The sequence below is a fragment of the Caretta caretta genome, chromosome 10 (assembly GCF_965140235.1).
Source record: "Caretta caretta isolate rCarCar2 chromosome 10, rCarCar1.hap1, whole genome shotgun sequence".
Taxonomy (NCBI): Eukaryota; Metazoa; Chordata; order Testudines; family Cheloniidae; genus Caretta; species Caretta caretta.
The window spans coordinates 35,853,058-36,115,179 of record NC_134215.1 but is presented as its reverse complement, the minus strand read 5'-3'; the positions used below and the strand labels follow the sequence as shown (position 1 = coordinate 36,115,179).

General features: G+C 48.2%; 6 protein-coding genes and 2 non-coding genes across 22 annotated transcripts; 2 read left to right on the top strand and 6 right to left on the bottom strand.

Annotated features, from left to right (window-relative positions):
- Positions 1–15,128: 15,128 nt before the first annotated feature.
- Positions 15,129–15,199, bottom strand: TRNAG-CCC (transfer RNA glycine (anticodon CCC)). Its single transcript has one exon. It is a non-coding gene; the product is annotated as a tRNA-Gly (tRNA).
- A 1,711-nt stretch (positions 15,200–16,910) lies between these two features.
- Positions 16,911–28,857, bottom strand: MCRIP2 (MAPK regulated corepressor interacting protein 2). Of its 3 annotated transcripts, none has more exons than XM_075132886.1 (5): positions 28,554–28,857; positions 28,127–28,205; positions 20,148–20,278; positions 18,724–18,825; positions 16,911–17,370 (listed from the first exon to the last, which is right to left on the bottom strand). In XM_075132886.1, exons 1-5 carry the CDS (start codon positions 28,606–28,608, stop codon positions 17,339–17,341), a joined length of 399 nt encoding a protein of 132 aa, XP_074988987.1. In that variant the 5' UTR covers positions 28,609–28,857; the 3' UTR covers positions 16,911–17,338. The 3 variants fall into 3 exon arrangements, with proteins under 3 accessions (XP_074988987.1, XP_048723386.1, XP_048723387.1); XM_048867429.2 differs by having other exon boundaries at positions 16,911–17,354; positions 28,554–28,852; XM_048867430.2 differs by having other exon boundaries at positions 16,911–17,354; positions 20,148–20,275; positions 28,554–28,850.
- Positions 28,858–47,426: 18,569 nt separating this feature from the next.
- TRNAG-CCC (transfer RNA glycine (anticodon CCC)) lies at positions 47,427–47,497 on the top strand. Its single transcript has one exon. It is a non-coding gene; the product is annotated as a tRNA-Gly (tRNA).
- A 564-nt stretch (positions 47,498–48,061) lies between these two features.
- METTL26 (methyltransferase like 26) lies at positions 48,062–62,340 on the top strand. 2 transcript variants are annotated; one of them, XM_048866784.2, is made up of 6 exons: positions 48,064–48,358; positions 57,034–57,196; positions 58,112–58,171; positions 58,904–58,971; positions 60,210–60,288; positions 61,124–62,340. In XM_048866784.2, the coding sequence occupies exons 1-6, from the start codon at positions 48,162–48,164 to the stop codon at positions 61,169–61,171; spliced, it is 615 nt and encodes a 204-aa protein (XP_048722741.1). In that variant the 5' UTR covers positions 48,064–48,161; the 3' UTR covers positions 61,172–62,340. The 2 variants fall into 2 exon arrangements, with proteins under 2 accessions (XP_048722743.1, XP_048722741.1); XM_048866786.2 differs by lacking the exon at positions 60,210–60,288 and having other exon boundaries at positions 48,062–48,358.
- A 2,561-nt stretch (positions 62,341–64,901) lies between these two features.
- On the bottom strand, positions 64,902–71,927 carry WFIKKN1 (WAP, follistatin/kazal, immunoglobulin, kunitz and netrin domain containing 1). Its single transcript, XM_048866783.2, has 2 exons — positions 71,174–71,927; positions 64,902–66,727 (listed from the first exon to the last, which is right to left on the bottom strand). Exons 1-2 carry the CDS (start codon positions 71,420–71,422, stop codon positions 65,234–65,236), a joined length of 1,743 nt encoding a protein of 580 aa, XP_048722740.2. The 5' UTR covers positions 71,423–71,927; the 3' UTR covers positions 64,902–65,233.
- An 18,187-nt stretch (positions 71,928–90,114) lies between these two features.
- Positions 90,115–158,184, bottom strand: RAB40C (RAB40C, member RAS oncogene family). 3 transcript variants are annotated; one of them, XM_048866789.2, is made up of 9 exons: positions 158,090–158,184; positions 155,949–156,321; positions 127,118–127,627; positions 126,337–126,453; positions 122,108–122,168; positions 118,515–118,575; positions 96,875–96,952; positions 95,415–95,637; positions 90,115–93,461 (listed from the first exon to the last, which is right to left on the bottom strand). In XM_048866789.2, the coding sequence occupies exons 2-9, from the start codon at positions 156,100–156,102 to the stop codon at positions 93,181–93,183; spliced, it is 1,485 nt and encodes a 494-aa protein (XP_048722746.1). In that variant the 5' UTR covers positions 156,103–156,321; positions 158,090–158,184; the 3' UTR covers positions 90,115–93,180. The 3 variants fall into 3 exon arrangements, with proteins under 3 accessions (XP_048722746.1, XP_048722747.1, XP_048722748.1); XM_048866790.2 differs by lacking the exon at positions 127,118–127,627; XM_048866791.2 differs by lacking the exons at positions 126,337–126,453; positions 127,118–127,627.
- An 11,562-nt stretch (positions 158,185–169,746) lies between these two features.
- On the bottom strand, positions 169,747–242,172 carry PIGQ (phosphatidylinositol glycan anchor biosynthesis class Q). 10 transcript variants are annotated; one of them, XM_075132881.1, is made up of 13 exons: positions 238,895–238,983; positions 233,523–234,223; positions 224,662–224,793; positions 222,445–222,565; positions 215,578–215,704; positions 214,214–214,367; positions 211,593–211,704; positions 207,316–207,396; positions 206,159–206,273; positions 202,041–202,102; positions 187,032–187,304; positions 172,705–172,866; positions 169,751–171,457 (listed from the first exon to the last, which is right to left on the bottom strand). In XM_075132881.1, the coding sequence occupies exons 2-12, from the start codon at positions 234,194–234,196 to the stop codon at positions 172,753–172,755; spliced, it is 1,965 nt and encodes a 654-aa protein (XP_074988982.1). In that variant the 5' UTR covers positions 234,197–234,223; positions 238,895–238,983; the 3' UTR covers positions 169,751–171,457; positions 172,705–172,752. The 10 variants fall into 10 exon arrangements, with proteins under 10 accessions (XP_074988983.1, XP_074988981.1, XP_074988984.1 ...); XM_075132882.1 differs by lacking the exon at positions 238,895–238,983 and adding an exon at positions 242,102–242,172 and having other exon boundaries at positions 169,747–172,866; XM_075132880.1 differs by having other exon boundaries at positions 169,747–172,866.
- Positions 242,173–245,582: 3,410 nt separating this feature from the next.
- NHLRC4 (NHL repeat containing 4) lies at positions 245,583–250,052 on the bottom strand. The gene is made up of 2 exons (XM_048866735.1): positions 249,930–250,052; positions 245,583–247,098 (listed from the first exon to the last, which is right to left on the bottom strand). The coding sequence occupies exons 1-2, from the start codon at positions 249,996–249,998 to the stop codon at positions 245,971–245,973; spliced, it is 1,197 nt and encodes a 398-aa protein (XP_048722692.1). The 5' UTR covers positions 249,999–250,052; the 3' UTR covers positions 245,583–245,970.
- Positions 250,053–262,122: the final 12,070 nt, after the last annotated feature.

Here is a 262,122-nt window from a genome sequence, read left to right as displayed (position 1 = left end):
AGGAAAATGATGGGGGCTGGGGCACATGACTTACAAGGAGAGGCTGAGGGAACTGGGCTTGTTTAGTTTGCAGAAGAGAAGAGTGAGGGGGGATTTGATAGCAGCCTTCAACTACCTGAAGAGGGGTTCCAAAGAGGATGGAGCTTGGCTGTTCTCAGGGGTGGCAGATGACAGAACAAGGAGCAATGGTCTCAAGTTGCAGTGGGGGAGGTCTAGGTTGGATATTGGGAAACACTATTTCACTAAGAGGGTGGTGAAGCACCGGAATGGGTTACCTAGGGAGGTGGTGGAATCTCCATCCTTAGAGATTTTTAAGGCTGAGCTTGACAAAGCCCTGGCTGGGATGCTTTAGTTGGTGTTGGTCCTGCTTTGAGCAGGGGGTTGGACTAGATGACCTCCTGAGGTCTCTTCCAACCCTAATTTATGATTCTAGGGACATTTTCTCTGACCTGTCAGCGCCTGTTGGCTAAGAAATTGTCAGGATCCTGGTGACCCCATGCATTTGTTGCAAATACAGGATTCATTGGCTTCATGTGGGGCTGACTTGCCATAAAATCAGATTCTAAAGCCTACGTTATTGAAAAGTCTCCATAGTGTAAGCTAGAGCACCAGCTGGATTTGGGAGTGGAATCCTGCCCTGATTGCAGTCAATGGCAAAACTTCAGTGGGGTGCGATTTCAACCAAAGAGAACATACGTGCAAGGCCTGGCTTCAGCAGGTTGGGGTCTGTGTACCCCAGCACTCTCCTTTCCATTTCAGTTTGCTCTTGGTTTGTGCTTTGCATCAAACCTACCTTCCTTGCTCTTGGAAGTGTCTCTGATGTGCTTTGAGTTTTAACCCCCTCCCCATCTGCAGCAAGAAAGCTCCACACAGCAATTCTGCCCTTCATAGTTCAAGGAACTGGATCTCCCTTTTTCAATCCTTTTGAATCATGTTTGCCCAGTGCAATAAATACCCCCGCCCCTCCCTTTTTTTGCAAAACACAGACCTGGAGCCTGAGCACTTGCTTCGTGCCCACAGCGTGACCTGCAGGCCGTAGCTGTTACCTGTGTGTAGGAGCGTGTGTGTTAGGTCTGTTTCTGGAAGGCAATTTTCCCAAGCTTGTCAGCTCGGCTCCCTCCAGCCCAGGAGTGGAACCGGAACTGAACCTGAACCCTAATTTTGTCCTGCCTGCTGAACTGGAACCGACCTGGAAAAAAAGTTAGGTTACCAGTTAAAATAAAGGTTCGGCATGTTTTTAAGCTCAATGTTTGAATAAATGGCTGTGATCTTGTTTTCGTTACAAAACCAAACCACCCCCAGGCATGTGAGTGCTGAGGATCCGTTCTCAGCAGAACGTTGCCTTCGAGTCAGTGCTTGGAATGGTCACCCCCTGGTGCTGTCACAATTTCTCCTGCTTATTTAAGAACGCCCCCTGATTCTGCAGAGGCTTATGGCTGGGCTTAATTTGAGGCAGGGTGTGCAGCCTCCCAGAGGTCAGTGGATCTGCTCACAGTGCATAGGGTTAAGCAGAGCTCCAGAGGTCTCTGGAGCATTGAGCCCAACTATAATAACGAGATCCAATGCCAGGAGCTAAGCCTACTGCAGCTTGAGTTAGCCCCAGAGCTGGAACTGGTGCCTCTCTCTGCTGTATGTCTTGCCACCACCCGCTGTTTCTCAGCACTCAGATGCCCAGTTTCCATGTATCTGTTTCCTGCCTGTGGCATTCTCTGCGTTTGTTGATTTTGATCTGGTTTTGTATTGGTTTGCTTGAAACCAATCTACTGTAAAGAGGAGGCGAGCGATAGTGGTGGGAGGGAGGCGTTGACGTGAGACCATGTCATGTGCTAAGGCTTGTTGCTCTTGGATGGCCGTTTGCGTGCCAGTCGGCTGCAGCGGTGAAGCTTGTCCCATCTTAGAAATCAACTGGATTTTCCTACCAGTGCCACCTCCCATTACTTGCCTGTAAAGAGCAACTCCCAGGGTGAACAGCTGCGTGTTGTTGGTTGTCCCCCCGCCAGCCAGAAAGTGTGGAAGCGGGGAGTTTTAGTGACTCAGGCCCGGTCTACACTACACAGGTAGGTTGATGTAAGGCAGCTTATATCAACCTAATTATGTAAGTGCCCTACTACACTGACATAACTCCACCTCCACAAGAGACCTAGGGCGACTAGACACTGCCTTACTTACAGGGGCTGTTGGCTGTCATTCTTGTCAATTTCACGGGTCCCTGCTGGAGCTGTGAAATTGACAAGAAAGGCTAGTAAGTTCCCTGTTGTCAACCTTTCACCCCGCTCACAACTCAGGCTGTCACCCTGGGGTGGGTGGGAGGCTCCAGCTAGAGCCTTGCTCCCCTCAGACTCCCCCGCTGGGAGCCTGGCTGCCACCCAGGCTCCAGGTGCAGAGCTCCCTGCCAGGAGCCAAGTAGCTGCCAGGCAGTGGGGAGCTGCACACAGAGCGGAGAGCCCAGGAGCTGGCAGCCCCCCATGCTGCCCTTTTTAAGTGGGTGGAAGAATTCCTAGTGAGGATACGCACCAGCCCCAGAAGGAGAGCAGTGTGGAGGTGAAAACCCACAGTAATTGCTGCAGTGACTGTAACTTACGTCTGTGATGTAGAGGTGTCCTCAGTGTCGGTGTGTTCTGATGGGGGCAGTGTGAGCACTCAGTGACCTCAGGTGCAATCCTCCTCCCCAGCCCAAGGTGCCCTGGAGAGGATTTGGGCCACGGGGTCTGCATTGGATAATTAGCGGGAAGGGGGTTGACTGACACTGGATTTGTATCAAGGAATCGTTTCATTGACTGAATCAAAGTGCAGATTTGGGTGTGAGAAAATAGGGAAGCAAAATGCTCCCCACTTGCCTCCTGTTGGCTCATTATGTGTGTTAGAGCCGTAGCCAGAGCCCCTGTCTGCACTCAGTCTTCTGGTGCTGTCACTGCACAGGGGGACCCAGTCCCTTCCCCCGGAGCTAACAGGCTCAATGGACCAGCCCCACACAGTGGGAGGGGAATTGGAGGTGTAACGAGGTGACTCAACAGGGCCAGGACCTTACAGCAGGTCATAGGCAGAGCAGGGTCTAGAGTCCAGCTCTTGAGGCTGTAACTGACTGGTGTGAGGTCTCTTCCAAAGGCAAACGTCTGCTAAGCTGAACCACGGGGTTCCCCTCTGCTAGGTGGCTTTGCCTCCACAAACCACTTTGGCTCATGGCTGCAGGGGACCCTCCGAGGCATCGGCCTCTTATTCCACAGCCTGATTCCTCCCCATCACAGAGCCCCCTGTGTGCCAGCCCACAGCATTTGGCTTGCACTGGGGGCAGTTAGAGCTTCCCCATGGTGTCCCTTACAGAGGGCTCTGCCATATGGAGCCTCACTCATGCTGCTCAGAGCACTCGCCAACTCGCTGGTGGCCCTGGGAGAGCCCAGCAAGGGGGCTTGTGGCTGCATAGAGCAGGCTGGTAGGGAGCCAGCACCCCTCAGTCAGCCCGTAGGGCACTGGCATTTTCCAGTCACTCAGCTAGCGCCACACTTGGGGGCTGGCCTGGCCCATCTAGTACTTTGCATTGCCAGGGCCTGCCAGCCAAGGGCTGCTGAGCGCATTACCCAGCGGGGGAGCCTGGGCCATAGCAAAGGGAACAGAACTCAGGGGTCCTGCCTACCAGCCCCCCCGCACTAATCACTAGGCAGCACTGTCCCTGGGCACAGAGGGTGTGTACATGAGTGTGTGATGGCTGCAGCCTCCCCAGGGGTACGTTCTGCCATTGGGCTACGCACCCTTGGGTTGTGCAGTCACCAGCCTATTCTCAGGCCTACAGCAAGGCTGTTCCCAGGCCCAGGCTGGGAATGGAGCATTGGATGGCCAAATGCACAAGGTGATGGAGAAGAGACAGTTGGTTAATGAGGTGTCTGCACGCAGGGCTGTATACACTCGGCCCTGTGGAACTTGGCCCTAGCTGGTGGGGTGCTGCTGATCTCTGCCTGGGGCCCTGGATGGCACAGTGGGGCCGGTGCTGCTCTCTGCACGGGGAGCTGGCAGGCGTGGTGGGATTGGCAGTGCTCTCTGGCTGAGTCACTGATGGGCTGCTGCTGCAGCAGCTGGCTCAGAGCAGCAGTGGGATCCCTGTGTGTCCCACCCGTTCACTTAAAGGGAAGCTGTTCTGTAAAGCCTCCACTCAAATGCGATTGTAAGATCTGTAACATGTATCATTACATTCTGCAGCCTTGTTGCAAACTTTGTAACTTCAGTTACGAGCCTTTTAAGTTTTGTAACCTTTGCAAGCTCTGCAACCTTTTCAAGTTACCACTTATATGAACTGCCAAGCTTTGTAATATCCCATCCCGCAGTCAGAGAGAGTGTGAACTAGGCAGTGTGTGTGTGTGGAAGATAAGAGGGTGTGAACGAGGGAGTGTATGGGGGACTGGGAAGAGAGGAACTGCAAGGAGAAAAGAGCCAGGAGCCAGGTGTGTCTGATATAATCTGCCTTGAGAAGGCAATCACAGAGTGCTCTAAAGAAAAGATGCATGAAAGGAACAGGGACTGGGAAGGCTTCTGCAGAAGAAAAACTCAGTGTACATGACAGGAGCACCCAGTTCCAAAATAAAAGCAAGCAGCCATGCACACAAACTGCTGCTCCTTGAGCTGCTCACCAGCCCTTGTCCGTGACCGCAGGCGGACACACCAGATCTACCACGCTTCGGCTTCTTGGCTTCCCATGCTGTCTCCGGTAGCTCTCCGCCTGTGTAAATGTGTGGGTTCATGGGGGTATGAATGCGGTGAATCTGAATGTGGTGTATAAATAAGCTCCTTCCCTTTTCTGTCTGACCCAACAGTGGCACTGTAATAAAAAAAAAAATACAAGTGTGACCCTAGGTCTTTTTTTTTTTTAAAGGGAACAAAGGTAACATTAGTGGTGGAGAATGTGGGCAGCCACCGATAGGGTACACTAGTGGAAAGGGGCAACACGGAGTAGAGAGTGCGTGCGGCGCCTGCTCCCCCTTTCTGATTTTGGACTTGATGCTGCTGTTTAGAAAGGAAAAGAGCCCCCCCAGATCCACAAAGGAGGGGAAGGTGGCAAAATTCTCCCCCCCACTTTGGCACACTCCAAGGGTGTTGACCCGTGGGTCCCAGGGGCAGTTTCATCAGGGGACACCATGGTAGATGAGGAAGATACATACCAGAAATATTGTGAGCTTTATCATCCGGATTCAAAGACGAGGGATCGGGCAGCGGCATGGTTGCTGTGGCAAATTCGTTGTGCTTGGCAAACTGCTAAAGCTGATTATAATTCTGAGACTATGCAAGTGAAGCAGGAGTTGGAGCAGGTAAAGGCAGAAAGGGATATGTGGACGGCACAAGCGGCAGGGGCAAGTTGTCGGCAGCTAGCAATCTCCACCGTAAAGGATATGGAAAGAGCTCAACAGGCCAAAGAAGAGAGGGAACAATCTAAGGCCTGGTCTACACTATGAGTTTGTTGGATTTAGCAGCGTTAAATCAAATTAACCCTGCACCCGTCACACAACAAAGCCATTTTTTTCAACATAAAGGGCTCTTAAAACAGATTTCCGTACTCCTTCCCAATGAGGGGATTAGCACTGAAATCGACATTGCTGTTTCGAATTAGGGTTAGTGTGGACGCAATTAGAAGGTATTGGCCTCCGGGAGCTATCCCACAGTGCACCATTGTGACCGCTCTGGACAGCACTCTGAACTCAGATGCACTGGCCAGGTGTACAGGAAAAGCCCTGGGAACTTTTGAATCTCATTTCCCGTTTGGCCAGGTGAGCTCATCAGCACAGGTGACCATGCAGTCCCAGAATCGAAAAAGAGCTCCAGCATGGACCAAATGGGAGGTATTGGATCTGATCGCTGTATGGGGAGAGGAATCTGTGCTATCAGAACTACGTTCCAAAAGACAAAATGCCAAAACATTTCAAAAAAATCTCAGAGGCCATGAGGGACAGAGGTTACAGCAGGGATGCAATACAGTGCTGCATGAAACTTAAGGAGCTCAGACAAGCATCCCAGAAAACCAAAGAATCAAACAAACACTCCGGGACAGAGCCCCAGACATGCTGCTTCTACGCTGACCTGCATGCAATTCTAGGGGGGGCCACCACCACTACCCCACCCCTGTCCGTGGACTCCGATGATGGGGTACTCTCCACCATGCCTGAGGATTTTACAGACAGGGAAGATGAGGAGGAGGACAAGCTTGAGGAGAGCACACAGCACACCATTCTCCCTGACAGCCAGGATCTTTTTATCACCATGACTGAAATACCCTCCCAACCCAACGAAGCCGGAGAAGGAACCTCTGGTGAGTGGACCTTTTTAAATATAATACATGTTATAAAAGCAAGCGTTTTTTAATGATTAAGTAGCCCTGAGGACTTGAGATGCATTTGTGGCCAGTACAGCTACTGGAAAAGTCTGTTAACCTGTCTGGGGATGGAGCAGAAATCCTCCAGGGACATCTCCATGAAGCACTCCTGGAGGTACTCTAAAAGCCTTTGCAGAAGGTTTCTGGGGAGAACAGCCTTATTCCATCCTCCATGGTAGGACACTTTACCACTCCATGCTAGTAGCAAGTAATCTGATATCACTGGATGACAAAGCCTGGCAGTGTATGGTCCTGGTGTTTGCTGGCATTCAAGCAACATCCGTTCTTTATCTCTCTGTGTTATCCTGAGGAGAGTGATATCGTTCATGGTAACCTGGTTGAAATAGGGGAATTTAATTAAGAAGTAAAGCAATCATCCCAGAGAATTGGATGGGGGGGGGGGGTAATTTGGTTTCTGCTACTGCACATTAACAGGAAAACCCCAGCACTAAATGGCCAACTCAACATGCTTTGCTTGGTATGGGAGAGGAGGGCGCTGCTGATTATGAAGGTTGCAGAAGCCTACAGACTATGGCTTACCATGGCCACCTGCAAGCCAAATTCTGTTGTCCGGCACTGAGTGTGTGATCTAACCCCAAAGCCACAGGCACTCAATATAAGATGCAAAATGCGACCTTGTACCAAAATCACACGTGCTATGTAATGTGAATAGCATTGTTCACTGTGAAGGAGTATAGTCATTGTTCTGTAAAATGTATCTTCACTCCCTTTTTTTCCTCCAGCAGCCACAAATGTTTCAAGCCTCCCTCCTCCGTCCCAAAGGCTACCTCAGATAAGGCGGCGAAAAAAAACACACACGCGATGAAATGTTCTCTGAGCTTATGCAGTCGTCCGGCACTGACAGAGCTCAGCAGAATGCGTGGAGGAACACAGTAGCAGAGTACAGGAAAGCAGCAGATGAACGTGAGGAGAGGTGGCGGCAGGAAGATCAGAGGAGGCATGAGGCAACTCTGGGGCTAATGCAGGATCAAACAGACATGCTCCGGCATCTGGTGGAGGTTCATGAATGATAGCAGGATCACAGACTGCCACTGCAGCCCCTGTTTAACCATCCTTCCTCCTCCCCAAGTTCCATAGCTGCCTCACCCAGATGCCCAAAATGTGGGGGGGGGGGGGGCAGGCCTCCGGGCACCCAACTGCTCCACCCCAGGGTACAGCCCAAGCAAAGAAGGCTGTCATTCAAGAAGCTTTGAAGTGGCCTTTTCCTACCCTCCTCCCACACTCCACCCGGGCTACCTTGTGAGTTATCTCCTTATTTTTATAATCAGTTAATAAAGAATACATGTTTTTTAAATGATAGTGGCTTTATTTCCTTTGCAAGCAAGCTGTGTTCGAAGGGGGGAGGGCGGGTGGCTTACAGGAAATTTAGAGTCAACCAAGGGGGTGGGTTTTCACCAAGGAGAAACAAACAGAACTGTCACACCATAGCCTGGACAGTCATGAAACTGGTTTTCAAAGCTTCTTTGATGCGCAGCGCTTCCTGCTGTGCTCTTCTAACTGCCCTGGTGTCTGGCTGCACGTATTCAGCGGCCAGGCAATTTGCCTCAACCTCCCACCCCGCCATAAACGTCTCCCCTTTACTCTCACAGAGATTGTGGAGCACACAGCAAGCAGCAATAACAATGGGAATATTGGTTTCGCTGAGGTCTGAGTGAGTCAGTAAACGGCGCCAGCGACCCTTTAAACATCCAAATGCACATTCTACCACCATTCTGCACTTGCTCAGCCTATAGTTGAATAGCTCCTTACTACTGTCCAGGGTGCTTGTGTATGGCTTCGTGAGCCAGGGCATTAAGGGGTAGGCTGGGTCCCCAAGGATAACTATAGGCATTTCAACATCCCCAATGGTTATTTTCTGGTCTGGGAAGTAAATCCCTTCCTGCAGCTGTTTAAACAGACCAGAGTTTCTGAAGACACGAGCGTCATGTACCTTTCCCGGCCATCCCATGTTGGTGAAATGTCCCTTGTGATCCACAGGTGCATGCAGCACCATTGAAAAGTACCCCTTGCAGTTTATGTACTGGCTGCCTGGTGGTCTGGTCCCAAGATAGGGATATGCGTTCCATCTATAGCCCCACCACAGTTAGGGAATCCTATTGCAGCAAAGCCATCTAGTATGATCTGCACGTTTCCCAGAGTCACTACCTTTGATAGCAGCAGCTCAATGATTGCGTTGGTTACTTGCATCACAGCAACCCCCACAGTAGATTTGCCCACTCCAAATTGATTCCCAGGGCTATTGCCACTCGCTTGTGAACTGTGAGGGCTGCTCTCATCTTGGTATTCTTGCACTTCAAGGCAGGGGAAAGCAAGTCACAAAGTTCCATGAAAGTGCCATTACGCATGCAAGTTTCGCAGCCACTGGGAATTGTCCCAGACCTGCAACACTATGCGGTCCCACCACACTGTACTTGTTTCCCAGGCCCAGAATCAGCATTCCATGGCATAAGCCTGCCCCAGTAACACCATGATCTCCAAATTGCTGGAGACCACGGTTTTAGAGAAATCTGTGTTCATGTCCTCATGACCACGCTGCCATCACCTCCTTGCATAGTTTTTCAGGTGCTGGTTCTGCATAAACTGCACAATAATGCACGAGGTGTTTACAATGGTCATAACTGCTGCGGTGAGCTGAACAGGCTCCATGCTTGCCGTGCTATGGCGTCTGCTCAGGCAATCCAGGGAAAACCGCGTGAAATGATTATCTGCCATTGTTTTCACGGAGGGAGGGAAGGTTGATTGACAACATTTACCCATAACCACCCACAACAAATTTTTGGCCCCATCAGGCATTGGGAGCTCAGCCCAGAATTCCAGTGGGCAGTGGGGACTGCGGGAACTGTGGGATAGCTACCCACAGTGCACCGCTCGGAATGTCAACGTTTGCCATGGTACTGTGGTTGCACACCACCGAATTAGTGTGGACACATGCACTCAACTTTCTACAATCTGTTCCCAAAAATTGACTTCTGTAAAATCAGAATACTTTCATAGTGTAGATATGGCCTAAGGAGTTGGAGGTCCAGGTGGAGTGTTTGCGGGGACTGGTGTTAGAGCAGGGGACTCATCTAGGCGGGAGAGCAGCAGGACCACTGGGATCGGGGACAAAGACGCCACTCCGATATGACGCAGGAGACTGGGATGGGGGCATATAGTATGACCCTGACCCTGGCCAGATGGGCCAGGAGCTCGGCCAGCCCTGGTGGCAGCTATGCAATGGTTAACTTTCCAGCATGGCCCCCTGGCTCAGGGAGGGAGCTCTGAACCAGTAACAGGGGTAACCATGCAGGAAATAGCCTTAACCCCTGCAGAAATAACTTCTCTGGCTCAGAAGTTAGGGCCAGCCAAGTCAAGCACATTCTCAGAATGGGAGTATCAGTTTCTGATGGCTATAGAGGTTCAGGGGTTAAACCCAGAGGAGGTTAGGAAGCTGTTGAGGGCGGCATCCACTGTACCAGGAAGTGATATAGGAATTGCACCGTGAACGCAGGCAGCCGGATGGTGGCAGTCCCCGTTCGCACTGGTTCATAATTTGGCTCACGGAGAGGCACTGCAGGAGGTTAGCTGCCAATATGCAGCGGGCTCCTCTGCTCCAGAGGAGGCCTCTGACGTTTTTGTGGAAAGAATGATATTAGTGGGATTGTTAACTGGGCGGTATCCGGCCTGTGCCCAGGGGGAGAGCAATTCCCAGGACCCTGTCTGAGATTGTGGTCCCAATGGCCAAATTAAGGCTTATTGCAATAATGTTGCCCAAAGATGTTCAGATGGCTGTGGGAGTGTGGAGGTAGGGAGAGCCCCTAGACATATCACACCTTAAGGAAGCGGTATGCCAGGCCACTAGAGTGGTTAGTCAGCCTGGAACTGGGGCTCCTGCTCCTGTCACTGCGGCTGCAGCCCCAGCACCTCGATACAGGTACCCCCGATCACACACCAATCGGCTCCACATACAGTTGTGGATGGCCTTGAAGGACCAGGGGGAACCAATGGGATGGGAAGTCCACGGATTCCCGAGCACTCTGCTGTATTTAGCTGGGGTTGAAGCTCCCGGAGCCAGGGGACCATATCTGGACCAGAAAAGCAACCTCAGATTAGGGGGGCCCTGACTTCCTGAGTCCACTGGGAGAGGGAAGCACCCAGGAATGGGCTGGGTGGGACCTCTCCAGGTGGATTCGGGAGGAAGGTTGTGGGTGCACCTTCAGGTGGGGGGGGCCGCATGAGCACCCTGAGACATCTGAACTAGACTTTGTGGCACTGGTGGACACTGGCGCGGCTGTCCCACTGCTTCCCTGCCTCAGGCCGGGAGTGCAAACCCAGGGAACCATTCAGATCCAGGGATTTGATGGTACCTTGGCGCAGGGACAAGTGTTGCGATGATTGGTCACCCGGGTGGGGAATCTTACCTGAAGATGGTCCTGGATTTATAGCCCCACAACTACAGAACCAATTGTGGGCATAGATTGCTTGTGGGAGGGAGAAATAGTGGTTGATAGTGCTAACAAAGGTTTATGGAGGATCCCAAAGAAAGACTGGACCCCTGAAGTAAGGCAGGGAGATACTGGATTGCTGATGAGTAGTATGCTGGGGATGGCGGTAGTGACTGGGGATAGCAGAGAGGAGTGGAGGAAGAACTTTCCCCAATCATGGGTGGCCCACAAGCTGGCCTGCGGTAAATGGACTGTGAAACCAGTGAAAATAGAAGGACCAGCTGTCCCCCCACAGAAATAATCTCCTATCCCCACTGCGGCACACCAGGCTGTAGCGGAGATAGTCAGGAGCTGGAAAGACAGGGAGTAGTGAAAAGAACGACTTCCCCCTTTAACTCCCCAATATGGCCTGTGAGGAAAGCTGATGGTGTCTCATGGAGACTGATAGTTGACAATCAGAGAGTCAATGTGATGACCCCCCCCCCCCCCCCCCAGTGGGCGCCAATAGTTGCAGACGTGACCCAGGTGTTACAAGACATACCAAGGGAAGCTAAAAGATTTTTTGTACTGGACTTGTCTAACTGTTTCTTTGCTATCCCACTAGAGGAAGGATTGCAGGATTGATTCGCGTTCCACATGGATGGGGTACAGTATTGCATTACCCCTGTACCCCAGGGATTTCATAGTGCCCCTGCTATTGCGCGTAAGGTAGTGACCCAAATGTTAGAGCATCTCCCTCCAGGGGATAAAGGGTGCGTGGTCTCATATGTGGACGATATCCTGATAATGGGAATAGACGACGTGGATGCCCGAGGGAGGACTGAACAAGTACTGGAGTTGATTCAACAGTATGGCATGAAGGCGTCCCTGGAAAAGGCACAATTAACACAACCGCAGGTGGAGTACCTGGGGCTTACCCTGTCAGAAACAGGAACAACGATTGTCAGCATTGCAGAATCTACCAGCCCCCCAAGATTTGAGAGGCCTGTAGGCCATATTAGGGGCTTTTAATTTTGTAAGAGCCCACATATGGGACTATGCGTGTATCACCAAACCCCTTTATAACCTGTTGAGGAAGGAGGCACAGTTGCAATGGGGCCTGGAACAGGAAGCAGCTTTCAGAGAGTTGAAGCAGTCTTTGTTGCGAGCAACGACACTGTGACCCGTACGGGTTGGAGAGTCCATATATATGAGGGTCGCCAACAGTCCTGAGGCATTGGCCGTGGTGGCATTACAAGCGGGCCCATTGCAGAAAACAGTCCCGCTAGCCTATTCTATTCATGCCTTTTAACACCAGTGGAGCAAAAGTTTGGCCCATGTGAAAGGGAATGTCTGACAGTAATATGGGTGCTGGAAGTAGGGGCGGTGATGGTCGGAGATAATCAAGTTATTATTCGGAGCACCCACACCCCCTCAAAATATATATTGTCAGGAAAACGCACCCAAGCAGGCGTAAGTAATCCAAGGATGGCTCAGTGGACCCTGGCCTTGGTAAATCGAGGGGTCCAATACCAAAATACCCCAGGTGCTGGGCAACTACCCAGGGTCTTGCTTCAGACAAAAGAGGCAAAACATGAGTGCCCTGTACCAGAGACTCATTCAGTGCCAGTGGGTTGGGTAACCTCAATAGAGCAAGCACGGAGCCTAACAGCACTGGCCAACATTTATTTTTCAGATGGGGCAGCTTGGGTAAAAGAGGGGAAAAACCACATACAGAGTGCAGTAATAAATGTGGAAGATAAGTCAGTAGTGCGAGTTTGGCCCCAAGGGTTGGCACAGCTGGCTGCATTAAAGGCATTGGTGGAATGTTTAATGCTTTGGGAGCCGTGTCTGGGACCCTTGGTGGTCTTTTCAGATTCTCAGTATATGTTAGGAGAGTGGACTAAATGGATGCCACAATGGGCCAGTAGTGACTGGAGAAGTGCTGACGGGAAGGAGTTGGTCCATTATAAGGACTGAGAGGGTGTACATCAGTGGGTCACTGCTAATCCTAACCAATTGTTAGTAGGGCATATTAAAGGTCATCAAAGTGCAGACTTGTCAGTGGAAGCCCTTTTTAACAATAAAGTGGATGGTTTAGCAAGGACCCTGTGGTGGCCCTGGTCACCACATGTGGGGCCCTGTGTCAGCAGTTGAAGCAAGATGGACACCCAGAGGACCACCTGCTAGTAGTACTGGCATGGTGGGATCAACAGGAAATTATATGTTGGTCCCATGCACTGGCCCACGAAGGCATGGAAGGGACTCTGCAATGAGCTGGAGACATACCCCGCTGGCCAGGACAGCAACAGGATGTGACCAATTGGGTACAGAATTGTCTTACATGTGCTGCTTTTAACCCATGCTGACCAGGGGAATCCAAGGATAAGCTGCCTTTAGGTCATCAGCGAGAGCTGGGCGGTCTGTGGGCTTGCCTCCAGGTAGATTTTATTGAAGGATTACCACCCAGGGAAGGAAGATGTACCTCGCTTTTGGTGATAGTAGATGCGTTTTCGGGGTGGGTAGAAGCGTTTCCCATGAAAACCCATAGCGCTGAGAAAACAGCTAAGGTTCTGTTCAAGGAGCTCATTTGTAGATACGGATCTCCCAAGGTGATTGATTCAGACGGGGGACCCCGTTTGTGTCAGCAGTCTGGAAGGCATTACTGGATGCTTTGGGAATACAGCGGAAGCTGCATATTCCTAGGCACCCTCATAGCTCTGGGCAGGTGGAGCATATGAATTGTACCATCAAAGCAGCTCTGTCTAAAGTCTTGTTGGGGGGAGGGGGGCCTGGACTAAACATTTGCCTTTAGTGTTAGCTGTAATCAGGAATAGATCCCGGTACAGTAGCTCAGTGATGCCTTTCCAATTAATGTTTAGATGACCAATGCACCTTATGCTATCACAATCGATCCCCTCCCTCTCTGACCCCACCACTCTGGAACTGATCCAATGGTATAAACTTCTATGAGAGGAACTTCCTCAAGCTGTTCAACTCATGCAGCAAACAATGGGATGGGGTCAGGAAAAAATGGACAAGGGGTGACAGAAACCGCCCGCCTGGCAGGTGGGTGATCAGGTAATGTACATGGAACACTAAGCCCCTCCAAGCAAGGTGGGAGGGGCCATTTACTATATATAATAAGGGAAGTGATACAGTGTACCAAATTGACCAAGGCCCCTGTCAAGGTTCCTTCCCCATTCTGAACATTAGGGTACAGATGTGGGGACCTGCATGAAAGACCTCCTAAGCTTATTCTTACCAGCTGAGGTTAGAAACTTCCCCAAGGTACAAACTTTGCCTTGTCCTTGAACCCTATGCTGCCACCACCAAGCGTCTTACACAAAGACCAGGGAAAGAGCCCACTTGGAGACGTCTTCCCCCAAAATATCCTCCCAAGCCCTACACCCCCTTTCCTGGGGAAGGCTTGATAAGAATCCTCACCAATTTGTACAGGTGACCACAGACCCAAACCCTTGGATCTTAAAGAACAATGAAAAATCAATCAGGTTCTTAAAAGAAGAATTTTAATTAAAAAAAAAGGTAAAAGAATCACCTTCTTCAAAAGAGCTGGTACCAGCTGAAGAACAACTGAAACGTACCATGGTGCATCATTGCGACCAAACAAACAAACAAACATACAACTTCTATGTTGTCTCATGTTCTATGTTTTCTGTTTCATGTTTGTCTTGTCGCACTTGTCTCATTGCTAGCATTATGGTGTACGATGTTTGGGAAGAGGGAAGATACTGTATTAGGCAAGGAATAGCAACAAACCAGACTCAGAGCTCTCTTTAACTCTTAGACCCCTCCCGCTCCCTACCCCTCTGTCTCCTGCCAAATTGTCAATCACATACCTATCCCTGTGGTGGCCACCTCCGTCCAAAAGCCTGTGTATAACTATCCCCTTTACTGATTGTTTACCTTCCCACCAAATGTTTTGATTTTCATCTAAATGTTGTACATGAGAGGGGCTGTTTGATGCTCATTGTTACATCCTCTGGTCAATATTTTGATATGTTTGTCTGTTACTGTGGACATGCTACATGTAATGAAAAGCTGGAATTGTTCTGGGAGTTGAAGCACTAGCATGGATGAGTGGAGACATGTCATTCCCCTTTGGATGGTCACCACAATTTGGGTGACCAAAGGGTGGAAAATGTTACAGAATCACAGAGTTGGAAGGGACCTCAGGAGGTCATCTAGTCCAACCCCCTGCTCGAAGCAGGACCAATCCCCAGTTTTTGCCCCAGATCCCAAATGGCCCCCTCAAGGATTGAACTCACAACCCTGGGTTTAGCAGGCCAATACTCAAACCACTGAGCTATCCCTCCCCCCCAAAATTTCTCTGCGCCGCCCGGGAATCGAACCCGGGTCGCAAGAATGGGAATCTTGCATGATACCACTACACCAGCAGCGCAACTTACATGTTATGTAAAGCCTCTGCTCAAATGCGATTGTAAGATCTGTAACATGTATCATTACATTCTGCAACCTTGTTGCAGACTTTGTAACTTCATTTACTGTTAGCATAGCCTTTTAAGTTTTGTAACCTTTGAAGCTCTGCAACCTTTTCAAGTTACCACTTATATGAACTGCCAAGCTTTGTAATATCCCATCCCACAGTCAGAGAGAGTGTGAACTAGGGAGTGTGTGTGTGGAAGATAAGGGGGTGTGAACGAGGGAGTGTATGGGGGACTGGGCGGAGAGGAACTGCAAGGAGAAAAGAGCCCGGAGCCAGGAGCCAGGAGCCAGGTATGTCTGATATAATCTGCCCTGAGAAGGCAATCACAGAGTGCTCTAAAGATGCATGAAAGGAACAGGGAGGGACTGGGAATGCTTCTCCATGACAGACACAGAAGAAAAACTCAGTGTACATGACAGGAGCACCCAGTTCCAAAATAAAAGCAAGCAGCCATGCACACAAGCTGCTGCTCCTTGAGCTGCTCACCAGCCCTTGTCCATGACCGCAGGCGGACACACCAGATCTACCACGCTTCGGCTTCTTGGCTTCCCATGCTGTCTCCGGTAGCTCTCCGCCTGTGTAAATGTGTGGGTTCATGGGGGTATGAATGCGGTGAATCTGAATGTGGTGTATAAATAAGCTCCTTCCCTTTTCTGTCTGACCCAACAGCGGCACTGTAATAAAACTAATACAAGTGAGACCCTAGGTTGGTTTTTTAGGGGAACAGAGGTAACAGAAGTGGTGCCTCTGCCCACGCAGTGCCGTCCTCCCTAGTCTCTGGCCTGTAGTTGGGGATCTCGCTCGGCTCCTCCTGGGCTCAGCTTCCCCAGCTGCTGCAGGCCTTGGCTTGTCTCTTTGCCGCTCAGATCCTGCCCCTCATCACACAGGTGCCAGGCCTGGCTGGTGGAGTGATTGGGGGGGTGGCTGGCAAGAGGAGTGGAGCCTAAGGCAATGGAGAAGAGTAGTCTAAACCCTCAGTTAGTGGGTGGGGGTGGTGTGAATGTGCAGGTTCAGGGTAAGGAGGGGCAATGCCTCTGTGGTGGATGGGGTGGGGGAGGTGAGAGGCATGTCATGAGAGTGCTTAGCATAGGGAAGAACGAGCCTCTGTGAGGATGGGGTCTGGGAGAGCCCAAAGTGGCATGTTGGCCTGGCTGAACCAAGTTATTTTTGTGCTTTGAATCTGCTTCCCTTCCCCCCCACCCCCCGCCCCAGGGTTCCCCATTCAAGCTGCTCCAGGGCCAGCCAGGAGCCCAAAGCCTGGAGCACAGTGAAGGGGCTGCACCAGCTCAGCAGGGAATGTGCAATGGGGCAGCCATTTCCCTGTACGGTGTGTGCCAAACGCTACCCCAGTCAGACATGGACACCTTCCACTCCTCAGCCAGGGGCACCAGCTGCAGGTAAACTCCTTGCTGCCCATGACCAGCCCAGCTGCAAAGGCAACCAAATATTCTGACCCAGCAGCCCATCCCCATCACTCAGACACTGGTTCCTTTGCATCCCCCCCCCCCCCAGTGGAGGAACCAGAAGAGTCACATGTGGCTCTGTCTGGTGCCACCAGCCTTGCAGAGGTGGAGTGGCAGCGGGTGGCTGTACCGGGCCTTGCTGGCTGTTGCCCCTCCTTGGTCAGCACCAAGCCTGCAAATAAAGCCCCACAAGCAGAGCAAGCTTCCATCCACTGGCAGTTTCAGCTCTTTATTGTACCAAGGTCCTGGCTACAGATAACCATTGTCTTCCCATAGGGCAGAGCTCAAGGGGCAGAAAGAGGAGAGAGATGATGGGGGTAGGGGGTCACAGTCCTCTCGCTCCCTCCACACCCACGCTGCAGTTGTGTCGCCAGGCCCTAGAGTCTGCAGGAGTTTCAAGTGTCTGAACACTGGCACTTAAGGAATCCCAGCCAGGGCAGTGGGCTGCTCTCCTCCCCTGTCCAGGCAGAGGGCTGTGGGTGGCATGGCAGAGCCGTGGTCCATTTCCGTTGGTGTCACTTGGGCTGGGATTATTTTAACAAGTGTATTTCTTACACTGTATTTTTGGTTGTTTTTTTACGAGCCGTTTTCAATTTTGGCTAGAAACTGCTGTGCCCACCATTCCTCCAGGTCAATCGGCACGAAATCTGAAAGAGAAAGAGACTGGAACAGAATGCATGGAGATAGAAACACAGCTTAACGGCGCTCACCTTGGCATATGGCAATTCCCCCATCTACCACTGGGGGGTGACATTGGACTGCAGGTGAAAGGCTCTCTATCCTCTTTTCTCCTGGCTTCTCACCACTGCCCCTGTTTAAGCTCAGGAGGGAATAATTCCCCTGCCCTGGAGCACCTCCCCTTCTTTCAACCACAGCAGATCTGCTCTTCCTGCTGGCTGCTGCAGCTGCCTGCACCATGGCTCCCCCAGTTCTTTCTTTGGGCTGCTGGGAGTATGAAGGACGCTACAGCAACCCCCCTTCTTCGTGCGTTTGATCAAGGTCTCCTTGTTCCTGCCACGAAAGTGGCAGCTTCGCTCCCTGGAGCTATGTGACTGGGCTGCCAGGTGTGGAAAACTTGGTGCCGTCAGTTTTGGAGGAGATGAGGGGGCTCCTCGTGGGAGTCTGACCCCGCCTGCTGCTCCCAGGAGAGCCCTGGGCTTCCTGGCAAAAGGCTTCCCCAGTGAGTGAGCGGGGCCAAGTCAATGGTGCTCATGAGTGATCTGGCCAAGAGCAGAGTTACACAGTGCTGGTGACTCAGAAGGGGGCACTCTTCCCCTGAGCCAGATCTGGCCCAATCTGCTGGCATGGTGCTGGTGGGGGCTCCCCTCTCCGAGGTGCCACTGATCCAGCCTGGTCACTGGAATTGGGGATATTTTACAGAAGAACCAGAGAAGGGAGCTCCTAGTGACTTGGGCTGATTCAAGGACCCAGGGCACTTTTCTCCAGAGCAGGAGACGAGCCCCAGGCTCCTGGGTAACAAAGTGCTGCCCTCCTGTGGACGTCTGCACTGCAGCTGGGAGCGAGCTGCCCAGCCAGACCCACTCAGGGTCACCGCGTGGCTGTTCTGGCTGGGGCTGGCAGTCAGACTCTCTCACCAAGGGGGACTGGCTGGGCTTCAGAGCCTGAGCTCCAGCCCACATCGCAACCTCCACTCTGCTACTGTCTGCGTATTAGCTGGAGTCCTGCTGGCACCGGCCTGTCACCCCAGGCTGGGAGCACGCAACTGGAGCCCGCGAGCGGACAGTCAGCACCAGAAGGGGAGAGGGGGCAACAGGCATTTGAGGTGGGAGCAGAGAGCAGGAAGGGGTGCTGAGGAGGGGAGCAGGGATAATGGTGGACCCCCTCCCCCCAAGAAGCCCAAATGCAGTTGGTGGGTCACCCTAATAAAGAGCTGAGGATGCACTGGTCTCTAGGAAGCCAGCCTGGTCCATCAGCCAGCACCTAGCGCCTCCTCTCCTGCATGCATCTCCTGCTGAGGTATGTGCCGCCCCCTGCAGGTGGCCCCTGGACACTTACTTGTCAACACGGGGTTGGGAGTTTTCTCTGCATATTGCACCGGGCCACGCCCGCTCTCCCCTGGCCAGCTGCCGTCCAGCTGCTGTTCTACCTGTTGCCAGGCTGGAAGGGAGAGCGAAGCTGTGAGCCACCATCACACAAAGGAGCCTGCGCTCTGACTGGTCCAGCACAGGCACGGCCAGCTCTGCTGGAAGTTGGATCCCCCTTGTGCTTCTCCGCCCCCCTTTCCCCAGCCCCCTATGGCCTCCCCATCCCCCACCTCTGCCCAGATCTACAAGATTCTGCTCCAGCACCTGGCCTGGGGCAGGCATGTTGCTGCTGAGTGACGGGGGGGGGGGGGGGGGGGGGCTCTCATGGGTGTGTCCCCCATGGGTGTGCCCCAGGGATAAGCTTTCCCTGCCTGCCCTGGCAAGTGCTGCTGCCTGCAGAGACCCCAGACGCGGACCCAGGAGAGGAGACATCACTGGACTGCTCTGGCCACCGCACTGTGGAGATGCTCCCTGGAGCTGGTGACAGCCTTACCAAGGGAATCGCATGCCCATGTGGCAGGGCAGGCAGACCTCCTCCCCCACCGCTAACAGCCCCCACCCCACACACACATTCCCTGAGTCTGAGGCCAGAAGGAACCACTGGGATCATTGGGGTTGAACGCCTGTGTAATGCAGGCCAGAGAACAGCCCCCAGTCACTCCCTAGAGCAGATCTGTCAGAAACACACCCAGGCTGGGCTGAACGACTGTCAGTGCTGGAGAACCCCCCATACCCCTTGGTAACTTCTTCCAATGGGTTTCAGAGTGGCAGCCATGTTAGTCTGTATCAGCAAAAAGAACGAGGAGGACTTGTGGCTCCTTAGAGACTAACAACTTTATGTGAGTATAAGCTTTCGTGGGCTAAAACCCACTTCATTGGATGAACCGATGAAATGGGTTTTAGTCCACGAAAGCTTATGCTCAAATAAATTTGTTAGTCTCTAAGGTGTCACAAGTAGTCCTCGTTCTTTCTTCCAATGGTTAATTCCCTTACTCTTACCAATCTACATCTGATTTCCAGTCTGAATTGGTCTGGCTTCAGCTTCCAGCCAATGGATCCTGTTTGGATCTTTGCTAGACTGAAGAGCCCATTATCAAGTATTTATTCCCCAAGTAGGCTGTGATCAAGTTACCCCTCAACCTTTGCTTTGTTAAACTAACTAGACTCAAGAAGCTCCATCTGTCACTATCAGGCAGGTTTTCTAATCCTTTAATCATTCCCATGGCTTTTCTCTGACCCCTCTCCAATTTATCAACATCCCTCTTCGGCTGCAGGCACCAGAACTGGACACAGCATTCCAGCAGTAGTCTCGCCAGTGCCAGGCACAAAGATAAGACCATCTCTGGTCCTACTTGAGATTCCCCTGTTTACAGCTAGCCAGACCCCGCCTCTTACTTTCATAGACAAAACGGACGTTCTCCTCGTGGGCCAGCGTGTAGCTCTCCTCTGTGGCTGCCGTGGGCTGTGTCGTCACCGGGGGCTTCTTGCCATTCACTCTGTTGAACACGAGTTTGGGAGTTGGGCTACTGAGGCAAAGAGACAAAATCAGAGGCTGAAAAGACAGAGCTCTCTGCGACCAGAGCCAGTCAGCTGTAGGATAGGGGGCATGGTGTAATGAGAGGAAGTGGATCTTGTGGCCAGAGATTGGGACTGGGAGTCTGGACTCCTGGGTTCTATTCGGCATGACCTGAGACAAGTCACTTTGCTTCTTTGTCCCTAAATTTCCCCTCCCCCCTTCCTTTAGCTGTCTACTCTATGTTGATTAGCTCTCTGGTGCAGCACCTGTCCCTTTATCGGTCCAGCACCCAGTACAATGGAGCCTTGAGCTCAGGTGGCAGCTCTAGGCATTAATGAAATATAAACACAGTGAGGTGATGAGACCGTTATTAACGTTTGCAGTCTGCTTTCTTTAACTAACAGCCTGTTATTATAAATGATCAAATTCAATGCATGGGACTTCGATCATTTACTGTCGGGGCCACTCTTTCTGACAACACACTTTCCAGATCCTCAGCGTGTGGACCAATGCTATGGCAGAGTCACTGCACTATGAGTTTTCGCTGGGAAGGAAAATGTTGCAATCGTCGTAGGAGCGGCAGAATTGGCAAAATAAATCGAGCCAGAGGCATTTCAGCCGGTGCCTCATCTTTCCTTGGCCAGGAAGTGAAATCCTATGATTGCCAGCTTCTGGCTTCACTGTGCAGCGGCTCACCCCCAACCCCCACTTGGTCTAATAGATCTAGACATTAACATGGTCACTTCCTTGTCCAAGCACCAGCATCGGGTGTGGGCACGGTGTGTGTCACTACCCATTCAAGCCAGTGGAGGGAGCCCAAGGGCAAAATATGTCAAGTCTGTGGGTGCCACTAAAACAGACTGCTCCTAACTGGTTGGGTTAGAAAAGCCCCAGTCAGCCCAGAGAGCCAGCCTGCTGGTCCCCAGTGACGTAGCTGCAGAGATGGTCACAGGCCAAACATGCTCTGGGAGAATATAGGCTTCGTACTCTGAGGCCAGGTCTGCACTAAAAAGTTAGACCCAGTCGCATCGCTCAGGGGCGTGAACAATCCTCACCCTGGACCCAGCCTCGCCCCCAGTACAGACAGCACTAGGTTGATGGAAAAATTCTTCTGTCGACCTAGCTGCCACCTCTTGGGAAGGTGACGGGGGAACCCCTGCCATCAGTGTAGGTAGCGGCCACACTGAAGCACTCCACATGTTATCTCCAAAGGAGTTGAATATTTTACTATAGGCGGAGCTGGGAGCACCACCCAGAGTAAAGGTTGCCTGATGCTTCCCATTATAAGCTCCTGTTTTTAGTTGCTTAGAACTTTGCCAAACTTCAAGCTGTTTAGGCAGAAATTTCCCATACTGAGTGTCTGCCTTAGGCTGATTTTTGGGGGAAGATTTTAGCCAAAATGGCTCAGATGTTTCTAGTAATGAGGCTTGGGAAAAAATATGTTTAAAAAAAACTCGTGACCTTTTCTTTGAAAAGATTTAGCAGGGCCCCCATCTGCTTCGGAGCCATGATCCCCTGACAGGCCCAAGCAGGTAGAGGAAACTGTCTGATCTGAAGTAGAAGTGACAAGAGCCAGACCGGAGGGGCGGTGGTGTGGGCCGGGGGGAGGGAAGGAAAGGGGAGTAGATTGGGACAAAGGGTCTGGGCTGGTGGAGAGAATCTGAGGCTAGAGATGAGGGGAGGATGGAAGGGAAAGGGAAACTAGTGGGCTGGGGGGAGACTGGGATTGCATACCAATGGGGTGGGGTAGGGGGAAGGAGCGGAGGAAGCGGGGACACAGATCTTATAAGGGGCTGGAGTGCAGGGGGAGAACTGGGACTGGCAGGGCAGAGACTGGGACAAGGAAGCAGGGTTGCGGGGAGAACGCTGAGATTGGATAAGAAGCCCAGGGAGGAAGACTGGGACTGGGATCCAATGGGGATGGGGGACTAGAAGCTAGGGTGGGGGTGAGACACAGATCGGATGAGGAACCGAGAAGTGGGAAAGTGAGACTGGCTGAACAAGGAGACCGGAACTGGGGAGCCTAGGACATGCTGGGCAAGGAGACTGGGAAGAGAAGCCTGAGGAGTGGGACTTAGACAAGGAAGCAGGTTGGGGGAAATGGGCAGAAGGGTCTGTGTCCTCTAAAGCACAGTCCCCTCCAAAGCCTGGAATGGAACCCATGATTCCTGAGTCTCTCAATTCCTATGCTGTAAGCCAATATCTGTTAAACCCACTGGCAGAGTGTCCCATACCTCTTTAGAGTTGGACCCACGTAGAGGATAATAACCTACTACTGCTATCAGTTACCTCATTAGCTCAGTGGCAGAGGTCTGTGCAGTATATCTAAAGTGTCCAACCCTGCTGATAAACAATGTAGGACTAAATATGATACCACTTGATGGAATTTCTGGGGGTGGTTTAGTTTGATTTTTTTAAAAACCTAGGAAATTACACACAAACATGCCATCTTACACAAGAATATACAGGTTGCTAAGTCATGCATTCAGAAGATAAGACATACCAGAACTAAGGTTGCCCATGCAACCTTAATTTGGCCCCTTCTGCATATGCACTATGGTACAGTCTTGAGTTACATGATCACATGCTGTTTTTTCCCCATAGGGTCTAGAAGGTGGAGGGCTCAACGAAGGAAAGAGACTGGGGTAATGTGTTTGAAACTGGAGTAGCTGCATCAATGTAGACCACACTTTACACAAATGCACTAAGTGTGCAAGAAGGGTCTAAACCAGCAGACCTACTAGAATTGACTGGGAATTTGATGGAAAATGCAGTTTCCACCAAAAAAAGACCCCTGATTTTGCAAAAATCTTCAATTTTCCGTCAGGAAAATAGAAATGAAATATTGAGTTTCAGGACGGGTCAACCCAGATTGAAACATTTCAGTTTGTTGAATAGAATCAAAGTTTTTCAGGTCAGTATAGTATTAATCTCTTGTCTGCTTGAGCTGCCATAGTATCTCATGGGAACTGTAGTTTGGGTGCCTTATGCCACCATTCTTCTCTATTGAATGGAACCTCTGACTGTACTACATCTCCCATGATGCTCTGTGGTGGGCCCTGTAACTGAACCATTGTGGGAGGGCCTTGTGAGTCACCTGACCACAATGCATCATGGGAGATGTAATCTAGCTGGGGATCCTAGCCTCATAGAAGATAGTAGATCACAAGGCATTCAAATAGACCAAACCATTTGAATTTGGGAATGTGAAAACAGAAACATTTAAATGGAACATTTTGAAGTGAAACTTTTCAGAATTTGCTGTTCTGGGGAAAATCTCCATATTTCAATTTTTCTTCCTGATTTGGGACAAAAACAAATTTTGAAATATCAGAATTTTGGATGGGGCAGAAATTCCAATTTCACCAGCTCTCATAGTTCCCCAAGTCTAGAAATTCCATCATACTCAAGGCCTCAGCTAGTGACCTGAAGGCCGGGACCTGCCCTGCCACCATTTGAGACCATCAGTCCTGAAAAGTGCTTGAGACCCTGTCTGACCAAGTCTCACAAAATACTGCTAGTCTATTTTTGACTCCATTGTCTGCCCCTGGGAGCCATTCCCCTGCCTTGATGAATCTGCAGTGCAATAACACAACCTAAGAGATGTCATATGATCCAGTGAGGAAGGCGCTCAGAATGCCAAAGGAAAATTATATTCTGTATAACATTCAACACAGTGTGAATGTTACAGCCAGGATGGTAAATAAGTGACTTGCAATTTTAAAGACGGTAAATGTTTAACGACCATATTGTTTAATGTGTGAAAGACAACTGACAAAGGGGGAAAAATGGAGCTTGTGTGTCTTTTCTTGTTTGGTTCTTGAGGATGGAGAAAAATGGCCAGAAAGATGTTTTGGGATTTTTAGGGATCCCCCAACCTCCAATCTGCATGATTTTCACATTAGACACCAAAGTGTTGTCTGCCCTGGGAAATTCTATGGATGACTAGAGATCTACTAAGATTCTGACACTGAAAATAGAAAAGAAATGAAAACTGATTAATAGAGAGGGAAAGACTATATAAACCTCTGTTTCTTGTTTTAACTCCTATTCAGTATCTCTAGCCCTTTCAGTTAAGAGCAGAGAAAGTTCTAAACCATAGCACTGTGTCATCCAAGAAGTCCTCCAGCAAAAACAGGAAGACTGACATTCCTGATGTTTCTGAACAACAAATAAATATCAAACCCTTCCAGACCTCCACTGTATACCACAAAGAAGGGGCACAGACATAGGTCATCTTGACGGGAGATTCTTGTGGCTATAAGTTAAACTGAAGTCTGGTCAAAATGAGAAACAGCCTTTCATGGTTAATGAAGGCTGTGGTTTGTTTAATAGGATCTAAGGAAAATAATATATTAACTGGTGAAATCAGTGGGTTTGACATCAGCAGTAACTTGCCCAATCATCATACGGCTCTTTTGCATACTGCATTTCCATTGGTTGCAATGCTTTTAAAGTAACTACATTATATAGTCTTCTGAGGCATCATAGCAGTGCAATGTCTAAAGTGTTCCAAAGATGGATTTTTTCTATGAAATATATTATAATGTTTCCTCTAGAGTATAATCCCCTAAACATAATTATATCTAATACCCATTTGGTGGAAGAACAGAAACAAGCAGACCAGTCACTCCCAACCTGTGGTCTGCAGAGCACTTACTGGTGGCTTGTGGAGAGTTGGTTGGTCCCATGGTGCTATCTTCTCCCTGTCTCCAGCTGCTACGCTGCACTAAGAGAAAAACCACTTTCCCTCATGTTAACTTTTTATGCAGGCAATTACCATGGTGGTGTTATGTGATCCTGAATGGGAGGGCAGAGGGAACTGGGTGAATGGTAGGGGAAGTACTCACGAGACAATCTCTCTAATAAGGTATGGCCCAATCTATGAAAAGTTTTGAGAGCTTCCCAAAGTAGACAATGCTATCTGCCAGGGAATAATCAGGGCCCCACTATATACATCCCATCATGAAAATGAAGATTCTCCCCACACCAGAGAATTAAGCGGAGGAACTGATGATATCATCAATAGATTAATCTACTCCTTACTGTTTGGAGGTGTGTATCCCTCCCCGCCCACCTCAGCCTGATCTGAATGGATCTGCAGTTTCCTTGGCCTTTAACTGAAACTTCTCCCCCCGCTCTTAGTTCTGTTTCATCTGCAGCTACAGAATAAAAATCAGATCTGATGGCTATGTCGTCACCAGAAATCTGTGTTTAATCGTTCCAACAAGGGGCTATTTCTGAAGAACTTTTACAGTACATGCTACGGTTGGTTAAGAGTGAATATAGTTCTGCTGTTTGTAAATGGAAATACTGTCTGATTTCATTTGTTCATTGTTTGACAAATAGCATGTGATCATGTAATTAAAAACCAGTACAGTAATGGTCACTCCCGATAGGGCAGAGTTAAGGCTGTGTGTACAATAGCAACGTTGAAATATCCTGACTTTCAAATGCTTAGCTGTGCATCCCTAAGGTTTCCTTATTGCATTTTTACTGTGTCGAATTTTGAGTGATCTGATAAGGGAGTCCATGCTGGAGAGATATTGGGAAGAAAAGGGCCAGGTGGACAGGTCTGACGAGTGAGAAGGAGGCCACACAGCAAACAGGTGCTGGAAAGATCTTCTAGGTGCAATAAGCTTAGAGTAAAATAAGTTTACTTTCATCCCAATTCTATGCACCATTCACAGCTGATAATTTTCCAGATGGAAGGGTTCACTGCATTCATGTACCCCAGACTGTACATGTGGGTGATCCAGCAGGGGGCACCAAAGCATCCATGGGGCTCAACGTGGGGGCCAACGTCCAGCCAGGTGGATCAGACAGCACAATTGAGGACGAAGCATAGAGCTAAGGTGGAATACCACTCTGCCCTTGGTTATTTTTCCCTGGAGTGGACAACAGAGAGGCTTGGACATGGGCAGTGACTGTGACTTGAGCCAGTGGATTGCAGTGGCTAACTGCCTCTGGCCCCTGCACCACCTCCAGCCTGGATTTCTGGCTATGTCATCATTGTGCCACATGCTGCTCTGACCTTTCCGTCCCCTCATGTGGGCTGGGAAACTAGGTAATATTTCTTATTGCAGGCAGGACGCTGGGTGGGCCATCCCAATGCACCTTCATTGCCCTTGCCTAGGCCACTGAATGCCTGAGGGCTGGACCCATTCTTATCTTCAGACCCACAAAGAGAGTTTAATTCCTTATCTTCAGGCTACACTATTTGGAAAGAGCTGGTTGGGGTGGGGGTCAGAGACTGGGGAGGGTCTCTGCTTCTCCACCATGGGAGGATCCTCTATGAGCCAGGCTGTAAAGGGCTTGAACCCCATCTGCTTGAATCTGTAGTTCCCATGGCCTTTAAGTGAAAACTCTCCTCACTGAGTTGTTTCAAGCAGAAGGGAGCTGGGGGTATGGATGAAGGAACAGAAAGGCTGCATGGGGGGGGGGGGGGGAACACCTATTAGTTGCTCCTGATCCTGTAATGGCTCATCTGAACCAGGCCATGAACTTCCAAAATGACCTTTGTATTTGGCAGTCCCCCACACCTGCCATGCTCAAGCACAGAAGTTTCTGAAGAGGCTCCCCTGCCTGGTACTGAGCCCCTGGGTGACGTCCTGGCCCCAATTAAGTCAATGGGAGTTATGCCCAGTGCTTAAAGTGGGGGTGGCGTTTGCAAGGTCACAGACGGAAGTTTTAAAAAAATTCTCCAGGGTCCCTGAGGTGTGCACTTTAAGGGTTGTCTTGCCAGAACCACTGCTCCCAAAGTATGACAGACACCACACACACATTCTCCCCCCGCCCCCGCATATCCTATTAGGTCCCAAATCTTGTGGCCCCACTATCCCTACATGGGTGTTGGAGCCCCGGGGGGCTGGCAATTCCAATGGGCTAGTATGGCTCTTTCCCTTGGATGGGGGGCAGCAGGAGGAAGATAGGCACTTAATTTAGCAGAGGCCCTGGGAGCAACTAGTTCAGCTTCAGGGCATCCCCATGCCTGTACTTTGGTACACCCGGCTCCTGCCCCTCCCCCGGTGGGGAGCGTGTGTGCCTGTTCACTGGGGCAAAGGCTAACTCTGGGCAGCAGCAAGAGGGGGAACTGCCAGTGCTTCTGATCTGGCTGGCACCCCTTGGGCTACCAGCTCCACACCTCCACCCCCCACGCTGTCCCCCTGCCTCGCCCCCCAGCTCTCTGCCCTCGCCCCCCACGCTCCGTGCCCCCTGCCCCGCCCCCAGCTTGCTGCCTCTCCCCCCACGCTCCCTGCCTCGCCCCCCAGCTCTCTGCCCTCGCCCCCCACGCTCCGTGCCCCCTGCCCCGCCCCCAGCTTGCTGCCTCTCCCCCCACGCTCCCTGCCTCGCCCCCCAGCTCTCTGCCCTCGCCCCCCACGCTCCGTGCCCCCTGCCCCGCCCCCAGCTTGCTGCCTCTCCCCCCACGCTCCCTGCCCCGCCCCCCAGCTCTCTGCACTCGCCCCCCACGCTCCGTGCCCCCTGCCCCGCCCCCAGTTCTCTGCACCACTCGCCCCCAGTCCCCAACTCCAGCCCCCCCGGGCAGCGGGCCCTGCCCTAGGCTGGATCCCTCTCCCCGGCCCTTCGCAGGCCTTTGCCGGCCTGGGGAAACAGCGATCGGGGCCGGTTCCCGAGTCCGCTGCTCGCCTCCACCCCCTGATCCTTCCCCGCCAGCCCCTCCTCCTGCTCCGGAGCCATGTGGCAAGGACAAGCCGGGTAACCTCTGCACAAGGTCACCCCTCCCCCGGGCTGCCGCGCCCCGCACCTGGGCACCCCCCGCGGGAGGCTGGAGCCGGGCTGCCGGCGAGCTGGGACCCGGGAGCGGCACGTGCCAGATGCAGCCCGGCCCGGAGCTCACCTTGACAGAGGCCAGGCGCTGTGCGGCGGCTGCCGGCCTTTCAGATCCGCCGCCTTGCTCTCCACCTGCTGCGTGGGACCTGCGGCGAGACAGCGGGGTCAGGGCGGGCACAAGCCCCGCGAGCCCCCAGCCGCGCCTGGGCACGACCCACAGTCCCCCGGCGGCACATCTCCCCGCCCCGGCCCCCTGCCCTCCCAGGGCAGGCAGGCGACGGGGCACGGGCGACTCTCTGCCACAGGCAACGTGGTGCTTGAGGAGGGCACGCAGCCGAGCGGGGCGGGGGGAGAGCTCAGAGGAGCAGCACCGGGGGAGGGGGAAGCAGAGTCCTCCTGGCCCCGCAGGGCAAGAACAGGGGCGCCGCCCCCCCCACACCTCCCAGCCTGCTTCCACCAAAGAGCAGCAGCTGCCCATTTGGCTGCCCCCTTACCTGTCCTTCTCTGGGTGGCTAGCTTGCTAGGTCCCCTGGTAATCGTGTACATCATGTGCCCCGCAGCTCCAGCGGATCGTGTGGCAGGGCTGGAGGGAGCGCGGCACCCAGCTTTGCTGTTGCGCTGGGGAAATGCTTGCCCGGCTCCCGGAGCGGGCCGCTAGCAGAAGACGGGTCTTGCCAGAGCTTCCAAAGCCAGAGCTGCCTGTTGCAAAACTCTTCCAAGATGCCTTTGACTTTAACTTCGCTGCGCAGAGCTGGGGGTAGACAGCGATTCCCCTTTAACAGGCAGAGGGAGGCCGTGAGAGACAGCAGCATGTATGCAACACGCCCCCCAAGCCTCTTAAAGGGGCAGGCGGCGCCTCTGCTTCATTGTCCAACTACAAAACACCTAAGGCGCCCTGGATTCTGCTCACTGAACAAGGGGAATACACAGTGGAGGAAGAAATCGGGCCGGGGCTCCTCCCTGTTCTCTCTGCGTTTGCTGGGTGAATCAAATCTTTGGTGTTGTTTAACGGTATTTTGTTTTCTGTTTTGTAGCTAAGCCTCTTTGGCGGCTGCTGAACAGTTGTTGCCAGCCAAGCAGTGCCTGATATTAATATACAGCCATTAAAAATAGTCCAGGCAAATAATCTTAAAAGCCACCACCAAAGGCAGGACGTTGGGGATTTCCCAGCCCCATGTCTGAAAGGTAGCCGCAGCACAGACAAATCTGTGCGTCTTGATCTTTATTTACTGCACTCTGCCCTCCAGCATGGCTCAGGGAGCATGGACATAAACTAATAAAAACACCTGGAGGTACATATAAACCTATCCCTTTTCAGAGATGGAAACAGAGCCATTGTGTTGCAAAATGCACACTGTGATGAGGTTGTTTCTGCAGATTGTCATCTGACACAGCACGATTGTGATGATGTGTTGCAAGCTGCAAAGGCTATTTTGGGGCTAGGATGAGCCTTGTGCCTACCCCTACCCCAAAACCAGCAGCCGCTTTTGAAATGGGATGTGCATGAGCTGCCCGCGAGGCCTGGCCAGTCCAACTCCCACTGACATCAGTGGGGGATTGATTGAACCCTGGGTGTGGAGGACACAGGGTTTCCACAACAACAATCCAGATGACCCCCAGAGCAAGGATTAAAATCAGGACAGATGCCAACCCAAGTCTTTCCCTGGTTCTGCCCAGGGTATTGCACCACTCCTGGGATTGCATCCAGTGTAACAGAGAGCCAAATTTAGCCCACCAAAGTCACCCAGCCTTCTGAAAACCCCAGGTGCCTTATCTCTCCATGGGGTAATGGGAAGACACAAGTGCAGCAGCAGTAACTTACTTTGGAGGGTGTGAATCAGACCCATTGTGATGACCTAAAGCCTCTCTAATTTCCTTGCAGTTCTATGGGCATCCTAACCCTTGTATCTAATAGAGCAGTAAGTTCGGTCCCATGCTAACAACATGTTAGCAAAGTAGCCACTGAGCTTTCAAAGGGTTAAACTGCAGCCAAAAGCTGGTTCCTAGTGGCTTACTAAGTCTCTCCTGGAATGGAGAAAGGGCAGAGCTGGGTGAGACTTAGGTGCTCAGCGGTGAAGGTTACATATAGGACACCTCACCCCAGTGTCTATAGGGGTACTATGGAATGGGAAAATTTCTCTATTGTATTAGCCAGATTGTTTGTGAGACTGTCAGAATATAAATAGGGGAAATGCCATTTTCATCAGTCATGAACTGGGGGGGCAATGTGGCCTAGTCAGGAATCTGGACACAGGACACCTGGTTCCTAATCCTACACTACAACTGTGGGCAAGTAATTTCAGCCCACGGTGCCTCAGTTTCTCCATTGCATCAGGAGTGTAAGAATTCCCAGCTCCCAGGGGCATTTGGAAGCTTAATTTGGTCATGTTTGCTGAGTGCTTGGAGATCAGAAGGGCAAAGTATCATTATTAGTAATGATAATGGGTGGCTTGCTTTCCCAAAGCAACATTAACAAAAAAAATCCAGTCCTCAGTGGTTTTATTTACATATTTGTTCATTCCTTTTATGCAGTTTTTCTGCATTGACCTAACATTTCAGCTCTCAGTAATAAATACTTTGACTCTCAGTTGGTGTAAATCGGTATAGGCCCATTGAAGTCAATGGAGTTAAGCTGAATTACACAAGTAGATGATCTGACCCTTTATATTTGTACAGAGCTTTTCATCCATAGACCTCAAATACTTCATAAAGGAGGTACAGATGGGAAAACTCAGGCAACAGAAAAGCAGTGATTCTTTCCCAGGTGAAACAAGGGAGAAGATGGGACTAGAATGTAGGGCTCCCCTGACTCCTTTGCCCTGGCCACTGGGCACCACTGCCTCGATGCAGTCATTTCACTTCAGGTGTGAGAAGCAGCAAATAAGCCTAAACTCTCAGGGCTTGGCTACACTTGCGAGTTACAGCACAATAAAGGAGCTCCGGGCGCACTAGCTCACTACCTGTCCACACTGGCAAGGCACGGAGAGCGCTGAATCCACGGCTACGGTGCTGCTGGTATTCCACCTCGGCGAGTGGAATAACGTTTGCTGCGCCCCCGCTGGAGCGCTGTGGTGCCAGTGTGAACGAGGTGTTGCTTTACTGCGCTCTGATCAGCATCCGGAAATGTCCCATAACCCCCTGAAGTCAAGTGGCCACTCTTGTCATTGTTTTTGAATCGCTGCAGGAATGTGGAAATGCCCTTTGAAAGCTCCGTTTCTGACAGCCGGCTGCTTATCTGCTCCAAGACAAAGCAACCTTTAGTGTGGAATGCTGTGTGGGGGAGAGAGAGAGGCCGGGGGGGTGAAGAGGGGGGTTTGCTGCTGTCTGAACTTACAAGACACCATGCTGACATGCTCTCAGCCCCCCAAAAACCCACTCTCTCCCCCCACATACACACAACACACTCCCTGTCACACTCCACCCCCCACCATTTGAAAAGCACGCTGCAGCCACTTGCATGCTGGGATAGCTGCCCATAATGCACCGCTCCCAATGCCGCTGCAAGTGCCACAAATGTGGCCACACTAGTGCGCTTGAAGCTGTCTTTGTGGACAGACTGCAGCGCTTTCCCTACTGCGCTCTACGAAGGCTGGTTTAACTCAAAGCGCTCTACATCTGCAAGTGTAGCCATGCCCTCAGATTTTAAACCAACTCCCAACATCTATGTATTGTAAAATCCCTACAGCTATTTTGCTGAGAACGGCTTCAGATTTCCTGATTAAATTAGCAGATCTGAGGGCAGAATGTGATCAAAGTAAGGAGAAAAACTGAATACAGATGCTTTGTCTTCAAAATTGAAATAAACAGAAGAGCTTCTTACGTGCTGATTGAAGAACTAAGAAGTGGCTGTAATAAGCAATTTCGGGCCCAAAATTGCAAACCTTTCTCTCATGAGCTTCAACAGGGCCACTGTACTGGCATGAGCACAGGCTGCAGGACTGGGCCCTAACTGGCTTTTAACAGCTGAGGGCTGTCATGGAGGTCTCTGTAAATACAGGGGAGATTGATGCAGTCAAATGCTTTAGCCCCCACCCTTCAGGTGCACTCGAGTGACTAGCATCCAAGGAGCAGGGCTAGTAAGTTGGCTGTGAGAGACTGCATACACTGGTGATCTTCAGGCAAATTAGTTGGTTGACTGGAGAAAATAAAAGAAGTAAGGCTCCATTCACCCATAAGGCAGAGAAAATACTGTGGAGTCCCTGGCATATTCTCTTCTGTGGGACAGATAATGGAAGAAGACCAGGAGTGTGTGTGTTTCACTCCTTTAACCTCTGGGTCCCATTAGACCTGAATGGATCTTGGGGGATCTGCAGGAGATGCTGTGCCCCCTGGATCCCGTGGGATCCCTATCACACCTGTCTCCAGAGCCCTAAGGTGAGGTCCCATAGCACAGAAGGGGGGACAGTCCAAGTTAAGACAGCTCCTTCAGTCTGGCAGCCGCTGCTCACCCAATGGAGTCTCCTGTGGAGCCAGTGTTCAGGGGGGATGTGGGGCTGTAGGGTGCCTCCATGCAGGGTTGTGGAAGGGAACACAAGACTCTGAACAAAAATATATTTTGGGAGGGAGATGAGCTTCACTCCCCAGGGATACATCTACTGCAAACCCTCCCTGCTGCCCACGCCCTGGAGAAAGCCACTATTTTAACTTCCCCTAACACTCAGAGACACCCACTGGAAAAACCAGGGGATCGACTGGCTCCAAATGCCTGAAAGGTTCCCATGTGGAGAGGGCCATGTCTCATTTGCGTACAAAGACAATAGTCTCTCTGTTTGTGTAACACTTGAAAAGGGCCACGTTCAGATCAGGTTATAGCCAAGCCATTATGTGGTCTTGGGTCAATCTGAGGCATAATCCATAGGCCTCTTATACAGTATCCACATGGAAGTGACACAGGCTTTGTCCCACCAGGAAGGCTGTCTCTATTCACTCTATACCATGGCACAGGAATACATGGATGAAAACAGATTAGGTTCCTCTGCGCACAAACCAGTGAGATTAGAAAATGATTCATTTGAAACATAAAAGGAAATCGTTTTGCATACAATGCATAATTAACCTATGGAACTCACTGCCACAATGCAGTTTTGAGGCCAAGGGTTTAGTGGGTTCACACCAGAACACCCACCATCACATTAGATAAGATACAACATTGACAAGCAACGGTAGCTCTCATGCTTCAGATACTGTGGCCATGTCTGCACTAGAGGCATTGTAGCAGCATAGCTATGGCACCGTAGCTATGCTAGCGTAATCCTCTAGTACAGATGCAGCCCGCGGTGATGGAAGGGATTTTCCCATCACTGTAGGACTCCCACCTCTCCCAGCTCTGGTCGCTAGTTCAGCGGAAGCTTTCTTCCGTCAACCTAGCTGCATTGGCTCTGTGTATTAGGTCAGCCGGGCTAGGTGGCTCGAGGGGTGTGTGTGGATTTTTACACCCCTGAGTGATGTAGCTATGGCAACCTAAATTTTAAGTGTAGACCAGGCCCAAGACAACCTCTAACTGGTGGGGCTGAGAAAGAAAATTCTCCTATGGGAGTTTCTTTCATAAATGTCCACTGTGGGGTTTCTTTCACCTTCCTCTGAAGTAGCTGGTGTGGGCCACTCTCAGAGACTGAACAGGATGGACCACTAGCAATTCCCTCTGTCAAATGTTAACCACCAAAATGCTGGCTCTGGAACATGATGTCCTAAGACGCTCTGTATGCATTAAGGAAATGTCATTTCCTGGGTCTGCCCCTCTCTGCTGTTGACAACAGGTCCCCGGTCCAGGATCTTCGTCACACATTGCAAAGGTCAGTGTGGTGCATTTGGCCTGAGGCAGGTTGGGAGCCATGGAAAAGTGCATGGTAAACACCAGATTCCTTCCAGCTCCAATCTGGGTTAAATAATCAAAAGAAGGACTTTACCGTTCTGTGTTTACGCAGCAGAATCCTGCTGCTGGCTCGTTTCCTGCTGCCCCCAGGAAGACTAAAAATCCCCAGTGAAATTCTGTCTGGGCTGGAGTAACAACCTGCAGAATCAGCAATGACTTTCAAAGCCCCAAATTACTGAGAGGGGGCAGAAATTAGTAGCCATAATATTCTGCACTTCCCTTTCATTTGAGAATCTTGAAGGTGGGCTCAATATTATCATCCTTATTTTAGATATGGGGAAACTGAGGTACAGTGAGTTGCCCAAGGTCACACAATGAATCAGTGGCAGAGCTGGGAACCAGGTCTCCTAAACTTCCACGCTCTTGTTCTAACCACTAGATAATGTCTCCCCCGTCCCACTGCTGGAAAAGGTTATCCAGGGGAACACAAGGCCCCCACATGCCATCCAGCATTTCTTGTGCTCCAGATCAGATCCGGTTTAAAGGCAGTTTCCAGTTCAGACTTGACAAGAAGATGCTTTAGTCATTGGACTTTTCATCAGGTGTGGCCTGCCTTTGCCTCACAGGACATCCAGGGTGACCTTGGGCATTTCTGCTTCTCTAGCCAGGGAGGGCTGGGACTCTGGGAGCACGGCTGCACTGAACCTCTCTCCAGGGGAAGGTTCATTTCCCTGTGCCCTGGGATGGCTGTGAGTGACTGGCATGTGCAGCACGGCAGCCACCACCCTTTCTGGCTGCAATTAAGGCTGGCAGCGCAGCCCAGAGCTGCCCTGTAGGGCAGGGTGCATGGGTACACAGAGAAGCAGAGACCGATTGGAATAAAGGGAGGGGGCTGCCAAAGATCAGGATTCGGACCAGCTCTCACCTCAAGTCGCTGACCCAGATCCTCAAAGGTGTTAAGTGCCTAACTCCCATTGCCTAAGCCACTGCTAATGGGAATGGGAGGTTGTAATATAGAAGGAGGTGCCCTATATGCCCCTGTCGGTCTGGGTAGGACAAAGGGGAAGCCAAGCCCTTTCTCAGCTAGCCAAAGCCCAGCGTCTCTGGCAACACACGAGTATGTGCATATTCCTGCCTTTATTTCACATGGGATCTTGTGTTCTGAAGCGCAGAATGAGGAGCTGCCGGGGTTTCCCCTTGCCCTGACGGAGCATGCAGCTGGGGCGACATGCAACCTCTGGAGTCCTCCAGCCCCGTCGCTCCTGCCCCTCGGGCTCATGTGCTCAGTGCAGCTCATGGCCAGGAAGGTCAAGAGCTGGGTGAAAGACACTTGGATTCACTCGACAGGCTCAGGGGTGGAGGGATGAGCTCGGGAGCGGTGTTTGACGCCAGCAAGGGCAGTGAGGCGCTGTAAGACAGCGTGTACTGCTGGGGAGGATCAAGGTCTCTGTATTGAACACGTTCAATGTCCTTCTAACTGAGATTCTCTTACTAATGCTCCCCAGACCGGGTAGGCAGGACGCTCTAGTCCATAAGACATTGACCTGGGAGAGCTGGGTTCAGCTCCCTGCTGTGCCGTACCCAGTACTGGGTTTACAATGGTGTCATGGCACCGGGCCCAGGCTCCAAAGGGGCCCCGTCCTGGCCTGCTCTCAGGGCAGGGAACACCCCCACAACCCCAGCCCCAAGCCCCATACCCTGACTCCTGCACCCCCCCCATATCCCCACCCCCACCCTGAGCACCAAACGGGAGCTCCTGCACCCCTCCCCACATTCCCACCTGCACCCCTCGCACCAAACAGGAGCTGCCCCAGGTAAGCGCTCCACACCCCAATCTCCTGCCCCTGCCCTGAGCCCCCTCCTGCATCCTACCTCCTGGCCAGACCCTGCACCCCAACCCCCAGCCCGCTCCTGCACCCTAACTCCCTCCCAGACCCTGCACCCCCAGCTCTGACTCCTGCACCCCCCCCTCACAAGCCCCCAGCCCCCTGCCCTCCCTGACACCTGCACCCCCCCACCTGCAGCCCCTGCCCCACATTCCCACCTGCACCCCTCACACCAAATGGGAGCTGCCCAGGTAAGCACTCCACATGCCAACTTCCTGCCCCAATCCTGAGCCCCCTCCGTCACCCGAAGTCCTGGCCAGGCCCCACACCCCAATGTTTTTTTACATATTTCTTATCCAAAGCGCTTTACAATCTTTAGCTAATAGTAGACACAATATTGGGAAAGATCACTAAGTGGTCCGCCGAGACCCCCAGCGATTTTCAGGTGGTCTATGGAAAAATAAATTAGAACCGCCCCCAAGCTCCATTCTACCTGGGGCTGGGGCTGACCCCCCAAGCCCTGCTGCCTGACACCTCGTGTCACCACCACCCCTGCACATTCCTCCATGCCCCGCTAGGGGTGCGCACCTGACTTTTTTGGTAAACTGGGCATTTGTTCATTTGCTCTTGCCAACTGATCAGCTGGCAAGAGCAAACGGGATAAATGGCCGTTTTTGTCAAAAAGTCAGGATGGCTGGGACAGAGCTTAAAAAGGGAACTGTCCTGGCCAAACGTGGACGTATGGTCACCCTATCTCCAGGCAAGTGGGTCCTGAGGGAGTCCAGCCAGGGCCAGGGCAGACCCTGACCTGGCTAATCGTGCCACTCCCGAGAGGCCGGAGTGATTCCCCGCCCTAGCACTGGACCGGCCCCGGCTGCACTGCCAGCTCAGCCTGGCAGACACCATCCCGTTCCAGCAGGCCCGGTGAGTGTGGCCAGGGAGCAGGGTGTGAGGCAGTGGGTCTCTGGAGGTGTGTGTGGGGCTGCTGGCCAGTACGGGGTCTCTTTGGGTTCGGTGGGGGAGGTCTGTGTATTGGGATGCTGGGCAGTGGGGGGTCTGAGTGGGGTGGTGGTGGGCTGTGGGGAAGTGCATTGGGCAGTAGTGGTGTGGCTGTGTATGGGGGTGTGCTGGGCAGGGGTGGTGGTGTGCAGGCCACTGTGCATTTGTGGTGGAGGTCTGTGTGGGGGGCTGCTGGGCATAGGAAGTCGGGGCTGTGTGGCACGGCATGGGCCCATCCCCAAGGGGAAGGGGCATACTGGCAGCACAGAGCTGGGCAGGCCAGTGTGTGTCTGGCAACTGCCAGTTTGTATACAGTGCCCTTGCACTGGGCTGGGTGGAGTGGGGCCAGCCCCACCATGCTATGCCCCATTGCCCCTGGCTGGCCCTGTACTTTGAGGACTGACCTCCCCACGCCATACTCCTTTGCCCCCATGGGGGCCCACAAATATGTTTGGCACCAGGCCCACAAAAGGTTAATCCGGCCCTGGACATGCCCATAGACAAGCTGGATGACTTGGGGCAAGTCTCCTTGGCCCAGAGCCTCAAAGGTATCTAGGCATTAAAATCAATGGGAATCAAATGCCGAAATAATTCTAAGGATCTGAGTGTTGGTCTATCTGTGCCTCACTGCCCTATCACCCTCACAGGTGTTGCCCGGCTAAAATCCACTAATGAGTGTGAGGTGCCCAGACCCTACAGCAAACAGGCCAGGTAAGTACATAGCTACGGACAAACTGGAGCATCTGGGTAGGGGCTGGAGGCAGGGTGGGGTTGGACAAAACTCCCTACAAAGCTTGCTCCATCAGGCCGTCGCGGCAGGGAGAAGGTGCAAGCGGGCTGACTCCATCTGTTTTTTGGGGAGGGAGGTGGTGAGTTTTCATCCATCTTGTTAGGAATTGTTGGTTTAATTTGATGCCCGGACACCCGGGGGGTGCCTCCCCAACACACCACAAAAGTGGGGAAGAAACAGCCCCATGCTGATGGCTAAAATAGACAGTACCCATTGCTCTGTGTGTGTTTAGATGGTACATTGCCAACTGTTGCAAAGTACAGAAGGTAGCCGCTTACCACATCACACCCAGCACTCAATCCCCATTGGGGCAGTGGACGGCGGGGGGGAGGGCAGCTTTGTCCAGAGTAGCCTTTGGAGGTCCCAGGCTAGTCCATAATGCAAAGGGATCAATAAAGAAGAATGAGAAGTTGGCACCTGGGCATATGAAATACCATCACATTAGGAACATGGCTCAGTGAGAGCTCAGTGTGTTCTCTTGAGCCAGACGCCAAGAAGAAGGCCAGAAACAGGCCGGAGACTGCTGGGGATTACAAACCTTCCCCACCAGAAATGCACCAAGGAGACGTCAGACCAAATCGATGATATAACAGAGCTGGCAAAGTGAGAGTGGAACAGCAAAGAGTTAGTCTGTGGCCCTGATCCTGTGTATTCTACATCTCTGCTCCTCCAGGCCACGCCCCGCTCTGCGCTGTAATGGAAGCTGAACACATTTGGCATCTCCCAGGAGGCACTCTGCTCCCCCAGAGGCAGGCCCTAACACGACATAGAGTTAAAAACATCTCTGCTGATTTTCCTCACTAAGGGCACTGTGACATACTATACCTTGGGGGAGCATCTTGTAACCCCCATATTCCTCATTTATATATAATTGTGATATTGCATATAAAGCAGGCCATGTGAGGTATCAGGGGAAGGTTATGATCTGCTGAAAGTCATTTTTCTATCTAAATATGTATATCATTAATGCGTATGAAGTTATGAGAATTGGGTTGTATGGTTGTCATTAAAATATTCTGTGGGTTTGGGAGCCACCCAGATACTAGCTCTCCAGAGACAATGAAAAGGGAGGTAATCTGAACAGCAGACATCACCAGTCATTGTCCAGCAAGGGAGCTACAATTCAATGACTTACCTGCATAACGCCACTCCAGGGGAATTGCTCAACCTTGCTGGGGACTCAGCAATGCCCACCAGACATGCCTGGACTTGTATTCTCCAAGCACATGGACTGAGGGTATAAAACAGAACACAGGAGGCCCATGCTTCACCTTTCTCCTTCCCCAATCTATGCTGCAAGCAACAAAGACACTCAGAAGAAGACTGAAGACTCCAACAGAGGAGACAGGCCCAGGTTTAAGGGAAAAACCTGTATATTAAGGATTGCAATATCCAGTGGGGTGAGAAAAACTGCTTAATAGATGTTGCCCAGTCTAATAGGGTTGAGAGTTGAAACTGCATGCCTATTTTTTATTTTCTTTTGGTAACTACCCTGACTTTTTGCCTGTGACTTATAATCTCTTAAAATCTATCTTTTGTAGTCAATACATTTTTTTTACTGTGTTGCTTTACCAGTGAGTTTGTACAGAGCATGTGGTAAATCTGCTCAGATTTGCAAAAGTTGGTGTATATCCACTTTCCATTGATGAAGTGATGAACCAATTAATACATTTGCACTGCTCATCTTGAGCAGTGCAAGATGGTATATTCCTGAGGTACAGTTCTGGGAGCTTGGGGAATCTGGCTGCTGCCTTTCCCAGTGTGATTCATGAGTGGCTCTGGGAGCATTCACACAATCTAGCTGGGTGAGGGGCTCCACATGCTGTTGTGCTAAGTGATAACAGGGCCTGGAGGGGTTTGCTGCTTGTCACTAGCAAAGCATTGTGAGAGACAGCCCAAGACAGTACAGTGGTCCCACAGTCCCAGGTTGCACCCCGGGAACCCCATCACAGGCACAATACTGCACCCAGCCAGTGGGAGCCCTGGCTGTGGGAAGTCAGTGCAAGCAGATTTGGGGCCCATATAGAGTTAGGGATTGTAGGTTCCCTTGCCACAGCTGCTGATAGCAACACCACCAAGGTATAATGTTCCTACCCGCCCTGCTCAGCTCTAGGGGTCAGTCAAGGCATCACCTGTTGCCAGGGCTTGACAGATAGGGGAAGGTGGAACTGAGGGGTAAAGCGGCAGACTGAAATCCAGAACTCCTGGGTTCTCTTCCTGCCACTGACTCCCAAACTGATCTTTAGCAAGTCACTTAATTCATCTGTGCCTCAGTTTCCCAATAAAAGCATGCTTGTTTGGTAAGCTGTTCTGAGCTCCTTGCGGGGAGGAGCTGTGCAAGGCCCTCCATCTTAACCATTAAACAGTTACTTTTAACAGCTGGACTGCTAGTTTGCTCAGGCCATAGCCCACCACGCTGTCTCCTGCTTTCCTTGTGTCTCCCCCATTTGTCTGTGTCCACCTGGGGGCTCAGCTTTCTGTGTGTCCTGGGTGTGCACAGCACGTAGCACAATGGGGTCCCAGACCAATGCAAATCATAAACAATAATAACGTATGCCTGCTCTCATCCTTTTAGAGCCTTCCTGTTTGTCCCTTACTCACTGGGGACCTTAAGCCTTTTTTGCTAAATGCATTAAAAAAGGGAATCCACAGCACAGAATCTATTTAAAAAAAATTATTATGATTATTTGCACGAAATGTTCCAAGGTTCATGCTCCACCGGCCTGGCCTATTTGCACTAGCAGCTGTCATTGCCACAGTGAGATTCCCCTGCCTCTGGGCCAGAGGTGACAAGTGTTTGCTGAGGAAGGCTCCTCAAGGGAGTCAGGAAGGTTCTGTCTATTTGCTTAGGAGCTGTAGCTTTCCATACTGCACCCATTGCAGCTAAAGGCCTGGCTGGTGTCTCGTGTCTGCCCTGGGGCTGTGGCAAAAAGTTAAACCAGTTCAAATGAGGTTTCACTTAACTGTGCAGTGCCTGTTCATCACTATGTAATTCCACTGGCTTCAGTGGAGCGATACCAGGGATACTGGCTCTGTGTCTGTAGGAAAGGCCCAGTCCTGCACCCATTGAGCCAGATGATTCATCATTGGCCTGCCCATGTGCAGTGATGTACATCGGTGGGTGTGAAATGCTCCTTCCCCACAGGATTACATTTTGGTTGCGGTGGCTCCCACAAAGTGCCAAGTGCTTTCCAGACAGGAACAGGTGACCATTGCCTCAGCTTAACGACAGATAGGGAGATGGAGGTCAGGAAAACAGAACAACAAAGAGGTAATTTTTTTATACATATCAGTGAGATTCCTGGTAGGCAGCAAGCACTGCAGAAGGGAGTCTGGCTTAAACGTTGCCAGCGTGGGGGCTTGGCAGGTGAGCCCAGGAAGGCGAGGCCAGGCAAGGAGATGATGGTTGTTTGAGAAACTGACATGATCAGGAATAGAGATAATAGGCAATAATAACGTGCAATAGTTCTATAATATCCTGGGACCAACACAGCTACAGCTACACTGCATACAAGATCAGCACTGTGGATGGAGTGAGGGACAACCAGAGAGGATAACGGGAGGGGCAGAGCTATGGATAGCCTGGAAGGAGGTGACAAATAGTTTACATTTGAGGGGACAACAGGTGGAGCCACTCAAGGAGGGGAGTGACCTGATCACTTCCATGGGCTGGGAGCAAGAAGGCGCCGGGGCAATTCCCCAAGAGACTGGGGTGGCTGCAGAAATGTTGGCAGAGCAGGATGTGGCCTGGGAGGAGCAGAGATGAGTGGACAAGGTAGAGCGAGCCTGAAAGGAGCAGAGAAGGACAACACAAGTGCACAACACAAGTGTCTTTTCCAAATTCCTGGTACAATTGACAGTACTGGTACGATCCACAGTGAGGGGTTTGGCCGCATGTGAGATGACATGGCCAGAGGCATGTGCATGCTCGCACCACGGCTGTTAATATGGGGAGAGTTACACGCTGCCGACACAGTGTAATGGCAATGAGAGGATCAGAACCCCCTAACTGTGTAACACAGCTGCACCCCCTCCTTGGAACCAGACCCATCCAATGTCACACCATCTCCTGCTGGCTCAGACAGGTGCAAATTGCCTGGCCTGATGTGCAGCTGGTGGGAACCCTCATGTTTGAAAGCAATGGCGTAAGTAGAAAGAGTGGCTGGAGGAGGGTCTGATCCAATGACCCCCTTCCTCTAAGGTGTTAGGCTGCATCTGCCCACAGAGACCCCACATGCAGACATCAGCAAAACGTTAGCAGAGAAATGTTGACTCTGCAGATTTAGAGTTATCATATTTCAAATTCCCAAATAGAGGACACTGCCGGGGGGAGGAGGAGCTGAAGAGGGTGTGTGGGGGGGTACAGTTTCTATGGCAATACCATACCATGCCACCTTTACTTCTGCCCTGCTACAGAGTGGCAGACCTGCCTTCAGAGCTGGGCACCCAGCCACCAGCCGCCACTTTCTGGCCATCCAGCTCTGAAGGCAAAGAAAAAGGACGAGCAAGGAAAAATCATGGACATTTGTTTGTATTTTAAAAATCCGCCCGGATGGAGATTGGAGGACCCAAAACCAGGCCATGTCGGGGAAAACCCGGACGTAGGATAACCCTACTCAAACCGCCCCATCATGGACTGAGAGAGCAGCAGGCTGCGGCGCTGAGCTTCCAATGTGCTGTGGGGGGCAGTGCTCGACCCCCGGCTCTGCCCCAGACCCCGCCTCTACTTCCCCCCTCCCCCCAAGACCCCACCCCATCTCTTCCCGCCCCCACCGACCCCACTCCCACGCTGCCCCGTTCCACCCCCTACCGCGAGTGTGCCAAGTCCTCGCTCCTTCCTTCTCCCCCAAGCCTCCTGCATGCCGTGGAACAGCTGATCGGGGAGGGAGGGGGAGGCAGTGATCTGCGGGGCCCCCTGGTGGGAGGCATTGGGGGGTGGGGGACAGCTGATGGGGGGCTGGCGGGTTTTTCCCCATGGGTGCTTCAGCCCCAGAGCACCCATGGAGTCAGCACCTACGCTAGTAGTGGTGGGAGCATCAGGAAGCCAGGCAGCTCTTTGGCTCCAAGCTCCGCTGAGCCATTCGCCTCGGCCCTGACAGGGCCAGTGTTAGGGAGTAGCAAGCCGGGCAGTTGTCCCGGGCCCCATGGCACAGTGGGGCCCCACAAAACTAAGGTGCTTGGGCTTCAGTCCTGGATGGGGGGCTCAGGCTTCGGCTTTCTGCCCTGGGCCCCAGTGAGTCTAATGCTGGCCCTGGGCCCTGAGCTTGGGCTGGTTTGATTTACTTGTGCCTCAGTCACTGAGCACAAACCACCAGCTGCTGTATCTGAGCCAAGCCAGGCACCTCATGCTGCATGTGGGCTAAACTCCCCAGCTAGGGTTGCCAGCCCTGATCATCCTGGAGTCCCCAGGAATTAAAGATTAATCTTTAATTAAAGGTTATGCCATGTGATGAAACCTCCAGGAATACGTCCAACCAAAAGTGGCAACCCAATCCCCATGTAGAAAGGAGATGGCAGTGGGGCACAGATGTTTGCAATGGACAGGAGCATAGCAGCACCGTTAGCTTGGTGGCATCTTAACACTCTGTGCCATGAAAGAACAAGACCCGTCTGGCTTTATGCCTTTCAGGAGCTGTGACAATCTCAGCTCCTAAGGGAGGGTGATGGTCACCCAAGCCACTTGTGGACTCAGGCTTTGCATCAAAGGAGGAGGAGGATGGAAGAAAACTTGCCACTCAGCTGTAGGATCCAGACCAAAAGTAAGCATCAGTTCTATGGAGAGTGGAGGGTCTAGACAGGAGGAGGCACCTGAAAAATACACTTGGCAGAGTGGTGGGACAGTGGTTGTTGGCGAAGGGCCAACAATTTTGTCCAGCATTAAAAAAATTCTCTGCGCCTCAAGAAGCATGAAATGCTGACTTGCCACTCCCTGAAGCAAAACTCTCCCCTGCTTCAAGGGGCCAGATTCACCGTTCCTCTGCCCTTTGTGCTGTGATTGACACCAGGGCAAAGTCCTCTCCTTGGCAGTGGGAGTTAGGATTTCAGCTGTCTCATCTAGAGCTGTGAAAGTTGGCGGGGGGAGAAAAAACTTTGGGAAAAAATGTTTTTCCCCTTGAGGCCATATATGGAAAAACTGGAAATTTGGGGGGAAATTGAAAAGAAACTCTTATGTGAAATATTTTCTCTTAGAATTACCAATGAAAGAAGAAGGCAAAACTTGTGCTATGCTAGCATTTCCGAGAATACATTAGCAACTGTGACAGGTAGCAGTTGTGTTAGTCCGTATCCGCAAAAAGAAAAGGAGGACTTGTGGCACCTTAGAGACGAACAGTCTCTAAGGTGCCACAAGTCCTCCTTTTCTATTAGCAACTGTGTAAGTTATATTATACTGGTCATAGGATGGCTCATTTTATCTACAGTTATGACACTTACCGTCTATGTGACGATAATGCACTGTTAAAGAGTCTAGTGATGTTGTAAGGTGCCATTCTCTGAGAGTGAGGCTTCAACAGAATGGTCCCTGCCACTCGGGAACAGCCTGGATCTTTAAATACCTGGTGCTGCTTTTAGAGCAGGAACAATTCTTAAACAGTGCAACCATTTGTGCTAGGAATCAAACCGCAGCCCAGCTCTCCCTAGGACCAACACACCCTGGTTCAACAATATTCTCATCAAAGCTGTTGTCAGGATCGATGGCCCTGCAAGCCATTATATTTCACTCCAAGGTCAGGACAGATAAACATCCGGCTCATGGGAGACATGCAGCATGCTGCAGAGGTTTGAAAGGTCAGGGTGGCCACACGGCGGGTGTGTTAGAAGACAGAATCCAACATTTTCCACTTGGCCACACACCTAGACCCTCCAGGGGGGAATCTGTACTGAATGTCAGATGCTATAGAGTGGTGTTTCTCAAACTTTTGTGACTGGTGACTCCTTTCACATAGCAAGCCTCTAAGTGCAACCTCACCTTGTAAATTAAAAACACTTTTTAATATATTTAACACCATTATAAATGCTGGGAGCAAAGCGGGGTTTGGGGTGGAGGCTGACAGCTCACAACCCCCCTCCACTCCAAACCCCACTTTGCTTCCAGCATTTATAATGGGGTTAAATATATTAAAAAGTGTTTTTAATTTATAAGGCGGGGTTGCACTTAGAGGCTTGCTATGAGAAAGGGGTCCCGACCCCCAGTTTGAGAACCCCTGCTGTAGAGGTCTGCTCCTTGACAGCCTTTCTATTTACTCCAATGGGTTTTACATTGGGCTCTCCCTGCTTAGGTTAGCTAGAACCTATTGCAGGGCCATCATGCAAGCTAAACTCCAGCCAGCACACCTTTCACACGCTGCTCCCAGGACATGGTCTGCAGTGACACCAGATGCCTTCTGAGCAGCTGCCCATTATGTGGATCACTTTACTATTCCAGTGTATTATGCTGGGCTGTTAAAAAGCACATGTCATGTTTTCCAGCTACCTCTGTAGATCCAGAGACACCCTCCCCAAAGCTGTAGCCCTGCCAGTGCCACTCTTGCAAGGGTCAATTCCTCATGCATGCCAGCAGAGAGCATTCTGGGTAAAAAAAACCCCACTTCTTCCAGAATGCACTCTGCTCTGCCCGAGTGCCTGCCACAGCACTACAAAAGCAAAGGAAAAGCTGAGCTAAGGAGAGGTTTGCATCCTCTCTCATCCCCTCTGTCTAATCCACCCATTTGTCTGCACATTATCGATGGCATGGAATTGTTGTTCCTTTGGGCCACAATTGTTAGCCAGTATTGAGGGCCTTGCAGGGTTGTTTCCATTACAGTTAGTGTGAGAAATTGATGACACAAGGCAGGTATAATCTTGATGGACTCTTGTTTATTTATAAAGAATGTCCACAACATCCTGTTTCCCTGAACGCAGTAGAAACAAAACGCAGCAGGCAGTTTCTTTGTCCAGAAATCTCAAGGTCTGCCCCTCCAGTGAGCCCTGTGCCCAAGAAGCCCTCTGCTTCTTCTCAGAGTCACACTCACAACTGCTTCTCCTGGCTTTTGGCATCCAACGCACACAGCCTGCAACCCCTCTTAATCTACCTGGGTTAGCTCTGGCCAGCCATGAGGCTTAGTGCCAAGGGTGGCTGCCACCAAAGTCTGCAGCTATCTTTACTATATAACAGGACTTGATTTGTTCCTTCTGCCAAACTTGAAAGAGGGGGTGGCAGAGTCTGTGATTATCTCTGGACCCAAGACTCACTCACTGGCAGGCAGCCATTAGCACCTTTCGGCATAACAGTATCAAAGTGAGCTGGCCAGATGCCTCAGATATATTGTCAAAAGCCTAAAACTTCAAATGATCACGTAAGGACTTGGTGCCATTGACAAGCACAGGGCATGTGAAAAAGAGGGTCGATGGGAAAGGAGCAAAGGGGATGATGGTCCCTCACCCACCAATGTCAAATGTTCTCATCCTATGTTCTCAGTAAAAAGAAATAAGTATTGGCTTACATTTTCTCATGCACATCAGAATGTTAATTACACAGAGGTACTCGAGATGGCCCATCACATCACTCAGCTTAATGTCAGTATTCCTCCTTTAAAGAACAGCATATATAGCAGTTAGACCAGCACGAAAGAGAAGAGGATAGTTTGTTTCTGACCCATGTGTTACTATCTAAAGTAAGCATTGAGTGCAGATTGCCACCTTGCTGAAGCAAATACTGTGAAATTATTACTTTAATATAATTAATTTGTAATAAATATGCAGAAAAGAAAGAAATAGGGTTCAGAAAAGAGCTACCAGAATGAATCAAGGTCTGAAAAACCTCAGCTAAAGAATAAATCAATTTAGTTTCTTGAAGAGATGGTTAAGAAGTGGCTTGATCATGGCTGACAAGTACCTATGTGGGGTAGACATTTCTCATAGCTGGGGAGGCGGGGGGGAAGCATAACAAGGCCCAGCGCTTAGAACCTGAAGCTGGACAAATTCTGGCTAGAAGTAAAATGCAAGTTGTTAACAGTACGGATAATTAACCATTGGAACAACTTAGCTGGGAGTGCTGGATTTCAGTCATTAAATCAATCTCACTTGCAATCCTTAAAAGTTTAAATCAAGACTGGATGGCTTTATAAAAGATACGTTCTAGCTGAAACAGCAATGATGGGCTTCATGCAGAAATTACTGAAGTGGGCAAGATTTGCTGACTGTGCTGTGCAAGAAGTCAGCCTAGATTATCACAATGGTCCCTGCTGGCCTTTGAATCTTGAAATATGAATTTAATCATATTGCATATTGTGGCGGTGAGCTGTTTATACTTAGCCACTTAGCTCACAGTGCATTTCCCAATCTATCAAACCCTTCAGTTACAGACGACAAACAGTTCCACCTTAAATTGTTCATTCTAAGTGACATTGCATTTTTTCCCCCTGAACATTAAAAGTTTGGTGAAACTTTTGGTAAATGCTCTGCTAGTCATCTAGCATTCCTTCTCCTGCAGCACTGGATGGTTACTGCCCTCCTCCACTCCAGAGATGGCTGCATTTTATGGGCAGACTTTCTGTATAGCATGGTCTATAAAGCACTTTGGGATCCTGCAGGATGAACGGCGCTGTAGAAATGTAAGATATATTATCAATCATGTTATTCTTCTATTAATCACTAATTATTATTGTTCCCTATTCATTATTTATCCATTAGGAAAGACTAAAAGGCAAAATGTGGCTAGTGGCAGAACTGCACAAGGGCAGGCGAGCAGCGGCTGCAAAGCGGGTAAGTACCTGTGCCAGCCACCTCAGCGCTGGGGTGTAACAGGGAGCCCTCTTGCGTCTGTATTCTCCTACAATAGCAAGGCCGTGGCCATCCCGCGGCTAATCCTCGCTAGCCCTGCAGAACAATACTGTGGTGAGCCTATAGATGGAGCTGCATGGCATAGTATGATAGGATCGGCCAGGAACCCCTATCGCAAGTCGCGCCGCTGGTGTAGTGGTATCATGCAAGATTCCCATTCTTGCGACCCGGGTTCGATTCCCGGGCGGCGCAGAAAACTTTTTTTTCTTCTCGGATGCCCCTCCGTGCCCGCCCTCACCCTCACCCTCAGTGTCTCCAGACTGCCTGGAATCCCTCTCATCGGCTGCACCATCAGAGCCCCTCTTTAACCTAGCCCCCCTCTGAGCCCCCCCTTTTATTTGTCTGTCCCCCTGGTGCCTCCCCGTGTTACTCGTGTTGGCAGCCACCAGCAGCACGGGGGTGCGGGAGTCTGCGGGTGGCATTGCCCCCTCTCCCCTCCTTGTGGGGCATGATCCCCTTTTTCCTTTGTGGGGCTGTCATTTCAAGCAAGGGCTGGAGAGCTCCCCCTGCAGACCCGGAGCGGGCCAGGATTATGTCCCTCCCTTTGGGGGCATTTGCACGAACCCCCTCGCCCCCTTTATGACCCCCCATCATCTTCCCATGAGAAATTGGCTGCGGTCACTTTAAGGTGGGGGGCGGGACAGGGAACCTGGACTGGTGCATTCTGGGATTTGTTGTCTCTTTCCTCTGACCTTGCCGCGACCTTTCCTGGGATGCCGCACTCTCCGGGACTACAACTCCCAGCATGCCCCGGCCGTCTCCCGCTCTGGGCTCCGCCGCCGCGGCGTGGAGCCGAGGCGCTTTCCCGGCGCTGGGGCTGCGGCGGTGGCGGCTCCCGGGGCCCGCTCCCCGCAGCATGATCGTGGCAGCGGCGGCGGAGCGGAACAAGGAGCCCATCCTGCGGGTGCTGCGGGACTACGTGAGCCCCGGCGCGGCCGAGGTGCGGCTGCTGGAGGTGGCCTCGGGCTCGGGGCAGCACGCGGTGCACTGCGCCCGGGCGCTGCCCAACCTGCTCTGGCAGCCCTCCGACGTGGACCCCAAGTGCCTCGAGAGGTGGGGGCGCGCTGCCGGCGGGGCCCGCCGCCTCCGAGCCCGGGGGCGTGTTAGAGGGGGACCCCGGGTGTGGGTGTCACGGGGCCCGGCCCGGGTGTCCGGCGAGTCCAGGGCGGCTCGTGGTGGCGAGGGACGCTTCGCGCCCGGATTGGTTCAGTACCGCCGGGCGGCTGTTCATTGACCGGTCTCTGTTCGGCTGCCCCCTGCCCGGCCTCGCCTGCAGCGAGAGTTACTACGATTGTTTTTGAGTTAACGCATCTCCCATGGTCTAACCGAGCCCTGCCATCCAGGGCGGGTCTGTGGAGTTGGTGGCGGGGTTGCTCATGTGACAACTCTGTGATTCCACTCCTGTGGATTTCTGGTCTGATCCAGGCTTAATTGCATCCGGAAACCAGACCCATAAAGATCCCGGCTCTGGGTGAGTCCCTTTGCTTGGCAGTAGAGGTGGTTATTGGAGCTCGGCTTCTTGTCTGATTTTAAGTTTTTTGTTGTTGTTTTACCTTTTGCATTTTTGACTAACTTATCCCCTTCACGGGGATATGCTTACTAAGGAAACAAATCTAAACCAACCCCAGAAACCAGTCAGGAAGATTTCTGGGCGTTGCTCTGACTCTATTCCAAATCAAAACAATATAATATATTTCAGGATGCTTGCAGTCAAAATCCCCATCCCATTCACAGTCTTCACAGATCAATCTCAATAATGTAACTAATTACATTGAGAGGTTTAGCCTAGTAGTCAGAACACAGATCTGGGAGCCAGGAGCGCCTAGATCCACATTGGCAGGCAAGTCCCTTGGGCTAAGATTTTCAAAAGCTGCCACTGATTTTTGCCTGCCTGGACTGAGAAACTCTGAGCCTGTTTTTTCAGGTGTCACATAGGGCACCCAAAACCTGTGGCCACTTAACCAAAAAAAGTTGATATTGATCCTGTTGTCCCCATTTTCCCCCCTGTAAAATGGAGGTCTATTTACTGATGTCCCCCTGGTGTTCTGAAGTGTCATGAGATGAAGCATGCAAAGTGCACCAAATATGAAAAAAGCCAAATCTTCTCATTTTAGTGGAAGATGGACCCTGATTTCCCCATGAGTGTTACCTTCATAACAATACTAGACTAACAAAGTGCGCTTGCAAACAATAACTTGTTACACTGCATTAAGCAGAAAATTGCAGCATTCTCACCCCACCCCACCTCCAGGGCTCACTGCATTGCCGCTATGGCTAGGGTGAACAGCAGGCTCCACTAGGGTGGCTTTGACCTTGTCACTCCTGAGCGTTGCACCCTCCACTTTTTAATGCGTGCTCTCCTTGCTCAGTGGAGTGGGGAGTGTGATGAGAATGTGCTGCCAAGCTGCATGAAGATCTAGTTGGCAACCACCTAGTACTACTGCGTCATTTGAGGAGTGTGGTCTAATAGGTAGAGCACTGGACTGGGACTTAAGAGAGCTGGGGTCTGTTCCTGACTCTGCCACTGATCTCATGGGTGATCTTGGGCAAATCACTTCACCCATCTGTGGCTCAGTTTCCCTATCTGTAAAATGGGAATAATGAGTTAAGGCCCAATCAGTGCAAAGTAGAGCAGAAGAGTTACTTCTTGTGTCTTGCTTACAAAGCTCCTGCTAATACATTCCAGAATGTTTGCTTTTTGTGCAACAGTGTTACACTGACTCATGTTTATGTAAGTGGGGGAATGGTCCCGCTATTGTGGGGAACTTTCCTGGCTTCTGCACTACGTGGGTGAAATGGGCTAGCGGAAGGACCTGCGTCCTTGCTCCCACTTCCTTTACCCAGTGGCCTCCCTGCCCTTGAGGACTCCCCTTCCACTCTCCTGTCTGGCAGAGTCCTTGAAACCCCAACAAGGCTGGGCCCAGGATTCCTGGGGGGCTCGACCCCCCCCAACCTTGCTGTGGTCACCTAGGACAGGGACTACGGTGTCCCAACTCCGGGGTACTCTCTCTGCACTGGACACTTCCCTGACTCACTGATCATTACATGCAATTTAAAGCAAATACAATTTATTTAATCAGCAATTAATTTAAAAAGAATAAGGGAAAATGGGAAAGGTTAAAGGAAACACATCACCCCACTCTGTGGCAGGGAACATCACAAACAGTGTCTCGGGAACATCAGGGCAGTTCAGTCTGTTCCTTGTAGGTCCCAGGCCTTCTTCTCAGGCCCTGGCTGTGCCGCAGGGATGCTGCGGGTTGGACACTTGCTCTGGTGGCGTCCACACACCTCTGGGCTTTGGGTGGTGGGACCCTTCTTCCTAACGTCAGCCCCCCGTCGGGTTAAGATCCCCTTCCCAGTCTGGCCTGCAAGGACCCTTGGCTGTGGGTGTCTTTCTGTGCTGGGCCCTTTGCCCAGGGTCCCCCCTTGGCTGGCCCCAGTTGCTCACCGCACCCGACTCTAGACTGCTCTGGCTCCACTCCGCCTCAGTACTGATGCTGCTGCTCTGCATCCAGCCCCTTGGGTTGCTTCTCTGGCCCCTCTGGCTCTGTGGCTGCAGCTCTGCTCCCAGCACGGGATCTGCTCTCTCCTTAGCTCGACCCCACTCTGTCTGTCTGACACAGGGCGATTCCAGCTCACATGAAGGACGGGACCTTTTTGACCCCCTGACTCGGTCATTTTCCTGTCTGCCCTGTCAGTCAGGCTGGAGCATTGGCCTCTCCCTGCTGCCCTTGGGGACTGTCAGTCTCAGGGTCCTGGTTTCCTATCGACCCCTTCCCCTTTCTTTTGGTATTGGGACCTAGCCAACCAAAAAGCCTCGCTGAGTTTTAGTAAGGGGCCAACAGTCCCCTTACATTTACCTTGTGATCCACTATGACACACCCAGATCCCTTTCCAATTTACATTCGGGAAAAGAATGTTTGAAAATGCACTTTAGGAAATTGTTTCTCTTCACCCTTCTGCCAGACCTCCTCTGAAACCCTTAACACACCGGCCTGGTTCACCTTCCCTCTCACCAGCACTGGTTGTCGGTTTAAAAGGGCACATCTTGAAGCCTATGCATGGAACTTGGCCATTTTAAATGTCTTGGTACTGATTTAAACTCTCTCCTCACTTCCAGCCAGCCTGCTCTTGATTGAAATTCCGGGTCTGTCAGAATTGGAGTTACCAGGCTGCGAAGTTTCCCCGTTGCCATGGCTGCGATGGGAGATTTGCATGCTCCTTTTCGGTCTGTGCCCTCTTGTCTAGACAGTCTCAGCCTGGTGACTGGCTTTGGCAGTTGTAGTGTCTGTGCCGGAACAGCTGCTTGGGGAATGGAGGGACCCTGCTGTGTGTTTGGGAAAAATCCTGCCTCCCTGTTACTGGTATCAGACCTGAGTGCGTTCAGGATTGGCTTCTGCGCTGCTTTTGTGGTGCAGTGCCTCGTTGCTGTGAATCAGTGGCTGGAAGGCCCGTGTCTGGGCTGTCGGAGAGTGTGGGGCTAGGGTCTCCTGTGTGTTCGTAACCTGCGGTGCGGGGGCTCTGTGTCTTCCCAAGCCTGGCAGCAAGAGGCAAAGACACAGAAGACCTGATTCACCATCACCCTGCACCTGTTACAGGGTTGTTATGTTCAAAGGGAAGATGCGCCCCCCCCCCCCCCAGGACCTTGGATTGCCCCCTCCAATTTTCACAGGTCTCTGTCTTCTGCTTTCTGCCCCTGGGCCCAGCTTTTCAGGATATCACGGAATCACATCTGTATGCCAGCCCAACCTCACCCCACCTCTAGTTTTTCTGAAGAGCTGCCCCTGGCCTCAAATCTCCATTTGCACTAATGCAAAGTGGGTGTAAATTATCTGGTGTAAATGACGACACTGGGGATAGGCCAGGGCGGCTGCCAATCAGACCATTAGTTTGTAAAACAGGCAAAGTCCTCCAGACCTCATTGACTGAGCAGGGCGGTTGGGAGGGACAGAGTGGAAAATAGGAATTACATTTTTTAATCCCCCACCCCGCTCCGATGTGTTCCTGTCTGTCAGCACAAAGCACTGGGCTTTCCTGTACCCTCCTAGAATGGTCTATAGCAAAGACACTCTTGGGGTTAAAGGACTGGCTTGGGAAGATGGGCTTTGCCACAGGCTCCCTTTGGGCCCTGGCCAGTGTCCCGTAATCTCTCTGTGTCCCTTCTGTAAGATAGGACAAGAATCGTTCTTCCATCAGTCATCTCTATTTAGACTGTAAGCTCTTTGGTGCTATGGTGTGTGTACAGCACCTGGCACAATGGGCCCTCAACCTTGATCAGGGCCTCAAAGTGCTGTCATACTACAAATAAGATTGACTGTGACGCTCAACCCCTTGTGTGGCTGTTCTGTCTCTCCTGATGCAGAGGGCTGGGATGTGTTCCCATTTAAAAGGTGATCTAGCAAGTGATGGTCTAAAATTGACTTGCTCTTAGTGTCTATTCAGTGAGCTAAATAGCTGGATATGGCTATGCATTTCTTTGCAGTTTTGGTACACGTCTCCTCTAAAGAGGACCCCTCTCCTGCTGTCAGAGGTCAACTGATGCTCTCATCTTGAGAGCCTCTAGGTTTGCCCCATAAGAAGTTGAGATCAGAGTGTCTTCAGCAGTAGCCCCTTGATTCTGGAAATGACTCGATTTAATCATGGATTTCTCCATAGAAGTGCATTCTTGTGGGTTGTTATAACCTTAATACATATTCTTCACAACTCAGAGATAGATGTAGGTTTAATTTTTACACACTATACATTTTTAAAGTGATTTATTTTGAACACTTTTCAGATTAGTTTTACAGCTATATCGGAAAATGAATGATTATTTGGTTATTTCATTTACCAAAGGTAATTGAAGCAGATATTTATGAAGTCATTGAGAGGTGAATAATATTTGGAAGATTTTCTTGCCATGCTGTATTAGGAGGAGAACATCACCAGACAGACATTTAAATTGTTTTATTTAACTAAACCAACAATGTTATGTATTCAACAGCAAATCTATAGTATTTTAGCAAAATAAGCATATGAATTTTTTAATTCAGTTAAACATTCAATGTTTTTAAAATCATGTTTGTTTTTGTTAAAATTTATTTTAACTAAAATAGTTAAATGAATTTAAAAAAACCCAACAAATTAAATAGACAGTGTCAGCCTGGTCACCATGAGAAACTTGGCTTCTGCAGCTAACTCAGTCGTCTTCACCTTCATTTTTCTGTTTGTTTGTAATCTGGAAAAGAAAAACAAGTTTCCCTGCTTTGTCAGGTTCCAGATGATTTCTCAGTTTGGAATGAATTAGTCAAAAGGAAGAAAATATTCTTTCTATACTGGCAGAAGAAGCTACTGTTAAAAGTGAGATCTCTTCAACAGTCTCTGAATCCAAGTGCTTAAGTGACTTCCACCAGTTCACTGGTGTGACTTTCTTTAAAACATCAGCAAACATATATTTCTTGAATGGTTCACCCTTAGCTCTGAAGTTTATTACGGTTGGCATTATGGCAGGATGGTTGCTGGATGTCCATGTCGTAGCCAACTCCTCTTCTTCAGCACTTAAGGTTTGACCCTCGTACCGAGTATTGAGAATATTTGTAAGAAAATGAGCTGGAGTTAGTGCTTGTCCCGTTCAGTTTTTTTAATGCTTGTCATTTAATTCTGTCATTGCATATTTCTCTTTTGAAGATCTCACTCAGTTCCTTCCAAATTTCAACAGCGTCAGCAGTAAAACAGCTATTTCCCTGCGTTTTGTTCAAGGCTACAGAAATAGGCTTCAGGATACTCAGCATGTGTTCAATATTTCTCTTAAGCCCCATGTTAAGAACGTTGGCTGTGACTGTGCCATCTATTTTTTCACGATTTTGTTCACAAACTGTCATCAGATTAGGCCAGTTCTTGATCTAGTGCTCAAAACAGTCCACTGCTGAGTTCCATCGCACGTCCTGTGAGAGAGTTAGCTTGGTTCCTCCCACTTTATTCAGAGCAGCTGCTGCAAAATGGTTGTTACGGAAGTATTTTGCAATTTCAACATTAGCCTTTATTTCTGGAACACTGAAGTCTTTGGCTAGGAGGTGCATCAAATGAGCACTGCATTCCTTAAAGAAATATGAAATAAAAAAGTTTTCCAACCTGAAGATCCTGCATGTTCAGACATGTTCCTTTCTTCATCATCATCAACGCAGCTTCCTCCTGAGAAGGGACACTTTTCATGATGTTGTTTCATTCAGGCAACCAGGCCCTGCATTTCTTTGTTGCACTGTTTGCATTTTGCATGCATGCCTGTCTTACCCACAGGTGGAGGAACTTCATTAAAATATTCCCAAACTGGGTCTGTTTTACGGCCTGCTGCCATTATAGGTTTTCCCTTCCAGTGAGAACGGTATGGTAGATCTCAAATCAATGAAGGCTACACTCAGAAAGACCTCAAGGCTTCTGGAATATGCTGCTCAAACAGTTTCACTTTTGTTTCTGCTGCCTGTCCCTCCCTTCTCACATTTATCTCCAGACTTCTTCTCCTTGTCCAGATCTATTCTGCCTCCAACAATCTTCTATTCATTGAACTTTTTGAAACTTTGCACTTTTAGAGAGGTAAGGATTGAATCTGTGTGTACACAAATGTGCAGAGGGACAATAGGGTTGAGGTATATTATTTCTCACCTCTATATATTTATTGATTTAAAAACCTTTTTGCTGTTAACAAGCATGTTATCTCTGGAGACACAAATCCACAGTTCAAGAACTGCAAAACTAAGCATCTCTGATGGTATCTTATAGACTGAGCACGGAGTCCCATTGGGTAGACAGAAAGATTAACCTAAATCTATACAGAAGCCCCTGAAACCCCATAAGATTGGGTCCCTAATCCATAAACTGTTGGAACTCCTTTACAAAACTTTTCTTAAACATTACATGAATATATTGTCTCATACTATAGAATTAGAATTTATAATCCCTATTCCATGATGAGATCTCTTTGAGCTATAATGTATCTTAATTAAAACTATCTTTAGATCAGATTTTTTGATAAAATGCTTTTTGAGGAAAAACTATTTTTAATTTTTTTTTTTAAATCATTGGTTTTTATCCACCCTGGTTCTCCCCTTAAGCTGTATTCACATCTTATCAGTGGTGAGACCTTTCCTTATGTTATCAGATGCATCTGCTATAAATCAGCAACCTGTTTCCAGAAGGAGGTTTTCACTGCTCCTGCTAGTCGTGCCAGGCCAGCCTGGCTCTGGGAAAGAGATCTGATGTCTGTTCTGCTGTGTGCATCGGAATTGATAACAGGATCCCAAGGATGCACACACCAGCAAGAACTCAGCTTGACTCTCAGAGGCCAGGCTGAGAGTGCAGGGCTGTCGGGTAGAAAAAACGTTATTTCACTCATAGGCCTATGTGGGCCATTGAGCCACAAATGCAGGGACCCCGGATGCTCTTTTCAGAGATGCATTTCAGCACTGGTAGCATATCTAGCATTTTGAAATTGCTTTGCAAAATTAAGGTTTCAGAGGAACAGCCGTGTTAGTCTGTATTCGCAAAAAGAAAAGGAGTACTTGGTTAGTCTCTAAGGTGCCACAAGTACTCCTTTTCTTTTTGCAAAATTAAGTATTCCTCACAACACCCTGGAGAAGTTGCTAATTACATCATCTGATGCCCCCTTCTACATACAAACAGGTTTTCTGTTACTGTAGTGATTGAAGGCCCCAATCAAGATCAGGGCTCAGTTGTGTTAGGCGCAGGACACTTGCACAGTAAGAGTCCCTGCCCCAAAACAAGACCGAGGAGTTCAACCCCACCTTTAGAGTGCCTTGGGTGCGGGGTGGTTTTCAGAGGCGCTGAGCTGCTGCAGTTTAATCATTCACTTCAGCAGGAGATTGCAGTGCCCAGAGTCTCTGGAAATCTGCCCCTTCGATTATCCCATATTGGAAACCCAAAATGTGAGGAACTCTGTCAGAGGCCCCTTTTTAAAACAGAGGAAGTGATCTGCCTGCAGCTGCTGCGGGAGGGGCTGGGGTGCAGTTTCCACGGCAGTCCACCCTGGATTTAATAGGCTACACTTTCCGAGCAGGATTATGAAAGAGTGACCTGAATGGGAGGCTGGAAGGAGAGATCTCCGCTTTAACCTGGGGGCCTGGAGGAGGCTCTGACTATGGTGAAGGGGGAAAGAGCTGCTGGTCTTCAGCTTAATAACAGTGCCTATGAGAGGGGACAGCTGGGGAAGTCGGGCCTGTTTTCCCACTCAACAGTGGGAGGGGAAGTCCATGCTGGGGAAAGGAGTCCTGGAGTGTGAAGATCTCTAGTTATCCGACCAGCTCCAGCCCCTGCCCAAGAGCTCCTTGCTGAGCTTGCAGGGTTGCTTCCCCGGTGACACCGAGGTTAGGGCTGGGATTTGTATTTGTAGAAGCACTCGGGTTTGGCCCAGCTTTGCTCCACTGACTCCAATGCTGGCCCTGGCCCAACCCCCCCCCCCCCATCCCAGCTGGGGCTACTCTTCTCAGCCACCTGGTCAGTGACTTAAATGGTGAGCTCCATGGGGCTGTCTCCCAGCATTTAGCACTGTGGGGCCTGGAGCTCAGTCACTGCTGTAATAGCGCTGACGGCAGAATGCCCCGTGCTGGATGAGAGAAGGCAGGCACTCCCCTGGAGCAGGAGTCGCATGTGCCAGTTCTGTGGCTGGGAACAAGTACCTGTGCAGTGCTCGGGTCTGGCGTGCCCATCAAGAGGTGCTCTCCTTTCTCCCCCCACAGCATCTCTGCATTCATCGCAGCGCTGAGAGTCAGGAACGTGAGGCCACCGATTTTCCTGGACTCATCGCAGAGCTGGGAGACGTGGGGTGGCGTGAGGCCCAACACCCTGGATCTCATCGTCAACATCAATATGATGCACATCTCTGAGATGAGGTGCACTGAGGTGAGGGCCCTTTGTCTGGGGCTATGGGAATTCTCTGGACCCCACTGGGCTGGGCAGACGGTCTCTGCACACAGAGTACAGTCACGCGCTAGCTGCCTGGCATCTCAGCTGGCCTTCCCTGGTTAGCCTTGGGTAACCAATATTCGGAAGAGCTGTGGTGCCATCTAGTGGATTATAGATGTTTATTCCTTGATTGTACCCCTGATACTGTCCCTTCTAAAGCACCTTCCTGTCCTAGATCCCAAAGCACTTCACAGACATTGATGAACTCAGTCTCACTACCCCCTGGGGCAGCACAGTGCTTTTATCCCCATTGGACAGATGGGGAAACTGAATTATGTGGCATCTGAAGTAACCTGCCTATAGTCCTCACTCCCAGTCCTGTGCGTTTAACTCCAAACCCATCCTAGAGGGACAAATTTTACTCTTTCCCATTGGTTAATCCTCAGGTGTGCAGGGTCCTATGTCAGAATGAGAGCAAATGAGCTTGACCTGATTCTAGATATCTCCCTCTCCGCCCCCATGTGGCTCCACGGCCTCAGATCGCTTACAAACCTCTGTATATGCTCACCAATGGGCTGTGATGGGGCACACAATATGTACCAGCGAACAAGCTGAGAATCCTTCTCTCAGATGCTGGGATGGGACAGGTGGAGCGATTTTTATTTTAGCATCCACTTCATAAGGGTGAGAGGGTCCCTTGTGCCATGCTGGAGCTGGCTCATGCCCAGAGTCACGTGCTGAGACGCTTAGGGGCAGGGTGGGGAGGAACATGACCAGCCATGGAAATGAGGAAAGAGGTAGTCACTGGCTGCCCCCGGTGGGCACTGCAAGGGGCCCGGCCATCGCACACTTAGCATGCGTCCAATTTCTTGTGCGTGGGGGCTCCATCCTTTATTGAGTTTGTTTCCCCAGGGCTTGTTCAAAGGAGCAGGGAAGCTGCTGAAACCCAAAGCTGTTCTGATCACCTATGGGGTAAGCAATGGTCCCTTGGTGGGCACAGCCCAGCTGGACTGGGACACAGTGTGCCTGCAGTCCAGGCAGGTGAAAGAGCCCCAAGGGCGGGTGGAGTGAGCACAGCAGGTGCTGTGTGTCTGGGTCGGGGGCTAGGCTGTTTGTTAGCTGGCCCAGGCAGTGAGGGGTTAAGCTAGACCCACTAGGGGCTGGATTAGCACGCTGGGAGCTCAGCACTTCTGAAAATCTGGCCCTGAGTGTGCTGAGCCCTGGGCAGCCTCCCTTTCCAGCACAGGTGGCCCTGCTCACAGTTTCTGCTCTCTGGTTTGTACGTTTGATGGCTCCTGCAAGGTTTTACACACACGTCCTAGGCGGAACACAAGCTTCCTCCCAGCTTAGGACATGAACACTCCGTCTCCATCCCCCCCATCTCAGGAGTTTGTACCTTTGTGTGAGCACAATCCCCATCGTCCTCCCCTGCCTTACGTACACATCTGGGGCGCAGTCTGGCGGGCAGTGCCTCACTCGTACCATATTGGTCTGGGTGGTTCATGGGTCCAGGTCTGTCTGCTGACCTTGGCATGTTTCCACCTCTGCTCTCTGATTTCTCCCCCGCAGTGTTTAGGAATGGGGTGAGGTGGGGGCTGGGCCCAATCCCAACCCACTGGGAAATCACGCCTGGTCTGTGGCATCAAGCTAGTGCATGCCTTGAGTTGGCTCTGTAATGAATCCCTTTACGTCCTGTCCCCTCAGCCCTACGCCGTCAACGGACAGATCAGCCCGCAGAGCAATGTGGACTTCGACTGCTCCCTGAGGCAGAGGTAGGAGAGCCTGGCTCGGGTGTAGGGAGGGAGAGGGGCTGGGCCAAGGGGATCTAATGGCCCAGATGCCCTGTGGCCACAGGGGAGGCGCTCTTTGATACCAACAAGGACCCAGACCCAGCAGGCGTCTGCAGAGATTTAGGTCCCAGTTGCTTGGGAAGTGGGGCAGGGTGGGAGGAGGGCACAAATCGGCAGAGTGTACATTTCCTTCCCTCTCCCTCCCACCCCCCGTCTGTGGGACCACAGCTTCCCTTTGCATGGAAAAGGGGTGGGTAGGAGGAGCTAGGCAACACGCCCTCTCTTGTGGCCTGGAGCAGTTACCACCCAGGGTGGGGGGAGCTGAGAGAGGGACAAGCAGGAGACCCCAAGGTGCACCCAGCCAGGCACATACAGAGTCCCACAGGCCAGCTCAGGCCCCAGGGCATTGGTAGAGACAGGGTCCATGGGGGCTGAGGAACTATGGGGACTGGTAATGGGCTCAGCAGCTCTTTACCCCCCCACGGTTGGCAGTTTGAATCCCGCCCAAGCTCAAACATGCAGTCGCTGGCATAGCAGGTGCAGCTTCAGCCAGAGGATGGCGCGGTGGATCTCCACCGAGGGCCCTGGCTGCGTCTCATCTCTATGGTGGGTAGTATTGCTCAGCAGAGAGGCCATGGCAAGACGGGCCATGCAAACCGAACTCCCATAGAGGGTAGCGCACCCGGGTAGGGTTGGGGTTTGCTGGGGGCAGCTTGCCCTGTGTCCATGCTGGACCTGATGCTCAGTCTTGGGGACTGTCAGTCCAGGTCCTTCCACCAGCTTAGACCCAGCCATTCCCCTGCCCCACCCCCATTCCCCATGCACCCCCACATTTCACAGGGCACGGCCTTGCAGGTGCCCTGTCATAGTCAGCATACGGCACCTTGGCTCTGATTTTCTCCTCATGCCTTTGAGTTTGCTCCAGCCACTCACTGACCGAGGAGCTGAAAGCATTACCCACAATACCCCTCTCCCTGTGATCATCCAGCCACCACACCACAGCTGGTGCATTCTGGGGTGACTCCAGTCCTGGGCAAGAACCCCAGACAGGATCTCTTGAGGGTGACGGGATCCCTGGGGCTGCCGCTGTCCTAGCCCCCTTTGTGGGAGAGGGGCTTCTTCTGAACCCCAGAGTCCGAGAGCCCTCAGCACCGTGGGGGCCTGTGGCCATGTGGCGGGAATGATATATTTGCCAGATGTTTGGTCTCTCTCCTTGGCAGAAACCCGGCCTGGGGCCTTCGGGACACAGCTCTGCTGCAGCAGCTGGCCGAGGCCAACGGGCTGTGTCTGGAGAGGATGGTGGGTGCCTAGAGCTGCACTGTGCTGGATTCCCATATACCGAGAGGGCACATGCCTGTCTTGGATCCTGAGTGAGAGCCCAACGGGGGCCTGGGATCCCACATACAGGGGGATACTGCTAGGAGGATGGGACTGTCCACCCTTCAAAGCACGCCTTGGGGTTCCCCTGCCAGAGCTGGGCAGACCGGACCCTGCCCTTTGGCTTGGCCGAAGGTGGCACTTTTAAGGCTGCAGCACTGGGAACAGGCCTGGCTCGTGGGAGGGAATGAGAACTCAGGACCAGGCAGCACTGCACTAGGAGAATCGCCGGCACTGCTGTCTGCAGAGAGTTCCTTCCTCCGGCCAGCCGTGTTCTCTGGCCCTCATTTCCTAGCCGTGTGGGGGAAGCACCATTCCTTCTCTGCAGCGGAAACAGGAGTCCGTCCCCTCTTGGGCCCTGGGGTGGAAGGGAATAATCTGAACCAGGGCCACCCTCAGTGCTCCCCCCTCCCCGATAGCAGAATCTGGTTGGTGATGGTGGATAGGGGGCTGGCCTCTTTCCAGTGCTTTTGTGGGCATGGCAGAGGTCTGGTGTGATTTGGTCATAGTCCACATCATTACCTGCAGCGCCTCCTGCTGGAGAGGCTGGGGCTGGCGTAGCTGAGAGCTCCTGCTGCGTTCCCTGCAGCTCCTCCTGCTGGAGAGGCTGGGGCTGGAGTCTTCCCATTTCCCCCTCCCAAGCATCGGTGGCCTTTGGTGCTCTAGGGCTTGTACACAGCTAGCTGGAGCCAGGCTGCCTGGCAAACAGGCCTCTTGGTGCTGCCGCAGAGCTCTAACCCTGGCTTTGTGCCTCTAGGTGGACATGCCCGCGAACAACAAGTGTCTCATTTTCCGCAAGCAGTGACCTGTGGAGCCCGCCCCAGTGGCCAGCCGCCTGCTGAACCACACCCCGCTGCTTTTCAGTGTCCATAGCGCTCTTATGGGTCTTTTCGTGGAGACGCACCACTGGGATTGATACTGACCGACTTTACATGGATGCTGCTGCTAATGTGCGGTGGAGGGACTGTATTGTATGTAGCTCACGTTCCCTCCCCCCAAAGCCCCCAGGGATGAGGCCACAAAACCAGGATCTCTCTTGCAAGCTCACCTGCACTGCTTGCTTCTACCTACCTGAGCTGATCAGGTCTTGACATCCTACAGCCGCCTATTGTCGTTCCCCAAGGGGTGAGGGAACCAGATGAGGAATAGGCCACCTGAGTGGATATGCAGCTTGGGTCACCTCTCCCACTGGGATGTAGCCTCTGCAGTCGATCTGGGTGTAGCTGTCTCTCTTGGTGACTGTTCCACAGTCCCCATGGGCCTTGGCATCATTTTACTTACACTCCTGCAGCTGTTTGTTTTTCTCTGCTCAAGCCCTATGTTCCCTGAGCTTGAAAACGGGCAGTGCCCTTTGGCTACCTACTAAGTGGCTTGGTTTCAGGAGCTGAGCACCCACTGCTCCTATTGACTTGTTCAGGTGCAAGAGCCTCTGACCCTACGCCAGCTTATTTAAGGGCCTCGCCTCAAGTACACTGGTCCTGATATACTGCCCCTAGGAGCTGTCAGGCCTAGTCACGTGTGCAAGGGGAGCATGAAACAACCCACAGGCCAGCTCCTTGGCCAGTCTCAATACCTCCCCCACCCCGCCAGCGCTTCATGAATAATCCCAGGCTAGCCTGCCAAGGGGGTAATGTGAACGGGAACTAAAATATAGGGGTGGGATTTTCCCAGTGCCTGTGTGATTTAGGGCTATAGGTCCCATCACTGTTTGAAGGGAATTTGGCTCCTAAATCACATGCGCACCGTGGAGAATCTCACCCTAACTACTTTAAAAAAAAAAAAAAAGTCCCCCCCTTGTGGTTCTAGGCTATGTGAGGCAGGGGCTCCCTCTAGTGGCTCGAATGTGGCACTGCCTTGATTTTGGTTTGGGGGAGGGGTGGCGAGAGGAGGACCAGCTCCTCCATGGAGGCTGCTGCACGGGATCATGTGGCGTTTGGTACAATAAAGAAGTTGCTTTTGCTGGTGTCTGCATGAGGTTGGCCTAACCTGGGGCTTTGTTTTTGCGGGGGGTGTCCCCTAGCTACAGGCCGCCCCCTGCCATGGCATGGCAAGTGTTCAGGGCGTGTAGCCACCCCTCCACCTGGGGGGGGGCGGGCAAAGCATTTCACTCAATCAGCCTGGCCCCCAGCCAACCTGAGGCTTACTCAAGGCCCCTGGGGTGGGAGAGAGGGGACACTGTGGCCGCTCAGAGATCATGCAGGGAGTCTCCACCATTGGCTGGCGCTGCCTGGAGGTAAGAGGGGGGGGGATGTGGATTTTCTGGACATGCAGCAATGTTGGGGGACATCTTGGGGGTAGAGGGAGCTGGCTGCAGGCAGGGCTTCACCCCAGCTCCAGCCTGGCATAACCCCCTGTGCCCTAGTGTAGATTTCCTGTTCTTCTGTGCAGCAGGCAGTGCGCTGTGGGAGATTATTAGCAGCTGGTGCTGTGCTGTGATCAAAGGCAGCAGGGCTGTGAGCACTGAGGGGAGCTCCAGCCACCCTCCTGGGCACTGCCTCCAGGGGACCCCAGTATGGAAGGGGGAACAAGGCCATTGCTGAGGGAGAGCAGCTAATGGAGAAGGTTCTGTCCACAGGCCATGGGTGTGAACATGCCTGGGTTGGTGCAGGGCAGCTGGCTTCTTGGGCGGGGGGTTCTTGGGCAAGTCTGAAAGCTGCCTTATAGCCCAGCTTGGGAGCACAGGCCAAGCTGTGCTAGGGCAGCTTTATTCTTCCAGCAGCCTTGTGCTGAACTGCTGGCTACTATGGGGCTCAGCAGCCTGCTGCCTCGAGTCTGGGTCAAGCCTGGCCTAGAGCAGTAGCAATTGAAATGAGGCTCCCTCATGCTTTGAGGGTTCCTGGCTAGTGTGGCTCCATCCCAGGGCCAGTGGCCACATAGCCCCAAATAGTCCCAGCAGCAGGGACTGAAGGAGGCTTCCTCCTAACTGCCAGAGGGTTCAGTTGTGTTGCTGAAGGGGAAATTTTGCCCTCTGCTGTACCTAAAGTTAAAGAGAGCCTGCCACATGTGGGGGTTAATGGAGGCAGTGTGGCCTAGTACATACAGCACTGGTCTGGGACTCAGGGACAATTGGGCAACTCACTTCACTGCCCTGTGCCTCAGTTTCCCCACCTGTAAAAGGGGGGTAATGATACAGACCTTGGGAAGGTGCTGAGATTGATGCCTGGAATGTTCTACAGGGGTGCGAGGTTGTGTTATTGCACCTGGACCTGGCCCACCTTGCAGCAGAAGCCTCCTGTTCTCGCCATGTGGCTCTGCGCCAAAGGGCCTTTGCCACCGTCTCATTCTGGCAGTTCTCCACAGCCAGGCCAGCTGATGTTCACCCCATGGCCTCACTGTCTCTATACCAAAGGGGGTGGACCTGGAGCTCTGCCCAGAGCAATGCTTCCCCCAGCCTGATCTGTATAAAGACACCTCTCCTTGCAGAGGCAGGAAAAGGGGGAGGGTGATCTGCCTCTCCCAGCAATGGGGCCAGGCCCCAGTAAATTACACTTCAGAGTAGTACCATGGGACTGGAGTAGTTGGCCTCATGGAGCTCATGCCATAGCATCCATAGGCTGGACTGGTCTGGCCGCTGCCTAAAAAATCTCAGCACCCTTGGCCGGGAGGGGGCTAAAGCCTCTCTGTTCCCCTGCCCTGTGACCCCCTTTTCCCCAGTTCCCTGGAGAGCTCTGCGAGTGGCTGGGGACTAACACTCACAGTTTGGTGGGGGTGGTGCTGATTTTTTGATCCCTTTTTCTCTGGCACTCGGGAACTTTGAGCCTTTCTCCCAGGGCCTGGTTTCTGGGAGAGCGGGACCGGGACTTTCCAGCCTTCTCTTGCTGCAGCAAGCAAGTGCTCCCTGCCCAAGCCAGGACCCAGGCAATGTGCTTGCTGTGTCTTCACGCTGCCCAGCGCCATGCACACAAGGGGTGTTGCATGCACAACCCCAGACCCAGGCTAGATAGGCTTGAGTGCCCCCTACTGGCACCTTTACATGGGTGCTCTAGATGCAACTGTCTGTCCTGTAGTGAGCACTCCCAGCCCAGGGGGCCGGCAGATCCCAGCTTTCAGGCACCTGACCAGGCCAGGTGTGCTCCAGGGGCAGGGCCCATCCCCACACAGAGCAAGTTTAGGTTACTTTGGCCCCTCAGGCAGGGCTGCAAGGGGAGGGGCAGGCAGCGGGAGTGCCTCAGCAAAGGGCTTTCTGCACTTGTAGCCCTGGGACTTTCTTTAGCACCAGGGGGCTCCCCTGCCAGCCCTCTCAGGCCAGGGAGGAGACCCCCTGCTTAGGAGCAAGCCAGAGCCTGCATGGCCTCCCTCTGGTCTCTCTGCAGTGTGCCGCTGCCCAGCAAGAGGGCAGAGAGCAGGGCAAGACCCACCCCTGCCCCCTGACAGTTCATCCAGAGTAGCTCCCACCCTGGCCCCACAGAAGCCCAGGGGGGATTTGATGATTTAGCCTAGTCCAAGTGCAGCGCCCATCCCGGCCTCTTGACAACTGTGCCTCGTGATTGTTCTGAACACGGGAGAGTCAGCAGCCACCTCCCCGCTGGGTCATGCTTTTATTGGTATAGTCTGGCCTCAGAAGGGTACATGGGGCGAGATGTGTGGACAGATAAATTACAGTTAGACAGACAGACATAGGTAGGTCCGGGTAGAATCAGGCTTGTTGCCACCACAGCCTAGGAATTAAACCAACTGATTACACTCAGAAAAACCGGGCTGTGGAGGTGGCCATGGGGTTCTGGGTGGGACCCAAGGGGGGAGGGTTTGGGGAGCAGGCAGCTCCCCCAGGGCTTGCCCCTGGGTGGCTCATAGCCATGACTGGCTTGAGAGAGGATGGAAGGGACTATCTATTTAGCCTGACTCTCCCCTTCCTTGGGCTGTGCCTCTAGTCCTGGAACCTGTTGAGAAGCTCACAGGTTTTCTTTTCAATGAGCTCATAGATCTTCTTCACCCGCTTGTCGTTGGCAGCTCGGACGTAGCTGTTGGGGTCCAGCATGGCCATGCCATCATGCACCTCCCCCATGATAATGAGGGGCCCATCCTCCGTGGTCATGTTGGGGCAGGGGCAACTCCAGTCCATGTCGCTCAAGGTGACCTCCAGGTACTTAATATTGAAGAACTTGAGGCCCATCTTCTCGTCCTTGAGGATGTCCTCGAGGGCGAAGCGGGCAATGCCTGAGTCCTGGTCCTCAATGATCTCCATGAGCCGGCCCACAATGGCAAAATCGCTGCGGCACAGGCTCAGCACCATCTTGCTCTTGAGCCGGCAGGCCTTGCACTGCAGAGTCTTGGGGAAGGGGCAGGCGTCCTCACAGGTCTCCTTGCTCTCAAAGTTGTTGTCATTGCCCTCGCAGCCACCGTAGACGAAGGAGTGGCACTGCTTCATCAGGTGATTGTAGGCCCAGCGGGCCTCCCAGTTCTTGCAAGGCCCCTGCACCATGGGCAGGGTGCACATGTTGATGGCCCTGCTGACGCAGGCCGAGCGGCACGCCTCGTACGTCTCAAAGTGGTTCTGGTTGGCACCGCAACCGCCGTAGCGGAAGGTGACGCACGAGCCCTTCTTGGGATCAAAATGCCAGCGCACCTGCTGAGCCTCGCATTCCCTCTTGTCAGGCTCCTTCAGACACTCGGTGGCTGGGACCTGCTGGGTGCTGGGTGCCCTGGGCTCCCCCCCGGAGGGCTCTCTCTTGATGATGGAGAGGGGGAAGTCGGCCCGGAGGAGGCCAGCGGAGTTCCTGGCTGTGCAGGTGTAGATGCCGGCGTCCTCTGGCTGGGCGTTGTAGATGACCAGCTGGCCGATATTCGTGACCACCATGTTGCCATACATCTGGTCAGGCCGCATGATGAAGTTCTCCTGGTGGTCGCTCTGCTTCTCCCAGGTGATGTCCGGCCGGGGCCGCCCACTCACGTCACAATGGAAGCTGACAGTGCCACCCACGTAGACCGATTGGTGGAAGGGGTTGTTGTAGAGGGCTGGGGGGATGGGCACCTCAGCAGCAGCCCCGGGCGTGGGGTGAGCCGTGGTCTCCAGTGGCACAGGGCTGGTGTTTGGCCAGGTGAAGATGTACTTGCACGGCACCACGCTGAGGCTGATGCCCCGGATACAGGCCTCCGCGTCCATGTAGCACTTGTTGTAGTACGTGAGCCCGTCTGAGGCGCATGTGAAGTTGGGCTCCTTCTCACACCTGTCCTTGCACTTGCAGATGGGCTGCCCGTCCCAGATGTCGCAGTCTGAGCCCTGCTGGGTGCACACAAAGCTCTCACACGAGGCCTCCTGCCCCAGCTCCAGAGACGAGACGCTGCCGTCAGCATAGCGGGCAGCCACGCAGCTCCGCAGGCCACAGACATTGGTGCAGCACTTCTCAAAGCCTTCACAGTCCTGAGGAGAGCAATCACCAGCAGGCTTAAAACCAGCATCCTCACTGCCATTAATACCCAACCTTTATACCCTTACATTAGCTGCCTCTCAACCACTTCCACCCACAACTGGAATGCAGCCACCTCTGGGGCGGCATGTTGGCAGCTATTTAACAGCACACAGCAATACTATGCTACAAAGATTCTGCATCCATTGGAAACTGCAGGGAGATTTAGGAATGGAATTTCAGCAGGAAACACCTCTGCTTCTTAAGGAAAGCCCCAGAGGAACATGTAGGCCCTCAGTCTTGCATTTCACTGGACCACTGGAAGATCAAGGCACTGAAGGAGCACTCAAGGAAGACAGGGCCATTGCAGAGAAACTAAATGAATTTTTTGCATTGGCCTTCACTGCAGAAGATATGGGGGAGATCCACAGGCAAGCCATTCTTTTCAGGTGACAAATCTGAGGAACTGTCCCAGATTGAGATATTAGTAGAGGAGATTTTGAAACGAATGGGTAAATTAAGCACTAGTAAGTCGGCAGGACCAAATGGATTTCACCCAAGAGTTCTAAAAACTCAAATATGAAATTGCAGAACTAGTAACTGTGGTATGTAACCTATCCCTTAAATCAGCCTCTGTACCAGGTGACTAGAGGATAGCTAATGCAATACTTATTTTTGAAAACGGCTTCAGAGGTGATCCTGGCAATTACGGGCTGATAAGCCTAACTTCAGCACCAAGCAAATTGGGTGAAGCTATAGTAAAGAACAGAATTCTCAGACACAGAGATGAACACAACATTCTGGGGAAGAGTCAACATGGCTTTTGTAAAGGGAAATCGTGCCTCACCAATCTATTAGAATTCTTTGAGGGAGTCAACAAGCATGTGGACAAGGGTGATCCAGTCAACAGAGTACATGGACTTTCAGAAAGCCTTTGACAAGCTCCCTCACCAAAGGCTCATAAGCAAATTAATCAATCGTGGGATAAGAGGGATCAGTCTAATGGATCAGTATCTGGTTAACTGATAGGAAACAAAGAGTAGGCAGAAATGATCAGTTTTCACAATGGAGAGAGTAAGTAGTGGGGTCCTCCCCGGATCTGTACTGGGACCAGTGTTGTTCAACATATTCATATATAATCTGGAAAAGGGGCTTAACAGTGAGATGGCAAAGTTTGCAGATGATACAAAATCACTCAAGTTAAATCCAAAGCCGACTGCAAAGAGTTACAAAGAGATCTCATAAAACTGGGTGGCTGGCTGACAAAATGGCAGATGAAATTCAATGTTGGTAAGTGCAGAGTAATGCATTTTGGAAAAAACTGATCCCAACTATACATACAAAATGATGGGGTCTAAATTAGCTGTTACTACTCAAGAAAGGTCTTGGAGTCATTGTGGACAGTTCTCTGAAAACATCCACTCAGTGTGCAGCAGCCATCAAAATAGATAGACGGTGAGGAATCATTAGGAAAGTGATAGATAATGAGATAGAAAATATAATGCTGCTATATAAATCCATAATATACCCACATCTTGAATACTGCGTGCAGTTCTGGTTGCCCCGTCTCAAAAAAGATCTATTTGAATTGGACAAGGTGCACAGAAGGGCAACAAAAATGACTAATGGTATGAAGCAGCTTCCGTACGAGGAGAGATTAAAAAGACTGGGACTGTTCAGCTTAGAAAAGAGACAACGAAGAGGGGGGATGTGAGAGAGGGCTATAAAATCATGACTGGTGTAGAGAACGCAAACAGGGAAGTGTTATTTACCCCTTCACGTAAGGCAAGACCTAGGGGGTCCCGCGATGAAATGAATAGGCAGCAGGTTTAAAACAAACCTAAGGAAATACTTCACACAATGCAAGTCAACCTGTGGAACTCATTGCTGGCAGATGTTGCAAAGACCAAAACTATAACTGGGCTCAAAAAAGAGCTAGATAAGTTCCTGGAGGACCGGTCCATCAATGGCTATTCGCCAAGATGGTCAGGGATGCAACCCCATGCTCTGAGTGTCCCTTGCCTCTGTCTGCCAGAAACTGGGAGTGGAGGACGGGATGGATCTTTCAATAATTGCTCTGTTCTGATCATTCCCTCTGAAGCATCTGGCACTGGCCACTGTCGGAAGGTACAAATCTGGGCTAGATTCACCATTTGTCTAACCCAGTCTGGCAGTTATTATTAACTGTAATAACTGTCTCCTTTGTGCTCTCCTAGCACCTTCCCTCCATGCAGCTCAGCGCACACTAGAAACATTCATGACCTCAGCCTCGTGGTTCCATGGGACCATTCTCCCTATTTTACAGATGGGGGGAAATGTAGGCACAGGTGGCAGAGTGCTTTGCCCAGGGGGCACGGTGAGCCAATGGCTGAGCTGGGACTGGAGTCCTGGCTCTCAGTCCTCCAGGCGTCATCATATTCATGAGGCGTGTTCCACAGTGGTTTTCAGCCCTATGGCTTCAGACACACACTCCCTGTCCCAAGGCGCTAACAGCCTTTAGTCACAGGCTCCGCCTGTCTGACACCCAGCCAAGCTTCGCGGAGCACCCCAGAAGTCAGGATTCTATCCCTGCCCACTGTGAGGCGCTATAACTAGGGCCAGTGGGAGAGAGCAATGGGAACACGCCTGTAACATCTGTTGAACCTCACAGGCCTGGGGCAGCTAGGTTTGCAGGTATGCCCCACCCCCAGCTCCCATTGGCCAGGTCCCAACCAATGGGAGTGTGGAGTTTGTGCTAGAGGCAGTGAGCAGAGCCCTGTGGGCCCCCCACCTAGGAGCCAGACCCGCTGGCTGCTTTCAGAACCACTGACCGGACTTCTAATGGCCCAGTCGGCAGTGCTGACCAGAGCCGCCAGGGTCCCTTTTCGACTGGACACCTGACAACCCTACGGGCAGCCCTGGGGAGGGACAGATTGGGGAGTGAGGGCCTAAAAAAATACAGCCCGGGCCTAGCTGCAGCCCCCTGAAACGCCTGCTCTTTATGCCTGCGGGAGGGTGGACTGGGCACCTGGCAGCATTTGGAAGTTACTGTTTTGCAGGGAGCCGCTGGGCAGAGCCTAGTGAGGCTGTTTCCACCCTGCTCTGCAAACCAGCATGAACCAGTGCCGCCTCCCAGCACCAGTCACCCCATGGGGCACTGGGGCACATGGCTGGTTGCTGGCAGCACTGTCCCCCTGGAGCTGGCAGTGAGTACAACACTTGTCACACAGGGTCCATGGGCAGAATGCCAGCTTGCTCCCCCTTCCCTCTGATGCAGGTGAAACAGGGCCCCCTTATGTGCACCAGGATCTGGGGGCCCTGCCCCTTCTGGGGGGTCTGAGCCCCTCTCCCTGCTGCCCCATGTGGGAGCCAGGATCTGGGGGGAGCCTGCCCTGCTGGGGGGGTCTGAACCAGACAGACAAAGGGTGGGCAAAAAAGCAGAGGCACAAAAAGAGGATGTGACTCACCCACGGTCACCCCATAGGTCAGTGGCGGAGCTGGGAATAGAAGCCAGCTCTCGTAGTTCAGCGCCCTAACCACTAGGTTACACTGCCTCTCCGCTGCAAGCCTCATTGATCCCACAGCATACAGCACTCCAGGGACTGCAACCGGCACCCACATGACACAAAACGAACACCAGCCCAAATACAGTTTAGAGCCTCCCAGGCCAGAGGAGACCACTGGATCATCTAGATTGACTTGGGGATTTTTTCCATGGGCTCTAGCACTGTGAGTGAGAGTCATGCAACCAGGCCATCTATGGGCCCTGCCTTATGTCTAAAGCATGAGGACAAGCCCTGCTGGCTGGCTGGTCCAGGCTGCTTTGCCTACACAATCACATCCACACCTTTTGGCCCTTGAGAATTTTGCCCCCAAACCCCACCTGATCTGCAGGTGGCTCCTGGCTATTTATTTTCACTGGCCCAGACCTGCTGGGGCTCCCTGGTTTGACGGATTCATTGTCAGGCCCTTGTTAAAGCATTTCTTCCCCCCCCCCCCCGGAGGAGGAGGCGTTGGCTGCGCCTTTCAAGGAGAGGAGTCCTGGCCTGCCTTGCTCAGCCTGCCCAGTCTCCCAAAACAGTCAGTGGGATGAAACTGACGAGCAGCCACAGTGCCTCCCCCACCCCTGAGAACTGCAACAAGCAAATAAAAACCTGCCTGGCATCTGCCTGGACTGGCTGAAATCTCACGCCCCAGGAGCCTGGGGAAGGGTAAGGCTGCAGAACAGGCCCTTGGCTCCTCGGTGTCCGGCAGGATGTCACCGCAAGCCAGTAGGTGTGCACAAACTTGCCCCCCAGCCCAGGTGTTAATGCAGGGGGTGGGGGGTGGAGGTGGGGTGCAGTGAATAATCCCTCAGGACTTGTAACCCTGGGTGCTTGTGCAGCATCTTACACCAGAGGATCAGTGAGCCCGTTGGCCAGGCCTGGACCCCTGAGTGCCAGGGTCACGGTTTGAGCCTGGAGAGGGGAGGCAGCTCTCACCTGGTCAGTGTGGCACTCCCGTTCGCAGGTGCTCTGGGCATCCACCCACAGGTTGGGGTTCAGTTGGTTGGGGCACACCCCCAGATGACTCATTCGGATTGGCTGCAGGCTGGCGCTCTCGGCCAGGACAGGCAGTAGAGACAGGAGCAGAGTGGCCAGCATGGGGTCGGGCTGACCTGCCTCCCGGAGCTGGAGCTCCCCTTTTTTCCTCTTTAATTCCCTTCCTCCAATGAAGCAACAGGAAGGCATCGATTCACGCCAGGCTCCCTCTCCCAGCCAGGAGGGCTCTTCACCTGGCACAGCTCCTGACACAAAAAGAATCACATCCAAAAAGCAATCGGGCACGTGCAGAACCCGGAACTCTGGCTCTGCTGTGCCCAGGGCAAGCTCCGCATGGGCTCTCCAGAGATGACGCCCGACGCACGGTCCTTTTCAGGGGCTGCTCGCTGGCTGCCGAGCCCCCCGAGGCCCTTTAAAGGTCATCTCCCAGCAAAGGATTTCTGAGCGCTCCCAGGGCGCGTGCCTCCGGGGGAGGGGGACCGTTAGAAGAGGAGATTCATGCAAAGAAAGGGGAGAATGGATCCGTCCAGGAGGTTCCCAGATCCCCCCTGACTTCATCCAGCTGGTTTCCCAAGGCGTTAGTTAAACCCCAGCCTCAATGGGTGTTTGGTTCGCAGCCAGGGCTTGAAGCCTGGCTTTAGCCCTTTTGAGTGTGTGGAGCAGTGGAGTATCCCACCGAGTGGTCTGGGGTGTGCCTGTGTGTGTCTGTGGTGTGGGGAGGAGAGGGGAGGGGAGGGGAGGGGAGGGAGGCAGGCATGTAACCTGAGTCCACTCCTCTCTCACGGATGCGTCTGGGTGTTTGGAATGGAAAAGCCGCTGACCTCAGACTCTAACCCTGTCTGAGCTGATCGACTGGGCAAACAGTGGGAGAACATCAAAGGGCCTGTGGAGCCTCCAAAGAGAAAGAGGGAAAGGGGGGGAACCTCCGCTAGGGAGTGAATTCTTACGGGATGAGAAAATCGCCCCAGCACGTTGCCCATTTGGAGTGTGATTGACCATTCCAGGCCCAGTAGCAAGAGACAAGCACAGACCTTTCGCCAGGTGCCTGGCCAGTTTGCTGAGCTGTTCCCCCTGCTTCCTTTTCATTGGAAAGCTGTTTCCAGGGGCCCAGGGCTGGAGTGGTGCTCTCTGGGCTCTGTTTCGAAGGGCTGCCAGATACCATGGTGATGGGCACCATATGAGAACCCGAACTCAGGAAGTGGGCTCCAGCAACTAACACTCTGTGTTTTGGTGGGGCCCAACTTGTGTCAGTGAGGTTGGCCCTACAGACATTCGAGTGACTGCCGCTGCCAGGGCAATCCACGGGCGATGACTTTGCTGAGCGACGACCCAGCTGAGTTGCTCTGAAGGGCAGGGGGAGTTGCTCAGGGACAGGCTCTGTGCTTAGCCATGGCTGTGGTAGCAAGACAGTGCACAATGCCTGCTCGCCAAGGGGCTGCAGTGCATTGTTATGCTGCTAATCCCGAGGCCATTCACAGCCAGCTCAGGGGCTGCACTGGAGGCTCGGGAGCTTCAGCCTTTGGACACATCAGGACTGACCCAGTCCTGCGACAGAGGCAGGCCCGTTTGCTACCTTGGCCCCTGTTGTGTGACTGGAGCCAGGAAATAGACAGTCACCCACACATCACATGTACCATCCACCACCCCATGCAGCACACTAGGAAATGACGACCATACCTAGGGGGAAATCCTAGACTGATGTCTATTGGAGTTTGGCATTGACTTGCTGGGGGCCCAGCTTACATGGTTTTCCACCCACAGATCTGCCAGCCCATCGCAGAGGGGCCAGCACTGTTATCCCCACTGGGAAACAGGAGCCTCAGGGAGGTCAAGCGATGCTAGGGGCAGCTGACCAAGGCCTCCTATAGTACACAGCGAGGCAGAATTTCAAGCTTTCCTAGCCAAAGGGGAAGCTGCGATACCTGGAGCTTTGTTCATCTGGTCCCAGTTGTCCTAAGCTGGCAAACCAAGGAGCTGGAGTGTGAGGGCTGCACCCAGATCTGGAGAGGAGGGACTGTGTATCTCTAATGGAGAAACCCAGTCAAAATGGCATGTGCTGTGTCCAATACGCCCATCTTCCTCCCAGCACACACACATCTGCTACTAGGGGCTGCATCCTTGAGACACGGGAACAACATGTGACTGCCTCTGGTCAAGCCTTTGCTGGATCTAATGGTCGTAAGGAGCAGCCGATGACCAGGCTTCCAGAGGCATGATGAAGACTAGCTCACTGCCTGAGAGATGGCTTGGCTCAAAGGATCAGCACCTTGGAATCTCTTTACTGAGACCAGCGTGATCAGCACCTGGATGGATGCCAACAATGCCAATGGAGAAGGAGAAGGTGGTGACATGGTAGTGGACTGAGCATGGGTTTGGGAGCCAGGGATTCCTGATTTATTTTCCCCAGCTCTACTCTGGACTCCCCAGATGATCCTGAGCAGTCACTGCCCATCTCTGGGCCTCAGTTTCCCCATCCATAAAACAAAGCTAACGATCCTGATCTCCCCCCAGGAGAGCTATGAAGACTCGTTCATGTTTGCACAGCCCCTCCTGGTTATAAAGGGCTAAGTGCCATTGTTATTACTCTAGACGAACAGCCCGGCCCTGACGACAGCTGCAGCCCATGCAGGAGGGATGGATTTGGAAAGCATGCCTGGGGGTTTAAGGCAGAAGCCTTTACAATACTGTAATAAATTCACAGCCCCTGGGATGCCTCACAGTTGTTGCTATAGGGCACACTCTGGTCAATCACAGCACTACACAACAGCAGCAGGGCTAGGACTCAGCTCCTCCATCCCCAAAAGTGCAGGCACCTACCACTTGAGCTAAAGGACAATAGTCAGCATAGGGCTCATGACATACAGTGGAGCTATGCTGACCCCATCCAGTAGAGGGCAGTGGTAACACATACTTACTAACCAGTTTACTACTGTACAACAGAGTGTAAGGGCGTTAGATCCAGCATTTAGCTGTGACCCTGTCCATCATTGGTACTAATACAGCCCTTCTGACCATAGTATCTGAGCACAATCTGTGGTGTATTTATCCTCACCCACGCTGGGAGGTGTGGCAGGGCTCTTGTATCCATTGTACAGCTGGGACAGAGAGATGTCAAGGCCTCCTCTACGTTGGGAAATTGACCAGCAGCTATTGTAGAATTAAAGTCACTTGTATTCTGGAATTGAGCCAAGTGGCCATAAAGGGATTAAATGGGTTCCCAGAGTACTGTGGGCTGGAGCCGTGCTCCCCTCCCCTCCTCCCTTACTGCCCGTTTTGTGATGCAGCAGAATGAAGCAGTGAGTTCCCCGCCTGCAGTCCTGGGAGGAGAGAGTTTGTTTTTGTTGCATTGAGGGGTCCCTTTACAATAGTCATTATTGCAGAAGAGCTTATTCGGGTCGATTTCCCCTTGCACATAAGGCCCAAGGCCACCCTAGTCTCCCAAATCTTAGGCTAGTGCACTCCTCTGTCCTTCCTCTTGGGGAGGCCTGCCACCTGATTGCAGCTGAAGTTTCCAAATACCAGTGACCTCCTCTGCCCAGAAATACACAAGCAATCATTTCCCCACAGCTCAGAAATGTCCTGCTCCCACAGAGATCAAGTGATAAGCAAACCAACAGCAAGGACAGTGCTTTAAAGCCAACTTCTCCAGGTCACGCTGGTTGTGTGTCACTGCCAGAATGAGTGACTTGTTAGCTGACTCAGGCCCCTTCCTGGTAAACATCCTGTATGGGTCCCAGGATGAAACCAGCAGGAGGAAACCATTTCACCCATCCCTTTGGCTCCAGAAGAAGTGATTTCACAACTGCAGGTTCTGAGAATTAAGGATGAAATTAACAACACAGAGAATAAGGCATTTGGAATTGACAGAAATTAGCTCCTTGCTAATAACTTGTAACTGCAAGTTTCCCTAGAGTGTACACTGAGTGAAATCCAAGGAAGATGCCACTATTATCTAAGAGCTGCGCTGAAGTTTCGCCGCACACGTCCGGCTCCTGCAATTGGATCAGCACAAATGGACCCCTGGGGCCAATGCAAAGCAGAATTGAAAGCAATGGGTCTCTGCAAAGGTGCAGGGATCTGCCCATATGGATCCAACTGCAGGATCAGGGCCCTAGTGACTCCAGTTCTGCTGCAAATTCATCCCGTTAAGCAACTTGTTTTTTTTGGGGTGGGTCCCATAAACCAGGATTCACTGGCCCCCCATCTAGGAATCCCTTCACCCAGCACTGAAATGCAGCAATTTCTGAGGTGAGATGTGGCAACACTAGGTGAGATACACTATTTTAAAGGGGGCCTTAAAATAACATAGTAATAAAAATGACTATTTCTAGAGACCCACCCAGATCTATGCAAACGGGACCATCATGGCATCATGCATTGCAATTACACCCTGTCAAACACCGTTACAGATCACTTGGTGCTGTTGCAGCCAAGCACTTTGGAAAGGATAGTTCAGTAGGGCGTGGATTTGAGCTCCCTTGAATAGAGAGGATTCCCTGCATCTATCTGAGGGACTAATACGGACCCCGTTATGGTAATAACCTCACAAACCCCTTTTAAGATACCCTGCCCTATTATCCCCCTTGTACAGATGTGGGAACAGAGGCACAGAGATTCAGGCCCTGCCTCCACAAAGAGATTGACTGGAAGAGCCACTGCAGAGTGAGCTATTCTGCCAGCTTTGCCATTCAATTTCCCCAGGTAGAAAGACCCGCCCAGGGTCACACAGGAAGCCTGTGACAGAGCAGGGAGTTAAAAGCAGGTCTCTCAAGGTCAGGGTGCTAAGCACAGGACCAGAGGCTAGGCCTCACCGCCTGCCTGTGGGACAGATCAATGTCTCTTTAGAGATGGGGGAACTGTGGCATACAGAGGCAAAGGGGTTTGGTCAAGGTCATGCCCCCAGCAGAGGCGGGGATAGAATCTGAGCTTGCTGACCCCCGTCCTATGCATTACCCACCAGAATGCCCTCTCTCAAGTGAAACAAACTGTGACCAAGCTGCCTCGCCACATTCAGCTTCCACTCACTGGACAGGCTGTGCCCATCGTTCCCACAGTGATTGATCAGAAGCCACTCAGGGGAGCCCCCGAACTCTCCACCCTCCCCTGGGGAGAATCCGAATTAATCTGAGTTTAGATAGTAACTTCCATGCTGCCTGTGACAAAAGCACTTTCCGCCTTTGAGAGACTGTAATTAAATAATTAACCAGAAATGATACATGGCGTATGGGAATTGCCAGGCTGGATCGGACATGGCCAGTACCACCTGCTTCAGAGAAAGGTGTGAGAACCCTGCAGTACTAGTCTCATCTAGCTCTTACATAGCACTTTGCATCCATAGAGCTCCAGGTGCTTTACAGACTAGGTCAGTATCATCATCCCCATTTTACACATGGGGAAACTGAGGTGAAGTGACTAACCCAAGGTCACCCAACAGGCCAGAGTCAGAGCTACGAAAAGACACCCACCCACCTCCGTTTTATCTTAATCCCAAATAGCTGGAGATTGGTTTTATGGCTCTTCCCACATTGTTTTGGTGGCATTACCTATTCTGTCCCTGGATCTTCTGGTTATCCTTATGACTCTTTGAATCTTGCTAAGAGAGAACGTAATTAACCATGCTTGTCTGGAATGTCACCTGTCTTCTTGTAGCACCTGGAGTCCCATCCAAGACTGGGCTCCATCATGCTTAGCAAGCTACAAATAGAATAGAAACTGGACCCTTCCCTGAGGAGTTTACATGGTCCCTATACTGCAGACAGTGGGAGCTTGGAACATCATGCCAATGGCAGGGAGAACATTCAAATCCTCTTGCCTCACTGGAGCTAAAGGAGAATCTATGTTGGCTGCTAGCAGTATAAGGTCTATGACACATTGTTGAGCAGTTCTGATTCCATCCAGTAGAAGGCAGTGGTAACACCGAGAGACTACCCTGCTCACTGCAATATTTACAGAATGGCAGACCACAGGGTACGTACGATAAATGGGTTATGAGTAGGGGAAAGCAATTGAGAGTTCTAGACAGGCATGTTAACGCCCTGTGTGAGCAGAGTGCAGGCCAAGAGCCAAATGTGCCCCGGCATACTGACCCCAAACTAGTGACCCGCAGCATGGGTGGAGAGAACAGATGTGCGCTCTGGGGCAGCCGCTGCCGGAGTGTGTGACACACACACAGTGACCTTGACTCTGTTTTGATATTTGACGTGCATCTCACTCTCCCCAAACAGCCGGCTTTGCCAGAGAAATTGCTCGCAGGGCCTCGGGTAACCTGCCCTGGCCACATGTGTCTGTATTATACTACGTGTGGCCATTACCAGCACAACCTAGAGGTGGCAAAGGAGGGACGGGAGAGGAGCTCCCTGCAAGTACAGAGCTGGGGTTGGCTCACTAACTCTGGAGGTTGAAGTCCTGCACCCACAGAACAGGTATGGAGGCAGTGGAGTGGGGGGAGCCAACGCACCTCAACCTTGACCTGAATCAGCCCCTTCTAGGGGGACCTCGGAGCATCTCCATAACCTCGCCAGTCTTTGGCTTTTCTGCAGGCAATGCCAACATGACAAGGCTGCTGCATGGAATTGGAATGGCTCAGCTGTGTCATAGGCCTCATACTGCTAAAAGTGGAGAGAGAGTCTCTTTTAATGGAAATGGCAGGTATCCTACGGGGACTGACAGCTCATTTTAGCTAGGCTACCAAGCAGCCAGCGGATGGAAACAAGGCTTGGCTAGGCTCAGCCTGGTCCAGTATAGGAGCAAAACTCCATGTCCCCTCACTGATCCCTGGACTATCAAGCCCCACCTTCAATTTCCATGTTATTTCTGCCCATGAGCTTGGACTGCCCTAGAGTCTGTGGGAGATGCCTAGGGGAGACAGGGCAGTGAGCCTCTGACATAGGTTAAACGGATTGAGGCAACACTTGTTAAGGACCCACTGCCTTTTCTATGCTGGCCTTAACACACGTTGGCTAGACTAGGATTTACCAGGTGCTAGCTAAGGACAGGGCAGGGAAGGGTGGGTCCTACTCCCCCCAGGGAACTTACAGGTGTTTTCATGGCCCATGCACACTAAAGCGGTTGTGATGGTTTCAGCAACAGCTCCACAACGGCTGTCTTTGACGCCTGGAGCTAGGCCTGAGTGGCCCTTGCTCAGCAGGGAGGTAAATAGGAAACCTGGTGCTCTGGCAAGTGGTTGCCTTAATATAGTTCATGCAACTTGTTCTATGATAAGAAAGGAAGGTTTATGGGCCGTGACAGCACCGCACTGCATATGGAGTAGTGGCTCTTTCCGGTGACCAGAGATCATCACAAGCTTTCCCCTCCAGAAGGAATTCTGTTCCGACAGGCCACTACGGTCAGTGCTGCCAGGCACAGTACCAAGCCGGGCCTTCGCACCTTTGGTTAGGTTACTGCACCACACTAGTCATGGGGCTGCTGCACCTTGAAGGTGCTTGGAAACCCAAGCCAGTGCAGGATGCAGCTGCCTGCTTACTGGCAAAGCTCTTAAGACCAGAAGAGACCCCACTCGTCATTCTAGTCTGAGCTCCTGCCTGGCACAGGCTATAGGATTTCAAAGCTTCCCAAGCGCACGGCCGTCAGCTTCCCAGCCATTTTTGCTGTAGTTCTTGTTTCTCTTGCATTTCCTCTGCTGGCTCAGTTGGGCCGTAATAAGAGAGTCACTAACTATTCTGTGCTAGCAGTAGATTAAAGGGTGTGTTCACCTCCGGGGCACACTACTCAGAGAGAACCAGTCCAATCCAAGACAATCGTGGACAGTGGAAAAGGCATGGGCACTTCCTGCAACACTGACAAATGCAGGCTAAGGGCTGAGCTGAGACTCACAGACTCATTTCACTTGTGGCAGTTCAGATTCATGCTCAGATTCATAGCCCAAGAAAGGTAGTTCAGGGAGTTATCTCCCCTCCAAACTGCCTGTCCTTCAGGGCCATTGACAGGACAGCAGTATGGTGGACACCGGGGCCCCTTTTGGTGCAGGGGTGATGGGGCTTCCTGTGTTTACACACGAGTAGCAGTGATACTGGGAGGAAGAATATACTAAGGCGAGCTACTGACACTAGTTGACACAGTTCTACAACCGTGCTTGCATAGCATCCTTATGTCATTGGCTCACTCTCTTACTTGGGGAGTGAGAGACACTCAAAACGTAGGGCTCCTGCATTAAGCAGCCCAGCTCTTAACGCTGCACGATGCATACGGGTAGCGTATCCACAGCTGGGAAATACCTACCTTTGGATCAGTGCTAGGGTAGTCTGGCTGGGTCACAGGCCCGCTACAGGTACAGGCCATAGTAGACCCATTGACCCCTTATGGGGGACTCCCATCCCTGGACTGATTCCCCACTGCCCTTGCTCACGCAGTGGGTAAATGGGCTGGATTTTTGCCTAACTGGGCAGCACCCCACCTGTCCACTCTGTCCTCTTTCCAGCATCACGTCACCCCTGTCTGAGCTGAACCTTTGCCCCGGCTCTTATCCCTGTCCTCAGCCAGACGCCGGTGAAAGCAGAGCACTTCGCTGTCCTGGAGACCGAGAGCTGGGTGCCAAGCCAATAGCCTCAGTCCTTCCCCTCCACTCCACCACAGCCTGGCCCACAAGAGGAGGGGGTGACAGGGCCAAGCCTTGCGCACTCCATGAGAGCACCAGGGCAGGTGAGCAATTGCCTGAGTCTGGGGCCTCTTAAATTAAACGTCTGCTCCTGCCAGGGGCTGCTGGCAGGTGAACACCGCCTCCTGGCAGACGGAACCGTAGGCAGCCGGTGGGGCTCCCAGGATCAGCCCAGCCTCCTGCTGCGCTCAGCTCCTGGGAACAGCCAACCAAGCCAGGGCGGGTTCTAGCACGTGCACAGGCTGTGAAAGACGGCCCAGACCTCCCAGCTCACCTCCCCCTGCCCAGCGACACCTTAAAGGACTGCTTCTTGGAGCAGCTAGTCCTGGAATCCACAAGAGAAGAGGCAATTCTTGATTTAGTCCTAAGTGCAGCACAGGATCAAGTCCAAGAGGTGAATAGAGCTGGACCCCTTGGTAATAGTGACCATAATATTATTACATTTAACATCCCTGTGGCAGGGAAAACTCCACAGCAGCCCAACACTGTAGCATTTCATTTAAGTAAGGGGGACTACACAAAAATGAGGTGGTTAGTGAAACAAAAATTAAAAGGTACACAATCAAAAGTAAAATCCCTGCAAACTGCATGGAAACTTTTTAAAGACACCGTAATAGAGGCTCACCTTAAATGTATACCCCAAATTCAAAAACACAGTAAGAGAACCAAAAAAGAGCCATTGTGGATAAACAACAAAGTAAAAGAAGCAGTGAAAGGCAAAAGGGCATCCTTTAAAAAGTGGAAGTTAAATCCTAGTGAGTAACATAGAAAGGAGCATAAACTCTGGCAAATGAAGTGTAAAAATATAATTAGGAAGGAAGGCCAAAAAAGAATTTGAAGAACAGCTAGCCAAAGACTCAAAAAGTAATAGCAAAAATTTTAAGTACATCAGAAGCAGGAAGCCTGCTAAACAACCAGTGGGGCCACTGGATGGATGATCGAGGTGCTAAAGGAGCACTCAAGGGGGATAAGGCCATTATGGAGAAACTAAATGAATTCTTTGCATCGGTCTTCATGGTTGAGGATGTGAAGGAGATTCACAAACCTGAGCCATTCTTTTAAGGTGACAAATCTGAGGAACTGTCCCAGAGTGAGGTGTCATGAGAGGAGGATTTGGAACAAATTGATAAACTAAATAGTAATAAGTCATCACGTACAGATGGTATTCACCCAAGAGTTCTGAAGGAACTCAAATGTGAAATTGCAGGACTACTAACTGTAGTCTGTAACCTATCATTTAAATCAGCTTCTGTACCACATGACTGGAGGATAGCTAATGTGACGCCAGTTTTTAAAAAGAGCTCCAGAGGTGACCCCGGCAATTACAGGCCTGACTTCAGTACCTGGCAAAATGGTTCAAACTATAGTAAAGAACAAAATTGTCAAACACATAGATGAACATAAATTGTTGGAGGGGAAGAGTCAACATGTGTTTTGTAAAGGGAAATCATGCCTTGCCAATCTGCCAGAATTCTTTGAGGGGGTCAACAAGCATGTGAACAAGGGGGAATCCAATGGATATTGTGTATTTAGATTTTCAGAAAGCCTTTGACAAGGTCCCTCACCAAAGGCTCTTAAGCAAAGTAAACTGTCATGGGATAAGAGGGAAGGTTCTCTCATGGACTGGTAACTGGTTAAAAGATAAGAAACAAAAGGTAGGAATAAATGGTCAGTTTTCAGAATGGAGAGAGGTGAATAGTGGTGTCCCCCTTGGGTCAGTACTGGGCCCAGTCCTATTTAACATATTCATAAATGATCTGGAAAAAGGGGTAAACAGTGAGGTGGCAAAATTTGCAGATGATACAAAACTACTCTAGTTAAGTCTTAAACAGACTGCAAAGAGCTACAAAAGGATCTCTCAAAACTGGGTGACTGGGCAACAAAATGGCAGATGAAATTCAATGTTGATAAATGCAAAGTAATGCACATTGGACAACATAATCTCAACTATACATATAAAATGATGGGGTCTAAATTAGCTGTTACAACTCAAGAAAAAGATCTTGAAGTCATTGTGGATAGTTCTCTGAAAACATCCACTCAATGTGCAGCAGCAGTCAAAAAAGCAAACAGAATGCTGGGAATCATTAAGAAAGAGATAGATAATAAGACAGAAAATATCCTATTGCCTCTATATAAATCCATGGTATACCCACATCTTGAATACTGTGTGCGGATGTGGTCGCCCCATCTCAAAAAAGATATATTGGAATTAGAAAAGGTTCAGAAAAGGGCAACAAAAATGATTTGGGGTATGGAACAGCTGCCATATGAGGAGAGATTAATAAGACTGGGACTTTTCAGCTTGGAAAAGAGCAGTCTAAGGGGGAATATGATAGAAGTCTATAAAATCATGACTGGTGTGGAGAAGGTAAATAAGGAAGTTTTATTTACTCCTTCTCATAACACAAGAACTATGGGCCACCAAATGAAATTAATAGGCAGCAGGTTTAAAACAAACAAAAGGAAGTATTTTTTCACATAACGCAGTCAACCTGTGGAACTCCTTGCTAGAGGAGGTTGTGAAGGCCAAGACTATAACAGGGTTTAAAAAAGAACTAGATAAATTTATGGAGGATAGGTCCATCAATGGCTATTAGCCAGGATGGGCAGGGATGGCGTCCCTAGCCTCTGTTTGCCAGAAGCTGGGAATGGGCAACAGGGGAAGGATCACTTGATGATTATCTGTTCTGTTCATTCCCTCTGGGGCATCTGGCATTAGCCACTGTCGGTAGACAGGATACTGGGCTAGATAGACCTTTGATCTGACTCAGTATGGCTGTTCTTATGAGGGCCAACGGGCTGAGAGGAGCTGGTGACCTGCGCTCCCACAGGCCGGTGTTCAGGCCCCCAGCAGTAGGCTATGTACTGTGCTGCCTCTCAGGCCCCATGCACAGACTGCAGGCTCAGCTTCTCCTGGTGCGCCTCAGATTGCAGCGAGAGAGCCTCAACCCAAGGTGACATTGGCTGCTATGGAAGCAGAGACGCCCAGCCGCAGACACTCTGCTGTCAGTCTGAGCAGCCAGAGCCTGTGTTCCCAGATTTTCAGCCCTGCGGAGCTGATCCATGGGCCAGAACTCACAGGTCTGCTAAAACTGTATTTACCAGCCACAAGCACGGCCGTGACACAGGATTTCACCACTGTGGCTGGCCAGCCTCAAGGCGAGCTGCTCCTCATCAAAATGCCACAGGGCCCCGGGAGAAGGATGTTTAGGAACAAACAGCAACAGCTGAGGGCAAATGCACCATTTTAGTGATGGTCATCATAGGCCCATGAATGGAGACACAAGATGTCCCATTTCAATCAGCAGAGCACCGTGTAGGACCATAGAACTTGCTAGTCCAGTATCCAGATGCCCACGGTTACCAGAACATTATTCCAGAGGAAGGTACAGGAAAGCCTGCAGTGGACAAGTTATCCAAGAATCTCTATATAGCCTCACAAGTGGATTCCTCCTGACCCCCCAATTAAGAGGTCATCTTGTGCCCTGAAGCATGAAGGTTTATATAGGACAGGCCAGAAACCATGGTACCCAAAGCTGTGTTAACACAGGAAATAACAGTTTGGGAAGAGCCAGACAGTGCTTAGAAACCAGGTCCCTGCTGGTCTCCAATATTTGATTGAACGTGGCCTAACTCCACTGGCCAGCCAATCTGGGTTTAATCTGGAATAATTCTTAGTACCTACACTGGGATTCCAGAGCATTTGACAGAAGGCTGGTAAGTCTCGTTGCTCCTGTTCCCAGATGGTGAAGCAGAGACACAGAGATAGGACATGACATGCTTCAGGTCACAGCGAGTCAGCGGCAGAGCTGGGAACTAGAACCCAGGAATCCTGACGCTCAGTCCCCTGCTCTGGCCACAGGACAATGCTGCTTCCCGAGTTTAAGCAGAGAGGCCCGAGTCCATTTATACTTGGTTTGTGTAACAAGGTTCCCATCCCAGGACAGACAGGGCAAGGCCCAGATAACCTTTCCAGTCCGGCGGACCAGAGACTTTGTTAGCCAGGTTGTGGGCACCTCGGAAAAGGGGCTGCATGGCTCACCGGTCCCCATCCAATCAAGTCTCTGTACTTTTCCCCTCCAAAGCTGCTGCCTCGTCCTCCAGAGAGCTAGGGGGACGAGCTTACAGCAGTTCGATTCAGCCCACCCCCATCCCCAGCAGCAGGGCCAACAAAACAAATGGGGGGGGGATGGGTCTTTCCGAGAGTTCTGGATGCAGAGGCCAGTGAGTTATTTGTTTCCAGTTCCTCCTGCCTCACCCAGTCTCCATCACCCGTTCCTGAGCTTTCCTCTTGCCCCAGGCTCACTGGGCAGGAGAGCCAGGATCATCCGGTCCCCAGCCCTGACGGCTCTGATGTGGTAAAGACATTGATCAGTTGAATACGCTGGATCACCTAGTGCCCTCTGCATGCAGCTGGGGGTGCTACACAATGACAAGTTACACACTGGAGGGACTCTTTTGCCCACCGCTGAAATGCAGCCGCTTCTAGAATATGGCAGCTGCTCAACAACCATGCAGCAGTTGAGGCCAGGCTAGTGGGAGGAGAACATTACCGGGGGAGGTTGATCCTGAATGCTCACAGAGAGGGGGCTGCATGGGGTGAACACGAGTATCACACAGCGGAAAATGCTCAGGTTTGGGGGGTAGGAAATACCTTGGGGACTTTGGGAAATATCCATGTCTGTTTTGGGTGGCATGTGCATGGCAGGGCACCTCACAGGACCTCTGTAGGGGAAGGCTTGCAAGGGGCAAGTCTTTCTCTAGGGGCAGTGACCCAATGAGCCAGAGGAGAGAGCAGATGGACTGGCTCCCAGCCTGTCATATCGAACATGTCCCAGAGCTGAGCCTGGCAACCTCCTCCCCATATGTCCTTTGCCTTAGGATCTATCCCCTTCCCTTAGATCTGCAATAGTGACCCAAGGGGGGGCGCCCAGGGCTCTGTCACACACTGGGGTCTCCCTCCTCTGTCTGATCAAGTAGCCAGGAGATGCAGGGAAATGTCAGCTGCACGGGGCTGAGCTGGTTTTACTTCAATAATCAGCAGCAGCCTCTTGCCATGAGCTACACCTGCCCGAGTCCCGCCAAGCTCCTGGCTTCCCCCTCTCTCCTCTCCTGTCCCACAGCATCTCAGCTACACCCTATCCTTGATGTGCTGATGTGCCCAGGGGTGCAACATGGGCAGTGCAGCAAGTGACCAGGGTCTCCCTCCGCAGGCAGCCCATGACACACCCAGATCACTGATAGAGCAGCTGCAGCCAAAGAGAAAGAAAGACCTCACCCTGTGTTTATAGAGGCCTGAAGGGGAACCCCAGCAGGAACCAGCAGAAACGCTGTGGCATAGGAATGCTGCCAGCAGCCATGTAACCCAGCTCATTTAACCTGGGAAAGCGTCACAGGTTGTGCTAGGCAGGGCTGGGTAGCTGAGATCTCTGCCTGTAGTCCAATAGGCTTGCTCACTTTACTGATACCTTAAGCCCTGTCCCACACTTCAGGTCTGTTGCATCCACCCACTGCATCTTCTTTACCTGATTTGTATCTCAGCAGCGTCTGACCCTGGTTGCTGTCCCACTGTGCTGGGCCCTGCACCAAACACACAGGAGGAGACAGTTCCTGTCCCAGAGGGCTCACAATCTCTATAGACAAGAGGCACAGAGGGGAAAGTGACTTGCCCAAGGTCACAGGTCAGTAGCAGAACAGGGACTAGAACCCAGATCTCCCGGCTCCCAGTCAGATACTGGAATGCTAGCCCACAGGCTACCTCCGGCCTAGGCTGGACCACTTCTGGGCTGTGAGTGCCATGTCCAGGTGCCACTGCTGGACTAACAACAATCCAGTGTGTGAGGGAGATGTGGCCTTGGCACCTCCATCCACACATCCATAGTAAGGGCAGCCAACAAATCCCCCCGTCAGAGCGTGGGGCCGACAGCCCAGGTCTGCAAGCCACTTCTCTCGGGGGGCTGCAGAAGCGTGATAACGATACTTCCCGGGGGAGGGGGGGGGAGCTAAAACCAATTAGCATCTGCAGCGCGCTTTGCGAACAGAAGCGCTAAGTGCAAAGAGCTCATCCTCAGTGAGGCCACTGCTCTTGCAGAGAGCCACCAAGCACAAGAGGGAGCAGGTGGTGGGGAAGCGGGCACCACACTGGGGGCTGCAGCACACAATCCTAGCTAGAGAGCAGTATAGCCACCTGGAGTACTTCTGAACGGGGAAAAAAGGCATCACCACCTGAGATCAGCTCCCCCATCTCTTGCTCGCTAGTAACAGCAAGGAAAGGAAGCTGGGAGTTTGCTGCAGAGACTGTTTCAGGCACGTCAGCACAGCCGTGGCTCTCAGCAGCGCAACTGGCTACATAGTGCAGCCCCAGCGCCCTGGCCAGGAGAGCCTCCCAAGGCAGCCCTGTTTCACATGCACTCCTGAGATGTCTCACACTCAGGTCACAAAGATCAAAAGCAAACGGAGGATAAAGGGCTGACAAGAACCTTTGTTTCCACATGCATCAGGCAAGCCCAGGAGAGGCCCCCAGACCCAGGAGCGATTTCCTCTCGTTTGATCTGAAAGCTCCAGTGACTTCTGGCATGACCTTTTGGCCCAGGAGACGGGAGCAGAGATGCCGGACCTCAGAGACAGAGCAACAAACTAACCCCCAGCCACTGGGAAGAGCAGCAGAGGCTAACACTCCAGGCCAGGGGAACACTTCCTCTGGGCTTGCAGCAGCTCCGACCAAGCCTGCAGCTCAGGGGCTCACATGCAGATTCAGCAAAGCAGATGCTTATGTCGTCAATGGGACTTTAAGGCCTTGATTCAGCAGCACAGTCAAGCACATACTAAACAGCAGAACGTGTGGCTCTACAGAGCCTAGCATGTTGATTTTGGTGGCATGCTGTGCACACCTGTGGCTATGTCACTAGCTCACTCACTCTTGCTGTTGGCAATGTTAAACCACTTACTCGCAGTGGCTGACAAACCAGCCCCCAGTGGGAAGCAGCATGGCTTCAGTGCCGGTCGCTTCCAGCCAGAGGTCAACACCCAAACACTCCCTTGCAAATCCTTAATACAGTGAAATGGGTTTAAAAGCCACACGGGTGAGAGCAGGGCTCTTACACCTTCACTATAGGTTACACCTGGTATTGGCCACACGCATGAGAGCCACAAATCAAAGCACTTAACCAAGGCAAGGACCAATAGAGAAGATGCTTGGAGTTAGGTCTGGGAGCTGTCCTTGAAAACCAAGGTCCGGTCTGCTCTGCATGGGCAATAAAATCCCCTGGCACTGCATGTAAGACCAGGAATTTGCTGATGTCCTTGGCCAAATCCCCTTCCCACTGTTATGCAGGGTGTTGTGCACTTGCTACTTCCCCACCCCAGAGGTGGCTGCATTTCTTTAGTGCTGCATATATAGAGCCCTGTGGGATGACTGATGTATCGCACAGCTCTTGACACAGGCACATCAGTATCATTGTCCCCATTTGAAAGATGGGCAGACTAAAGCTGGGGAAAGCGAGGCACAGGGAGAGGCTGTGTGTCTTTGGCAAGTCCCTTCAGTCGGTGGCAGAACGGGGAAGTGAGCCAAGGTCTCATTCCCAGCCTCTAAAGAAGGGTAATCTCTTAACTAACGTATCTTGGCTTTGTACTGGAGTCACTAGCAAGATAATTTGATTCCCATGTCAGGCTTATTGAACCTTCCATGCTCCAGTGCTTTGGAATGCAGGTAGAAGCTAGCATCTAGCTACTCCAGTGCTGGGCACGATAGGAAACCCTCAGCTACAGAGACAGGATTCCTAAGGGACCTGCCAAGCAAAAAATTGAGAGTTCTTTTTGCATTTTATAGTGTAGAGAGGAGGCCTGAAAAGTTCAACACTTACAAAATCCACGCTCCTAAAATACACGGGAGAAAAAAAAATCACCATCTGTTTTCCTCCACGGAGGGAGGAGAAAACATGCACTCCCACTCTCTAGTTCTCTGAGGAGACCTCCAGAAACTCCCCTCCCGCCAAAAACACCAAACCAAAAGTCAAGTCTGGGCTTTTCTGACATTTCTTCTGCAAAATAATCCTTAAAACAGGGCCACCCACCCTACCCAATAGAACTTCAATAATAAATTTTCAAGCCTTTGTACATCATAAAGAGCAAAGGCTGTTTTGTTTTTTAAAACATACACTTTTCCAAGTCACCAGTACAGAGCCTTCTCTTCATCACTGCACCATGAATTCTAAGACTCCCAGGAGCATCAGAGCCTCTGGTTCTCTGTAACATGTCTGTGCACCTCTGGCCTGTGTAACCAAAAACTGTTCTTGCTGTACCTGCTTAGAAATCACAGCTGACTTTGTGCCCTTATGACCTCATTTTCATAAGACAATTGGCTTACTCAGTAGGATCTTTTGCAGGGAGGGGGTGCTCAGAAAGTCACCTGACTTTCACAGGTCATGGAAGCTATTCTGCAGTTCTACCCCAGAGCTGGCTGCATCTCAGCAGTGATGAAAGCAGTAGTGCCAACCCACAGCATTCAAAACCCAGAGGAGCCGGGCGCCCCCAGATTATGAGAGTTAAAGAAAACAACACAAAAACACAACTTCTTTTTTAGCCCAAGTAATATATTTTGGATTTTTTAAAAATTTTCTGGTTCTGAGCCTTTCAGCTGTACTCAGGTGTCATTGGCAAGCTTCTCTCTGCAACCACAAGGATAAGTTTGTTTAAATGAAAACCATTTCTTACCTAGTGACATGACTCCAGAAGCTGGGGCTTTCAGAAAACCACCAGCTATCACAAGAGTTGGGAAACTAGTAAAGTGATCCCAATGCAACGTGCTCCTTCTGCCTACTTCTCCGCGGCGAGTGAGGCTCAAGGAGCTGTTTGTGAGAGTCATTCGAACTCGGGCAGAAAGAAGCTAGCGGGGCACAGTGTTAATCAATTTGTCCTGGGCGGTTTTCTTGCCTTGTTCTTTCCGAACAAGGACATCTGCATGAAAACAGAACCTGCTGCTGGAGAGTCACTGACTCCTGCTGATCCTTCCACACCTGAAATCACACAAGCCCTTTGTTTAGGCTCCTGGGGTGAGACAGCACAGGGCACTCCGAGAACCCGCCTGAAAAACATGAGGCACATTTGCTCACTCCTCCCTGACCAGGCTTTTACCCCATGATGGGGTTTTCCACGCTCAAGCCGATCTGATTTCCCTCCCCAAGCAAGCTCTAAACTGCTAAAACAAGCCTGACCAGCCAGGTTCAGAATGGAGATATAATCCTACAGAAGTTGGGGAGAAGGAGAAGAGGCAGGTCTAAGGGAGGGCCAGTATCCCCCGCTCCCTTAGGGGATGAATGAGAAGAGGATTAGGCCAAGAGAAGCTGTCCCTCTCCCAAAAAGTGACTGCTTCTCTGGGATCTAGGATCCTCATCCCCAGTGATGACCATACAGGCCATTCTTCTAGCTGGGGGCCTTGGCATGCTCGGTGACCCCATCTCTCTGATTGCCCCTGTTCACTCTGGAGTGTAGTCACTGCAATATTTGCCATCGTTACACAAAAACAGAAAGTGAGGCAAACTATGAAGTCACAAGACAGTGCCTCCCCTTTGTCTATAGCTTGCTTTCAAAATTCACTTTGAAGCCATCTTTATACCAATTTCATTCGCAGCTTACTCCAATTTGGATAGTATAGGTCAAACCCTGCTCTCCATTACAGCTGTCAGAGGAGTTACCCCAGATGTAACAAAGCAGAAGTAGGTCCCTACCTGGGACTGAAGCTCTGGTGGCTAGCAACTGATGTAGCTGCACAGGGTGAGTTTTACCCCACTTGTAACACGAGTCAGAGCTTATATGGGCTTGACGTGGAGTTTACACACCTGCGTTGCGAACGGTTGTGATTTTCTCACAAGTCTCAGGAGAGTCAATGTTTTTCTTTAAGCACTAGCTCCTGAAGTCACGTGATTATGGGAGAATTTCTGCTTCCATTAAAACCAACAAGTTTTGGAGACTAGACATTTGAAAAATGACCCTAAAGGTTCAAAACACCAAAAGACAAATAATAGAACCAAATGTAAGTTGAAATGTCATAATTTGTAAGCCAAATCTTGTGATTTTTTGAATGGCTGGGAAGGGCAATCCTGGGAACACTGGTATAAAGGCCCCCCCTTTGGCAAGTTCCCAATCAATCACTATGAGCCCTGCCACATCCCACCCCCACTCTTGAGCAACCCCAGAAAAACCCGCTTAAAGACCTGTTAAAACCGCAGCCCCACTTGAAACTGACATGATTACCAGGCGGGATGTGGACAGTTTAAAACAAAAGACTTTAATTTATATAAAACAAAACATGTATATCAATTGAACAACATTGACTGTACAAAGGAATAAAAGAGAGAATCCAAAATAACATTGGAATGGTCTGAGTGTCAGACAGCAGCTAAAGACTAGTGTTGATATCAGATGCCAGAACGGCTTTCTTTTCAAATGAAGAAAACAAGATGAGTTCAGTTTTGATCAGCAGACATTCCAGATCAAGGAATCTTTCCTTTGGACAGGATTTGCTGAGATTGTACAGGGGAAAATGTACAGTGGAGAAGAGATGGGAGAGGGTTTATCTGTAGGGCATAAACCATCCACAGGTAGTTGGAAGAGTTTCTAGACATGCAGAATGGAATCTTCCATCTCCTCCCCATCCCAGCTGCATTACCAGATATTAGATACGGAAGAGGCAACATAGGTGAGTTACAGGCTGCTGAGGCGCTCCAACAACTAACTGTTTAACGGAAACCAAATTCAAAGAGGGTTTTACACTGACGGATAGGGGTGTGTTCTGCCTGCCGTCACCTGTTAGCCATATATCCCTAGGCTGCCTGGCTGCTTCTGTTCCCTGTTAAGTGACATGGAGCAGTGGGTGTAATACTGCTGACAGGTTCTAGAAATTCCCTGGCTTCCCCATGACGGCACTGAACTTGACTACAGCTTTAGTTTTTAGTCTGAATCACAGCCACAAAAGACACCCCCAGCCCTCGGTTTATTTTCTCCTTCTCCCTCATTTGAGCTTCGTTGGTGGCCTGGTTTATTGCCTAGCAGCTGGGCTATCTGTGAAATCTGTCCTCCGGGGTTTGAGAGAGTGCAGAGACTCCTTCGTCTCCAGGCCCTGTCAGGGAAGGAAGGGAAAAGCACAGCAGGGAGTGTTGCTGTGGGAAGGGGCTGTGCCATTTCCCTGCCACCCGTCTTTTAGTTGCTGCTTGAACAGAGTGGGTGGTCAGCTGTGCAGGAAACGCAACAGCTTCATCCTGCCCATGTAACAAGCTGCTTTAGGGTGACATACTAAGCCTGGCCTTGGGGAACTGCTACTAATGGGAGACAGGCTGTAACAGTAGAGCACCAGCATCCTACAGCAGACACGTGCCCGGTTTAGTTTCCTAATGAAGAGAGAGGTATAATGGAGGCAGAACAGAGCAACCAAAAGCAGTTCATACATTGAAAAACTACACATCCTGATGGCCTACAAGAACCTACTACCATATCTTTGTCTCGCTCACCTATGACTGAACCTCACACCGAACTGTAATCAGCCTCTCTAGCTTAACAAGGACTGGGCACTACTTCTGCTGGAAGCCCTAGTGGAAAGTTAGAAGTCCTATTGCTATGGGACTAAGTAAGTGAAGCTGCTGCTATTGTCCTAGATGGGATTTCTCTAACATCACATGCCTATCCCAAGCAAATTGCTAGCTAGAGAGATTGCTTGCTCTAGAAGCTGTGAAAACCTAGGTGACAATAAAAACAAGCCAATGCATTTGCCTTCACATTTTCCTGCCACTGAACAGCAATCATAGCTGTCTGAGGGTACAGCAAGATAGCTTTGCTTGGTCATCCAATGCAGGCGAACTACAGACTAGCAAGGCTGCATTTTAACACCACTTAGAATGGTTACTAGTGTTCCAGTCTTGATCAGTTCTAATATGCCACACTCCAGTGTGAAGTGTGTTCTCCCTTCTCCTGCCCCCATCTAGAAGAGGAGCCATGGGCAATGCTTGAAGATTAGATGTTCCTTGGAAAGGTGAAGTGTGTATTTACAGGTGCAGGAAGGACTCTGGATTCAGGGCCTGCTCAAAGTCCTCATGCCTATGAGGGGGTTGACCTCATTGCCCAGAAGAGTAGGAGGGATAAATAGCAGTATTGGGAAAGATGGGGGAAGGAACAGTGACCCCAGAAGGGTAGCTTGTGATCAAGCTTTCTGTTTCTCTCCACGCAGGCCCAGCAGAAGTGTTTTACTTCTATGCCTGCAGCTCCTCAAGGCCAGCAATGATCAACAACCCTCACGTGAGAAGATGCTGCCTGTCATGGGAAAATAAACCTGGTACCAGCTGACTTTTGGTCTCTAATATTTGGTCTGACCAAATTTGTGTCTTCAGGCTCCTGCAGGCCATGGCAGCCTCACAGCTGCAACTCTATTTGGGTTTTGATTTAAGTGAGAGTACAATCAGCCTCCTCCTAGGCCCTCACCCTTGTTTCCAGGAATGTTCAGAAAAGGAAGGATCCGGCATGTAGCATACAAATCGCTCTCTCCTTTCACATAGATTGTATTTGAAACAAACAAACCCAGAGCAATCCTGTGAGGCTATTTGTACAATCCCCCAAAGTGTTTGTAGATATTCACCTCAAAAACCCCCTCTCCCTTTCTCCCCTTTAGCTGGTGCACTGCGAACAGAGGTCCCATGCTTCTATTTACATGGCTGTATAAACTTTCCCTGACTGCTTCTTTAAAAAAAAAAAAAGTTAGAAAAGTGAGAGCTCTCTATATAATTTTGATATAAATAAGTGAAAACAGCAAGCAGGACTGCTTCCTTCAGATTCCCAATCGGCCAACTCTTGCCTCTTTTTGGCAATGGCAGGTTAAAGTCCAGGTAGAATTTGCCTTCATCTATTCCCTGTTTATTCTTAGAAGTCCACTGTTCGCTATCGCACCAGCAATCCATCTGTGAGTTCAAGAGTTACAGTTGCAGCACAGACTCTCCCTTGACCACCCCCTAAGCCTCTTGATCTTCCGCTAAATCCCTTCCTCTGCCAAGACTGGACGAGCTTGTCCCTCCCCCATGCCAGCAGCTGCCGAGTTTTCCACCCAGGCTGAGGAAAATCCCAAAGCATTCCTGAACGTTCACTTGGCACCGTCCCCTTTACCAGCGATGTGGGATCCAGTCGATATGATGGTCTGAACGTTAAGCTGAACTCGTTTCCCAAAGCTATGCTCGTCATCAAAAAAGTGACCCAGGAACGTTCAAAAGGATCCTATTGAAAAGGGTTACGTGTGCAAACATCTGTACATTGGTGGGTGGGTGTGTTTGGAGCTCACAGTGTTACAGTCTTGCTAAGAGATCTTGCAGTTGTTGCGTGAGCAGTTCTGTGGGGGGCTCTGCGGCGGGCGGATCGATTTGGATCTCTTCAAGCTGTTACCTTTGCTGCTGCTCCCGCCCCCACTGCTAGCCAAGGAGTATGACCGGCCATGCATCATCACCGCGTTCATTCCATTGGCCATGGAGAAGGATTTCAAGTGGCTCTTGATGGTGACAGGCAGTGGCAGCTTGTCGATGAGGTGGACTGGTGTGCAGGAGACTATTGCACGGCAGCAGAGGTCCTGTAAGCTGAACACTGTCAGAACAGAAAGAATCAAGTACAGTCAGAGAGGCAAGTGACACCCAGGTTGTACCTCCAAGGGGAGAGCTTGCCCTGATGCACATCTCGCCTGCACTGTACATCACCAATTTCTTAGGGAGGGAGAAACTAGGGGTGGCAATACGGTGCCTCAGAAACTGCAGATCTGATGGTGAAAACAAGGAACTAGGAGACAGGACTCCCAAGTTCTCTGAGCTCTGCCTCCAGTCCTCGGTTTAACCATCAGCACAATAATTAATCCTTCCCCCATATATAGTGCTGGGAGGCCTCATTTACTCAGTATTTGCAAAGTGTTTGGCAGTTCAGTTGCACAGCCCCCTTCTCCCCACTCCAAGATACAAAGAGCAGACGTGGTCTGGAGGACGGCAACAGCCTTGCTGGAGCGAGGCAGAGCACATTCCTATTTGGGACCTGTACAAGTCTAGTGGCAGGATCTTCTGAACTCTGACCCCATCATCCAGCAGACCTGCCAGCCCTATACAGCTAGAGCAAGACTCAGCCTCTCCCTGAGAGGACCCTTACTGCCATGAATTCAGTGTAAAAACATGTGACACAGCTTTGTGAATGCCCCAGCTCATGCGGGATTTCCTTACAGCTGGCCACACGGGGGCACACTCCTATCTTCAGTCTACTCAAGGACTGAGCCTGCAAAGCCACGAAGCAGTGCTATGAATAGGACACAAGAAGCTGGCAAGGATTGTAGACCCTGCCCATGGAAGGCGTTTAGGACAGATTTGCAGCGCACAGAAGACTTCAGCTTTAAATCCTCACTGTTTTGCAGGGCAACAGAGCGACCAGAATGGCTTGAACTTTAAATCAAGCCAGCTGTGTATGCTGGCTCTCAAAGCAGGGAAAGCTTTCACTGCAGAGCAAGGTATCCCCCTGCAGAAACCGCAGCAGCATTGCCTTCTGCCTCAAGCAAGATTTGGGTTTGAATCCCCTCTAGTATCTCACTGACCCTCCATATGCATCAAACAGCAGTGTGCCAACAGGCCCAGCTGCAGGGAACTTGACCATTGCCTTGGAAGAGAGGGACACTCTCATCCCTTCTGGCTGAAGCAGCAGTGCTTCAGTGATGGCTAGTCGGTGCCCAGGACAGAGTGGGGAGGGTCTCAGATAATGGGACCTGGCCCACACTTGGATACCCAGGTTCATTCACCACCCCCCCATCTGCAGAAGGAAACGTGCCACCATTAAAGGGGAAGACAGCCTATTTCTTCCTCCCCAGGGCACTGTGTACCAACAATCCCTGCCACCTCCACTGCAGCCCCACTGCACTGCAGCTACGTGGGGAAGAGGGCGGAATGAGCCTTACCTGGAGTAGAGCCAGCAGCCAAGTGCTGCTTCTCCCCCAGTCTATCAAAGGTCTGAGCTCATGCACCACAGGCCAACTGAGGTGCTGCTTCTTTTAAGCTCACCACACAGAGTATGTATATGGAGCAAAAGGCCTGTAGCGCTGGAAATTCAGGGGTGGATTACTCAAGCCTTCTCTGGCTTGAACTGGCACTATTAGGCTACCGCATCAGACAAAGTGCGTTCAGCTAGTGAATCACCGCAGCTCGGAGCAGTCACACAGGTGTGCTCAAATACAGCAGCAGCATGGCCTAGTGGTTAGAGCTGGGGGGACTGAGTCCAGTCTCGTGGGTTCTAGTCCCAGCTTTGATAGCAACCGATTCTGTGACTGTGGACATACTACTTACCTTGTGTGCCTCAGTTTCCCTGCGTGAAGGAGGGCTACAGCGTTTACCAAGCTCACAGAGGTGTGTGGGGACTGAGGCACTTTGTGTTTGTGAAGCGCTTGGAGGTCCAGATGGTTATTAAATACTGCCTCCTCCGAGCAGGAAGGCAAACACCCACCCCTTCCACGTGGGCAGTTTCTTCTGCCCTCAGAGCACCTCATCAGCACAGCGAGAGCAGGTCTCCACTCACCTCTGTTAGGTCTCCAGATCTTCTCCATGCCATGCCTCATTAGCACAATGCGCGACAGCTCCGTAAAGGACTCGGTCACGTTGAAGTTGCACAGCGGGCTGACCTCAAAGAACGTCATGCAGTTCTTCTCAGCGTAGGAACGGGCCTGCTCCGTGGGCACCTGCCGCTTGAAAGCTAAGTGAAGCCTGTTTCCAACCAAAATCCGGGGGACACCTGGAGCATGCTTTAAAAGAACATAGTCCATCTTTAGAACAGAGCATCAAAAACTCACTGACACCAGTGAACACGGACCATACCTAGTGGGTTGCTCAGCTTACAGTATTGAAGCAACTGTAAGGAAGGGAAATTGCCTCTGCTAGGACTGGCTACTGTGATATAAACGCTGGTGTCTAAGCAGGGACTCCTCATACAGATTACTCCATTTCAGACGCTTCCACTCATGATTTTACAGGGCGTTGCCCGGAATGCCTTGGTTAACAGGCTCACAACTCAGCTGTATGGATATCCTGCTCCCCGTTGCCTGCACAGTTTTAGCCTGGTAGAAATGGATAGCAAGATAGAGGCTTTTCTTTTCTTCTCCAACTGGGGAATTGCAAGTACTTCCTCTGCACAGGGTAGTCCTTCTTTCCCCCCAAAGGTCTCCTGGACACAGCAGAGATTTCGACTCCTCTGCATCAGACCTTGGTTTTGTGGCTCATTACAACACAGTTTGTAACACACCCTACTGCCTGCTAACCCTCAATTGCCCACTTCATTTTAAGTGGCCTCCTACAGCATACATGAACCCCTTATGCTGAACGTCTGCCCCAACCTGTAGTTAGCCCAGGCCTGGTCTATCCTAGGAAATTAGGTCACTAGAACTACAGTGCTCAGGGGTGCGAAAAATCCACACCCCTGAGCAATACAGTTAAACCGACCTAACCCCCAGTGTAGACAGCATTAGGTCGATGGGAGAATTCTCACGTCGACCTAGCTACCGCTTCTTGGAATCCAAGGCTGGATTACCTACGCCAACGCCAGAACCCCTCCCATCCGTGTAGGTACCATCTTTACTGAAGCACTGCAGCGTTTTCAGCGTAGACAAGCCCACAGATACTCTGGTTGCCTTTCCTGGAACCGAAGAAGAGCTTTGTGAAGCTTGAAAGCTTGTCCCTTCCACCAACAGAAGTTGGTCCAACAAAACCAATAAAGTTGGTCCAACCTCACCTACCTTGTCTCTTTTGATTATATTTTTAATCTCTGCTTTCCAGCAAGTGCCATCTGTGGGGCTCAGTAAAATCAGAGGTGTCAGCATCAACAGGCTATTCAGCATCCAAGGAGACCTGCCACTTTTACGGCACAATGATATTTCTGTGCTGGCACCAGAAGCTGCAGTGTTTATATTACTGTAGTCACACCAGGTCCTATTGTGATAGACGCTGCACGAACACATCCTAAACCAGCTGTAGTGTCACACTTACCTCGTCTATTTCTTTTATCCAGCGGTCTATCCCATCGAAGGACCAGCGGTTAGTGATGTCATACACCAAGAGAATTCCCTGTACGGAAATGAATGTGAACCTGGTGAATTTCATGCTATGCAAACTGAAAGGGAGATGCAGCTGGAAAGACCCCTCTCCCCTGAATTTTTCAACTGAAAGAAACTGACACTCAGCACGAGACGCTAAAGACTGTTTACCTTGGTCCTCTGAGTTTAAAGTATGGGGATACTGTAAATTGCCCTGGGGAAGACAGCCAATTCTATTCTGACTTCCGACATGAGCAAGGATGAACACAGTGGGACTGACACACCAGTCCAGGAGGCACGTTTACAAGACTAGTAGTTTGCGGTGGGGGTAGGGGGAGGAGTTGCCAAGTAGCATGTTTAAATGGAATATCTGAAGCAGAAACCAAGTCATTTTTGCACAGAACAACGTCACTTGAAGATATGTTGGTGACAAAGTTAAACCAGTACAGCACATCTAGTGCACTACCTGCACTTATTTTGCCAAAAATGGTTTCACTCTTTGTCCAGCCTTTCTTTTGGTGGAGAAAACTTTACATTTGAGCGAATTCACCAATTAGAAAAGCAAGGGACTAGAATAAACAAGACATGGTACCATGGAAGCTCCCAAACAACTGTCACTTGTGCATGGTGTGCAGGACAGATCACTATTCTGAATGCATCCACGTGGGACAAATCAGGCATCGGACATTCCCTAGGTCACTCTTTCGAGTTTTATGAATGGGCTCCCTGTCTTGATCTTTTGGTTGCTGATGGCACTTAGCTACAATGATAACGAGGGTACTATAAATGCCCATGACAGACAGGCCTGGCTTTGTAAGACTTTAATGTACTAGAGAGCATTAAATAAGTCATGCTACGTAAGTTAATACAAGTTCAGAGAATGCTCTTTATACTGTGCTAGTGTCTTAGCTTTGGCCCTGGGGCTGGTGCGTACACTATCTTCTCTAGAAATGTTTTACAGCTCAGTTTCATTTTTGATAGTTCACAATAAAACTTCCTCAGTCCTGCAGTCAGAGCAGAGCAGCCTTCATTTAATGGACCTTTGGTGTCCAACAGAAAGACAATTTTTAAGCTCATGCCTTCTTCCTGAGGCTGTGACAAAAGAAAGCAAATAAGGTGGTAGATATAAATGTGACTGTGTGTGATGGGAGAGGAGGTGACTTTGTTGACAATCCCTTTGGATATTTACACTGAGTAACCTCTAGCTATTTCTGAAGATTCAAAGGACCAGGCCACACATCTGGGCCGAAGGGAGTACACTTTGCAGGACATCCTGTTTAGGTTTAGGTTGCGATAAGCCGTCTTGGTGTTGGGAGACAGCAATTGTGAAAAGAAGCCAGCCTTGGAAGATACATCATCAAAAGGTAAAAGCATTAGAGTCAAAACAGAGAATATAAAGCTTACGAGGAAGACTAAAGATGGCCCAGAGGGAAGAATCTTAGGTTAACCGCAGGTACCGTAGCATTTAAAAGCATCCCAGTCACCAGCTGATGAGAACATACATCCCAAAGAAATCTATCCCCTCTTTCAAAAATAAAAATAAAAGCATGAACTATTTAATCAGAGGAAAGGGCAGAATTACTGTTTTCATGTACTGCAACAGCCTGCTGCTTGCAATGGATTGGCAAGACAGCTACACAATGCTGCTTTTAGCTCCAGGTAGTCCACTAAAGTTACAACTATCACTGTCAAAAAGCTGCCAGTTGCTAACAGTTACTACCTAGTAGGTAAAATATCACATTTCCCTCCCTGTACTTTCATCTGGAAGCAATAATGGTTGCTATGTTGGGAAAATCTTGCCTTTTTAATGGCAGCTACTACAGGAGGAGTCCATAGCAATACAGTGGAACATATCAGAGAAAAACTCAGATTAGCATTTCTTACTGAATTAGTCCAGTTCCAGGCTTTCCTGTACTCCCAGCACCAGGTGATGTGTGTCTAACCCTACAAGCACACATTTTACCACCTCTGGTTTCAAAGCATTTACCAGAAAGTGAGCAGACATGTAAATGATGCAGAGATTCTTCTTAAAGGGCAGCTAAGGCCTGACTAGCGCTTGCGTCTACTTTATTTGTTCTCTCTCTCCCCCCTTTCACACCAAGGGTATTTGAATGAAAAACAGGAAGTTCAAGATAATCTACTCCTACAGCTCCACTGCTACTGTTATTGTAACTGGGTTGCATAGGAAGAGTCACAGTGGAAGATACTGATTGGAACTAGAGTAGGAACAGATGAACCAACATTATTATGACACAGAGGCTCAGCTGGAAATAACTACATCATAAGGAAAAAAACCCAGCACTGATACAAATGGTCAGAGGCCAATGTAACTGCAAAACAAACAGGTCCAGGCTACAAAATCCAGGTCTTGCAGCAGGCATAGTGTATATAGCCAGGCTTCTAAGCAAATGCAGCCTGATGTCCCCAAAGGACAGTCAGCTCTGGGGTTAGAGTTAAAGGGTGTGCCCCAAATCAAAACAACTCGACCCTTAGTGAGAAAAGAGAGTCTTGCCTCACCCTCCACCCAGCATCTGTAAGCAGTGCAGTGAAGTTTTGAAGACTGCACTGACATTTCAGTGTAGGGGCATTGCCTACTATATATAACTGTGAAAATAATTATCAATCAGGTGCCTTAGGCAAAACTACACTGATTGCCAGCAGATCGAGGGACATGATCGTTCCCCTCTATTTGACATTGGTGAGGCCTCATCTGGAGTACTGTGTCCAGTTTTGGGCCCCACACTACAAGAAGGATGTGAAAAAATTGGAAAGCGTCCAGCGGAGGGCAACAAAAATGATTAGGGGACTGGAACACATGACTTATGAGGAGAGGCTGAAGGAACTGGGATTGTTTAGTCTGCAGAAGAGAAGAATGAGGGGGGATTTGATAGCGGCTTTCAACTACCTGAAAGGGGGTTCCAAAGAGGATGGCTCTAGACTATTCTCAGTGGTAGCAGATGACAGAACAAGGAGTAATGGTCTCAAGTTGCAGTGGGGGGAGGTTTAGGTTAGATATTAGGAAAAAACATTTTCACTAGGCGGGTGGTGAAACACTGGAATGCATTACCTAGGGAGGTGGTGGAATCTCCTTCCTTAGAGGTTTTTAAGGTTGACAAAGCCCTGGCTGGGATGATTTAGTTGGGGATTGGTCCTGCAGGGGGTTGGACTAGATGACCTCCTGAGGTCCCTTTCAGCCCTGAGATTCGGTGATTCTACGTACCAACTGGTAGAAGTCAACTAATCTACAGGATATTCCAACATACCGGGGGGTTACTGGTGCTACTGCACAAAATCACTGCTTCATTCAGTTAGAAGCACAGGATTTATTGTACCAGATCATACCGCTACTCCACCTAGTCTTCCAGTATTTTTGTTCTGTGTCCAATACTTTAAACAAAATCCCACAATGCACCAGGTCAACTGTACAAAGCTATATAGGGAGGGGGGTGGGACTTTCCTTCCTGTTCTCCCAGGGCAAGAGCAGAGTGTGTGGTTTGGATTACACTGGAGTGATGCCTGCTGGGACATTTTAGCTATGTCAGTATTTGTAACATGTACCACTGTTATTGTCTAGTTTAGTCAAAATTTGCCAGCCGTTTTATTAAGCAGTTACAATATTTACCTCCCTTCTGTAGTAATGGATAGCACAAGGCAAACATATGCTGGGTGCAGCAGAACATGTGTTTTCACAATGGATTTCCCTTTAAATAGGTGTCTCCTTGATTATGGAGAGAGTTTTGGAGGTGGGGTTGGGGAAGGGCCAGGGCCTGGCCAGTTTTTACTATATTCTTCAAAGCAACTCTAAATTCCTCTTTCTATACAGTCCAATAGCCCTGATCCATAGTATCTTTTGTCCTCTACAAAGTCTGCCCACTCCTCATCATTAGTCTCCACTATTGGGGAATTCCTGTTGCCTGCAGAACATCTATCCAAGGCCCAGTGTGCCAAAGGTTAAGGTCATGAGAAAGTTGTTAAAAATCACCACCCTCTGCATTATTTACATCACCTAAATGGGAAAAAGTTAACATTTTAAAAATCGAAAGTTTTGCCTAAGGCACCTGATTGATAATTATTTTCACAGTTATATATAGTAGGCAATGAGATCAAGAAAGTGTATGTATGTAGGGCGAGAGGGAGGAGGGGGTAGAAAAGAAAATGTTCAACAATTTTGCAAAGTTCCTACCAAGTAAGGATTAAAAAAAAAAAAAAAATTTAAAAAATCACTCCAGTTCTGTGGCCTTCTATGGAGTCATCCACTAAAACAGAGAAGACAAAAATTAAGGTGCTCCCAAAGTAAACATGCAGGGTTTGGGGTTGTTTATTTAGGGATGGGAGGGAAATGGGGGGGAAGAATTTTTCATGATTTCTTCATAAATCAAAGCAGCCAAAAGAGAAAACAACAACTTTTCCTTTATGAAACAGAAAGTGGGATTTCTTTTTAAAAAAAAGATTAAACTGCAAACCAATTAGATAGAAGACATTATGCAGCGGTCTTGTTTACTTGTGGACAAAATTGCCTTAGCCAGTAGAAACAATCATGAGGCCTAATTTGTCAAGAGAGTGTTTCTGCTGGACACATGCTGTAGGATAGCATATTTGAGCACTTTAAGGAGATCTTGGACCACAGCTCCCAAAGAGGAATATCAATGCAATACATCACCAGGAAGATGGTGCCCAACTATCTGTAGTTGAGTGAAAGATCAAAGCTATACTTGCTTTGACTTCAAGAAAGTAAGTAAGTATTCCTCCACTGTCAACATAGTTACTTTATAATTCCATGCACACGTGGACTGAGTTTAGGTTGCCAAGTGAAACACACACAGAGAATCATAGAATATCAGGGTTGGAAGGGACCTCAGGAGGTCATCTAGTCCAATCCCCTGCTCAAAGCAGGACCGATCCCTGACTAAATCATCCCAGCCAGGGCTTTGTCAAGCCTGACCTTAAAAACTTCTAGTGAAGGAGATTCCACCACCTCCCTAGGTAAAGCATTCCAGTGTTTCACCACCCTCCTACTGAAAAAGTTTTTCCTAATATCCAACCTAAATCTCCCACACTGCAACTTGAGACCATTACTCCTCGTTCTGTCATCTGCTACCACTGAAAACAGTCTAGAGCCATCCTCTTTGGAACCCCCTTTCAGGTAGTTGAAAGCAGCTATCAAATCCCCCCTCATTCTTCTCTTCTGAAGACTAAACATCCCCAGTTCCCTCAGCCTCTCCTCATAAGTCATGTGTTCCAGTCCCCTAATCATTTTTGTTGTCCTCCGCTGGACGTTTTCCAATTTTTCCACATTCTTCTTGTAGTGTGGGGCCCCAAACTGGACACAGTACTCCTGATGAGGCCTCACCAATGTTGAATAGAGAGGAATGATCACGTCCCTCGATCTGCTGGCAATGCCCCTACTTATACACCCCAAAATGACATTGGCCTTCTTGGCAACAAGGGCACACTGTTGACTCATATCCAACTGCTCGTCCACTGTAACCCCTAGGTCCTTTTCTGCAGAACTGCTGCCGAGCCATTCGGTCCCTAGTCTGTAGCAGTGCATTCGATTCTTCCGTCCTAAGTGCAGGACTCTGCACTTGTCCTTGTTGAACCTCATCAGATTTCTTTTGGCCCAATCCTCCAATTTGTCTAGGTCCCTCTGTATCCTATCCCTACCCTCCAGCGTATCTACCACTCCTCCCAGTTTACTGTCATCTGCAAAACTTGCTGAGGGTGCAATCCACACCATCCTCCAGATCATTTATGAAGATATTGAACAAAACCGGCCCCAGGACCGACCCCCGTGGCACTCCACTTGATACCGGCTGCCAACTAGACATGGAGCCATTGATCACTACCCGTTGAGCCCGACACTCTAGCCAGCTTTCTATCCACCTTATAGACCATTCATCCAGCCCATATTTCTTTAACTTGCTGGCAAGAATACTGTGGGAGACAGTGTCAAAAGCTTTGCTAAAGTCAAGGAACAACACGTCCACTGCTTTCCCTTCATCCACAGAGCCAGTTATCTCATCATAGAAGATAATTAGAATAGTCAGGCATGACTTGCCCTTGGTGAATCCATGCTGACTGTCCCTGATCACTTTCCTCTCCTCTAAGTGCTTCAGAATTGATTCCTTGAGGACCTGCTCCACGATTTTTCCAGGGACTGAGGTGAGGCTGACAGGCCTGTAGTTCCCAGAATCCTCCTCCTTCCCTTTTTTAAAGATGGGCACTACATTAGCCTTTTTCCAGTCATCTGGGACCTCCCCCGATCGCCATGAGTTTTGAAAGATAATGGCCAATGGCTCTGCAATCACATCCGCCAACTCCTTTAGCACTCTCGGATGCAACGCATCCGGCCCCATGGACTTGTGCTCGTCTAGCTTTTCTAAATAGTCCCGAACCACTTCTTTCTCCAGAGGGCTGGTCACCTCCTCCCCATGCTGTGCTGCCCAGTGCAGTAGTCTGGGAGCTGACCTTGTTCGTGAAGACAGAGTCAAAAAAAGCATTGAGTACATTAGCTTTTCCCACATCCTCTGTCACGAGGTTGCCTCCCTCATTCAGTAAGGGGCCCACACTTTCCTTGACTTTCTTCTTTTTGTTAACATACCTGAAGAAACCCTTCTTGTTACTCTTAACATCTCTTGCTAGCTGCAACTCCAGGTGTGATTTGGCCTTCTTGATTTCACTCCTGCAAGTCCGAGCAATATTTTTATACTCATCCCTGGTCATTTGCCCAATCTTCCACTTCTTGTAAGCTTCTTTTTTGTATTTAAGAGCAGCAAGGATTTCACTGTTAAGCCAAGCTGGTCGCCATATTTACTATTCTTTCTACACATCGGGATAGTTTGTCCCTGTAACCTCAATAAGGATTCTTTAAAATACAGCCAGCTCTCCTGGACTCCTTTCCCCCTCATGTTATTCTCCCAGGGGATCTTGCCCATCAGTTCCCTGAGGGAGTCAAAGTCTGCTTTTCTAAAGTCCAGGGTCTGTATTCTGCTGCTCTCCTTTCTTGAGAAATCAAGAAATACCAAAGTTAAGGTTGTCTGCGACCCTTAACTCTGCCACCACTCCCCCAACATGTGCATTAGGATAGAATAAGCACATACTCTTTTTTTCCTGCACAGGATGGATGGTACTGTCTGCATGAGGCACCCGTTTCCTTTTGAAAAATCCTGTCTTTTGTCCTGCCCGACGCCTGACACCCTATAGACCATGCAATGAGTTTGGCAGGCGTGCTTTGGAAATGAGCTTTGTTTATTACACAACCCTGCTTCACTCACTGTTAATTTGGAACAAAAAGTAGTGACAGAGCCATATTATTATGCACACACATGCAAACGGAGCCTGGGATAGAGCCACACAGGCAATCCTAACTTAGACATTGCTTCACTGATTGCCTCCCTTTTCCAATTTACAACCGCACTAAATAATGTTCTGTATGGCATTTCTTAGGTTACTGTAAAGAACAGAAGAATGCCATAATGTGCAACTATTTGTACAGTCTGTCACTCTAGGTACTTATACAGTTCTCATCATCATACACCTCACAGGGAGGAGAGAGAGAGAGAAAAAAAAAGGTATGTAACCTCATAGTGCTCCTGAGAGGTAAAAGATTGTTATTAACCCCATTTTGCAGATGAGCAAATTGAGGCACAGGGAGATTAAGTGACTTGTCCAAGATCACACAGGAAGTGGTAGGAACTGAATCCTGATCTCCTCACTCCCAAGGCAATACATTAGCCACTGGATCATCTTTCCTACCTGTCCTGCACAATCCATTCACTCACCTTCATCTCAGATGAAAGGAGGCTGATGCATTCCTAAGCCTGCCTCATTCCACATTTTCTGATGCATTTTGAAAATGAAGTTCTGCTCGGCTTTTTGGCATGTGTACGTATCACCAATACAGCACAGAGAAAGAGTGAATGTGTGCTTGTCTCCGCCCCTCTCTATTAAGTGGAAGTGTCCATGTCATGTATATGTGCACACACATGCAATGAAAAAGGAATGGTCATTTGTTATTGTATAAGAAAGCAGTGTGCTTACACATTTATTTTTAAAGCATTTTAACTGTGCTAAAGTTAAAGCTGATTTTCACTCGACCACCAAAAGGCATTTCTGCATAACCAAGAGGAAGCATCAGGAAAGTCCTGTAATGGCAGGGGAAATCAGAGTCCCAGGAAGAGCTGCTGCTACTGCATTAGCTAGAGAGGACTAGATTGGGCCTACTGAAGAGTAAGGATCTATGAAGTCTTGACAGGGTGTTTGTTCTGACTACCAATGCAATGCACGTTATTTCTGCTATGGCGTTTTGAATATTTAATGAGTGAGCAAATTGTGGCTTGGAAAACAAGCTTTTGAGACTGAGAGAGAGAAGCATACAAGAGAACAAAGAAAAACAAGGCACTAGGAAATTACGTGATTGCAAAAGGACTCCGCTTAACCCAGGTGCATGCTATTTAATAGTATGATTGTCTGGAGTTTGATATTCATTAGCAACCCTGTCCCTAGAAGGCTGCTGGGAAGGAAGGCTTGGAAGAGCACCTATCCTTCTCTCTGGTTCAGAGGAAGCCGCATGTAAGCTGGGTAGAAAAATCCTCTGAACTGGAGGACTGAAGGCATTTACTGCAACCAGAGCAGTTACATTTTGTCCTTTGCCCCCTCCTCTCACCTTGGCTTGAGTTGAATGATTGACACAACCCATGTATCTGCTGTGATCTAACCAGCTGTAAGGCAGAGCCCAGCCAGCATCTGAGAAACAGCAAAAGGTGCCAAAAATTCCAGTATCCCACCAAATACTGTTAAACCATCAACTGGGTAAACAGGCAACCCATCAGAAATGTTGTTACTAGGCAGAGCTCAGCAATATTTTTATTGTGTTATGGCTGCAGCTTGGAGACTCCGATCCAGGCTGCCCATGGAATAATCTTAGAATGCATATTAAAAATGAACTGCAGACAGCTGTCTGGAACAATTTATGTAGCACATTCTTTGAACCTCTGTGTATTACAGCCATGTGAAGGGTGGCTGGTCGAGTCTCCACAGCGTCTGCGGAAACAAGTTTAGTTATTGGCATGCGCAAGGGTGCTGAAAAGAATAGCTCCTCCTCAGACTAGAAACTATCCAATACTTGAAAAAGCCACATGATTGCTGCAATGTTATTTACTCCCATAACAAGCTTAGGAGCACTAGTTGTGAGCATCAGATTAGAACGATTTACAATAGAGAAGGGTAAAAGGCTAGAAGCCAAAATGGCATATAGGTTTCTGTACCATCTTAAACACGGTTAAATATGCTATGTGTACTGTATGTGACACTGCAAAGGTTTAACAACATTAACAACTATTTTGTTACATCCCCCTGAATGTTGGGCATTATTTTTAATACATACCCATGCAAATAAAACAACTTCAAAATCAAGATTTGCATTTCTAAAGGACTGGTGATTTCCTAACAGGATGCAATTTCTGCTCATTAGTGTAAGCGGAATCTGATCTTCACAGGTATCAGAGGGTCTCAAGTGAGAGTGTCGCCCAAGCTGTGCCATGAACAAGAAGGCAGTTTAGAGTGCCAATCCCCTGGTTGCAGAAGGGAGGGGAAGACTGGCGCTCTACTGATTGTTATTAGACCACAGCTAATCAGAATTCTGAAAATTCAGCTAATGAAGCTGATTTGTTCTTTGTGCTTAGTGCCCAGTTATGTGCCACAAGTTACTGCTGTCAAAATGCTTCCCAGGTCACTCTGATCTGGCAGACTAGATTGTATTTGCACCACTGTCAGAGATGTGAAAGTGTATAATGATAGCAGGCCCTTGCTCAAGTTGTTTGCTTTTAAGCCCTGAGAAATGCTATTACACACACTAGGCTGCAGACAAATTTAAAAGTCAAACAGTAATCTGCTGGCCCCTATGGAATCCGCTACAATTACAACTGCAATGTGCACACTGCCACATATCCTACAATTATTCAAATATGGTGAAACCGTGGCGGTGCTTGCTAACTGCACCATGGCAGGCTTAACATGGATCAGTTCAGAGGCAGTCAGATGCTTCAAGGTATGCTACAACTGGCTATTTCTCTTCTGGGCAAAGTCTATTTTCTTTAGTATGTGGTCTAACAGATGGAGTACAGGACTAGGTAGCCTGATCCCTAGATTCTGTTCTTGACTTTGCGACATTTTGCTGGTCACCTTGATCCAGTCACAGTTCCGCTGCCTCAATTTACCCATCTATAAGATGGAACTAAATGTCCACCTTGTTGGGGGTAGAAACAAGGTGTTTGATGCTTGACTGATGTTTATATAGAAAAATGCTTTGAGATCCTTGAATAAGAGGTGCTACTAAAGACCAAGCCAAAAATTCCAGAACCGATACCTTGGTTAAGAACAAAAAGTCAGATTAACCTGGCAGAGTGAGAGATCCTAATTCACACACTTAACCCTTTAATGTCAGGAGCATCTTAGCGTGAGGTACAAATGCCAACTAGCAAGAGCCCTAATAGTGACAGTTATAGGTCTACTGAGGGTTTTTGCTAGCTCAGAGCCAGGAAAACTATGGCCTGCGGGACCATCCTGCCCGGCCCCCGAGCTCTTGGCCTGGCAGGCTCACCCCCGGCTCCTCTCCCGCTGTTCCCCCTCCCACAAAGCCACGCCGCTGCGCGGGCAGTGGGGCTGCAAGATCCTGCTGCTCTGAGTGGTATAGTAAGGAGGTGGTGCGCGGCAGTGGGGGGGGGGAGCAGTCAGGGGACAGGGGGCAGAGGTTCTGGGGAAATCAGGGGTCAGGGAATGGGGGGGTTGGATAGGGCGTGGGAGTCCTGGGGGGGTTGTCAGGGGACGGGGGTGTGGATAGGTGGTGGGATCCCGGGGGGGCAGTTTGGGGCTGGGGGTCCCAGGAGGGGGCAGTCAGGGGACGGGAAGTGGGAGGGGACGAATAGGGGATGGGGGTCAGGCTGTTTGGGGGGCACATCCTTCCCTACCCAGCCCTCCATACAGTTTCGCACCCTGTCATAAATATAAAGGGAAGGGTAAACACCTTTAAATCCCTCCTGGCCAGAGGAAAAACCCTTTCACCTGTAAAGTGTTAAGAAGCTAAGACAACCTTGCTGGCACCTGACCAAAATGACCAATGAGGAGACAAGATAATTTAAAAGCTGGAGGGGGGGAAACAAAGGGTTCTCTCTGTCTGTGTTGTCTTTTGCCAGGACCAGAGAAGGAATGCAGGTCAGAACTCCTGTAAAGAGTTAATAAGCAATCTAGTTAGATATGCGTTAGATTCTGTTTTGTTTAAATGGCTGATAAAATAAGTTGTGCTGGATGGAATGTATATTCCTGTTTTTGTGTCTTTTTGTAACTTAAGGTTTTGCCTAGAGGGAGTCTCTATATTTTGAAGCGGATTACCCTGTGAGGTATTTACTATCCTGATTTTACAGAGGTGATTCTTTTACTTTTTCTTTAATTAAAATTCTTCTTTTAAGAACCTGACTGCTTTTTCATTGTTCTTAAGATCCAAGGGTTTGGGTCTGTGTTCACCTATGCAAATTGGTGAGGATTTTTATCAAGCCTTCCCCAGGAAAGGGGATGTAGGGCTTGGGGGGGTGGTGGTGGTGGGGAACGTTTCCAAGTAGGCTCTTTCCCAGTTATATTTGTTAGATGCTTGGGGGTGGCAGCAATAAGGTCCAGGGACAAAAGGAAAAATAGTTTGTACCCTGGGGAAGTTTTAACCTAAGTTGGTAAAAATAAAGCTTAGGGGATTTTTCATGCAGGTCCCCACATCTGTACCCTAGAGTTCAGAGTGGGGAAGGGACCTTGACACACCCTGATGTGGCCCTCGGGCCAAAAAGTTTGCCCAGCCCGTGCTAGCTGCTCACACTTCTGATTAGAATACAACCTTGTAGGATATTGAACATCTATGTACAGTCCAAACTCACTAGTCCCAAGGTGTTAAATCAGTATGGTGGGTCTAAGTAGCTGAGGGCCTGTCATACTTATGGCTAAACTGGCACTGCTGTGATTGATGCAGCAGTGTTGATTTAGTGGGTCTGGTGAAGACCCACTAAGTCAGCGGAAGAGCATCTCCCGTTGACACAGCATGGTGTAGACACTGCTGTAAGTTGATCTAAGTAACATCGACTTCAGTTACATAACGTACATAGCTCACACAGCTTAGTGTAGATCAGCCCTTAGTTACATGAGTGGCAGATGAAGTTGTAAAAAGACATGAGAAAAAAAAGGTAAAATAGGAACTGGAACAGCTAGCTGTCAAGCATGAAGAGCAAAAGCCCTCACCACCCTCCGATTTCAAATCAGAAAGAGCATGCAAGGGTAGGGTGGGGAAAAAGCAAGCCAGCCCCAGAAGGTAGAGATCAGTTTGCTTTTCCAGACATCTTAGCCTGTCAGTTAGGAGCACTCCTCTGACATGACAGCAACTGAGTTAGCCATCACCACCACTTCTTTCCTATTTATTTTCTCTGCCTGAATTCCTGAAGCCTGAGCTGCACTGACAGTATCTGCCGGGAAGCTGCTCACACAGGTTTCAGTGATGCTTCCCCATTCTTCCTAGCCTCTGAACTCACTACATGAATTTAAATTCTTGAGGCAGGGAACACTGAGGTACTACAGAATAGCTTCCATGAAGACCTTTCTGCAGTAGAAGCAGAAATTGAAGCTGGAGAGAGGTCAGAAAGATTAGAGCGCTATACCCTCAAGTGGACAATTATTCCAGGTGGTGAGCTACCTGGCACAGTTACGACATGAATGGCAGCCCCTACTACACAGATGCACAGCCCCAGGCTGTGATTTACATGTTTTGGATCTTCCCCATCCCAAATATGGGAAGGGGCAATAGGGGGCTGTTCAAGTTAGGACACTATCAATCACACATTCTATCTGAACAGTTTGTAACTATTATTTCATAGAATCATAGAATATAAGGGTTGGAAGGGACCCCAGAAGGTCATCTAGTCCAACCCCCTGCTCAAAGCAGGACCAATTCCCAGTTAAATCATCCCAGCCAGGGCTTTGTCAAGCCTGACCTTAAAAACCTCTAAGGAAGGAGATTCTACCACCTCCCTAGGTAACGCATTCCAGTGCTTCACCACCCTCATAGTGAAAAAGTTTTTCCTAATATCCAATCTAAACCTCCCCCACTGTAACTTGAGACCATTACTCCTCGTTCTGTCATCTGATACCATTGAGAACAGTCTAGAGCCATCCTCTTTGGAACCCCCTTTCAGGTAGTTGAAAACAGCTATCAAATCCCCCCTCATTCTTCTCTTCTGCAGGCTAAACAATCCCAGCTCCCTCAGCCTCTCCTCATAACTCATATGTTCCAGACCCCTAATCATTTTTGTTGCCCTTCGCTGGACTCTCTCCAATTTATCCACATCCTTCTTCAAGTGTGGGGCCCAAAACTGGACACAGTACTCCAGATGAGGCCTCACCAATGTCGAATAGAGGGGAACGATCACGTCCCTGGATCTGCTCGCTATGCCCCTACTTATACATCCCAAAATGCCATTGGCCTTCTTGGCAACAAGGGCACACTGTTGACTCATATCCAGCTTCTCGTCCACTGTCACCCCTAGGTCCTTTTCCGCAGAACTGCTGCCTAGCCATTCGGTCCCTAGTCTGTAGCTGTGCATTGGGTTCTTCCGTCCTAAGTGCAGGACCCTGCACTTATCCTTACTGAACCTCATCAGATTTCTTTTGGCCCAATCCTCCAATTTGTCTAGGTCCTTCTGTATCCTATCCCTCCCCTCCAGCGTATCTACCACTCCTCCCAGTTTAGTATCATCCGCAAATTTGCTGAGAGTGCAATCCACACCATCCTCCAGATCATTTATGAAGATATTGAACAAAACCGGCCCCAGGACCGACCCTTGGGGCACTCCACTTGATACCGGCTGCCAACTAGACATGGAGCCATTGATCACTACCCGTTGAGCCCGACAATCTAGCCAGCTTTCTACCCACCTTATAGTGCATTCATCCAGCCCATACTTCCTTAACTTGCTGACAAGAATACTGTGGGAGACCGTGTCAAAAGCTTTGCTAAAGTCAAGAAACAATACATCCACTGCTTTCCCTTCATCCACAGAACCAGTAATCATCATAGAAGGCGATTAGATTAGTCAGGCATGACCTTCCCTTGGTGAATCCATGCTGGCTGTTCCTGATCACTTTCCTCTCATGCAAGTGCTTCAGGATTGATTCTTTGAGGACCTGCTCCATGATTTTTCCAGGGACTGAAGTGAGGCTGACTGGCCTGTAGTTCCCAGGATCCTCCTTCTTCCCTTTTTTAAAGATTGGCACTACATTAGCCTTTTTCCAGTCATCCGGGACTTCCCCGGTTCGCCACGAGTTTTCAAAGATAATGGCCAATGGCTCTGCAATCACAGCCGCCAGTTCCTTCAGCACTCTCGGATGCAACTCGTCCGGCCCCATGGACTTGTGCACGTCCAGCTTTTCTAAAAAGTCCCTAACCACCTCTATCTCCACAGAGGGCTGGCCATCTCTTCCCCATTTTGTGATGCCCAGCGTAGCAGTCTGGGAGCTGACCTTGTTAGTGAAAACAGAGGCAAAAAAAGCATTGAGTACATTAGCTTTTTCCACATCCTCTGTCACTAGTTTGCCTCCCTCATTCAGTAAGGGGCCCACACATTCCTTGGCTTTCTTCTTGTTGCCAACATACCTGAAGAAACCCTTTTTGTTACTCTTGACATCTCTGGCTAGCTGCAGCTCCAGGTGCGATTTGGCCCTCCTGATAACATTCCTACATGCCCTAGCAATATTTTTATACTCTTCCCTGGTCATATGTCCAACCTTCCACTTCTTGTAAGCTTCTTTTTTATGTTTAAGATCCGCTAAGATTTCACCATTAAGCCAAGCTGGTCGCCTGCCATATTTACTATTCTTTCGACTCATCGGGATGGTTTGTCCCTGTAACCTCAACAGGGATTCCTTGAAATACAGCCAGCTCTCCTGGACTCCTTTCCCCTTCAAGTTAGTCCCCCAGGGGATCCTGGCCATCCGTTCCCTGAGGGAGTCGAAGTCTGCTTTCCTGAAGTCCAGGGTCCGTATCGTGCTGCTTACCTTTCTTCCCTGTGTCAGGATCCTGAACTCAACCAACTCATGGTCACTGCCCCCCAGATTCCCATCCACTTTTGCTTCCCCCACTAATTCTACCCGGTTTGTGAGCAGCAGGTCAAGAAAAGCGCCCCCCCTAGTTGGCTCCTCGAGCACTTGCGCCAGGAAATTGTCCCCTACGCTTTCCAAAAACTTCCTGGATTGTCTATGCACCGCTGTATTGCTCTCCCAGCAGATATCAGGAAAATTAAAGTCACCCATGAGAATCAGGGCATGCGATCCAGTAGCTTCCGTGAGCTGCCGGAAGAAAGCCTCATCTACCTCATCCCCCTGGTCCGGTGGTCTATAGCAGACTCCCACCACTACATCACTCTTGTTGCACACACTTCTAAACTTAATCCAGAGACACTCAGGTTTTTCTGCAGTTTCGTACTGGAGCTCTGAGCAGTCATACTGCTCCCTTACATACAGTGCTACTCCCCCACCTTTTCTGCCCTGCCTGTCCTTCCTGAACAGTTTATAACCATCCATGACAGTACTCCAGTCATGTGAGTTATCCCACCAAGTCTCTGTTATTCCAATAACCAAGTCTCTGTTATTTGTACCATCCAAGGTCACTGTTACCAGAAAAGATTAGAGACAAAAGTATTTCCAGTTAGGTTATTGAGAGTGTGTTTAGCAGAGCTTTGGGTAAAGTTTACAAGAGTACCTAAATCTCCCTGACTTTCACAGTGCTCAAATCACTTTGAAAATGGGACTTATATGCTCTTGAAAATGTTGCCATTTGTGACTACTCTGCTTTTCTGTTTCGTTGTAGTCAGTTTCCCCTGTCTGTATGCACCTTTCATCCAACAATGAAGAGGAAAAATGACATTCTACCACTACAAAAACTGGCAGGGGCCTCAGGGATAGGTATAGGGCTACTTAAAAAGAGGCTGTTAAAGTATGGGATGGGGGGTGGGGAGAGCCCACAGCAACCCTATGAGGATTTCACAGATGAGAAAATGGAGGCACAGATAGGTTGGAGTGCCTTGTAGATCTCTCACATTCAGGAGCAGAATTAGGACCAGAATGCAAATGTCCTGAGAGTCACCTGTTCCAGCCACTAGGCAACATTGCCTGCAACAGGCTACTGCTAATTCTGATGAAGACCCAGTTAGGGAGAAATGCACGATTCTTAACTAAAGAACACTAACAGACAAAGGCAGCATGTCAGACCACAGCCTAAAGAATTTAGCCTAATGGTCTACTGGCCTACATCACTGTTACTGCATTTTAAAGTACTTTTGGCTACACTCTTAAACCTGCAACTTGGTACCGCTTTCCTTCAAGCCTAGACAAATCTTTTACCTTTTTAAAGCAGTAGGTAACAAAGTGAGTTAAATCACCTATTCCTTGTCAAAGGAGATGGTGTGGCTTTGTCACTTGCCCTACTGTACTCCAATCATTTGTCCATGGCTCAAAGCACCACTTAGTCAGGTGGGCTTGTTTGCTTAGGCTGAAAAGGGGACTATTCATTGCCCAATATCTGAAATTGGTTAATTTTGGACAATGAGGTTTGTCCAATCCTGATACTTCCAATGACTGACTTTTTCCAGAAGAACAATGCATGTGCCAAATTGAGGTGACCCATAAAAGTATGTAACGTTGTTTACCAAGTCCAGTAACCAAGACACACTGATAGTGCGCAATCTGCAGATACTGCAAAGTGTTCAAGACACATGCCTCCTTGTTAATGCGGACTAATCTCCTCTCACAGTCCAGAGCTTGGGCTGAATGAGAAGATGTACAGTATGGGAAAGGGAATCGTCAAGGCAGATTCTCTTCCCATTCTGAGATTGCTTCCCAGTCCATGGTAATTAGGGCCAAATTTCTTAAGGAAACTTCCACAGAAGTTTTGCTCTCCCCACTCCATTCATTCTCCGCACCAGAGTCAGGTGCAACCTCCCTGAAGAGGAGATGCTTCTCAGACCAAGCAGCTGCTTGGCTTTTATAGCTAGGAGCCTGAAACTCAGCTCTTGGTGAATGGTAGCTTTCAAACAGAGAAAAGGGCAAAGATGACAGTCTAGTGTCAAGTCTGTAGGAGCCTTTTCAAGAGCCAGAAGGTGGTGCTAAGAAATTAATGCACCAAAGCCCATCCTTGCAGAAAATTCTACCTTCTGGTGCAACCAGTCCCTTCCCTTTGCTTGGCTACTTAAAGAGCAGTTTAAACTAGGATGGCCCTTTTCCTAAAACATGTGGCCAGCTTCATGAGAAAGAGCGAGCATGATTTATTTAGAGGGACCTCATTCTGCAATGTTTTAGTCTCGATACAAAGACACCCTGAGATCTGCACAAATATTTCAGCGAAAGCTCAGGCTACACAGTTCATTCTACCATGAAGGACAGTAGGCACCAAACTCAAGACAGCCGTTAAAATTTAGAATTAGTGATCAGCCTATGTTAATCTATTCCTCTACAGAGTAGGATTTCAAGAACATCATGCTGTGTGTCGCTTTGAATCCTAGAACGGCTGTTGAATCAGTGTGAACTGATGGAAACAGCTACAACCACAGTTAACAGCTATTTTTGTTTAGAATATGACCAGGTGCAATCACAGGGATTTGCCGTCTGAAACTGCCTAATTTCTAAATTCTCAGCTTTTTTTTTTTTTTTTTTTTAAAAACACATGACTTTACAAATTACAGCATGGGCTTCCAGCTACTAGTATTGAATGAAGGGTTATTACAAACCACACAGTGGAAGGATCCCTGGGCTTCCTGTCCTTAGCCTCCAAAAAGTGCCCAAGTTTCACATACAAACGCTTGTCTCATGAGAACAATGCTATAAGGTTGCAGTGGAAATTGCATTCACATGCTGCAGAGAGGTTTTCATTTCGTATCCTTTTGCTTTTTAATAGGTCAGCTCACTCACTATTTACACTCAACCTTTAGGATCACTTAACAAGCAAAAGAGGTGCACCTGTGGAAAGGGAAGTTACAAGCTACGCAGAATCCAGAAGTTTTGAGGAAGACAGAAGTTGTACCTTGCTACATAAGCCCCCTGCTGACTGGCAGCTCTATGTACATCCCTGCACACAGTCCTTTGTCTATACTAAAATGACCCCTGCCACCCAGATCAGCTGTAAGGTCTGGGCTAAAAAAATCTTTAAAAAAAAAATCAAATCACATCCCTCACAGACTGCTCCCTGGTGGCAAAGTATGCAGGGAAGGTAAGTGAGGCATACTTTCCATATAGATAAACACTTTCAAGCTTTTGTTGGTCACTGTGGGGTGCTGGTGCAGGCATTGTTGGATGTGTGCAAACACCAGCAGTTCCAGACTCTGCCATTCAAAGGAAACGCCCAACACTCTTGTATAGGGGAGGGAGGGAAGCTACTGCCTAAGAAAATGCTCCATTTGAGACTGAAAGTCAGCTCTCCCAATTCAGTTTCAATAAGAGGCTGCCCCTCTGTGGCACCTTATCACACCACAAGTCACTCCAACAGACAGCAGTGCTGAGGACAGGTCTAGTTACAGGAATTAAGTGGTTATCCAATGCAGCCATCTTGCATTATTTATTTTGATTTCTAGTGGTATAACTAGAGTGATCATATTTCCCAAAGGGAAAAACAGGACACCACACGGGCCTGAGCTGCTCACCTAAGCCCTGTATCCCCCGGCCCCCCCATCATTGTTCGCTCGAGCCCTGCCTGCCCCTTGCATGGGGCTGGGGATGGCGTTGCTGCACACTCAAGTCCCGCCTCCCCCTTATGCGGGGCTGGGATCGCCGCTCACTCAAGCCCTGCCTTCCCCTCCCAGAGGCTGGCACTGCTGCTCGCCCCCACACATTCTTCCACACCCTACTTTTTTGACAAGAGTGGGCATTTGTCCCGTTTGCTGGTGCCAGCTGATCACCAGTTAGTAAGAGCAAATGGGACAAATGCCCACTTTTGCCAAAAAAGTCAGGATGGCTGGGACAAGGCTTAAAAAAGGGACTGTCTTGGTCAAAATGGGACATACAGTCACCCTAGGTATAACTCCATTCCAGTTCTGACATGGTAACAGGTTGCTACACACTGCAAGGCTGCTTCTTTAGCCTTTTGTTTCTCCTTCATTTTTGTACTTGTATTGTAGTAGCGCCTAGAGGCCCCAGTCATGGATCAGGACCCCCTTGCACTAGACACTGTACACTGACCTAGAGATGTCCCTGCTCCAAAAAACTTTGATTGTAAGTTAGAAAGCTTCTAACAGCAATAGTTTGGAGAGCAGCTTGTATCTTTGAATCCTGCAGAGTGAGGTAGGAGCTGTCAGTTGGTGTTTCCTGTCAGGATGATTAGGAAATCTAGAGGGACTCAACCCTGGTTTGTAATCAGCCATCTCTGTCTGTCAAGAGTTTGGTTTGTGCATTTGACTCTAATAAGGTTTCAGGAACCGGAAAAGATTGGTTTTGGTCAAATTTCATTTGATCATCAAAATACCACATGGTATCAGAAGTTGGATGGGACAAAGACCTGTCCTGACTACACATGTTTTACCAGGAGTGGAGTTCTTCTAGAGCCCCCTGGAATGCAACTTTGGGGCAGAACTTGCTCAGGGGCAGGAAGGGGAGTTACTCTGAAAGTTCCTGTATTATATTAGGTGTGCGTGTACAGGAACTCTGTGCTCCCCCATTCCACACACACACAAATCATAGCATGAGGTGCTGCTGCTCCTCATTGAGAGAGCCATAGAGTTAGCAGCAGCCAGAGAGACACCCCACAGAACCATCCACAACACTAGAGGTTTGTACATAAAAGAACTAAATGTGACACTTGGAGGAGACCACGCATGGTATGCAGTCTCGTGCTCGCATGTCTAGATCTCAAGTACATTTGTAGGAAGTCTTAAGGAAAGAAGGCATGATGGCCTCCCAGCTGGAGAAGTAGCTTAACAGCTCTGGGTAGTGAAATCCAAAGAGCAAAAACAGTGAGAGATTAAGTTGAAGTGGCAGAAATTCAGAGGCTGAGGCCGTAGGTAATTGCTGGATGTACTGGTCCAGTCAGTGAGCCTTTAGACAACAACTGGTTCTTGAAAAGGCGTCAGAGGGATATTTTCCAGAGCCCCTCTGGGCCAGAGAAATGAGCAGCCTAAGTTTATTTGGCTTAAGGGGACTTTATTCCATGGAGCATATCATTCTACCAGAGAGATTTAGTTAGTGATGCCATACTGCTGTGGTAACTAGGGACAACTATTCAGAGAACTGGGCAGGGTCTGAGTCATGAGATCTTAGACGTCAATGAGAGATGTTGGGTTAGACTGAGTCTCTACTCTGGAGCTGGGCCCAAAGCAGAGGTTCACATTCTACACTTGGGGGAATTCTGTGCCACTGAGGAATGCAGAATTTTGAAGAATTCCCTGTTTCCCCCGCAGAATTTCTGGCCTCCATTAGGGGCCACTGGACTCTGCAGAGCTCAGCTTCCAATGAGCAGAACGCCCAGCCTGGCAGGGCTGGAGGCTGCACGTTCTTGGATCCTCATTCTCCCAGGAAGGAGAGGGCCTGAGGGACCCAGCCAGCTGTGACAAAGGGTGAGGAAAGGCAGGGCTGCATCACACCACGTCCCCTGGCGGAACAGTAAAGAAGTTGGGGGGAGTAAAGGCTCTGGGGATACTGGTGTCTGGGCTGGGGGTTGCACTGCAGCTGGGCTCTTGGGGGAGGGGGAATGTGGGTGTGTGGGCTGGGAGATGCCCAGTGGCTCGGCTCTGGGGGGATGGGAGATGCGGGTGTCTGGGCTAGAAGGCCCTCACACAGTCCCCTCCAGCACCCCAAATGAAACTGGATTGTTGTAGGGGTTTCATTAACTCTCTACTCCTGAGGGAATCTTTTTTGCTGTTATCTGTACTGTTGAGATACTTGTTGACAGTTATTTTGAAATCAATTTACCAAAATAATTGAAACTGAAATTATTATATTGTGTTATTCTGACAAATAAAATATACAGAATTTTAAAATATTGTGCGTAAACTTCCCCCAGCAGTAACATTCTAAGCCTTCACCCCCACATTTTAAGGGCTGAGATACCACATCTAAACCAGCCCTTCTGGTTTAAGGCCCAGGTCAAGTACATAAACTGAAGAGGCTCATTTTCTGGAACTGGAACAGACTAGGTAAAGCTGGTCTCGTGAGTTTCCTGTCATTTGAGGCTTATCAAGTCAGCTTTCAGCCAAAATCCTGAACTCCAACCTAACCCTAACGCAGATCCAGTGCAAAGACTGCCCCACATGATCTATACTAGTAACCATACCTCCTCAGACCACCTACAGTGTGCTATCTAGTAGAGTGGAGCACTGTTTGTATTCCACTGCAATAGTATAAGTCAACCCCCTGGAGAAAGTCTCCCCATTTGTGCATATGCTGATCAGAAGGGCAGGGCCAGGACATCAGAAGGGAAACATGAGATGCTGGATGGTGCTGTTGGGCATTAACTTGTTTCCCATTCGCCTGGAGAACTTTGATGGTGCGCAGGCCTAGTCCAGGGCAGCAATGCTGGTAGTGCTTACCTGAGCACCTCTGGAGTAGGATCTGAAAATGGTGCAGAATCTCCCCTGGCCAGATGTGTCCCTGAAACAGAAAATCCAACAAATTGAGAAGAGTTAGACAGACGAGTCTCTCGTCAGTAGGGGGTTCTCCAGACTTAAGTATGAACCAACCCATCAGATAGTCACACCTGATCTCTTTGTATGTGCATAGTACCTGGCAGCTGGAGGGAATGTGTGCTGCTCTGCAAGATGCTTTTACGTGATTTTGGAAAGTTTTTCCTCCCCAATAGGTGACCACCTTTATGATATACCAGGAAGTCCCCTGCTGCAGTCATCATCCTTCCCGTGGAGCAGTACTCTATTTGCACCTTCTCAGCACTACTCCATGATTAGGGCTGCCAATTTATCACAGCATTTTTAAATAAAAAGTTACAAAGCAGTCATGGTAAATTTAGTAAAAATCATGGATTTTGAGATTTTTAATAGAAAATGTTGTGATTGATGAGGAGGGGGTCGCAGCAATGGGGCTGAAGAGCAAGCCCATCCTGCACTCACCCTGCAGCGGCGGCTCCCCACTCTGAGCATGGTGACCTGGCACACAGGGTGACAGCACCACTCAGGTTTGGACTGGCTGGCCCCTTGTCATGATGGGTGGGCCAAACAGGAGCGGTGCTGTGATCCTGCACACCAGGTCACCATACCCAGAGTAAGAAGCCGGAGCCAGGCCCAGTCCCACAGGACAGGAGCTGTCGCTGCAGGGTGAGTCACCGAGACAAAGACAAGTCAAGGACAAAACAGGAAAATCAACATATCCATAACAAACCTGCAGCCCTCTCCATGACGAACCAAGAGGCAAACCAAGTCACTATTCAAAAGGGCAGGGCATCCTCTCTTTAATTTCGCTTAGCTCCAAGTGAGACTGGCCTAGGAATCCCTTCTTTGGCAATGGTGCAGACCTAGCCTATGCTCTTAACATTTGTATTTAAACTTTTTTTTTTTTTTTTTTTTTTTGAAGTGGCAATGAGAAAGTCCTCCTTGAGCTCATCCATTCTGAAGCCCTTTTGAAAGGAAGCTGTATCAGTGACCCTTTCTGGCTATAGGAGAGACCTTTACATCCAGTCCTCCTTGGGTGTAAATCCATCATGTGTGCAGATACTTCACAACACACACCATTGGGAACAGCACACAGCAATACAACGTATTCTGCAGCACACAGGCACGACAGGGTGCGTTACAGACACTAAACACCTCAACTCTTTATTTGTAGGTATAAGTAATTCCTTGAAGTTTATTTAAAACTTGACATTAACACAGAATTTCAATGAGCACTTGTGGACATCTGGGAGATTATGCTGGAGCACAGCATAGTGATCTAAGCAATGTCTACTGAAGTACAATCCGAGGTCAGGCTAACCAGACAGTGCACTGGGAGATCTTCTGGGCCTGTTGTGTCCATTCGATACTGATCTGGGAGGTGCACGTCAACAAGCAATGGGAATTCTGATCACCCTGGATCAAGTTTCCCAGGGACTCAATTTCAGACTCATCAGCTGCCTGATAGACTCAGATGTGCTTTAAGTTTCAACACAGCACTGCACTCAAATTAAGCTTTGAAATGTCACATTATGGAACCTGGGCATCACTGTGATAGCTCAATGTAGACTTCTGCTTAATGTGCAGCTATCATCAAAAAAAGCACACAAAATATTAGATTGCAAAAGGAATAAGATGGTGATTAATACTGAGATTATAATAATGCTGTTATATAAATGAAAAGGTGTGGCCTCATCTGCATAGTGCATGCAGTACTGCTCACTGCATCTCCAAAAAGATATTTCAGGATTAGAGGGGTTCAGATAAGGACAATGAAAAAGACAAAAGGCCTAGGAAAATTCTCCTCTGAAGAATTACTGAAAAGACTAGGACTGCTACCTTTGAAAGATGGCGAGTAAGAGGGGACATGATACATCGGGATTGCTATCTATATAAGCAGCAAAGGAAGACTGGGAACTTCTGTTCTCCCTGTCACATAACAGTGGGACAGTCAATCAAATGAAAAGGGGAATTCAAAGCTAGTAGAAGGAAACATCTTTTCACACATGTAATTGAACTATAGAACTCAGTGCAACAGAACACAGAGTCCAAGAACTTAACAGGATTCAAAAAGAGATGAACATTTACAGGAACAACAAATATCCAGTGTTTTCATAATGGTACACAATTTGTGGAAAGGATATTAAAACCTCATGCTTCAGGGCTTAAGTCAATCTCTATTAGATCAGGGTGAGACCTATATGCTTCAGGGTTCTTAGATGTTTCTCTGAAGCACCTGGTGCAGGCCCCTGATGCAAGATACTAGACTAGATGGACCACAAGTCTGATCCAGTCTTGCAATTCCTACTTGCCCACCAAGGACTCTTCATGCAAATATCACTCTCCATTCTCATTGTTCTCTGCTACAGAGTCATGTTATTGAAGTAAGCCCTGTTCAAGAAACTGAATGCAGTCTATGCCCTTTTTGTTTTGGGGTCTGTTCCCTTCTCATCATAGGGTTCCCCCTCACTCCAACTCTTAACCTAAAGGGTGGAAGCCAGGGCCCAACAAAATCCAGGGCCAGCTCTCTGAAAACAGACGTGGAGCCCCACAACTAGGTTCCTTTCCTTCTTTCCCTGTGTGATATGGGAAGCTAGGCATTTGTAGCCGAAAAAGGATTTTTTTTTTTTTTTTTAAGCGCGGGAAGGTTGTGTGGGAATCGGGTGACATGCTGGAGGAGGATGAAATGAGACCACACTGGGAATAGAGGATGGTGGTCTGGTTGCTGGGACTGGATGTGCAGATAGTGTCGGCTGACTATAGTTTTAGAGTGTGGGAATCCAGCTAACAAAAAAATTTGATTATGTATCCCAAATTTTCATTAGTCACACACTGAAAAGAGGATCTGTATTAATGCTACAATGTGAGTTATATGATGAAGAGGGACACTAATTGCACCAAAGCAGCTTAGGTAAACTGTCTTGTCATATCAAGTCTTGTAAATGTCAGAGGTAAATGTCAGGGACTGGCGGTGGCTGATGCAACTAGGAATTGTGTTTCTTTTTCATTTGCTTAAACTGATGAAGTCTTTAAATGATATCCATTTAAAAAAGAACCTCTTCTGTTCAAAGACTCCTTACAATGGGGAGCTCAATTCAGTTATGCTTTCCCAGATTTCTGTAGAAGAGTGTTTTCCAGGCTATTCATGCATGACTCAGGTTGCAAAACCATTTCCCCTTGCCTGCTCCTTGTTTAAAAGTTTCAAGAACTCACCATTAGGAGGTGTTCACAATACCTAGACTCAGACTACAACACAAATGTTGTTTAAACTCTTCATAAATCTGTTAGTCTTTAAGGTGCCACCGGACTCCTTGTTTTTGTGGATACAGACTAACAGGGCTACTCCTCTGATTCTAATGAAAAGGGGAACGAGCAGTAGGCTAGCATTTCTTACAGCATTACAAGTGAATTGAAGCATGCTTTCAAAAGCTATCTATATTCCCTCTTCAGTCACGCAGAGACGTCACCATGTTCGGAGACACTGGGCCTGCTGCCAAGATAGCTTAGAAACGTAAACTCACCAGAGTTCCAACTTGACCCTTCTGCCATCCAGCAAGATAGTGGTGGTCTTGTAGTCAATTCCTGCAAAGAAACGAATAAAAGCTGAACAAACACTGAGCAGGTCTTTAGAGACACAAACATGCAGTCTACTTTCCCCAGCTGCTGACAGTTCTATGGTTCAAAGGTTTGCAGAAGATAGTGTATCGGAAATGAAGCAGCATCAAGTACATATGGAGTGCTTGGAAGTAGAAGAGTGATCACTAAAGTAGCTCCACTGGAAAGCACTTTGCTTTGATGCAAGAATTACCCTTCCCCCAACCATGTTTAACCCTTTTCATCGTACCCAGGTCTTCCAGTCTTCGAGAAAAAACTGAAGATCCTGGTTACATGGAATTTATAGACTTGTACCACTACCCTGAATGACAGTGCTGAGTATTAAGTTCAAGCTTTTATGCTGATTAACTGGAGCGTTGGCAACTTTACATCAGAGGAGCTTTTAATTTATTTAGCCTGAGAACCAACAGTCTTCCTTTCAGCGAAAGGACATCACCTCCCGCAACTTTCACTAAGTGTAACTATGATCTAAAATTGATGCTGAGAGGTTCACCATGGAGACTGATTCTATGTTCAAAAAGATGAGACTGGAACATGCAACAGAATTGAATACTCTTAGAGAAACTACTATTGCAAATGTACTTCCAGGAAAAATGAGTTCTTATCTCACTAAAAAGTCAGACTTAGTGACAAAGGCACTCGCTCAAATTTCACTGTATTAGAAGAACAGTTACCGCCTCCCTTATCACCTACATCAGAGGTGGGCAAACAACAGCCCGCAGGACCATCCTGCCTGGCCCCTGAGCTCCCAGCCTGGGAGGCTAGCCCCTGGCCCCTCCCCTATTGTCCCCCCTCCCCCACAGCCTCACCTCACCGTGCCGCCAGCGCTCTGGCCCGCTGCTCCTCCCGGGCAGCGTGGTGACATGGCTGGCTCCAGCCGGGCGACGGGGCTGCGAGCTCCTACCACTCCGAGCGGCATGGTAAGGGGGCGGGGAGGTTGAATAAGGGGCAGGAGATCCTGGGGGGCAGTCAGGGGACAGGAAGGTTTGGATGGGGAGGAGGTTCAGGGGGTGGTGGTCAGGGGATGGGGGAGGTTGGATAGGCGTGGGAGGCCCGGGGGGGGGGGGGGGGCTGTCAGGGGACAGGGAGAGAGACAGGGTTGGATAGGCGTGGCAGTCCCAGGGGGCCTGTCAGGGGACTGGGAGCAGGGGGGTTGGATAGGGGGTGGGATCCCGGGAGGGGGTAGTCAGGGGACAAGGAGCAGAGGGGGTTGAATGGGTAGGAGGTTCTGAGCGGGGCAGTCGGGAATGGGAGGGGGCGGGGGCCAGGCTGTTTGCGGGGAGCACAGCCTTCACTACCCGGCCCTCCATACAGTTTTGCAAATCGCAATGTGGCACTTGGGCCAAAACGTTTGCCCACCCTGACCTACATTCATGTCATGATAAGGAGACTGCAACACGCACTACAGGATCGCACAGCATTACATCAAAATCAGTTTGAGAACCATGCTCCAAACCACAAGGGGCGAGTCCAAAAACTCCTACGGCTAAATCTGCTGAGAAGTCAGAAATGTATTGCAGCACCTCACGGCTTCTTTGTTTCTGCAGAAAGGATCACTGTAGGAGAGTCATCTCAAGTCTTGTAAATGTCAGGGACTGGTGGTGGCTGATGCAACTAGGAATTATGTTTCTTTTCCATTTGCTTAAACTGATGAAGTCTTAAAATGATATCCATTTAAAAAGGAACCTCTTCTGTTCCAAGACTCCTTACAATGGGGAGCTGAATTCAAAGTTACGCTTTCCCAGATTTCTGTGGAAGTGTGTTTTTCCAGGCTATTAATGCATTGCTCAGGTTGCAATACCATTTCACCTTGCCTGCTCCTTGTTTAAGTTTTAAGAACTCACCAGTAGGAGGTGTTCACAATACCTAGACTTAGGGCATGGCCACACTTGCAGATGTAGAGCGCTTTGAGTTAAACCCGCCTTCGGAGAGCACAGTAGGGAAAGCGCTGCAGTCTGTCCACACTGACAGGAACAAGTCCACTGACGTGGCCACATTTGTGGCACTTGCAGCGGCATTGGAATTAGTGCATTATGGGCAGCTATCCCACAGAGCACCTCTTCCCATTCTGGCGCTATGGCTTGTGGGAAGGGGGCGGGTCATTCTGGGTCCTGTCCCAATGCCCCGTGATGCATCGCTTCGCATCCCAGCAATCCCTGTGCTTCCATCCACATTTGGCACCATCTTTCAAAGTTTTTTGTACTGCACGCGCTGTCTTCCCTTTCGGTCTGCGGGAATGGAGCCTGAACTGCTGAGGAGTATGCTGATGAGTCTTGCCAGCACGTCACATTTGTCAGTCGAGTTATTCCTTATGATCCAAAGTGACAATGAGGGCTCCAACGATATCAACTCGAGTAACGCATATGACACGAGTTTGCTTGTGGCATTCACAGACATGCTCATCACCGTGGAACACTGCTTTTGGGCTTGGGAAACAAGCAATGAATGGTGGGATCACATCGTCATGCAAGTCTGGGATGACGAGCAGTGGCTGCAGAACTTTCGGATGAGAAAAGCCACTTTCATGGGACTGTGTGAGGAGCTCGCCCACACCCTGCAGCGCAAGGACACGAGATTGAGAGCTGCCATGATGGTGGAGAAACGGGTGGCTATTGCAATCTGGAAGCTGGCAACTCCAGACAGCTACCGATTTGTCGCTAACCAGTTTGGAGTGGGAAAGTCGACAATTGGAATTATGTTGCAGAGCCATTAATCACATCCTGCTCAGAACAACCGTGACTCTGGGAAACGTGCATGACATTGTGGACAGCTTTGCACAAATGGGTTTCCCTAACTACGGAGGGGAAATAGATGGCACGCATATTCCAATTCTGACACCAGCCCACCTAGCCTCCGAGTATGTTAATCAGAAGGGGTATTTCTCCAAGTGCTTGTGGACCACCGTGGGCGTTTCACTGACATTAACACAGGCCTGCCTGGAAAGGTGCATGACGCACGCATCTTTCGTAACACTGGCCTGTTCAAGAAGCTGCAAGCTGGGACTTTTTTCCCCAGACCAGAAGATGACCATAGGGGAAGTCTAAATGCCCACTGTGATCCTTGGAAACCCAGCTTACCCTTTAATGCCGTGGCTCATGAAACCCTACACAAGGAGCCTTGAGAGCAGCAAGGAGCAGTTCAACAACAGGCTGAGCCGGTGCAGAATGACTGTGGAGTGTGTGCTTTTGGCCATTTAAGGGCTGCTGGACCTGGCCGATGACAGCATCCCCGCAGTTATATCCGCGTGCTGTACCCTCCATAATATTTGTGAAGGGAAGGGCAAACAATTCACTCAGGCATGGAACTCTGAGGTTTAACACCTGGAGGCTGAATTTGAACAGCCAGAGAGCAGGGCTATTAGAGGGGCCCAGCGCAGGGCTGCAAGGATTAGGGATGCCTTGAGGGAGCAATTTGAGCCTGAAAGCCACCAGTAATGTCTGGTGCCCTGCACAGGAGTGAAGTGCAGTGGTTCCAATATTAGTAGGAATCTGTGTTTGCTATGCTGACTTGCAATGCCTGTTTCTTTCCTGGGCTAAAGTATCCTTTACTTTATGTAATAATAAAGAATGTTTTCAAAGCCAAAAAAAAATCCATTTATTGAAAAGAAAATCCATTTATTGAAAATAAAAAACTGCTTGGGAAACAGAAAGGGCAAGGGGGTGGAGTGGGTAACGGTACAATCACAAGTTTCTGTATGTCCTGTTCTCATACTCAGACTTTCTGTCTGGAGTGCTGTGCAATGAGTGCTACACTTCAGGATGTTATACTGCATGGTGATGGGGGTTGAGTGCAGTGGGTAACGGTCGTAGTTTTCAAGGCTGGGTGGTGAAGCTACAGGTGTTGGAGGCAGTTGGTGGCAGTAAGAACCCGGATGTTGGGGAAAGTGGGTAGGAGGCGACATGGGTGCACAAGGGAAAGAGTTTTGGGACAAGGGCTGTGGGTGGGGGGGAGGGGTAGTGCTCAGCCTGCATGGCTCCGAGCGCTGGGATAGAGTCCGCTTGGCGCTCCATTATGCTTATCAGCTGATCCATGCTTTGCTGCCGAAGTACCGCGCTTTTGTGCCGGTGCTCCTCATTCTGCTGGCAGATCCGCCTATCACTGTCCCGCCACTCCTGCACTTTTCGATTTTCATTACCTGAATGCTGCATTACTCCATGCAACATGTCTTCCTTGCTTCTACGTGGCCTCTTTCTGAGTCTTTCGAGTCTTTCAGCCGGTGATAACATGGATGGATGAGATCTCAAGGTTGCATCTGTAAAGGCAAAATGCAACACTTAACAGAGGCAGCATTCTTCACACCAGACAGAGCAATGATTCCTTGTACTTAAGGGCAAGCACAGTCTACACAATAGCATAATTTGCCCGTTCCAAAGCGAGCACACAACTCACAAAATGGTGAGTAAGCACAGGGTCAAGCGTGACTGGTGCTGGTGATTGTTTCACGGCTGTACTGTCCTCTGGGTTTCTGTGCCTTGGGGAGAGCCAACAACGGCAGGGGGCCCCTATACTGAACACTGTCCCCACATTTTCCACAGGAGTTTGTCCTGGAAGATATCTTGCTGCTGAGGGTGACCTGGGAAGCAAGGGAGGGTCTTCTACTGCAGTGTGGCTTCCGCCCTGGCCCAGATGCAGCTTGCCTGTGTGCAGTAATTGTCCCCCCACCACTCATGGCACAGTGGTGTAGACAAGTTGTCCCAGTAAGGCTAAGGACCACAGTGGCTCTCCCGAGAAACCTGCGCAAGTGCATTGCCCACGTTCTGGATGAGACCTTTGAAGAGATCACTGAGGCCAATTACCGCGATGTGAGAGAGCACATCAACACCCTATTTTGCATCTAGGCATGCATGCAGCCCAAACTCTCCTCGCCCCAAGAGCCCGCACCGAATAACTTCCTTCCCAAAATAAAAGCTGCTTACCGGGAACCTCCTCTGGTGTTTGTCCTTCCACAAGCACCGGCCACCATGACTGGCTACCTTCCTCCTGGCTTGAGAACAGCTGCTGGCTGCATGCATCTAGGGATTCCGGGGTGTCTTCCTCCATCTCAGCACCCTCGCTCCCGCTTTGCTGCTCCTCCTCCTCCCCCTGCCTTGTTGCACTGGACTCTGAAGTGTCGATGGTGGTCCTCGGAGTGGAGGTGGGGTCACCCCCATGTATCGCATCCAGCTCTTTGTAGAAATGGCAGGTCGAAGGGGCAGCACCGGAGCAGCGGTTTGCCTCACGGTAGGCATTCCGCAGCTCCTTCACTTTAATCCTGCACTGCAGTGCGTCCCGGTCATGGCCCCTTTCCATCTTGTCCCTTGATATCTGACCGAAGGTATCATAATTCCTATGGCTGGAGCGCAGCTGGGACTGGACAGCTTCCTCCCCGCAAACACTGATGAGGTCCATCAGCTCACCATTGCTCCATACTGGGGATCGCCTGGTGACTGGAGGCATAGTCACCGGGTAAGATTCGCTGAGAGCACTCCAAGGCTGGCTGAGCAAACAGGAAGGGAATTTTCAAAATTCCCAGAGAATTTAAAGGGCAAGTCTGACGGTTGGTCACCTGAGGGCAGGGCAGTAGAATTCAAAGTGATGACCAGAGTGGCTAGAACACGCATTGTGGGACACTTATGGGGGCTGATCAGAGCACACTAACAGACCAGGGTGTCCACACTGGTGCCACGGTGCTCCAGCGGGGGCACACCAAATGTTATTCCACTCACCGAGGTGGAGTACCAGGAGCGCTTCAGCTGCAGAGTCAGAGCACTCTACATGCCTTGCCAGTGTGGACGGGTAGTGAGCTAGTGCGCTTGGTAAATGCACTCCTTTAATGCACTCTAACTTGGAAGTGTAGCCAAGCCCTTAGACTACAACACATTGTTTAAACTCTTCATAGTTTAGTCACTTGGCAGTGAAAGTTGTTAGTCTAAGATGAACCATGCGACTCGTATGCTACTTTGGTCAAGTAGGGCAATGAGCACTCTTCCTCTAGAAATGCTTGGAAAAGGATCAGTCTGAAGTAGGACGTAGTTTATAAATGTTGCTAAAAATCTGAACCAGAATTCTATTGAGCCATAGGCTCAACAGCATAGAAATACCCAAAAAGTTCCTGACATAGACCATGTTTAACAGTTAAGTCCCATTTATGTGAAGACGTTTGAAAACTTTTGGATAAACAAGGATTTTTGTTAAAGATCAGGGAGTCAGTCTGCTTGCCGTGTCCCTCAGTTTTAGAGGAAGCTGAATCTCCTTCCAAAGTATTTGAATGGAAAAGGCTACAACATTCCCAGTGAGCACACCCCTCCCCTTTAAAACTAGCCAACATGCTGTTCATCACACCACAGGTATGTGGGGAACAGAGTGCATCCCACAAAGCCAGCTGGTTTCAGGTGTGGAGGGAGCCAACTTGCTGCTCTTCAGTGCTCTGGATTTAGGGAGCCTGGAGGGTAGTGAAGTTTACATTCCCAGTGGCAGCACTGTAAAGAGAGCTTAGGCTACAGTCCAACCCTGTTTAACCAAGCAGAGTGCCATCTTCATAGACAGAACCTACCATGTTAGGGCTCAGCCTTTCTTCCCCTCCAGCTAGATTTCTCAAGTCTGGAATTAAAAAACAGCCAGCTGTCAAGTTACCAAGTGCATTTCCTCTCTCCTGGAACAAAAGTCCTTCCCTGATAACCTATTAATAGCCACAAGTTTGGTCAATAAAGCATTCCCCCCCCCCCCATCAGACTTCTGCTGATGAAAAGTTAGATTTGAGCGCTGATTGGGGGGCTATAAAAAGCCATAAAGATAATTATCTTGAATTCCAACTATTTCCAGTACTTAACCACACAGTACATACAGTTTATATTTTAGCTTCACCTGGAGACAAGCTACTGATCTGGATTTACTTCCATAGATAAAGATCTCTCGAGTCCCAGTCCACACGCTACTTGAGAACTGTCAGTCCAGTCCCACTGCATTAATGCTGGTGAAAGCTTGCTCCCGCCCATAAAGGACAGACACTGTAAGAAAACATCCTACCAAATATCCCTTAATGGAACACTGACCATCCCAGACACAGCATTACTCTGAGGGGGTTCTGTTGGGGGACAGAACTAATTAAGAATGCTGCCTTGTTTCAGCTGTAATGCCCCTGGAGGCTCTGCTCCATACAGAGGTGCCCTGCTGTTTTTCATGCGCCACAGCTCTTTGCATGAGGAAAGCACTCAGACGGAAAGCCCTCTGTGCCAGCATTCAATTGCATTAATGGAACACTTGTAAAAGTGCTAAACCAAGCTGACTACAGGGAATAGCAGCATACTCTTATGGGTGCAAAGGCCATGTGTTTCCAAAATACCTTTGCCAGGGTGAAACTAATCACTTGGCTATTGTTTCTTTTAAAAGCTAGCAGTGCTTGATTGGTTCAGGGAGGGTGGAATACGCAGGCTCGAATACAAACAGCAAAAATACAAGCCCATTAAAGGAAGAAAAAGCGCTATATGTAGCCTCCACTTTCATTAGGCGCCTACTCTGTACATGAAAAAAAAAATTCCTAGTACATCCTGAACAGGCAGCAATTACCCTGTTGTGAATTTATGCTGGTTAGTCATAGCACCAGCACTTGCTGCAGTTCTATGTAAAAACAGTCTGTGTACTTTAAAGAATCAAAACAGACTAAGAGAAGGTCTTTGGGCCTGAGCACATTTACAATAAAAGCATTAAGCAATGGGCAAACATCTCTATCAGGAGGTTACCTAGCAGCCTCTTGCACTCCTACTTCAGACATAGGTGTGTTAGATGCCTAGATAGAGGCAGAGGGTTAAAGCAGTAGCCCTTCATCTCAAAGCCTTTGTTCAAATGAGTGAGTTTGGGGGTTTCACTTTAGCCTACCCCCCTCCCTCCCAGCAGGCCTCTTACCACATGACTAAATCAGACACTGCTAAGACACAGCTGGCAGTCTGGGCCTCACTCAAGCAGACAATAGAAAGAGTGGGCCATGATAGAGGTACATTGGCAAAGCTGTGTAGCAGAAGCTAAGAGCACCTGCTCCCACTAAGCCTGACTCTAGGCAAATGACAGTCTCAGTCATTAAAACAAGTAAAATAGAAAAATTAAGTGTGTAACAGAGATCTGGCTGGTGAAAAATATGATAGCATTCTCCTAAGACTGTACTAAAATAGAATCAGACCAGACATCTGAACGTTTCCTCTCTTTTTAGGTGATGGAGTCCCATTTCCTGCCAACTGAGGAAGGGTCCCTAGAGTATTTCTAGTGCTTTGCTCAGTTAAATTTTAAATGTCTTATGCAATGGTACACAGCAAGGAAAGTATCAAGTCTGCCTCCAACTCTGCAGAGTTAAAAGGTTCAGTTAAAGAGTTAAAGGTTCAGGCAGCTGCCCATAATTTCTGTTTACAACAGTTTAGTTAACTCCTAAAGGCAGCCCATATATTTTCCTGTGGTGCTTATTCCTTGGTATTTAAGTGCTGGAAAGGGAAATTGCATTTAGTGTTACATACCAGCCACACCCATTGACCACTATCACAGCACCCTGCAAGTTTGAGAAGCCAGGAATTTGTATTAGACCAAGTCAAAATCAAGACACTTCTATATCTGCTAGACTTTTCTATTAAAATATATTGGTGTCTAAATACTAACTGGTAACTTGAGTCTTAGTAAACTGAACCACCACTACAGCTTGCATAGTTTCAAGTGCTCTTGCTGACCTTATCACTAATCATGACTGGCAGTCACAAAATTTCCGCATCCTGTATCAACACCAATCTAAAGGTACCTGATCATTGTTGGTGGGGGTGGAGGAATATATATGTTACATGCAATTGCAACATTTCAGAGGTGTCATTTGGAAAAACATATACATCTGCACAGAGCTGTATAGGTCTGGCCTACAGGACTAAAGATTCCTTCAAGAGCGTTAGCCTGCAAGATTGTGCCTTTCATGCCCTTGTTGTAGGTAGCTCAGTCTGTTCGAGCAGTATGCTGCATATGTCTGCAGCTTCCTGCTGGGCTGGCGGGAGGCTAATGCTCATACGACCGTGCAGGAACACTGGCAGCCCCATCAAATCCATGGGTATCCCTTACTGCTCCTGGGAGTTACAGTCATGGCAGAGGCACCCGAAGTCCTATCTTGCAACACTGCCACAGCCAGGTGCAGGACCCACCCATCTGTACTTTATTATTTGTTTTTAGAGAAACCATCAACCAGAGGCAGCAGATGGGTCATACAGCTGAATAACTGACAGAGTCCACATGTCAGCCATTGCAGGAAAGGGGAATTGCTAGACTGGTACTGACACAGCCTTGCAGCAGTAATCTAAAGTCTCACTAGTGCACAACAGAGCAGAACACTCCTTTAAGGTTTTGGAATCTGCAGCCCTGTTCCATACACGTACCCGTATGTACTACCGCATTCCCGTCTGAAACCGAGACACACATCACGCTCACTCAACTCAACAGTTACCATTTTAATTTTTAAAAGATTATACACGTTTTAATCCTATTAGAGCAGAGGTGTTCCCTTCGGCAGTATGTGTCCAACTACAGCTACCAGGCGTTTGCTCCCCATTGAAAGCATCAGGCTAGACCAGACAAGTGAGCCAGGTGGAGTCATGCTTGATTCGCTGCACATTTGCTACAACAGATCCACAGTTCAAGTGTGCAGGGTTATGCTTTTCTTTTTGTCCCATTGATTTTGCAACTGAGAGATGAGTCAGGACACAGTATTTTCATGTTCATCTGCCACTAGATGCCACTGTCGCACAGAAAGTTTTGGCAATGCAACAACCTACTGCTCAGCCATGCCGACGGGTCTAGAGGAGGGCTGATCTTAACTGGTCAGCTTCTAAAGAAAGTTTGAAATTGATTTCGCAGAGAGTTAAACTGTGGTTACAGAGTTTCCCCCCCTTTGAACGTACAGTCTATCAGTAGCACACTACAGCTCATTTTGAAATAGGTGTCTCATAGGTTAGCCAGAACTAGTTTTGATTCCATGCCGAACATATCTACTAACAAGCCCCATACTTGCTACTATTGTGGCATATGCAATATCTACGAAACAGTCCGATAGCTGTGGCTGCTAGGTAGCCTTTTCCTACCCTCAGGATGCACAATACCAAGAAAAATATATTCTGATGTAAGGCTTATATCTTTTTATTGGTTGAGGATAAGATCACTTAATACCTTGTTGGAAATATTTTGGACATGTTGCAATGGATGAAGCCTGAAAAACCAGTGTGAGCTGTTGTCTCTAGGCCAGAGTGCATGCTAGCTCTTCTGCTATCTTTCTAAGTCAACTACAGCCCGTTAGACACTTGAAATTTTGTAAGTAACTAAAACTATTTGGCATAAGACGCTGTAACTGAAGGTGAAAGACCACCATATTAGACACATTCCTCCTATGGTTGCCAGGCATCTGGTTTTCGACCGGAATGTCTGGTCGAAAAGGGACCCTGGTGGTTCTGGTGAGCACTGCTGACTGGGCCGTTAAAAGTCCAGTTGGTGGTACAGCGGGGCTAAGGCAGGCTGCCTGCCTGCCCCGGCTCCATATGGGTCCCAGAAGCTGCCGGCATGTCCCTGTGGCCCCTAGGCGCAGAGGTGATCAGGGAAGCTTTATGCACTGGCTCTGCCCCAAGCGCCAGCTCCGCAACTCCCATTGTCCGGGAACTGCAGCCAATAGGAGCTGCACGGGTGGTGCCTGCTGGCACAGGCAGCTCACACCATACACTGCACAGAGCTGCCTAGCCGCCCCAGTGCCTAGGAGCTGGACATGTCAGCTGCTTCTGGGAGCCACGTGGAGCCAGGAAGCCTGCCTTAGCCCTGCTGCACCGCCAACCGGGAGCCATCTAAGTAAGCACTGCCCGACTGCAGCCCGCACCCTGAACCCCCTCCTGCACCAATGCCCTGCCCCAGCCCTGAGCCCGCTCCTGCGGTCCAAACCCCTTGGCTCCAGGCCAGAGCCCCCTCCCGCTCCTGAACCCCTCATTTCTGGCCCCACCCCAGAGCCTACCCGCTCCCTCATCCCACCCCCCTGCCCCAGCCGGAGCCCTCACCCCCTCCCACACCCCAGCCCCGTGAAAGTGACTGAGGGAGTGGGGATGGAATGGGGGGGGGGGGGAGGAGGGGACTCAGAGAAGGGGCAGGGCAAGGCAAGGCAAAGGTGTTCAGTTCTGTGCAATTAGAAAGTTGGCAACCCTAATTCCTCCCCTTTGACTAGTAAATTTTGAATCCCTGATGCACTTTTAGGTGGACCAGGGATTACCAGTATTATGGAAGCTTTCAGACCCTGCTCCTAAAGGATTCCAAACCCATGTGATTTCTTTTGGTTTGTCTGTGATAAGAACAGCCATTAGCTATAAGGAAAGTTAAAGCCAGCATTTTTCATGGGAAAATGCAGCCACCTTCAGGAGAGCGGGATCAGTCATACATTGCAGGATTCTCTGACCAACATACCAAAACTGAACACAGGACCCTTGATAGTAAAAGGGACATCAACTTTTGAAGAATTACACTTCCAAAATAAAATTGTGTACCTGCCAGTGTTAACTCCAAGACTTAAAATGCCATGCATTTGGCAACACTTAATAAGTATCTCTGGTTTTGATTGCCAGTTACATCTCCACAGCTGTGCATGCTAATGGACGTACTTTTACCAGGCCCTTCAAGAGAGTTTGGTTTGGCTTGCTGCTGCAGCCAACAGGCCTCAGGCATGTATGTGCACAGAGCAGGATGGTGGTGGTGGAGACAGAGAGGGTGTATGCTCCCGGGCCCATCCTCTCTCCCTTGTTCAAAATATCTTTAAATAGATCAGTAGGGAAGCGTGAATGCACACACACCTGTCCCTTAAAAAAAGAAAAATCAACTCCAGCCAGAATACTGAATAGGTGCACTATCAAATCAGATTCTTTTACTCAGTTAAAAAATATTTTAGTTGACGGTCCCTGTAAATACTCACTGCTCTCAGCCCAGTATTTGCTCAGAAGAACAGAAGGTCTTGTTTTTGTTTTTAAAACTTTGGACGCTTTAAAAGGTGAACTACCACCTTTTTTTGTTGTTGTTGAATTGAAGTTGCGCCTTTTACTGGTTCTCATGACAGGGACCTGGCAAGGATCCTCTTCCCTTTAAAAGAAATCAGATTAAACTTTTAGGACTGAAAAGGTTTTTGTCCAAGTCTATGGCCAGAGCAGTAGAAATGAGTGCATGCCCTTTTTCTCCTTTGTACATCATACTGGAAGCCCTATTCACAATGGAAAAAGAATGACCCTATATCCCTGTTTAAAGATGACTGTTACTAGCACCATGATAGTGCTTTTTTTGGATCAATGTGAACAGATTGTTCTTCCCTCCCTCAAGGGCTGTGCTAAGCCAGCCCCTAAAGGCTAAGAGCCCTAGGTAATACTTCCCGCTTATATCTACACAGCATGTTTACAGAGGAGGGCAAATATAATTTTGCCGATGGGGAAACATGCACAGAGGTAAAGTGACTTAGACAAGCTCAGAGTAAACATAATCCCCAACCAGTCCCTTGTCGCCAACCCCACAATTTGCCCGCCTGGTTTTGACCTGCCCCATCGCCAATGGTCCCTGTTGAACAGGCTTTGGACCAGGCAAGGTCTCCGTGCAGCCAACCAGTATCGCTAGGGCTTTCGTGACAGCCCTTTGTGCAGTTGTGGTGCAGTACAGGCGATGACGCACAGTGTCGATGAATGCCTGACGACTAGGGTCCACGGTGGCCTAGAAGAACTGCATCACGCCACTGAAGATGCCATCGCTTAGCTAGACGATGAACAGTGGTCTCCATGCTTTATCTACAGGACCACACTGCCTATAAGTAGTCTACAAAACACTGTAATAAACAGTTCTAGCACAGTTGTTTGAATGCTGCCATAGCCTGAAATTTCTTTGAGCAAAATGGAAAAAGCTTTATAGCTTATCTATCCATAAGCCTGGGCCTGGAGAGACTCTTAGCCATTGTGATGTTCTGGACCAAAGAAAATAATCCCCAAAACCCCACCCCAAAGACACAAACCAACCCTCCTTGTATTGGGTTATTTATAGCTTTAACATATGCTTGCTTTCTTCCCAGAAATTCTTAAGTCATTTGTTGCTGGGGAATGTATATTTGTTGCATGAATTGTACGTTGATCTGAAATGCTTTGTTACATATATTCACATACATGCTTTTTACCACTCAGGGGCTGGTGAATCTGGTCTTCATAGTAGTTTAATTTAATAAAATTTTTGCACTAGCAAAAAAGCCAAAACCAAAACATCTCTGCTAAAATTCATTAAAAATAAAAAGCCTAGCTCTTACATATCACTTTTCAACAGTAGATTTCAAAATGTTATACAAAGACACAATCTGCAAAATAAGAATTGTTCAACTTCATAAATAAACTATTATTCATTTTGGCTCAGTTAGAAATCAAGGAGAAAAAAGTTAATTGGCTTATTTGACTTTATCCTATATAGGATCAACATTTTAAAGCTTCATTGTTCTACCCTCCTTAGAAGAGCAAAGGACGACCCCTTTTAGTGCATCAGTAAGCAGATGGGAAATAAGGTAAGCTAAGTAGAATTCTGTAACCTAGTCTCGCTCATATGGCTCTCTAGAACTAGCAGATTGCTGTTTAAACAGCAGACATAATTAGAGCAGAAGGTGCATGACTCCAGGACTCTAGAGACAGCTACTGGAATGGATTTGGACTCTCAGCTGGCAAATCCTAATGAACAACATGTGGCAAGCCCACTGAGCCTCTGGAGAAGGAATCAGATGCACTGGGATGTATTATCCTTGCCTCACAATCCATCTAGTAGTCTCAGTCACAAGAGGAAACAAGAGATGCTGTGACAGTGCTCTGCTGCAAAAGGAGGAAGAGACACTGGGTAAGAAGAATATAGATATCCTGGGAGCCAAGGTCAGTTATTAGAGAGAAGGTGGGTGAGGTAATATCTTTTATTGGACCAACTTCTCAAAGAGCTCTCCCCAACAGAAGTTGGTCCAATAAAAGATATTACCTCACCCACCTTGTCTGTCTGAACTTTGCTTAGACAGGATAGTTATGTTATTAATATTTACAATGCCAATGAGCTACTATACTGCAGGTCAGAGTATGGGGAAATTCTCAGGAAGGTATGAAAATAAAAGTGACTGTGGGTCCTTGGTACAGACCATTAGCACTGGAAGAAGAATGGTTACTGGAGAGTTTGGTCCAGAAATCCTTAGTTATGTTTTATTTCCTCTGTTTTGTTTTAAACCTACTCAGATACCCAACCATGTTAACATACAATCAAACATGTAAAGAGCTAAATGACACAGAACTTTGGGATTCCATATTTTCTGGATCACAAAGGATAAGCGATCCTGGATCTATTTCTTTCTTACAAGGAAGAACTGATTCAGAGTCGCATGGAAAATTGCTACCAGTGACCAAAAGCTATCTGAATTCATCACTACAAGGAATATATTCACAGAATACATCTGTATAAGGGTAAACTCTTTGAGGTACGCACCATACAATGAAACAAATGGGAAAGTCTCTGAACTTCTAGTCAATGGAATTGTGATCAGTAAGGACAGGTGTATAATCAGTAAGCCTTGACAGTTCTCCCATTACCATCACCGGACCTGAACAGAATTAGAGGTTAAAAGGAACATTATATAGATTTGATAGTGTTACAAAAATTTCTTTATGGAGTCAAAACTTGCAGTACAACTGTAAAAAAGTAGCGATGTATCAAGTTGGGGGAAGTGCTAAGTGGGGCACAAACAGGGATTTGAGTTAGATCTCTACTGAAGTTTTCATGAATATCTGAAATGTTACTAAAATTCACATCCTTAACTGGGAGATACTGTCAGTCTCAGGGAGGACACATACAAGAGGGCAGCTAGGGAAATATGAACAGAAAGTAGATGAGTCACATTTTTGGAAGAAATACTTTCCATGTCTCGTGGCTTGCAATTTCAAAGATTCTATGGGAGAGAAAAACCTAATTTCTAGCCCTAGAGTCCAAAAAACAAGGAAGAACAACAGCGAGCATGTTAGATGTGGGACAGCAAGAAAGAAGCCAATGCAATTTTGGGCCCCATTGGAATGTCATGAAGCAGGGAGTTAAGACAGTTTCCTAAACTGTGGACAACTGGTAATCCATGGGAAACTGGCTGGCCACATGGTAAAAAAATCTCCTGGTTTCCAGTACAGATAGAGCACACCTGGGAGATTATAGAAGGGACACTTTAGTGCACTAAAGCAGCCACACATATACTTTCTTGATGTAACTTTTCCCTGTAAGTAGTTTTTGTAGTTGTCACAAATGTTATGATTTGACAGTGAACAGGAAAAGCGGCAGGCCATCTGATTGCAAATGGGAGTGGAAGCAGCCATAAGACCAGATGACACTATATGGTCCATGAAAGGGTTTGACAAATCCTGCTTCTACCACACATGGCTCTGGAGCAAGAGCATTTGGAATACTGCATTCAGTTCTATGTACCACATTACCAAAAAGGCTGACAAATTTAAGGGAATTCAGAAAAGAACAAAAGTCAGGAGACGGGGCTGATGAATGAGACTAGATTAGAAGAGCTAATGATACACACTTCGGTTCCTGGTCAATTTGGGAGTTGGAGGAGTGAGGAAGAAGAGATTGACATTGAACTCCAACTATCTGAATCATGTAAACATTGAGAAAAGAGGAAATTGAGGTGATCCAATGGGAATTAACTAGGAATAATTGGATGAAATTAAGAAACATGAATTTAGGTTAGGAAGTTTTTACAGCTATCCAACAGTGAAATTGATTAGACTGTACTTAAGGTCAGGAGTGGAAGACCAGTCTCTTGAGACATTTAAACAATGGACTGGAGAATATATTAGTAAGTGTACAGGAGGGAACAATTTTACATTTTCAGAGAGAGTTACAACCTAGATCTTTTCCTTCAGATTTCTGAAAATATTGTCACTAATTGGGAATAAATCACTTGAGCAAGGAATCTGTGTGCAGCTCAAGCAATTGATGGAATGAACAAAAGGCATATTTGCTCGCATTTGAGAGGTGTACTATGCCTCGGCAGAATCCTTCGGGAAATGTATGTTTACTGTATGCACTAGATTCAAGCAGCTGAAAATTCCCTCCCCTCCTTTCCCACAGGAGTACTTATTAAAAAACAAACACTTCATCTAAACTAGCTCCTCCTGCATATCTAAAAGGCTACAGCACTGTAGCAGTCACTTGTTCTCAGTTTTAAATTTCTGCTTTAATGTAGGCTATATTTAACTATTTTCTGTCCAATGCAAATTATAGAGCAACCAGGGATAAACTCTCCACAAATTCATCTCTGCCTTTTATTCAGATTCCAAGAACTAGAGGTTACAAAGTATTAGCCTTAGAATTACTGTGTGGTGCTTGGAGGCTACCTTGTTTTGCATTGTCGTGCCAGTGTCAAGCAGAGCATAATCAAGATGAGGACCAGAAAAGGAAGGCTGTGCGATTCTCTCTCGATGAGCTGTGAAAGAGGTGACCTTTGAGAAAGCAAGTTTCAGAGTAGCAGCCGTGTTAGTCTGTATCCGCAAAAAGGAGTACTTGTGGCACAAATACATTTGTTAATCTCTAAGGTGCCACAAATCCTCCTTTTCTTTTTTGAGAAAGCAACTGATTTTTCAATATAGAGCATGTTGAGTGTTTCTTGCAGGTGCAGCACCATTGTGAAGGTCTGTTAACAGAATGTATCAAATGCAGGAGATGCCTTCTGTTCAGAGCTTGCAATGTTAGGAATGTTCAGTCAAGCAAGCTGGCAATCTGGTAGGTAAATATTCCCAAGTGCTTTACAATCTATTGCTTTTCAGATGTTAAGGACAGAGTTTCACTAGTGTGTGTAAGAGCAGCAAGGTTATTTGAAGGTCAGACTTGTAGCAAAGGTGATGTTCTGGATGGGCTTTCATAAAGCCAACGACTTTGCCTTATTAACAAACTGATGGTATCTTCACTCCAAGCCAGTCTTGTTCATAGGCCTTGCAACTGAGTGACAAGTTCCAAAAGCAAATTTAAATACTTGATCCTCAATAGGAGCACTTTACTGGCTGCTCAGGACTAATTCATATTAAGTAATCTGGTCACAGACTTCTCTAATTCATAGCTGATGGCAGAGGGACAGAGTGGATATAATAGGTGACATTTACACACCTGGGTTCAGAAGGCTCTTTCTAACATGAAAGGGTAATTTAAAAAGGCATTTTCGCAGCTTACAGAATTTGAGTGAGTTTTATATGTAATGCCGTAAAATGGCTCTGCTTAGGGACACAGAAAATGCTATAGTGGATCAGACCAATGGGCTGTCTAGTCCAGTACCCTACAAGCGGCCAATATTAGACACGTCAGAGAGAAGAGCAAGAAACCCAAAAAGGAATATTCGCACACAAGGAAAGGTGTTACTTCATCTCTCCACTTAACTAGCTTATGCTCTGAAGCATGAGTGTTTATATCCCTTATTTTTAATTCTCATGCAACAGCAGAGGTTCTCATTATCCACAAAGTGTCTAACCCATTATGTGGAACTGTGCTGAAATATTGGACTATCTTATGGCTATCAGTTCCACCAGCTAATTATGCTTTTCACACAGTGACAGACTCCTTATGCCACATATTGACCCATGTTCTGGATGACAGAGCAAAATTCAGAGACTGTTCATCCAAAACTTTAAGTTAGGTGAGTGACCTTCAGCAGTAGTCCCTCCCCCTGCTGTTCCCCCTCCCCTGCAGCTACGCCATGAGGGCAGCACTCTGGGTGGGGGAGCTGCGTGCTCCTGCCAGGGAGAGTGGCAGCGTGTCTAGCTCTGGCCAGATGGCACGGCTGCCAGACATGCTGCTCTGATCGGCCTTGTAAGGGAGCCAGGGGGCGGTTGGATGGGGCGGAGGTCCTGGTGGTGGTAGCTGGGGGGGTTGGATAAGCATGGGAGTCCTGGGGGGCCTGTCAAGGGGTGGAGGTGTGGATAGGGTTCAGGGGATGGGGGACAGGGGGGTTGGATAAGCATGGGGCCCCAGGGGGCCTGTCAGGGGGTGGGGCCTTGGGGGGCGGTTAGGGGCGGGAGGTCCCAAGAGAGGGCAGTTAAGGGACAGGAAGTGGTAGGGGGTGGATAGGGTCGGGGGCCAGGCTGTTTGGGGAGGCACAGCATTCCCTACGCGGCCCTCTATATATAGTTTTGCGACACCACTGTGGCCCTCGGGCCAAAAAGTTTGCCCATCCCTGTGGTAGCAATAATTCCAAACACCCAGGAACTGAGATGCTCAAAGCAGAGCTGGTCTACAAAAAGCCACAGACTGGCTGATCCCCAAGAAGCAGTCCTGGCCCCAGCTTCTCTATCATGTCCAGCATTAAAGATGCTCCAATAAGTATGTATTAAGTGGGGTGGGTAAGAAGAGGTGCAAGATTATACATGCAACAAAAATGAGAGCAATCAATCAGTATTTCACATGTCATCTATATGGAATGATCACAGTCCCCACAAATCCTTTAATTTGATACTCTACAGCAGGCAGAAGCCACCTGGGAACCATTTTCCTGCATAATGACTGTATTCCACAAGGAAGTGGAAGCTGTAACAGAGGGCTGCTTTGAAAAGATGGCTGTTCCCCATGGAGTCAGAGAGGCATGCAATGAACAACAGGAAGCGATGTCTGCTGTTATGGGGACTTTCTGCACTGGCAGCAGGAAAGATTCACTACCTTCTCCGCCAAGGGTCCACAGAGGCTTCAAAGTTCCTTGTAATTATTATTTCCTTGGCACTGTTTTAGGAAAGTCTTCCTTTGCACCACTACAGATAGACACACTGTGGTAGCATAGCACTCAGGGACTATAAAATAAAGCACGAAGTCAGATTCTAAAAATGGCCACTCATCTGCCGTTCTTCTGCATTTAAATTCTCACTCAGAGGAACAGTTTCAGTGTGCATTACCTGGCACACAATATGGCCCATTTTCCAGGTTTGTACATTTTCATCTGAGCTTTGTTTGCTTGTTTACAGATCTGTAGTCAGAAAGGTCCATGGTACGATTCACTCTGAAGTAAAACAGATGCATTAGATCAAACAAAACAGAAGGTGAACCCTAAAAGATCAGGAAGATAGAGTTAACGCTCAAAATCCTGACTGATCTTCCACTCCTAACTGCTCCCTTCTTGTCTTCACAAGAAAGTGAGTGAAGGAGGGAGTTATCAGTCTTGGTTGTGAGACTGAGCTTTGAATGGTTTCTTGCTTGTTTGCATAAGTTAACAAAACATTAACAGTTTGTCATTCTATTTCTCTAACAAAACTGTCAGAGGAGTCCATATGGCCCTCCTCACTCTTGCACACTGACAATGAAGCTTACCTGCTATCAGTTTAAAAGGGTATTTTACACTATGGTATGCAATGAGTGCTAGTTATACATTCAGAACTTTCTATCGGCTATGAAAACAGCTGATGGGAATGGTATAGATGCCCCATCTGCAGACAGGATGCAGGTATTTAGGTTACTCCCTGATAATGGAGTAACAATGCTATTACTTAGAAAATATTGCATGGCATAAATGCACAGCAAAAGAAAATGCAGTTAACTTTGAGGAGCTACTTTCCAACTATAGATCATAAACTGTGAGTGACCCTAAGTCTTCCAGAAAATGCATTACAAATAGATAAACGTGTTGAGTTAAAAAGGTGAAGCTTTATGTTAAAATAATGGATAAACACTGAAGACATCTGAACCTAGATTTACCAGTGGTAAGGAATTTCTCAGCTCGGAATTATAAGCCATGGAAAGCTGGGGTTTCCAATGGATTTACAGAGTGACAGAAGCTTTATTACAGCCAGAATCATGTTCATATTCATCCAATTTGTGTACTCAAATATATTTAGTAGATATAGAAATACTCATCTTCACTGCCAAGTAATAGGGTTCTCCACAGGTCTGTCTTTTAAATGCAGTGTAGTTGTAGCCATGTCGGTCTCAGAATATTAGAGACACAAGGTGGGTGAGATAATACCTGAAGAAGAGCTCTGTGTGGCTCAAAAAACTTGCCTCTCTGACCAAAACAAGTTGGTCCAATAAAAGATATTACCTCTCCCACCTTGTGTCTTTTAAACAGGTTAACAACCACAACCAGTCAACTCAGGCCTGTGCTTTCTATGGTTAAAATAAATACAACCAAGGTTATATTTTCTTTTTAAAAGATACAGTAAAGTTCCCAGGTAGGATAATATCAGAATAATCCCGGATAGCGCATGAAGTGCTAGGACTGAAATAGCAGTCAGATTAGAAGGAGTGGAAACTATTTACTGATAATGTCACTACACTGGAAACAGTTCATGAAGCCTCTTTAATTTGATAGCAGCAAGGGAAGGTCTCAGTCTACACCAAGCATTCTGGAAGAACCACAGTGACTATGACAATTATGCTCTCTTACCGTGCAGCATGTTGGTTTCGGTCTCTTGCCTGGTCTATCCTGTAGCCATTTGCTCTAAAGCCTGTGGCACTTCCTGCTTACCAGAACATCAAATGCAAGATCTATTCTTGCTGCAGGTCATGATGGGCTGCAGCTGCAAGGAGCTTTGAGTCTTAATTCTTCACGACTCTTCCTCTTTTGAGTCTAGGAATTTATCCCTAGAAGTGGTCAAGTGGCAACATACCCATGTTTTGGAAGGATCTGCAGAAGCCTCATATTAGCTGCCTCCAACTAAAGTATGAATGGCTTGGACTGCAATGCACAAAGTGGGCTTGGGTCTGGGAAACTGGGGCACCCATAACAAACTGACAAGAGGCTTAGCATCAGGGGCATCAGAAGATCCTGGAAATGAGGGATAGCAACTTACTTGCTGAATTGGAGTTACTACAGTTATGAAAGATTTTAAACAAAACATGCTCTGAACTCTCCCCGTCTGTATCCAACAATTTTTTTCATCTTCCACTTAAAAATCTAAACTTTGGGGGCATGGACTGTCTTTCTTTTATGAGAGTACAGCACCGAGCACAATGGGGTTGTGGCTCATGGCAGGGGTTCCCAGGTACTGTACAATACAAATAAGTATTGCAAATTGGGTTTTGTACATGGACAGCAGCAGTATGCATGTTCTGACACACCAGGTAAAGAGTCCAGATTTGTAGAATACCTCATTCTTTAGTTTCTCTCTCTGCAATCCAGCGGAGAGAACTTAAGCAGCTACAGTTTCCATTCACAGTAGAACTTTGTTCAAGGCCTCATTTAAAGATGGCAACTGCATCTGAAAATTGTGTTCTGAGCCAGAAGCAAATCTGTTCCTAAAGCTCCAAACAATTTCAGTGAACACCCAGGAAGCCAGAGAAACAGTCAAGACTCATTCTAGAATTGGGAATGGTTAGTGGATTTGGTCTTTAAAAAAAAAAAAAAATCAAGACTGATTTTATGCACAGAAGCAACACACAGGTTTTTTTCAGGATTTACAGTTCAGTTCGCCATAAAATTATACAGCTGCATTTGATAACAGACTGAGTGAAATCAGAAAGCATCATAACAATCTGCATTGTTAGATTACAACACAGATGCAATTATAGATCTGTTCTTAGACAAATATTCAGTATAGTCAAAATAATTTCAGGGGAACACAAATATTGGTGTTTTGGGGAAAAGCTATGTTCCAAAGCCTGAAACTTTAGAGATAAAGTTTGTGTTTCTTAAAAAAAAACAAACAACAAAACAACCTGAACGCTGGACAGCATGTAGTACTTTGGAAGTGTGGAGTGCAGGCACCATGCAGAATTCATAGATGTACGCTTCAAAACCTGTGTATGGCATCAATGCCTAGTTTGGGCAACGCAGCTGATGCAAGTTTTCTGGGGAATTTCAGGTAAATTGGTTAGGTCTGGAAAAGTATCAAAAACATCAGGTTTACAATGGCGTAATCATAATTATGGAGAGACCAGTGTGTTCATAATGAATACAGGAAGAGATTGGGACCCTTACTCTTGGCTGCAGTTTTCCTTATAGTACCCTCTAGTGGCTCCCACAGTTGGAGGACTGTGACCTCTACATTTGGCTTACGGGAACAGGGGTGTGAGTGCAGAAGTTTCACACATCAGTTTGCATTTCCAATTGCTGACATAGGCTACAACACTGCATACACCACTTCAAGGTATTTGACCCCCCACAACTTGCTCTAAAATTAGAGGTACACTCCTTTGTATTCTCCTTTATGAATTCTGCAGTGTTCCAGCAATATTGCTTCATATCTGAATAGGAGAGACTTGGTTTCCAAGCAAGCTACTCTCAAGCAGAGACTACACAGTTAATTAAGACCTCCATGAGCCCTCCTTTTGATCTATAGTCAGGGCACAGCTCTGGCCTGTGAAGAGTTCAGTTCAGTTTTCTTTGGTTAAAAGAAAGAATAAAAGTGCAAGGTCTCTTTAGGGATGCAGTAGTGTCAAGGAAGAGAAAGAATGGAGAGAATTAAGATGCATGGGGGCAGGCAAAGAGAAAAAGAGCCACTCATACTTGCAATCATAGAACTACTTCCCTAACTACTTCCCTCATTTGAGAGGCTAAACATTTGTTTGGCTGTAAGTCTAGATGATTCCAGTGTTTTAAGTTTTAAAGGAACATTGTATATTTTAAAATTGTACTATGAGTTTTTAACCTAACGTTAAAAGCAACACCTAAGAGGACAGAGGCTATGGCTTCACTGCCAAAAAAGGTGTGTTTTTACAGTAAGATAATTAACATGTAAGCTATCTCACTGTAAAATCCTTGTGGAAACAAGGCTCTAATTTTTACCATGATGAAGCTATGCGAGCTCATCTGCGTATGGGAGTGTTGACCTCACCCAGCTACATCACTGTAAAAACTACCTGCGCATTGTTTCCACTGGACTTTCCAGCAAGGTAACTAATGCATATTAGTTCTCTCTAAAAAAAAAACACCTCTTTTTGGCAGTGGAAACAGTCTAAGATGAAACAAACTTGAAAGAGAGGAAACAAAGTGCATTGCTGTTAAATAAGTCTTTGTATTTAGTCAGTTTCCCCAAGCTCCTTGGGATGCAGACTACATATCGCTGTTTGTTCTAGACTCTTGACTAAAGCGGTCCTGATGCCAACTGGAGTCTCTGGACTCTTCTGTAAATCAAAAACTTTGTAGCTTCTCCTGTGTGTCGATCTCAAACAGCAGAAGGGAGAAAAAAATAAAATCAACATTTTAAAAGACAGTAAAGTGGGATTGTAAAACCGCAAGTGCTGGGAGGTGATTCAAGGGCTAGTGTTAGGGTGACCAGATAGCAAATAGAAAAGGAGTACTTGTGGCACCTTAGAGACTAACCAATTTATTTGAGCATGAGCTTTCGTGAGCTACAGCTCACTTCATCGGATGCATACCGTGGAAACTGCAGCATACTTTATATATACACAGAGAATATGAAACAATACCTCCTCCCACCCCACTGTCCTGCTGGTAATAGCTTATCTAAAGTGATCATCAGGTGGGCCATTTCCAGCACAAATCCAGGTTTTCTCACCCTCCACCCCCCCACACAAATTCACTCTCCTGCTGGTGCTAGCCCATCCAAAGTGACAACTCTTTACATAATCAAGTCGGGCTATTTCCTGCACAAATCCAGGTTCTCTCACATCCCCCCCACCCCCATACACACACAAACTCACTCTCCTGCTGGTAATAGCTCATCTAAACTGACCACTCTCCAGTTGTGTGTGTATGGGGGTGGGGGGGATGTGAGAAAACCTGGATTTGTGCAGGAAATAGCCTGACTTGATTATGTAAAGAGTTGTCACTTTGGATGGGCTAGCACCAGCAGGAGAGTGAATTTGTGTGGGGGGGTGGAGGGTGAGAAAACCTGGATTTGTGCTGGAAATGGCCCACCTGATGATCACTTTAGATAAGCTATTACCAGCAGGACAGTGGGGTGGGAGGAGGTATTGTTTCATATTCTCTGTGTATATATAAAGTCTGCTGCAGTTTCCACGGTATGCATCCGATGAAGTGAGCTGTAGCTCACGAAAGCTCATGCTCAAATAAATTGGTTAGTCTCTAAGGTGCCACAAGTACTCCTTTTCTTTTTGCGAATACAGACTAACACGGCTGTTACTCTGAAACATACAGAAAGTTTCTGAGAAATAAGTCTGGAGGGCAGTGGAAGGTAGAAGAGAAAGAGAGAGGCACAGACTGACTTATCAGGGGAAGGAAATGCAGAAGTGAGCTGAAGGGAAGTCTGAGAGCCACACTTATTGCTACCCACAAATGTATTTCAAACTTTCTGCATGGCTACTGCAAGTACCATTACAGATGCAACAGGAAGATGCCTTCCCCCTCCCTCTGCAAAGAGTAGAACTTGAGGAAAGAGTGTCGGGAATTGCTTGGTAACAGAAGCTGACTGAGAAGGAAGACAAAGATTTTCCATAGCAAAGTGCATGTAACTTTTGTATTGAGCTTGCAGCCCTTCCACAAAGAACTGGGCAATGCTGTGTCAAGACAAAGGTTTAGCTTTTTCATCAAACAAGCACTGCTTGGTTAATAGGGATGTTGTAAGAGCAAGATAGCAAAAAACAAAACACAAAAGAACACCACTTTTCCTTTTAATTATTAAATATACACCTCTAACTTCAGCTGTATAAGCTATAAATCCATAGTGATATGATGCAGGGGTCTTAATCACAGATAGACATATAAAAGGAGGTGTGTTATAATCTGTGATTCATTGTATTAGCATTTCCAAGCATCCATAGAGCACTTCCCCCATCCACTGCATTATAAATCTGTTCCGTAACTCTAAAACCTACCTTCAACCAGTCCCTTCCAAAGAGGTAACCTCAGCCCAGTCCTATAATGTGCAGAGCACCCTCAAAAATCCTCAATGAGAGTTGAAGACGTTCAGGATCTTAGAAGATGTTCAGCACCTTGCATGGTCACACTCCTAATAACTTAAGTGGGAACAGGATTGCCTATAACCTCTGTTTAGAATTAGCCCCACCCAACTCACATCAAGCAGAAAATAGATCTTGCAAGGAGTGCAAAATCTGAGGAACGTTTGCTCACACAAAAGAACTAAAAAAAGGAGACAAGGAAAAACTAGAGGTGCTGGAAATGGTTGGATTCAATGCTCGCTCTGATTAGATTAGAGCTCTGTTCCCCTACTGTAATGGAGATAAACATTTCCTTGAAGGGAACAGGAGTGAGTGCTATCAGCTCAGCTATCAGGAAGGGATTACTGTAACAATCGCTCTCCACTTGTCCTGTACTTCAAGTGATTTCAAGAGAAGGAGATTCCTAGAAGCATGGCCAATGCAGCCGCACTGAAGAGTTCCCTGCCTATTAAATCTGCAGCCACTGGCCTGTTAGTGGGCCAGCCCAAACTGACAGCTGATGTCTATATCGATATGGAAAATACTGTTCTGTCAAGACACCATGAAACACATCCAACCGCATTCAGCCAGGAAAAAAAGATGGGGAAGCAGCAGAGAACAGGTGTCAAGACAGCTGTTCCTTCCCACTTCCCCGACATGCTGCTGATGGGTCCTTGATGCATCACTGCAATATCGTAAAGAAAAATCCACTTGGGTCCAGATTTCCAAAGGTACTTAGTTGCCCAAATTCCACTGAAAAAATCAATCAGAATTAGGCACCTAAATACCTTTTAAAAATCTGGGCCTTGGACGTACAAGTCTGCCCAAGCAATGCAACAGCATCCACGCCTAGAGAACTGGTGCTGGTCAGAGAAGAGGGCACTATATCTTGACTGCCCCATTCCAAGATTTTAGTAAACACTGGGTGTAAGTCAGACAGATGCTTCCTGTGCACCCCAAAAGGGGAAGGTTAGACTAACCGCATGCTGACAAGAAAAAAAGGAGACAAAGGCCTTCTTCTGAAAGAGTTAGCAGTCCACGCAGAAATCTTAAACAATTTAACTTGTCTGCTAATATTTCTCAAGTCAAACAGTGGCAGAGCAGCACTTCCACTCACTGTAGGACTCTGCTCCAGGAAGACCTCATGGGAGTGGGGTGGGGGGGCAACACATACAATGGGAGGAGAAGGATGCTGCCTCTCTCTCGTGGATCTCAGAAGCTTGGCAGGAATAGGAGTGTGGAGAAGAGGATGAAGCTCTTCGGTCCTTACTGTAAGGAGACAATCTTTCCCTCCTTTCCACTCCTGCATGCACTGATTGCAAGGAGGATATGTCTTTTGGCTAGGGACCTATAGGATAACTTGAGGATTGCTACATAAACCATCAAAATATGCAGCTAATGCACTGAGTGATGACAGGGTGGAAGGATACTGGGGTACTGTAGGTTAGATTATGTTTGTTTAGAGGATATTTTAAAGGAGGATTTGAAGCAGAGGGTGAAAGCCCATACGACTTAGTAAAGAGGGTAGTTCCAAGAGTAGGGAATTACGTGGAGACGGGTCAGAGAAGGGGACAAAGGGAGCACTGAGGGATAGCTCAGTGGTTTGAGCATTGGCCTGTTAAACCCAGGGTTGAGAGTTCAATCCTTGAGGGGGCCATTTAGGGTTCTGGGGCAGAAATTGGGGATTGGACTAGATGACCTCCTGAGGTCCCTTCCAACCCTGATATTCTGCGATTCTATGTGACTTGGGCAGAAGACAAGATCTGCTCTGGAGAACAACCTGAATGGATTACTGCTGATTAAATGAGAGGAAACTTTAATTGAAGAACGTATGGGGTTAAAGATAGTGTGGTGGAATCTGCAGGTATTGGGGGAAACCTCATATCACAGTGAAGTGCCCTACCCCCTCCTGGGGATTCACCAGCACATCCATCTATTCTCCATAGCAACAGTTCTCAACCAGGGGTCCAGGGCCCCCTGGGGGGCCACAAGCAGGTTTCAGTGGATCTGCCAAGCAGAGCCCGTGTTAGACTCATTGGGGCCCACAGCAGAAAGCCAAAGCCCTACTGCATGGGACTGAAGCCCAGGGCCCCAAGCCCCACCACTCAGGATTGAAGCCAAAGCGTGAGTTGCTCTGCCTGCCACCCCGTAAGGCCAGCCCTGGCTTCCATATGCAGAAAAAGAGTCGTTATGGCACAGCTGGGCCGTGGAGTTTTTAATAGCATTGGGGGAGGGGGGGAGAAGAGGCTCAGAAAGAAAAAGAACCCCTGCTCTACAGCATTATTACTTGCCTGCCCTCTTACCCAGAGAAAGCACATTAGAGTAACACTGACCTAGATTCTTGCACCTAGTGAAGTCAAAGTTCCAGCCAGTAGCATCCGTGTCCACCCTGTGCTGAGTTTTATTATTTCTGTAATTGGCAAGTCCGCCGCTATATCCTGCTTCTCTTCGTACCCTAGTCCTGGCCAGCAGCGTACACAGTTGTATAGAACTATGACCAGACCCTACATTGGATACCTCAAAAAGAGTGGAGAACATAGCATGAAATGGAAACAGGGAAATCTCATTTTAAGTCCCCTTAACTTGTTTAGCTGAGTTTTACTAGAAAATTACTGAAACTGGAAAGCCCGCAGAGAAAAGGAAAGAGAAGAGGGGTATCAAAAATAGCACACCCCCTAAGCTCAATTAAATCTCTCTTTTTTATTAAGTCTAATCATTTAGGACTGAACAGTTTCTCAGAGCAATGGAGCCCGTGAACAACTATATTGTGGAAGGTCAGAATCTGACTCTAGTTTATTTTAGTTTTTTCCACATACCCCCACCTTTGGCCATTTTATAACGAAGACCCTGCTGGAAAGCTCACTACAGTCCTCTGAATAAACGTGAGATGCCATATGGGGTTCTAGAGCACGTAGAAACGGTGCTTCTCTCTGTACTGTAAGGGTTATTATATCTAGCAGACACCTCTTTCCCGAAACCTGCTCAAACTGATGCTCAACACTCTGATCCAGTAGGAAAAGAAAGCTTCTTATCCCATTCCAGTCCAAACCCATCTGTGTAGGAAAGGATAAGTCAGGTACAGAGTAGAACAGGTTCCCTGTGGGGGCTAGCAGCAGGGACAAGAAGGACCCTTTTCCACGGGAGCGTGCAAAATGTTTTGAAGCACGTGCCCACCAGGAAAGCATGCTGCAGGCAGGTCCTCACCAGCGTTAAGACAAACTATTTCCTGTGGATGCTGATCACCTGCTCACATGGCAGCACTGTCACTTGTGCACACTATCAAGTAATCCAAAGAGAAATTAACAAGACTCATCTGGTTGTGACACAGCACATAACAGATCAGTCTTCTCAGCCAAAGGAACAGGCTGGACAAGATTATTTAAGTGCAAGCACATGAGCAGCTTGAATTTCAGTAAGAGGTTTGATTTGTGACACAGCATTATCTAAATGACATGCATTCCTGCAAGGAACAAGCATCTTCCCAGCTGAACAGATCTGCCTTTCACACCCTGGCTCAGGGCTATACACACACACTGCATCCACTTGCCCAGACGCCTGACAGCTCTGAACAGCCAAGAAATGCAATCGGGGCATTTCTGCTGTGCTTTAGTACTCCTGGCTACTGCAACATTTGTGGGGAGGACAAGGACAAGACAACTGTGTGATTCGAGTAATGCAAACAACTTAATTAGTTTTAAGAGGGGGCTGGACAAATTTATAAATGCACTGTATGACAAGTTGCTTGTGATGATAGGGGCAGGACTCAACAGCCATGGGACTCATTTCCAGTTAGTTTTATGTTCTTAAACCAGTGGTCCTCAAACTGTGGGGCATGCCACCTTAGGGAGGCACGGAGGAACGTTCAGTGGGGTGTACAGCAGGGCCCAGGGCAGCCCCCATGGGGAGCAGGAAGGGAATGCCATCCAGCCCAGCTCTGGCCCTGGCCCAGCTTTGTCCTCATTCCCTTTCCACCCCCAGACCAGCTTTGCCTTTAGCCCCAGCTCTTCCCCCATCTTCAGCCCTGCCTTCAGCCCGAGCTCCTCTGCTGAACCAACCATGCAGGAATGGAGGGGGACGTGAACAGATTCCATTACTGGTAAGGGGGACGCAACAGGAAAAGTTTGGGCTCCACTGTCCTAAATACTCTGCCTCAGGGTGGCAGCCAGTCATCTGCAGGGGTCAGGAAGGGATCTTCCCCCACCAATGTCTTCTAGGTTTTTGTTTAATCTCTTGACTCGGAAGCATCAGGGATGATCATAGCAGAAGATGGGACATTGGACAGTGAGGGTCAGGACTCAGAGAATATGCTCAGCACCACCTCAATCTGTCAGGATCTAACTGATCACCATATGTGGTGTCAGGAAGGAATTTGCCCTCAGGTCAGACTGGCAGGGACGATGGCCTTCCTCTGCAGCGTGTGGGTATGGGTCGCTTGCCAGGATCATCTGGGTATATCTCACTTATTCATTTCCCTGCCACTATAGGGGCTTCAGGCATTGGTGCACCCCGGTTCCTCCTGTTCTCTTCCTGTGGTACAGAACAGTCTAGTCTCCTGTGGGCTGTAATACTTTGGTCTCATTGTGGCTGTTGGCTTTCATGTGCGGCAACTGGGATCCTGTGCTATACAGGAGGTCAGACTAGATGATCTCATGGCCCCTTCTGACCTCAAACTCTATGAAGTGACAGATGTTCAGGGCACACATCAGTCATGCAGGACAAGGCACACGGCTTTGCTTTTAGTCTAGCTAGTCTATCTGCAACACAGGCTGCTAAGCAGGGCTCAGAGTGCAGGTGCCATGCTAGCCTCTCTCTGCCCAAGGTAGCAGGAGCAGAAGGCAGAGAGGAAAAAGCATGTGTAGCCTCGAGGGAAAGGGTAGGCTTTGTACCCCTCTTCGCAGGTCCCTCTAGCTGAAAGGAAACAGGTAGGCTCCCAGGGCGTCCTGCTTCTGCAATAGGAGGAAGGCAGCCTGTAATCGTGGGGTGGGGTATAAATCAGGGAGAACAGGAGGAAAGACCACACACACTCCCTCCATACCTCCCAGCATTTCAAGTGGCTAAAGTGGGACTGCCCACAGGGGGTGAGAGACCCGGGGAGAGGGTGGAACAGAGTTGCGGAGTAAGCCCACCTTGCACTGGCAACTTCTGTCCTGTGAGGCTGGCTGGGCTCAGTTTCCCACTCCATAACCTCACCCTAGGGGGTCAGGAGAAACTGGAGTGGCACTGTGTCCCCATGTACCAGGTCGCAAAGCCAGAGGCAGGGAGTTGAGCCAAGCCAGCCCCTCAGGACAGGAGCCACTTCAACTGGGATAATGAGTTGGGGGGGGGTGTGTAAAAACAGTTCAGCCCCTTGAAACCTGGGACTGTTTAGACGTATGCCCTCCCCAGTCTGCATTGGGCTTTCTTTGCCCAAACATTCCAGGGAGGTGATTGCTTCAGAACCTTTGTATCCAAACGGCCCATCCTGGAAGGAAAGCCTTTCAGTTTGGACCAGACCAAGCAGCCTGTCAGAATGCAGTCCACACCCACAGAAGAGGAGCTCTATGAACTCATCCTCACTTAAAGGATTTCCTTTATGAAATCAGCCCTCGTGACAGACGCCAGTAAATACACCCAAGGAGCAGGCCAGGGCCCTAGGAATGTAACTGCTCCACAGGAAGCAGGGGGTGCTGCAAACATCAGGGACACCATCAGCCTTTACATTCCTGGTGGCTGACGTCAATTATTAACTGAAGATGAACGGCATAGGGAACACCAGGGGAAGCTTCCACATCACCGTGCCTCAGCCCTGATTTCAAGCTGCCACCTTCTAGGCCCGGCAAGGCTGTTCAGTAGCCCTGGCTCCTGCAGTCGTAGACTGCTCAAGGGTGTGTGTCAGTGCCAATGCACAGCAGTAACCTGCCACGGGGCCACCTGTCCAGAGCTAGAGTCAGATCCACCAATTCATTTCACAGAGGCCAGCCTCCAGAGTTTAACAACTATGTCACTGCATACATGCTTCCAGGAAGGATGCAGTCCATTCTACATATCAAAGGCCCTTTAGCTGCTGCACATAAGCAGGAATTGCAGCTTCTGAGGTTCTCTCTCTCTTATGGTCTGCATAGTCAGCTGCAATGAAAGCAGACTCCCCCCCCCCGCTCAGTTGGGCCCCATGTCAAGTCACTCCTATAGACTGCCAAGAACTCTCCTGGTGCAGGCCTTTGCTCAAGTCAGATAGGGTAAGGGCAAGGACAAACCAAAGCTCAGCTGCATAGAAGGCCCTGGTCCTAGGCCACAAAAAGGAATGATCAGCTCTAGAATTTTTTTTTTTTTTTTAAGTTCTAAAAGTTTCTCTCTCAATATTTGAGTGTCTTCCCCACCTTCCTCCCCACAGGTTTTCCCATCCCACCTCAGAGTCCTGCATCATGGTAGCCATCCTTGGCAAAGGATGTGGAACTGCCTGTTGCTCCTTGCTCAGGAACAGTAGCCACCAGGAAGGCCACTCCCCACCAGAGGTTAAGCACATGGGCACTGCAGAACTCCCCCCAGGACCCAGCCGGGGCTAGGAGAAATGAGTTGTTGCGCTAACCACAAGGCCAGCCCATCAAAGCTTATTCCTTTTTCTCAGATAATGGTAAGTTCTGTTTTCTGGACAATTAAAATGAGAAACGGATGGCACAATATGAACATCTGCTTATAGGAAAAAGAGCATGTGTACAGAAATTGCTAGGTTTTACACAAGAGCCTCTGCATAATGTTTCAGTTTGGTGGGTTTTGGACAGTATTAGAAATGTGTCTCGAGTTTATGACAGATGGTTTGAGGGGCTGGTAATGGAATATGCAGTGTTTCACCTGCAGATCACTGGTTTGAATCTGGACCAGTACTGGCCAAACTGGATTGCTCTTCAGGGGGCATATATGGAGTATTTAGTGATCTCAGCCAAGTTCTCAATGGACAAGCACTAACACCACAAACATACAAAATTAACCTTAGCTGCCAGTTTCAGGAGAGAAGCCCTGAACGCATATGGAAGCTTAACTTCCTTTACAGCTAGAGATGGTCCCTGCCTGGTCACAGTTGAGGCATGTTGGCAGGGTTTTGTGGGTGCACCCTAGCTGCTATGCAGCCAGAGGAATTTGATTGCCAGGACTGTTAAGATTGTCTAGAAGTGAAATTCACTCAAATTGCAAGGCTATCCAATCCTATTAGTCACAGGGTATGTAATTTACCAAGATGAACCATTAAGCAGTGTAAATACCAAAAATGCAATAGCATTGAATAAGACTCAAAATATGACAGTAAAATTAGCTTCACAAAAATGGGTTCAAGAGCACACAGAAAGCAGCCATGGGAAATTTTAAAGCTATTAGGAGGTATTTTGAGTTTTCTTTAAAATAAAGAGACTTGTAGTATTTTCTGGGGTACACAGTTCAGAGTGCAGGAGGCACAGCCCATATTGATAGATTCCTGATATATTGGTTTCTTTCATATATTTACTGTAATGGTTATAATGTAAAAATCAGGCCAAGTTACTGAGTCACTAGTTCTTTTCCTACATTACTGGCTTCCAATTGATTTGAATTGCCTTATCAAATAAAAGATTTTTAATTACATTTTTCAGACCTTAGAAGCACCTGTTGAAATTATTCCTGCTGTATTTTTCATTTGTTTGTCAGTCAACACTAGGTGCAAAGTACACCAGTTCTCGATGACACAGCACTCTCACTTAAAGCTGGGTGTGGAGCCCTTTTTGCAGGTACCCAGTACCTCACAGAAGCAACCCTTAATATATGAATGCTAGCACTCATGTCAAGTCTTGTCTACAGCCTCTTAATTTGCTACTATAAGTCTAGATCTCACAGCTATCCTGCCCTCTCCAAGCCATCTATCTGCTGCACAGGTTTTGCATGTACTCGTACAGCAACTCTTATAAAGACTATGCATAAACTGTCAGGAGTCAAGCTGTACTGCTCCTCCAAATTCTGAATTCAATCTGTCTCACCGCAAATGTTAACAAGCACCTGATTCTCTCAGACTCCTGTCTGCAGATTAAACTGCAAGTGCCAACTACTACAGTCCCCAGGCTGGTCCTGGAGAAGATACAGAGTTCCGGGATCTGAATTAGATTGCTTCTGTCAAGGCTTGGAGCCACAATTTTCACTGAAAATGGCGAGAACTATGACAGATTGCAAGTCACCACAGGACCTACACCCTGCCAGGCAGCATTACATTATACCTACTGCGAGGGGATGCAGGAGAGAGAGCAGCACCACTCCTTGGCTCTTAATTATAGTCTTGTGACACTATAGTTAATGGTCTGTCAGGATTTCCATTATAAACCTTGATTTTGCAGGAGGTAGAGAGAGTAAACTTAGGCTCCTGAGTACCCAAGTAGCAACTCACCAAAAGCTTTAGATATGAGCTAATCTCATAGTTCTTTTGGTACAAGTGCCTGAGTACTAACTGTGAGTATAGTTTAGTGCCTGTACTAACCCTCCAACAATGCTCCAAAATAAAACTTTTTTTTTTTATTAAAACGATGTACAAGAAGTGCCATGTTTGTGAACAGTCCTTCTTGCACATCTAACGAACGTGTCAGATAACAGGACACATGTTTCTGATCATTTCTCCATTATGACACTGGGAGGCTGATTTTTATGATTTTAAGGAACGAAGTCACAACACCTTTGCATTAGCACCAAAGAAAGTCCCATGAAGCTGAACTGATAAGCCACCAAGCCAAACTGTAGCAAAGTACAACGCAAAACATGGGACACATCCATTGAGCATCATGTACTGTACAATTCCTTTCCTCAACAAGTCAGTTTGTAAGAAAAACTCAATAACAATTAGAAAAAAGGTTTATCAATAGCTTCTTTATAATTATGGCTGCCGTTTTACCGGGTACAGCATCCTCCCACCACCCCTTCCAAAATCCTTACCATTGCTATAGGCGTAAGGGGATTCAGATGCTCCATCTTGAAGGCTCTCCAGGATTTCTCCTTTCCCAACATCACTGTCTCCTACCAACAGGAACTTGAGCAGATAATCATAGCTCTTCACAGGGCTTCCCTGGGTTCCCATTCTCCCTCTCATTAGTGAAGAGGCACAATCCGCATACTAAACATGTAGCCAGACTGAAAAGAGCACTAATGCCAGCTCCCTCACTTTTAGAGAGGCTCTTAGGAGCACAGGTTTTTGTCTCCCCCTTCAAAGGGGGGCAGGAAAGCTAAGGAAGAATGAGTCAACCTCAGAATGAACCTTTCATCCTTTCCACCTTATGTCTGGTCTTCTGTACCAAGATATGCTGGGAGCCTGAAAGAAAAGAAAAGAGGGTCCTCATTTCTTTGCTTGCCTTTAGCACCTTTTCAATATCCAGACACAAATTATGGTTAAATTCTCAAAGCTGCCAACAAAGAACCCACACTTTTTTTTTTTTTTTTTTGGAAAGGCAGCTAATTTAGAATGCCAGGTTCTAGCATAAAGGTTGTTTTCCCTTCAGACTGCTACAGCCCTTTGGGACAAGGTGCAATTATTGGTAAAAATGCTCACACAAGAAGCTAATACTGCTCAAAGCCTCTGAGTCAGAGGTTTACCTATTCTGAAAAGGCATAAATCCTGTGATACAAACAAAACAGTCAGGCATGTGGGGAGCAAGTGTGGCCGCTCCCTAGCGTGGAAAGAAACCATTCCTGGACCACTGGGGCTAAGCTTCACCAGAAAAATAAAACAGCAATTTGCCTAGGTAGAAATAGACAAGCAGATGGCTAACTTCTTAAGCTTTTCCCATCTCTCCCCCACCCCCTCCATACTACCTCCTTCTCCAGCCTACACCCACCTTTAGAAAACCTGCTGTGGTTGTTTTTAAATGCTGAGGGAAATCAGATCTGTTAAGATTTAACTGCCCAGATCAATCAAGTGGCTAATTTAAATTCATGCCCATCTCCCAGCAGCTGTGCTATCCTCACCTCATTGTTCTCTTCCCTCCCACAATTAAAGGTGCCTAATCCCCCACTCCAAAACAGAGGGTCCCCTCTACACACATCAATCTGAGCCAGGAGACCGGAGGCCAGGCACTCAGGAAGCTGAAATGAAGTGGCAGAATTTTCACACCTCCCCTTCAGGTAGATGTGACGGGGGCACAGCCATACCTGGGACAAAAATGAGGACACCAAAAGACAAGCCCCAAGGGGAGTCAGCCACTGCAGACACCAGCTGAGGGTGCCAGACCCAGCTAGCGCAGCAGGGCTGAGGATGCCAGGGACAGCTCAGTTGGGGCAATGCCAGGCCCCACAGAGATGGGTGGAGACCAGGGGCACCCAGGCCCTGGGGTAGCAAGACACCGGGGGAAAATGATATTTGGCATGCAGCCCCCAAGGACAGAGGGATGGGGAGTGCCAACCCCAGGGGATGGGGGAATGGAGGGAAGTATAACAAGAGGGGTGCTCCCAGGGCTTGGGAGGGGGGTCTTTACTCTGGAGCAGGGAGCCAGGCCCAGTGCTGCCAGGCCCTAGAGCGGAGAGGGTCTGGGCAAGCTGGGGATTGGGGTGCCAGGCCTGAGACTGATCTAGACAGGATGGGAGGGTCCCAGGGACCAGGCCTCAGGGCAGCGGGAGCTGATGGGGGCATGGCCGGATGCCGTTGTGGGGCCGCTGGGTGCCAGGTCCCAGGGCTGGCTGGAAAGGGGGTGGTCAGTGAGGCAATGCCAGGCCCGAGATCAGGCTGGGCTGGGGGGACAGGACCTAGACAGAGGAGAGGTCCGAGGAGGTAGCGGAGGGCCAAGCCCAACGGGGAGGGGCAAAACGAGGTGGGGGGCGCGAGTCCGGGGAGGGGGAGGTGGGGGGCAGTTCCGGGCCGGCAGGAGGGGTACAGGAAGGCGGGGGGCAGGCCCCGAGGGTACGGGCGGAGGTGGGGTAGAGGGAGGTGGGGGGCAGGCCCCGGGAAGTCGGGGGAGGGGAAGGCGCCGAGGGGTACAGGGAGAGGCTGGGGGCAAGCCCGGGGGGGCTGGAGTCTGGGACCCAGCCGTGCTGGAGGGTCCCCACCCCGAGCCGACATGGGCCAGGGGGTTCGCGCCGAGACTCACCGTCCAGCCGGGCCCACCGCGCTGACACGAGCCGGGGGAGGCGGCTGTTAGCTCCAAGCTCCGCCAGCCCCGGCGCTCCTCCTCACCGCCGCTTCGCAGCGCCCGCCCACTGCCTCAAGCCCATAGGCCAACGCCCCGCCAATCAACAGCACACCCGCCCTATCCGCGCCCCTTTCCGAATTTCCCCGCCCTCTTCCGGCATCATCCTATCAGGAACCAGAGGACACTACCTCATTTGCAGGAAATTGAGCCCATCGAGAGCGTAGGGCATGACTACAGACCCCGGCATGCAACGCAGCACCCTGCTCCAGGTCATAGGGTCGGGCTGAGCGCAGCATGCTGGGATTTGTAGTTTCAGCTGAGCCATCAAACAGGATTAATAGCTCTGTACCACTGTGGGTCCACACAGCTGCCTGCGGCCAGGGTGGCAGCTATGCTGGGCTGCAAGGCTGCCACCGTGCAGGGCGAGGCGCCGCGCAGGGCGAGGCGCCGCCACCGCAGTGCGACAGGGGTGCCTTCAAGCCGGGAAAGGGAAGTTTTATGAACCTCATTTTACAGATGGAGAAGGAAGGCTCTGAGACTGCAAAGCTGCCCACAGGCCGGGCTGGGAGCCGTACGGCTCTGCACGTGACTGGGAACCAGTGCTGTGCAGCCGTGAGACTCAGATGTGTTTGTCCCCAGTGGAAAATTTCAGGAGATGGCAAATTTCCATCACTAAAGTCTGAATTCTAAGCCCAGTCCATCTGGCTTGAAAAGCATCATAAAGCAAATGTTTGTAAATTCACAAAAAGAGGGGAATAGTGAGTCTCCCTCTGGAAGCTGGGAAGTTAAAATCTGGGGATGATTTAGGAGCCCACCAGAAACCAAGTCTCAGGCCTGGTCTACACTACTGGGTAGATTGAATTTAGCTGCATTAGGTCAATTTAAAAATGACTGCGTCCACACAACCAACCCTATTCCGTTGACCTAAAGGGCTCTTAAAATTGACTTCTGTACTCCTCCCCAACGAGGGGAGTAGCGCTAAAATCAACCTTGCTGGGTTGAATTTGGGGTAGTGTGGATGCAAATTGAAAGTATTGGCCTCCAGGAGCTATCCCAGAGTGCTCCATTTTGCCCGCTCTGGACAGAACTTTGGACTCTGATGCACTAGCTAGGTTCACAGGAAAAGCCCTGTGTACTTTTGAATTTCATTTCCTGTTTGGTCAGCGTGGCGAACTCAGCAGCACTCAGCAGCACAGTTGGCCATGCAGTCCCCCCAGAATCGTAGAGCGTAGAATGTTTCTATGCTCCCCCATTATCTCCGTCCCTGAGGTTATCACAGATTATAAGATGAAAAAACTGCATTTGCGAGGACATGTTTTCCAGGCTCATGCAGTTCTCCCGCACTGATAGGGCATAGCTTAATGCATGGAGGCATTCAGTGGCAGAGGCCAGGAAAGAATTAAGTGAGCTCGAAGAGCAGCGGCAGGACGTGATGCTGAGGTTAATGGGGGAGCAAACGGACATGATGAAGCGTTTGTTGGAGCTGCAGGATAGCCAACAAGAGCACAGACCCCCACTGCATCCACTGTATAACCACCTACCCTCCTCCCCATGTTCCATAGCCTCCTCACCGAGACGACCAAGAACGCCAGGGGGAGGCTCTGGGCACCCAGCCTCTCCACTCCAGAGGATGGCCCAAGCAACAGAAGGCTGTCATTCAAACAGTTTGATTTTTAGTGTGGCTACAATAAGCAATGTGGCCTTGTCCTTCCCTCCTCCCCCCCCCCCACCTGGGCTACCTTGTCCATTATCTCATTTTTTTTAATTAATAAAGAAATAAAGCATGGTTTCAAAACAATAGTTACTTTATTTTGAAGGGGGGAGGGTGGTTGGCTTACAGGGAATTAAAATCAACAAAGGGGGCGGGTTTGCAGCCAGGAGAAACACACACAACTGTCACACCGAAGCCTGTCCAGTCATGAAACTGGTTTTCAAAGCCTCTCTGATGTGCAGCGTGCCTTGCTGTGTTCTTCTAATCGCCCTGGTGTCTGGCTGCTCAAAATCGGATGCAGGCCATTTGCCTCAACCTCCCACCCTGCCATAAATGTCTCCCCCTTACTCTCACAGATATTATGGAGCACACAGCAAGCAGGAATAACAATGGGAATGTTGGTTGCGCTTAGGTCTGACCTAGTCAGCAAACAGCACCAGCGAACTTTTAAACGTCCAAAGGCACATTCTACCACCATCCTGCACTTGCTCAGCCTACAGTTGAACTGCTCCTTAGTACTGTCCAGGCTTCATGAGCCATGGGAGCAAGGGGTAGGCTGGGGTAGGTGTGACCGTGCGGTGCTGCCGGCTGGGAGAGCAGCCTGAGGCAGAAGCCTCCAGCTCGCATGGTATTCCAGGCGGGACTGAATCTCCATGAGATGAAACTTAAAGAAGAGAATGACCTGGAGTCTCTGGCTCCCATTTGGTGCTCTAAGAGGAGAATAGCCATGTCTGTACAGGCACCCCTGATGGACCTCACCGAGGTCTGCCAGGAGCACCCAAGAGACGTACAACGGCTAACCGTCCTACTGCACCATCTGCCCCGAAGGCAAGGAGCTGCTGCTGTTTAGCAATGCAGTACCGCATCTGCCAGCAGCACCCAGGAGATGTACGGTGACGGTGAGCTGAGCGGGCTCTATGCTTGCCGTGGTATGGCATCTGCACGGGTAACCCAGGAAAAAAGGCACAAAACGATTGTCTGACGTTGCTTTCACGGAGGGAGGGGGGCCTGATGACATGTACCCAAAACCACCTGCGACAATGTTTTTGTCCCATCAGGCATTGGGAGCTTAATCCAGAATTCCAATGGGCAGCGGAGACTGTGGGAACTGTGGGATAGCTACCACAGTGCACCGCTCTGTAGATCGATGCTGGCCATGGTAGTGAGGACACACTTCACTGACTTAATGCGCTTAGTGTGGACATACACAATCGACTGTATAAAATCGGTTTGTAAAAATCAACTTCCAAAAAATCGACCTAATTTCGTAGTGTAGACATACTCTCAGTGAGTACAGTTAAAGGAGAACTGTCTGGTCCTTTAGACCCAAATTGTGCATACATGTTAGTTAGGATTTTTTTAAATGTCAAGTAAAAGAGTTTCATAATTAATTTGATTTAAACATATGGACATATTTGCTGTTCAAGATTGCATCAGTGTCCTACTGCATGGGAATCAGAAAAGGGACGGCCCAGACCCTGAAAGGTATTTTGGCTTCTAACTCCCATTGATTTCAATAGGAGTTGAGTTAGGCACCTAAATACCTTTAAGATCTGGGCCCATATGTTATTCTATTGGTCCCCACAGTCATTCAATCACAGCACCACAATCCTGCTGATGTGGTGGCGGAAATGGGAAGGACATAGACAGGAAATGGAAATTGTTCCAGATTAAAAGCTGTAATTTTATTCCTGTTTATGAATGCAATTACACATCGTATAAGGTATTATTAAATGATGATTAATTATTATTATTGAAGCAGAGGAATGCAGCTAGTGCATTATATCTATGGGGTGTAAACATGGGTAATGTGGCTGAACCTAACAGTGTTGCCAATATATCTGGTGTTTGTCTTAAAGTACCAGCTTCTGGAGTCTAGTGATTATATGAGAATTTAAGCTTTTGTTAAAAATATACGTTTCTAGCCCTGACGGTTTCAGAGAAAAGCTTGAAAATGTGACCTGAATGTATCCTAAATTCAAGGGATAAATAAAAATGACTACACTTTTTTTTTTTTAAAAAGAAAAGGAGTACTTGTGGCATCTTAGAGACTAACCAATTTATTTGAGCATAAGCTTTCGTGAGCTACAGCTCACTTCATCGGATGCATACTGTGGAAAGTATGCATCCGATGAAGTGAGCTATAGCTCACGAAAGCTTATGCTCAAATAAATTGGTTAGTCTCTAAGGTGCCACAAGTACTCCTTTTCTTTTTGTGAATACAGACTAACACGGCTGTTACTCTGAAACCTTTTTTTTTAAAGTCTCATGATTTTAAAGGTTTCAGAGGAGCAGCCGTGTTAGTCTGTATCTGCAAAAAGAAAAGGAGGACTTGTGGCACCTTAGAGACCAACAAATTTAATTGAGCATAAGCTTTTGTGAGCTACAGTTCACTTCATTGGCTGCATACAGTGGAAAATACAATGGGAAGATTTATATACACAGAGAACATGAAACAATGGGTGTTACCATACACACTGTAACAAGAGTGATCAGGTAAGGTGAGCTATTACCAGCAGGAAAGTGCGGGGGGGAATGGGGGTGAACCTTTTGTAGTGATAGTCAACTGCTGGAAATGGCCCACCTTGATTATCACAACAAAAGGTCCCCCCCCCCCCACCCCAACTCTCCTGCTGGTAATAGCTCACCTTACCTGATCACTCTCATTACAGTGTGTATGGTAACACCCATTGTTTCATGTTCTCTGTGTATATAAAATCTCCCCACTGTATTTTCCACTGCATGCATCCGATGAAGTGAGCTGTAGCTCACGAAAGCTTATGCTCAAATAAATTTGTTAGTCTCTAAGGTGCCACAAGTCCTCCTTTTCTTTTCATGATTTTAAAGATAATTTCATGATTGTTAGGGGCCTGACTCATGAGTTTTGGGCTGGCAATATTGGGTAAAAAAAAACAAAAAAGGCATCTATCCAGGACAGAGAAGAACTGAGAACTTACAGAATGACATTAAGAAATCACAATCAAGCAAATAAGGAAAGCATGGAAGAATACAGATGTAGTTATATAAATACCAGGTATTGTAATGGATCAAATGCCACAGCTCCCATTAATGTAACTGCAGTATTTTCTGTCACAATTCCTTCAGTGAGAAAGGTACTAGCTGCCTATCAATCATATTCTACTCTATTCAGTGCGCAAGGATTAAGAAATCAAGGAAGTTGACAATCAACTTGATTAATTAATTTCCAACCTGAGGTGGAAATTATTGACAGAAGAGACAGATAGGGTTAAAAAACAAAAACAAATGAATTCTGTGTGTTGGGCTGGATTCAGGACTTTAGGAGATGTTTAAAGTGAAGTGCAGGTGAATGTGCTTTGCTGATTCAGGACCCTAGTTTGCACAAAAGAGGGAGGAGGAAGAAGAGGGAAGGAAAGATGTGAAACAGACACGTATTTTGTATAGCAAAACCAAGGGATATTGCTGGACAATGAGATTATACCAGAGAAGGTGATCTAGGGCCTGATCCAAAGCCATGAAAGTCTGTCCACTGATTACAACAGTCTTTGTTTGATTCAGGCACTTAAAACTCAGCTCTGTTGTGAAAAGTGATTCTGCAAAAATGGTATTGATCGCGGGGTTTCGTGTTCATTGTGTCTCAATGTCTCCAGGTTAAACTTACATAATTTACAAGTAAACAGCTGTTTCTTCTACATGTTGGCTCTGCACACTCCCATCTGGTCTCTGACTGAGAATCAAGCTATGTGCTTTCCATCTAATGCATCATCACCAATGATGTAAGATATGCAAGGCCTGACTCTGCTCTCAGTGAAACTGTGCAACCCTATGTCTTCAGTTGCATTGCACAAGCATAAGCCATTGGCCACACAACTGGAATGTAGTAAACAACGCTGTTATTGAGGCACAAGCTGGAATAGACTCCAGGCCAGATCTGTGAGGCTGAAACAGTGAAAAACATATTTATGCCACTAATGTACCTGGATCTGCCCCTCACTATACACAGAAGGAGCAGAACTCTTACATTTTTACACAGTCCTTTTAAAGAATGGAACAGCACTAAGTGATTAAGGCTGGTAAACTGGTAAAACCTCAGGGCTGGATGATGCCACGCCTGAGAAAATTGGGTGGCATAAGAGATAGGTCCCTATACTCTCTGGCAACAGGGGGGGGACTGGTGTTGTGAAGAGAGGCCACACCTGAATTTAAGATGGGATCGTAAGGGAGATCAAAGCAACTAGATGCCAGTCAGCAGTGGGGAAGACCCAGAGAATGCTGATTAGGCGGAGTACATGGGAACACCTAGGAATCTGTGAACTAATACAGGATAGTCAGTACGGACTCATACAAAGGTAGGTCAGGCTGAATCATGTCAAGTTTTCGGAGGTGACAGAAGGTGCAGTGGTGAGAAATGCTGATGAGATAATTTACCTGGTCTCTAAGGATCCGCCCACAGGTGGAGAAGGTGGAACTATACAGAGATGTGAAATTTAAGTCACTCAGAGAAGGCATTTGGCTAAAATTATCCCCTGTGAGATTTCTGTTCTTTAGATTCAAGCAGGGGAAACATACAACAAGGAGCCTGGAGAGAGCACAGGAGTATGAGTGAGGTCCTGGGGGCTGGCTTAGATATTGAAGACAGTGTAATATAATTGCTAATATGACCCTCACTGATCCCTGCTGGATGGAAATCAGACACATTCAAGAGTGTGTCATTGGTCCCCTACTGCTAGTGCTAGTAGGTGATTCTCTTCCAGCTCCAGTGGCTGGGGCCCTTGGAGCAGGAGAATGTGAGGTCTTTCCCCATGTACAACTGAAATGGTTGTTGGCCACCGTGTGAAAACCAAAGTGACTATAACCATCTTGAGGGGCGTGGGTGGAAGAAGTTTGGGGTGGAGGCAGGTGACTAACAATATTCTTCACTTTATAGAACAGTAAACTGCCTGGGAGAGCTGGAAGGAAGGAAATTAAGTTTGCTATTGCTACTCCTATTATAATTATTTATTTGCATTGTGGAAGCACCGTCTTAAGCCCCAATCACTGCATAAGACCCCATGGTGCAAGGCATGGCACGACACAGACACAGAACAAAGAGACAGTCCGTGCCCCAAAGAACTTACAGGCCAAGTACTCAGGCCATCTGTATGGGAAAGGGGGTAGGGAACACTTTATCTGCAAAAAGAAAAGGAGGACTTGTGGCACCTTAGAGACTAACAAATTTATTTGAGCATAAGCTTTCGTGAGCTACAGCTCACTTCATCGGATCCAGCCTAATTAGTGCAGCTCCTAGCTGGACCTGATTCTCCTCTCACCAGTGTGACTCAGGAGTGCCTCCAATGAAGTGGCAATGGCATGAACTGGCAGGAGAGTGTACCCTGCATGTTGCCAGAGGCTCTAAGGGCCATGGCTTGTGAGCAGCAGCTGAGCAGTAGATGAGCTGTATAGAAGCCTGCCCCTGTCTGGCTCTGCAGAGAATGCTATGCTTGTCTCTTAGCTGGACGTCACTGTTAAATTCTCAATTGCAGCATACACTAGACACACAGATTCATTAGGGTAACCAGATGTCCTGATTTTATAGGGACAGTCCTGATTTTTGGGTCTTTTTCTTATATAGGCTCCTATTACCACCCCGTCATGATTTTTCACACTTGCTGTCTGGTCACCCTAAGATTCATACATATGAAGGCCAGAAGGGACCATTATGATCATCTAGGCCAGTGAAACTCAGACTTCAGTGGTTCAGGAGTCAAATTAGCAATCAGCATTATCCAAAAGGCTACAGGAGTGAGAATTCATTGGTTCATTTACTATTATATCTATCTCTCTATTTTTTTCTCCTCGCATCAAAATGGCTGGCCAAGTATTCTATAGTCGGTTAATAAGATAGAAAAAGCATCCTGATTGGTTAATAACTCAGACTGGTTAATAATTAAATCACGCAGTGTTTTAGTATTCTGTGCTGCAACAAGCCGCAGGAGACACATTCAAGAGCCACTGGTGACTCCGGAGCCTCAGTCTGAGTCTCACTGCTCTAGTCTGATCCGCTGCGTGACACAGGCCAGAGAACCTCACCTAGTAATTTCTACATCAAGCCCATAACTTCTGTTTGAGCTACAGAAAGACACCTAGCCGTGATGTAAAGGCTGCAAGTGATGGAGAATCCATCAAAGTATGAGAATGAAACCAACTATATACAGCAGGCTAATGCACTGGACATTAGTGCAATACTGTTATTACTAAAAGAAAAGGAGTACTTGTGGCACCTTAGAGACTAACCAATTTATTTGAGCATGAGCTTTCGTGAGCCACAGCTCACTTCATCATCGGATGAAGTGAGCTGTGGCTCACGAAAGCTCATGCTCAAATAAATTGGTTAGTCTCTAAGGTGCCACAAGTACTCCTTTTCTTTTTGCGAATACAGACTAACACGGCTGTTCCTCTGAAAACTGTTATTACTGTAAGCCAATATGAGATAAAGGCTAATTGGAGGGGAATCATTGGCATTCATTTTACCAGGCAATATCCAAGGCCAAGTGTCTTATTATGGCAAGGACGGAATTGGATTATTACTGAGGGAAATGGAGGGAGGAAACTAGCCATGATCATCATTCCACTGACATCCCCAGCTACTCCGTAGCAAGCACCACCTCAGTTCTGAGGCAAGCCCCACTCCTGCATCACTCCACGCTGGAGAGTCGGACACAGCTCCAGAAAAATTGAACGCTGATTTTTAAAAATCAAATTCAATATGGAAATGAATCATTTGATTAGTGTAGCTTGATGTTAATTCGTTTCCTATTGCAATGAATCTATTTGGTGCAGTCCTATATTTTCCATGTGCAGTGTGCTGCAGGGATTTGAACTGAGAGTGCAGAGTTGCCTTATTAAAGTTGTTAGGGGGGAAGGTGGACATTGGGGCAGCTGGATAGGAGGTGCTTGGGGCTTCATGGCATCTGAGGATTCATGGGACTTTGGGATTGTGTGCTAAGTATATTAACTGTATGGTTCTGCTAATATGATCTGCAATGAAATAGCTGACAATGCAGACATTCCAAATGTCATCCTTATATTTCAGAGTTAACAACAAAGTGAGATAAATAGGGCAGTTCATAACACTATTGTTTCAGGCTATCTGCAGACTCTGGCAGATGTTGCTGCATTGCTGCACTCAGTTCACATTTCAGAGGTTTATTTTGCACTGATGAGGGCTGGAGCTTTAGTTTTACAAAACAAGGAAAGGCTTCCATTCTGGAGCTAGATTCTGCAGCAAGGCTGGAGTTTGTGATGGATTCCCTGGCCTCAGAATTGCAGGTTATCTGGGGCCTGGGTTACACTGCAAGTTTAAGCACAGGCATTATATTGAGCAAAAAGAACCCCTTCCACCCTTCCAGCTGAGTTGGAATGTTTCCTCCCCTGTTTAAAACCCCAGCTGTATCCCATAGTCTCTGCCTTTCCCTTTCCCTTGGTGAGCTCATTTGCATTTCAATGCTCAGAATGCTCTTCTGACTCCCAGTTATTTCACAGCGAGGTTGTTGTCTGGGCTCTGGGAATGCACAGAAAGGGCCTGTCCATTGCTTCTGAGCTGTATTCTGTGTGCTTTGCAAGCAGAGTCCTGGGAGGCTGAGAACTGGCTTGTTTTCTCCCTTGTGGGGGCGTGATATCCCATCCTAGGGCTGCCATAATTCCCATGGACTGGGTGGCCCGTGGGGAAGGGGCAGACAGGAATAGGGCTAGTCTGTAGAGTAGTGTTGTCCCCATCTGTTTTTTTGTGGGATTATTCTGATTACAGCTGGGTGCCCAGGGCATCCAGCCAGCACCTCACAACAGAGACAACTTATGCCCCTGAGAGGTGGCAGTGGAAATGCCACAGGCGACAGCTACACGTGTGACAGAGCATTCCCCGTAATGGCATCATGCCCCCTCGTATGGCTCGAGCCCTCTTGTGGCCCCATAGTGTCTCCACTCAAAGCCAACGGGAGCTGCGGGTGCTCGGCCCTTTCTAAAAATCAGGCCCAACGTGTCTCAAGTTGGGCAGCCAAAAATCAAGGTACCCGGAATCAGTGGGCATGTGTGGCCTGGATCACAGGGCAGGGCCAGGAGACTGGTCCCTGATTCAGTCCCCAGCCTTATCTTCTGAATGACTGTGCCTCTTCCCCACAGGCCAACCCCTCCAGCTCCTGCCATTGCTCAGAACAGAACTCTTCCACAGTGACTTCAGTGGGAGCTTTGCCCCTGGTCGTCAGGGGAGCAGGAGAAGGCCCCTGGGTAGCAGTAACCCCTTCCCGAAGGAGCAGTCCCACAGCGGTGGACCTGTGTACTCAAGGCCTCATCTCCCAGGAGTGTCAGTGACAAATCTCACAACAAACAATGGATTTGGGCTAATCCTTTTATAGCTCGCAAAACCGGCTAATTCCACTCCACCACCAGGCTGCCCCGCCATGCATAATGATTACTGCCATCTAGAAAACTCCCCCTGGTCGGGAGACAACTGAGCTGCGAACCCTGATGGCGATAGTTGCCTCATCAGCATTCCCATCAAGGTCACTTTATTTGTCATTTCAGGCCCTGGCTTGGAGCATTAACAGGCTGTTTCGTTGCATTTGCAGAGGCTGAAAGTGGCTGGTGATTTCCCGTAAAGCTGCTGCATTAACTCAAAATAACATTAGGGGTCAGCCCTATAGATTTACTGTGGCGGGAGGGGGAGTTTAGGAAACTCACTGCGGTAACGTTGGGAAAAGGAGGACTTGTGGCACCTTAGAGACAAACAAATTTATTTGAGCATAAGCTTTCGTGAGCTACAGCTCTGAAACCTGTCATTGGGATTGCAGTTGGCTTGTAACATTGGCTGGCTACATGCACTGCAGGCTCCGGGCAGTGGCACAATGTTGCAGCATCTGAAGGGCTCAGTCCCCCACCGAGAAAGAGGTTTCTCCTCCCTCTTCTGCTGAAAGCAGCATTAGCACTTTTGGTGAGCGCTGGCCTGTTGGAGCTCAGTTGCGGCGGTAGATGTCTTGGGAGGCCCTGGCCAGGGAAGGGAAATTGACCACGCTCCCCCAAAAGGGAGGGACTAAAAGGAAACTGCGGTCAAGAGATTGTGGGGGAACAATTGTATTGCCAATCCCAAATCATGAGTTGGGCCCCCCGCCAAAATCATGAGGTTGTTAAAATTAACACATACAGGTTTTTTTTCTCTGCTTCCTGGGTTTTAGAGCTGTTACAGGTCACACTTTCAAGCTTTTCTCTGCCAGGAATGTTCTGTTTTTGTTCATGAAAACAGAGGTGATCACAAAATAACATGACTCCAGTAGCAGGGTGTCAAGGTTCCTCCCCCACTCTGAACTCTAGGGTACAGATGTGGGGACCTGCATGAAAAACCTCCTAAGCTTATCTTTACCAGCTTAGGTCAAAACTTCCCCAAGGTACAAAATATTACACCCGTTATCCTTGGAATGGCCGCTACCACCACCAAACTAATACTGGTTACTGGGGAAGAGCTGTTTGGACGCGTCCTTCCCCCCAAAATACTTCCCAAAACCTTGCACCCCACTTCCTGGACAAGGTTTGGTAAAAAGCCTCACCAATTTGCCTAGGTGACTACAGACCCAGACCCTTGGATCTTAAGGGCAATGAACAATCCTCCCAACACTTGCACCCCCCCTTTCCTGGGAAATGTTGGATAAAAAGCCTCACCAATTTGCATAGGTGACCACAGACCCAAACCCTTGGATCTGAGAACAATGAAAAAGCATTCAGTTTTTACAAGAAGACTTTTAATAAAAAATAGAAGTAAATAGAAATAAAGAAATCCCCCCTGTAAAATCAGGATGGTAGATATCTTACAGGGTAATTAGATTCAAAAACACAGAGAACCCCTCTAGGCAAAACCTTAAGTTACAAAAAAGATACACAGACAGAAATAGTTATTCTATTCAGCACAATGCTTTTCTCAGCCATTTAAAGAAATCATAATCTAACACATACCTAGCTAGATTACTTACTAAAAGTTCTAAGACTCCATTCCTGTTCTGTCCCTGGCAAGAAGCAGCATACAGACAGACACAGACCCTTTGTCCCTCTCCCTCCTCCCAGCTTTTGAAAGTATCTTGTCTCCTCATTGGTCATTTTGGTCAGGTGCCAGCGAGGTTACCTTTAGCTTCTTAACCCTTTACAGGTGAGAGGAGCTTTCCCCTGGCCAGGAGGGATTTCAAAGGGGTTTACCCTTCCCTTTATATTTATGACACAGGGGCTTTAAGTCAAATCTCAGATGTCAAGAGACTCATGAAAAAGCAACAAGGGTCAGCAACACTGGGCGTGCAGGGAGAGGGTTGAGTCAGAGGACAGCAGGGGAGTGCACCTCAGACAACGTCTGCAGAGGAGAGCTGTAGGGATCCCGGATGTGTGACGGCAGGGCATATCACCCCCAGTCACAAGGGTCAAGCAGGGCAAGTTGCCCCTACCCTATCTAGCTCTGTACTGCTTCAGCTCCTGCCCTCTGAGCCCTTCCCTACCATCAGCGCGGTTATCCCCACGCACGCCCTGCAAGGTAGGGATCCATTGTCCCTGTTTTACAGCTGGGAACCGCAGGGCTGAGCTATGCAATGTTCTGCATGCTTTGGTATGCACTTACTCACACTGGTAGGGCCGGCCAAGTTCAAAGGGACTGCTCATGTGAGTCACAGCTGCACAATGTGGTCCAGTGAGATGAAGGGATTGCCTAATGTCACACCTGGAGCCTGTGGCAAAGCCAGGAAGCTAACGCAGGCATTGGGAGTCCCCAAGCAGCCCCTTACTATGAGGCCATCGTTCCTTCACTGTGCCAACGTGCCGCATCCCTGACCTGGAGGGGCCCCAGCTATGATGGGGGCCTGGGAGGTGGATACAGCTTCCCTTGGCAGTGGAGCACGCACGCTCAGTTAATTTCAAAGATCATCAAACCGCTGCTGGTAGATCCTGTTTTTCTGGGGGAGGAAACACTGGCCTGAAGCGTTGGATGATCCCCAGTGAGTGATCTAGCCAGTTATGCCTGGCTGGGTGAGGGGCACTGGGGCTCCTTTGGGCAGGCTGGGTGGGTCCTGCCCCCTGTTTTGTCACGTTTATTACGTGCTGCTTGGAACTGGCTTGGAGCAGCACCTTTCCGTGTCAGCTTCACCTCCCCGCTTTCACACATTGCTGGGTTTGGCTGGCCCGGTGGGGGATATGCCCCATTTTTCCCCTCAGCCCAGCATGGTACAGCCTGGTCTGGAAATGTTACTTCAGGGATGGAAAAGAAACCCAGGAAGGTCTAAGGAGGAAGTGGAACCTGCTGCCAAACCAAGCACTTTCCTCTCATTTACCACTTGTGATCGGTGTAATTGTTTCCATCTATCAATATCCATATGTTCCAGGGGTCAGGTGTCTGGGCTCCCGGTCACATGATATTTCACTGGCTCACCAGGGGGCCAGGGTTTGCTCTTTAAAGTTTAAATTAAAGCCGTGAATGCCAAGCAGCAGGGATTTTCAAAGCACATCTCCGACCGGGAGCCCTGCAGGCTGAGATCCTGTTTTCATTCCCAGAACAGGCCCAGCTGGGGGAGCAGCACCATGGTGGGCATTCCCACTTCTGACACCAATGTGCCTCAGCAGTGATCCGCACAGCCCACCTGGAGGGAGAAGAGGGAAGTTCTGAAGCAATGGCCTGTTTAAACCTTGATCTTTCTGCCAACAAAGTTGCTAATAGGTGACAATTGTGGTGCTTTTTGGGTGGGGAGATCTGTGCGCAAGAACTGCACTGAGCCCCTCCCCAAACTCATTCTACACAGGACACCACGCAGGTGTTGGATAATAATTATCACCAGTCACTAACAAACCTGGCTGGATTAGAACCAGTGACTTAGGCACCTAGATGCAACTATGATCAGTATGGCATAAACGCACAGCTACCACGGAACAGACAGTTGGCTATCTATCTAGCTTTGTCTAGGAGAAGGCTAGACAGATAGGTGAGGCTGTAAAAGGATTTATATCTCATTCCTATTTATATATTGTATAAAAAACTTCCTTAGTACATTAAAATACAGTTACTTGCTTCACCCTTGTCTCAATTCACTCACTGTCTGGGAGTCTGGCGGTTGGGCAGGGGGAGCTGAACATGACAGACAAATATAACTAATGCTGCTACGGGGAAGGGAAATGAAAGATGCTCATCCTCAGCTGAAAGGGGTGATGTGCTGCAAGTGCAAAATGATGTTGTAGGTGACCAGAAAGAAGGGCACTTAAAGACTTCAGTGTGATTACTCGTAAGCTTAAAGTTAGGCTCATGCTTCAGTACCCTCCTGAATGAGGCCAGAGTGCCTTTCATCCCCAAGGGCTGGAGGGCAGCCCAGTCTGAGGTGGAATGTGACAGCTGATTGCTAGCTCATGGCAGCACTTTCGAACAGGAAGTGAAGAAGATCCTGGGCCAGAATCCCAGCTGGTGCAAAGCGGCAGAATGCCATTGAAGTTGGTGGAGCTGAACCAATTTGCACCAGCTGAAGAGCTGGCCTGCTGCCTCAAACTGAAACTGCCAGGGGAATTTAGGGAGGAGCAATGTAACAAATCCAACTGGAATTCAACCAGGAGGCACATCAGGTTTCATGCCCTGGGCCTAACTCTCCTCTCCCACTAGGTTTACACCGGTGCAGCCCCTCTGATGTCAGTAACATCACTCTTAATTTACACGGGCGTGAGATCAGAATCAACCTCCCAATCCCCAATGCTGGTGCTTAATGGTACCTGAAATTGGGCCAGCTAGTAAGCTTAGGGAGGACTAATGACCCACCAGAGTTTGGCAGAAAGCAGCACGTTTATTATATTGATAGCTAAGCTCAAAAGAAGGTGGGCGGGGTGGGAGGTTGTCACACACACTCACATACTCACGCTCCCAGGACAGGTACAGCACTGGAGATGTCAGGATCCTTCAAGCTAAGTGTCCCACAGCGCAGCGATGGACTGTGCAATGAAGGTAAGTCTTCCCGAGGCACAATGAAATGCAATACGCTGAACCACTGGCCAGGCAGTCTGGGTGAAGGGCCTTCACGGGAGGTACAATCTTGTGAGTGCACTGCCAAGCACATGGCCCCTTCCCCTTTTAAGGACCTGCTCCTCATGGCCTGTGACTAGAGATGACTTGGCCGCCTCTGGTTGGTCACACTCCCCTCGGGCAGTGTCCATGCATTAAGCATGTGATCCCTGCCTAATCAGAGTCCCAGACATCTTGTCTACTTGGGAGCTCTTCTGATCTTCAAGCTGGTCAAGCTGCTCATTCATCCCACAAGCATTTCAGGAGGGAGGGGGAAAACCACTTCACAGGTATTCAAAGAGGGAGAGGAGACAAAAAATAAAGTGGGGGAAGGTGTAACAGACCTTTTGAATCTACAGGTTATACAAAGAATAGTCATACAGAGCATACAGATCACTGCTGCTCCTACAACACAAAGTACTCTGGGATCTTCAGTGACCATGAAAGATCAGCACCTTGGAGTCACAGCTCGGCATCCCCACCGAAGGAATGCAACCCTAGCTCCTGCCTCTCTCCCCCGCAACCCAAGTTCCATCCTTGTGAGAGGATCCCGCCACCTTGGCATCATATCTGGTGGGTAACACCCTCCTTTTGAGAACGAGTTCATGGTGGCTCACTTAGATTGGGCGCTGTGCAGGAATTTTCCATTTCTGCTTCTGAAACAATCGTTTAAAAGACCTTCCTCTGTGTGTGCGCACATGGGTGCATGCGTGTAGGCAGCAACTCCTCACAATATGACTTTTATCCTGCATCTTAAGCTGCTGAGAGAGCAAATTGTTGACTTATAATGCAGTATCCTTTTTTCCCTGTCTCAATAAATAATTTAATCCTCCAGGGGCAGAGGCTACCAAGGAAAGCCGCTGGTAAAGGGGCCTTTACAAGGCCTAGGAGCCTTCTCACTGCATCTGGAATTACTAAGGTAAATGCTGCCAAACAGGCTGCCACAGCCAAGTTCCTTTATAATGGGACCGCAGAAATGAATCGGGAGTCTGAGCAGGAAATTAAGGCTGCATTCATCTGCTTGCTGGCACTTCTGGTTGCCTCTGTGCTCAAAGGATGGAGCAGGGCCACATGCAGGTGTTGGGATAGGCCATGGGCCTGTACCTGTACCTGCCCTACACCTCAGGAACGGTGTGATCCTGGAACAGCAGCCTCTATTGCCCATGGCAAGGAGCCAGTCAACGGCAGCCCATTGATAGAAATCAGTGATGGCTCATGGCTAGCAGCTTCCAGTCCCCTGCCCTGACTGCTGGGACTGACTGCCTGTGGTTAGAAAGCAGCCAAGGCGCCTCCTCACTGACATCTCACTGCCCCTTGTGCATGGACCGGACACCCTCTCTATATCAATTGCCACAGCCATGTTGTCCTCTTCCAAATCCCTTCTTGCGATCTCCCTCTGCCACGACACCCATGGCAACTTGCCTCTGCCTGGCAGCCAGTGGCCTGGTGTTAGTTCATTACTGTTCTTTCTCCATGTTAGAAAATGCTCCATGTTAGAAAATGCTGCCCTGCTGGTTTTGAAATGTGTCTTTCTCTGCAAATCCCCTTTGCCAGACAGCACCAGGCTTGCAGCCTAAATAGCATGTGTTTGGATTACAATAGTAGCCAACAAGCCCTGGCAAGAGTGGGTCCCATTCCACTGGGCTTTGTGACAGAAAACAGTCCCTTCCCCAAACAGCTTACAGTCTAAACAGGGACAAGACGCATGGGGTGGGGGGAGTGGGCAGTAGGGGAGGACAGGGCCGTGCTAGGGACACAAGGCTGTATATTAGCTGAGGGTATGTCTCCAGTGCAAGTTTAGCCCAGGCTCCTACTCAGGTGTTGCTCCTAACCTGGCTCCCACACACAGGCCTCTCAGCCAAATTGAGTGATGCTTTCACCCCTAGCTGCTGGCCAGGCTGGGGGCTGGATTAGAACTTGGGTTCTGCTTTCTCTCAGGCTGGTAGCCCACCTGCTTTGCAGTGAGGACACAGGCTAAATCATTCGAGTGTGGCTAATCCTCCGATGCCTTCCCACAATTCCCCCCATGTACCCAGAAGGACAGACAGGTTCCCCACAATTCGCTAGGAAAGCCTTAAGAGTGGCTTAGCCAGCTGCAGCACAAAGGACCCCAGAAGTCCTAGCGATGCACAGAGAGCGCAGCACCAGTGAGGACCCAGTGACTTGGGCTGGGCTTTGCCATGTGGCTGCTCGTACCTGAGCTAGGCTTCTCTGGAAGCTGATAGTGAAGACACTCTCTGGAATCACTGCAGTGATTGGGTTTGGGGATCTGAGCAAGGGCCCCATCCCTCTGACTCACTGGGGCCTGGAGCAGCAGCAGCAGCAGCATTAAAACTGCCAAAAATGTTCTCTACATGAATCACAGAATCATAGAATATCAGGGTTGGAAGGGACCTCAGGAGGTCATCTAGTCCAACCCCCTGCTCACAGCAGGACCAGTCCCCAACTAAATCATCCCAGCCAGGGCTTTCTCAAGCCTGACCTTAAAAAACTCTAAGGAAGGAGATTCCACCACATCCCTAGGTAAAGCATTCCAGTGTTTCACCACCCTCCTAGTGAAATAGTGTTCCTAATATCCAACCTAAACCTCCCCCATGACAACTTGAGACCATTACTCCTGGTTCTATCATCTGGTACCACTGAGAACAGTTTAGATCCATCCTCTTTGGAACCCCCTTTCAGGTAGCTGAAAGCAGCTATCAAATCCCTCCTCATTCTTCTCTTCTGCAGACTAAATAATCCCAGTTCCCTCAGCCTCTCCTCATAAATCATGTGCTCCAGCCCCCTAATCATTTTTGTTGCCCTTCGTTGGACTATTTCCAATTTTTCCACATCCTTCTTGTAGTATGGGGCCCAAAACTGGACAGAGTACTCCAGATGAGGCCTCACCAATGCTGAATAGAGGGGAATGATCACATCCCTCAATCTGCTGGCAATGCTCCTACTTATACAGCCCACAATGCCATTAGCCTTTTTGGCAACAAGGGCACACTGTTGACTCATATCCAGCTTCTCGTCCACTGTAACCCCTAGGTCCTTTTCTGAAGAACTGTTGCCGAGCCATTCGGTCCCTAGTCTGTAGCGGTGCATTGGATTCTTCCCTCCTAAGTGCAGGACTCTGCACTTGTCCTTGTTGAACCTCATCAGATTTCTTTTGGCCCAATCCTCTAATTTGTCTAGGTCCCTCTGTATCCTATCCCTACCCTCCAGTGTATCTATCACTCCTTCCAGTTTAGTGTAATCTGAAAATGATTCTATGATTCTATACACATTTCAAAACCAACAGAGCAGCATTTTTTAATGCTGGAACATGAGGGGCTGTACCGAATCCTGTGAAACCTCTGGCTTATTTTGAATGGCTGTGGGTATGTTTGTCTGTACCAAAGCCAAAAGACCAAAAAGTCATGGCTTCATGAACTGAGCTGAGCAGAGGTTCCATGGCTTAAGGAATGCTAGCTCAAAGCTCTCCAGAGTTTGCATAGGATGACCCATATTTTCCTTGGAGTGGGTTAGCAAGTGCCAATTTATTGAGTCTTCTTTATGTCTGTCTTGTGCCACTGTATGTTCAAGAACTCCTATGGGATTTGAATGTGTATCGCAGAAAGGTATGTTGAAATGAGGTGAGATTGGAGGGCTAGGGTAGCATATACATTAGAGCGGGGGAGTTGCCGGTTGATTGGTCTTTTGGCCCAGATCTTCTAAGCTATTTAAGCTGATTTCAGTGGAAGTTAGAAGCCTACATTCCTTTGAGGAGCCAGGCCTTAATACATGTTTTCTGTATCTCCTCCTGTGCTCAGTGTTTGATCCAGAGACCAGCATCTAGCCTCTCACAACATACTGGGCTCTAATCATCCCTCCACTTACATTGGCTATGGGAATCAGAAAAACAGGGAGTAGGATAGGGAGGTACTTCTGTGTTGTCACTTCCCCTTCTGTGACCATGCGGAACCTCCTCCATTGCTCTCCAGACTCCACGTGGGTCAGGCATTCTTGCTGTGGGCATGGGGCCAAGGCACCGTGACCATTTGGGATTGTGCATCAGTTTATGGAATTGTGTCTGGAAGTTACTAGGGTATGGAAAGTATATATGGATGTGGATTCTCTGTGAGTTGGCAGGTTGTGTCATGTCTCTGCCAGGCCAGAGCCAATGATGGAGGGTGTATCTACACTCCAAAGAAATACCCATGGCACCAAGTCTGAGAGCCTGGGGCAACTGACTCAGTTGCAGGGCTAAAAATAGCAGTATGGATGTTTTGGCTGGAGCCCCCTCCCCAGGTTTCACAAGCTGGGCTCAGCCCCAGCTTGAACAGCTACCCTGCTATTTTAGCCCCACAGCCTGTGCCTGAGTCAATTGAGCTGAGCTGTGGGACTTGGGACAGTGGGCTTTTGGCTGCAGCGTATACATACCCAGAACGATCAGCATGCCAGGATGGCCTAGGCAGAGTCAAACACCTTGGGCAGATGGCTGCTCCAGCCGGGAGAAGACACTTCCTCCTCTGGCCTGAAGGAAGGGGGCTGGGAGTACTGGGAAGTTACCAGAAGGTAGAACAAAGCAGCAGGTTGACCCCAGTTAGGTCTATAAAAGCACTTGGGTTGGGGTAGAGACTGCGAAAGGAGCCATTTTGCACCAGCTTGAGAGGGAGGCTGCTGCAGGGCTAAGGCAGGTAAGTGGTGAGAGGCCCCTGCCTGCCTGATGGAACACGGCTGATCCCCCAACGCATGGGGGAGCAGTGAGGGCTGTTGCACTTACACTAATGGTGTGACACTACACCCCATATTCTTCACAGTGATATTATTATAATACGATTATGGCATAATTATGATGCATTTTGTACAAGATAAGTCATGTAATTGGAAAAGTTATGATTTGCTGAATATGATCATCCTATTTCTATGCATGTATCATTTTTGTATCTGAAGTTATGAATATTCACTATGTATCTGTATTTCAAATGTAGTTAAACCTGGGTGATGCCCACTAGACAAGATGCTTTTAGTCTAGATAGTGGGTGGGGAAGGGCCTATTCAGGGCAATGGGCCATTAGGGAGAACAATAGGCCTTTGGAGAAGCTTATCTCCCACCTGGTGAGCCTTCCTGTGAACACTCCAAACAGGCTGTAAATACTGGCTGCTATGACTCTACAAGGACATGTGACCAGGCCACATGATGCTGGACTCCATCTTGAGATGTCAGTATTTTTCCACAAACTGGCCTGGAAACCGAGCTTTGGAACAAAGGGTTCCCGCCATATGCAAAAGTTATATAAGGCAGGGAGTGACATCATCAGTTGTTCTTCACTCCCCACCCAAGAAGACTCCTGGAAACACCCAAGGAGCAAAGACGGAACTGGGGGAAGTGCTGGACCCAGGCTTAAGGGATTTCTAGCCTGTGAATGAAACACCTGGGGACTCCAAGATGTAAAGCAAGTGTAGCTTGCCCCTTAAGAACTTGCAGTATCATCTCTTAGGGTAAGAATCTGCTAATTCATATCCAATCTATCTAGTATATTAAGCTTAGTTTGCATTTTTATTCATTTGCTAGGTAATCTGCTTTGATCTGTTTGCTATCACTTATAATCTATCTTGTAGTTAATAAACTTGTTTTTGCTTTATTTAAACCAATGAGTCAGAGTGAAGTGTGTGGGAATCATAGCTCAAGGGTCAAAGGCTGTTGCATATTCCTCTCAACACTGAGGGAGGAGGTGAACTTTATGATCTTATGCTATACAGTTTCCTGTGCAGGACAAGACAGTATAATTTTGGGTTTATACTCCAGAAGGTGTGCGTGCTTATGGAGCTGGAAGTTGCCTTGGCTGTAGCCTTCCTAAGCAGTGGCTGAGAGCCTGCAGGTAATGGCAGCGGGGTGTGTCCCTACCTGTATGAATGCTGGTGAAAATGCAGGCTGGAGGGCTTTGCAGCTTGTCACAGCAGTACAGTGTGAGAGGGAGCCCAGGCTGGTGGGTCAGGGGGCTCACTGGTACCCCAGTTCCAGGTGGCAACCCAGGGAGAACCCATCACAGATGGTTCCCTGTGATCTGTCCTGGCCTGTGCTTTCCACAATGAACTGTAAAGAGCAGCATACACTGGTGAGCTTGTCCAAAGTGTGTGTGTTGGCTGCTTCACAACTGCTGTGCGTGCCCCTGCATTAAACACCCCTTGGGGTGTGGTTCATGCCCTGGGGAGTCTGAAAGGTGGTTACAGGGGTGCCTGAGGGGCCAGGTGGCTAGACAGCGGGTCCCAACCCATACGAGGGGGGGGTACTGGATGGAAGGTCTGTGCCCTCAGAATGTGCCTAGAGACCCTGAGACAGGCGCAGTGGCTGGGCTTTGTTCAGGTTCCAGGAGCTTGAAACAGGTTGGGGATTCAGAGCACAGAAAATGGGGCCCCTCACAGCAGCCTTAGTGGGTGGCCAGGAAGGGGCGCCTGCTAGGGTCTGCAACAAGCAGGATCCAATGATCTTCCATTTCAGCCCATGGATTTTGTGTGTGGGGAAGTTGCTGGGAGCCTGGTCAGCACTAACTCACCCTCCTCTGCCTCCCACGGAGCTGCCTGCTGGGGCTCAGGGGCACCCAGGGGCAGTGGTTAGCTGAGGAATCATGTTTCTTGGGACCTGGAGAGCGCTGAGGGGTGCAGATGGACCTGTGCCTTTGTGCATTCCCCTAATAGCCACATGCCAGGATCAGCCCCACAAACTGTTCCACTACCAGGGTGGTTTTAAACCAGTGCCCCCTGAAGAGTGATCTGGTGGAAACTTCCTGAGGGGCCTCTCCCTGAGTTCTCCGAGGCCCCAGGGGAACAGCCCACAATATGGATCAGCCAAAATTCATCATACAAATGATTTGCATTACGGTAGCACTGAGGGGGCCCAATCCAGATCAGGCCTGTATGTTGCAAGGCATGGTACTGACACACAGCAAGGGACAGTCTGCCCGGAAGAGCTTACAATCCAAAAAGGCAAAGGGCAGGAAGGGAAACTGAGGCACCCAGAGATGAGGCACTGAGCAGAGAGGCACCTTGCCCAAAATCAGTGGCAGAGTCAGCATTAGAATCCAGGTCTTCAAGCCCAGTCCAGCCCAATGGCTAGAGCCCTACCAAATTCACAGTCATGAAAAATGTGGCATGGATCGTGAATTCTAGTCTCCCCCCATGAAATTTGGTCTTTTGTGTGCTTTTACCCTACATTATACAGATTTCATGGGGGAGACCAATGTTTCTCGAATGGGGGTCCTTGACCCAAAAAGGAGTTGCAGGAGGATCACAAGGTTATTTTAGGGGGGTTGTGGTATTGCCACCCTTACTTCTGCACTGCCTTCAAAGCTGGGTGGCCAGAGAGAGGCGGCTGTTGGCCAGGCGCCCAGCTCTGAAGGCAGCACCCTGCCAGCAGCAGCGCAGAAGTAAGGGTGGCAATACCATACCAGGCCATCCTTACTTCTGCGCTGCTGCTGGCAGCGGCTCTGCCTTGAGAGTTGGGCTCCCAGCCAGCAGCCGCCCTGCTCCAGCTGCCCAGCTCTGAAGGCAGCACCACCACCAGCTGCAGCACAAAAGTAAGGGTAGAAGTACCACAGTGTCCCCTACAGTAACCTTGTGACCCCCCACAACTCCTTTATGGGTCAGGACCCCTACAATTACAACACCATGAAATAGCTGAAATCATGAAATTTACAATTTTTAAAATCCAATGGTTGTGAAATTGACTAAAACGGATAGTGATTTTGATAGGGCCCTACCAATGGCCCATGCTGCCCCTCTGGCTCTGTAGGCTTGTCACCCTGGTGTGTGAAGGATGTCTAAATGCATGTGGTTGTTCGGGGTTGGGCAGGAAGGCCTGCATTTCCTTCCAGCCTCTCTATGGCAAATGCAGGAATATGTCACTTACAAGAGTTCCTCCGGCTACAGAAATCCTTCTGAGAGACTCCGGGCAGGCTCCTGGCCCAGCAGTGAGGTCTGGGAGGGCTGAGAAGATGGTGCCTGAAGAGCTGCGCTCTCTGCAGAGGCTGGATCCTTGGCCATGGAGCGATTCATTCCCCCGCCCCCAAGTTCCACATTTTAAAACCAAATCAGCAGAGAGAAGCAAGCAGGAATGGGGGGGGGGGGGGGGAGGAAGAGAGGGGTGGAGCGGGCAGGAGGAGTGCGAGATACGGAGGCGGGGGCGGGGAAGTCTTCTGCGTTTTATCATTTCGACACTGATTAGGAGTCAAAGGCAAGGGGCATCTGCCAGAGTGTTGTGACAGTGAATAATTCATAACCTACTTGGGAAGTGACCTGGCAATTCATTAAATACTTATAATCCACAGCACTGAAAAACCAGAGAGAGCTTTCTACAGCTGTGTGTGGATGGGTGGGTGGGGGGGGAAGAGGATGTGTTGTGTGGGACAGGGGCACCTCAGCTACCCCAGCCTTCTGTGTCCCACACTTACTGCCTCTTGCTCATTCAGCGAGCTCAAGGTGCATGAGCCACCCAGCATTGCTATGATCCTGCCCCAGTAGTGCAGTCTCCATCCTGCCCCTCGCAGCTGTCAGAATGCCACATGCCGCCCATGACAAGGGGGCTGTTTCCAGTTCTCCCTTTAAGTGCCACATGCCGAGAATGCTGTCTCCAAACTACGAATGCCCAGAAGCCCCTTTATCCCTCAGGACAATGGGGCCTAGCTGCTGATCTCAAAGCCCATCTTCCCTGTGGTCTGAAGAAGCAGCAGGCAGTCTCTTCCCAGTTCCCTCTGCCTCCTCCTGTGAGTGCTCTCGCCGTACTACTGCATCCACTAAGGGCCTGACCCTCAGCTCTCCTTCCACGGGGGTTCAGCACCTCTGTGGGACATGGTCAGCCCTCAAAAGCCTGACCAATGGTAGACCATAATTGCTGGCAGGTGGGATGATGGCCTGGAAATCTTCCTGCCTGTAATCCTTGCCTTGGCCAGAGGGATGGAAACCCTAAACTGTCGGGCTGCAGAACTCAATCCAGCCCCCGCTTCCCTTGTGGTGGTGAGTCAGCCGCTCAGCTCTGCTTCCCACCAGCTTCTCTCATTGTACTCATTTCTCTCTCTGCCTGCATGCCTGAAGTTGCTGCAGCAGCAGCAAGATTTTTTACCTATATGAAATATTAATTACAACTAATACAATTGCTACCTAAAGCAGCCTTTACCGCATGGATGATTCACCTTCCTCCTCCAGGGAGCTCTCTGTGCCAGGCAGGAAAACACCAAGATTCCAAACCACAGGACTTGGGAGGCTGAATGGAGAGGCCCTTCGCCAGCCCCAGGACTACCTCAGCACTTGGGGTAGCACATGTTTCAGCAAAGCCAATTCAAGCCGGCTTCCAAAAGCCACTCGGTCAGCACTCTGAGCACAGGGAGGGGAGAGCTTGCTGCAGCACATGGCATCCCGGGAGATCGCTTCCACCACCAGATGGGGACCGTGGCTTCAGTCCTGTGCTTCCATGGATGCTGCAGGGACACGCGGACTGCCTGACTCTGCACTGGAGGGAGTTACCAAACAGCATCCTGCAGAGAGGCCAGATGTGACAGTGACACTGATACTGCGATGTAAGATGAACCAGACGAACTGCCCCATCCAATTACATAGGCACCAGCACTCCCATTGCGAGGCCCATGCGACAACCATCAATACTGAACCAGCAGGCTAGTCCATGGCTATAGCATCTTGTGGCAGTTGCTTGCCTTGCCTAAATGAGTGTGGGAATTCAGTCCTGATAAAAGATGCCAGAGCAACCAGCCCTAGCACCTCAAGTCCTCGGTTTAGCCACAGAGCAGGTACAGCATGGGCAGCTCCTGCTCCCTGCACATTGTCATCTGCCAGGTTCCTGCAGCTGGGCTCGGAGTGGTTGTGAAAAGCAACCAGAGGCACCCTCGTGCCATGGGGGGAGGGGGGGGGCAGGCGGGCGTGTGGGTGCGTATGTGGCCTGTTGCGAGGAGACTGCTGACGGGGTGCCAGTTAACACCAGCTAGAACGGTGTCTTCTGAGGCATTGGCACCTGGAACTGGACTGGAACCACAATGTAATTTTAATGGTCACCTCTGTGGTGTCTGGCTTCTTGGGTGCCCAAATTTAGCAACACAGCACCGCTGACAATCACGCCCTAGGTGACTAGATTTGGGCAATCAGATATAGAAGGACCCAAACTCAGAGCCACTTTTGAACATTTCAGCTGCAGTGACTTGCCCAAGATCACCCTTCAAGTCGATGGCAGAGGCAGGCCTGGAGGTCCCGACTGTCTGTTGCCCCATCCAAGATGACTCAGGCCACTAGAGTCATTGTTGTTTCCCAGTAGGCTCTGTCTGAAAGAAAGTGGCTGAGATTCAAACCACATCAGAAGTTGGTGCTGGGAATGTCAGCATGGGGGCTGAGCAAAGCATTTGTCTGTTTCAACGTGAGCCTATCGTCTTCCTGAGGCGGTGCGGCCAGCTAGCTCATCTTGGGAGAGCGCAGTGCCACAGTGTTGTATTTCCAGTGCCAGATGGCTAACCTGCTGTTACAGAGGGGCCCTTCATGATGTTATTGCTCCCACCGTGATGAGCAGCCGAAGCTCCTAAACAGGAAGAGCAAAATGTGCCATGTGAAAGGTGAGAGGCAGAAACATTCGTAACAGAATGAATAAACACTAGCCGTGGCTAAAAAGCTGGACAAGAGCACCTGAGTTGCATGATTAACGAGAGGCAGTGTATCCCAGATACTGCCCTGCTCCCCAGAAGAGATCAATGGATGTTTAAGGAGGAGCGAACATTTCAGCATAATACGCGGCACCTGACTCGGGCCAAGGCTATTTCTATCCTATACCAAGAGCCTGCTGGGACTGGAACTCTGAGCAACAAAATACCAGGAATCAATGCACGAATGCACACAGCATTTGCAAAGCCACCGCCTGTGCACTGCACCTTCCTGACACTTGAAAGGCGCATCAAAGTTTCAGGCTAATGATGGAGCACAGATTGGTCAGGCGACTGCACCCCTTGCTTTTTTGCAAAGCAGACACTGGAGGGACAGAGGAGAAGAGAGAGTTCCTGCTGCTGCGAAACAACAGCCAGTGACTCAGCCAGTTTCGTTCAGCTCTCTGCCCCGGGAGAGAAAGTGGGTTAAAGGAGGGTTTTGCACAGCAGAGAACTTTCTGCTTTCACTTTATTGTTGGTACCTCCAGGGGAGATGCAGACTAATGCACTTAGTTAAAAATAAATCCCGGGAAGAGAGAGCAGTGGGATGACATGGTCTGTCCACTGAAGGCCTAGAGACACAGGGATGCGTGCTGCAGAGATGTTAAATCTAGAACAAGCAGGTACTCTAATAAGACTTGGCACTTTACAGAGTGCTTTTCCTCTACAGATTTCAAATCAGCGACAAGCCAGGGGGAGTGCCATTCTCCCCATTTTACAAGTGGGGAAACTGAGGCATAGGGAAGCAAAATGACTTGTCCTAAATGACATAGCGTGACAGTGGCAAAGCCAGGAACAGAGTCCAGGGCTCCAGCCTCCTACTCCAGTATCCAACTCATTAGGTCACACTCCCTCCCCAGCAAGTAATCCCTCAACTCAGACCGACTGCCTCACATCACTCAACTGAGGAATATTTAAAGTCTCCACCTCTAATGAAGAGGGACTGTATTTCAACAAGACATTTAAATCCCACAGATTCCGATTGCCATATGGTAGCTTGAAAGCAGTTACCCCTTTCCCATTGCTAGCACTCGTGGGAAGTGAGTGCAGCAAAGGATTAAACAAGAGTAAGCCTGCAGATATGTGGCGCCCTCCCTGTCTTTGTTCAGGGTGCAGTAAGTCTGGGGTTGAGCAGGGTCTCTGTTGCAGGGGGAACAGGGAGGCAGGAAGACCAGATGGACTGGAAATGGCCTCTGGTGAGATCAGAAGTGGATTCCTCAATGCTAGAATTGACCTTTCTTCAAGGCACGAACACTTGCCACACCCGATAAGATGGCAGAACACTGGAGTGGGAAGGGAGAGCAGGCAACAGACTCCTGCCCACTTATCAGGGCAAACCAGCCAGCCGCACATCCCAAACAATGATGTCATCAAACACACACAGTTTGCCGAGTACCCTTGCACCAGCCAGAGCGACCAGGGTTGAGGGCATCAAGTCCAGGCACCACATAATGACGTTCACAAATCTGGCTCAATCCTGTGTATCCACGAATCTTGGAGCCCCTGGGTGGAGCCAAGAAGGATCAAGGTATGTCCCCTTTCTTGCGTTGATGGAAAGTTTAGGAGTAAGGTGCGCTGGGGTGGTTTTCGTCCATCTTGGTGACATTACTGAAGAGCTTGTCCTGCCACTTTTGAATATGAGAGACTGAAGGCCAGATCTCTGCGAGACATTTCACACAGTCAAACCACTTTATGCTCAGGATTTGTCACTGACAGTGCATATGGAATGCCTCCAGCTGCTCCAAGTCTGCCTGTAAGAGCGTCCAGATTTCTGACCCATAAAGCAATACCGATAGCACATAGGTTTGCTAGATCCTAAACTTTGTCTCACTGCAAAGACGTTTTTGCGTCCACAAACAAGACACGGCCTTCATGCAGGAGGCAGCAAGACCTATTTGTTGAAGAATGTCCAGTTTGTGGCAACTGTTTGAACTCTGCTTGCAGCCTAGGTAGATGAACTCATCAATGCTCTCCTCGGTACTCAACCCACCTGCACTAGGGTTCTTGTGGCCCTGCTCCAAGGTTCTGGACCTTGGTCTTCTGCCATGAGACGTTCAACCACATAGTGCACGTAGTGTCTTGGAGACCTTGGAAGGCGGGCTGAAATTCCCTGATTTCTGCACACGCAGGAAAGCATCATTGGCGTAGTCTTGGTCGGTAAACTCTTTTTGACCAACCTTGATTCTGACATGTGGAGTGCCAAGTCCTAATATCCAATTGATAGCTCAACGGAATAGCGCTGGGGCAAGAATACATCCCTGATGGACACCTGAAGGTATGCAGAAATGCAACAAAAGCCACAAACCAATGCACATTCCAGCACTGGTGCTGGCGTGAAAGGGCACCAGATTTAGCAGAACATTTGGAACACCAACCCCTTTCACTGCAAGCCAAAGCACTGACCTGTCAAATGAACCAAAAGCTGCTTTGATTTTGATGTATGCCACATAGACTCATAGACTTTAAGGTCAGAAGGGACCATTATGATCATCTAGTCTGACCTCCTGCACAATGCAGGCCACAGAATCTCACTCACCCACTCCTGCAATAAACCTCTCATTTATGTCTGAGCTACTGAAGTCAAATCATGGTTTAAAGACTTCAAGGCAGTTAAATTCTCGGTGCAGCTCAACTGCTGATGTGCTCCATGGAAATTCTAGCCTTATGGCTGGGCCTAATCTGGGAAAGGTTTTCACTCAGATCCTCAAAGGTTGATTTCAATGAGGGTTAGGTGCCTAAATACCTTTGAGGACCTGGGCAAATTCTGTTTAAATAAAATAAAATCTGCCTCCCTGGGAGAAGGTTATGTCAATGAAAACTAAACCTGGCTCTATGAAGAGATTCAAATAGAAGAGACCAGCTTTGGCAGATGGCCTCATCCAGCATTTCATGTACAAGGAGATGGTCAATCTAGCCAGCCACCCATCCATCCTTTTCCAATCCTTCCGCAGAAGGCAGTGTTTTGGTGCTGGTTCCATGGCTCACAGTTAATACTGCTTCTTTTCTTCTGCTATCTGAATAGTAGCAGCCAAAAATGTCCATCTTCCACTCGTACTTCCTGAACGTCAACAGCTCATCACAACATGTACAAAAGAAAAATTAAATAGCAGCTGTCCTGCTGAGTTTACTCAGCGCTGTTCACTCTGACTTTTATGCCTCATTTTTCCCCCCTCCCACTGTTGCCAATAACATTCTCCAGGGACCTGTGGGATTGTAGATTAAAGACTGTATATGAAACTCTTGCTGAAACATGAGGGGTGGGGAAGGCAGGAGAGGGACTGAAGTGAAATCAGAGAGCATGCAGGCACACGTGTCAGAATTTCAGTGGAGAAAAGAAAGGACCACCACCCGCCTCCTCCTCTTCAGAGCTGTGGTTGTGGAACCCCCATCCCTAGGACAGTGCATCTTATGCCTTCCAATCAGCGGAGTCTCCTTCTGTTCCCTTCCCTCAGATGTATCATCTAGTCCACTCTCTGCATTACTACCTGTGGAAAGAACACGAAAATGGTTGCTTACCTGTATCTCCGCTGCTGGTACATGGACGCTCCCCTTTCTTCTTCTGGAGGTCACATGCTGCCAAATTACTTCACTGTCCTCCTGTCCCCGCTGCGCAGCCTGCTCTGAATCTTCAGAGCATTGTGCCTGTAGAAGCATAACCTGACGTCTGTCCAGGAAATCTTCAGTTTCTCTTACGCAACGCAGTGTCGATACTTGTTTCTCCAGACCTTGAACCTTCTCTTCCAATATGGAGACCAGCTTGCACTTTGTGCAGACAAAGTCGCTTCTATCCTGTGGAAGAAAGACAAACATAGCACATCCAGTGCAGGTCACAACAGCTGAATGCTCCCCATCCATATTACCTTCCTTCTACAAGCTTCTTCAGGAGTTGTAGTAACTACTCAGAGAAGCCGGCAAGATGTAAGCCTCAGTGGACTCTCCCCGGGCGAACTCCCAGGCAAACTCCCTCTGTTAGCCACTCAGCTGGTTTGCAGCTGACTGGCTTTTTATAACAGTCAGGCCCACTCAAGGCTCACCTGGAACAAAGCACTCCCAAGTCACACTTTTCAAAAACCAATCAAGCACACGGTCAAACTGTCCCCACAACAGACACTCACCAACACAGCCTCCCTAATGCAGCCCTTAGCGTACCTCCTCTCAGACAGATCCCAGGCAAACTCCCTCTGTTAGCCTCTCTGCTGTTCGCCGCTCAAGAGAAGGCAGGACTGCTTTGGCATCATATAGCCACAAGGAGGCAAATCAGTGTTCGCAAGTGTCTCAGATTAGCAGGGAAACAAGAGTTCCAGTTTTTAAGAAGCTCTAACACCATGGGGAGAAAAAGCAGCATGACAAAGGCAACACGATCCTCTCTAGTAAGCACTGAGTTACACTAGGACCAAGAGCACCCATTGAAAGGAATAAAGCATTTTAGAGTCTGATCCTGCTCTCATGGAAGTTGGTGAGGATTTTGCCATTGATTTCGGTGACAGCAAGTGCAGGGTTTAGGGAGTGAGTCAACTTTATGTGTCACATAAATCCTTAGAGTTTAAGCAATTCAGCAGCCAGATCACCATCTGTAACATGGAGAGTGGACGCAGAGCAAGTCGGTTCCTGATGCTCAGGACCAAGAACGGCAGTCCAATCACAAAGACAACCGGAGTCCAGATGCCAGGCTCTGCAAGGCTCACTTCTCATCTGCCTGACCTTGAATAGTTGCAGATGCAGAACCTAGGGGCTAGCCACCTTCCCATGCCCATCACAGCATCACAGTCAGGACCAGAGAGTAAATACTTTTTCTAAAAACATCTTTATTCTAGTGTAATCAAAATAAGTTGTAAGATCTGATTAAAATAGCTAATTTAAGAAATGATTGCCAGGAGTTCAAAGATCTCTACCACTAGGTCATATAATGCAAATGCAGAACATCAGGCTTTCAAAATCAAAGGACATTGGTACAATGCAGTTCTATTATACATCCTCTCTCAGCCCCAGCTGTACGTGAATCCACCATGACAGTACAGCCAGTCAAGCTAAGATCCTCACCACCATGCCAGGCATTCTTGTTATGACAAACTATTACAGTGAGCACTAGTCAATTACATTTATTAGGCCAGGACTTGCTCATTGAACTGTTAAGCTAGTCTACTACATTTTAAAACAGGGTTGTGATGGGACGGAAGTCTCGGCTTTAAGTGGCATAACAGTGGCATTTTAAAACAAACACCAGTCTCGTTTGTATGTGCACATTTTGTTCGTGCTTGGCAGCTAGGCAGCAGATGTCCATTAAACGCAAAACTGACTGACACTTTTAAAATAGCTTTCTCTCTCTCTCTCTCTCACGCACACAGCAGCATTTCAGAATAAGCTCCAAGTGTTTGTGCAACCCTTTTTGGTATCTTCTTGTTAAGAAAGATTTAATCACTGGAGGTTTAAATACAACAGTCACTGGGAAATCTTCAGTTTCACAACACCATGTGTTTCTTTGAGTACATTACAAAACCACAGCAAAGATACATAGGTCCCCCAAACACACAAACCACAGAGGCAGATTTGGAAGGGGAGAAAAAGACGCAATTCCTGATTGGAGGTTCTGGTTCAGGTCCATCTCTAATCCAGTGTAACATACACTAGGTCTAACCTTAGAAAAGAGTAAATCACTAAGTATTTAAAAGTGTTTTAAAGATAGTCAAGCGAGAAGGTGGAAGCGCAACAGGGCAATTATGCAGTGTAGGGCGGAAGAAAACAGCTCACTGTCTCTATGAGGACACAGCAGGAAGCTGCTTTAAGGTTGCTCATTAAACTTAAGGAAAACTTCTGACCTCTCAACTCCTTTGAGCAGCATGGATCTACCACTGCAGACAGAGGGGCTAGCTCCTCCATTGGTCCCTAAGGCCCACTCTACCTTAGAGACATTGACACTGGTACCTACACTGATGTAGCTATGCTGGTGCAAACCCCAACCTAGATACATTGCAGCATTACTGAGATGTAATCTGGTAAATTACTGATGTAAGCCCCATGCTGTCAGGTCGCCACCCTTATACGCATCCTTGAGGTCAAGCATGGCTCTGCAGCTGCTCTGCCTCAGTTTCCCTGACAGGGTTTCTAGCCCACTCTGGTGGTTTATGGCTCAGTGCTCTGACTTGAGTCACTATGAACGTTTAGCCTCCTCCCCTTCTGGGGTAGCAGAGCCCAAGGTCACAGTCTCAAAACAAACATGAAATAAAGGCACCTGTATTCCAGCTGGACTTAGTTCTCAGCCCTTCTGAGGTTATTCATCCTACCTGCCCCCAGGCTCAGCTTGCAGATCTCACCATTCCCCTCAGGTGAGACACCCTCTGCTGCCTGGTTTAATCATCAGCAAGTCCCTGATAAACCCAAATAGTCCAGCATCAGGCCTGCCTGCCAGGGAGGCTCTAACCAGCACAGTTCTACTGAGTCCTGGCTCCAGCCAGGCTTCTATCCCCAAATGAGAGCAGCTGGTCTTCTCTCTTTCCAGCCAGCCACAACTGACTGAGCTCTCCCCTTTCCATCCTGTTCCTACAGGATTGACACCCAAGTGGGTGGGGCTGATTGTGCTCCTGGCAGTTTGTTAACCCTTTTCAGCCTGAGTGTGGTCTGTATACCCCATCGCACCCCACTTTACATTGGTGCTGCGTGTCTATGTTAAGTAGCTACACCGAATAACTACACTGATTTAGTTACATCACTGCAGATTTCTTTAACTCCCCATACAACAAGCTTCAAAACTCCATCCTCCTTGGTTATACATTCCAGTAGGAATCACAGCCCTTGCACCAATTTACATGCCATGCAACCCCATTGGCTTTAATGGGATGGGGTATGGTGTCATCAGGGCAGAATGGTTCCTTCTGTCTTTCTAATCTACATCAGAGCTGGCAGGAAGCTCCTCTGCCACCACTCATCAGGAAATATCCAATAACCTGGCTCCTCAGGTGTTTTCACCCTGCTGAGATGTATCAATGGAATGGCAACTCTCTCAGAGAGACTCTCACACTAGTCTCAGTAAGGAGGGTGGTGTGAGTCTTACAGGTTATTTCTAAAGGCTTTGAAAATTCACTTTAATATAGTGTACGTATAGAATTGCAGTAGCTACCTTAAGGGCTGTCCTGTGAGCTGTATTCATATTGGTTTTAGCAAGAGATCTGCATGCAGTGGGGCTGTAGAACAGGGGTTAACATATCAGCACTGATCTGTTTCCTGTTATCTAGAATCTGTATTTCCATCACTGGAGATGGCATGGCATGCAGTGAAAGCTTTCAGTATATGGATCTCAGTTGTATACAGTGGCTGGGCCTGCATAACAAGGTTTGAGTCCAACTGCAGGACTGCATTAGTGGAAAACCCCAAAAACCACAAGCCAGGCCTTTGTGCAGGAGAACTGACAGGGCGATTTCTATTTCCTTTCAACAGCAGCACGTTCTGGGTGTTTAAGTCAGCCCCACAGTACAAGCAGCTCTTTCTCTCACTCAAAGAAATATTAGTGCTGGGGGACAGCCCATGCTGGAGTGGAAAAGGATGCTGATCCCAGCATAGAAGAATGCTTATATGCAGGGTGGCTGTAGTAGGGTTGAGAAGCCCTGAGCCGGACAAATGCTGCTTTGTTATAATGTCTCTCTGTTCGTAACCAAAAAAGGTTTTAATACTGGCTTTCCCACACTAGCAACCCAAAGGAGGTAAATGATGAACACCAGGCAGAGAAAATAGGGGATCTGTAGGCTGAAGTCCTATCGAAGGCAGAGAGCACTAGGAGCGTCAGTAGCAACCTGATTCCCAGTGAGGAGAGCCCAGGCAGGGATCATGTCCAGAAGTGGCTTTCATTTCCTAGTTCTCTCACTCAAACCAGGGTAACCTTGTGGGTCTCAGAAGGGTTAGTGTGTTAGGTTGATCAGGAGGGTATTTGTCAGTTCTAGTGATAATTAACAACTCTTAAATCAATGTCAGAGTCTTTATAGAACTAATTTAACACTGAAGCATCTAGCAAATTTGGCACTTGCCAAAAAGAAGCGTCACAACCTCTGAAAGGGGGTGGGGTATAATCTATTAACAACAGTAGACAAGTGATCTGTAGAAGGCCAAACTTTTTTTTGATCTCAGACAAGAACAAGACTTAACCAGCTAGATCCAAGATTTGGAAGAAGGCTTGGAAAAGTGGGAGGTGCTGAAGAGGCAAAGCCCTAGTGGCAGAGCTGCTGATAGATGCAGTGTAAAGTGTGGTTCTAGTGTGAAAAGTGACTATGTTTTGAATTAAGGTGCCATTTTTTCAATCTTCTTCCTGTGCATATTCAGGTTCATCTGTGCAGTGCTGTCAGCCCTGCAGGACCAGCTGAGCTCTGGTAGAGCACACTGGATTCTTTTTGCATTTGTGTATCAAAGAATTGCTAGCAGAAAAGTTCCAGTGGCTGGGCCATCCTCTTGTCTTCAGATTCTGCCCTCCCACCAGTGAAGATATTAAGGTTGTCCAGGTGGGTAAAAGGGTAGGAAAAGACTTTTCCTGTGGGCAGGTTATCCCATAACTGCCTACTGCAGGGTTCCTTGCACCTCCCTTGAAGGAGCTATTATAGGCCATTGTCAGAGACAGGATACCAGATTAGGTGGAGGTGTAAGGAACCCTGCAGTAAGCAGTTATGGAATTAACTGATTCAGTTTGGAAATCTGTAGGTTCCTACTTGGAGTTGAAGACAGTGGCGTGATACAGGTGTTTAAATGGGATTAAATACAAGAGGTGTAAGGTATTTCTGAAGGTAAGGGCATTAAAATCTGGCTCTTGAACTCACAGAGCAAGCAAGCAAATCTGAAGGGTTATTTAATTGCTCAGGGCCAGATTGTTAAACCTCTTGGTCACAAGAACAGTTCCACTGACTGCGACTGTTCACTAACATAAGGGGTCACAATCTGGCCTTAATGAGACCTATGCTGGAGACAACAGTTTATACATTGTGCACTCTGCACTGTTCTAAAACAACTGCAAAACTGACACACTGAATATTAAAGACCAGCACAGAACTCCATGGGGTCTGGAGCCACCTACTGTGACACCCTGTACCCCTGTTCACCACTTTTATATGGTTACGATATATTTTGTACAATGTAAGCCTTGTGAGGTATCAGTTGAAAACTCATAATCTGCTGAATACTGTTGTCCTGGTAAAATGTGTGTATTAACAGTGTGTGAGAAGTTAGTAGCTTCTACTATGTATCATTGTTATAACTTGCTCCAAGGTTAAGACAAGCAGGTCCAAACCAGTTTTTCAGAGACAAAGACACACTGGCACCCCAAACTGGTGTCAAAGAGCCATTACCGGTTTAACCGGCCATTCTTCAGCAATGGGAAGGTATAAACAAAAAAATGACATTGCACACAGGAATGTTTCAAATCTCATGTAGAGAGTCCTGTTTGTCTATACCTGGCAGGGGGTAATTCTCAGAGAGGAGGAGGGTATAAAGTAAGAGACAGTGACCTTCATATCACCCCTTTCTGCTCAGGACATCAATGACTCTGAAAGAACTGAACTAAGAAGGGGAATGGTCCCAGGTTGGAAGGAGATGCAGCCTGAGAAATTTTACTACAGTTTACAGTGAGATGGGCCTTGTGCTTTTAAACCTATTAGCCTTGATAAAGTTTAGGAATTAGCTTGTGGTTTTATCTTTTTATTTCTTTTGTAACCAATTCTGACTTTTATGCCTTATCACTTTTAATCACTTAAAATCTGTCTCTCTCTAGTTAATACATTGTTTTGTTGTTTTACATACACCAGTGTGTGTTTGGATTGAAGTATTTGGGAAACTCTACTTAGGGTCAACAAGGCTGGTGCATAATCATTACATAATCAAACTATGATGGGGTGGGCAAACTCTTTGGCCCGAGGGCCACATCTGGATGGGGAAATTGCATGCAGGGCCATGAATGTAGGGCTGGAGCAGGGGGTTGGGGTGCAGGAGGGGGTGTGGTGTGCAGAAAGCAGATCAGGGCACAGGGTTGGGGCACAGGAGGGGTGCAAGATGTATGAGGGGGTTCAGGGCAGGGGGTTCTATGATCTATGAGCTTGTACTGTCCAGGGGGTTACTGAGCAGTACAAGAAACACATTTTGGGGACACGGCTGGAACAGAGGGATATGTGGGTATCACCCTGTATGTAGGTTTCAGAGTAACAGCCATGTTAGTCTGTATTCGCAAAAAGAAAAGGAGTACTTGTGGCACCTTAGAGACTAACCAATTTATTTGAGCATGAACTTTCGTGAGCTACAGCTCACTTCATCGGATACACACCGTGGAAACTGCAGCAGACTTTATATACACACAGAGATCATGAAACAATACCTCCTCCCACCCCACTGTACTGCTGGTAATAGCTTATCTAAAGTGATCATCAAGTTGGGCCATTTCCAGCACAAATCCAGGTTTTCTCACCCTCCACCCCCCCACACACAAACTCACTCTCCTGCTGGTAATAGCCCATCCAAAGTGACAACTCTCTACACAATGTGCATGATAATCAAGGTGGGCCATTTCCTGCACAAATCCAGGTTCTCTCTTATTATTATTATTATACCCTGTATGTAATTCATGGAAGGCTGGGCACAGCGTTCTTGTATTGATCTGGGAGTGATTTTACATGCTAGTGGCTGTGTGCGTGCAGAGCATGGAGGGGTTGCTGTTCACCAGCAAAGCAGTGTAAAAGGCATCACAGGCTGGGGAGCTAAGGGGACACATCAGTCCAGATTGCACCCTGGGGTATGTCATACCTACAAATCAAGATTTCATTGAAAACCCTCTGCAGTATTAGGGGCGATAAGAGGGATTTTTGCCAAACTAGTTGCTTTCAACAATATACTTTGTTTTGGACCATGCAAGAAGAAAACGTTCTCCTGATTGCACTAATCCCCAAACCATATCGGCAGCATAACATTCTGTCTTTTGCGCAATAACCTCACTAAGGACCTGGAGACATCTTGTAAAACTCTGGCAGACTTTACTTTTGCTGTGTAAGGAATGTTTTAGAGAACGTCTTAAATATTTATGTAAGCAAATTTGTTTTTTCAACTCATGCCTGTGGATGCAAAGGTGAAGGCTGAATTCTGAGGCTATGTCTACACTGGCAGCTTGGGGTGTGATTCCCAGCTTGCGTAGATATACTTGGGCTAGCGTGCCAAAAACAGTTGTGTAGCCACAGTAGCACAGGCAGCGGTGGCATGGGCTAGCCGCCCTGAGTACTTACTCATGGGATCTGGGTAGGTTTGTACTCAGGACAGCTACCCCGTGCTGCCGCTTGCTGCTGCCCATGCTACCACAGCTACACTACTATTTTTAGTGAACTAAGTCTCACTGAGCTAGCGCAAGTATGTCTACGTGAGCTGGGAATTACACCCCTAGCTCCAAGTAGAGACCTAGCCTTAGTGAAGATTTTAATCTACATGTACACCAGTGTAACAAGTGCTTACTCACCCAGAAAGAGCTCAAAGCATATTACCTATATGGGGACAAATCATCCTCCCTCCTGCCTCAAGCCCATGTAACCAGGCTGAACAGCATGATGGGACAAAAGATCACTCACCCACCACTGCCCTTCTCGACGTCTGATTTGTGTCCATTTATTCTTTTGTGTAGAGACTGTCCAATTTGGCCAATGTACATGGCAGAGGGACATTGCTGGCACATGATGGCATATATCACATCACATATATATGCCATCATGTGCCAGCAATGCCCCACTGCCATGTACACTGGCCAAACCAGACAGTCTCTATGCAAAAAAAAAAAAAAAAGACAAATCAGATGTCAAGAATTATAACATTCAAAAATCAGTCAGAGAACACTTCAACCTCCCTGGACACTTAATTACAGACTTAAAAGTGGAAATTCTTCAACAAAAAAACCTTCAAAAACAGATTCCAATGAGAAACTGCAGAACTGGAATTAATTTGCAAACTGGACACCATCAAATTAGGCCTGAATAAAGACTGGGAGTGGATCGGTCATTACACAAACTAAAAACCTATCTCCCCTTCCTATTCACCTCCCCTCCCCTCCCCCCCATAGTGTTACTCACACCTTCTTGTCAGCTGTTTGAAATGGGCCACCCTGATTACCACTACAAAAGTGATTTTTCCTCCTGCTGATAATAGCCCACTTTAATTGAATTGTCTCATTAGAATGGGTAAGGCAATCCCCATCTTTTCATGTTCTCTGTATATATATCTTCCTACTGTATTTTCCACTTCATGCATCTGATGAAGTGGGTTTCAGCCCACGAAAGCTTCGCCCAAATAAATTTGTTAGTCTCTAAGGTGCCACAAGTACTCCTTATTGTTTTCACCACCAATGTAATGCAGCCACCTCTGGAATGCAAGCTGGCAACAGTGCACAGCAACCCTATATATCCCGTTTAGGATATGGGAAGTGACTGTTGTACACCTAGGCACAGTGTACTTACACATCTGTATACAGTCTCTATTTTAAACTACAGAAATGTATGTGTTAGGTACATACTAAAGAATCTACTGCCTGGCCAACACATTAATGTATTTCCCATTCGGGTTAATAGGAGGAACACTTTGAAAGGGGAACAGACACCATAATGTGTATGTACTTAAAATCTGACAGAGGAAGAGACCATTGTTTTCATTGTGATCTGGAGGTTAGTACCGTCAGCAAGAAAAGTATTCTTAAGACGTGGGGTCTACATTTTCCAAAGCAACTAGTAGTTTTAGAGGCCAATTTTGTGAGCCATTACAGGGTCTGGACTGTCCAAAAATCAGGCCCCTTTAAAAGGTCTCAGATTGGGCACTGAGAAACAGACGCATCCAACATCACTAGTCCGTTAAGAATATTTAGGCCAAAGATGATTTTTTGTGGTGAAACCCTACCTCTGTTTGTTCCTGCTGTAAATGGTGGGTTAGGCATGGTCCCAGAGCAGTGTGTGTTTTCTGGCCTCCATGCTACATTTTTTTCTATGCTCACCCTTGCTGTGGTGCTGCAGTGGGATAAAGCCAATTCTACTACCAAAGAAAAAGCAATGGGACAAATCAATGGGCTACATACCAGTACTGTTTCCAAGCTGACCATCCAGTTTGGGAGCATGCATTTGATGAATTGGCTTGAACACACGAATTTGAAAGGTCCAGAATACCTGGATGTAATAATCCACCTCAGCGTTTTGGCTTTAATCACCCTCAGGTCCCAGGGCAGCTTTAATATGGCCCCATGAACTTACATAGAAAGACTAACAGACCATCAGGCCGATCAGGAGCTATTCCCTGGCTTACATGGTATGCTGCTGTGGAGAGGCACTGAAGGGTTAAACCTCTGGCCCCTAGTGCTGCCAGGCAGGAACAGTGTACTCTAGGGTGGAATAACACTTCATTAACAGAGAACAGCCTGGAAACCAAGTCAGCTGGATGGGGCCATATAGGAGGGGGAAAGTTGAAGGAGATTATATAAAAACACTCCCATTTAAAATGAAGCCCCTCCTCGCACATTACCAAAGTCTCAGCAGAGGATTTGACAGTATTGTCCCAGCTAGCAGCTGCTGGGTCCAGGCTCACTGGGCCTGGGAGCCGTGAGTGGGTTTGAATGGTGATTTTTGGCTCATTCTTTCAGGCCTGGCTCATTTGCTTCCCTTTAGTCCTGCTTCTCCCCTTTATGCTTCCAAGGGTAGATCAGCTCTCCAACAAACAGCTTCTTGCACAGAGAGCTCCAGGAATCCTTAGGGTAACAAGCATAGGTTGGGAGCCTGTATGTCTGCACCACGCTGCCATAGGACAGAGGATTTATCTGGAAGTAGAGAAGGAAGAGGGACAATGGCAATGAAAACAGGTGATGGTGTGAACAATGAGGAGAGTAAGGGTGCGTGTGTGTGCATGTGCAATTCTTTCTGCCTTTGTACAATCACATTAATGCTCTATTAGAATCTCCCAGCTATACTGCTGCACACAAATGGGTTACAAGAGTTTGTTGGCTATGTAAGAATTCTTTTTTCTTCTATAGCACTTTCCACCTGCGGATCTCAAATGAATTTAGCCTCACAATCTCTCTGTGGGGAAGGAATTGTTACCCTCATGTTACAGATAGGGAAACAGAGGCACAGCCCAAGTCATAAGCCTGGTTTTAGAGCACTGCTAAGGTTTCATCAATCTGACACAATGAAACTGTACTGTAACCATGTCCACAGACATGGCATTCAATAGAATACTCTTTTGGGGACACATTTTTACAGCACTCTGTGGAATATACCAGTAAGATTAATTATTGGCTCAATTCTGCAAGAGGCTGAGCACTGTGGCACCAATCCAGCAATCCACGTACGCATACACTAAACTCAGCACCTATTCCACCTTTTTCAACCTCAAGTCCAATTAGAACTGGATGCATGCCACAGAACATTTCACATGACTAGTTAGTAACATTTTAAAATTAACTCTCTTCAGCTGGGTTCACATCTCTTTCGTATTTGCTTTGTACCAATTGCTAGTGAATGAGTTCACTGGCAGACATGTTCATGGAAAAATAATTTTAAGTGAATACTGAGCAGATTCACAGGAAGCGAGGTTTGAATTTGTCAAGATGAGCATTTGTAGCAGAAATTGAAGAGCTGTGCTCATCCAGTCAGGAAACAGAATCATACTATGTGATTTGTCTGTCTAACCAAAATAACTAATGCAGCTCAAATTTCAAATACTCTCAATCTCCAGACCAATAATTAATCACTTAAGTTATTGGAGAGTAATTCTGAATAGATTCAATTTGTTCAAGATCGGGGCCACAAGGAATCTGCCAAAAGAAAAAGAAACAAAATTTGAATAACTTTGTTACTAGCTAGTCACCCAGCTTCATCCACACGGTTAAATCTTAGATGGAAACAGGTCCATTTGCGGGAGACGACAAGGGATTGTTGCTAGGGAAGTGAGGCCACTGACTATTTGGACACAATATTCCTATGCCCATTTAGTTGAAATGTATATCTGTGTGGAGGACTGGTGGCATAGGAGTGAATTTCACCTACTGAGAGATAAGAAATGGCTTTCAACCCAGCACAGCACAACAGCGTCTTACTGTCATGTTTTAAATTTAAAAAAACAACAGTTTTGTTAGGGAAGTTGCTGTCATGAGTTCCTTTTATACAATCTCTGTAGTTCAAGGCTGTATAAACTGATAAAATATACCTCCCTTGTTTCATAATGGAATCGTTCCCTTTTCCCTTCCTCTTTCGCTTAACCCTTTGCAAACAGGTTGTTCTTGAAAAGGAAATTTCTGGGTGAATGTGTAGAGAGGGATCAAAGTTGTAAAGGAGTCAATTCCTCTAGATCCCCTTTTATAAAACTTGGCTGCATGAAAATCAGGGAAGCCAATAGCTGGTAGCCAGGAGTATTTTTTGATATGTTTACAGAACACATTATTTTAAAACCCAGTTTAAATACTAAGTTGCATACTGCTTTTGGGAGTGAATTAAACAGCAATGGAATCTTCCTGCCCTCACCAATATACTTGTATTTGGATTCTACATTCTGACGACACTGAACTTTTTTTTTAAAATAAAAAACCAATCGTTTGCTGAATCCCAAGGGAAGTAAACATCCTCATAAACCAGCTGCAGAGACCGCCCAATTCAGATCAGTCTACAAATCATTTTTATTTCATCCTGACATTGTCATATGTTTCTGATCGGCTGTCACCTAGATCAGCTTAGTGCCCAGAGACAGGGAGAATCTTCAATCATCTAGGTCTTATCTTTTGTACATGTGCGCACAATTATACACACACACAAACTTCCTCCCCTTTGGCACGGTGTGGGGAAGCATCGCTCCGCAGGGTAACAAGGCACATGGGGATAATGGGGAGGTGACACAAGGCAAGCCTATCATGGAAGCTGGGGACAGAAATAGCATGAGTTGCTACACAGAGCTCAGTGTATCACTGTGTGAATTTTAATCTGTGTCAAAAGACGTTTTCCAGATTTTCATGCTGCAAATCCTGATCTGATAGTGGTAAGGCCCACCGGATTTCTGAGACAGGCCTGCCTGGCATTACTGCCTCCACACTGCAACAGAAAGCCACCTTTACTGTATGCTGACCTTTGAGGGAGGGACCAGGATATAGAGGGTCTGTGTATCCAGGCCCTTCTGAACCTCTCTTGATACAATATACGGTGCCACACACTAGGAAGATTCCTTTCTGTGATGGGCCTATTGATCAAGATCTTATTGTACTCATCAACTAACTCCTTTATCCCTATAACCTGGAGCAGCCACCACCATGCCACTACAAGAAAAGGAGTACTTGTGGCACCTTAGAGACTAACCAATTTATTTGAGCATGAGCTTTCGTGAGCTACAGCTCACTTCATCAGATGCATTCAGTGGAAAATACAGTGAGGAGATTTATATACACACAGAACATGAAAAAATGGGTGTTATCATACACACTGTAAGGAGAGTGATCACTTAAGATGAGCTATTACCAGCAGGAGGGGGTGGGGGAAGAAAACCTTTTGTAGTGATAATCAAGGTGGGCCATTACCAGCAGTTAACAAGAACGTCTGAGGAACAGTGGGGCGAGGGGAATAAACATGGGGAAATAGTTTTACTTTGTGTAATGACTCATTCACTCCCAGTCCCTATTCAAGCCTTAGTTAATTGTATCCAGTTTGCAAATTAATTCCAATTCAGCAGTCTCTCCTTGAAGTCTGTTTCTGAAGTCTTTTTGTTGTAATATTGCGACTTTTAGGTCAGAGATCGAGTGACCAGAGAGAACAGACTCCAAGGAGAGACTGCTGAATTGGAATTAATTTGCAAACTGGATACAATTAACTCAGGCTTGAATAGAGACTGGGAGTGGATGAGTCATTACACAAAGGAAAACTATTTCCCCATGTTTATTCCCCACCCCACCCCCCACTATTCCTCAGACGTTCTTGTCAACTGCTGGAAATGGCCCACCTTGATTATCACTACAAAAGGTTTTCTCCCCCCCGCCCCCCGCACCCTGCTGGTAATAGCTCATCTTAAGTGATCACTCTCCTTACAGTGTGTATGATAACACCCATTTTTTCATGTTCTGTGTGTATATAAATCTCCTCACTGTATTTTCCACTGAATGCATCCAATGAAGTGAGCTGTAGCTCACGAAAGCTCATGCTCAAATAAATTGGTTAGTCTCTAAGGTGCCACAAGTCCTCCTTTTCTTTTTGCGAATACAGACTAACACGGCTGCTACTCTGACACCATGCCACTATAATCATTGTGGCCACATCCTCAGCCCCACCATATTGCCTTGCATCTCTCCAGTGGCACAAAGAGAGCAGAAACTGTGCACACCTTCCCTGTGGGGGAGATCCCTGTGAGCATAGTCAGAGCAGCTGGCTCTTATGCCATCCCTTGGCCCCAGCAAACGAAACAGGCAGTATGGTCAGAGCATGGTCTAGTTCTGCTATACCCAGCTCATGGATGGTACCTGGAGAACTGTTGCCAGCTGGTGCAGATCAGACTAGCTCCAGGCTGCTCTATCCTATTTGGAGATGCAAGTAGGAGTTAAAGCAGGGGTGGAACCAGGTGAAAGTATAGATGAGCTGTACTTGACTTCTCGGTGGCCCCCCTTCTACTGGAACAAGTGGATCTCAGCTGCAGCAAAGAAACTGGCCCACTGGTGTCAAAGTCTTGCTTCTTGCTATTCTACTGACCAGCAGACTGTACGGCAAGAATGTATTAGCTCTGCAAATAGTGATCAGGAAATGGAGGCCCCACAATTGCTCCTGCACTTGTAATGAGAAATTATCTGCTGCCACCATGTCAGCCCATTTTCAGAACAGCCTTCCTGGAACATCTATTCCTTAGAGGGTGGAAAATGTAAGATTTGAAAGACAGCAAGGAAGAGACTCCTCCCCTCAGCGCATCACAGGGCAATCCCGAGATGAAACTTGGGAACAGTTTCACAAGGCACCCACCCTTCTTTTCCTGTCTACAATGAACCAAGCTGACTGGTGCATTAAGTAGCTCACGCTTCTCAGCTCATCTGGAAGGGAAGGCCCTCTTACTAGAGCTGGGTTTTGGTTCTCCTTAACTGTTTCCCACTCTGGTTGAGTGTGGCCAGTCTTTTTTGCCTCTCTCAAGGCACAGCATTTATTAAAGCACAGCTGCAGACAACATAGCAGTGAGATAATGCTAATCACAGAAGTGATGGACCATCATTACTCACAACTATTCAAGTTTCATTTTGTAACATACAGAATGCTGCTTCTTATGTATAATGCTTCATTAGAAGCCAACCTGATGAACACAAAAGCAAGGCACACTAAGTAGGAGTGACAGACTGCAGCACCAAGGTGAAATATACTTCGCCCCACCTCTATATCCCAGAACTCCACTGAAACTTTGGAGATGCTTTTCCCTAGAATTCCATCTTGAGAGAGCTATCAGAACTCTTTCTAAAGGAGTCAGAATCCTAGGGACAGTTCTGCTGGCAATCCTATAGCAGAGGACATAACTGTGAGCACTAAGCAGCCTGTGGTTTACCTGCATTAAGAGTCGAAGGGGTTTTCCAGCCTTCTGTTCAAGGACTCTGAACTTCACGCCAGCTGAAAAAACAAACAAAGAACCACGATGGAGGAGAACAATCTCCATTCTCTACTTGGATCAATGAGTTGAAAGGGATTTCCTAAAAGTCACACAAGACAGCAAGCCTGGGGATTATGGCAAAGGAACTATAATGATCTATATTTGCTCCCAGCATTCCAGCAGAAAAGGGGAATGCTCTACCCCGTGTAAATGAGAGACAGAAAACTCTCCTTTAGTCATTTTTCATATGGCTACTGTACATGTATACGTCTCCCTTCTGCTTTCAGACTAAATGGGGGTAGGTCTGTGATAGTGGATGACACAAAGATATTTGAGTAAATTCAAAAAAATCAATGACTATTGATCACAACGAAGGCATTCATACATTTTCAGCATGCTATTAACTGCTGCAGCTGCCACTCCAGTTTTCACTTTTGTATTCCCTCCAGGGCTCACTAAATCCCACAGTACCTTAAAGTCAGACAGGGAAGATGGTGGATCCAAGCTATGACATATTCTACATAACAATGCTTAACGTAACATTTAAAAGAGGGAGAATACAGTATTTTTCACTTTATAGAGGGGCCTTTCATTGGAGGTTCTCAAAACACTTCCTGCAGAACACTCCTACAAAGCAGGTCTATATTATTATCCCTTTTTACAGATGGGGAAACTGAGGCACAGAGCGCTGAAATGACTTGTCCAAGGTCAGCTGTAGAATCAGAAATAAAACCCTTTATATAAGTACTTATATGGCCCCATCACTGTAGTATTTAAGTGCATCCCAAATTTTTTAAAAACAAAAATAATCTCTCCCCCTTCTTAATCTTTAGATTAGGTTAGTGTGTGTGTGTGTGTGTGTATAGAAATTAAGGGAAAGCTAAGACAAAGGAGTATGACATTTAAGTTCTGCAACTGGTGAGGCCTGTGGTCATTCTTGTCTCTTGTCGGAGTGAATTCCCTAGTCTAAAGTCCAGCTCCTGTGTAAAGCAGAATTTACATAGCAACCGGACCTTAGAATGGGGAATTCACTCTCCACATGAGGCTCCCCTATAGGATCACAGTTTCACTGTTCCAGTGGAAGGTAAATGTTGTGGAAGGTCATGGTGATGGAGGGAGAGGTATTTCTCACGTAGCAATGGCCAATCCCATGAGGCACTTTAAATATCAAGACAGAGACCTTGAACTGGATTCTGGATTAATTGGGGAACCAGCGCAAAGCAAAGCACCAGGGTGATGCGTTCTGGTGATCTGTGTTGCTAAGTAGACAGGCTTCCACATTTTGTAGCCTGTGGCTTCATTCCCAGATGTAATGAGTTGCAGTAATCAAGCCTGGCGGTCATGAATGAATGGATTGTTATGGGCAGATCTCTATCCAATAGGATGGAGCACACTCTTCTGGCCAGACACAGATGGTAGTGGACATTTTTTGTTACCATGACTACTTAGGCATTCAATAGTTCCAAGGAATCCAAAAGGACCCCAAGGCTGGGGACTTAAGAAATTTGAAGGCAGATTCCCTTGACAGTGCAGAGCATTATAGAGGAGGCAAGATCTTTGAAGCACTTCCCTCTGCCAGCCAGCATCACCTCAGTCTTGTCTGGGTTCAGCTCAAGTCAGGAACTTGTCATCCAGGTGTTTATTCCGGTCAGTTATTGATGAAAGCTGGGAAATGATGCTGTTTACATTTGTCACAAAGGAGATGTAGAACGGGGTGCCATCTGCTGGCACTTCAGCCCATGTTGCCTCAATGGCTCCCAGTGGTTTCATATAGATGGTGAATAATACCAAGTAGAAGACTGAGCCCTGTGGGTGTTAGTAGGTGAGGGCTCTGGACAAGGAAGAACGGTTGCTCATAGTGACGTTCTGCATTCAGTCTGACAGGATGTATCTGAGCCATTTCAGGGCACTTCTATTCATGCCAGCAACTTATTTGAGATGGGACAGGAATGATCAAATAGTATCAAATGCTGCAGAGAGGACGAGCAGAGCAAGAACACTTGAGCTTCTCCTGCCTGAATGCCAGGCTGGACCATGAACCAACTTGCCAAAGGTCACACAGCAGGTCAGTGGCCGAGCCAGAAACAAAACCCAGTTTCCCTGACTCTCAGTGCAGTGCCTCACCCACTACATAATGCCACCTTCAAGAGAAAAACTGTTCTAACCCCAGAGTGCATCTACCCTAACTCAGGACAGCTTGCTTCAGTCTGTCTTTCTTTTGTCACTGCTGGGCGTACAGCTCTCTTGGCTGGAGGACTACAGATTTGATAGATTTCCAGGTGGTTTTATAAAAACATTTCACTTTAGGTGTGAAGGAGTAAGATCTATAGACTCCTAACCTATGGATTGATCATTACCCATCTACACTTGTTTAGGTGACATGAATACCAGAGTTTTGTCAATTCAGAGTCTAAGCCAAGGAAATCAGAGGCCAGATGTCAGGAGTGAACTGAGCTGCAGTTAAACACCTCACTAAATCCTCAGTGATAGTAAAGTAATAAATTCAGAGTGTTGAAACAACCTTCATGATCTTTCCAAGGTGAAAAAAGCAATACCATTGGGATAGGACTCTGTAATTGGTGACAGAAACCAAGCAGGAAGGAAATGAAAGAATGCTGGATCTTGAAGAGCTATCTCTGCTTTGAATTTTGATCAGATCCTTTCTCTCCCTACCTCTCTCAGATAAAATGTTCCTGTTCTGGGTTGGGGGTGGTCAGAGACCATGGAAACCCTAAAAGATGTCCTCCCATGATGTCCCTCCTGAACAAGGGTCCTAATATATTTTCATTTTCCTTCATCTTGAAGGCCGGATGGTATCATAGAGAAGTTATTTATCTATTATTTATCAATATCAACATGATTTCCTTCCAGCTAATCACTTGCAGTTTACTGGACAACTTTCTTCAGCTGCATTTCCTGTCCCACAAAGACAGCTCCTATAGATCAAGAACTTCCTGCAACTCAATACATGGAGACCTACTGACAACAGGTACTGGAAAGCAACTTTGTTGGTAGCATTCCCCACGTTTGCTCCCAAAGCTGAACCTGGCATATCTCCAGTAGAAAAGGCCACTATCATCAGCCTCGGGCTTCCTTCCCATTTGATGACTGGCTTTGGTTCGGTGATGATCAAGCTCTTCACGCTGTTTCTTGCTTTTAGAACTCTGTGCTTCATATTCTTAAACTTGCTTGGGGCCTGTGGTTTAGCCTGCTTGATTTAAATTGGTTGAGCTATCTCTGTTTTCAGCTAACCCCATTTCAGTGCAATCCTTTAGCCTGGTCCCAAAAATGGCTGTCAAATAGTGGCTTGGCAGAAAGTAACTTTGAAATGGGGACAGGTTAACCTCAAAAAGGTGGATGCTTATCGGAATGCATCCAATGAAGTGAGCTGTAGCTGACGAAAGCTTATGCTCAAATAAATTTGTTAGTCTCTAAGGTGCCACAAGTACTCCTTTTCTTTTTGCAGATACAGACTAACACAGCTGGTACTCTGAAACCTGTCAGAGTTTTTGAGTTCTGAAATTAAGCTAGAAACCACAGGTCAGATCCTTAGCTAATGCAAATCAGTATAACTCCACAGAAGTCAATGCAACCTGAGGATCTATCTTTTCTGAAGAACAGATTCTCTTGAAGTCTATCTATACCTTGGTTCCCAGCCACATTGGGATGGGTGAAAATCAAAGAGAAAACCACAAGTTAACAACTTATCTGAATATCAGAGGATTTGAGGTTTGGACCAGACCCTGTTTACTTGACCCAGCTGGCTTATTCTGCTATAAATAAGATGAACTGATTTAAAAGCTGTATAGTTGAATGGCACCTTTTGTTTCAGTGTTCTTTATAACGTTGCCTATGACTCAGCTTTAGCGTCACATTAGTTTCCACTGACTTTATCATCAGGCGTCGCAGGATAACTGGTTAATAGTATTGACAAGTGCATGGATTTTGCATTAGGAACCTGAGTACTTTTCAGGCACCCTGCCTCTTTCAGTGCAATAAGCTACCTGTGCATTAGATCAAGCCCACTCACAATACCACTGTGAATGCAGAAGCCTGCGTGGTGGTGTAGGACCAACCTGCAAGTCTGTAGGATCTGCAGAGCCGAAGGATGACTGAATAAAGGGGCAGAGAGTCAATGAGGTCCACGAGCAGATGAATCAGGCCCTGCACAACCACCACCAGCAGACGGAGCTAAAAAGAAACAGTTCGTTATGTAAACAGGCAGGACTGAGGTAAGCAGTTGGGCTAACAATATCAGAAGGGACTAGCGATTTGGGGGGCTTCAAGTTGCGGATGCTCACCACAAGGCATCTTCAAGGGGTCAGATTTTCAGAAAGTGCTAAGCACCCACCCTGTCAGAGTCAGGCTCCTTAAGAATCTTGCCTTAAGTCTATAACAGTAACCTTGGTGCCAGTGGCAAAAACATGTGGTATGCTCTACTTTCAGATAATGGGCCAGCATATCAAAGGCTGATGTGGGGAGTTCAGGCTTCTGTTTTCAATAGCATCCCTCGCTCTGTCTAAAAGCTGCTGGCAAATAGGTGCAAACCCTTGTCTCTAGAAATAGCTTGCTGGTGACTGAAGAATCCCTTTATAGAGCATTTAAGCAGGAGCACGCCAGTTAGAAATGAGTTCCCTGCTTAGTATCCTCACACAGCCCCTCACTGTCGCTGATTTGAGCACCTCCTTTTGTCATACTATCAATCATTTTTTCTCTCAAACTCATTTGAGTCCTGTACTATTTTTACCCTTCTCCCTTTCAAAAGAGAGGCTAAAATTATGTGAAGGTTCCAGCTCTTAGCGGAAAAATGTGCATCCATGTCTCAAATCGGACTGGTCAGATTGGACAAAGAGTTCGATTCCCTCCCCGCAAAAGTCTTGCCAAGTAGATTTTAATGGAAAAGGTTAATTTCCAGATGGAAAAGTTCTGGGTCAAACCAGAGGTGCAGCCACCCCACTAAATGGCAGGGAAAGATTAAATATGGCTCCAGGGAAAGACAGTGGAGCAGTTTGTCCTGATGACTTTAATTTTCTGGGAATTCCCTTCAGAGAAACACAAGTGTGTATCCTGAATTCCATCTGCTTGGTCCACATTGCCTGTGGGCAAGAACCCTTCCTGGGACAGTCATAGGAATATATTTGTATGGGGATGGGGGAAAATAACTAGGAATCTTTTTTATACTTCACTCACATACGTAGATGAGATATGACCATCTCTAAGGGTTGAATCTTACCAGGGTAAACACCAAGTAATACAGTGCAGTTGTGGGCAGAAGAAACAGCAGGATTGTAAATAACAAAGTGCCAATGAATAACTGGGGAAAAAAGACACAATAAACTATTGTTAGTTGAGTACTGGCACAAGAAATTTAGATAGTATTAAGTGGTTAGACTGTGGGCATGTGGAAGATTCTCAATACCCCTCTCCCCACGCCATTGCTTCTGAGCCCATCTTGTTGGTGAATAATACTTAATTACTCGGAATACTTCCAGTGATCCTGCCTCCAATAAATGCCTGGCATATATCAACATAGCTCCAACCTGACTCTTTAGCTTTAGATTACATTTTCCATAACAGAGAGGATACAGGATAATAATGCATCATCATGTTCAGGAAGGACAGGCAGGGCAGAAAAGGTGGGGGAGTAGCACTGTATGTAAGGGAGCAGTATGACTGCTCAGAGCTCCAGTACGAAACTGCAGAAAAACCTGAGTGTCTCTGGATTAAGTTTAGAAGTGTGAGCAACAAGAGTGATGTAGTGGTGGGAGTCTGCTATAGACCACCGGACCAGGGGGATGAGGTGGATGAGGCTTTCTTCCGGCAGCTCGCAGAAGCTACTAGATCGCACGCCCTGGTTCTCATGGGTGACTTTAATTTTCCTGATATCTGCTGGGAGAGCAATACAGCGGTGCATAGACAATCCAGGAAGCTTTTGGAAAGCGTAGGGGACAATTTCCTGGTGCAAGTTCTAGAGGAGCCAACTAGGGGGGGGAGCTTTTCTTGACCTGCTGCTCACAAACCAGGAAGAATTTGTAGGGGAAGCAAAAGTGGATGGGAATCTGGGAGGCAGTGACCATGAGTTGGTTGAGTTCAGGATCCTGACACAGGGAAGAAAGGTAAGCAGCAGAATACGGACCCTGGATTCAGGAAAGCAGACTTCGACTCCCTCAGGGAATGGATGGGTAGGATCCCCTGGGGGACTAACATGAAGGGGAAAGGAGTCCAGGAGAGCGGGCTGTATTTCAAGGAATCCTTGTTGAGGTTACAAAGACAAACCATCCCGATGTGTCGAAAGAACAGTAAATATGGCAGGCGACCAGCTTGGCTTAACGGTGAAATCCTAGCGGATCTTAAACATAAAAAAGAAGCTTACAAGAAGTGGAAGGTCGGACATATGACCAGGGAAGAGTATAAAAATATCGCTCGGGCATGTAGGAATGAAATCAGGAGGGCCAAATCGCACCTGGAGCTGCAGCTAGCGAGAGATGTCAAGAGTAACAAGAAGGGTTTCTTCAGGTATGTTGGCAACAAGAAGAAAGCCAAGGAAAGTGTGGGCCCCTTAATGAATGAGGGAGGCAACCTAGTGACAGAGGACGTGGAAAAAGCTAATGTACTCAATGCTTTTTTTGCCTCTGTCTTCACTAACAAGGTCAGCTCTCAGACTGCTGCGCTGGGCATCACAACATGGGGAATAGATGGCCAGCCCTCTGTGGAGAAAGAGGTGGTTAGGGACTATTTAGAAAAGCTGGACGTGCACAAGTCCATGGGGCCGGATGAGTTGCATCCGAGAGTGCTGAAGGAATTGGCGGCTGTGATTGCAGAGCCATTGGCCATTATCTTTGAAAACTCGTGGCGAACGGGGGAAGTCCCGGATGACTGGAAAAAGGCTAATGTAGTGCCAATCTTTAAAAAAGGGAAGAAGGAGGATCCTGGGAACTACAGGCCAGTCAGCCTCACCTCAGTCCCTGGAAAAATCATGGAGCAGGTCCTCAAGGAATCAATCCTGAAGTACTTACATGAGAGGAAAGTGATCAGGAACAGTCAGCATGGATTCATCAAGGGAAGGTCACGCCTGACTAATCTAATCGCCTTCTATGATGAGATTACTGGTTCTGTGGATGAAGGGAAAGCAGTGGATGTATTGTTTCTTGACTTTAGCAAAGCTTTTGACAGAGTCTCCCACAGTATTCTTGTCAGCAAGTTAAAGAAGTATGGGCTGGATGAATGCACTATAAGGTGGGTAGAAAGTTGGCTAGATTGTCGGGCTCAACGGGTAGTGATCAATGGCTCCATGTCTAGTTGGCAGCCGGTGTCAAGTGGAGTGCCCTAGGGGTCGGTCCTGGGGCCGGTTTTGTTCAATATCTTCATAAATGATCTGGAGGATGGTGTGGATTGCACTCTCAGCAAATTTGCGGATGATACTAAACTGGGAGGAGTGGTAGATACGCTGGAGGGCAGGGATAGGATACAGAGGGACCTAGACAAATTGGAGGATTGGGCCAAAAGAAATCTGATGAGGTTCAATAAGGATAAGTGCAGGGTCCTGCACTTAGGATGGAAGAACCCAATGCACAGCTACAGACTAGGGACCGAATGGCTAGGCAGGAGTTCGGCGGAAAAGGACCTAGGGGTGACAGTGGACGAGAAGCTGGATATGAGTCAGCAGTGTGCCCTTGTTGCCAAGAAGGCCAACGGCATTTTGGGATGTACAAGTAGGGGCATAGCGAGCAGATCGAGGGACGTGATCGTCCCCTCTATTCGACATTGGTGAGGCCTCATCTGGAGTACTATGTCCAGTTTTGGGCCCCACACTACAAGAAGGATGTGGATAAATTGGAGACAGTCCAGCGAAGGGCAACAAAAATGATTAGGGGTCTGGAACACATGACTTATGAGGAGAGGCTGAGGGAACGGGGATTGTTTAGTCTGCGGAAGAGAAGAATGAGGGGGGATTTGATAGCTGCTTTCAACTACCTGAGAGGTGGTTCCAGAGAGGATGGTTCTAGACTATTCTCAGTGGTAGAAGAGGACAGGAAAAGGAGTAATGGTCTCAAGTTGCAGTGGGGGAGGTTTAGGTTGGATATTAAGAAAAACTTTTTCACTAGGAGGGTGGTGAAACACTGGAATGCGTTACCTAGGGAGGTGGTAGAATCTCCTTCCTTAGAAGTTTTTAAGGTCAGGCTTGACAAAGCCCTGGCTGGGATCATTTAATTGGGGATTGGTCCTGCTTTGAGCGGGGGGTTGGACTAGATGACCTCCTGAGGTCCCTTCCAACCCTGATATTCTATGATTCTATTTCTTCAGTATAGTATCCAGAGGTTCCTTCCCCAGAGGCAGATCCACATCATGGATTTAAGTACATAACCAGAAATACACTATAACTCACTCCTAGCCAACTTCTAGTTTACAGCTGGGGTTTTTTTTTTTTTCAAATAAAGGCTCCTCTCTCATCCCCCACCTTTACTTAGCAAAATCATCATGTATTAGCATCTCAGAAAGTCTTTTCACGTCTGTGCTTTGAAAGTCTGTTCCCACAGAAGCCAATGACAAAACTCCCACTGGCTTCAATGTCAGCAGGATGAGGCTCTTAGCGCCAAATCCATTATCATCAATATACAATGAGCTCGAACCCTGCTGTAGCGCACACAGCCTTTCTGACCCTGATGTTCTTATTTTCCTGTCACTGGGGAAAAGAGGAAAAAGTAGCTCCTCTAGTTTTGTATAAGAGGCTTAAGATTATCTGTTGCAATTCACTGAGATACACTGGTCCTGGAAGCTACCAAATAGCACTTTAACAGAGATTACAAACGCAAGCTTGGAAGCTGTAATGAGGCTAGCCGCTCTCTCAGTGTGTTTATCATTGTACCTGGAATTCTCAAGCTCAAGGTAAGTGAAAATATAAAATAGTGTGCCAAGCAGCTTTTTTATTCAGGGCCATTTAAATTATTCTTTTAAAATCAGGCCAGAGAAGCCTGGCTCTGACCAACTTTCATGTTGTTTCCGTGGCATTTTAGAGTTTAAAAAGCAGATTTACAATATTCCAGAAAATTTTTTTCTACATGCTGGTGAAAATGTGTGGGCCAAGCTCCAACCCAATGTGAATTAAATAGGGTCTTTTAATAGAAACATTAAGAAGCATGTTACTATGGCAACACTGCTGGGCACCACTATAATTATTTAAATTGTCTCCCTCCCACACATCCACTCCTCTACCCTTACCCTGAGAGGTGGTGAGCATCTGCAATTCTCACTGACATTGCTACGACTGCTCAGCACCTCACAGGATCAGTTCCCTTGAATATGGGGAGGAATGGATTTGGGGTACAGCAGATGTAGCCAAGAATTTGCTTGAGGAGCCATGTAGAAAACTTGCCAAGAGCTGTACTCATTTTGGATATAATTGAGCAGTTGGTGGTCTGTATACCAATATTAAATGAGGCAAGATCAGGTCATGCTGCAGGACTTTGTGGCCAGAGTTATCACAGCACCTCCTTGACGCTCTGCCACTACCTGATCCAAGTCATAGGAGCAGGAATCCACCCGCTGTCTCAGGACATTCCACTTCTTCCCGCGGAACAGGCGCCAGAGAGATGACAAGCCATAGATCTTCAGGCAGTAGAGCCTGTGCAAAGGGGAGAATCACCACAAATTAGAACCAAGAGATCCCCACCTATACCACAAAGCAACTACCATTGCTATACACACACACTCTCAGTTCAGCAGGGGCAGGATGTGAATCTAATGAAGTCACACAAATTCAAGGAGACAAAACACACTGACCAAAGAGATAAAACAAAATATTGAATAGCTGTTCGTTCAGTGAGCAGTGTCCAGCCTGCGCACTGAATGAGACAGGGAAAAATAGTGGTTAGCACACTGGCCTAGGACTTGGGAGACCTGGGTTCAATTTCCTGCTCTGCCACAGACTTCCTGGGTGACATTGGGCGAGACCCTTAGCTTTCCTGTGCCTCAGTTCCCATCTGTACAATGGAGATAATTCTAGTTCCATACCCCACAGGGATGTTGTGAGAATAGATACATTAAAGATTACGAAATGCAATCTACTGATATCTGCTGATGAAAAGCACTATATAAGAGATAATAATTGATCATTAATAATAATTCCTATGTAAAGAGTTTATCCTAATGCATATGCACAAGGGTTACACAGACAACCTTATTTCTGGCATTTCCTAACTTTGGAGTACTTGACTTTGCAAACCTACTGTTCTTTTAGCATAGTTTTGTGAGTGCAATTAAAATATATAGTCAGTTAAAACACTAAACCACTATTGTGGAAATGGGGAAATCTTATAAAACAAAGGAAAACAGCTGAAAGGAGCATAAAGCATGAAGAGACTAGTATAATGCTACTAATGAGCTGGTAAAGCTCAGAACAGCACAGTAATCCATAGGCTACAGTGCTCCCAAGACCTTTGTGCACCTTGGTGCAACTCAACCTTTGTGCACCAAATTCCTCTGATTGGTGCACACTTTTCTCATTCCTTTTACTAATACTGCACATGCCCAGTCCCAAGCAATCAATGACCTAATGTCAAGTGTCAATGACCTACCTGTCTGATATTGCCATACCTTCTGTGTCAATCTGTATATGTATTCCTGGTGTCATTTATTCACCATGTGGCTACCTTGGAAACAGACCCCCAAGAACTCCGTATTTCCTCGGCCAGTGAATTTGCCACTTAAACAGCATTCATTTGCTGCAGAAGTTTTCCTCCCAGTTGCTCAATTTCCAGGATTTTGTGGTAATTTTATTATTTGGGTATTTTGAGCTCACAGCCTGGTTCTCCCTCCCCACCACAGGTCATTCTCAACAGCTGAGTTAGCTTGATGCAGGCCTCACGAGGAAGTGTCTTGTGTAGCTATACTTCTAACAAGGATACATGAACCCTGCAGACTGGCACGCCAAAGCCCACAAGACAGAAGTGCTTGGCATGGACAGAGCTTCTGCCTTTTTCGCCCCTGCCCACCCTGTCCCCTCCCTAAGAGGAACAGAGCCCTTCATGCACTCTCTACAGCCAGAAGGAGAGACTTCAAGTAAAAGAGCTCTGTGGATGAGTTTCCTACGAGGCAATATTGCTATTAGTCCTAAGCTCTCTAATTGTAACAGTAAGATTCTTAAATTAGACGTCTCTCTACCTCTAACCATTCCCAGAATTACGTATGAACTTTGCCTGGGCAGACTCCTCTGAAATTCCTTCTGCTCTACTCAATGTACTGTACCTCTAACCTCCCCACCGCCCTGCTGGGAAAATGCGGTCTCTATACTTATTAGACAGTAGCTTCCCCTATTTACTCCCTCCGCTATTTTGTCTCCTCTATAAAGCTGCTATTCTCTATCACAGTTTGTGATTTAAAGGATGCCCCCATGTTAATGTAGATCATAAACCGAACGTATTTTGTTTTGAATTCTTATTGCAAGAATAGCTCTGACATACCTAGTACAGAATGTGACACAAAAGGCAGAATGAGCATCAGCCATTTACACACATATCCTTGGCCTTCCCAGTTTGTACCCATTTCCCTGTGACCGTAAAGTGCACATGGCCCTCTAGTGGGGCATAGGGGGTAATACAGCAGCAATTTAACCACAAATCGGGCAATCTGAGTGTTGCAGTTGAAAATCCGACAGGTTACTCCATATGGATGCAATCCTCTGAAGCAAGGGAGAGGTAGGGGTGCCAGTTTTGATTGAATGTATTTCTGGAGGTTTCATGACATGACATAATCTTTAATTCCTGGAGACTCCGGGACAATCCTGGAGGGTTGGCAACCCTAGGGCCCGGAGAAGTCACTTCTGGAGCAGCCTTAAACACAAGTTATCCCCTCAAATCTAGGACGCCTGGGCAAACTGATCTCTCTCATTCCAATCCTAAGCATAGTTTTACTTTTCTAACCGCCACTGTCGAAGGGGAGAAGACACTTATATTTAAGACACTTGGGATGCTTGTACAGCTCAATGCTGAGACTCAATCATTTGGACATAACTGGCCAAACTAATTTCTGCTTTACCCCTGTTAAATCAATGGGGTCACACCAGGGATCAACTAGGCCCAATATGATTTTTGGACTAGATATACTTGAGAAACAAACAGGTCAAATACACCCACCTGGCTCCATAGACATAGAAGCAGTAGATATGGAAGGTCAGGAGTGCAATGATGTCAGAGAGGATGGAAAGCGCTACAGTCAGGCCCAGACAGGCTGACAGGCCAACATACCAGAGGATCATCTCAATGAATGGAGACATCAGGTGGATATAGCCTGGTGGAAGTTGGAAGAGTAACACTGTACAAAGGGTATTTATTTGTTCTCCGGAGCCTCAGATAAAACGCTTGATGGCCTCAGCTTCTCTCTCCCCCCCCTCACAGAATGTTGTTGCAGAGATCAGAATCAAGATCATATGAAAGTAAAAATAGCAAATTCTCTTAGACTGCCATCTTACATCTACAATGACTGGCAAATACCACCCATTTCCTTCCCAATCCTCTCAGCCCAGGTGTGTCTTAGTGAGACACATAAAAACCTGCTCAGCCTGTCCAGACAAGATCATCTTGTTATTCCTTTATCCTCTGGGGTAAATTTCTCAGGAACATACTAATCAATTACTGATACATTTTCACCAAAATTTCCTACTCCAACAGAAACCATCACAAAGGAGTTGTTGTGAAAATGGTCTGTGCAACATTTTTAGTGGCATGAAGCTTCTCTGATCATCATCAAGGTAGGGTGAAACCTTGGAAAACCAGAGCTCTGCTTCATTCATTAACAGACAGACAGTCACAGTTACTAAGGATTCTGTGTCCAACGTGGCTATTTTCCAACATAAAAGGTATCCTTATGACCAGTGAGATTCTGTTTCAAATTGGGGGGAAGAATGCAGTTAGAAGTGCTGTAAACTAAACTGAAGTCAGTTACAGGACAGGTCCTGTACTTCAACCCCCAAATAAAATTTCCCTACCACCACACTGTTGCACTACCCTTTGTAGGGCAGATAAAGTTTACAGGGGAACCTGGACCTACTCCTGGACACCGACCATCACTGTTACCAAATAAATTAGCTCCACTATGTCTCTTACTTTCTGCAAAGTAACTAGCTGAGCACTGTACTTATTTGCATCGTTTCTGTTAAGGAAAAGTTAGCACATGTGACTTCATTTTGGTTTGGGGCCCACCATTGTCTAAAAGCAAGCACATCATGCACCAGGAGGAGTGTTCCTTAGATACTGCGCGTGTCCTATCAGGTATAATTCGCAGCAGTTGTGTCCATGTCCTATCAGGTATAATTCATAACATTTCCCTGTGTGGATTCCATGAATCCAAATTTGGCTCACGTTCCCAGACCAGAAAGATTCAGAGACCAGTATGTCCTTGCAATACAAATTTTGATTCATTATACATCACTAGGACAATCTTAGACACTAGGGAGGGAGAAGTGAGAAGGAAAGATGAAAGGTTAAACAACTGCACTTACTAATCCACAGGTGAATGTGATAAAGGAAGAACCGGCCCAACACCTGGTCCAATGCCCGGTTCATTTTTAAACCAGCTGGCACTCCCATTAGCCACTGAAGCAGGTCCTGGAGCTCTTTGGCTATATGCTGCAACATAAGGAGACAAGCAATGTTAATTACACTGTACGGGCACAACACTCCCCACGTGCACTGATAGCTTTGGAAAAATCTCACCATTCCTCTAAAATCTTTGGGGAAAAACTGCCTCGGAGGCATAAAAAATACTATAGGAGTTACATGAGAAATAGCATATACCTCACAATGAGCCAGCGAACCCTGTCTGAATCTTAAGATACCACCACCTAAGAGCAGGATCTCCTTAGAAGCCTTGTCAGAAATTAAATCACAGATTGTGCTTCTGACAACCCCTTTGCAGGGAGAAGAGCAACCTGGGTGATTTTTACAGAAGGATCTCATGGGGTAATGATAACTCTTGAGAGCTGAGTAAGCAGGTTACCCAAAATGACATACATTAGAGATGATCAAATAGTTAAGATGGGTAGAGAAATTGGTCAGAGGAAGACTGCTATACAAATAGGCTGGGATTTTCAGGAGAGCTTGAGGCTATGTCTTCATTGACAATAAGGTGTGCAGTTATCCTGCTGCAAAAACACAGTAGAGACAAGGCACTTGTAGTGTTTCCCACAAGATAAATTAGGTGAGGTCAGCCATGGGAGGGGGACATAGGGCAGATCTCGGCTAGTAACCTCGCAGTAAACACTACAAGTGCCTTGTCTCCACTTTGTACAACAAGATAACTATCACGTTAGTTACCTTGATCTAAAAAAACATCTTTGTGTCAATGAAGAGAAAGCCTAAGGGAGTTAGATGCCCAAATCACATACATAACCAAAATCAAACATATGCCTACAATGGTGGATTATGCAGGAGAATCTAGACTTGGTACCCAAGACTGATGGATTATGGACCTAATCTTCCAATGATGCATGTGCATGTCTTTTCATCCTAGGGTCACACAGACATTGCTGAATTTATAAACATAACAGCCACACATACTTTTCGTTTAGTAGCAGTTACAGGTTACATTTGCAAAGTGAACATGGTTTTCCTTGCCAACAGGATTGTCTGTTCATCTCATCCACTCTCCTTTGCCCTCACATCCCTTAAAACACTCATTGCAAGCCAGGGCTGGCTTGTACCAATGAATCTGGCCCTCGTTGAGAAAGAAGTGCCAGATACTTTATAAATAGAACTCCGTTAATATTTAAAATGTTGCAGCTGTAACTTAGCAAAAGTTTTTTTTTAAATTTTAATTAAACATTTAAATGTTTGAGAGCAGTCCTTCTGCAAGGTTGTTTTCTGGTACAGAAAATTACTGGAGTCCTTAGATGACTCCAGTTTGTAGTTAAATCCTGACTATTGCTGAGCATTCCTGCATTGTGTCATGGCTGTTGTTACTTTGTAGGGTTTGTACTTTGCAGGCCCTGGGGTGTAGCCTCTTGTGGCTTTTTTTTTTTTTTGCTGTTGGATGCTTTAGAGCCAATGGACAGCAAGAAGAAATAGACTAAAATACATGACTTTAAGAGTCCGATCCTCTAGGTGCAGTCGTTAATACTGAATGTGTTGGATATTAATAGATGAAATGTAGTGCATTACATGGAAGTCATTTCATTAATTAGTTAGTTCATTAATTCATTAGTGCTGTGGGAGCATCACTAACCTTGAGAACACAGCTAAAGTAGTTTAGATCAGCTCAGTCTGGAATGAATTTCTTTAACTGCAGTGCACCGGTTCTTCTCAATAGAAACTTTGACCATGGGTGTGGCATCAAAGGAGAATGACAGGCCCGTTCAGGATAGGTAGCGGGGCACAGGCAAAGAAGCGCTCTTAATGGGAGGTCTCATAAAACTCAGAGCAAACCATAGCTGTTCAAAAGCTAAAAACTGTCTTTCTGATATATGTTTGTACAGTGCCTAGCAGAACAGGCCCTGGCTTCTAGGCACTACTGGACTATAATTAATAAATAAATAATAATAATAATAATAGTAACAACAACAACAAAATTAACATCTTTTCTCCTTGTTTTATTTATGGATTAGCAGAATATAACCGACAAAGGACTTGTTTTAAAATCTGACTTGAGATGCATTCAGTTATCACTAGTATAGGATCAGAAATATTCAGCATGGTTTAATTGAGGCACGATCTGTGACAGGTAATAAACAGGTGTCTGCCCCAAAGACCTTACAGTTTAAATGAGCAAAACTAATACAGAACATAGACAGCATGGGATGTGGGATTGGCCTTTCTAACCACAACACTTCACAGAGAAGATGGGGAGTTAGAAGGTTTTGTTTCTTTTTCAGACAGGGAAGAGGACTTAGTGTAGAAGATCTATTGTGAGGCTTTTGGGAGAAGGGGCAGTGTGGAAGAAGGCAGAGTCTGGAGCTGCCAGCAGGGAAGCTTGGATTGAGCAGAGGAAGTGGTAAGGTGTATAGGAGGAGGTTAGGGCAGATATGGAACTAAGAAAGGTTATTCCACTATACATTCAGACAGCTGACTCCAAAACAGGCCTTTTGTACTGCACAGAGCTATTCCTTAGATGCCTCTGAATCACATCTGCTTCAGTTACTGACAAAAGCAACTTGTTATTATAGTCAGCACTGCACAGCTAGTCAAGCTGTGAAAGAGGGAGCTGGAGCCGATGATGTCTTGTGTAGTATCGACAATTGTCAGCTACGTGCTGAATCATTATCACTGGGGATGAGGAATGATGGGGGAGGAGCACAGCTTGATTTCCACACAGCAGGTTGGGCTTACAGTGCTGGCAGCTGGAAAAGGAGAAAGTGACATACCTATTTTTTTTTGTCTCCACAGACAGGGCTAGTGGGAAGGTGTGACATACCAGAGTGCAATCCAAACCAGTCAGGGGCTAGGTCACCCTTGCCATGCAACCTGGGGTGCCTTGCAATGCCTTACTGTTGTAGCTTCCAATCTGGACTGCTCACAAACAGCCTGCTAGCATGCAGGTCCCTCCCAAATGTGTTTGTGTAACTGCAGCCTGCCAGTCACACCCTGACTCTCACCAGCCTTCGTTATACAGCAGGGCGCCCCAACACACTCCCAGTTCTGGATTTCCCCCCCCAGAAATTATGCCTTATACTGCCCAGCCCTCTCCTGGACAGTCCAAATATATTAAGTCCATTATTTCTTTAAGAGAATAATATACACACAACTTGCCACCCTAAATGGAGTTATTCAGACACTTTAGCTTAAACACACTGGATTAGATAAAACAACAAAACAAGTTTATTAACTACAAAGAGAGAGATTTTAAGGGAGTACAAGCAATGAGGTACAGGAGTCAGAAATGGTTACAAGAAAAATAAAGATAAAACTCGTTCTAGTGCCTGACAAACTATATTAGATTTAAAACAAAATTTCTCACCATATGCTTCCCACAGTATAACTGACCAAACTCTTAAGGTCAGGACCCCTCCTCCAGAGTCCAATGGCTGCTTCTTTTGTCTTCTCAGGTGCAAGAGTGAGATGGACAGGGAGAGAGAGGAGGGGGTCTCTTGGGGTGTTTGCCCCTCCTTTTTATAGTGTCAGTCCCTCTCTGAAAAGCATTTCCAACTGAGAACCAAGAGACGGGCTGGTGGAGCAAAGAGATCTCATGCTGTTTCTTTGCTAAGATGTAGATCTCTTTGTCCCCGCCCCTCTTTCTTGCCAAACAATGGCCACTTGACAGATGATGACCCATCAGCTTTGTGGACACCTGGCTGGGGCATCAGCTTGCTCTTTGTCTTAGAAAAATTGGTGTAGCCACTTCCCAAACTTATCTGGGAAACACATGTTAGACATGATGTCAGCTTATGTTAACAACTTCACACATAATGTTTCCACAAGCATTTTACCATGATATGTTATGAGATTTCAAATGATACCTCCAAAGGTGTGCCTTGTACAAAGATAATTACAGTAGTGTTTTGGATGTGAATACAAGGGTGCATTCCATCACAGAAGGAATGGAAGGTTTGGTGAGTCTAACCTACAGTATGCTGGATGGATTCCAATTAGCATGCAATAGACCTGAGAGAGGCAAGAGAGAAGAGGCTCGCCGTGAATGGGATTAATAGGAGAACGGAAGGAAAACTATGGCACTGCACTTCTTCCCACACAATTAAAAGCTTGCATGTATAAAATCGACTGAGGCAATTCTCTTCTCTCAAGGCCAGGAACTGTGGTAACGGATTAAGTCGTCCTATTTTTTTTACTATCAGACCTACTGATAAAAGAAGCCCAGAGATCAATGCCATTAGCTGACCAAGGGTATATTTCAGAACTAGGATAGCCTGGAGCACTGGGAAAAGTCATAATAATCCAAAACATTGGGGAAGTTTTTATTACCAAACTTGGCAACTTTTAGCCGTCTGACAGAGCTCCAGTGCGAGGGATAATGAATGCCAGATAAAAATTCAGCAGCTACCGGAAACCCACTGCAGGATGGATCAGACGAGATTTTGCTGTCATACTGGAAAACAAAATGGTGCTGTCTTGCACCACATGTGCTGAAGTTATCACGGTGATATTTCTGAATGGCTCAGGCCCACCTCTTATGTGCACTTGACACCTAATCTGTGCCCTCTGAAGTCTATGAAAGAGCTCCCAGTGACTTTAGAGGCTTTATGTGCCCATGGAGCCCACAGTGAAGAAACCAGGTTCCTGAAGCAAGGAGAAATTGTAATTGGCATGAAATCTCACCGATAATCATGGACATAGAAGTAAAGCAATACCTTAGACAAACAGGGAGGGGCAAACTGAGAAGAACGTACAGCAAGGGAGTAGTTCAAATCTCCAGGGAAGTAAGCTCTTGAGTGCACACCTCTCTGTATTTCTGAGACATCGTAGGCTACTTAGGTAAGTAATGGATATTGCAACATCCAAGTGGGAGTGAATGATTTATCTGCATGATTGAAGAGGAGAAAATGAGAAACTCCTACAGCATTCCTATCCAGGACAGGTAGTGTGATCCAATGCACTTTGAGCATGAGAGTGTCCATCTGCCATTAACACTGGGCAGATGGAACACTTCTTGAGTCCACCTGTGCACATGGGAACTGAGCTAAAGTCATTGTTGTCTCACACTTACTAAGAAAGCAGACTGCAGAGAGCACTAGAGGGCAGGTGATCTTCCAGCTGAAAGATCTCCACATGGGAACAGACTTCAGAATAACAATGTATAAAAAGGTTCCGAGTTTACGCCTCACATTAATCCTACCATTAGATCAAATATTAGAAGGGGAGACTTATATTCCAACCATCACCCTCTCTTCCCCCCTTCCCAGCAACATTGAGCAGCTGAAACTGGGTCCACCCTTGAAAGTTCGACTAGACAATAGTAATGAGCCACTTTAAGCTCTTGTGTGGTAAGTGCATGATAGACACTTTGCTTGTTGTGTCTGCGTCGCATACAGAAAGATGATCACAAGAGTGCTACTAGTTTTGCCCAATGTGTTATTAGTGTGAGGAGCACTGAGAAAAGGAACCAATAGCAGGGAAGCTGTGAGTTCCTCCCAATAAGTGGATGAAGAAGAGAAAATAAGTTGCTGATGGAATTCCTCATAAGTTGGACTGGAGTCCCTTCCCATCCAGAAACTGGAGACAGTAAAGCGAGGACTCCTGCAGCAGAGGCATTGTAAGACAAAAGGAAAGATCTGTCCCTCTTTCCCAGAAACCAAAGGGAAGGGACAGAGAAGGGATGATGTTGTGCAGCCTTATCACAGTATTCATCAATATGCGACAATGCTGAGTCACAAAATGATGGAACACCAGCACATCATTGACACAAACATCATGACACAAACGCTGCAACTCAAGAGCAGGATGCATACATTTTGAATTTTTTTTCAGCTCCACTGAATGACAAAATGGTCTTTTACCTATTAAAGGTAAGTTCTACTTAGATAATAATTTACACACAAACACAATATGTTCCCAAGCCAAAAAAAGACCCCCCCCCCAAAAAAAAAGGTTAAATTGGAGCAAAGGTTGCACGTATGTTCAAGTTACACATTCAAAATATAAGAAATTAGGGGCTTGTCTACATGGCTAGTTAGTGCATGGCAAGCTGTGCACTAGCCTCCCATGCACTAATTAGCCTTTTAGAGAAGTCCCTAGTGCCAGAAAAACAGGATGCTATGGGTCATGCTTGTTCTTAGGTAATTTATACTGGCCATTTAGGGCCTGAGGTTGGAGAATGGCACAGGAGAAGGTGAATTCCCCAATCTATCATTAGCACACTTGAGAGAGAATTTCAGTGTTACCTACCCTGACTAGCTACTGCCCTCAGAACTCACCACCAACATGCTCTCACCAAACATAGCTGCCTCAACTTCTCGAGTTTTTTTCCCCCAGTTTAATGATTTCTGAGACCTAACTGGGTTAACTTTCCCCCCCTCCCAGATACCCCATTAGAACACAGCCTGAGGGAACTTCCTGTTAACTCCATAATAAAAGTGTCCTGGGCGGATAAGCACTCCATTCTCCAGCCTTCAAGTTATTTATTGTGCTCATGATGTAATTGTTACCTTGTGAGCAGGAAGTGCCCTCCAGAAAATATCTAATTTGTATTCATTGGATACTCAGAGGAGAGCAATGTTACATTTGATTAGTCTCAACAGGTTTGGTTTGAAGATTTAATCGCTTTTGAGGAGACCTAATTTTTTTGTGACTTCTGTCAATGCTTCTCTTCTCTGCATGAAATCCTCACGCACAGGCCTGCTGCTCTACAATTACCACAAGTATGAACTGCTGTTCACTTTCTACACTAGAGATGAAGTACAAACGATTCCAGGCAGACTTACATCAGCCACTGGGATGAGTGTGTCGGCAAGCTGACCAATCCGATTCTCTCTGTACAGCCAGGACATTAGCAGTATTCCCAGAGCCATGTCAATGAGGAGAGAAACAAAGATGTTTGCTTTCCTGCATTCAGGAGACAGAAGAACAAAATTAGAGCACAGGAAGAAGGCTGTTTCATGTTTGGATAACAATCATCACCAGTTTCATTTACACAGCGCTTTTCATTTCTGAAGGTCATCAAGACTCTTTACTGAAGATATACACCAGGACTGGCCAAACTGTGGCTCGCGAGCCTCTTTTACCATTAAAATGCAAGCCCTCTCCGCCTACCAGAATGGGGGGGGGGAGGGGGAGGGGGAGGGGAGGGGAGGGGAAGGAAAGCTCGGGACCTCTGTTTTGCGGTGGGGTGGTCGGATAGGAGCACCTGTCCAGCAGGGAGGAGGGTCTCATGGCTTCAGCCCTCTGGGATACATCTGCCAGGGCTTCGGGCTTCAGCAGGAATGGGGCTTAAGCCCTGAGCCCTGGCTCGTGTGCCCCAGCTCTCAAACTTCTGAAGTTGTATGCAGCTTGGACGGTCAGTGAGTTTGGCCAACCCTGATATACACAGAATAGGGGCTGCTTTCCTATCACTAATATACTGCTGTCTCTGGGGTCAAATACAGCATCCATGCTAAGCCAGAACACTACACAACAGGTTTTCACAGGGTGACTGAGTAGTTGGATTGAAATTCCAAGAGGAATGTTAGGTAAGCGCTTAAGTTGGGATTCAGCTATGATAAATTCACCATCACTTGGAGTATTTAATTAGAGATCAGAGGCCTTTCTAAAAGGTATGCCTCAGTTCAACCACTAGTCATGGGGCTAAATAAATGTTTACTTACACAATAGGGTAGAATAACTCCCCCCGCACTGCAAGTGTTTCTGGATGAAATTCTATGGCTTGAGTTATGCACAAAATCAGACTAAATAATCACAGTATTATTTTGGCCTTAAAATCTATTCATGTATTTTAAGTATTCCCTTGGAGCCAATGACTACAGTATCTGAGCACCACATAGAGTAAGATTTGCACAGTGATGGCCTTAAGGAGTCTATATCCATCTCTGATCTTTGCCTCTCCCTCTTCTACTCACTGTGGGGTTTTGTGTTTGCCTGGTTTTCCAGTTACTTCGATGTTTATTGCTACTCCTTGTCTTCAGTTACCAGAGGATGGATTTTCCAGAGTACTGGGAAAAGGGGGTGGGGATTGATACTCTTACTTTTGTGGCAAGTGCCATGGAACCTTGATTTTATATCCCATCTGATTAATTCAATGCCTGTGAAAGCAAAGGCTCTACAGCAGTGGTTCTCAATCATGGGTCCGGGGCCCTGAGCAGGGGGGCCGTGAGCAGGTTTCAGGGGGGCCTCCAAGCAGGGCCAGCATTAGACTTACTGGGGCCGTGGGTAGAAAGCCGAAGCCTCACTGCATGGGGCTGAAGCCCAGGGCCCTGAGCCCTGCCACCTGAGGCTGAAGCTAAATCCTGAGCAATGTAGCTTTGCAGGGGCCCCTGTGGCATGGGGCCCCAGGCAATTGCCCAGTTTGCTACCCCCTAACGCTGGCCCTGGCTTTTGTATGCAGAAAACCACAGGTGGGCCGTGGAGTTTTTATAGCATGTTGGGTGGGGTGGGGAGGGGAGGGGCTCAGAAAGAAAAAGGTTGAGAACCTATGCTCTACAGAGCCGCAGAGCAAGTTTGCCCTGTGCAGCTCTGCCAGTGCATCCCTGTCCTGTTTCCCACGCTAGCTTCAGTGACACTACGTTTCTGGATGGAAACTTAAATGTTCCTTAGCATAGCAGAGATATTCTGGAGGCACAAGTATGTGTTGGTGGGGGGAGGGGGAAGAGATTATATGAGGAAGAGACTGATGGGATAGTAAAAATCTCTCTCACACTGCAACTCCACAAAAAAGTAAAGCCACCCCCACATATTCCTGTAAAATCATATTACTGCTACAATACAAGCTGCCTCTACAATAAAAAACAAGCCAACCATTCAGTACAGGAAAACAAGTGGGTGGCAACCTCAGTATCAGCTATATGATAGTACCAGAGCCAGAGGAGGCTGGATTTCCTTAAAGCTAGAGAAGAAATTGGTTGGTACACGGATGATGAAGGTTCCAGCTGGTGATAGGGGTCAAGGACTCAGTGGGTTGTCAGAAAACACACACACATACACCATACCTCATTAGTTGTGTCTGGTTCTGAGCCTTCCTGTTGCTGCTGATGATCTGGAGGTGCTCCAGTCGGTGCCCCAACTGTTCACAAGTTGAGAGTTTACTCCAGATGAAAGACAAAGGCCAAAGCTTCAGCACTCTGTAGAAACACAAGGGGAATCCTCTCTGATACTTTTGCCAGCGAAACAGGTGGTATGACGCTTCTACAAATTCCCACACCAAACACTTACTTCAGGTGAATTTAAGGTTGTGCAAACACATAACTGGTTTGGGTGCAAAATAATTTTTTTTAAATCTCTAATTTTTAAAACCTTCAACCATTAGAAAACTAAGCAATGCCCTTCCAAAACAAGACACTGAGATTACCTTAACTCTGCCCTCACAAAGATGCCAATCTACCAGCGTCCCTTGTGTCAAATTCATTCTCCAGAGAGGGCTGAATTCCATTTTTAAATTATGGCTTGTGGGTCAGGGTGTATGCACGCTACCCTCAATCCTCAGCAGATCTCCCACTAATGGGAGGTTTGCATAGTGAGCAATGGTACAGTATGGCCTTTTTACATTAACTACATTTTTAGGCTGGAATTATTCACACCCAACCCATATTGAATTTCACTGAAAATTGGGTGTCTTTGAAAATCCCAGCCTTAGTTATCATGATTGTCTATTAAAGTGTCTGACTGCAGCATGGCTAAGCAGGAAAAATTATCAAGTGGGGGTCAGTTCTTTACTGAAGTCAATAGGAGTTTCACCCATTTCCACTGGAGCTTAGTTTGGCCATGGAAGTACTGGGGAGGCTGCAGCATACATTACATTAAGGGTAAGTGAGCTTCTTTCTCTATGCCCACCTATTAGTTCCTTTTCAAGGACCTCACTCACCCCTTCCAATTCCTTGGTATGTTCATGTAAGCTTAACTCAGTCTGCAACCCCGCTGAATTGCCAAATCAGCGCAAGTTACCCTACTTCGTTCTTGAATTTACATAACTGCTGGATCTGGATTTCCATGGGGCTTGCATCCGCTTTCTCCAAACTACAGTTGGCTGAATTTAGCCTGGGATCTAGCAGCAGGAGCATGTGTTTGAAAGTGGACAGTACAACATACCAACTGGACCTTGTGCTGCAATTCATACATCATTCTAGCTATCCAACCACGAGTAATCCAACCCACAAACAGTAACTGGGCAGCTGGCTGAGAACTGCAGGATTCAGTGAGGGTGCACTTCTGGGCCTCTTCAGTTGCACTTCACAGCGGGTTTATCAGTTTAAAACCCAGAGCCCTGAAGGGCTTACGCCCCCCCCGCCAATTCAGATGTTAGATGCACTGGCTTTGAATCCCATGCAGTGTACTCTGAATCATTCTCCTCAATTCAGGGCCTCTGAATAATTCTGCTCTTCAGTACAGCCATCCACCTCAAAGTCAAATTAATGCACTGCTGTTTAACTGGCCTGTCAGTGTGTAACATCCAAAGTGACAGAGGAAAGAATAGGGGGAGGAGGGGAAGCACAGAAGGTTATTACACTGGCCACTGATCTGGCAGACCTGGCTTCATAGATGCAATGAGGCACAAGTGGAGATGAGTTTTCTTTTCTGATCATGTTTTAACCCAATGGTTCACAAATTATGGCCTGCAGAACATTTGCTGGGGCAAAGAATCCTGCTACAAATGCAGGACAAAGGGAGAAATCTTCTTCCCCTTCCCAATGAGGTTGTCCACAGAAGGCCAAAATTGAAGAACCCACTGTTCCAGGCAACTTCTGCAAGCTCCTCCCAGGAGGTAACTGATTTGGGGGTTGGAAATCTTCCTTACCCTACCCCTTACTTTGAACACTGGTAAGAAATGTGAGAAACAAGCCATTTTGAAACTAGATTGGTTCTCCAATGTCTTTGATAGTTGATATTGACATCAATGTCTTTGACATCTCCATGGACCTTTGTTATGAGATCATGTCACAACTGAACTTTGTGAGAGATCAATGTCACATCTAATCCTGGACCCAATGCAGAAGCAAAGAGAGGTGATAAGAATATTACCATATATGGATGTTTGTCCAAATCACAAAACCACTACAGTCTGCAGACACTGTTCAAGGGAAGCTCAGCACTGGAATAACAGAGGATGCTTAAAATGTTGTTTTGAGGAAGGGTGTGCAATGCCTGTCTGTACTATGCCTGATTCTCTCTTTTCTTAGGACTAAACTTCATCAAAACCAACCTCCATGCCTCACTCCTAGCCAAAAGAAATGAGAAAGAAAAAGCAGTAATCTTGAAAATATATCTACTCCAGACACACAGAGAAAGAGACCAATAAAGCGATTGTAGGATCAGCTATGGAAATTTCCATTTGTAATAATATCCAAGCAAGAAAACCAAAAATAATTCCAGGATTTTATATTACCCCTGCAATGTAAGACAAGTTACCACAAATGCTCCTTACATTTTCAGCCTTACAGGATGCAGACTGGTTTCTTATAAATGTAACAGAAAATTCTAATATGGAGCAGAATGACTGGCTTTTATATCGTTACACTGTTTAAATGGAAAAGTTCTGAGCAACGAGAGTGGATATCGGGGGTGTTTCCAAATGCAAGTAATTTAACGTACTTTGCACAGACACTCCTGATTTTCCAGTTCAGATAATTTGTTCCAAGACTGTGGATGGATACCACAGATTCTAGATGAAAAGCAACATATTTGAATCTGGACTGCACACAAATGTGAAAGCTCCATTAACTAGAACCTCTTGGCTGCCTTGTTGCTCTGTGCTACAATTCCAGGAACAAAGCCTCCCTACTGGGTGAGGACTCTGAGGGTTAGATAGTATCAACAGGAAGCCATTAAGCAGCTTATTTTTAAAAAGAGGAACATGTGGAGTTTACTGCCACAATATTAAATTATTCTAATGCTCCTAACAATGCACTGGAGACCTTTCAGTGTTAATGGAAGTTCTGCATACAAACCCTAAAAATTAAGCTGCAATTACCACCACTAGGCACAGAGTGGTGCTGAAGAGAAGCCTATGTTTCAGATCAATGTACCTGCTACAGAATGTGTGGGCATTTTGTAAGTCTCAATCACTGTATGCAGCCTATGTTTTTGCCAGGGAAATCTCATTTATTCATGAGATTTGTATATGTGCCATCCTATCTGCATGTGCAGGTATAGATTCTAAAAGAAACATACAAAAAACTCTCAGTTTGGGTGGATTTCAGTAATCAAATCCTCCAGCCTGTCAGGACTAACAACCCCTTCTAACCCACTCACTGCACAAAAGCTTGGGAAGACAGATAAGCCTTGCAGCATGCCCCCAAAAGCAGCAAACTTGGTCTCTGTCAGCACAAGGCGAAGTAGTGAGTTCCAGAACTGAGGTCCCTTCACTGAAATCACCCTGCCAGAAGCCCCCTCTCATTAAACCAGAGAACTGCTAGCTCAAGCACCCCAGATGATCTCATCTACTATGGTACAAGACTGTACCTAAGGTACCCTTAGCTGAAGTATCTAAGGTAGCCAGGACCCAAATCATTTGACCTTTATAGATCAAAACCAACACCTGCAATAACAGACTCATCACCTCATGGTTTGATTTTAACAGCCTGGAAGGAACTAGCATTTAATATGTAAAGTGCAGACTGAAGCTCCCCAAGCACTCAGTGAAGGACACTTGCAGCAGCTCAGGGAGAGAGGACACCGCATATGTCTTCAGCAAATACAATTCTATCACCACAGGCATTACCAAAAGGAATTACCCCAGGGACAGTAGTGACTGTCAAAACTCATTGCCATATACAGTTTCTCTGAAGTCAAATGGTTCAAAATCTGAACCACAACCACCACTTTCCTCTCTGCAAGGGCTGGAGGGGCAGACTTCAGTGGTTCTTAGGAGGCTTTGTAGAGATGCAGAATCACCAGGCTGCAGGTCCTCCCTCCTCTGGCCTGCCCCTGCTCCAAACCCTGGAACGCCCCCAGTGACTGGAGGCAGCACAGACCTGGTGGAGCCAGTTCTATGCCAGGTATAGATGCCCCCCGCCCAGGACTGGAAGTATTCCATGGGAGGTGCGGGAGAGAGGGGAGAAGTCTTACAACTGCCCTATGACCCTTGCACCAAGTAGGCTGACACAAAGGAGGCTTAAACGAGATGCCTAGTGAGATTAAGTGATATTACTCCTGAGGGCATTCTGCACACAATATTTTAAAATTCTGCAAATTTTATTTGTCAAATAAATGTGGAGGCTCCAGCATAGCACTGGGGAACACAGGCCACTGGCTGCACAGAGGTGGGAGATCACTGTGCAACTTTCCCTGGGGTCACGGACTCAGCGGTGAGGCTGCATCCAACCTTGACACTGTGCAAGGACCGGGCCTGCCCCAGAAACACCCCAGAGCCCTGCCCCTCTGTGCCAAGTGCACCAGGTGTGGGCAGGCAGGCTCAGCAAGGCAGGATCCAAGTGTGGAGGGGCTTAACGTGGGGGGATCCAGGTGTGGGTTGAAAGGGTTCTGTGTGGGGCAATCTGGGTGCAGGTGGCTCAGTGGGAATCCGGGTGCAGGGGGAATCTGGATGCACAGGGGCTTGTTGGGGCTTTCTGGGTGCAACAGTAATGGGACTCTGCAGGGGGGGTCCAGGTGAAGGTAGTTGGGGCTCAGCAGAAGGGGTGTCTGGGTGTGGGGGGGATAGAGCACAGCAGGGGGTTCTGGGTGTGGGGGGGCTCAGTGGTAGGGTCCAGATGCTGGGGGAGTGGGACTAAGTGGGGTGGGGATTCAAGTGCAACTGTTTGGAGCTTGGTATGGTGAGGATCCGGATGGCTTGTCAGGGTAGTCCATGTGCCAGGGGAGTGGGGCTCACAAGTGAGGTTCTGAGTGCAGGTGGGGGGATGAGGCTCGGTGGGAGGGTCTGGGTGTATGGGGGAGCAGTTCCCTGTACAGAGATCCCTCCCCCTGCAGCTGAGGAGCAATGGATGCAGAAAACATGGGGGGACTGGGGTGGGAGGAAGAGTTTGCAGAGCATGCGCAGAATTTCTCAAAGAGTAGTGATATGTAAAGGTCATACAGGAAGTTTGTGGCAGAATCAAGAACTGAACCCAAATCTCTTAAGTTCCAGCCTAATACCTTCAAATACCTATGCTAGGTAGGTGTTCTGCCCATTTTACAGATAATGAAACTCAGGCAGAGAGAGACAAAGTGATTTTTCCAGGGCCACATAGTGAATCACTGGAGCATGCTCAAATAAATTGGTTAGTCTCTAAGGTGCCACAAGTACTCCTTTTCTTCTTGGAACACATGATTCGCAGTTGAGTGCTCTACCCAACTAGATAATGATACCATGAATATAATCAAAGGCCGAATTCAGACCCACTACAATAGTGAAATTCCACTGGAACCAATGGAGTTCCATCTACTTATATCAAGTCTGAGTTTGACCCTAAAATGACTTTAACAGATAATTAGAAAAAAATATAAGTTTCAGCTTTACACGTGAAGCAGAAAAATCCAAAAAGCCATTCTGTATGAAGTGGTTCACCGTGATTTTTCATGACAGTATTACACAATTGGAAACCTGTTAAAAGATTCTATTCCCCATAGCTTGAGGCTATACTTGAAAAGATTTGTCCATGAATGCTTTAGTAACGGTTATCCAGATCTGATTAATCAAACTGTCCTCTTCCAGCTTGAACACTGAACACCAATCCCCTTTTTGGCAACACGACACAATCTCACTAGATGGCTTTCCCAGCTGTGGTACTAAGCTTTATATGCAAGAGCTTTTTTCCTTCAGGTCTGTTCAGATTTCCCCTTTGGTGCCAGCACTTGCAGGATGTTACACTGGAGGAATCATATTCATTCTGGTGAAACTCCATTTCAGTACACGAGGTAAGTAAAGTTAACAGAGTTCCAGCAAAGATGTATTTGATCCAGTTTGCTCCTATTAACCTCCTGCTATCCAATCCCAGGGCTGTAGCAGTGCCATTTGATGTCAAAAGTTGGAATTAGATGCCCAGTTTGCCAACATTTCAGTGTTCCTCAGCTACAGAGGCACTTCACTGCAAACAGAGATTAGGGCATCCTGGCTACAGAACTACTGGGGTGAAATACCGAACGGTTAGAATCATAGAATCATAGAATATCAGGGTTGGAAGGGACCCCAGAAGGTCATCTAGTCCAACCCCCTGCTCAAAGCAGGACCAATTCCCAGTTAAATCATCCCAGCCAGGGCTTTGTCAAGCCTGACCTTAAAAACCTCTAAGGAAGGAGATTCTACCACCTCCCTAGGTAACGCATTCCAGTGTTTCACCACCCTCTTAGTGAAAAAGTTTTTCCTAATATCCAATCTAAACCTCCCCCACTGCAACTTGAGACCATTACTCCTCATTCTGTCATCTGCTACCATTGAGAACAGTCTAGAGCCATCCTCTTTGGAACCCCCTTTCAGGTAGTTGAAAGCAGCTATCAAATCCCCCCTCATTCTTCTCTTCTGCAGGCTAAACAATCCCAGCTCCCTCAGCCTCTCCTCATAACTCATGTGTTCCAGTCCCCTAATCATTTTTGTTGCCCTTCGCTGGACTCTCTCCAATTTATCCACATCCTTCTTGAAGTGTGGGGCCCAAAACTGGACACAGTACTCCAGATGAGGCCTCACCAATGTCGAATAGAATGGAACGATCACGTCCCTCGATCTGCTCGCTATGCCCCTACTTATACATCCCAAAATGCCATTGGCCTTCTTGGCAACAAGGGCACACTGTTGACTCATATCCAGCTTCTCGTCCACTGTCACCCCTAGGTCCTTTTCCGCAGAACTGCTGCCTAGCCATTCGGTCCCTAGTCTGTAGCTGTGCATTGGGTTCTTCCGTCCTAAGTGCAGGACCCTGCACTTATCCTTATTGAACCTCATCAGATTTCTTTTGGCCCAATCCTCTAATTTGTCTAGGTCTTTCTGTATCCTATCCCTCCCCTCCAGCGTATCTACCACTCCTCCCAGTTTAGTATCATCCGCAAATTTGCTGAGAGTGCAATCCACACCATCCTCCAGATCATTTATGAAGATATTGAACAAACCGGCCCCAGGACCGACCCTTGGGGTACTCCACTTGATACCGGCTGCCAACTAGATATGGAGCCATTGATCACTACCCGTTGAGCCCGACAATCTAGCCAGCTTTCTACCCACCTTGTAGTGCATTCATCCAGCCCATACTTCCTTAACTTGCTGACAAGAATACTGTGGGAGACCGTGTCAAAAGCTTTGCTAAAGTCAAGAAACAATACATCCACTGCTTTCCCTTCATCCACAGAACCAGTAATCTCATCATAAAAGGCGATTAGATTAGTCAGGCATGACCTTCCCTTGGTGAATCCATGCTGGCTGTTCCTGATCACTTTCCTCTCATGCAAGTGCTTCAGGACTGATTCTTTGAGGACCTGCTCCATGATTTTTCCAGGGACTGAAGTGAGGCTGACTGGCCTGTAGTTCCCAGGATCCTCCTTCTTCCCTTTTTTAAAGATTGGCACTACATTAGCCTTTTTCCAGTCATCCGGGACTTCCCCGGTTCGCCACGAGTTTTCAAAGATAATGGCCAATGGCTCTGCAATCACAGCCGCCAATTCCTTCAGCACTCTCGGATGCAACTCGTCCGGCCCCATGGACTTGTGCACGTCCAGCTTTTCTAAATAGTCCCTAACCACCTCTATCTCCACAGGGGGCTGGCCATCTCTTCCCCATTTTGTGATGCCCAGCGTAGCAGTCTGGGAGGTGACCTTGTTAGTGAAAACAGAGGCAAAAAAAGCATTGAGTACATTAGCTTTTTCCACATCCTCTGTCACTAGTTTGCCTCCCTCATTCAGTAAGGGGCCCACACATTCCTTGGCTTTCTTCTTGTTGCCAACATACCTGAAGAAACCCTTCTTGTTACTCTTGACATCTCTGGCTAGCTGCAGCTCCAGGTGCGATTTGGCCCTCCTGATAACATTCCTACATGCCCGAGCAATATTTTTATACTCTTCCCTGGTCATATGTCCAACCTTCCACTTCTTGTAAGCTTCTTTTTTATGTTTAAGATCTGCTAAGATTTCACCATTAAGCCAAGCTGGTCGCCTGCCATATTTACTATTCTTTCGACTCATCGGGATGGTTTGTCCCTGTAACCTCAACAGGGATTCCTTGAAATACAGCCAGCTCTCTTTACAGGTTAGCTCTCTTTGCATCACCCTGTCATTCAAGCAGTGGCTGGAAGAACCCATGGTTCAACTCACGAAGCTGAGGCAGAGGGTTTGCCCCCAGTGAAAATGGGAAGAAGTTCAGCTTGCAAAACCTCATAGCTCCCCCAGAAACCTCCTGGAGTTTGAGGGAACTGTTACTATCTATACGACAAGATTATACCTTGCATCAGTACCAGACTCAAATCCCACCCCCACTACCCTCAAGCTCCATGTAAATATGGCTCCAACGGAAGATTTCAGTCAGGGGCTTCCCCACCAGCTGCTATGCTCTGGAACCCAACACAGGCTAATCATCCATTCAACATTAACTTGTAATGGGCTGGCCCACGGGTGTTAGGGAGACTATCACAGACAGCAAGTCCCTGCCCTCCCACTTAAATAGGGTAGGGCTACTATCAGTAGCAGCTCCTCAGGGTTGGAATTGCTATTGTGAGAAAGGTACAGTATGGTCTTTACTCATTGTGGGGAAATTGACTCTGAGTTGGCTAACAGATCCCTGATGGCCACTCAGACTGTCTCACTCCCACCTAGGCGGAAAAATTTTAACACAATGCACATTGCTTGCTGGGGTTGAGCCGGAAACCTGTGCATACTGATAGTCTTGGGTTGGACTACGTTTCAATGTAGCACACAAGCTGCCCCATCTTGCATCACATACCTGCTTTTATAGACACTGGAGACAAGTGAAAGCAGGAATGTCAGCAGCATACACACAGGCACAGAAGCCTGCTTCATCAGCTCCACGATAATACTGGCTTCCACTCCTTCTGACTGCCAGTGAGTCAGCTTGATGGGCCCATCATCGTATCTGTCTTTCATGAATAGTACCTTGCTCTTTGCAACTGTGTCAAACACAGCACCTAGTTTTGAGGCATCATTTCCCTTATGGTCAGCAGACGTGGTCAGGTTGTCTGTGGGATGCAACTGTGAAAGCATTACTTTGCGCTGGTCATAATATACTAAGATGAATTCATCTTCCTTGGGGCTGCTGGGGTATTTCTGAAAGATACAGCAGCTCCAAACCCTGCTGTCTCTCTCTTTGTTGAGCTGTATCCAGGGCTCATGGGAAAAGATTGTGCTGAGATCTTCCAGGAACTTGACCAGGACCTCTTCCTTCTCCTGTTTGCTGTTACTCCATGAGCCCAGCACACACATATTGACCTGAGTCACCCGCTGGACCTCAGAAAGATACTGCTTCACCTGGCCAGGAATAAAAGGGAAGTGGACCACAGCAAGGACAACAGCAGAGTTCTGTTCCGGGATCCAACGGCCAATCAAAAGGCCACTTTCTGCTGTGGCACAGCAAGAGGGGAAGAAGACTTTAAGAACCATGACAGCAATCCTGGAAGAACGTAATACCTGCCAATAAATACAAAAATAAAACTTAGAGACAGTGGGTAAACACAGAAAAAAAAAACAGAGCTTAATGAAAGCCATTGCTGAGGAGATCCAGTAAAGTTCCAAAACACCAAATTCAAGAGCAAGCTGAAAACTGCCTCTGCATCTTAGATTAAGAAGCTGACACTGGTGCTATTAGCCAAGTGGCATTTCAAAACATAAGTGAAAGAGGGACTTGGCACATTTCTGATAAACACAAGCTCTTCAAATGACCTTGTAGTGGAGCTTCCAACACAAGGGCATTTTGCGAGTGTTGGAATCATCTCTCATAACTCTGCACTAAGATCCATGCAAATTGCAGAAATAGCTCCAACCAGAGGTTCATCTAGTCCAGTATCCTGTCTCTGACAGCAGCCAGCAGTACATGGCCCAGAGAAAGGAGCAGAAACCTTAACATGGATAGTTGTATAATAACCTGCCTGTAGGGTAATGTTTCTCCCTAACTCCTTCAATCAGAAGTTGACTTATGACCTGAAACAAGAGAACTTATATCCTCACTTATGTCACTGGAGCAGGAGACATGCTCTGCCACAGACTCACTGTGTAGCCTCAAAAAGAAAAGGGGTACTTGTGGCACCTTAGAGACTAACCAATTTATTTGAGCATGAGCTTTCGTGAGCTACAGCTCACTTCATCGGATGCAACTAACACGACTGTTACTCTGAAACCTGTGTAGCCTCGGTCATGTCACTTAATGTCTCTGTGTCCCAGCTTCTCCACTTGTAAAATAACAACTGCTGATCTACTTCACAAGGGGACTGGAAGGCTTAACTGATTAAAGTCTGATTTAATTCCTTGGATAGAAGGTCCTAAAGAAGGGCAAATATTATATTCACTTATTAGCCCTGCTTTGCGAGCAGTCCCTGACCACCCTGCAATCTAAAGTAGGTTTTTTTCCTCAGTTCAGGGAGAACACATTTCTACGGTTTTATAAATTACCTTAACAATAAATAAATACATTTTGAGCCTTGAATTAGCTGACAATGTCTCTTTACATAATGCTGAAGCATCTAATAGAAATATAATTGCATTAAGGAGGGTGCTTCCTCAGAATAATCAGCATCTGGTGACTGCTGTCCTTTTCTGTCCTTCAGTGCTGTGCTAGGGCTGTGAAAACTCTATGAATCCCTTAGGCTGGCATCTTTGTGATGGGAGCAGTCAATTGGAAAGAGAAATACACAGTATATTTATAACATGTTGAGAGTATACAGAACAGGGAGGTTCCTCATGTGTGTGTTTTCCTCTCTATTTAATAAAGTTTAAATGATCTACTAAATCTATGCACCTGGCAATTTGCTATGGAAAAGATACACTTGTCTTTGATGGGGAGGGTGGTGGGGAACAATTAAGTTAAGTCACTTGACAAGTCACATAACCATCAGCCTGCCAAATGCAATGGTATGAACTGACTGCTCATGGATGAATTCCTTTCAGCCCCTTGAGGCGGAAAGGTGAAGTTTTCTTGGCATGTGTTGTCAGTGGGGCAAGCAACACAATTGCTGCTATCAAAGGCAAATATCTCCCGGGCCTGAATTTTCCCTGTCATTTCTCAACAGCTGAGTCCACCTCAATACCTGCATTAAAGAGGGTGCATTTGTGTGTTTCTGGGGATTTTTAGTGTAGCAACATAGGTGCAGAACTCTGAATGTTGCTTAGAGCAGACAGCCCCCTTAGCTCCTGAGGGAGTGGAGTGCCTTGCCTCACTGTCTGACAGACCCCTCGGGCTGACTGCAAGAGCAGCATTCACAAGCCACAAAGGGAGTTACATCCTTCCTTCCTGGGCCAGAGGGATAATTTCTGCTATGTAGAGCCTTTGAGGAAGTGGAATCTTAGAAGAACCTCAAATAATTATTAGTGAAAGGTGAAGAAGATTGTAGATGGTTCCATTTTAACAGTCTAAGGTATTGTTAGTAACATGGCATAGGTAGGGATATTTTTTTTTCAAATGGTGACACTTATCCTGCCAGTGTACCTTTAAAGCTGAATTTTTATTTTTAAATTTTCCAGGTAGCGTCAGCAGTTTTTAAAGTGCTATTACAGCAAGAGATTTCCAGTGTCCTCTGCTACTCTCCCTCCACAGAGTCCTTGCCAATTCAACCATCATTTTAGAAACAAATTGCTGTTTCACATAGCTTTACATTTATTTTGTTCTCAACTTTTTATAACCCCCACTAAGAAGAATGAAGATAAAATTTCTCTATTTTTCCCTTCTCTATTTGGGAAACATTGATTGCATTTCTCTCCTCTCTCCTCCTACCCCCCCAAATTAACCTGGAGTTATTTAATAGAATCATAGAATCTCAGGGTTGGAAGGGACCTCAGGAGGTCATCTAGTCCAACCCCCTGCTCAAAGCAGGACCAATTCCCAATTTTTGCCCCAGATCCCTAAATGGCCCCCTCAAGGATTGAACTCACAACCCTGGGTTTAGCAGGCCAATGCTCAAACCACTGAGCTAATCCCCCTTGATTGTGCTCTGAATGTGTGTGTTTGTTAACTGCTGGAAATCGAGCAGAGGGAGTTCAAATATTACTTTTAAGGGGACATGTAATATCTCTACAGCAGGAAATAAATTGTATCATGTTAATAGGTTACTGCAACATATTCTAGTAATCAGGGAACAAACCTGGAAACTCATGAGACCTGGGCAGTATTTCCAACTCTGCCAGTGACTTGCAGTATAAACTGCCTCATTCATTTCAACAGGTTATATCTGAAAACTAAGGATTATATTTTAAATGTCACCACAACCTAGTATTTCATTGCTGATCATTTTAGCAGAAACATCCACCAAATGTACTTATTCTACCAAAGTCCCAAACTGCCTATTGCTCCCTCATAGATACCTGCTACTCAGGTGTCCCCACCTTTCCCCAGCTCCCAAACTTTTCCAGTGCAGTTATATGAAAATCTTTGGAATACTGGAAATGGAAAATGTGGGGACACCATACAATAAATGCATTAATATAAAAATAAACAAAGGTTAAGGTACTGATTGTATAATTCATACTCAACTCATTAAAAACCTTGATACTTTAAGGTACCATTTTCTTCTTTTCAAATCTGACTCTTTCCGAAGGAATCTTCAGAGAAAGCATTCCCAGAGTACTGGCTGGGTCAGAGGACTGGTAACGGACATAGAGCATGACAGTGTTGCCAGCTCAAATCCAGTACTGGTTGGAAGCGAGTGAAAGCTGCTACTGTCATTGGATGTTCAGTTGCCTCTATGAAATGTGTTGTGATCTCCTTCTGCCTCCCTAGCATTATTTTTGTCCACATCACAAAATCACCTCAACAACTTGTATCACTTAACCACCTTGTCAGCTATCTCAGTTGAGAAGCCAAAGATCGAATGAGCCTGAACTCCCTTCTCATCCCTAGACATGGTTTGTCCAGGACAGGAGCAAGAAACAATGGGAGATTGTACACACTCTGGAGATGAATACAAGAACTTCAGTCCACAGGGATGTCAGGCTAGTACCATACAAGAGCACAAAATCCACTTCCAAGCCTGCAAGAGAGATCCTTGTTCAAATACTGCTCTGTGAGCTGGCTGCCACCAAGCTGCCTCCTAGCTTACAACAGGCAGGAGAGTTCTCTGCCTCCAGAGCTGGCATACAAGCTGTGGAGCCATTGGCAGAGGAAACTCTCTAGCGAGCATCTAAAGCAGAGCACCAGCCTGGAGGAGGAATATGTACAAGCACAGAACTGTTGTACACTGCAATTTCCTTCAGGCTGGCAGAAATAACTAGGCTTACACACTGGGCTTCATTTTAACTCCTTCATGACTATATAAAGTCCTGCATGACTCTTGCCAGCGTATTTCATTCTGGTGAGGAAATCACTGTGGGGCATTTCAGCCCCTTTGTTTTAATGAGTTCTTGTCACAAGCTCAGATGGCTTTGGCTTGCCAGAGGTAGGAGAACCACCAGACCCTGGGATCTGTGCAGAATAAGATAGGACTGAAGCACAGGGGTGAAGGAGCCTGACTGTGGGTGTTCATTGTTCATGGCGGAAGGGATAGCTCAGTGGTTTGAGCATTGGCCTGCTAAACCCAGGGTTGTGAGTTCAATCCTTGAGGGGGCCATTAGGGATCTGGGGCAAAAATTGGTCCTGCTTTGAGCAGGGGGGTGGACTAGATGACCTTCTGAGGTCCCTGATATTCTATGATTTTATGATTGTCGCCAGAGCATACAGGGGAGCTGCCAGCATCAGGGAATGGAGGATACAGTGCAAGGACCCGAGAGAGAGACATGCCCTTCATCAGAGCAATGAAACAGAGGAGAGCAGATTACAATAACCCCTTCCCAACCAATATACTCCACATACTTTCCCTTGCAGCCCCCACCATCACTGTGAGCCCACAGGTCACACCACACAGTGTCACCCTTTGCCTGCCCTCACAACACCACCACTCCCCACTGACCCCAATCCCCTAGCGTGACCTCTTCCCAGCATGACCCCTCCCTCTCACATTCCCCCAGCGTGACCCCCACAGTGCTCCCTCCCACAATTCCCCAGTGTGACCCCTCCTACTCCTTCCCTTGCAGCCTCGCCACTATGACTTCCTCCCAGTCTCCTCCCGAGCCCCCTTCCCTGCAGCCCACTCCCTCACCTTCACCCCCCCCAAGTACCTCCTCCGCACCGCAGGGAGTGACTCTCTCCTATCCCAGTCAAAAGGCAGCGGACCGGACCCTCGCGACATTCAAGCCACTTCCGGGTGTTGCTGGCTAGTTGCTAGGAGACGCGGTCCGCAGCTCGGAGGACTCCGTGCTGTCCGGTCCCCAATGCGTCCCGGGCAGGCACCGGAAGCCGTGACTCTAAGATTCCGCTGCCTGCAACGCTCCACCCCTCCTACAGTGGGGGTGGGTGGGTGGAGAACAATCCAGCCCCTCAGGCATACGGTACCAGACCCCAGCTCCCCTGAATAGGAGGAGAAACCTGATCTGCGAGTGGGGTGGGAGTGTGGGGTTAATATAGGGCCAGCAGCTTCCACTCCCTCCCACTCATGATGCCTTGGCAAAGGGAGCGGGCACCCTGCAGCACTTCACTTCTGCCCCCAGGGCCATCTTTCACCCCCAAAGTCCCTCTATGGGCATCAGATACATTGTCCCTGGCCGGGGTGCCTGTGGGCACCCAGCCAAAAGGGAGGTCCCAGGGGCCTGATGACACCAGCATCATTCACCCTCAATGAACATAAACTATGAGTCACATGAGCCACAAAAGTCAAGAGCTTGATTTTAAAATAATAATTTGCGGTCCTTGATTTGACTGCAGCCTTTTGAACCTTTAGGCAACACTTGGGGCATGTTTCTAGGCTTTTCTCTGCAACCACAAGTGCTAGAAGCTTTCCTTTAATCCCCCCTCCCCCAAAAATTCTTATTCTCATGCAATAACAAACAGTCCCCCATAAAATGGTGAGAATTGGCATCATGGGGCATATCTTTTCCATAGGGGCACACCATGGGCGTCAAATATGCTCCTTTTGTGGGTGTTGTAAGTGCAGAGCAAATGGGTAGAAGTTACCAGCACTTTTCCGCACAGCGTCTCTCATTGGGGGTCTGAAACGCTGGCCCTGGTGAGCGTTGTGATCACCATACTCAAAAGTTAGTCTCCTGGAGATTAGTATTCCACAACTTTGGGCCTTGTGTCACCACATCATGATGCAATGTCCTACCTTTTTGTCAGCCGTGGACATGTTTTAATAGCATATAAATCCTTCTTGCAGGGATCATTTCTGGGGTCACCCCCATTTTTATTGGGTTGATCCCCAGCATCCTGCTGTTGTGTCATGACATTCTCACAGCATGATGACACTGCATCATCAGTGTGGCCATGTCATGGAGACAAGTGATTTCTTGACACTGCCTTACAGTGATAGACTCATGGAGCTCAACACAGAGAAGGTTAAGAGGTGACTTGATCACAGCTTAATTACCTTAATGGAGAACAAATATTTGACACTCTAATCTTGTAGACAAAGGTATAACAAGATCCAATGACTGGACACTGAAGCTAGGCAAATTCAGACTAGAAATAAAGGGCAAATTTTTAGGTAAGGGTAATTAACCACCAGAGGTCACAGTGGATTCTCCATCACTGGCAATCAAGACTGGATATTTTTTTAAAAGATCTGCCTTAGTTCAAACATGAATTAATTCAAGGAAGTCCTCTAGCCTGTTTTCTGAGGTCAAACTAGGAGATCACAGTTGACCCTTCTGGCCTTATAATCTATAAACCTATACAAAACTCACCTTTTATTTAAAAAAAAGAAAAAGAAAGTTTCTAGTCATGATGCTTGCAGAGAAAGCCTGAAAATGTGACTCAGTTTCACCCTGAAGTCTCAAAAACCAGAAGGCAAGTACAAAAATACCTTTGGAGAGATTTTCGTATTTAAAAACGCACATTTAAGCTAGCCTCATGTTTTTTTTTTGGGGGGGGGGGGGGCTAACATTACATTTGAATGCTAGGATCTGGCAAAACTGCGTCATGCCAGCTTCACATTGAAATGTGATTTGCTGACACAACAACATGATGAAAATGTTCCAATGTGAACATCATGCCTTCCCAGTGCCCAAATCTGTACAGTCTCAAACTCTCCAAAGCAGCAGCTCCCTGGATACAGGCTTGTAGGCTGCTGGCCTGTCTCCCCAGCACACGATATGCTCACTGCCATGCCTAAGTCTCTTTCAGGCCTTTCCTGCAGGGGTCAGTTTATTAACTCAAACACAAAATAGGCAAAACACCAAAACAGAGCAATTCCTTTGCCCACCCTGGCATACAGCTCCCAGAGTTTTCCCCCTGGCCTCTTCCAGGGATGAAAGAGCAATACATCCTTCCCTTCAACCCCCCCAGCCATGCTCCAGGACCTACTGCAGGAGCACATCTCCCTCCAGCTAGCTGAGCATGCTCAGCCTTTACAACAGCTGGGTCTGATAATTGAATAGGGCTGGCTAGCCACAGGCTCCATGGCTCTTAAAGGGGCAGGCTACCCTAGTACAGTAACAAGGCTGATTGTGGTTCTGGAGGCAAGCACATAGGGAGATCTGTCTTAGGGAGCAAGTATTCCGCAGTTACAGCTGGCTGTTAGCATTTTTTGTGCATAAAGTTTTCCTGCCCCAAAATATGGTTTTACAAACACTGAATTTTTTCACAGGAAAATGTCTATTCAAACCAAAAACAATCAACCAAAACATTTAGAATGAAGATTGGTCATTAAAAATTTCTTGTAGGGAAATGCAGGATTGTTGTAGCTGGGTCAGTCCCAGGATATTATAGAGACAAGGTGGGTGAGGTACTCTCTGTGTAAGCTCAAAAGTTGGTCCAGTAAAACATATTACCTCACCTATCTTCTCTCTCTTGCGGGGAAAATGTCAGTTTTCTAACCAGCTCTGCCTGCTGTGTCCTATGCTGTGAGCACAGCCCACGGCTCTGTGACCCAGCTCGTCTACCTCTGTGCATTCCTCTCAGCTTGTCATGCATGTTGCCACCACAGCACTTCCCACCCGAGTCATGTTATGCAGGTAGCAGGAGTCCCAGTGCCAAACCTAGGTCTCTCTCGCATAGTGGGGTGGAATATCTCGCATAGTAGGGTGGAATACCACCCCAAGACACTGGATCAGTCTTGTTCTTTCCTTTTCTATCAGCATCTCTCGATTCCTTCTTCCCCCATATTTTAGCAACTAAGAGGAGCAGCAGACTGAGAGGGATGCCATAGCAGCCACATCCACCGGTATCTGGGTGGAGATCCTCAAAGATATTAGGCTTCTAACTTTTACTGAAATGAGTGTATCAAGCCTGCAAAGAGGAAACTCAAGCAGGGACAGCTGTGAGAGACTTACCCCCTCGCCTACTTCTTTCCTAGGCCTCGGGATACCTGAGAGCAGTGAGTGCACTACATTCAAACTGTAACTGCTCTGCTACAGCAGGCTGAGCCTACTGATAAGGACAAGCTGCCTGGCTTAACTCTTCAAATGCTGGACCCAATTGGTGTAACAACATCTGCATCCCTGAAAAAGCTAGTGGGCCAACTTCAGGCCTAGGGCCCCATTCTTCCCCTCCCCCCAAAAGGTATGAGTAACTCCCATTGACTTCAAGGGAGCTGCTCTCACCTTGTGGTGGGTAAATAGGGCCACTGGTGTAAGTCTGTTAATGATAATGGAGTTGTCTCAGGGGCAAATTTGGCCCATTAGCTTTTGCCACGTACTCATACCCTTCTGCTTCATATACACATAGACCACTCCCATCCCTACTTCCTTAGACTGGTACAGATATTCAAAGAGTGATAATATCTTTGGAACCCCAGACCAGGGCTCCTTTCTGAAGGCTGGCCTGGCTTAGGGACTGTGGAGAATACACAGGGCTTTTGGATAACTCAGGAGTAAAGGGAAAAATAGCTAGGTGTTTGGGGGCAGGGGGATCTTATGCTGGGATTCAGATCTCTGGGGAATAGAAGGATATGATGTGGGGAACATGTAACTGGGGAGTGGGTGGGAGAACATGTTTTTAGGGAGAACATCTGCTGCATTGTGGGGGAGAGGGTAAAATGGGCTCAGTCAGAGCCACCAGTCCTTAATTTCTGCCAGGGCTTGCCAGGGCTGAGCCCTGGCACCTCTAGGCTTGGCAGTTCAGAGCCCTGGCATCTCTGGGCTTGGCAGTTCACAGCCCCAGCACGGCTGGCTTGCCGCATCAGTTATGAAAGTAAAAATATTGCTTGATCCCTGGCATCTCTTTCATTACAGAGTAAGCACTGAGGGCCACCTCCCCTCAGGTCTCCCCTAGATCCAGAACTGTGCAAGAGAGACTCTCCAACACACCCTGGGGGAAACGAGGACCCAGGTGTTGCCTCCCCTCTTGCCCCACCCCTCAAGTGGCTTTTGGGGAAAGCTTGCAGAGAGAGGCCAGCCAGAGACTCCAGCTGGCAGGAGCAGAAGAAGCCCAAAGTAGGGACCTCAGAGAACTCGCTACAGTTCTGAGTGGACTTTCTCTGTCCTGCAAAAACAGCTGTTTGCTCCAAACCTCCCTCTCCTTCACAGCCTCATCACCTTAGCTTCACTCCCCTGCCCACTTACCCTTTTCTCCCCCACCTTGTCTCCCTCAACCCCCTTCTCTTCCATATCCCCTCTCCCTTCGCTTTCCTTTCCCTCTAGTGGGTCCCCTCCTATGTAAGCCCACCCAGGAAAAAAATCCCTGGCACTACTGGTAACATGCCGTTTGCTGCCAGCACATTGTTCACTCTGCTGGTGTGTTCTACATCATCCCCTGCCCTGGATCTGTCTTGTCTAGTTATATGGTGAACTCTTTGGGGGAGGGACTGTGTCTGTGCAGTGCCTAGCACAATGGGACCCCCCCTGGCTGCCCCTTAGGCACTGCTGTAATAAACATGATTAACAATAATAATATGTGAAGGTGGTGAGGGGGGCCATTCATAAATCTCTTCCTCCCCATATTGCGCCACCTAGCTACCTGTCTAGCTCTTCCTAGGCCAGAGGTGGGCAAACTATGGCCCGCGGGCCACATCTGGCCCATGGGACCGTCCTGCCTGGCCCCTGAGCTCCTGGCCTGGGAAGCTCACCTCCAGACTCTCCCCCGCTGTCCCTCTCCCCTGCAGCCTCACCTCGCCGCGCTGCCAGCGCAATGCTCTGGGAGGCGGGGGGAGCGAGCTCCTGGGGCAGTAGAGCTGCAAAGCTTGACCTGACCTGGTGCTCTGTGCTGCGCGGCGCGACTACCTCTCCTGGTGCAGCTGCACGGCCAGCCACCGGTGCTCCAGGCAGTGTGGTAAGGGGGCAGGGAGCGGGGGGGGTTGGGGTTGGATAGATGGCAGGGGAATTCGGGGGGTGGTCAGGGCCGTGGATAGGGGTCGGGGCGGTCAGAGGGTGGGTAACAGGGGGGTTGAGTGGGGGCAGGGGTGCTGGGGGGGCAGTCAGGAAGGAGAGGAGAGGTTGGATGGGGCAGCGGGGGCGGTCAGGGGACAGGGAATTGGGGGGTGGATGGGGCAGGGGTCCGGGGGGGCAGTCAGGAAGGAGAGGAGAGGTTGGATGGGGCAGCGGGGGCGGTCAGGGGACAGGGAGTCAGGGGGTGGATGGGGCAGGGGTCCGGGGGGGCAGTCAGGAAGGAGGGGGGGGTTGGATGGGATGGTGGGGGGCAGTTAGGGGTGAGCGGTCTGGGGGCAGTTAGGGGACCGAGAGCAGGGGGGATGGATGGGGCAGGGGGCCGTCAGGGAACAGGGTGGGTTGGATGGGGCAGGAGTCCTGGGGGGTCTCATCAGGGGGCGAGAAGCAGGTGGGGTCGGATAGGGGGTGGTGGATGGGCCATGCCTGGCTGTTTTGGGACGCACAGCCTCCCCTAACCGACCCTCCATACAATTTCAGAAACCCGATGCGGCCCTCAGGCCAAAAAGTTTGTCCGCCCCTTTCCTAGGCCATCTCCCCAACTTCTTTGATCCTGTCCTGGTCCTGGGAGGGGATCTGGGGTCTGATCCAAAGTATGGCAGCTTGGTGTGCGTCCTGGCTGTGCAGGGGGGAAAGTCCTCTCCATGGTTCACCTGGGGTGAAAGAAACAAGACTGGAATTGGTTGTTCTCTTAAATCAGCCGGAGGGAGTCAAATCTAGCACCTGATGTAACTCCACCATGGCCTGGGTGATGTGGGAATGAGTGGAGCCTGAACATCTTACTCCAGCTACTAGTGCATCAGTTACAAAGCCTGGGGAGGGCTGTGAAATGACTGTAACGCATACAACCCCTCCTGGGTGGGACACCCTCTTCCTTCCCTCCCACACCCCTTCTGCAGCATGTTGCCGTTTGCTGATAAGGTTCGTGTGTGCGCTTCACATACTCCTGCTCTTGGCTGTCCAAGGTGGCAGACAATTGTGGCATGATAGAAGGGTGTGGGGCTCAACCCCAGCTGCGGGATTTGCAATGCTTACTACCAAGTATAGGGCACTCAGTGCCAGTTGTGGAGTGTGTCTGTGCAACATTCACTACAGGACTATGGGGTAGTCAATGACAGTTGTGTGTGTGTGTGTGCATGTCAGGCTTATTGCAAAAATGTGAGACACTCAGTCCCCATGGTGCAGTTGTGCATGTGTGTGTTATTGTATGTGTGTGGAATGCTCGCTGCACAAATGTGGGGCGCTCAGTCCTGGTTATATGTGCATGTGTATCATGATCACTATAGAAATTTGGTGATCTCAGCCTGGCAATCATTTTAGTGTCTCTATTCTGAACTCCTTGCTTTCTGTGGATATTTTTCCAGCCCTGGGATGCGCAGTGTACTCAATGCCCTTTGTAGTGTCTAAAACAAAAAGGCCAAACAAAACCATCTGACCCACAAATAATCAGTTATCTTTAATGTTTAACTCCATCCTGATGAAGGCTATTGTGAACTACACACAATGGACAATGCTACCCTGTTCCTGACCTAGGCTTGATTCTCAATTCACACCATCTTCCTTGATTCCATAAATGTGAAGACCCAGCCAGTCTGAGATTGGTATGTGTTGATGACAGGTATCTATACTAGCATCTGGAAGGGAATAGCCTTTATGTGCAGGAGGGATGAGAGGGAATTCTGAGTAATCATGACACATCTTAAGCTACTGTAGTGGAGGTGACCCAATCCAAATAACTCAGGTAGAATTCTGGGGTCCCAGTTCTTGTCTCTGCCAGCAGATGTCACTGTAAGGCAATCACATAACTGAAATAAATGGTTTCAATGCAGAATCGTTGAGCCCTTTCTAGGACTTGGCTTTGGACTGTCACTGGCCACCCAAGGATTATCGGAACTATAGGGGGGTCTCACACGGTATTTAAAGACGTTGACACAATTATCCCCAGAGTCTGCTACTAAAAGCAGCCCAGAGTTGGAACAAGCCACTCCTGCAGGCTTCCGCAGCCCCTTAGAAACCAGGCAGATGGGAGACCCGCTCTTGGGGAACAGGTGGACTGCTCGGTGCTGTTCATCTGCCACAATTATGTTGCCTTCTACGTCGGCACAGACCCCAGCTGGGTTGCCAAACTGGTGCCCGTATCTGCAGCCAAGGGAGCCCACCAGCTTATGGTTGCTATTGAAGAGCTTCACGTCACCACATTCCTCGCTCACAATGAACCCGCCATCACGTGCCAAGCAGACATAGCGGGGTCCACGCAGGTTGGAGACGGAGTGGGTATTCTGTATCCTGAAGGCATGGTCCAGAGCAAAACTGTGGACTTTGCCCTGAGTGTAGTCTGCTACCAGGATCCTTCCTGTGGAGTCCACTCCAATACCCCTGGGAGAATCAACCTTCCCGATTTTGATCCACTCCCCTTTGGAAAATTTGGAGTGATGGTTGAAGATGTGGATGGTCCCATTCATCATGTCCGTTACAGCTACCATCCCTGCCCGAGTCACAGTCACATCTTCTGGCAAAAAGGATTCACTTTCCTTTCCCTGTTCCACACATGGTAAGGACTGCAAAGTCTGACCCGAGCGAGTGAGGATGTGGACCCAGGGTGCATTCTCACTAGTCACATAGATAGAGCCATCCAGCGAGCAATGGATTCCACTTGGTCCCCCATAGCGGCAGCCATTGGGGTTGGGGATCTGCTGAACCAGGTCATTTTGTCGGTAGTGGAGGAGGTTTCTGATGTTGTCCAGGTCGTGGCAGATGACCTTTGCCTTCTCAGCCAGCTGGTGGACTTGATGTTCTGTCACCATGCCCATCCCATGATGGTTGCTCAGAAGTGGGCTTGCCTTCTGGAGTGTAGTGTCTGATTTCATTTGGAGCGTGTAAACAGTCTTCAGAAGTTTCTCCTTCCTCCAGGTGGCCTCCAGAGTATAGTCCATGGCTAGTTTCTCTTCCTGTTTGGAAAAAGTGATACAATCATTACAGTCCCCACTGAGCAATATCCTCTGAGGGCAGAGTCTGATTGCAGATACACTAGTGTAACTCCAGAACAGTTCCATTGACTTCAGTGGACCCATGTATTTAAGACCAGATTCTGGCCTCTTATACAAATATATATACAAGAAATAAAGGCAAACAGGGAAGGGGTTACCCTTGTATAACGTCTGATTCCGAGACTCTGGGATTTCCTAAGAAACAGGGCCACATTCTCAGCTGGCGTAAACTGGCATAGGTCCATTGACTTCACTGAAGATTATACTAGCTGAGGATCTGGTGCAGGGTTTTTATAATTCACAGTGGTGTCGGCGCAGGCTAGCCTACAGGATCACTAGGTCTGTATCTGGTACTCTTTGTGTTAGTGGGCTGGCCCCAGCATCGCTTAATTCATTTTTTTCTATAGCTCCATTTATTGAAGCAACACTCAATATTTGCGTAAACCAGTGGTCCCAAAACCTGGGGGGCTCAGAGGAATGTTCAGGAGGGTGCTTCGTGGGGCCCGGGCCAGCCACCAAGGGGGTTGGGGAGGGAGTGCCACTCAGCCCTGCTCTGCCCCCAGCCCCAGCTCCAGCCCCAGCTCCACTCTGCCCTCAGCCCAGCTCCATCAGGCCCCAGCCGCAGCTCTGCTGCTCCGCCCTCAGCCCAGCTCTGCTCTCATTCCCTCTCCACCCCCAGGCCAGCTCCTCCCCCATCCCCAGTTCTCCCCCAGCTTCACCGTCACCCCAAGCTCCTCTGCTGAGCCAACTGTGCAGTAATGGAGGGGGTTGTGGACGGATTCCATTACTTGTAAAGTGGGGGGGGACACGACAGGAAAAGTTTGGACACCACTGGCCTTAAAGAATCAGGCAGATTGTTCAGATGTGGGTTTGCATTGTTTGCTCAACACCAGTTTTGTTTTCAGGTTCAGATGTAGTCAACAGCTTTGCCAAGTGTGAAAAAAATGGTCTTTAAAGAGTCAGAAGGCATGGAAAAAGCACACAGCATCTGTGTGTGGCTTATCTGGTGACTTGCACTCTGAAATAAATGCCCGTGTATTTATTTTAAAAAATCAGACATTCAACGATATGTAATGCTATCATAACCAATGCTAACACAGGGGAGGTTTATGTCTTCCTCCAGAGAGGTTTATGTCTGCTACTGCTGCCCTTAAACTACTGTAGCTGCTCCTTTAACTAAATCAGAAGTGCCTCCTACTTTGAAAGTCAGAGGTTCCACATTCAGTCCCCGCAGACAGTTCAGCCAAGACTGTTGTTACAATTTTATTTGAACCTGAGAGCAGACATAGGGGTTGGGTTGGGGATTTTCTCTCCTTCATCTCTTCAAAAAACAAGACAATTAGGAAATTAAATGCACAAAACTCAGGAAATTTAAAGATATGGGCCCCAGTCCTACAGTCGGTTCCACACAGACTGACTCCATTGCAGGATCAGGGCCCTGGTTCCCATAGGTTTCAGAGTAACAGCCGTGTTAGTCTGTATTCACAAAAAGAAAAGGAGTACTTGTGGCACCTTAGAGACTAACAAATTTATTTGAGCATAAGCTTTCGTGAGCTACAGCTCACTTCATCGGATGCATACACGAAACCATAGTAACCTAAAGGGCTACATTACACAAACTCACTGCATGACCGTTTTAAATAAGAGGAAACCAATGCACCATGAGTCCGAGCGACTAGAGCCGAATTAACGCTCCGAGTGAAGAGTTTATCTGAGAGAAGTAGCCTTTTTAAAAGTGCCTGTATTTCCATGAACAGACTCTGATTTCTACACATTTGTACTTTTTCAATGAGAACCTGTTTTAGCTGCTAGTGGTTGTTTATGAATGATTACGTTGGCTAGATCTTGTACTATGTTCTTTGCAGCATGTGACTGGTCTTCAGCACAAGATGTTGTCACTGCTTCTTGACTAGGTGAGTAAAACTTTCCAAACAATTGCAGGGGGGGAAGACTTCAGGTGCAAGTATCCATCTCGGTGTGTAATTTCCCTTATTTGCATGCAAATATGGGAATGTCTATGAAAACCAGCCATTCCCTAAACAGCCATGCAGACAAAAATCCCATTTGCACAACAGTTTGTGGAAAAGCAAACAAAAACACAGACACAAATATGTTTGAACCCAGCTGTTCTTTGGATCTGAGGGTTGGGAATACAGTGGTGCAGTTTTCTTCTCCATCTACTTTCCACTCACTCAAAGCTCAATTACACTGCAGCACCATGCAGTGACCGGTGCACCTTGGAGCTTGGCCCCCCTGCTTGCTCATGGTGCCAATAATAACCACCTTTTGATCAGTAGATCTCAAAGCACTTTACAAAGGAGGTCAGTGGCATTACCCCCATTTTGGGTATAGAGGAATGGAGACACAGAGACATAAAGTGCCTTGTCCTAGGGCATCTAGCAGTAAAGCCAGCACTCTAACCCCAGGCCACACAGGAATACGCACACCCATAGGCATACAGCGTAGGCTCATACAATGCACATCTTTCTCTGAGACTGTCGTTACAATCAGCAGTCATCCCAGCAATAAGCGTATTACATCCAGAGCTCTGTTTGTGACGTCTGAGCTCGGGCACACATTGAGACAGCAACTTAGGTCAAAGGTTTCCGGCTTGCTTAGCTAAACTTGGACAGTTGATTCCATAGCTGGACTCCTTTTCAGAAGCCACTAATTTTGAGGCCTAACTATGGATTGAGGTGCCAGTTTGCAGGTACCTAGATGGGACAATTTTGGCCTAAACAAAGGCATAAAAACACAGCCCAAGGAAAGCCAAGGAAATACATTGCATATACCTTGTTCTGCTGTGTGCGTGGAGAGCTTTTCCTCCCACTGATTTGCTGCTCCCCTGTTGCTTCCCACATCCCTGCAGCGCAGGTCTCGCAGGAAGGGATGAGCTGGGCTGTGAGCTGCTTTTGTTGTTAGCAACCGAGCTCAACTCAGCTGCTCACTGTGCCTGTGTCAACATGACTGGGCTGCCTAACCCAAGCAGGGCTGGACTTCTGGAAGCAGAGCAGGCCCGGACCTCTGTAAGCAGAGCAGGCCCATTGGGAAAGGCAATGCAGCACACTAATGGGAGAACTACACCTGTAGGGAGCAGGGCCAGGAGGCAGGGAAGTAGGGATTGTCCCATCACTTGCACCTTCCTCTGAGGATCTCAAAGCACTTTGTACACATTAGTGAGTTAATTTTTGCAGCAGGGCAGGACAGGGCAGAATTATCATTCCCATTTTACAGATGGGGAGACTGAGGCACAGGAGGTTAAAGGCCAAATCCTGCCCTGGGCTGTGCTGGTGGGAGAAGAGGGCATAGGGTGCTCAGCACCAGCACAGAGCTCTTACCTAGCTCTCAAGAGAATGCTAGGAAAGGGGCTGTCATCTGTACCTGGAGGGCTTGCTGCTTCTTCTCATGGGGGGCAGGTGTGTCCTGGTAGACTGAGTACAGGGCTGGGGCAGTCGGGACTGCTGGGTCCTTTTACTGACTGTGCTGCTGATTCACTGTGTGACCTTGGGCCAGTCACTTTCCATCCCTGTGCCTCAGGCTTCCCATGTATAAAATGGGAGATAGTGATTCTTTCCCAACTCTGCGAGGTGCTTTGAGATCAATGAATGAGAAGCTGCTACGCATTATTATTGTCAATGAAGCAGCTCGGAGCCCCTCCGGTGCCCAGTCTGAGCTATCTCATGCCCTGCACTTGCTGGATGACTCTTGTATTAACAAGCAGGTCTGTTCTCCTCCACCCCCTCCAGCATGGCTCTGACTGGTAATGGCAGGATTTGCTCTAACGGAATATGCTACCCAAGGTTACATGGCAAGATGGTGGCAAAGACAGGAATAAATGCCAGTTCTTCTTACGCCTGGATTTATGCTGCAACAACTACTAGACCATGCTTCTCCGCTTCCAGCTTCTCTCCAATGACCAGGTGTACACCCTGTCTGCCATTATGCTTGCCCTTCTGTTTCCCATCCCGGCTGAAAACTAGCAGATCAAAGACAACCAATGGCCCAAAACAATCAAACTTCTAGGGCATGGGCTCAGGTTTGGTTTCAAGGATGCAGTGGGAGGACCTTTACCTGAGCCATTTCAGCCCCCTAGTGAAAGTGTTGTACATCTGCTCAGCTCAAGTAAGGAAAAGACTCATGACTGTCATGAATCTACCCTTATGACTGTTCCTGTACCCAGAAGAATCAGCTGGGTACAATCTGAAATGTCTGGATCAGAATTTCCCCAAACACTGGTGGGGTTGGGATGTAGGAGTTTTGGTTCTATCTGTTGCAGAGATGGGCTAAAGCTGGGGAGTATGTATCTGGAGCAGAACTTCCCTGAATTTGAATCTACAGGTGGGCTTGGTTCTGTTCAGTGCTGAGGTGGATTCAAGCTATGGAGCATGCGTCTGGATCAGAACTTCACCAAAGTCTGGGGATGTTTGAATCTGGAATCTCTGGTTCTGTCCCTGTTGCTGTTCTGTTGCTGAGATGGACTCAGGTTGGATCTGGAGTTTGGATTGTTGTACTGAGCTATGGCTTTTGTATCTAGCTCAGAACTTCCCTGAAGTATGGGGGTGTTTGGATCAGGGATTTCATTCTGTCTGCAGTGGAAACAGCTCCAGCTGTGGAGCTTGGATCTAGGTGAGCCATCTCCCAAAGGTTGGGGGTGTTTGGATTTGGGGTCTCCAGTGCAAATAAATATCATATATAACTAGAGGTGACAAGCAGGACAGTCTCAGCTGGACACTGGGAGGACTGTAGGAGGCTTCAAAAACCATCTCCCACGGCAACAGGGTTTGACCTTTTGTTGCGCTGTTGTTGGTTTGATAAACAAACACAGCCATTGGCCCTTGGGCTCACATTCACCTTTTCAGGACTGTGGCCCTGTCACAACCTGTTTGAGAGCCACCCCCGAAGCCCTAGAGACACCTCTGTCAAGGCAAGGTCCTGACAGAGCTCAGCGCCCTGCCTTGGCCAGGCCCACCTTGGGACAAGGGACTGCAGGGCACGGAGACAGAAGTACTCCTTGCTCCCTTGTGGAGATATCCCAAGTCCCAGTACTAACTGGCTGCCTGGCTCAGTTGTGGGGTGGGCTGGGCTGCAGGGACAGAGATCCAGGGGCCCAATTCAGGCTTGCCATAAGGAGGTTCCTCTCCCATTGATTCCAGTAGAGTGCCCCCGATTAAGCTAGCCCCAGGTGAGTTGTATGAAAGGGGTAACTCCTCCCACAGCTCCATTGACCTCCAACAATATTAGGAGCCCTCTGGGAGTTCAGGCAAGTTCTAAAGGGGATTCCCTCTTCTGAAGCCTGTCTGCATTCCAGATGGAGATCTCTGTTGTGGGCATGATAGCTTCTGGGGGAGCATGCATAGCCCACCTGGGGACCTGGAAGGTGCCCTGAAATGCCAGCGGCATCAGGGAGATAGGGGAAGTAAGGCCAAGAGACTATACAGAGAAGCAGTCGACAGGCATCCCAACGTGGAGGACTAATTGTGTTGAAGAAGGTAAGGTTTATTCTTCTTGGTGAAATGGTCTATTGCAATTATTCATCAATTGGCTGCCTCAGGGATCTAGTAACAGGCTGAGGAAGGGGCCTCCCATCCATACCACAGAAGGCAGTGGGGCAGCAGGGTAATGCTATATATATGGGGGTAAATTCCTTCTTGCCCCCTGCATGTGATCTGCTGATTTCCTGAAGAATGAGCTTTGATTACCTAGTTTTAGCCTGATCACAAAGTTATCCAGCCCTTTAAAAGACCAGCCACAGAATGTGATCATATAGATCCTGCACAGGTCTCAAAAGAACATGCATATCTTTGCATTCACTTCTGCTGTTTTTAACCTCTGTCTGGGATAGGCACAGGGAAATCCCCCCTTGAGGGCATACTCTACCTGCCAAGTACAAAAGGAGACAGAGAGCTTCCCCTCTTCCCTGGGACAACTATGGTGGAGCTGGGAGGTCATATCCCTGAACAGGTCTCTGGAAGCATCACTGCTCCTTCCCCACTGCCCATGTGTGGCTCTCTCCTAACTTGGATGGCAGAGTAACAGCTACTGCCTTGAGGAAAAAGCAAAAGAAATATCCCATATCTTCTCCACACGCCCAGCCCCTCGCCATCAGGAAGTAGGAGAGTGCAGAGGACCAGTTACCTATACAGCCAAAGACACATATAGTTTCAGTTCAGGTAGATTTCATTAACCCTTTGATTTTGGGCATCTCCATTCCCAGAAACATAAGCAGCAGCTTTAGGGATCCTGAAAAGGGCTACAGCCTGTTTGGCAATGTCATCATTAATAATAATAAAAATACATACCACCGTGCAAACACCAATGCTGCTCACTACCTTCCCACTCAGCCTGGATGTTTGACTGCAGTTTCCCCATCTGGTCACCAGGAGGCTTAGTCTATCTAAATAACCACGGAAGAAAAATAACTGTCAATAGTTAAAAAACAAAGTGTGTGAGAGAGACAGAGTTTACCAGCCGTGCATTTTAAAACAATAACTGAAGTAAAAGCAGGTTTCAGAGTAACAGCCGTGTTAGTCTGTATTCGCAAAAAGAAAAGGAGTACTTGTGGCACCTTAGAGACTAACCAATTTATTTGAGCATGAGCTTTCGTGAGCTACAGCTCACTTCATCGGATGCATACCGTGGAAACTGCAGCAGACTTTATATACACACAGAGAATATGAAACAATACCTCCTCCCACCCCACTGTCCTGCTGGTAATAGCTTATCTAAAGTGATCATCAAGTTGGGCCATTTCCAGCACAAATCCAGGTTTTCTCACCCTCCACCCCCCCCCCCCCCCCCACAAATTCACTCTCCTGCTGGTAATAGCCCATCCAAAGTGACAACTCTCTACACAATGTGCATGATAATCAAGTTGGGCCATTTCCTGCACAAATCTGGGTTCTCTCACCCCCTCACCCCCCTCCAAAAAACACACACACAAACTCACTCTCCTGCTGGTAATAGCTCATCCAAAGTGACCACTCTCCCTACAATGTGCATGGTAATCAAGGTGGGCCATGTCCAGCACAAATCCAGGCTTTCTCACCCCCTCCCCCCCTTTTTTTTTCCAGGGACACACACACACACACAAACTCACTCTCCTGCTGGCAATAGCTCATCCAAACTGACCACTCTCCAAGTTTAAATCCAAGTTAAACCAGAACGTCTTTTGGGGGGGGGGGTAGGAAAAAACAAGGGGAAATAGGCTACCTTGCATAATGACTTAGCCACTCCCAGTCTCTATTTAAGCCTAAATTAATAGTATCCAATTTGCAAATGAATTCCAATTCAGCAGTTTCTCGCTCGAGTCTGGATTTGAAGTTTTTTTGTTTTAAGATAGCGACCTTCATGTCTGTAATTGCTTGACCAGAGAGATTGAAGTGTTCTCCGACTGGTTTATGAATGTTATAATTCTTGACATCTGATTTGTGTCCATTTATTCTTTTACGTAGAGACTGTCCAGTTTGACCAATGTAAATGGCAGAGGGGCATTGCTGGCACATGATGGCATATATCACATTGGTGGATGTGCAGGTGAACGAGCCTCTGATAGTGTGGCTGATGTTATTAGGCCCTGTGATGGTGTCCCCTGAATAGATATGTGGGCACAGTTGGCAACGGGCTTTGTTGCAAGGATAAGTTCCTGGGTTAGTGGTTCTGTTGTGTGGTATGTGGTTGTTGGTGAGTATTTGCTTCAGGTTGCGGGGCTGTCTGTAGGCAAGGACTGGCCTGTCTCCCAAGACTTGAGAGAGTGTTGGGTCATCCTTTAGGATAGGTTGTAGATCCTTAATAATGCGTTGGAGGGGTTTTAGTTGGGGGCTGAAGGTGATGGCTAGTGGCGTTCTGTTATTTTCTTTGTTAGGCCTGTCCTGTAGTAGGTGACTTCTGGGAACTCTTCTGGCTCTATCAATCTGTTTCTTCACTTCCGCAGGTGGGTATTGTAGTTGTAAGAATGCTTGATAGAGATCTTGTAGGTGTTTGTCTCTGTCTGAGGGGTTGGAGCAAATGCGGTTGTATCGCAGAGCTTGGCTGTAGACGATGGATCGTGTGGTGTGGTCAGGGTGAAAGCTGGAGGCATGTAGGTAGGAATAACGGTCAGTAGGTTTCCGGTATAGGGTGGTGTTTATGTGACCATTGTTTATTAGCACTGTAGTGTCCAGGAAGTGGATCTCTTGTGTGGACTGGACCAGGCTGAGGTTGATGGTGGGATGGAAGTTGTTGAAATCATGGTGGAATTCCTCAAGGGCTTCTTTTCCATGGGTCCAGATGATGAAGATGTCATCAATATAGCGCAAGTAGAGTAGGGGCGTTAGGGGACGAGAGCTGAGGAAGCGTTGTTCTAAATAAGCCATAAAAATGTTGGCATACTGTGGGGCCATGCGGGTACCCATAGCAATGCCGCTGATCTGAAGGTATACATTGTCCCCAAATGTAAAATAGTTATGGGTAAGGACAAAGTCACAAAGTTCAGCCACCAGGTTAGCCGTGACATTATCGGGGATAGTGTTCTTGACGGCTTGTAGTCCATCTTTGTGTGGAATGTTGGTGTAGAGGGCTTCTATATCCATAGTGGCCAGGATGGTGTTATCAGGAAGATCACAGATGGATTGTAGTTTCCTCAGGAAGTCAGTGGTGTCTCGAAGGTAGCTGGGAGTGCTGGTAGCGTAGGGCCTGAGGAGGGAGTCTACATAGCCAGACAATCCTGCTGTCAGGGTGCCAATGCCTGAGATGATGGGGCGCCCAGGATTTCCAGGTTTATGGATCTTGGGTAGTAGATAGAATATCCCAGGTCGAGGTTCCAGGGGTGTGTCTGTGCGGATTTGATCTTGTGCTTTTTCAGGGAGTTTCTTGAGCAAATGGTGTAGTTTCTTTTGGTAACTCTCAGTGGGATCATAGGGTAATGGCTTGTAGAAACTCGTGTTGGAGAGCTGCCGAGCAGCCTCTTGTTCATATTCCGACCTATTCATGATGACAACAGCACCTCCTTTGTCAGCCTTTTTGATTATGATGTCAGAGTTGTTTCTGAGGCTGTGGATGGCATTGCGTTCCGCATGGCTGAGGTTATGGGGCAAATGATGCTGCTTTTCCACAATTTCAGCCCGTGCACGTCGGTGGAAGCACTCTATGTAGAAGTCCAGTCTGCTGTTTCGACCTTCAGGAGGAGTCCACCTAGAATCCCTCTTTCTGTAGTGTTGGTAGGGAGGTCTCTGTGGATTAGTATGTTGTTCAGAGGTATTTTGGAAATATTCCTTGAGTCGGAGACGTCGAAAATAGGATTCTAGGTCACCACAGAACTGTATCATGTTCGTGGGGGTGGAGGGGCAGAAGGAGAGGCCCCGAGATAGAACAGCTGCTTCTGCTGGGCTGAGAGTATAGTTGGATAGGTTAACAATATTGCTAGGTGGGTTGAGGGAACCATTGCTGTGGCCCCTTGTAGCATGTAGTAGTTTAGAAAGTTTAGTGTCCTTTTTCTTTTGTAGAGAAGCAAAGTGTGCGTTGTAAATGGCTTGTCTAGTTTTAGTAAAATCCAGCCACGAGGAAGTTTGTGTGGAAGGTTGGTTTTTTATGAGAGTATCCATTTTTGAGAGCTCATTCCCTGTTTGCTGTACAGGATGTTGATCAGGTGATTCCGCAGTTTCTTTGAGAGCGTGTGGCACAAGCTGTCAGCGTAGTCTGTGTGGTATGTAGATTGTAATGGATTTTTTACCTTCAGTCCTTTTGGTACGATGTCCATCTGTTTGCATTTGGAAAGGAAGATGATGTCTGTCTGTATCTGTACAAAAGCAGTTTAAAGTATGAACCCTGTCTGCTTCAATGTCGCATCCATTCTGCCTCTCTAAATTCTTCGCTGCAGGTTCACTGTGATACAGAATTTTCACTTCCTGTCCTAAACCCATGGGCCGTGTTGCTTTGTGATATTAAACAGCTGCAAAATTTCACGCCAATGGAGGCTACGTCTCAGTGCTAGGTGACGCCATCCCCCCTTGTATAGTTTATATGATAGTTTGTTAAGGGCTTTGGGATTCTTTGGGATCTATAAAAAAGCAAGATCTATCCATCTATCCAGAATAGGGTGGACCAGGGGCCCATTTTTTGCCACTGCCTCCCCCCACCTTTCCTCTACCCCCAAGGTCCTGCCCCTCCAGCCAGGCGGGCAGCTGGAGCCTGGCCAGGGAGCCCAAGCAGCAGGGCGTACTGCTGCGGACCCGCCACTGCCCGGGGTGGAAGGGCCAGGAAGAGCCCCCAGCCCATGTCCCTACCCCGCGGGCTCCCCACCCAGGGCAGGTGGAGGATCTGTGGCTCCTCACAGCTGCCTGACTGTGTGGCTCTTACTGTGGCCGGGCTGCGGCTCCGAGGCCCCGTCCCTTGGCTGAAGCCAGTTTGGGGTAAGAGCCGCATGGCCAGGCAGCTGTGGAGAGCTGTGAACCCTCTATCTGCCCTGGGTCGGGGACTCATATGGCGGGGACATGGCCTGGGGGCTGCTCTTGGCCATCCACCCCAAGCAGGTGGAGGGTCTGCGACTCCCAGCCCGCTCCAGCTTCTGGCTTGGCTGGGGGCGGGGCCTCAGGTGGAAGGTATGGAAGCGGCAGGGCCCCTGGCTTCTCCACTTTTGGGAAGGCTCCGCGGGGGCTAGATCTATCTATCTAATCTTAGCTTGCAGTGTTGTTGTAGCCGTGTTGGTACCAGGATACTAGAGAGACAAGGTGGGTGAGGTAATATTATTAGAGGAACAGCCGTGTTAGTCTGTATTCGCAAAAAGAAAAGGAGTACTTGTGGCACCTTAGAGACTAACCAATTTATTTGAGCATGAGCTTTCGTGAGCTACAGCTCACTTCATCAGATGTTTACCGTGGAAACTGCAGCAGACTTTATATACACACATTGTTTCATATTCTCTGTGTGTATATAAAGTCTGCTGCAGTTTCCACGGTAAACATCTGATGAAGTGAGCTGTAGCTCACGAAAGCTCATGCTCAAATAAATTGGTTAGTCTCTAAGGTGCCACAAGTACTCCTTTTCTTTTTGCGAATATTATTAGAGCAACTTCTGTTGGTGAAAGAGATGACCTTTCAAGAGCAGAAGTTGGTCACATTAAAGATATTGCTTCAACCACCTTGTCTATCTAATCTTTGGTACTTACACAAGCTCCCATTTCCATAGTATCTGAGTTTCATTCTCTGGTCACCTATCTATTTACATTGCTATGCCAATGATTAGAGACTGTTGTAGTTAAAGTTGCAGGAGCATTTCCATGTCCACTCCCTGTTTTCAGTCACTCGTATCTTTCACCTGTTAGGCTGAAATTTTCCATGCTTGACCTTTGTCTAAAGATGGATTTTGGGAGGGGAACTCTGAGCAAAAATGGTTTCACCATTTTTGAATAGGAGGGGAATGAAACAATATATATGCTTTTGCTTTCTAAAGTACAGCAAAAAAAAATCTTTGGGTGTTTCTTTGACAGTTCTGTAGCACAAATGGTTGGGGTTATAAAGGTGAAATATGGCACTTCCAAACTATGATGGCAAAGCTGTGAGTGGGAGTCATTCTCTGTGTGTAGTAGCAGGACAAGTTCTAGTTGTGATTTTGTCCTTTTTAGTTCTCTGAAGCTGTCTGGTTTCCTGTAAGGCAGGACCAGGCTGATGGCTGGAATTGTTATGCTAGCTGACTTCTTGCTTGCTGTGTGCCTTACTGTGCTGCTAGCATAAGGGGGTGTTGTTTCAAAGGAGAATTTGAAAGGATGCTTGAACCCTAATAGCACTGGCTATATTACTCCTGGGCACTGCATTCTCTCTCCCTGTTTCCCTATAGCAGTTTTACCTAGCTGTAAGGAAGTGGTATGCTTTGATTTTGAGTGGCAATTTGGTTTGTCTCTTATATGTTTCCTATGCCCTTTGATTGACTGGCCAATAACATTTGTAAGATCATAATATCTGGGTCTTTTTTTCTGAGACATGTTGTGACTGGTCCCTTCCCCGCCCCCGGGTGCCACCTGGAACTGGGGTACCACTGATCCCCCCGACCCACCAGCCTGAGCTCCCTCTCACACTGTGGTGCTGTAACAAGTTGCTAAGCTCTCCAAGCTTGCTCTTTCACCAGCATACACACAGGTAGGGACACACCCAGCTGCAGCACTACACACAGAGTTGCTGAGATCAGCTTTGCATGGGAAGGCAGCTAAGGCACCTCCCACTTCCTAAGGCATGCACCCCACTTTGGAGGGTAAACGCAAAATTGTACCGTGTTGCCCTGCACAGAGAACTGTACAGTGTAAGCTCATGAAATTCACCCCCTCCTTCAATGTGGAGAGAGATAGGCAACAGCTTTCTGCCCCAAGTTATAATTTCCACACACACTAGTTTTAGACAAAACAAAACCAAGTTTATTAACTACAAAAGATAGATTTTAAGTGATTATAAGTGATAGCAAACAGATCAAAGCAGATTAACATAGTAAATAAAAAAACAGCAAACTGATCTTAACACACTAGAAAGGTAGGATATGAATTAGAAAATTTTCACACTGAGTGATAAACAGGCTCGCAGATTCTTAAGGCACAAGCTGCCTTGGCTTTCCCAGGTTTTCACACACAGGCTAAAAATCCCTCTAACCTGGGACCATCACTTTCCACAGTTCAGTCTTTGTTCCTCAGGTATTTCCAGGTGTGTTGTTGTAGGGAGAGTGAGGTACCATCATGATGTCATTGTCTCCCTTTTATATCTGCTTCCCACTTGCTCTTTTGTTTTGACCTGGGTCAAACAGTTCCCATTGTGTAGCGCTATCTCTGAAAGGTTTCTGTTGTACACAGTCCCTGGGGTAATCCTTGTGCTTGTGTGCATTTCCTCAATAAGCCATTAACATTGTTTGGCTTTTTTACTGTTGTACCTGAAAGACTGCTTGTGGGTGTTTTCAACCTCACAACACGTTTCAGTAATACATACTTAGCCAAACTTCATAACTTACATATGACGATGGCATATACAATCCAACAAGATATTAATGTCTAGCAGATCAAGACTTCTAGAATGATACCTCACAAGGCATATTTTGTACAAAACATATCCTAATTACATGATAGTGGTGAATATTGGGGTGTCAGGGTGTCACACATGTAATGGACCAAATGCTCCATAGAGTGGCTTTAAATTTAGGCACTTAACTTTGAAAACCTAAATTTTGTGGCAGCCCAAAGCTTGGGCACTAAAATATTGGATACTCAAAATATGTGGACACCCAAAATTGAGAGCTGAATAGAGGCCACTTCGGAAATTTGGTCTTAAGAAATTAACTCCATGTGACTCCAGACCCAGTAACATACAAGTGAGGGGGTTAGTCTGGTTTTCTGATGACCATGGCATCCAGGTGAGGCATGGAGCAGCAGCTCTCCCCAGATTCATAGATTCCTACATTCCAAGGCCATCGTGATCATCTGGCCTGACCTCCCGTGTCACACAGAACATAGGGCTTCCCTAATTTATTCCTGTTTCAACTACACCTATACCCCGATATAACACGATCCGATATAACACAAATTTGGATATAACGCAGTAAAGCAGTGCTCGGGGGGGTGGGGGTGGGGAGGCGGGGGGCTGCATGCTCCGGTGGATCAAAGCAAGTTCAATATAAAGTGGTTTCACCTATAATGTGGTGAGATTTTTTGGCTCGCAAGGACAGCGTTATATTGGGGTAGAGGTGTATTTGAAGCAGATAACTTGGGGATCTGTTCTTGTCATACTTCCTGGACTGTGTGATTGCTTGTAGGTGCTATTTTGAAGTAGGAGGCTAGTGACCCTCTGTGGTCACCCCATATTCCCATACAACTTGTACCTTCAGCAGTCAAAACTGGTGCATCCTTTCCTATGGCCCATTCTATGAACAGTCTGCAGATCTCTACACCAACACCCACAGGTGCTGAATCTCCTCCCACATATACTGATTTACTCCTGTAAATTAGGAGGGACTCCAAAAGAAGTCATTATGAGATCAGAAACAGGTCTGGGGTCCTGAACGGCTTACTAAATACCCCAAGATCTTATCTATTTTTTCCTAGTTTCCATCTAGACAAGAACCCCCTGGTTGATGCGAACACCAAATGCAAAAAGAGAGGTTTCAGAGTAACAGCCGTGTTAGTCTGTATTCGCAAAAAGAAAAGGAGTACTTGTGGCACCTTAGAGACTAACCAATTTATTTGAGCATAAGCTTTTGTGAGCTACAGCTCACTTCATCGGATGCATACTGTGTGCATCCGATGAAGTGAGCTGTAGCTCATGAAAGCTTATGCTCAAATAAATTGGTTAGTCTCTAAGGTGCCACAAGTACTCCTTTTCTTTTTGCAAAAAGAGAGATGAAGTAGGAGTTGATCAGACATCATGGTCAGCTGTTCAACTGTGATTTTTCCTGGCCGTGCTCTGAGCTGGAGTGCTATAATGCTGAGAGGAAACATGCTTTCTGTTATGCTCTGCAAACCTCAGGGAATGTCAGTTTCAGATAGAACCAGGAAAACTTTGCTTTCACTCTTACTTGGTTCCTTCTACCTTCTCAGAAGGCATCCACCATGATGATATGACATCCACCATGATGATCTTCTTCCGGTCCTCGTTGGCTGTCGGTTCTGGGGATGGCAGAGTTTACGGCAACCTTCCCCAAGGGTGGTGGGATGGCTTTAGCCAGTTGATCTTGGATAGCATTGTGTCGCAGCTGCCAGGCTCTGGAATGGGGCTTGCAGCTACACAGGACATGGGGTAGCGTCTCATTGGCGTAGCCACACTTCCTGCATCACTTGTCCCAATTCCCGTGGCAGACGGCTCCGTTCAATGGGACACAGCTGAGTTGGGCCCTGTGGATGAACCGCCAGCCAGCAAATAGGGTGAAGCTGCCCCCAGGGAGGAAGTGGTTGCTGGCGTCCCACTTGCACGTCACCTCGAACACCTTGCCTGGTCCAGCTTCCATTTCAGGTTTTCCACTTATTGGCAGTGGATGGCATCCTTC

Coding starts and splice junctions, on each gene's coding strand:
- METTL26 (XM_048866784.2), top strand. CDS start 48,162: ATGATCGTGGCAGCGGCGGCGGAGCGGAACAAGGAGCCCATCCTGCGG. Junction 57,197..58,111: donor CTGAGATGAGGTGCACTGAG/GTGAGGGCCCTT, acceptor TTGTTTCCCCAG/GGCTTGTTCAAAGGAGCAGG. Junction 58,972..60,209: donor GACTGCTCCCTGAGGCAGAG/GTAGGAGAGCCT, acceptor TCTCCTTGGCAG/AAACCCGGCCTGGGGCCTTC.
- WFIKKN1 (XM_048866783.2), bottom strand. CDS start 71,422: ATGCCTTCCTGTTGCTTCATTGGAGGAAGGGAATTAAAGAGGAAAAAA. Junction 66,728..71,173: donor GGGAGTGCCACACTGACCAG/GTGAGAGCTGCC, acceptor TGCTCTCCTCAG/GACTGTGAAGGCTTTGAGAA.
- PIGQ (XM_075132882.1), bottom strand. CDS start 234,196: ATGGTTCTTAAAGTCTTCTTCCCCTCTTGCTGTGCCACAGCAGAAAGT. Junction 222,566..224,661: donor AACCAGACACAACTAATGAG/GTATGGTGTATG, acceptor TCCTGAATGCAG/GAAAGCAAACATCTTTGTTT. Junction 172,867..187,031: donor TACCAGCAGCGGAGATACAG/GTAAGCAACCAT, acceptor CCTCCCGTGAAG/GCCCTTCACCCAGACTGCCT.
- RAB40C (XM_048866789.2), bottom strand. CDS start 156,102: ATGAGAGGGAGAATGGGAACCCAGGGAAGCCCTGTGAAGAGCTATGAT. Junction 126,454..127,117: donor AACACCAGAGGAGGTTCCCG/GTAAGCAGCTTT, acceptor TTGCCTTTACAG/ATGCAACCTTGAGATCTCAT. Junction 95,638..96,874: donor GGATAAAAGAAATAGACGAG/GTAAGTGTGACA, acceptor GTTCTTTTAAAG/CATGCTCCAGGTGTCCCCCG.
- MCRIP2 (XM_048867429.2), bottom strand. CDS start 28,608: ATGATGTACACGATTACCAGGGGACCTAGCAAGCTAGCCACCCAGAGA. Junction 18,826..20,147: donor CGTCCGTTTTGTCTATGAAA/GTAAGAGGCGGG, acceptor TCTCCCTTCCAG/CCTGGCAACAGGTAGAACAG. Junction 17,355..18,723: donor TCCCAACCCCGTGTTGACAA/GTAAGTGTCCAG, acceptor TTTCTCTTTCAG/ATTTCGTGCCGATTGACCTG.
- NHLRC4 (XM_048866735.1), bottom strand. CDS start 249,998: ATGTGGGAAGCAACAGGGGAGCAGCAAATCAGTGGGAGGAAAAGCTCT. Junction 247,099..249,929: donor CACGCACACAGCAGAACAAG/GTATATGCAATG, acceptor TTTTCCAAACAG/GAAGAGAAACTAGCCATGGA.